Source organism: Tamandua tetradactyla, chromosome 24, assembly GCF_023851605.1.
Source record: "Tamandua tetradactyla isolate mTamTet1 chromosome 24, mTamTet1.pri, whole genome shotgun sequence".
NCBI classification, from domain to species: domain Eukaryota; kingdom Metazoa; phylum Chordata; class Mammalia; order Pilosa; family Myrmecophagidae; genus Tamandua; species Tamandua tetradactyla.
The window spans coordinates 13,189,107-13,398,070 of NC_135350.1; the positions used below are offsets into that span (position 1 = coordinate 13,189,107).

Here is a 208,964-nt window from a genome sequence, read left to right on the forward strand (position 1 = left end):
AATCTGTTTCTTGAAAGGAGGAGTATCAAAGAATTTGTGGGCTGGTTTTAAAACCAACTTGTCCTGACCCAGCAATCCTGGAGCATGTGGCACCTTAAAAGATGTCTGTGTATGAGGCAAAAGGAGAAAAGTACTAAGGGCTTGTATTAGCTAGGCTTCCCTAGAGAAACAGAATATGTGGGAAATAGCTATAAATATAAAGTGTATAAAAATGTCTCATGTAACCGTGTGGATGTGAAAGTCCAAGATCTGTAGGGCAGGCTACGATCTGACAGTTCCAATGAAGGTGCTCAACAAACTCTCAGGAGAGGCTGACTGGCTGAAGCAGGAAGAGTGACTAGCTCTTCTGAATCCTTAAAAACCCTCTGGTGAATAGATTAAGTCAGCTGTGATGCAGCCAACATGGTGATGATTTAAGTCCATGAAATGTCCTCATAGCAACAGACAGGCCAGCACTTACCCAACCAAACAACCGGGCACCACCACTCATGACACATGAGCCTGATCATTACAGTCCATTCTTTGTCAACTTAGCAATTATATATATCATCTTAAACCATACTTAATCTCTAAGTAGAAAACAATAGCAGACACATTTTTTTCTTCACCAAACAATACTCAACTGTCCTGCATACAACCAGAAACACATTAAATCTTTCCAGAATAGAGTGCAAGTCCTTGGGTAACAGTCACTCTTTAGCTTGATATCTTACAACTTAAATACTAAAACTTATGTCATATGATAAAGGAGATCAAATAAAGAGGAAAACAAAGATATTTGATTTATGTATAAAATATAGATACTAATTACAAAGCAAGGAAGAAATATTCAATTCTCATATCATTCTCAAATGAGAATTCAATTCTCATTTCTGTAACTGATCACATAGTCGTAGTTCATATTTATCACTACCTCCTTCCACTACCCATTCTGTGTTCCCTTTACCCTCAGCAAGCAACTCAGCTGGCCATGGTTCTTTGCCTGGTTGGGTGACCCAAACCTTCATTCTTGAAGTTTCAGAGCCGTTGGTAGTCCTGCCTGGATTAGATTGTTGCAGAGCTCAAAGTCTCAGGGACAAGAAGCAAAAATTTTCCTAGTGGATCACTAGGGGTAATAGTGAGTGGTGCCACTCCCATTTCCACCCCTTGATAGCTGGACCCATGGACCCTAGCTATGGGAGAAACAGCACCATACAGTGGACACTGACTCAGAGCATACACAGCCACCTGGAGACCATTACCCCAGCACTGCAAGGTTTTGCCATCTAGTTGGCACTGTAATTGAGTTTTCAAAAGGCCATTCCACCGTTCTGTCAACCCAGCTGCCTCTGAATGATGGGGAACATGGTAAGACCATAGAATTCCATGAGTTTATGTCCATTCCTGCACTTCATTTGCCGTGAAGTGGGTTCTTTGATCAAAAGCAATGCTGTGTGGAATACCATGATGGTGGAAAAGGCATCCCGTAAGTTCTTGGATAGTAGTTTTGGCAGAATTATTGCATGCAGGGAAAGCAAACCCATATCCAGAGTATGGGTCCATTCCAGTTAGAACAACTCACTACCCCTTCCATGACAGAAGTGGTCCAATGTTATAATCAGCCACCATGTAGACAGCTGATCACCTCGGTGAATGGTGCCATATCGAGGGTTGAGTGTGGGTCAGCAGATTGGGCACTCAGCAGTGGCTGTAGCCAGGTCAACCCTGGTGAGTGGAAGTTGATGCTGCTGACTGAACCCATGCATAACCTCCATCCCTACCACAAATATGACCACTTTGTTCATGAACCCATTGGGCAATGACAGGAGTTGCTGAGGAAAGAGGCTGACTGGTATCCACAGAACGGGTCATCTTTTCCACTTGATTATTAAAACCTTCCTCTGCTGAAGTCACCTTCTGGTGCACATTAACGTGGAACACAGATATCTTCACTTTTTTAGCCCACTCAGAAAGGTCTATCCACATTCGTCTTCCCCAGACCTCTTTGCCACTAATCTTTCAATCATGCTCTTTCCAAGTTCATTCAGCCAAACCATTAGCAACAGCCCATGATTTACTATACAAATGCACTGCTGTCCAGTTCTCCTTTCCAACAAAATGAACAACCAGGTGCACTGCTCGAAGTTCTACCCACTGGGAGGATTTCCCCTCACCACTGTCCTTCAGGAACATCCCAGAAAGGGGATGTAGTGCAGTTGTTCACTTTTGGGTAGTACCTGCATATAGTGCAGAACCATCTGTAAACCAGGCTTGAGTTTTCTCTTCCTCAGTCAAGTCACTGTAAAGAACTCCCCAAGAGGCCATAACTCTGGTCTGGGAAAGAAGGTAATGTGTCAGAAGTGGAGACCAAGGGCATTTGGGCCACTTCCTCATGTAACTTACTTGTGCCTTCAGGACCTGCTCTGGCTCTATCTCGTATATACCATTTCTATTTTACAATAGAGTGCTGCCGCGCACGCCCAACTGTATGGCTTGGTGGGTCAGACAACACCCAGCTCATGATAGGCAATTCAGGTCTCATGGTAACTTGGTGGCCCATGGTTAAGTGTTCAGTCTCTACTAAGACCCAGGAGCAGGCCAAAAGCTGTTTCACAAAAGGAGAGTAGTTATCTGTAGCAGATGATAAGGCTTTGCTCCAAAATCCTAAGGGTTTGCATTGAGATTCATTCCCCTATAGGGGCCTACCAAAGGCTCCAAACAGCATCTCTATTTACCACTGACACTACCAGCACCATTGGATTTGCTGTATCATATGGTCCAAGTGGCAGAGCAGCTTGTGTAGCAGCCTGGACCTGTTGCAGAGTCTCCTCTTGCTCAGGATGCCACTAAAGATAAGCTGCTTTTCTGGTCACTCAATATGCCAGTTTGAAAATGTTTATGTACCCTAGAAAAGCCATGCTTTAATCCTAATCCCATTTTGTAAAGGCAGTCATTTCTTCTAATCCCTATTTAGTACTGTATGTTGGAAGCTTTAGTTTATCTCCATGGACATGTGACTCGCTCAAGAGTGGGTGTTAAATTGGATTAGGTGGAGACATGTGTCCACCCATTCCAGGTGGGTCTTGATTACTTTACTGGAATCCCAGAAAAGAGAAAACATTTTGAAGAAAGATGGAGATTTGGAGAGAGCCGAGAAGAATGACATAGCCACGAGAAGCAGCGAGTCCACCAGCCAGTGACCTTTGGAGATGAAGAAGGAAAATGCCTCCTGGGGAGCTTCATGAAACAAGAATCCAGGAGAGAAAGCTAGGAGACGATACTGTGTTCACCACATGCCTTTCCCAATGAGAGAGAAACCCTGACTCTGTTTGCCATGTGCCTTCTCACTTGAGAGAGAAACTCTGAACTTCACCAGCCTTCTTGAACCAAGGTATCTTTCCCTGGATGCCTTAGATTGGACATTTCTATGGAATTGCTTTAATTGGGACATTTTCTCAGCCTTAGAACTATAAACTAGCAATTTATTAAATTCCCCTTTTTAAAAGCCATTCAATTTCTGGTACATTGCATTCTGGCAGCTAGCAAACTAGAACACTCGATAAATGGGTCAGAGAAGTACACCCAAATGAGGAATATGTTGTCACCAAAATCCAAAGAGACAAGTAGGCATTGTGCCTCTTTTTTGGCTATAGAAGGGGCCAGATGAAGCAACTTATCCTTCACCTTATAAGGGATAGCTTCACATGCCCCACACCAATGGACACCTAGAAATTTCACTGAGGTGAAAGGCCCCTGTATTTTTGTTGGATTTATCTCCCATCTTCTAACATGCAAATGCATTACCAATAAGTCTAGAGTAGCTGCTTCTTCTTGCTCATTAAGTTCAGTCAGTATGATATCATCAATATAGTGTGATGTCTTGTTGGAGAGAGAAACGATCAATTTCCCTGCAGACAAGATTATGACATAGGGCTGGAGAGTTGATATGCCCCTGAGGCAGGGCAGTGAAAGTATATTTCTAACCTTGCCAGCTGAAAGCAAACTGTTTCTGGTGGTCCTTACTAACAGCTATTGAGAAAAAATCATTTGCCAGATTAATAGCTACATACTAGGTACAAGAGGATGTGCTGATTTGCTCAACCAATGATACTATATCTGGAACAGCAGCTGCAATTGGAGTCACCACCTAATTAAATATATGATAATCCACTGTCATCCTCCAAGACCCATCTGTTTTCTGCACACCCAAATAGGAGAGTTGAATGGGGATGTGATGGGAATCACCACCCCTGCATCCTTCAGGTCCTTAAGAGTGGCACTAATCTCTGCAATCCCTCCAGGAATCCAGTATTGCTTTTGATTTACTATTTTGCTAGGTAGTGGGCAGTTCTAATGGCTTCCACTTGGCCTTTCCTACTGTAATAGCCCTCACTCCATGAATCAGAGGCCAATGTGAGGATTCTCCCAGTTGCTCAGATTGTCTATTCTAAACTATGCATTCTGAAACTAGGGAATAACTGCAGAATGGTCTGGGGACCCAATGGACCCACTATGAGATGGACCTGATCACCTGACTTCCATAAGCTCCCACTCTGCCTGGTGGGCCAGAGTGATGTTTTGAGACCCCAGGAATTAATGTCACTTCTAAACCAATGTCTAGCAATCCCCGAAATATCTGATCATTTCCTTTCCCCCAGTGCACTGTTACCCTGGTAAAAGGCTGTAGGTCTCCTTGGGAAAGGCTTGGAGGAAGATTAACAGTATGAATTTGTGGTGGTGTAACAGGGTCCTCCCCCAAAGGGACCTGGGCTTCCCCTCACTCAAGGAGCTCTGGGTCTGTAAACTGTCTCAAGTCTGGAAATTGATTAAGGGGCTGTGACTCTGTTTCTGTAATTCAGGTTAGACTTCTATTCACTTGACTTAGAACTCTTCTGCTTATACAGCTGAAACAAGAATTTAGTAGACTGCACACCTATTGTACTTCTAGGTACCCCATGATTTAGTAGCCAACACCACAAGTCTCTGCGAGTCAGATTATTTTGACTCCTGCTTTGAGTCTGCTGTCTTTTATGATAGCCATGCCCACCTTGTCTTTGGCGATTATGTGCTGCCACCTGGCTTCTGCTAACTCAGGATCTGATCATCCCCATTGTGTTTAAGGATTCCAGTTCAGTGACAGCAGTTCCCACAGTAATATCTGACCTATAGAGAAGGGCAATTACGGAGCTCTTCAGGGATGATGAAGCTAGTCTCACATTTTTATTTCTCACAGTTCTGGTAAAAGGTGTATCTTCTGGACATTCCTGGGGTGTATGAGCAAGCTTTCCATGATAAACCAGTCTAACATTCCAATCTGTCTAAGCTGTTGGATCCCCTCATCTGCATTATACCAGGGCAGTTCTGGCATTTCAACCTCAAGTAATGTTCGTCTACTTTTGATCCATGTCTCAGCTACCTGCAAACAAACTGTTAATGCCTTTTCTAACCCCTCGAGCTGTAACACCGAATGTAGAATCTCTAGTGCGCCCATATCACTAAATCCAGCTTTATATTCCTTCCACCATCATCCCATACCCTTAAAATCCATTCCCACACATATTCCCCTAATTTCTGTCTATATAAAATAGAAAACTCATGCAGTTCTTTTGGAGTATGGTGTACCTTCTCATGGGTGACACTTTGTACCTCACCTTTTAGGGCCTGTTGGGACTTCAGTCTAGTTCTAGGTCTGGAAGAAAAGAAGGGTTGTGGGGGTGGGTCCTGAAAGGAATTAGAAGTATCTTCCAAGCTAATTACTTCAGAGCATTCATTTGCAGTTTCATCTGGTGAAAGAGAATTAACCACTCCAGGCAGAGGTGCAAGGTCTTTTTCCCAATGGGAGGTAACTATGTGCTCCATAGACACTGAAGGGTTAGTCCCTTCATATGGAGGTTGAGTGGCCAACGCCTCAGAGCAGGCTGGGGGTGGGGTGACTATGTCCTCAGGGTAGACTATTACAGGTTATCTAGAAAAAACTCAGCATGATCTAGGGTTTCAGTCTCTTCACGGACATCATTATCAATCCATATGTCACAATCCCATTTTTTAGGGTCCCGCTCCTTTCCAACCAATGCTTTTACTTGAATGGCAGACACCATGCAAGGTTGAGATTTCCGTTTACGTTGTAAAGTTGGTACTCTAACAGTGAGACTCTGAGTCTGATTTTCAGAGATCTCAAGTCTGTGACTATAGGAAATAAGATTTTCCTTCAGGGCAATCATAGAAACTTTTACATCTGTCATATGGCATGGCACGTAAGCTTCTCATTTAAAGTCTTCAGCTCATTCCTTTCCTTCATCAATGTATCCAGCATATCTAACAACAACCAGCCAACATCTCTATACCTCTGAATTCCATAAAACTCTGTAAAAGTGTCAAAAACATTATCACCCAGAACCTGGCCTCATATAAGCATACAATTAGCAGAATCAAATGGTGATGTTTTGAGTATCTCTTTTGCCAGCTCACCCCATGGACTGGCAGTGTCATCTTGATTATGGGAAACAGAGTGCCTTTGGGTCCAGTCAGAGTAGAAAACCAGATGTAAAAACCCATTTTTAGGATCCTGTTTCTTAAGAACCACTCCAGGTACCAAGCTGTATTAGCTAGGCTTCTCTAGAGAAACAGAATCAGTAGGAGATATCTGTAAAAATAAAATTTATGAAAGTGTCTCATGTAACCATGTGAATGTAGGAGTCCAAGATCTATAGGGCAGGCTGCAGGCTGGCAGCTCCAATGAAGTTCCTCAATGAACTCCACAGGAGAGGCTGGCTGACTGATCTGGGTAGGAGCAGTATCATGGCCCTCCCAAGGATCAAGCCAGCCTGCAATGTGACCTGAGATTTGGAGGCTTTACAGCACAATGGACCAAGGTTGGTTCCTGAAGGGGGAAGAGCCAGCTTCTCCATAACAACTCCAGGTGGCAGAGACCAGGCACATCAAGAGTAGGATCCCTACTTTCAGTTCTTCTGATTATATTCCTAGTAACGAGTTCGCCTAATCATATGGTAACCCTATATCTCCTGTGGATCCACTACAGTACTCTCCAGAGGGCCTGCACCATTCTGCTACCCTACCAACACTTCTCCACATTTTCACTAGCACTTGAATCTTTTTGTTTACTTACTTTGAATCTGCGGATTTTGTTGAGATATATTCATATAGCATATATCCTATCCCAAATATTTCAACTTATAGTATATATTTTCATTGTGAGCTACTTCAAATAGTTTGTGGACAAGATATATATAGAGATGCACATGTATTACATGCATAAGGTAATAAACCTGCGGTAGTCAGGTCAAGAAAGTTTGAAGGATGAGGTACTCATTATTCAGAAAGATTCACATGTTAAGAAAGTTAACAATTTAAAATTTATAGAGAAAGGATCAACACATTTGGACATAAAAAAATTATGATTCTGTTGTGTACCCCAGAAAAGCCATGTCCTTTAATCCTCATTCAATATTGCTGGGTGGGAGCTTTTTGATTATCCATGGAGATGTGACTGACCCAATTGTGGGTGGTAATTTTGATTAGATGGGTTCCATGGAGATGTGTCTCCACCCATTCTAGGTGGGGTTACTCACAGGCGCTCTTTAAGAGGGAACCATTTCAGAAAAAAGTTTTAGAGTCCATGCAGCCAGAGACCTTTGGAGATGAAGAAGGAAAATGTCCCTGGGGGAGTAATCATGAAACAAGAAGTCTGGAGAGAAAGCTAGCACACTTCACCATGTTTGCCCTGTGCCTCTCCAGTTGAGATAGAAACTTTGAATGTCATCAGCCTTCTTGAACCAAGGTATCTTTCCCTGGATGGACATTTCTTAGATTGGATATTTCTGTAGCCTTGCTTTCATTTGGACATTTTCACAGCCTTTAGAACTGTAAACTTTCAACTTATTAAATTCCCCTTTTTAAAAGTCATTCTGTTTCTGGTATATCACATTCTGGTAGCTTGCAAATCAGAACAGTAAGAGACATCACAAAGTTGAAATCCAAGTTGTTTTAGTTTTCTTGACTGCTCAAGCACATACCATGCAATAGGTTGGTCTCAAATCAAATAGTAAGTGGGACAGCTGTGAAAGAATATCTGAAGGAAATAAGATGACCCAGAGACTGGAAGAGGGTAGTTGAAGATAATTTTGAGGGAAGCTATTGGGGGTCCTGAAGACCAGGATAAGAAGAGTGGATTTTATTTTTTAAGTATAAATGATACATTATAGGTTCTCTTAAGCAGGCTGAAGAAAAAGGTATTGCTCAAGATGGATATGCCATACCCACAAAATATGATATAATTTAATGTCATAGCTTTCTTAGCATATGTGTAATGCTATTAGACCCACAATTAAACATTTAACTAAATATTGATAGTCAAATTATTGGATTTTTTTGGAAGGTCAAATTCTAATTTATGAATAATCACTTTCTGGGCCTTTCCCATATCAAGTTTCCTTACTGTCGCTTGCATGCAACACCAATTTTTCTATTTTCTTGTAGGTTTGTAGACGTGAATTTCTATAAATATTTGGAATCCAAGCAATATATTTGTGCTGGTTTGAAATGATGTATGGACCCTAGAAAAGCCATATTTTAATCCTAATCCCATTTTGTAAAGGCAGCCTCTTTTTCTAATCCCTAATTCAGTATTGTATGTTTGAAACTGTGATCAGATCATCTCCCTGGAGATGTGATTTAATCAAGAGCGGTTGTTAAACTGGATTAGGTGACGACATGTCTCCACCCATTTGGGTGGGTCTTAATAAGTTTCTGGAGTCCTATAAAAGCGGAAAATATTTTTGGAGAATAAAAGAGATTCAGAGAGGGCAGAACAGAATGACATAGCCACGAGAAGCAGAGTCCACCAGCCAGTGACCTTTGGAGATGAAGAAGGAAAATGCCTCCTGGGGAGCTTCATGAAACAGGAAGCCAGGAGAAGAAGCTAGCAGATTTGATGCCATGCTCGCCATGTGCCCTTCCAGATGAGAGAGGAACCCTGACCATGTTCACCATGTGCCTTTCCAATGAGAGAGAAACTCTTACTGTGTTTGACCTGTGCCTTTCCACTTGAGAGGGAAACCCTGAACTTCATCAGCTTTCTTGAACCAAGGTATCTTTCCCTGGATACCTTTGATTGGACATTTCTATAGACTTGTTGTAATTGGGACATTTGCTTGGTCTTAGAACTGCAAACTAGCAACTTATTAAATTCCCCTTTTTAAAAGCCATTCCGTTTCTGGTATATTACATTCCAGCAGCTAGCAAACTAGAACAATATTATTGTGTATCTTCATGTATTTGTGGTTAATATTGGAAGTGCAATTATGATATCAGAAAGTTAGCTTTTCACAGAGAAAATATATTGGAAACAGACTCCCCAGTTCTCCTTCTAAGCAGCATGATTAGAAAAAAGTATCACAATAATGTTCATGTGGCTGACTTTAACAAAAAAAAAACTCCAAAAACTACTGGAAAAATTAGTCACTATATATTCATCAGAAATGAATAAACAGTTCATGCTAGTTATCAAACCACCAATTTCAAACTTTACTCATGCAAAGGTATTTTTCTTTTGGATTATAAGGATGATACTCTATATCTAGAGAAAATATTTGTACAAGTATTACATCAAAGTGAAGTATGTTTGCTTGTATTAGAAATATATGTTCCTCTCCATTAACATTACTGTTAGAAATTCCAAATAAGCCATTAGAAAATCAAAAGGAGCACCGCTAAATCTTTTTTTTTTTGCAAGATGTTTGCAAAATTTTTTTTGCAAGATCTTGCAAGAAGACTACACATTCAGCTGTTTTTTGTTTACCTGACAACTTGCCAGGCTTTCTCCCCTGTGTGTCTTTATATGGCCTTCTTATTAGGACACCAGGTTGTTGATTTAGGACACACCCTAATTCAGGATGACCATACCTTGACTTGATTACATCTGCAAAGACCTTACATCTGAATCAGTTCACAGTCACAGGTACTGGGCGGGGGGTGGGAGAAGTGCCACTAAGACTTGGGACTATCTTTTGGGGGCACACAATTCAGCTCACTACAATACACAAGGCCTGCCCTGGTCTGGACTTTTCTACCTCTCTGGTTAAGTCCTCAGCTATACCCTGGGCTCTAGTCACACTCTCTGTTCCCCAGTGTGGTTGGCTCCTCAAGTCACAGGGTCTTTGCTTTTTCATCAGCCTGAAAAGTTCTCCCAAAATTCAGATTAAGCTCACCTCTAGGAAGCCTTCTTTGACACTTAGGCTGATTCCTTTTACCATTGCATATGGCAAAGTATAGTTTAATGAATAATTTTCCTGTCTCCTTAGTAAGATGGTGAGTCCATGTGGCCAGAGTTAAATGTAAGATGGTGGCAGAGCTCTACCTCTTGTGAGCTCTGTTCCCCAATCACCTTCAGGAAAGATCATGCTAACACAGCCACTGGACAAAATCTTCTATTTAATCAAATCATTTACCAACTGTTTTACTCAGCACTCGTCATCTGCCTGGAAACTATTTCTATAAGCCCTGGTACAAAGAACTTGTCAAAGCATAGTAAGAGTTTGAGAACCAGTGCAGATGTAATCAAATGATATCCAGAAACAGGAAAACATGGTCCATGTTTAGACAAAACAGAGAGAATGAATAAGAAATTGAAAGAAAATATCAAATCAAATAAAAATGTTTAGTGAAGGTTAGCTTCTAAAAGGGAGCTCTAATTAAAGGGAAATAAACGTGCCCAAAGTACTGGGCAAAGATTGATTACGGCTGGAATTACTTTACCTAGGATATAGGAAGAGACTAAAAAAAAAAAAAAAGAAAGAAAGAAATGGCTCTCAATTATTTCTATTTTGTTGATTTTGTGTTATTGCATAATATTCATTTCCAAGTATTCTAAGTTGATATGTTACATTAAATCCAATAAATGTTGCATTCTTATCTCATCTACACCGTCTGTGTTCCATGATGCCTGTGTCATTTACGAGATTATTAGGGGCTTTTAGAATTATCTGATTGACTGTATTTATTATTGTACTGGGAAGCTCCTTATAGAAAACAAAGCCTGGTTTCAGCCGCCCAAAGATCCCATCCCAACATGCTTATATCACTCAAATGAATATCAGCACAAATAGAACAAAATTTATATTTTCAACTTTGTTTTGATAATACTGACTATGATTTCTGTTTCCAATCCCTTTTCCTTTTTTTCTTCCTTCAACTGTAGTCATGTTTTGTCCCCAAAAACTGTAGCCAAATTTCTCTGGTGAATGTCATCAATAATATACATGTTGCTAAATCCAATGGTCAATATCCAGTCCTCCTCTTCCTCGGTTTCAGTAGAACTGATAGTTGTCTTTTACTTTGGCACACTTGGGTACTACTGTTTCCGCTCTACTTCTCTAGCATTGCCTGCTGCTTCTTAGTGTCCTTAGCTGACTCTTAGACCAAACCTTCTAAGACTTAGACCTTGCTCTGCATCTCTTTCCACACACTTTTTGATAATCTCATCTAGTCTCATAGTTTTAAAAGCTATCTCTATGGTGACAACTTCCAAATTTGGTTGTATGCCTTATCACTGCCTCAGAACTGCTGACTCAAATTAAGCTCCTCAAAAATGGGATATCAGAACTTGATTTCCTAATTTTTTACCCCAGACCTGCTCCTTCCACAATCCTCCCCAATTCAGTGAGTGAGAACTCTCTATCCTTCCAATTACTTTAAGCCAAAATCTCGAAGCCATCATTGATTCTTCTCTTTCCTTCTTATCACATATTCAATCCATTGACAAATTCTGTCCGATCAACCATCAAGTTACATCCAGAATGTGACCACTTATCACCCTCTACTGCTCTGTCACTGGGCCAAGCATGCTCATGTCTTACGTGGCCTATTACAATAGCTTTCTAACTGCCTTCCCTTTTTGGTTGCTGTCCACCTACCACCTATCCTTAGCACATAGCCAAAGTAGCAAGTCATGTTACTTCTCTGCCCAGAATCATCCAGTGGCTTCCCATCTCCCTCAAAGTAAAAGCTCAAACCATTCCACTAGCCTGCAAGGCTTCTTTCCCTTTACCTCTCTGATCTCACCCTCACTTCATCACTCCATTCAAGCCAAGCTCTCCATCTCGCTATTCCTTGAACATGGCAGGAGACTTTCTCCTTAGGGTCCCCTGGCATCTACATGGCTTGCCCTCTCATCACATAAAATCTGAAACCCACACCCACAGAAATACATTCTGGACTCTCATTCCATTTTATTTTTCTCCGTAACATTTATGCCCATCCGTCATATTACATGTTTTTCAATTATCTCTCATCTGAAAGTAGGTTCTGGAGCAAGGGCTTTTGTTTGCTTTGTCCACTGCTGTATTTGTGTTCCCTAGCATAGTGCTTGGAAGCTAGTAGGTGTTCAATACATAGTTACTGAATGAAACAATGAACTGTAATTAGTACAAAAATGAATCACTTGATATTACAAGAAGCTGGAGAGTGAACTGCAGGCTTGTCCTCTCATGGCTTCAAAAAGGCTGTAGCAATTCCACTTTCACATCATCACTCAACATCGACAGGCAGGAAGGAGCAAAATGAGAGCAGAGCTCTGCCTTGCATCCCTTTTCAAAGAGTGAAGGAAACTATCCCCGAAGCCCCATTGCAGACTTAGTCCTCATCTTAAAATTGGCTCAAATTGTATCATATGCCCATTTCTCACTCAGTCATAGAAAAGAGAAATGGAATCACTATGATTGACTTAGACCACTCAAAATTCTTCCCCTAGTGTTTGGGAGAGACACATGACCACAGTATTTATGGACAAACTACCCTTTCTCTAACAAGAAAGACCTGGAAGATGGCTATGGGTTTGCAACCAACAGTAGCTGCTACTATGGTAAGAAAGGCAAACCACAAGATTTGCTGACTAGATGAAAGTGCCCAGCAAAGAAGACTCTGTCAAATATTTTATGCGAACTATTGGGGAGAAAAAGATGGAATTGGGTAATCTGGAAGAAACTACATAATACGGTCAATTGGGGGGGGTGGCTTCACACAGGCCCCACTCCCCCACACTCCCCACAGTTGGTTTAATCCTCGTTATCACCTTCCGGAAATTCTTTAACTTTTTTTAACATGGGGCCCTTTTTAAAAATTTTATACTGGATCCCAGAACTTGTGAAGTCAGGCTTATGATCAATGTCTGGTCCTGGTATTTGACAATAGGAATTAAAAGAAAAAACTAAATTTTGGAATTATTGCAGTAGAGCAAATATCTATTGATTGACCATGAAGAAAATGCAGAGAACAAAACTTAAACCCTTATTTTCCAGAAAGATCTCAAGAGGAACACAGTAGTCTAGCAGCCAGAGGAACAAGCATTTGAGAATTTAATTCCTAAGGAGAGATGAGATATAAAAGACTCAATTTGAGTCCTCAGAGCAGAGGCTGTAATTAAGGTGTTAGAAGTTAACTGAGGAAATTAAATATCAAGTTGCCTATGACCCGGCAATAGCACTACTCGGTATAAACCCAGAAGAGTTGAAAGCAGTGACACAGACATATGCACACTGATGTTCATAGCAGCATTATTCATAATTGCCAAAAGATGGAAGCAATCTGAATGCCTATTACAGACGAGTGGATTAACAAAAAGTGGTATATACATACTGCGGTGGTGTGACAGGATTTATGTACCCTAGAAAAGACATGTCTTAATCCTAATGCAATCTCATGGAAGCAACTGCTTCTTTTAAATCCTATTCAGTACTGTATGTTGGGAACTTGCTTAAATTATCTCCATGGAGAAGTGACTCATCCAATTGTGGGTATTAACCTTTCATTAGAGGGAGATGTAACTCTGCCCATTCCAGGTGGGGCTTGATTAGTTTACTGGAATTCTTTAAAAGAGGAAGTATTCTGAAGAGAGATGCAGTCCACCAGCCAGCAACCTTTGGAGATGAAGAAGGAGAACACCCCTGGGGGATCTTCATGAAGCAAGAGGCCTGGAGTGGAGTCTAGCAGACATTACCTTGTTCACCATGTGCCTTTCCAGTTGAGAGAGAAACCCTGGACTCATTGGCCTTTCTTGAGTGAAGGTAACCTTTTGTTGGTGCCTCAATTTGGACATTTTTATAAACTTGCTTTAATTTGGACATTCTCATGGCCCTAGAACTGTAAACTTGCAACTTAATAAATTCCCCCTTTTAAAAAGTATTCCATTTCTGGTATATTGCATTCCAACAGCTAGAAATCGAGAACACATATAATGGAATATTATGCAGTGGTACGATGAAATGATGTCCTGAAGTACATGACAAGATGGATGAGCCTTGAGGACATAATGCTGAGTGAAACAAGCCAGACCCAAAAGGATAGATACTGTATCCACTTTTATGACCATGGTAAAGGTAAAGTTAGAGGCTTATAATACAGAATATAGGGGACTTAGAGATATATAGAAGCTAGAGATGGGTGACCCGTTAGCTAATGAGGTTGAACTCAAATGAGAGGGAATAGATAGAAGTGGAGGCCGTTCACTAGTGGGTCTATAAGTGATATTACCATATTGAAGGTGAACATGATTGAAGGGGTTGTAGAGACCCATGTGTCCCACTGATTAACACTACAGTTAATGTAAATATTATTTATAAATAATAAAAATAAATATTTATTTATAAATAATAAAAATATAAATAAGTTTTGCATGAACTACTTCAAAGGTACGATTGTTGTACAAAGAGAGTCTAAGTTCAGGGCACAGGGAGAAAACTGCTATTGGATATTATGGGCTGTGTGCAACAGGAAAACATCAGCAGTACCACAGCAATAGCAGGGGTAAATAATGGGGGGGGGGGGACAAAAATTAACGGGATTTTAAATTCTTATTTGGTGAGGGTGTGTTTAATGGTTATCTTTCTCTTGGGAACAATGAAATTGTCTAAAACCGAGAGTGTTGATGAACTGTGGATGTTGGGCATTATACATGATACCTAATAAATGCAGATATTTATTAGGTATATAAATACCTAACGACTGAAGGATGCACTGACTGAGATGTAGATTGGCAAATGAATGGTATATACATATTACTGAATATTGTGCTGCTACAAAAAGGAATGAAGTTGTGAGGCATGCAATATTATGAATGAACGGGTGGAACATTTGATGAGGCAAAACAAACCAGAAACAGAGGAGCAATTATGGTATGGTCTCCTTTAGAAAATGCTTATAAGAAAACCGGGACCTAGATTGTAAGCTCTTATACCAGACACATTTAGTCTGGAGTCGTAATTATTATTTCTGGATTTTGGGAGGCTGTTTTATATATGTATAACCTGATATATAGAGATAAGAATGAAGCTGATCAGGTCAGGATTGAGGTAATTCAGGACATAGGGGTAAAGAAGACATTGTCTTTATCTTAGAACTGCATCTACTCTTTGAGACCAAGGCAAGAAAGATTGATTTTGTCTAGAACCTAAATTTTCTATAGCACATAATCTAACTCAACCCATCTGGAGAGTTCAGTTAAATCGAAACACAGGGAGTCCAGAATAAGAATGAGAGCCTTTAATTCTGTATAGCCTAATGTAATGTCTGGATACATCCTAGAATATAATAAGCAGATAAACAAGAAGTATTGGCAGGGGGTGCAAGGGTAGTTCAGTGGTAGAATTCTCGCCTGCCATGTGGGAGACCTGGGTTCGATTCCCGGCCCATGCATTTCCCAAACAAAGAAATGAAAAACCAAACAAAAACTCAACAAATGGTGCTGCAATAAGGGGATACTGACATGGAAAAAGAATGAAATGTGACCCCTGCCATACAGCATACAAAAAAGGGGATTGGCAAAATTCCTTGAGGGATGGGAGAAAAAATATGAAACTATTAAACTTCACCAGTGGGAATTTTTACTGATCCTGCGTCAAACATTAGGGACACCCAAATCAATATGCCATGCCGTCGATCATGAGTCTTACTCTTGTGAAGCTGACCTATGTAGTGGAGAAACTTAGCCTACCTATAGGTATGCCTGAGAGTTACTTCTGGAGGACCTCTTCTGTTGCTCAGATGTGGCCTCACTGTCTCTAAGCCCAACTCTGCAAGTGAAATCATTGCCCTCCCCACTACATGGGACGTGACATTCAGGGGTGAAAGTCTCCCTGGCAGTATGGGAGATGACTCGCAGGGGTGAGTCTGGACCTGGCACCATGGGATCAGCAATGCCATCCTGAACAAAAGGGGGAAAAGAAGTAAAACAAATAAGATATCAGAGGCTGAGAGAGTTCAAATAGAATCGAGAGGCTATTCTGGAGGTCACTCTTATGCAACCTTTAGTTAGACATCGCAACCTATCATAACTTGCCAAACCCCAACCAAAACCATTCCTGCCAATCTTAAAGAACACCTAGGACAATCTAAGATTCTACAAAGTTTCCATGCACTAGGGTAACTTTCCAGAAGCCTACAACCTCCAGATGGGTCCCTGGACCAGAGAAGTCCTGAAACCTAGAGGGGGACCAGCCTCTCCTGAACATTAGCTAGTTCCATCTCCCTACCCCATATTATTGACAGCCCCTTAACATGAAAAAGTTAGAATGGCCAGAGTAGGTACAGTTTAACAAATGAGTATGATTGCTGAATCATTATACTGATACCTTTTTTAGCCTCCAGTATCTTAGAGCAGCTAGAAGTAAAAACCTAAAATTGGGAAATTGTAACCCATACCAAACTCTGAAATCTGTTCTACAACTAATTGTTGCTCTGTGCTTTGAAATTTATTGCTCTTTTGTATATATGCTATTTTTTACAAAAAAGGTAAAAAAAAGTTTATTGTGATGATAAAAAAGGTATTTATTCCTTCTAGCCTCCAATATTCTTGGAGCAAGCTAGAAGGAAAAATCTCAGATGATGGTATCATACCCCATGACAAACTCTGGGATCTGTCCTGTAACTACTTGTTAAAGCGTGCTTTGAAAACTATTGCTTTTTTTCTTTCTTTGCTTTGCATATGTTATAAAGAAAAGTTAAAAACAAGAAGTTAACTGAATCACCAAGGAAAAAATGTATAGAGAAAATGAAAAAAAGGGAAGACTTTACGCGCATTTACCAGAAGCTGGAACAAGATTACTTTGCTGAATTCTGCCCTTTGTTTTGGAAGACTTATTCCTAGACCAGGGAGTTTCTCTGGAAGCTCTCCATTAAGGGGAAGGCTGCCTTTTCCTGTTTCTAATTAACTCGAAAGTTTGCCTCCCTAGGAGAGTTGTTTAAAATGTGAGAGATCATGTACGTAAGGTGCCTGAAACGGTAATAAAGAGGGATGTATTGCTTATGAACGCTGCACTGAACATTTATTATAATGAAACTCCTAACACACACAAGACACCCAACTATTTACTGGTAATTTTTATTACAGAAAGGACTCACCTATTTCCAACACTTGCAACATGACTCTGATTCCTATGGTAAAATTCTTAGTAACTGTTTGGATGCAAAGATAACTAGATATTTATAGTTCTGGTGAAAAATTATTGCAATAGTTATATAAGAATCCTACCCACCACTGGGAAAAAATACAGAGAAGCCATTGGATCTATCAAGTTACCAAACGCCTTGAGTAGGAAAACAATGATTTCTTTGATCAAGATTTTTTTTTTTACCGCAATCAAATGTAGAGTACAGATTCTTCCTTATCAGGGAAGAAAATTTACAGGCACTTAAAAAAAAATTATTGTTGTTGTTGAGTGTTTTTTAACATGAAACCATCTTTTTCTTCCAGAAAGTCCAAAGACGCATCTGGCTCAATGTAGTCAGCATCACGCACCCGCCGCCGCCATGGATTGCCATCTCCCGGCTCCCCCACTCGCAGAGACAGCTGGTCAGGAGGACCAGGCTAGAGGGTGGAGGCCAGAGTGATATTCCCAGACCGGAAGGCCAGCTGGACCCCTCTGCCTGGGTCAGTGGGAGCGTATTTCTCCCAAGCTGTCCACACTCGAAGTTTGTCCCTCGGAGTGACTGGATTGAACCCCGATAGGTCAGACGAGGACTGGAACTTCTCACCATAGCGCCATCCGCGGAGCTTTAAAAAAAGTACCGATGCTCACTGCCTCCCCGGACCAACCTAATCAGAGTCACTGGGGACGGGGTCCCAACATCCGTACATTTAAATGCTTCCCGGGCTCATCGCGAGTGATGGTCACAGCCCCCGCGTGCGCGCCGCGGACTAAGATCCCGTCTCCCCCAAGCCGTCCGACGCGCCAGGCTTCGGCGCCGGCACGCGGGCGCGGCCACGGGCGCAGGTGAGCGGGCGCGCCCGGCCGCGCGTGCCCGCGGCGTCGTCGGCGGCGGCGTCGAGCGTGGCCCACGCAGTCCGGAAGGAGGCGTGGACATGGAGTCGGTGGCCGCACGGTAGGCCGGGCTCGTGGCGCCCCGGGGGCTCCGTGGGGACGCGGCCAGCGCCGCGACTCCAGGAACCGGAGGGGCCCCGCGAGGCCGGCGCTGCGCGGATGGCTGTGCTGCCGCGGCCCGCGCTCGCGCTCCTGCTCCTCCTCCTGGCGGCCGCTCTCAGTTGCCAAGAGGAGGCCCAGACCCCCGACTGGAGGGCGACCCTGAAGACCATCCGGAACGGCGTTCACAGGATAGACACGTACCTGAACGCCGCCCTGGACCTCCTTGGAGGGGAGGACGGGCTCTGCCAGTACAAGTGCAGTGACGGTGAGAGGGAACCCGGGCCGGCGAAGCCCGTGCTTGCGGGGATGTTGGGGACGTGGGAGCAGGGGAAGCGAGGCAGACCTTGACGGTGTCCTTTGACCGTGGAAAAACAGCGGCGGGCAGAATCTTGCTGTTCGCGTGATTGGGCAACTCGGTTACAAGTTCGCATCACAATGGTTAGAATGTGGTAGGTCGCCTCAGTGTGTACTCCCCATTCGGTTTTCGTTGCTTCTGGTTTCCTCTTTTTTTGTTTTGGCGGAGAGGCAATTGCAGGAGGTTGCCTGAGAATTTAGTGACCCACGAATCACAGTAATGGAACGGAACACATCGAGATGTTAGCTCCTCGTTTTAGTGCTTGTAAATTAAGCATTTGAACATGCAAAGCAAACCTGGAGTTGTAGTCATGCTGTTTTAACTTTCTCAGTAATTGATTTTCAACGTTTGTTTGTTTTCCTGCAAAGCTACAGAAAATAAATTGCGACCTTTGTACAGACTTTTGGTGTACCCGGTTGTTGAGTCTATGAAAATTAGTTAGGATAACTTTCATAGACAATAGTCTTCCAAGATTTGACAGGAGTTTTCTTTCCTTGGGTAGCAACGACCCCTTCTTGTCCTTGTTGGTTAATGTAATTGTTTTTTACTTAAATTCCTGTTTGACTCTGAAAATGTATTTGGTGGCACTGTAGGTAATAATAAATCCAGTATTTCAGGTAGAGAACGTTTTGTTGACCCACTAAGCTTTTGAATGCCTAAATATTTTCATAGTTCAGATACAGTTCTTCGACTTCTTTGGGAATTCAAAATTCAAAATAAGATTGCACTTGGGAGATAAATGTTTCCAATAAGTTTACCCAAGGTTTGGGCCCAGCTAATGCTGGTAGATCAAATAATAGAGAATTCAGTGACTTTAATATTAAAACCAGATTGTATGTAAGGTCAACTTTAAAGCAACCTCTGTCGTGTAAAACTGTGATGCCAAGTGCTGCTCATAATTCTCAGAATAGTTTCTAGTTTTATGCTAGTGGAGGTAAAGAATGAGGCATACCTTTGTATTCTGTGAAGTATTGTATAGGTGTTAAGACAAGTTTCGATGCTTTAAGTTTATGCCTGAATGTTACTACCTATATGGGCCAGGAAGGATTTGTTTTTTTATCTTTTATATAGAGCTTGTTCAGAGGAATAGATGCATAATTTCAGAATTAAATGGGTTGCCTTCATGAGGCAAACATTATAGTAAGTCATTCCTGTTCATTATTCAAATATTTGAGTGCCTACTATGTGTTAGGTATTGTTCTACTAGTTGAAGCTTTAACAGTGAACAAGATAGTTGAAATCTCTGTTCATGGAGTTCATATTCTGGTGGGGAAAGACAGTAAGCTCATAAATAAGGTAAATGACATGGCAAATAATGGAGTATATGTGAATGTGTAGTATACCCGGGCTTGGAGAAAAATAAAGCAGAAAAGATAACATCAGTATTGGGAGCCAGTCAACTCTTCTAAATAGAGTTTCAGGATAGGCCTCATGGTCAAGATACTATTTAAGCAGCAACCTGAAAGTGGTAAAGGTGATAATACAATAATCTGGGAAAAGGGTGTTCCAGGCAGAGGGAACAAGCTCAAAAGACCTGGGGAGAAAGATCAATCAAAGGTGATTCCGAGGGCTTTGGCCTGAACTAAAAAAAGGATATTGTAGCCATTTAGTGAGATAGGAAATACTGGAGGACCAGTCATCATAAATTGATGATGAGTCAAGGATCTAGAGTTTATTTACATTTTTAAAAAACCTCACAAGTTGATTGGATATTACTGCTATTAAAATATTTTAAAAGTCCTTCTTTTTACTGAATCTTTCTAATCTTTCACAGGCCCCACTAAGTTTACAATTTATAGCAAGATCAGCATAAAAAACACAAAATGAATTTGAAAGTTTAAGAAATGGTAGGTAGGCATCAGTGAAAGTCCTTTTGTATCTTAGTAAGTACGAAGTCACCATGCTATTAATTCCAACACAGTGGGAATTATTGTTTTAGTTCCTGTTACTTGAGAAATCTCCTTGGAACTCTTATTCGACCTTTCTTATATATTTTAGAATGCAACTAGCCAAATCAGAGCCAAAGAGAAAGAGGCAAAGTTGGAGGAGCATAGTGATTAAGGGGTAAACTTTATTGCGATAAAGAGGTCGAGGGAGCTTAAAAGAAAGTTAATACAAGAAGGATGTGGTCAGATTGAAGGGCCCAGATTTGTTGCATTCAGTTATCTTTGCTTTATCTAAGGACTGACCATAGGTCGACTTACCTACTCCTAACCATCCTTCCTTATATAGGAACAAAGCTTTATCCAGAGTTAAGTAAAGTTATTTAGGGGAACAAATGTGATACTTCCTACCTTCTTCCTAATTCTTTTTCTTTCTGGCAACAGAGAAAAAGATTTGAGGAAGAAAACATTTTCATTTCCTTTGAGAAATAGAAAACATAATTGGATCATAAAATGTTTTTAGCAATTATGAATATCATTGATTCACTCAGCAAATATTTATAATATAAATAAATATTTCTACATGATAGGTCTTAGGGATACAGCCCTGAACACACAGACAAAAATATAGATTTGTGGTGCTTACTTTGTAGTGGACAAAGACAAGCCATAAAAAAGTGTATAATATGACAGTGATAAGAGCCAGGAGGAAAAATAAAGCAGGGAAGGAGGTAGAGTACTGGGGACTGGGGCTGTTGCAATTTTATGTGTTGTGGTTAGGGAGACCTCAAAGTAAAGACCTGAACTAGGGGAAGGAATGAACCGTGATCACATGTGGGGAAAGAGCATTCTTGGTGCGGTAACCCCCAGTTCGAGGCTCTGAGGTGGGAATGTGCCTGACATACTGGAAAGGCAGCAAGAGTCTGCATGATTGTGGAGGAAAATCCTTTGTAAAATGTTGAAAATAAAGGAGTAACATGATGAGATTTATGTTTGAATAGGATCACTCTGGTTTCTTGTGCTGAGAATAAAATAGGTGGAGGATGGGGGGAGCAAGAGTGAAAGCAGGGTGACCCATTCATGATAACGGATTTAAAGTCTCAAGTGTTTGAGAGTGCTTGTTGGGATTCAACCAGGCATCTCTTATAAAACACACTGTTAAGAACTTTGTATGACCCAACAGCCTTTTCCTTATGCTTCTTTTCATCTGCTTCATATTCTTCTAGATGAGAAAAATGGGTCTGTTTGGAAGTATTTACATCAAAATAAGAAAAATTTGTAGATAAGGAACTAATTTGTCTCAATCTAGGTAAATCTTTAGATTTCAGCTGTCCATACAGATGATGAAACATAAAACATCCAGAGAAGGAGCAGTTGCTTACATCAGAAAGTGAAATTGATGATCAGTAATTCCATGTAGTTGTAGTTTAATGATTTAGTATGTTAGAAGTTCATATGTGCTTCAAATGGTATGGTCAGGGAATGCCTTGTTAAGAAGGTATTCTAGTTGCAAGCTGCTGGAATGCAATATGCCAGAAACAGAATGGCTTTTAAAAAGAATTTATTAAGTTGCAGTTTTACAGTTCTGAGACTGTGAAATGTCCAAATTAAAGCAAAGCTATTTATATGTCATATCTAAGGCATCTAGGGAAAGATACCTGGTTCAAGAAGACCAATGACGTTTAGGGTTTCTCTCTCAACTGAAAAGGCACATGGTGAACATGGTGACATCTGCTAGCTTTTTCTCTAGGATTCTTGTTTATTGATGCTCCTCTAGGGTTGTTTTCCTTCTTCAGCTCCAAAGGTCTCTGGCTGCCTGGGCTCTTCTGGCTCTTGTATCTCTGAATCTTTTCCCAAAATGTTTCCTCTTTTAAAGGATTCCAGTAAACTAATCAAGACCCACCTGGAATGATTGGAGTCACATCTCCCTTTAATCAAAGGTTAATAACCACAATTGATAATCTAATCAAATTTCCAACCTACAGTGCTGAATAGTGATTAAAAGAAAAGGCTGCCTCCACAAGATGAATCAGGATTAAAACATGGCTTTTCTAGGGTACATAATCATTTTAAACTAGCACAGAAGGTGAAGGAGCAACTTTGTAGATATCAGGCAGAAGAATATCCACATAGAAATGTGGCAGGTTGAAAGGCCCTGAGGTAGGAGCATACTTGTGGAACAGCAGGGAGGTCAGAGGTGGTGGAATGGAGTGAGAAACAGGAGGAATAGTAGGAGATGAGGTCAGAGAAGTCATGGGAGACCAGATTATATAAGATCTTACAGGCTAATGAAGGAACTTTGGCTTTTATTCTCATGGCATGAGAAGCCATTGGAGGGGTTTTGAACAGAGGAAAGACTTCATATAGTGTAAATTTAAATAGGATCACTCTGATTCAGTGTTGAGATTGTACTATGGCTGATGGTGGGGTGGAATTGGGGAGAAAGGATAAGGGTACCACTTAGGAAGTTACAGCAATAATCCATGGTGACTTGGACCAGATGATAGGAATGGAAGTAATGAAAATAATATTTTGAAGGTAGATTCAACAGGGTGTACAGTCTAATTGGATGTGTGATATAAGAAAATGAAAGTCAAGGATGGCTAAGGTTGTTGCCCCTAGGTGCCTGGAGTTGCCATTAACTGGAAAAAGGGGACTATGGATGGAGCAGATTTATGGGGTGAATGTCAGGAGGCACATCTTAAGTTTGAGATGGCCAGTTGACATCAAAATGGTTAGTATGTCCCCCCCGTGATGGCTCTTACATGTGGAAAGCAAATCATAACCAGTTTTCTTCAGAATATAGGAATAAAATTAGGAGGTAAGAGTTGAATGATCACAATGGCTCATCTGTGATAGCCTGGGACATCTATAACCCTCCCTCCTCTCTCTTGGTTGGTGCTGAAGACCCAAGAGCAAATTCTGTCATTGGTTTCCCCTTTTCTAGATTCATGTTGTCCATTTATTTCCTTCTGTTCACAACTGTTCCTTCTGACTGGATTGACCAGACTATAGTTTGATATCTTCATGAGGTTATATTCTCTATGAGATGAGACTTGTCACCTCTGTTGAGCATGGAATTTAGCAACTCACTTAAACCTTTTATAGATCATTTCTTTGAATGGATTACTTATTTTGATGGCAGATTACTGAAAGGGTGGCTTTTTCTTTTCCCTCGCATTATTTTTAGAAGGTATCTTAATTTTTCCTCTAGTAATACATGAGTGAAAGTGGAATGCTTTGCATTTTTCCTAGATATCAAGTATGGTACAGTATTTGGAAACTATGCTTTGTGGTGTGACTGATATAAGTGGGGCTATTTTATTTTTAGTAATAAAGATAAATAGTAGTCCCAAATGTTTTAAAGAATTCTTATTTAAATAAAAATAGGGAATGGGCATATTTTGTGTTTCCCTAGGGGAACAGAAGATTGCTTACAGGTAGAATTCACCAGAAGGCAGAAGAAAAAATTTCTTAACACTTAGTGGCATTTCTCAGTGGAATAGGCTATTTCTTGATGTAGGAGGATCATGGGAAACGTTCACAGAGAAAATAGATGACTGATATTTTGGATGATTTCTGTATCGGTTGATGTATTTCTGAAGAACCCTCCAATATTTAAGATTGTTGTGGTGTTGTCATAAAGATGTCTCCTTGTCACTGAACCACTAGTGGTAGAATTTATGCTCTGGACTATTAGGGAGTAATAGTATAGCCAGAGTAATAGGGTTTACTGAGCCATCTCTGCTCCTGACCTTTTCTCTTAGCTAGCAAGGGGCTACATTTGTGAAATGGCTCACTGGAATTGGGAACAAAACGTGTGGTGCTGTAATGACTTATAATGGTATTAAGGTAATTAAATGATCAGCCATTGGTCTTGTCTTCCTTAGCTTTGGGGTCTAACTTAGTAAACTGGTTAGTTAATGGTTATTGAGCTTTGGGTACAATAGAAAATTTGCCGAAGATTATGAAGATACAGTCCTTGCCTCTAGGTTTCTTAATTTTTGTTTTATTTATTTATTTTATTTTTTTGCCTATAGATTTTAATCTACAAATAAAAGTGTTAGAATGTACGGAATATCAGGATGCCTTCATCTTTCATACATATGGACTCAATCTGGGATGTAACTCTGAAATTTCCAGAAATCTAGGATCAGCTTTTGTAGGTTTTATGTGATAAGGGTTTTAAGTAATCGTTACATTGAGGAACTGCCACATACATGTGTACATATATATGTATACATTCCTCCTTGCAGGAGAAATAAAAATGAAGTAGCAAATTAGCATTCTTAATGCTCACCGGCTAAAATGCTCACCATAGTCACTTAAGATAGTTTCCAAATAAATATTAAATATTTCCAAGGCTAGTCTAGCACATTGTGGACCTTTTTTGAGTATGTATTGTATTTCTACTATATTGGAAAATTAATTATTATATTTTATTTTATAGGATCTAAACCTTTCCCACGTTACGATTATAAACCCTCCCCACCGAATGGATGTGGCTCTCCGCTGTTTGGTATTCACGTAAATGTTGTTTCTTGTTTGATAAGATTTTTGACTGGTAGGCTACATAATACTATTGCAAGACTAACAATGTGTTTTCAGATTTGGAAATAATAATTTTACTTATAGAAGTAGTGTCTGGTTTATTACATTCTTTTATGGCTAAGGGTAACTGTATATTTAATTACTTAAGTAAATGGAGTAAAATTAATGTTTTAATTTTTAATTGTATGGATGTTAGTACCATTTAAATCATTTTTCCTGATGTCACAAACATGGCTTAAAAGTTTAATTTTGAGTATGCAAATAATGCTACTTAGGAATAAAAGGTATTGATAAAGCATAAAATTTTCTATATTGAAACTAACTTAATGCCTGGGGCCTGCCCATGCCAAAAAATAAAAATAAAAAAGCAGCTGATGGAACAGTGATGTATTTGTTGTAGAAGAAGCTGGATCCAAGCCAAGTATTACAGGGGAAAAGTATTAATGAGGATGATTCATAGTCACATATAGAGTGGCCATGAAGATACAGTTATTCAAAATGATTGTAGATACTGTAGATTCGAAGTAATGGTATCTTTGAGGAATGGATAACCAAAGATTTTTAAAAACAAAAACAAAATTTGAGTTATAGGAGCTCAAAAATTTTCAGGGAGTTTCTACATAAAGTACATTTTATTTGGGGGGGATATCCAGAAATCATGCATGTCTGTATACTAGAGAAATCTTTTAGTGCCCTTAGCCTTATCTTTGTTTTTAAAACTGTATTTTGTGTTTTGAACAATTGGAAGTTGTAATTGTCATCATCAGGTAGCTCTCTTCTTAATGTTGCAAAACAGGGAGAAGTGGGGCATGGCTGAGAGGGAGTGAGATGGTGGGTGTGGATGAGAGTCATGGGGAACGTCATAACATGGAAAACATTTGCAGGCAGAAATGGATTGGGGAAGTTACCTGTAGAGCAGTCATTGTCATTTATTTCTAAAACTGTTTGCATGTGGTACTTCAGCAGAGGATTTTCGAGTTTCTTTGGCAATAATCCATCCAAATGACTCTTTCAGCTTAACATTGGCATCCCCTCCCTGACAAAGTGCTGTAACCAACATGATAGGTGCTACGAGACGTGTGGCAAAGGCAAGAATGACTGTGATGAGGAGTTCCAGTATTGCCTCTCCAAGATCTGCCGAAATGTGCAAAAAACACTAGGACTAGCTCAGCATGTTCAGGGTAAGGATGGTCTTGTTGGTCAGAGATGAGTAATAGAGTTTTAAAAGTTTTATCAAAAAAAAATTTTTTTTTGAAATTTTCTCAAGGAAGGAGCCAGTAATTTGAGTGATATAAAATGGCTTATGGTCACAGAAGCAAAAGGCATTAGGAACCTTGTAAAGGTATGTGAGGCAGAAAGAGAAGAATTTGTCCACCTTGTGCCCTTTCATATACCTTTAATTACGCAGAGCCTAAAATTTGAAACACCTAATCTATAGTGAGTTTAAGAGTAGAACTGAATTTGGAGTAGGAGGTTCTAGAAGACATGGGTCTAGACTCTGTTTCTTTCTTTGTATCCTTGGACATGTTCTTAGTCTCTTTCATCTTTGGTATCATCATTTATAAAATGGAGAGAATAATAACATTGACCTCACAGAGTTGTCATAAGGGTGACATGAGTTAATATTTGTGGAAATATACATCATACATCACTATTCAAATATTAGTAGTCACAGCATTTCTCCTGTCAAGCCAAGGATGCACCATACACTGAAGTCAGAAGGGGAAAAGGCAGGGTCATGGGAACGGGCAGGAAAGAAAACTAACAAGCATTTATCAGAATATATGTGTTAGATACCTTATGCATACGCTCATTTGATACAGCAGCCCAACCAGGGAGGCGTTATTTCCATGTTTCAAGGAAGGAAACTGAGATTCACAAAGAAGTAACTTGCTCCAGGTGACATACCTAGTCTTCAAACTAGAACTATGACTCAAAACCCCTGTTCTATTTACTACAGTATTCTCCAAATTGTCTTATCGTTCTTATTTTGAAATCCTAACTTATACCTGCCAAGCAGCAAATTTCTGCTCCAGGTGAATCTTTTAACTCACAACCTCTGTATCCCCATGCTTGCGTTTGGCTAAGTTAACGTAAACTAGTATACAGCTGAAGCATAGATAGAGGTATTTTCTGTTTTCTGATATTTAATAGTCCTAGCCTCTACACTTCAGTGGCTGATTGTGTTTCTTGATAGTCTTTTTGGAGAATTCTGAAAATATTAAGATTTTGTAGTTAAATCAATGAGAAGTTTCTTCTTTAAAATGAATGCTTGAAACTGAACATACAAGGGTAATATGTTAAGATAATCTCAACTGGTTATTCCTGGTGTATTAGACTGAAAAAAGTAAATTATTACCTTTTTCATAATCTTAAAATAGTTCAAAAACCTACCATAGGAAAAGCACCTTTGAGTCCTATGCCCCTCACCTCCCTGGCCAAATTTGAATTTTGGTCAAAGAAGGGAACAGGTTTGTATTTGCTTTAAGCATTTTAAACAGTATGTTTAGTTCTCAGAAGCCATTGACCATAATTAAGTGTTTTGAATTTTTTTTAACATTGTCATTCATGTAGTGCGAAAACTTTGGGTTGGGTGGTTGAATGCAAACAAAAGGTAAGATATGTGGTAAAGAGAGTAAAACTTAAAGTCTGTGTGTACGTTTATATACTATTGGCTTGAGAGAGTCTGGGATGGCTTTCTTCTGCATACATTTGAGTGACCACAGAGGAAGTACCTGACACCGTGCTGTAGTATATAATATATACGCAAAGACAAAAATGCTTTGCAGTTGCCCAGCAGTAATAGCATTTTCTTTCTTTGCAGCATGTGAAACAACAGTGGAGCTCTTGTTTGACAGTGTTATACATTTAGGCTGTAAGCCTTACCTGGACAGCCAAAGAGCTGCATGCTGGTGTCGTTATGAAGAAAAAACCGATCTCTAAAGAAGACGCTGAAGGTGGTTACAGCAGTTGAGGACAGGAAAGCACAACCTCGGACGAAGAACTAATGTTTTTACAGCATTAAGCCACTGTATTTTGTGAAAGATTATTTTAAGGCTTACAAATCTTTATACTTTGACATTAAATCTGAAGCTGAAAAGAAAAAAAAACTGGGGGATTGGTGGGGAGGTCATGCCTTCCCTCCCAGATACCTTCCTGGGTGATGCTGTCTTAGTGTGCCAAACTGTCTCAGCCCATCCCAGAGAGAGCTATGTGTTAAGAGGGGAGACTTTTTGAAAAGAGGAGGTCTGCAACTCAGTAATTGTAACTATATTTATAAAAAAGGAGGTCAAATGTAAAGGTTCGCTGTAAGATATATTCACCATTATCAACGTTACCTTACTTAGAAATACGGGAAAATACTCCCTTAGATATTTGTTTACTCTGAAATTTTCAAATACTTACACATTTATGCCTGGAGGGATCTGACTTACTCTTTTCTCTATTTTATACATAATATGGTTATTTCTTTATAACCCTTTTAGTTTATGAATATGCCATGTTGCTATTAAGGACAGGACTAGTTACACAGATAGGTTTCCATGTGTGCTTCTCTTGTAAACTTGGAACCCATTAGCTGGTAACATCTCAGGGAGCACAACCAGGGCATATAAGTATCATAGAAGATGATGTAAACAAGATTCAGAAGCACAACCACTCCTAGTTTATGAACCCATATATATGGCAGATATCATATTTTGCTGTAATCTTTGCCATAACTGGATAAAAGATAAATTTAATGAGACAAATGAAAAGTTGTTTAACATAATATATTTCAGAACCCTACATATTGTTGTGTTTGTTGTTTATTCCCTGGCACTTGGTTGAGATTCTGAGATACTTTAAAAATATCCACTAGTGGGTTTAGTAAAAATTGTTCCAAATGATGCTATTTTAATTTTTAACTGTGGAGTGAAAAGGGATGGATACAGTAGGGCAGGGTACCAAGAACTACCATTATAAATAAATCTCTTATTTACTTTGACAATTTAAAGCTTAAAAGATTATTTACATAGTAAAAGAAAATTATTTGTTTGAGAGAAAATTCCAGAAAACTTCAGCTACCCCTGAAAATACCTTAGAATTCTCATCTGTGTTTCCTCATTTGTGTTCCTGTTCTGGTTTGCTTACCACTGGCTATTTGATTTTCCCTAGCCCAGTATCCCAGAATATATAACTCTGGCCAAGGCCAAAGTTAAGACATTGCTTATAAAGTCAGAGAAGGACAGCACAAGGAGAGATGATTCTTTGTAAGTCATTACAGGTGGAACGGGGCAGAAGGAAAAATATGTTCTGGGATAAAAGGCCAGGTTCCTAACTTTGAGTATATATCATTACAGGGAACCTAATATATTACCAGACTGAGATGGTAGCAGCTATTCTACCAAGGGATGTGTTCCCTATTAGATAGGACAAGTGTATCTCTTGTAGCTAAGGGAGCAAACTCTGCTAAAATTTGACTGTTATCCTTAATTGATAGCTTATTCCAAACTTTGTGAATGCTTAGTTTGCAAGTTATCAGTATAACTATGTTAAATATACATCCAGGTAACTTTATAATTAATTCTTAAATTTTCTTAGCAGTCCTGCTATTGGCTCTCTCAAGAAAACACAGAGCCTTTGTAAAATATTTGATTTGTCGTCATAGATTGAGTACAAAATTAGAAGTAATTTTTGTATGTTTAGATTTTGTAAAACTAAATTTTTTATCATGGAATAATTTTATGTTTACAGAAAAGTTGTGAAGATAGTACATTGAGTCTCTGTATCCCCTCATTCAGTTTCTCCTAATATCTATGTCATCATGAAATGTTTTTCAGAAACAAAGACACCGACATTTGGTAATTACTATTAACTCAGTTTCATTTAGATTTCACTAGTTTTTCCACTGATATCACATTTACTTTCCAGGATCCCCAGTCTAGAAACTACATTGCATTTAGTCGTCATGTCTAATGAGCTTCCTCTGATCTGTAACAGTTACTTAGTCTTTTTCTGATTTTCATGACTGACAGTTTTGGGGAGTACTGGTCAAGTCTTTTGGAGACTGTCCAAAATTTGGGTTTGTCTAATATTTTCCTCATGAACAGACAGGGGTTACACATTTTTAGGAAGAATTCCATAGAGGTGAAAGGTCCTTCTCCTCAATCACGTCATCCCAGGGCTTATATGGTGTCAATTTGATTTATTACAAGTGCTGTTAATCTTGGACAGTTGGTTATAGTAGTAACCAGATTTCTCCACTGTAAAGTTACTATTTTTACCTTTCCACACCTCTGTACTTTGAAAGCCAGTTCAGTCAATGCATGATGAGGGGTGGAGGTAAGGAAAGTGAGATGAAACTCTACTTCTGGAAGGGGGATTATCTCTCTCTATATAGTGTATTAGTCAGGATTCTCTGGGGGAACAGAACAGACAGGAGAAGGATATTATGAGATTTTATAAACTTGTCCTACACAACCACAGGATGCACGAATCTGAATTCCATGTGGCAGGTTGCAAGCTGGATACTTTACTGAAGGTTTTTAATGAATTCCCCAGGAGAAACTGTCTGTTGGAAGTAGAAATGAAAATTCTCTCTTCTGATTGCTGAAATCATCACTTCTTTTAAACCCTTAGTTGATTTAATGAGATACCTGTCTCTGCTGAATGCAGTCAGCTCACCTGATGATTCAAGTCCATGAAATGTCCTCACAATAACAGTTAGGCCAGTGCTTCCTTGACCAAACGGCTGAGCACCAGTACCTGGTCAAGTTGACACGTGAACCTAACCATCCCTTATAGTATTTGGAATTCTGCTCTTCTGAAAGGAGAACATTTATTTATTCAATTATTTTATCAGTATGGCCTCATGTATTTTTTAATACTTTGGATTATAATCCTTTACTACATTTTTTTTGTCCAAATTGTTACAGTTTTGGTCATTGGGAGCTCTGTCGGGTTGGCTCCTGTATCCCTTTGACATAACCCATCCTTTTGATTTTTGATCTCTTCCTGCACTACAAGATGCTCCATGCTCATCTTGGGTATTCTCTGCCCCAGTCCCTAAATTAGCCTCTTCTCCAAGGAGCCCTGGATCCTTTTATTTGGAGAATGGTATTTAGAAACCAAGATCAGTACTGAAACTTAAAGTCCTTAGCCAACTCCCACCTATCCTAGGAATGGAGTATATGAAATAGAAGTAAATTCAAAGGATTTTTAAGAACTTTTGGTTCTTATTATCAGTGTTTACCCCCATTAAACCTAGTGTTTTTACCCGTACCTTAAATTTATGATTTTGCTTCCTACCCTTTGGAAAACTTGAGAGCCAACAAAAATTTTTGCAGTCATCAGCAAGGAGACTTTGAAGGGCATTATAGAAACTGAATAAGTAAGTTTGAGTCAAAAAGTGTAACATCACTGTGGCTAGTGTGCAAGTGATGCTACTGATCCCGTTTTCGTTAAACTGTGCCCAAGAATTAGCTTTTCTAACAAGTTCACAGATAATGCTTATAATGCTTGTTCTGAGACCACAGTTTGAGAAGTGGTCTAGCTAATTTTCAGTAGCTAAAAATAACATATTGAAAGCTTACTGTGGGCTGGCTCCTGTTCTAGGAATCTTGAATTTACTGTCTGCTTTGGAGTAGATTTGGTCCCAGTTTCACAGAGAAGTATTTAAAACTGTGAGAAGTTAAATTGCATTATTTGTCCAGTGCTCACAGCTCATAAAATGGTGAGCCAGGATTAGAACCCAGGCTCTGTTTAAGTATACAGGCTGTTTAAATATTTTGTCTTTAAGATGGACAAAATAAAAATTTACTTTAAAATATATAACCACATAGGCTATAAAGGTAATTAAAAACTCTAGGAGAAAGAAATGACAAATCCTTTCTGTCTGCTGCTTTCAGAATAGTGGGAAGGTCAGCCACTTAGAGATGTGGACAGGAATGTTTTCACGATTCAAGCAGAGGAGTTCCTGAAAGTTAGGCAAAAGGAAGGTTCCTGGTAATCAGATAACTCATTAAAACTGATGAAGTCCAGAGTGCAGATGCTGAAACCCTGAATCTCATTCAATGGATAAATATTTATTGAACCCTTCCCAAATGCTAAGCAACTTCAGCTAGGTAATGAGGAAATCAAGAGAATGTGCGAGGCACTATCCTGAGCGCTTTACAGTCATTGAATTCAATCGCCATAATCTTAGGAGGGAGGTAATGGTATTCCATGTCATTATTGCAGAGTAAGTTACTTAGATAAATGATTTCTGAAACATTTTCTGTGTACAGTGACCATGGGGAGAATAAAAGGCTTTTTCCTTTGAAAAATATTCTGTTTAATGACCAAGCAAGACTTTTCAGTCACAAGCACAGGCAGCAGAGGTTACTAGATTTTATTTTTTCTCTCCCAAATAATAAATATTCATAGGAGTTGAATCCCTTATAGTTAAATTTTTTTTTTTAAAAACATTTGTATTGATAAATCTTCACACACATTCCATATGTGGTGTACAGTATCATCACAGTTGTGTATTCATCACCATGATCATTTTTTAAGAACATTTGCATCACTCCAGAAAAAGAAAAAAGGAAAAACTACATACCATATTCCTTACCCGCCCTCTCACTGAGCACTAGTATTTCCAAAATTAAACCAAATTTATTTTACCCTTTGTTTCCCTTCTTATTTTTTATCCGTATTTTTTTACTCATCTGTCCATACAATGGATAAAAGGAGCATCAGACAGTTTTCACAATCACACCATCACATTGTAGAAGTGAATAACTATTTACTTAAGTATTCCTTATACTTGAAGGTATTAGAAATGGTTCCTTAACACATTTTTTATGTATTTTTTCATTTCTAAGTTGGTTTTGAAATAAAAAGGTCCAGTAGAGTGTGATGGTTAATTTCATGTGTCATGGATAGGTTATGGTGTCCAGTTGCTTTGTCAGACAACACTGGTCTCTTTGTTACTCTGGGTATATTTTATATGTGGATGTATAATTGCAGTTAGTTGATTACCTCTGCAGCTGATTGCATGTACAGCCCACAAAGGAGATTACCCTTAGCAATGAGGGGAATCATCTCATCTAGTTGGTCGTAAGCCAGACTTGATTTCAGAAGTCATAGAATTCCTGCCTCCAGCTAACTTGCTTCTTCTGGGTAATTCAACTTTATCTTGGAGTTTCCAACACGCAGCCAGCCCTATGGAATTCAGACTTTCCAACCCCTGAGGTCGTGGGAGCCAATTCCTATAATAAATTTCTTAAAATTAGGCCATATTTTCATCCAGTCTTAAAGAGTTTTCGGTGGAAGTCTTACCCCATAGCCACCTAAGGAAGAACTAAAACCAAAATAAAACGCTCTTTTGCACCAGATTAGCACACTCTGAGTGGCACAGGTGAGGACAAAATGTCAAAAAAGATATATATGCCCCGAAGTGTGGACTTCAGACTTGTTCTGCCAATATCTGCAGGATTACTTCCTGGACTCAGCTCCAGCTAGCAAAGCCAGACTTGAAAATCTAGGAGTGCCTCTAGTTACTTTGGCCCATAACCCCTATACAAACAAAGAGCATTTAAAATAAATTTTACAAGTCCTATAAAGTAACTCGAACTGTGGAAATGACTAAATGTGAAACAGGAAGGGATACTCAAAACCCTCAACACTGGAGGAAGTTAGGGAAGACAAAACTTTTGGTGATGCGGGGATCGGGCTCGCCCTGGCTCACCGCAGGTGCTGAGATTGCTTAGGGCCTCCTACACTGGGGCCGTGGTTGATCCAGGGGTGGCAACTTGCATTTCCCCGAGGCGGGGTTACTGTCTCCAAACGCCAAGGTAGACGAGATTGCGTCACCTCTCCCGGTCCCCTGGGCTCTGGCACCCGCGAGCTCCGGAGAGATTTACCACGGCGGGAAGCACTGCCTGGGGACCCTGCAGACCCGCGGCGAGGGACGGCGGCTGTGCGGCACCAGACCCAGCTCGCGGTGGCCGGTAGGACAGCGCGGGAAGAAGCGGCGGGAGTGAGCCCAAGGCGCGGGGGCGGAGGCGGCGGAGGAAGGGGCGGGGGCTGCGCGCCCCTGCTTTCAGGAAGCTGCGCTGCCCAAGGCGGCCGGCTGCGTGTCCTGCGGCGATGAGCTCGGCGGTGCGGCTCCTCGGGGCCTGGCCTGCAGGTTGCGGGGCTGGGGGGGGGGGGGGCGCGGGGAGGGGGCGCGGGAGCAGGCCGGCGCGCGGATGGACGGGAGCGAGAAGGTGGCGCTCTCTGAGGGAAGCGCTCAGTCCGGGGAGGTGGAATTTAACTTTCCGGTCCAGAGAAACAATTCGGAAGCTCGATCTCCGCCTTCGTGCGGTCCCGGGTAGCGGCGCCCGGCGACGGTCGCTGGGGCATGGCGCTGCCGCCTTTGTTCTCCGGGAGCAGAGCTGTTTCCAGGAGTCAGGGCCATTTAAACTAAAGGGCTGTCCTGGTCGATCCTTGCGCCCTCCCGCGCCGGGTCATATGAAAGGTCGACTTTTGGAGGTTGTGTCTTGTTTCCTTTTACCACTTGTAAGTAAAGAGTAAAGAGTAGTAGTTATACAAAGTAATAAGGAAGGCGTAAGTAGCTTCCCGGAGTGCATGGGTTTCCCGAGTCTTAAACTGGAGGCAAGAGCCAGGCCTTGGTGAAATATATGGCTCGAATATACCGTGTCCTGCGTCCAGGAAACTTGCAAATGTTTGTCCTTTGGAATTAAAACCACAATAACATTATCTCTACAAAATAATCAAGTTACTTTAGAACGTTCACTTTAAACATTCTTCCTATCACTTAATTATATTACTGGTAAAGTTTGGACAACTTAAGCATGAGCATAGGAAAGGGTTGAAACGCTAACAGTCTATTACAAAGTGCTTTTACTTCAGAGGATTTTATTCTTTGCTGCTCAGAACAAGCCTTGTTGCGGAAGCAAGTAGTAGATGTCACCCTGGTCTTTAGGACGGGCAGTGCAGCGCCCGTGGCCCCTTCCAGCTTTGGAACAACGGGTGAGGACTGGAAAGCCAGGGCAGTCGCTTCCGCCATTCTTTTTTTTTTTTCTTCACTAGCCTGCTCCCTTCCTTTTCCTGCACCCCCTACCCCTTTCCAGTGTATGCTCCAGGCTTGACATAGATTATTAAATACAGGGTTTGTTTAAACATATAGTTGATAGGGAATATGGGTCCGTTTTCATAGATAATGCAGTGAATGAAGACGGTGATAGTAAATACCAAATAATTTTGGGGAAATGAACATTTAGTTTAGAAAGGTAGCTGGATTCCCTCCCACTGGTTGCAGGGGGTAAAGCAGAGACACTGGAATCTACAGGCCCTCCTGGCTTTCAGTCCTAACTCCATTGCACTGATCTTGGACAAGCCTGGCCCTCTTTTTACCATTCCTGTCTCCTGGGGGTTGTGAAATTGAGTGAGATAAAGTATCTAAAGTGCCAAACCATCAAAGCAAGGTAGTTGGTAAAATTATTTGGAGCAATTATTGCAATGCAGTTGTGTTTATTAAAGTGCATCCTTTTTGAAGTGCATCCTTTTTGAAAGTTTGTCTCCTTGGTTCATATAGCTCAGGGTGGCCACAGCAGTTGTCAGGATGTACAGTTTTTCCTAGGAACTGTGGATAAAGTTTATCAAATCTAGGGCATTACAGGAACTTAAATTCTTAAGTCTGTCCCCATGACTTTCTGTTCTGATCCAACATTTGCTTAGAATGACAGCTGAACCTGGTTCTAACTAGTGCTGCAGGATGCAGGGTGCACATTTATGTTAGAATTTTAGAACATTAACACTAAAAGAGTTCCTGCCTCACTTTGCAGAAGAGGAACTTGAAATTCAGTTAGGTCTCAATGAGTCACGCTAGGGCAGGCCAGAATCTAACCTCTAGAGTGTCTTTCTACATCCATGGTGTTTAGGAAAAAAACAAAACTAAACTGAAAAAAAAAATCCTCACTGAGATTGCCATATCTGTGTAAATTTGTAATGGAATCTCATTTTAAACAAATTGTCTTTAGCAGCTAGCTTAAAATTTGCTAGTTATTACTAGATCTGCAGGCGTTGACTCAGCAGAGTGCACTATTTGCAACAACTCATACTCACAATTTAAATTACAGCTAGCCAAGAATTGTGAAGCTCCTTTGTGATTATGAAAAACTGGAGCTTTGTTTTTTTGGCACGGGCAGGTACCGGGAGTTGAACCCGGGTCTCTGGCATGGTAGGCCAGAACTCTACCTGCTGAGCTATCATGGCCCGCCCAAAACTGGAGCTTTTAAAGGCCCAACCTCCAGTGCTTTCACATTCTAGGACTTGACTAGCCATTTGGCAAAGCGCCCATCAGGCACACTTTGAACCCGTGTGAGGCTCAGCAACCAATGTACAAAAGCCGGAGGTTGTGAGCTTACTGGGTCTGCTGCCATTTTCTCAGCCAAGGAACTCTGAGCTTCCCATGGAGTGCTGAAGATTTCTTGGAGCTGAGGGGATAGTTGGCTTTCAGCCATATAGATATAATGTGTTTAGTTTGAAGTTATTCTACTTTATAGCAGAATTGTCTTAAGTATAAGGAGGTAGATCTTGAACTTCTTTTGAAAAAGGAAGGAATATAAATACATATAATGTCTCCGTAGAACAGTATAGTGGAGTAGGAAGTATGTGATCTCCCAGGCACGGGGAGATTCATGAGCTTTCTCCTTAAGTGGCAGTTGTAGTTGCCTCTGGAGGAAACCTTGGGAAAGTAAGGAGGACATACTAGGGAGAGACTGTGCTTGGCTCTCAAACTTTTCGTGTGAGCAAAAATCGCATTGTCAAAGATGCAGATTGTCACCCCTCCCTGAGAATTCTGATTCAGTTAGTTTGTACTGGAGTCCAGGAATCTGTATTTTCATCCTCATGCCAGGAATTCTGCTACATAAGGTTGAAAAAAATGGATTTAGGGCCTGTTGGACAAGGAGATGCCTTAGTGGACATGTTGGATCTCATAGTTTGGACACATTCCAGGAGGAAAAGACTGCAAGTAACTGGCTAAAAAGGAGATGAGCTGAATCCCCCGCCTCACCCTCACTCCCAGGGTATATTTTTGCCAGGGACAAGTGAAGGTAAAACAGTCAGGTGTCAGTGGGAGACTCTGTGGCGAGAGGAGGAACGGAATCAGAATCCTTGCTTAGGAGGCAGTGATAAGAATCCATGCTTAAGGGTCATGGTTCCTTCACAGGCCTCAACCAAGGAGTGCGTCTTGCTATACTATTAATATTTCTGTTTATTCATTCTTTCCTCTCTCCATTTTAAGTCGTGTAAAATCAGATTGATGAGTTGATGGGCTTTTATTAAAGAAGATGCTAAGATGCTAGACTCGTTGCACTGTTCAGTATAGAAGTCGGCCACATACAGCACTGCTAATTTAAATGAGTTAATATTAAATGAAATGAAAAATTTAGTTCCTCGGTTGCAATAGCCACATTTCAAGTGTTCAAGAGCCACATGTGGTTAGTGGCTACCACATTGGATAGTACAGATACAAAACATTTCCATCATTGCAGAAAGTTCATTGTACAGCAGTGCTTTAGAGAATGGAGAGGGGCTTCCGTGAAAACTTCCAGAGGGTGAGAAACAGAGGGTTCATTATGGAGTTATAAATGCAGCTGTGTCATACAGAAGGTCCAAAATCCATCATCTGCCTTTGCCTCTATCCCATCCTTTCCACCACTCAAATGTCTACCTTTTCAAGGTAGCCATGATATTTCAGTTCTCCTGTGATACTTAATCTCTTCTCTGTTTCAAAGAATATTTGCAAATAAATTTTTTGTGTGTGTAACAAAGCAATTTGTATTTCATTTGAGCTCCATAATCATAAGACTTTATTATAGGCATATTTTGCATTGAATGAATTTGTATAATTTTTTTCTTTATGAAGATTTATCTTTACTAGATTGTTTGCGATTTGGGATATAAGAGTTGGGGATGAGAAAGAATTGAGCTATTAATTTATAATACTTTTGTTGATTTGTCAAGCAATTTATTTTCCATTCCCCTTAGCCCTTTTCTTCATATACCTCAATTAAAAATATATTTTCTTTAATATACTTTATTTTTTAGAGCAATTGTAGGTATAGAGAGAAGTTACACAGAAAGTACTGAGTTTCTATATACTCCTTCTCCCAATATTAGGTTTTAAAATCAGAATGTAATGTTACAGATAAAGTGTGACCCTTTTTAGAAAAGAAAGAAATGAAGGCACTAGTGAACTATTAAAAGTATTCAACTCTTGGTGGCATAGTGTGAGTGATTTGAGGTCATTTAATTTTCTGCTTAATTGACGTGTACTACTTCTTTAAAAACTATTTTTTGTTGTGGCATCATATGCATAAAAATAATTTTAACCATTTTTAAGTGAAATACTGTGACATTATGTACTGTTCTAGTTTGCAAGCTGTCAGAATGCAATATACCAGAAATGGAACGGCTTTTAAAAAGGGGAATTGGATGGTACGATGGTGACTCAATGGCAGAATTCTCACCTGCCATGCCAGAGACCTGGGTTCGATTTCTGGTGCCTGCCTGTGCAAAAAAAAAAAAAAAAAAAATTAAAAAAAGGGGAATTTATCAAGTTGCAAGTTCACATGTTCTAAGGCTGTGAAAATGTCCAAATTAAAGAAAGCCTATAGAAATTTCCAATTTAAGGCATTCGGAAAGATCCCTCGGTTCAAGAAGGCCGATGTTATTCAGGGTTTCTCTTTCCACTGGAAAGGCACATGGTGAACATGGCAATATCTCCTAGATTTTTCTCCAGGCTTCTTGCTTCATGAAGTTCCCCTGGTATTTTACTTCTTCATCTCCAAAGGTCTCTGGCTATGTAGGCTCTCATGGTTTCGTGGCTCCAAACCTTTTCTCAAAATGGTTCCCTCTTGAAGGGCTCCAGTAAGCAACCCCACCTTGAGTGGGTAGAGACACACGTCAATGGAAACCATCTGTGCTGGTTTGAAAGGATGTATGCCCCCTAGAAAAGCCATGTTTTAATCTAAATCCAGTTTTGTAAAGGCAGAATAATCCTTATTCAATACTGTATGTTTGAATCTGTAATTACATCATCTCCTTGGAGATGTAACCCAATTGAGAGTGGCTGTTAAGCTGGATTGGGGGAAGTGTGTCTCCACCCATTCGGGTGGGTCTTGATTAGTTTCTGAAGTCCTATAAAAGGGGAACATTTTGGAGAATGAGAGAGATTCGAGAGAGCAGAGAATGCTGCAGCACCACGAAGCAGATGGTCCACGAGCCAGTGTCCTTTGGAGATGAAGAAGGGAAACACTTCCCACTTCATGAAACCGGAATAGCAGATGACGCTGTGTTCACCATGTTCCCTTCCAGCTGAGAGAGAAGCCCTGACTGTGTTCGCCATGTGCCTTCTCACTTGAAAGGAAACCCTGAACTTCATCGGCCTTCTTGAACCAAGGTATCTTTCCCTGGATGGATGCCTTTGATTGGACGTTTCTGTAGACTTGTTTTAATTGGGACATTTTTTCGGCCTTAGAACTGTAAACTAGCAACTTATTAAATTCCCCTTTTTAAAAGCCATTCTGTTTCTGGTATATTGCATTCCAGCAGCTAGCAAATTAGAACACCATCTAATCCAAAGTTATCACTCATAATTGAGTGGGTCACATCACCATGGAAACAATCAAAAAGCTCCCATCCAGTAATACTGAATGAGGATTAAAGGACATGGCTTTTCTGGGGTCCATAAATTCAAACTGACACAAGTACATTGACAATATTGTGCAGTTTTCATCACTATCTAGTTCCAGAACATTTTCAACATCCTAATGGGAACGTGCCCATTAAAACAATAACTTTCCATTTCTCCCTTGCAACCACTATTCTGCTTTCTGCCTATATGAATTTGCTTATTCAGAGAATTTCATATAAGTGAACTCATAACAGTATTTGACCTTTTGTGTCTGTCTTATTTCACACAACGTGATGTCTTCAGGTTTCATCCATGTTGCAGCATATATCAGCGCTTCGTTTCTTTTTGTGGCTGAGTGATATTCTGTTGTCTGGTTATACCACGTTTTGTTTACCCATTCATCTGTTAGACACTTGGGTTGCTTCTACCTGTTGACTGTTGTGAACAATGCAGTTATGGATATCAATCAACAAGAATCTGTCCCAGTTCTTTTGGGTCTATACCAATAAGTAGGATTGCCTGGTCATATGATAGGTCTAAGTTTCATTTACTGAGGAACTGCCAAACTTTTTCACAACAGCTGCCCCATTTTATAGTCCCAGCAATTGTGAGGGTTCCTATTTCTCCCTGTCAATACTTTCTGGATTTTTTGTTTGTTTAATAATACCTGTCCTTGTGGGTGTGAAGTGTTTGATTATAGTTTTAAGAGCAGTTGTAGGTTTACAGGCAATCATACAGAAAGTAGAGTTCTCATATACCACCCCCCTGCAGGCAATTTTTCCTATTATTAACCTTTTTCATTAGTTTGGGTGTCAGTCTTTAAACTCCCCAAAACAAAAGGGTTTTAGAGTTCCTGCTATGTTTTTACTTCCGTAAATCAGAAAGTAAAAGAATTAACAAAACTCAATTTTGTTTTAATAGGTGAGGAAGAAAACATGACAGAAACAGATGCCTTTTATAAAAGGTAAAAAATGTGCGCTTTCTAATAAAGGTCTTTCTCTGGTGGTAATAGCAGACGGTCATGATTAACCTGTGGGAAACAAAGCAAGAGTGAGACATGAGACCTAGAGAGTAGAACTGAATATGTCCAGTTTTTGCATTTTGGGGGTTGATTTGTAGATATTCAGGTTAGTTGCTGCCTCATGTTGTCTAAGGACTTGGAGTGATGCTCAGAATATTTAACAGTTGGTATGGTGTAGGCCCTAGAGTTGGAGCTGGCTTGTAGGGTGGTTCTTGGTTGCAGGGACCAGGGGCACAGGCAGAGACTGGGAGGGTTTGAGGGTAGGTGCTCAGGACAGCAGCTGTTTATCAACTGGAACAGAAGTATTTCTAGGACTTTCCCTACCAGAATGGCCTCAAGGCTTTCTCAGTGCATACCAAAGGCCTGTGAGCCTGGCAGAGGAGAAGGGAGGAAGCAGCAGACTTCTGTCTACTCTGTACATTGACCTTGGACTCTGAGGAGCTTGTGATTTGATAAGACTGGAAGTGATTGTTTTTTAAAATTTTTCGTTAACAGTGAAATGTTTGATCCAGGAGAAAAGTACAAAATGGACCACAGGAGGAGAGGAATTGCTTTAATCTTCAATCATGAGAGGTTTTTCTGGCACTTAACACTGCCAGAAAGGCGGGGCACCAGTACAGACAGAGACAGTCTCAAACGCAGGTAGTCATTTTATCTATGTGTTGAGAAGATAAGATGTTTAAATGTTAACAGAATTACTTATCAAACTGTTAGCACTGACAAGATAGCAGAGCATTTGAGGATGGGCCTCATGTGGACCTGACTTCTTTCTCCCTTGCCCCATTCTATTAAATGTTAGCAGGTTTTGCATTGTTGCTAAAATATTGTAGTGCTCTCATGATTAAATCCTTTGCTTACTGTGGGTAATCAAGGTAAACCATCATTATTTGTTTTTTTCTTTCTCTCCCCTAAAATAAAGTAAATTCATACATCATAAAGATGTGTGGGTATTTGATAGAGTTGTAAAGCTCATAAGCTAATACTAATTTAATATGTCACCAGGCTTTCAGATCTAGGATTTGAAGTGAAATGCTTTGACAATCTTAAAGCTGAAGAACTCATGCTCAAAATTCATGAGGGTAGGTAGTTTTCCTATTAAGTTCATCTTCCTCTGATGGGATTGAGTACTTTAATTATCCTACCTGTAGAAACAACTAAAAATAGTTCACTCTGTTGCACAAAAATCTTGTGAATTAATTCAGCACAGGTTATAGGTTATGTTTGTGCATCTCTGTTTTATTCAACAGATTTAGAGACCCTTGCAAAATATTGTTCCTACAAAGTTTACATTTAGCTTATTGTTCGTTATAGTCTACTACCCTAGAAATGACTGGAATTATGTTTTCATTTAGCATTGCGTGTTTAAAATGCAAGTACTACAGAAGCTGAGCAGTCTGTAGGCTCCGTACCCCTCCATATCCCCACTTCTTACTGACTTCGAAATAGTGTTGATTTACATATACTGTCTTAACTTTCACAGCAACATCGTGTAGTAGGTACTATAATTATAATGCAATTTATGTTTATCATAATAATTACTTCATGGCATAGATTTTCGAGTCCTTTGCCAATAGACTATTATGATATTTGCATAATTATTTTAGACTTTCTTCAGAGTGCCTTTAATCTGTACATCATTTTCAATTTAACTGGCTGCTTTCCAAGTTTTCTACTTTGCTCATAAGCTTTGGAGTCTACCGCATGCCTTGATAGTCTTTTGGAAACTTTTATGTGTTGTAATATAGTTGGGGTGCAGCAAAACATGCGGGGACTGCTGAGTAGTAGTTTCAGGGTCTTGTAATTTCTGCTCTAAGAGGCTCTCTCCTGGTTCAAAGAAACTTTAGTTTATTGCCACAGTGACCTGCATGTTGAAGGGGAAATCCTATGGCGATCCTTTTATGTGTTCCATGTTCATCACTCAGTTTTAGAAAAGTAAATGAAATTTGGCCACTTTATTACTTTGAACTCTAGTAATTTTGATTTCTAGACATCCAAACAGTGTGGTGTAAATTTTCCTGTTTGATTAAAGACTAAAATAAGTTGGGTTTCATTACAGATATTTTGCAGTTATAATAAATTTTCCTCCTTCCCCCAATCATTTGTATGTGACTTTATTCTAGTATTAGTAATTGAATTTTTTAATATGTAGTTGTTCACAAACATCTTATTTTCATTTCTATATGGACTTTGGGGGAACTTTGTAGTGTCAGCCTCTAGCCACGCAGATGCCGACTGCTTTGTATGTGTATTCCTGAGCCATGGCGAAGGCAATCACGTCTACGCATATGACGCTAAAATTGAAATTCAGACGTTGACTGGCTTGTTCAAAGGAGACAAGTGTCAGAGCCTGGTTGGAAAACCCAAGATATTTATCATTCAGGTAAGATTGGTTATGTTATTGTCTTAATTATAAAATAGCCCTTGGTTCTGTACTTGTAATTATAAAGGACTGAAGCAATTTTAAAAGTAACTTTCTCCAGTAATTGGAAAGACCCTGTTTGAATCCTGGCCAACCACAGTCACACTCTGAACTGTTAGTAGTTAATGCTCTCTTAATACTCTTGGGATCTTCATTACAACAAAACAGAACTTTATTACATTTGAGGTGAGTCATGAAATAACCAGGGTGCTGTAATCTCCAGTTAAGCCTGGTGTCAAGGTAGAGTCACAGGAGAAGATACTATGTGCTGAATGAATAGTGCTTTGCAAAAGGCAGCCTGGGGCTGCCACGGTGGCTCAGCAGGTGGAGTTCTCACCTGCCATGCCAAGACCCAGGTGATTCCTGGTGCCTGCCGTGCAAAAAAAAAAACAAAAAACAAAAAACAAAACAAAAAAAAACAGGCAGCCTGTTGGTATTAAGCTTCTTGATTCCTTGTGAGTTTGGGAGTGTGTGAGCCAATGGGAGGAATGCAGGATAGAGAGGTCTACTCCTAGCTTTGCTTTATCACATTCACATTTTCCCTTAAACCAAGATGCTGTTCCTCACCCCTGACAGTGGTATTATGGATAAAAATATATTTTTTTTAGCTTGAAAAACATCACTTGGCACATCAATAGATTTGGAACAAAAGTAATAACTAATGTGCTGCGATCCTGTGTATCCGTGACTGTCATGCCATCTGTTAACTGCAGTTCCTGAAACTACACGATACCACGTTTCGTATCCTATCATAAAGCCTTGGGGAGGGGCGCAAGGCTGTGTGAGCGTAGGAGAATTTAGGGGTGATTGGCAAGTTTTTGGTTTGGACGACTATATTGGGGTATTTGTGGGACATGCACTTGGAGGAACTGATCTAGAATCCACGACAGGAGGCCTGGGCTGAAGAAATAAATTTGGGAGTATCTGAGTGGTAGTTGAAACCACTGGAGTAGGTGAGGTAAATATGTTTACATGTGGAGTATAGTCTTGACAAATGAGCATAAATCAAGACTGAGGTACAGCAAGGAAGAAGCTGAGGAGGAGGGATACTGCAGCGGATGGTCCAGAGAAGGAGGAAGATCAGAAAAGAGTAATGCAAATGAGTATTTGATGGAAAAAGGAATAGCCAACACTGTCAAACACAAGAGAACTGGAAATGATGAATGAGCTGCGATGGAAGATAGCCAAAAAGGAGGGACATGTTTTGGCAAGTTACCTTATCTCTCTATGGGGCAGTAATAGCAACTGCCTCTTAGTTGCTGTGAAGAGAAAACAGCCTGATAAATGAAAAACACAGAACAATGCCTGGCAAATGGTAAGCCCTCAGTAAAGGGTAGCTCTTATTCTTATTGCAATTGATTTGGCCAGTGATTTCATCAAATTACAGGAGCTCTCAATTGTATTTGGCAAAGACAGTGGAAAATAAGGTTTACAAATAAGCCCAATAATACTAAATAAGATTAAAGGTTCCCTGTAAAAAATGGGGTATTAGGGATCTCCTATTTATTTAATGTTTGAAATCACTTGGGATTTCTCTTTTCTTTTGAAGTTTGTAATTCTTTAATTAAGGAAATCAATCAGAATTGATTGATGTATTTATAATACTACAACGAAATCTTATTAAGTAATTTAAGAGTAGAAATTAACATTAGTGTCTGTATGAGTCCATAGATAAGAACCTGAGACCTCTCTTTAAAGTAGGAGCGAATGGAGGAGGGTACAGAAGTAGATGTCTTCTCAGGTCAAGCCGTCTTTTTGACCTTTAACAATTTACTGCAGCAACCAGGCAAACAAAATCCAATCTGGAAACATCTTACCTGATTAAATAGAAACACTTACTGTAAATACTGTAGATTTCAAAAAAGAGAGTGACTCTTGGTGCTATGGGAGTGGTTCATCCATAGGAAAACCACAGAGACTTGTACCTCCTCTACATTATTGCTTTTTTCTTAAATTTGATTTTGTTTTTTTTGCATGGGCAGGCACCAGGAATTGTACCTGGGTCCCTGGCATGGCAGGCAAGAACTCTGCCACTGAGCCACCGTGGCCCGCCCTCTGCATTATTTTTTAACCAACATAATTTGGTGTGTAGTTGGAGATGCCGATTTTTTTTTAACATTAAATAAAAAACACATAAATAAGGAAGCAACTGTGTCAGCTTTAGTCCCCTCTAAACCTGAATGCATTGTTTTTTAAGTAGAATGTGGCTCCTGTTGTGAATTGTCCATTCACTGTAAACATTAAGGCAGAGGAGGTCGTTTATTTCCTCCTTGTCTTGCAGGCCTGTCGGGGAAACCAGCACGATGTGCCAGTCATTCCTTTGGATGTAGTGGACCATCAGACAGACCAGCTGGACGTCAATGTAACCGAGGTGGATGCAGCCTCAGTTTACACACTGCCTGCTGGAGCAGACTTCCTTATGTGTTACTCTGTTGCAGAAGGTGTGCTGATGTTAATGCAAGCATATAATTGGCTGTCTTGGCTAAGTTCCTAAGTTTCGTTTTCCATTAATTTGGGTCAGATCTTCCTGTTGGGACATGGTGATTTGGTCTTGAGACTCACAGGCTTAGAATGGATTTCTCTGATCACACGGCATGGTGATAAATGGAGGTGTAAAATACCTTGTAGAAAAATCATCCCTGAGAACTATGTTAAGTAAAGCAGTAAATCTGATTATATTAAATATCAGCAGCCTGTTGTCAGTTACTGATGATGATATAGCATTGTGGTGACATTCATAGGGGGCTTTGCTGAAAAATATTGTCATGAGTTTCCTTTGCTCTTAGAATATATAATTTTTTGTTTTACTTCTAATAATCTCTTGTCTCTCAAAACCATCTCCTGGCTACCATCTTGGGCAGTTGTAGGAAATGGGGAGATGACATCCCTTTTCCCGCATGAAATAGGTGATGGTTAGAGAACAGTTTAAAAAGCATGTCATGGATGCGTCTTAGTCTTCTCTGGGGATTTTTGAGAGCGTATACTTCTGCAGCTGAATTATAAAAGGTGTTGTTCAGTGACGGTAGAGAACTTAAGTGGGCTTTTTCCTCCTCTTTTCTTTTTTAGGCTATTATTCTCACCGGGAAACAGTAAATGGCTCATGGTACATTCAAGATTTGTGCGAGATGTTGGGAAAATACGGCTCCTCCTTGGAGTTCACAGAACTCCTTACTCTGGTGAACAGGAAAGTTTCTCAGCGCCGAGTGGACTTTTGCAAAGACCCAAGTGCAATTGGAAAGAAGCAGGTTCCCTGCTTTGCGTCAATGCTCACTAAAAAGCTGCATTTCTTTCCAAAATCTAAATAATAGGGTCTGTTTTGTTTTTGCATCTGTATTCAAAATATATTTTCCTTCTTTTTCTACAAATAAGTATCACTAGACTGAAGCTTATAGTCCAGCAGTATAAAATGTTTTAAGATTCAATGTCCAGCAGAGAACTACTTTTTTTTTAATAGTTCATATTGGACATGATAAAAGGATTTGATATATGGAGAGATAAAAACCTCAGGGAATTAGCATAAATAAAACTCTACAAGCATTGGTAATATTTGATTTTTATAGTAAACTGCAAGGTTACCCAAAATACCTGGCTGATTTAACTGTGTTTTGTGACAGTTTAAAATTAAAGTTTATTTTATAATGTTTTTAAAGGTTTTTGAAACTTAGCAATCAGATAATTGTCTTCCCTTGATAAAATATTTGGAGCTCATGTTTTATTAAATTTTTCAAATTCACATTCTTATTCATTTGTGTAATTACTAGACTTATTTTACTTGGTCATATAAATGTTTAATAATTCTACATATGATTGATCACATTTGGTATAGAACTTTAACGCCTACTTAAAAAACTCAGCCTTCAAGAACCACTATATGACATTCTGAAGATGAACTATAAAATGTAATTCTTAGCCGATACAGGTCAAACAACTGCAGTATTTGTTTCTGTCAACATCTTCCATGTGAAGTTCCTATACATTGTTTGGTAGTCAGCAGTCCCACTCACAGCCCATCGTGTTAATGGAATAATAGATGGTACTTTAAAAATTCAATTCTTGTTAATATGATATATTAAATTTAGTGATATTGTTAATAATCCTCCTGAGGCTAAAGATGTTTAAATGTTCAGACTTTGATCATTGTAACCTGTGATTTACTGGTCAAAAGCAATAGTTTGTATAGGTTGTTTCAATTTCACTTCAAAGAGTATCAGTGTATACTTTATGGTGAGTGGGACATGTAACCCTTCTTTGTAGTCATGGCAGGGCATTCACTGACGGCTGAACATTATATCCTCTCCTTAATCCTCACCCATACCAGTGAAGATGCCATGAAGACAGATATTGCCGTCTTCCCAGGCTCTACTTTCAAGAGCTGATGACTTCAGAAATGCTTTTCAGTTCACTGAACGAACGTTTGCCTGGCTCTCTAAGCAGAGATTATACAATTCTAGTTACCTCAGAGAAATTAGCTGATGTTATTTGAAAAACTCTAATAATAATTTTTTTAAAAGTCAGTTTCCTTGAATTTTATCAAAGGACTTATTTGATTAAAATGCTCTTACTCAGATGCAATAATTGGCGCCCAGAGATGTGGGCTATCCAATCTGTGAAAGCAGTAGGGACACAATTGAATTTTTCCAACTTCATTCTTTTGTGGTTTGAGAAAGTGCTTTGAATAATTTCAGTCTTTTTCAAATTTATCAAGATCTGTTTTGCAGTGAATAAAAAGTATTTGCAAAGTCTCTTGGGGGAATGGTGAGAAAGGGGGGAAATTCAACTTTGCCAAGTGGAGAATTCTTGATATTCTCACAAGCAGTGGGAAGAAACCAAAGCAATAGGCTGAGCCCCCAATCTTGGGGTTTGTTCATGTGAAATTTAACCCTGCAAAGGATAGGCTATGCCTACTTAAAATTAGGTCTAAGAGTCAGCCCCAGGAGAACCTCTCTTGTTGCTCAGATGTAGCCTCTCTCTCAGCCAACATGACAAGCAAACTCACTGCCCTCCCCCTCTCTATGTGGGACATGACTCCCAGGGGTGTGGACCTTTTTGGTAACGTGGAACAGAAATCCTAGAATAAGCTGGGACTTAGCACCAAGGGATTGAGAAAACCTTGACCAAAAGGGAAAAAGAGAAATGAGACAAGGTAAAGTGTCAGTGGCTGAGAGATTCCAAACAGAGTCCAGAGGTTATCCTGGAGGTTATTCTTACGCATTAAACAGATACCACCTTATTAGTTAAGACGTAACAGAACGGCTGGAGGGAACTGCCTGAAAATGTAGACCTGTGTGCTCCAGTAGCCATGCTTCTTGAAGATGATTGTATAATGATATAGCTTTTGCAATGTGACTGTGATTGTGAAAACCTTGTGTCTGATGCTTCTTTTATCTACCTTATGGACAGATGAGTAAAACATATGGATTAAAAATAAATAAATAATGGGGGAACAAATGTTAAAATAACTTTAGTAGATTGAAATGCTGGTGATCAATGAAAGTTTTGCCAATGTTTGCCTCCTGTACTTTGGAACACCTTGATTGGGAGCATAAACATTTATGATTGTTATTTCTTCTTGGTGAATTGTCCCTTTTATTAGTATGAAGAGTCCTTCCTTGTCTCTTATGACGTCTTTGCATTTAAAGTCTATTTTGTTTGATATTAGTATAGCTACTCCTGCTTTCTTTTGGTTACAGCTTACATGAAACATCGTTTTCCATACTTTCACTTTCAATCTATTTGTATCCTTGGGTCTAAGATGAGTTTTTTTAGGCAGTATAAACATGTATCATATTTCTTATTCCATCTGTCAATTTGTATCTTTTAATTGGTGTATTTAGTCAGTTCACATTCAAAGTCATTACTGTAAAGGCAGTTCTTGAATCTACCATCTTATCTTTTGGTTTTTATTTGTCAGATCTCTACAGTCTTTCCCTGTCTCCCCTTTTATCCTTTACGCTACCTTTGTTCATACTCTCCAATTCTGTGCCCTCCTCTAGACTACCCTCTCCTTTCTTCTTTTTTCAGCCAACAGGACTCCCTTTGGTCTTTCTTGTAGAGCAGGTTTCTTGTTAACTAATTTCTCAGCCTTTGTTTGTGAAAATTTTAATGTACCCCTCACTTTTGAAGGACAGCTTTGCTGGATATAGAATTCTTAGCTGAAGTCTCTCTTTCAGAATTTTAAATATATCCTACCACTGCCTTCTCGCTTCATGAGTAATCCAAACTTAGTCTTATGTGGCTTCCCTTGTATGTGCTGAATGCTTCTCTCTGGTTGTTTTCAGGACTTTGTTTCTCTTCTGCATTTGAAAGTCTGATTAGTATGTGTCTTATGGAGGGCTTATTTGAATTTAAATTTGATTTAATCTATTTGCGGTTTGGGTTCTTTGATTTGCATATTTATGTCTTTTATAAGGGGTTGGAAGTTTTATATCCTCAACTAATCTTTCTAGTGCTTTCCCCTTCTCTTCCCTTCTGGGACACTGATGATTCCTATTTTTGTGTGCTTCATATTATCCACCATTTCCCTGAGATCCAGTTATAGTGGTTCCATCTTTTTTGCCATTTGTTCTTTTGTGCACTTAAATTCAGTTGTTCTGTCCTCTGATTCATTTGTTCCTGCTTCTGCCTCTTCAAATCTGCTGTTGTGTGTCTCTAGTATATTTTTAATTTGGTCACTAGTATCTTTCATGTCTGTGAGATCTGCTGTTTTTCTATTTATTCTTTCAAGTTCTTCTAGTGTCTTGCTGATATCCTCTGTCATTACCCAACCCACTGAATCATTTAGATTTGTTTGAACGTCTGATTAGTTGTTCCAAATTCTGTGTTTTCTCCAGTGTTTGTAATTTGGACATTTGGCTGGACCGTATCTGCCTGCATCTTTACATGCTTTGTGATTTTGTTGGCTTTGAGGCATTTGATTATCTTGATAAGGTTATTTTGAAAGTTGATCTCCCTCACTCATGTAACATTTTGTATTCACTTGGATTTGCGTTCAAGGTCTCCTTGTGCTCTTGGTTTGTCAGTAATTCCTTGTCAAACCAAGGTCTGGCTCTCAGGCTGGAGCTGTAATTCTACTTGAAGATCTGTTGAAAGCTGGGCAAACAGGCAAGTCTGCCAAACTGCACTTTCAGCATCATCCCAGCAGGGTGCTCTTGGGCATCCTCTTCCCCTCAGGCCCACCTCTCCCTGACTGCAACAGCCGGATGAGTAGGATGGAATCCCACTGCAATTCCAGCCAAGGCCGTGGGTCTTGGTGCATGCTGGATGCTGCCCACCCTAGGGGTGGGGAGTGGGCCATATGCACCTCCGCAGAGAATCTGCTTGTGGTCCGAAGGGTCTGGTGGTCACCAGGCTCCCGGTTGGGATGACCTTGGGCTGTGGGACTGTCCCTACTCTTAGCCAACTTAGAAAAGCCTGGCAGCACTGCACGAATCAGTTTATTTCCTCAATTGTGCCTTTCTACATGGCTCCGGGCTTCTGTGGTGAAAGGGAAGCAGGAGTGAGACCCAATAAGTCTCTTTTGCCTGACAATTGTCAGACCGGCTCCACTCTGTGTTTTCCCCTCCTCCTGAAAGGATCCCCCAACCCCTGTCTCTGCCACAAACCAGGTGCCCACAGCGACCTGTCTCAGAGGTCAAGGGCAGGCGCTGTGCACTGGCTGGAAGGCCTCTCTTGTGTGCAGGCAAACTAAGTCTGCTGGCCCCCGGGTTCCAGATGGGAGCTCCTGGCTGTGGATATGAGAGGGAAGATCTCCCAGGCTAGCTACAGAGGCGGGCCCAACTCGTTCGGGACCGGAGCCTTCCCGCACACTGCCGCTTGCCCCAGGTGGAATCATAACCGAGCACGCTCACCCCATTCTCTCTGCTTCTCCATTTTTTTTTTAATCTAGGATCTCCTTATATAGTGCAGAAGTCCCTCTCTGGTCACTTGCACCCTGGAACTGCTGTCCTGGTCATTTTTCTGTCATTTTTCTAGTTGTTCCACGGAGCAAGGGTAAACTCAGCCTATTTTTATTTTCCCAGAAATCTCTTTACACTGCTTCTTGCAGAAGCCAGCCTTTTCACTTTCCCTAGTCTAGAATGTTATCCCTGAAAGTGACACAGGCCTTTTACCCACCTTTCTTGGGTTCCTAGAATGGGCTAAGTATTATTCTTGGCACTTGGGGCATATCAGTGAACAAAGCAGATGACACTCCCTGTCGTCCTGGAGCTTACTTTCAAGTGTGATATTTGTTAAATATCTGCTTTAGGTAAGGCACTGTTCAAAATCTTTTATCTCATTAAATTTAGTGGTATTTTTTATAATTACTTTGAGAAGAAGAGAGGTCAGGTTAATTGCCTAAGGCCTGGCTAATAAGTGGCAGGACCCATCTGACCCTACAGCCTACTTTCTACTAAAATAAGCTGTTTCCATTCAAACTTTACTCTGTTCACGTTTTCCAAGTTGAATACCAAATCCTGCTTTATTATCTGATCCCATTCTCCCAATTCAACCTTGTTTCAATAAATCCACTTCTCTTCATTGTATATCCTCTGCTCTAGGGAAATATTCCACAGTTACACAGCCAAGACCTGCTTTAGGACTTTTCTTCCCATGTTATATTTTCCCTGCCTGAAATGTCCTCCCTCTTTCCAAATTCCACCCAAAAGTCAAGGCCCATCTCTTCTATCTCATTTTCCTTAACTTTTGTTATATTAATGGTCTTATTTTTTATCACCTAAACAAAAAATTAGTCTTAAAATGTCCATTGAGGATTTCAAAATCTGATGAAAAATAGAAAAATATATTGGTGCATATTCTTAGCTTAGTAATAAGACGTACTAATATATTGATAATTCAGAATTTCTGTGTTTCAGAGACACTGATATGAACAGCAAATAAATGATCCTTGTGCACTGTTCTAGTTGAAGGTGCAAGAGGATTGATTGTGATTTGATTGAACTATAGATATACCCTGCAAATGGTGGGGCTTTTTGTTTGTTTGTTTTTAAAGCAAATCTCTATGTTAGGTTATCAACATTACCCTTTATGCCTCATAAAGATTGAGATCATTGAAATCCTGAATAGTTAATTAAATGCACTAACTGTAATTTTACAGTGATTTATGATCTCCTATAGGTAACGTGCTTTGGCAAATTATTTAACCTAAGCCTCAGTTTCTTCATTATAAAAATGAGATTAAAAATAGCTTCCATAGGATTTTGAATAATATATATGTAAGGTATCTTATAATATGTGATTAAGTTCTACAGGTTTTGTTTTATTTTAAATATTGTTACTAAGATGAACACTTTAAATTGATCAAACATTTGATAACTTTAGCTATATCTAACACTAAAGATCTTACCTCCAACTATTACATATTCAAAAGAATGTCATGACAAGAACAACTCTAAGTGAAGCTGAAAAATGCTAACCATTTCATCTCCATGTGGGGACAGGATGATGAGGGTTTTTAGCTAAAGAGCCAAATACCAGCAGCCACTTTCACTTTTTTTCCAACATTAAACCTTAACAAGTTATGAACATCCCTAATTCAAAAATCTCAAGCAAGAAGTTCAAAGACTAGTTGTGTTTTACAATAATATTTTTATTAACTAACAATTTAAACAGTCAAACTGAAATGATTATGGGATTCAAAAACTTCCAGTTTCTAAGTTGCAAAATGTAATCGAAAACTTCAATGACATTTAAAAATGTAAGCTCAGTCCTTGCCATTGTGTTCCTCTACTGGCAACCGCAAATAAAGAGAACGGCGCACATGTTTCAGGGATTCTTGTGCCTGTGAATGAGAAAAAGAAAATGTCTGATTAGAGCGAATGTGATCACATCAGTATAGTGCTTGAGAGGAGTTCTGTGAGTGTAGTATCTCCTTAGGGCAATAAAAATATTCAAACTATGAGTGGTAAATGCCTAACATACTTCAATTTTATATGAATCCTTTTTTAAATGATGTTTATGGTTTCTAGTTTATCCTTATGCTTTTTTTTTGCATTTGTTTATCTCCTTCATAATATCCTTTTAAGTTCATATTAAAAAATAAAAACAAACTGTGATCTAATGGTTTCCCTTTTTCTCCCAACTTTAGTACCTTAAAAAATAATACTTTACAAGGGGTTATTTTAAATCTTAAATGCCCATTCCTAAAAACTAGCTGAAAGAATGTTCCTTAGCTTTCTTGGATTGTAACATTCAAAGTAAGTTTATCCACTAAATTTCTTCATATTTTTCCTATTTAGTAATTATATGAATAAAATATTTAAAAAAATAAAAGGTTCCTACCTACTATTTTTGGATCAAAAATTTAGTTCTAGTAATAGTTTTTCTTCTTTTTATTTCAGATGTGGGTAGTTTAGAAAGTACAAAAGAGATGACAGCTGACTATTAAGTGAGCATGCATTATACCCAAAAATTTCCTGGTATAAAATTACAAAGAAAAGTAAAAAATCTAGTTATTTTTATGAGAAGTCACCTTCTGAGAAACGTTAATGATTAAGTGGGGAAGCCAAAGAGAGAAACTGTCTAAGAAATAGACTCTAATGATGTGCACTTAAGAGCATAAGCTCCCGAGTCAAACTTTTGGCTTGGCGGCCCTGATTTTCCCATTTTCTAGCAGTGTATACCTGGGCAAGTAACTTTAAGATCCTCTGTTTCCTCATCTCAAAGATGGGGAAAGGATGAAAAGAGTGCTGCCATAATGATTCTTCTGTTTTTTAAGAAGAAACTTCTAAATGCCTTTACAGAGTTTAAAATTCTTTACTGCAGCATTACCTCCCTAAAATTCTACTTTCTATTTGTTTAATAGCTACAAATCTACAAGTGAGGTTGGTACTGGGTAAGATACCTCATCAAGGTCTTCTTTTAACTTATTGTATTGATCCACATCAAATTGTTGTTGTTTTGATTTCTTATGGAAGAAGTGTAGAAATTGCCTACTCTTCACAGCTGGGTAAGTATAATCCTAAAAAGAAAGAAAGAACAGATAAGAACATGTTTGGACTGAACGTAATGCCTTCCTGAGGGAGATAATTGACTCAGCAACACCAAAGCAGAGGTGGGCAGATGAGTAAAATATCTGCAGTGGCCATAACAGCAGCATAAGTTGACACAAGTAAAACATGTAGTTTCATTTGAGACCGGCTGCTCCTTCAGTGCTGTTTTCAAAGCAGGCTGGTGGGAAGAGAATTTGCACATATGGAAGAATGGAAAAAACAAAGAGGGAGATTTTTGGCAAAATAACCACAAAAAAAGCTGAAGTTACTGTGTATTTTGAATTGCAAATTCAATTTTATTTATAAATGAGGGTACAGGGAAGATAAGTGTATTAAGTATTTCTCTACAGAGGCTACATATAATTTCTCCCTATATAAGTCTCCTTATACAAACCCAAGTAGCAGTAATTCATTAAAAAACAAGCCTTTTTTGTTCATTACTTGATTTGGGTAAGCAATTTTTTGCAAAGATGTTCTAATTTACCATTAAAAAACAAGCCTTTTTTGTTCATTACTTGATTTGGGTAAGCAATTTTTTGCAAAGATGTTCTAATTTACCATTTTCCTAACAAACTACTCACCTGTCGAGTAACTATAAAGTATGCAAAGAAGATCATGGAATTTGCAAATGTAATGAAGTATGTAACTGGTTCCATAATGTCCCAGGAGTACACCCACCAAGTGAGCCAAGCCATTGCCCCACCCTGGACGGACAGCAGTGCTAATCCAGCCCACAGGAATCCACTGGTTTTGGCTTCTGAGCGAGCTTCAATTCTAGCTTTCAGCTGAGGATAAAAAAGCAAATTGTTAAAATTCAGTTTACAGCATATCAGCTTGGGGGGGGGGCGGGCAAGAGGAAAATGAACAGTAAATACACACCTACATTACTTTAAAGAAGTCTGATATATTAAAAAACAACACTTACAAAACACAATTAATGCCACTGAATTGTACACTGAAAATGTCTATTTTTATGTTTTACATTTATGCCACCATAATTTAAAAATATATTTACATATTTCAGTGAATGATTACTCATTTCCAAATCGGTTCATTAATCACTTTTTTTTTAATGTTATGAAGTTAATATATGTTTATGGAAAAAATTCAGGATAGTACAGAAGGTTATAACAATGAAAAACTCAGAAATCACATGCCTAACAAATCACATGCCAAGTTTCTTTTACTCAGCAATTCTGCTTCTATGAATTTATCCTACAGGGACACCCACACATATATGGTTCACTATGATTTCATTCTTAACAGCAAAAGATCAAAAGTAATCCATGTATCAATAAAGATAGACGGCAACTATAAAGAGGAAGTGTGCTTTCAACTAATATGAAGAGATTTCCAGGATATACTCTAGGTGGAAAAGGTAAGAATATTGTCTATAGCATGCTTCCTTTCCCGAGAAAGGACAAAAAATAAGAATATATTTGTTTTTGCTTGTATTTAGACAAAGAAACACTGAAATGATTCATAGGAAACCAAACACAATGGATATGGAGCACGGAGGACAGAATGGAAGGAAGACTTGACATCGGGCACCTTTTTATGATACATAATTTTAACCCAAATAAACATTATCAATTTTTTTTAAAAAGTAAAGAAAAAAAATGTAGCTAAATAATCTAATCACTTTTAAAAACTTATTACATCTCCAGAAACTTTCTATTTATATGCTAAGATACACATAAATCCACCCATTTTCTAAAAATTACAAACATGATCAGAAAGTTTATAGGACAAAGTTCTTCAAATGAAAACAGATAAACAACCAAACAAAAAAAAAGTTACTTTTTTTCCACCACTGGTTAACTGCATATTTTGAAAGCCATTACTAATTTTAAATTCTGCCACGTGGAGTTAGACCCATTCTCCAGAAAAATAAACAAACAGCAGCCTTCCCCCCCCAAAATGTAAAGGTATACCCCAGCTAGTACATCCCAATTTAAATTCTAAGTTTTCCAGGTTGAGAACAAAATATTCAGATTGCTATTATCTATTTGCAGAGAAATGGCGGATCCATGGAGAGGAAGTGCGGTGGAGTTAAAGACAGCAGCTCTACAAGCAGATGACCTGAGTTAACTTCTGGCTCTGCTACTTATTAGCCGAGTACTTCTGTTGTCTCAATTTTCTCATCTGCAGAATGAGATAACTGTACCAACCTCATAGTTTTGTTACGAGGCTTGATGTAGAAAATGAACATATAAAGCACTCAGAAAAATGCTCACATGATTAACAGGTATTATTTTCATCTAGATATAAATTGTGATGCTTTCTAACCTGTTCGAGGGAATGTAGCTCCTCCATCAGTTGGTCAATTTTCTCCAGTAAATGGTTCTCTCTCTTTATCAGAAACTCTTCCAAATGTAAAACTGTAAATAGTTTGTGAACCAAGGATCTCATGTTTTCCATCTCAGTAATATGCTCACTACTCAGTTTTTCTGAGAAAAGACAAAAGGGAAAGATAAGGCAGTCATCGCATTTCTTCCCTCCATGGTCTGTAAGTCCAGGGAACCAAATTTGAGCAGAGGGTGCTGACACGCCCATGGCTGGCTGCCACCTGTGAGTTCCTGACTCCTAGGGAGGCATCTGCTGTCAGCTTTCATCCTGTTTCAGATGATTCCATTACTCTCTCTATATATACATATTCGAAAAGCAATTCAAGTGTACATTTTTTAAAACAAGGGGTGTCACAATAACTAGCCAAAGATACACGTGAAAGGAGGTTCACAGAAACTTGAAAAGAAAGGGAGCCAAAACTTTAAGAGTTTTAACGTAGATTTATGAATTTCTCTTCTCATACCCCCGTGGATCTATAAATCCACATAAAATTGGGCCATAATTATACCTTTCTGAAGGTCTTGTAATTGTTTACCATCACTGTAAGAGAACTGAAGGAGGTGCACAAGGTGAGAGGTAAAAAGGACCTTCCTGCGAGGAGCAAATGACACTGCACCAAGGAGATTTATGATCCCACAGTTAGTATTGGCCCAGTGATTTTCTAATTCATGCCAGTAATCCTGAAGCTATTTCTCTTCCATCTCTGCCCAGTTTTTCAAAACTTCATTGGGGTCTCTACTACTTTTACATTCTGGGTTGAAGCTGCCACAGAGAGGCAAAAACTAGAGATCCCTTCTAGGCTCTGAGGTTTTTAAGCGGTATCTGAGATTTGTGGAAGAGTCAGATTTCTAGTTTTGATGAAAAATGTGTGGATATTTACAAGGTCTACATTCAAAGGAAATGTATAGATGGGACACAATTTTGTCCAAAGCTGTGGAGTGACCTAAGATGTTTATATGAATTCAATGACTAGCCCTCCTGGCAATGCTCTTTAGAAATAGGTGGGTACTACATAATTCATAGCTGTATTACCAACCTAAACAGGCTCATAACTTTTGTCTGTGGCAACTCCCAACAAAGGCCAAAAGTGAGAGACAAGTATTCTTTTCTTTTTCTTCATCAGCTATTTATTTCATATATCTTCCATGTGGATTTTGTTTTTCCTACCCTGAATTTTCAAAGCCAAATTTGCCATTGTTTTAGGAAAAGAAACAGAGTTCATAAATAAAACAAAAGAACTCTTGAATTTACAATTTTATAAATTTCATTTCTTTTAATCCAGTGTGATTCTTCTGTGATTTTCCTTCCAACCATGCTGACCGTGTCCTGCTTATTTAAACTGTGAGGCTGGGCAAGTCTGAGTCGATGTGCAGTGGCGCACCCTGTAACCCCGAGGACAGTGAGTTCCTAGGCCTCTCAGGTCTCCAGGGTAGACCCTGCCCCTGGAGCTCGATCCCTGCAAACAGTTCCTTAGCAAGAGGGGTGTCTAATAAGTTAGAAGGCTGTGCTTCAGCCCACCTGCACCTAAGGTTTATGCTCTATGTTGGGGTTTAGGGTAGAGGAAGGTCATATGAAACAAAGAGATGATCTGGAAATGCTTACTTCCACTTGAATCCTCAAATGCTCAACCTAGGGAACAGGAAGTGGATGATTTTCCAGGGAGCTAAGAACTTAGTGGACATGAAAGCTGATATCTAAACAGGGACTTCCATATTCACAGTTCTTAAATTCTGCTCTTCTTGTGGTTAAATACTGCCCTGATTTTAGAAGGGAATTAAGGCTTGGGGTTCCAGGGGTGGTGGGGACTCCTGGCACTGCCAGCAGTGGGGCAGGAGACCTGGACATGGTGCTGAGAGGCTGCCACATGGGAAGATAAATAAGGGTTGGCTGGAATTGTAGAGCGACCCAGACCTCTTCACCCTTCTGATAGAAGATTTCGATGTCAAAGGGTTACAGGTGGAAGAGATCTATGACCTTCAGAGCAAATGTCAGGGCCCCGTGAATGGATTCATCTTCTTCTTCAATGGTCTGAAGAGTGCCTGTCGCCAGGACTCTATGCTGGTGGATAAATATGTCTATGACTGATGATGATCATGTGAACAGTATGTTCTTTGCCCACCAGCTGAGCCACTCATGCCCCTAGCTCTTGTGCCACTCACGCCCTGCTGAGCGTGCTCCTGAATTGTGAACCTGGGGCCCACTCTAAGTCACATGAAGAACTTCACCAAAGGCCTCAGCCCTGAGAGAAAAGTATGTGTGATCGGTAATGCCCTAGAGTTGGCCAAGGCAATAATAGCCATGCCAGACCTGAGTTGTATCACCTCCCTTGAAAGCAGAATGGTCTTCGTGCAGCATGGAACATGAAGGTGTTTCACTATGTCAACTATGTGTCACTCACAGGTTGGCTTTTGTGCTGGATGGACTGAAGGTCTAGCCTATTGACTATGGGCCTTTGAGGGAGGATGAGGAGCGGACAGAACAAGGCCTAGTGGGTCATCATGGAGCCTATCAGCCTCACCACTGCACAGATCAAGTATGAGGCCAGGCTGCACATGCTGAAGGGGAATGGTCAGGTGGTACTGGAGGCCCTGCAGCAGCTGATTAGGGTTATACAGAGCTGATTCAGATCAATAAGTCTCAAGAGTCACAGCTGTCTGAGGAGTCCAAGCCAGAGCAGCAAGTCCCCCTTGGCACTGAAGGCAAGCAGGGCCCCTGTGGTCTCTGAGGGTACCCAGACAAATGGTATGTATTTGTGTGTGGGGGCTGGCCCATGCCCATCAGCCCCAACACATACCTCTCCCAGCAAGTCCAAGCTGGTGGTGAAGCCACCTGGGAGCAGCCTCCATGGCAGTGCCCCCAATCTCCGCCCTCATCACTAAGGGGCTGGCCTTTCTGGATAATCACAATTATACCAAGTTCCCCATGCAGGAGGAAGAAGACCTGGCAGCAGGCATGGGTCGAAGCCGAGTCCCAGTCAGCCCAACTGAGCAATATTCAGATGACGAGGACAACCATGAAGAGGTGAGGACAGTGGTGTGCAGAACACCAACTCTGCCGTCAGAAACAAGGGAAGCCAGGGTCCTTGAATGGCACTACAGAACGGTAGCTGTCGGTGCTGAAACCCAACACCATCAACATCTTGGCCAAGAAGCTCAGAGAATCAGAAAGATGTCTTGATTCCTCTGCCCATCAAGATTAGCAGCAAGGCTGGGAGTTTGGCTGTAGCAGTGCTCACACACAGCCCTCACACACCCTCAGCAATGTGAGCCTCTGAGATCAGTGGTGCTTTCAATTCAATACCGCGTTTGTCCATCTGCTTGGCCAACCCAACATGGCCTTCCAGCCCTGTCACCAGCCACATCTCAAGGTGGTTTCTGGTGAAGATGACAACCTGCGTGTTGACTGCAAATGCTGCAATTGTGCTGAACATGACCTGGGTCCTGTTATCAGCACAGGCCTGCTGCATCTGACTGAGGATGAAATGCTGAGTCCCCTAGCCTGGACAGAGGATAGGAAGGTGTGCTTTGTGAAGCTGTTATGCACCCCAGAAAAGCCATGTCCTTTTTCCTGATCAAATCCTGTGGGAGCGGCTATGCTTCTTTTAATCCGGATTCAACACTGTGAGGCAGAAACTCTGACTGGATTGTTTCCATGGAGATGTGACACATCCAGTTGTGGGTGCGACCTTTTGATTAGATGGAGCTGTGATTCTGCCTATCCAAGGTGGGTCTTGATTAGTTTACTGGAGTCCTTTAAACGGGAAAACATTTTGAAGTTGCTTCAGAACTGACATTGAGATGTTTGAAGATGCAGACAGAAAATGCCCCTAGGGAAGCCTTCTGAAATGAGAAGCTGGGAGAGAAAGCCAGCAGACATTGCCATATGACTTCCCATGAGATGGTAAGCAAGCCAGAACCAAGAGTTGTGTCCTGGAGGAGCTAAATGAAGGCCCATGAATGCTTAGAAGAGGAAACCACTGGCACCAGAAGCTAGACACAACGGACCCAGGAACAAGAACAGCCAATGCCAGCCATGTGCCTTCCCATGTGACAGACATTGGCCTTTCCTAAGTTAAGGTATTTTTCTCAGATACCTTAGTTTGTACATTTTTATGGCCACAGAATTTTAAACTTGTAAAGTAATAAATTCCTTTTTAAAAGCCATTCCATTTCTGGTATAATGCATTCCAGCAGCTTTAACAAACTAAAACAGAAGTTTTCTCACCCTCCATTAGACCAAGCCAAGGCAACCAGGGGCTCAGCAGCCCAAGGAGAAAGAGATGAGGAAAGCAGCAGAGAGAAGACTGGGCTTGTCAGGCCTAGTGAGTCTGTAAGTAGGAAGAAATACTCATCCAAGGAGCTACTGGCACTGCTGAAGTAAGTGAGATTGCAAACTATGAGGACTGCCTCAAAGAAGAACAGAGAAGTGGAAGAAGTTCAAGATTGATGACTAGAGGAGACTGATGATCAGAGAAGGACCCAAAACTACAAGTTCATCTGCCCCTTTGTCTCCACATTGGCTCAGGAGGACATGTTGGCCAACCTGGTGGAGCAGAACATCTCGGTGCAGTGGTGACAAGGGGACAGCATGGCCGGCTACACAAGCAGTAGAAGCCTGACAGGTAGAAATGCTCATATCCCTTACAAGGCCTACTGCTTTTGGGGACTGCTGGATCTAACTCTGCAGCCTGGTCTTGCTATGCTCTCACCAGGGCCTCTTGCCCTGCTCTACTCCCTCTTTCCCCAGCATTACTAAGTAGTTCCAGCTAGAAAGCCTACACCCCTTGGAGCGGGAGCCAGGCCAGGAATTCCCTGCATTGTACCCTAGGGCAGAGATGGTCAGCCCTTTAGTGCTTAGGAAGTAGCAGATGGACTAGGGCACAGCAACATACTGCAGCTATCTCTATAGCCAACTGTGGTACAGCAGGACCTGGTCCTCCTGTCTTGGACAGCAAAATATATATTTTACTTACCAGAGACATGTACTTTTCTGGGTTCAAACCTGTCTTGCCACTGCTGTGTTGATAGACCTGGGAATGTTTCCCTCCTAGCAGCTGTCATTCTATTGGGCCCAGGCCCCTGCTTCTTGCCAGGGCCAGCTGGGGTCTGGGTAGGCACTGGGACCCGCTGCTGTAGCCTCAACCCCAGCCTGTTCCTTTCATGAGGAAGCTTGGCCTACTCTTTTCATTCCTCCTGGAAGAGATCCAAATTCAGGCACCCAGCTGTTGGGCTGGAATTGGGGGTGGGTTAGCCTAGTGTGGGTGGGACGAGCAGCCTCTGGATCCTCTTGCCTGAACAGAGAAGTATTCAAGCTGTTTCTAGACAGGCCTGTTGAAACTGTTCTCTGCAGCAGGGCTCGAGCTTTTTGCTTTCAGTGTTCTGGCACTGCCTTGGTCTCCTGGTCTTCATCCCCTGGGCTCAGAATAGCCTCTGCTCAGCCCTTCAGTATTTTTCCACATCCCTGTTATTAAGGGATAGCAGAGACAGGGCTGCTTGCAGGAAGCTGGCATCACTCAACTCTCCCTGCCACACCAGCTTCCTCAGCCTCTGCAAGCCACTTAGGGTTGGGGACAGACCAGAACTGGGACAATCAGTTGGAGCCCCCGTGTCCCCAGAGGGTTTGATGCCGAGGGGTAATGGATCCAGCACTCCCTCTAGAGCACAGGCCCCAAGTAGCCCCATGGCCTCTACCAGATGATTTTGAAGGTGACCCAAACAGAACCATTATCTGTAGATAGTGTTTGGGGGCAGGGCTGGCAGTGGCAGTTGTCTCTCCTGGGACTGAGCAAACCTGATCCCTCTAGCCCCTGTAAATACTGGATCAGTGGATGAACACAAGTCTCATACAAACTTAAATTCTTAAAGAGAATTAAGAAGAGAAGAATGTTTATGATTGTGGAAATGGATGATTCATTTTAATTTCTCATATGTTTCCAAACATACAATTAAAATTGAAAACAACTTTTTTCTTTAAGGGATCCTCAGAGAAGTGCCTCATACCAGCGCTGGGGCACGGTAGGTACAAGATCAGTCTGGGTCATTTAGTTATGCCAGAAAGTAAGGAAGTGGTCCAAAAAATTATGGCAGCTGGTCACAAAGACACTATCCTTATTTATATTGGTGCTCAAATTGTCCCAGAAATGATTAGTGGGCTCCTGTATCCTTATGATTTGCTTACTTAAGGAATTTTTTTTTAGAAGTTCCTTAGTTTCTTTAAATCCTTCTCCCTCCCCCCAATCCTTCCACCCTAATATAGCATCTATAGATGATTCCTGCCTCATTTAGAATTTGGCTGTAAAATAATGATTTTCCAACTCCAGTACCTCTTCCAAATTTATCAGTAGGCACCTGGCATTTTAACTGTAAGCAACAGCCCTCCCTTATTTATCATCTGTTTACTTTGGTATGGACTCATGAGTTCTTCTCCCCTCCCAACCCCAACTGCCTATAATCACAGCATAAGGGGAACAAAAGCCTATGCAGCCACGACCCACAGCACACGTATAACTGATGAATTCCTGGAGGCTCAGTGTGGACTAGCTTGAGAGTTAAAAACTCTGGGGGCCCCATCTTAGGGAAGCCTTCCACCTTTTTCTGAGTTTTACTTCCAGGAGTCCCACCAAATTCTCAGAAAAAGATACCCTTGCTTCCTTGTTTTCAGTAGCGAAGAAGAGGAAAGTAACCATCTTGAAATATACCCAGAGGACTTTCTCCGTAGCAAAGACTTGCCTTCAAGGGAAACTACTTTTCAGAGCCTACAGAGACCGTGGGGGAGGCAATTAGTCAAATTCAGCACCCTCTAGTCTTCCTGTCTCATGTAAGGGGAGAAAAACTAAAGCCTAGGAAACTCATCTGAAGGTCATGGCTCAAGGACTCTGGCCCAGTAAGAAACAACGACAAAACAACGATGACGAAACCCACAAGATTTAATAGGAAGGTTATAGAACACTTCTCTTTCCTCTCCACATTACTACCACATCAACAGGACTTATAACAATAGATTGTAACTGAGAGAGCTGCAAGAAACACACTCCATTTAAAGAGTTTCTAAGGAAACCAAAGACAAGAAGGAAAACAAAGACAAGGACATTTAAGGAAAGTAAAGGCTCTGACACAGGAAACATTAAACACAACCTAATTCCTAGGTAGAAAAAGTTAAAATGTCACAACTAAAAGCCTATTTATCTCAATTTCCATTACCTGATACACACTTCAGCTTTCAACAAAAAAATTACACGGTATGCTAAAAGGTAAGAAAAAACAGTCTGAAGAGACCAAGCAACCATCAGAAGCAGACTCAGGAATTAAGCATTCAAGGTCCAAAGGTGAAGTTTTAAAAATCTAAGAAGAGTAGATGGGACTAAAAGCTCTGCTGAGCAACTTCTACTGATCACTTACACCCCTGCTAGAAAAGCTTAAATACTGATTTTCCAATTACCTTTTGGTCTTTTAATCAATTAAGAAGATTCTCATGATAAGCCATGCTCCCTATAAAGCCCACAGGCAAAGGCAAGTGTTAAGGTAGTTGGATAGCTGTATTTCTTACCTTTCTTGGGGCACTGTACATCGTATGTTATTTCATTAATGACAACTTTAAAATCATTCATTAGCAAAATTTCCATCAAGGTTGATGCTGGAATCTTGCTACCATCTTTAAGAGAAAACATAATACAAAAATATGTCCTTGTTTTAAAACAATAAGGATCATTTTTCAGCATACAGAAAAATACTTTCAACATGCCTTTTCAATACAGTTGTAGACATTTCCCTTTTTGTAGGCTCCCCAATACCCAAATACCCTCATTGTTGGGGAGAGGGTCTTCCACTGTTGCTCAATCTCCCATAGAGAGGACAAGGTGGATCAGGCATTCCTTCTCCCCCAACTCTCTTGTCTGGGCTGAGTGAGAGCCACATGGCTATCCCTGATAAGACTCAGTCTCTGCAGATGGCCATGCAAAGATGCAGGGGTTCGGTGGAAATTCTTCAGAGCAAGGTTAAGGCAGTGGAGGTGGCAGTGTCCAGGGGGTGGGAAGGGAGGTTGTTCTGGGGAGCCCAGCAGGTGGTTCCTGGGCTAACTTGGTCTCTGCTATTTCCAATCTGATAGCCTGCAGACTCATTACTTCTCTGCTTAGCCAAAGGCCATTTCTGCTGTTAGCAACCAAGCCCCTTAATATCACATGTAGGCAGTACATAGGTAGCAATTAAAAAAAGAAAAAAGAAAAACTCTGCCTTTCTCTTATTTTTTCTAGAGGTGATTGATTCTGTTCATTAAAAACTTGATAGCTAAACAACACCACACACTACCATTACATTGGCTCACCGCCTTTTCTAACTTATGAAAAATGAAAAAGGCAAAACTGTAAGGGGGCAGGGGTAGCAGTAATGAGCATAATTAAGTCCAAGGGACAAATTTCTATCTGTGTGATTTATTTGTGGAGGTGGGGAGAGGCAGGAGAAATTCTAACAGCAATTTCAAATGTCAGAAAAAAAAAATCTCTTGGAAATTTCTTAACATCAAATAGGGCTTGCACAACTTTTCATATGACCTAGTTTTTGTTATTATATTTCTGAATTAAATTTTAACGTAACCCAGGTGTTAAGAAAGCAAAATAATCATTAAATAAGCAAAAAAGAAAAAAAAACAAAAGGGTCTGTTTAGGGGTTTCTGTTTTTACCATTTTTTCCTTCGGAAGAGTCCACACATCACTACGTGAAATAAAGTCCAGAAAAATGCTGAATGTGTATTTTCTCCTGGCCTGGCATTTGCTTGGTTACATTCAACTAGAGTTATTTCAGGTACATTAATAAGCGAGACAGCAGGGGAACACTGCTAGCAAAATGCCCTAAGAACCTGGTTGCCTGCCTTCTGTCTGGCTCACTTTTCTTCCAGAAGGCAGCAAGTCAAGTCTGCACCTGGGTCTGTTCCTAGAATTTGGCTGTTTGGGTTCCTGTTCATCAGTTCGGGTTAGATCATCTTCCCAAGAATTGCCAAATAATTCAACCCACACAATGGGCAAAACCGTGATAAGCACAGAACACTCAAGTCCAAATTAAACACAAGCAAATTCCACCCACACGGCCTCTTAAAAAAAAGATCAGCAATACACCAATTATTTTATCTGACTTTTTGAGTGTCATTTGAAAATTTACATTTAAAGATTCCAAACTGGTTCCTTAAAATATCACTATAAGAATAAATCACCTGAATATGATTTCTCCGTTAAAATATATTATCCTTTAAAGTACTATATGAACAGCAAGAGATCCAAAAGTCTTTAAGTAGGTAATGATACAGTGCTGAATTTTCTTTCTATTCTTGAGTGAGGGTTCATTTAAACCCCCATAAAATGTTTTCACTCAATCCAAAATGCCCCTTTTCTCTAAGATGTTGATCAAAATAGCTTTAACTTCCCCCTAGTTTGACTAAACTGTAGATAGATTTCTCCGACTTCAGCTCCTGACCACTCTCTCATCTAGGCCAGACGAATTTATTCAGCACTTGAGCTATGTAAGATGCTCAATAAATATTTGTTGCATGAATAAATTCTTCCTCTCGCTCCTCCCCTTAGAGATCCAGGTGGCCAAATCACACACACACAAAAGAAAGCATTCAGAACCAAATAGCCCTAATTGGAAACTCAGTAAATCACTCACTCATCCCAGTGATCAATCCTAACATTCTCCAGTACTTTTCCATTCTATCCCTTAAAAACCCTGTCACCCTTTGTTTCAATGGAGTCGAGTTCAGGCTTAGTCCTGGGTCTCTCTCCCCTATTGAAATTGCCTGGAATAAAGTGCATCTTTGCCTGTTTAACACTGTCTGGTGCAATTTGTCTTGACAAGTTCTAGTCTTTTTGAGTACTTAATGTTCCAAGGCTGCTCAAATAAGCAGGGTAAACATTATTGTTTTAATATCTCTTCTTTCATTCATTCAATAAATATTTATTAAGCACATACTCATGGTGCTTAGTTCAACACATTCTGAGTTCTGGATTTGCATCAACCTGCTCTTAAAAGTTCAGGAAGGCAGGTTCTGCCCCCTTCTGATACTGGGGGAATGTCAATCTAATTCAGGAATGACATATTAGGAAGATCATTGTGGCCACTGGCTAAAACCTTATTCATTGATCTAGGTTTTACCGAGAAAAGAGCTCCCCTTCCAGTTAAATCCAAAGTCCGTGACAAGGTTTTGTAAGATCTCTCCTCCTACCACCTAGCTCCCTTCTTTCCAACTACATTGAACTCTGCTCCCACCCACAGCCTTTGGCTGGAGAGTTCTTCTTTTCACCTGGCTCCCTCTCTGATCTCTTCCACGTGTTCAATCAAGTATGACCTCAGCAAGCCTCCCTCACCTACAAACACACTCAATCCCCCTTCTCCATTTTATTTTTCTCCAGAACACTTATCTAACTCAACGTTTTATTTCATTATCTTGTTTCTTTCTCCTCTGTAAAATGTAAGCTTCATTAGGGTAGGAACTTCATTATCTCTTTTGTTCTTTGCTCTACTTCCAGCATCTAGAACAGTGCTTGAGCTATGTGAGATGTTCAATAAACATTTGTTGATTGAAGAAATTCTTTAATCCCCATTTTTCCAACTTCTGTATTTACCCCTTAATTGGTTCTGAATTTCCTTTTCAAAAAGTTTATTCTAAGCATGTAATATGACAATAAAATAACAATGCAAATTTATTCATTTAGCTGTATTTGAAGCCTCTGTGTTGGGACAGTGTACTCATTTGAACTATTATGTACCCCAGAAAAGCCATGTTCTTCCAATCCAGTCTTGTGGGGGCAAACCTATTTTTCTGTGGGAACTTTTGATTAGGTTGTTTCCATGGAGATACAACCCACCCAACTGAAGGTGGGACCTTTTGATTAGATGAAGATATGACCTTGCCCATTCAAAGTGGGTCTTAATCCTTTTACTGGAGCCCTGTATGAAAAGAATAAAAGGTAGAAAAATACAGAGAGAGCTCAGAGCTGACACAGTGGGCAGAGAAACAAAACCAAGAGACACAGATGTTTGGAGATGCAGAAGGAGGGTGCCCAGGAGATGTCAGAAGCTGAGAGTGTCATGTGAAACCTGAAGACTGGTGAGGACAGCAGACGTGGCCATGTGCCTTCACATCTGACAAAGAAACCCCAAACAAGATGGCCTTTCTTGAGTGAAGGTATCGTTTTGTTGATGCCTTATTTTGGACATTTCCATGGTCTTAGAACTGTAAATCTGTAACTTAATAAATCCCCTTTGTAAAAGCCAATTCTGATTTTACTCACGTCATCTGAAGGAGCAACCTTTTCTGCCAAGCCCAACCGAGAGCTGGTGGTGTAGAATGTAGCTCCGGATGAGCTTCAGGGCTGTTGGTAAGAGTCCATTAGGAAAAAGCCAGTCTGCACTCTTCCTAGTGGTGACCATAATTAGAAATGGACTGATCTTTTAGTGGCCCATCGTGGCGCAGCAAGCAGTGTGGCTCAGAAGCCATGAACCAGGAACTCCATTTTGTGGCATTGTGAAATTCTCCAGGGCTGAACGGGTACTGCCTTGTCATATTATCCATCCATGCCAAAGGATAATGCCCATCAATTAAGATTTAACAAGACGGTATCCAACTGTTGAAAAATGAGCCAAAGTCTTCAATGGAGTATGTTATGTGCCTATTTCTGAAGATGGACCCTTTCTTAAAGCACTTCTCTTTGAACTTAGATTACTGGATGATGATACCGATTTTGTGGAGAGTCGTGATAGCTGTTCACGTATCAATAAAACATCTGTCTATGGACTCTCAGTAGAAGTTGAAGAACTCTAGCCAGATGTTGCTCTTCTGAAGAACGGCATAATATATGCTTGTGTTCCACTAGTTGAACAACCTTTATCTCCTTGTCCACCATTAATTAGCATTAGTGAAATTTCACAAGGCTTTGAACGTCTCTTTGGGTTGCAGGATTTTCTTTACTCGAGTCAAAAAAATGAAGCTGAGCTAAATGCAACATTGAGCCAATTGCTTGCCTTGCTTCTACAGGCTTGTCCATTTAGTACTTTGTTAGATGCCAACTTACAGAATACGTTGGATAGTATTAATTTTGCATCTGTGTTTCTGCTACAAAAAAAGCCAGCTTGGAAAACTGGAGTATACAAAGGAAAACTATAAGTTTCTATTTCAATCACTGAAAAGATAAAATCCATGCAATATGAGAAGTGGGATATAGCAGACATGTGGCAGGTCGTTGGAGCTGTAACTTGCAAGGTGAGAATTTCTCTTATACTTGCTTTAATATACCATTTAGCATATATCGAGCAAAGCAAAATTTCTAATGGGATTTTATATTGTCAGATAACATTCTTGATTTTTATTTTAAGCAGCAGTCATTAGATCTTAGATTCATGTGAAATTTAATAATGTTACTTTTTTGCATTCCTTACTAGTTGTTATCAATGATTAATTATTGCTGAGTTATGATTTAGCTCCAGTGATTTAGAGGCTTAATACAACTGTAAGCAGTTATTATCCTCTTAATTTCTGTGGGCCCAAAGTTCAGGATCTTAGCTGAGTGGTTCTAGTAGAGTGTCTCATGAGGTCACAGTAAAAATGTCAGCTGGAGCTACAGTCACTTAAAGGCTTTACTGGGGCTGAAGGATCCCATGTCTGGCAAGTTGGTGACGCTTGTTGGCAGGAGGCCTCTGTTGCTTTTCTTTGGGTTTCTCCACGGGCTGCTTCAGTGTCCTCACAAGAAATGACTGACTTCCTTCAGGTTGAGTGATTCAAGAGAGAAAGAGACAGAGGGTGCGAGAAGGGGGAAACAGGCAGAAGCTCTCCTTTTTATTACCTAGACTTGGAGTTCACATAGCATTCCTCCCCTCCTTTCTGTTCATTAGAAGCAAGTCACTAGGTCTAGCTCAACATTCAGTAGAAGTGGAATTAGACTCTACCTTTTGAAGAGTGCTACAAATTTATGGACATATTGTAAAACCACCACACCAATTTTCCATTTTCTCTAAGGATGAATTGATAAATCTCTGACTTGAATCATTTTAGTGGGTTCCTGTTTTATTTAAACAAGTCGATAGGGTAACTTAGGGTTCTCTGGTTTGATATTAGAAATTATCAGACATAAGGGTGAGCAGCTATGTACAAATCCTGTGTATAAAAGTGGACTTCAAAGACAGAGAACTAGCATAGTCCTAGTAAGCAAATTGGGTCTTTCTTTTTTATTCTTAACTTTAAAGTGATCTAAAAGTTTATGTATCTGCTTTTGTTTTTGTTTTTAATTTTTTTTAAACATAACAACATACAAATACGAACATTCTTACCATATGATCATTCCATTCTTGGTATATAATCAATAACTAACAATATCATCACATAGTTGTATATTCATCACCATTATCATTTCTTAGAACATTTGCATCAATTCAGAAAAAGAAATAAAAAGGAAAAACTCATTAAAAAAAAGCCAATCCATTTCTGGTATGCTGCATTCTGGTGGCTTTAGCACACCAAAAGAGATGGGGTAAAGAATTTTTTATGCTATTTTAGAGGCACTTGGGCTAAGACCATTTCAGATCTCTAGAACATAAAATCTATACTCTCAATTTAAAATATTTAAATGATTAAACAACCACCTCTGCTAGTATTAAATACACATATATACTTCCTAAGAATTAATTTAGTAAAAAAAATACTACATTGTAATTGCTTTATAACAAAAATTAATGGATATGTATGTATCTCAATTATACACTATTTTAATCATTGAAACTGCAGCTCATTTTTTATTATTCAAATTTTGCTCAAAATTACATACTAAAGCCTGTGACATTACAAATTTCTTATAGAACAAATTTTCAGGTACATATATGAAATAAGTAACTGAAACTAGCATTAAGCTTATTCTATTAATTTCTTATTCAATGGAATTAATGTTTTAATATTATTAATGTATAAAAATGAAGTGCTCAGTAAAGGTCAACCGTTAATATATAATAAAATAAAGAATCAATTTTTTTTTTCTAGAAAAGTAAAGAGCCAAAACTAAGACTGAAAAGAAGAGACAAAGAAGTGCCTGGACAAAGGTGTAAACACACACATAGGGATACCTGGTGTGAATACGCCTGCAGTTTTGACACCTTTATCTTCATTTTGTAGGTCCTGAAGGAATGATCCAACTGTTGATAACATTGGTTTGACTACAAATTGACAGCGCTCTTTTCTGGATGGTAGAGTAAGTGTAATCAAGGGAAGGCCATGTCTATAATTAACTGTTATTTCTGTCAAGAAAAGAAAAGAGATAATATAGGAATGGAAGTATTTATTAAAAAGTTATTAAAAAATAACTCCAAAATATAAGAATTCTAAAAGGAACGCTTAAACATAGACTCCATAATCTTCTGAATTCCTGTAATAATCTGTATTGCTTGTATAGCGCCTTCCTCATACTATAGGCTATATATCCCCTACTATTTTATAACATTTTCTTACAACATTTACCATTATCTTTCTAATGTCTTTCCAGGTAAATAGTTAAGTCCATGAGGGCAAAATCTGTAGCTTTTTCAATTCTATTTCCTCTGATTGCTGGTGTAGGATTTTGCAAAAAAAGCATGAGATATTACAGGAAGAGAAAAATGAAGAACTGAGACCACCCTGAGGGTAGGAATGCAAGAGAAGTTTGTTTTGCTGAAAATTCAGTTACAACTCTATTTAGAAGACTGTAAATAAATCAATATTTGAATCAAAGAAATGATAAGAAAGCTTACCATCAGGTGGCAGCACTGTACTGTAAAGGTATGATTGATAGTATTTCTGATTTCCACACAGCTTCACAGATAGTATCTGTAAGAAGGAAAGATTTTTCCATTTTTTTTAAAAAAAGGGAATGTTGAAGTACGTGCTATCAGGAGATTATTTTTACCCTTATATGATATGCATGATAAAAAATTCAACTTCCCTTAGAGACGCTTGCAGCCTTTCTGGCTGCATGCTGTTGCAGTAACGCACTGGGACAGTGGTTCTCAAACTGTGGTGCCAGGACCCCTGAGAATCCTGAAATTGGTCAGAATTTTTAAATTTGGTTTTTCCTTTCAGGTGATTGCCTGATATATATGGATACAAGCGTATTCTAAATATTTGTTTCTCAAAGTATGATCTCCAGACCAGAAGCATCAGCACCACCTTGGGGTTAGTTAGCAATGCAGAATCATAGACCCAGCCCCAACTTAATTAACCAGAATATGCATTTTAGTAAGATCCCCATTAGATTCATAATGCACATTAGAGTTTGACAAATATTGCCCAAGATCTGTTTAATACGGTAGCCACTAGCTACACACAGCTATCAAGCAGGTGAAATTGGCAAATATGACTGAGGAATGGAAATATTAATATTTAATTTTAGTTCATTTAAATTTAAATAGCTACATGTGGCTAGTGGCTACCATATTGGGCAGCAAAAGAACAGAACACTGCCAGCATCACAGAAAGTTCTACTGGACAGAGCTGCTGAGTCTACAATATCTGAACAGCCGCCTTATTATGGAATATGTTTTTAGTGCTTCCTTTGGTGTTTGTGTTTATAATTTCACTGGTGCTTAATGAAGTCGACATGACACCATGGTGCACTGTGTGAAAAAGATATTGTGGTAACAGAAAGGGCACTGAAGAATTGGTTCATAAGTATGTGGAACTAAAAAAAACTTGTGCTAGAGCAATTAGTACTGTAGTCACAATGGTGGCCATTTCGTATTGATCTCAACTTTTTTTATTTTTATTTTTTTACATGGGCAGGCACCGGGAATCGAACCCGGGTCCTCTGGCATGGCAAGCAAGCGTCCTTGCCTGCTGAGCCACCATGGCCCGCCCTGATCTCAACTTTTGACGTATCATTAGTAATAGGTCTGCCAGTAATTACACATGAAGATTTTTTGTAAATTGTAGTTTTTAAAGCTCTCAGGATTTATTTAAGGCACACTATTAAAATTAAAATACTAAATCAGTGGTTAAAACTGTATTTACTGCTAACAAGGAAAAAAATAAGATAATGACTGATTCAAATAATATCTCATAGTGCCCAAAATAAAAACACCTCAATAAGTGAAATACAAAAACATTCAAATACATATTTCTAGTATTAAACACAATGTAGATGATCTGTTTCAACAAAACATCTCCTGTCACATTAATCATTAACTCAAAGTTATTCATTTGAATTTCATTTCTAAAAATATAACACAACTGGGTGCATGGGTGGTTCAATGGTAGAGTGCTCGCCTTTCAAGTGGGAGACCTGGGTTCGATTCCTGGACCATGCACCCTCCCCCCAAAAATTGTATTAAAAATATAACACAACTAAGATGAGAAGGGCAAAGGTGATTATTTTTAAAGTTAGTAAAACTATCTGAAATTGAGAACAAAATATATTCACTTGAAAACAGATCAGAATTCTCCATCAAAATATTTCTTTAAAAACATTTAATTATAGCAGACAATGGTGGCGCAATGGCAAAGTTCTCACCTGCCATGCCAGTGATCCAGGTTTGATTCCTGGTGCCTGCCCATGCCAAATATATATATATATTTAATTAAACAAATTAGTCTCCATGTACAAAAGTCAAATACAGAAATAGAGGATAAAAATTCCCTCCCTTTACTTTCCCATAATTGCACAACTTTCCCCAAAGATAATCAGTTTTTTGATGTTTATCCTTATCATCTCTATGTATAAGTTAAATTCAATGTTAGATTTTATCATGTGACTGTGTGATTGTGAAAACCTTGTTAGTGACACTTCCTGTATGCAGTGTATGGGCAGATGAGTAATAAAGACAAGAATGAGTGAATGAATGAATGAATAAATAAATAAATAAATAAAAGGGGAGGAAGAGGGGTATGGGATGTTTTGGGTGTTCTTTTTTATTTTTCTGGAGTTATAAAAATGTTCTAAAATTGATTGTGGAGACGCATGCACAAGTCTATGATGATACTGTGAGCCAATGATTGTATACTTTGAATGGATTATACGGTATGTGAAAGTATCTCAAAAAAGTTGCATTAAAAAAATTCTATGCTGGAATCTGTACAATGCTAAAGACAGTTTGTGAACCAAGTTCCTAGGTGTTAATGATAATTCATGATCACAAAGTGCTTATTATTTAATGTGCTGTTGAACTTTCTAGGGCAATACTGGGGAAGTCATTTTAAAGAGGCATCCACTTGATAAGGAAACGCTGAGAAAGGCAGAGTGATCAGGGAAAACTAGCAGGACTTCTCAAACTTTTTCATGCCTGAGAATCACCTGGAAGCCTTGTTAAAATAAAAGATTCCTGGGTCCTGCCCCCAGAGATTTCTCATCTAGTAGGTCTGAGGAGGGATCTGAGAATTTGCATTTTAATAAGCTCTAGAGTTATACAGACGCTGCCAGTGTGAGGAACGCACTGTAAGTCACTGGGCTCCAGTGGGGGCCCTCTCCCGAAGTGCCTTCACAGACCTGTGCCTAATTTCTCCATAAAATCATTCTGAATTCCAAATTTTAGTGCAAGGTCAAGGGTTAGTGCTTTTGAAAGGTATTCAGTATCAGGACAAAAGATGATTAGGCTTCTTTTTATCACTTATCATTCCAAAACATAGTTCTAATCACTTCTGTCTGTGCTTCAAACCCCCTTTGCCATAAGCAGCTTATATAAAGTAGAACAGTGACCCTACAGTGGAAAAGACTTCAGGGGTTCTACACTCAATTAAGGCACTAACAGGTGAGATTTTATTACAGTAAGTCATCAAACCACACTGTACTTCAGTTTTCTCAAGTTTCAGTTTTTTCAAGTTTCTCTTGCAGAGCTGATATGAAGATTAAAAAACACAAGTGTTGAGAAGTATAAGGTCCTGTTTATGAGCCCAGCATGCAAAGCATGGGTCAACTCTCCTCTAGAGCCTTATCCCTTGGTTCCTTTAGAGCAAGAATGTAGGCTCTAGTCAAATTAAGCTATTTGTCACTGACTTATCATTCAAGTGCCTTTCTTTATCTACTGCTGCCTAACAATCCCAGCCTTCCCTCAAGGTTCAGCTCAAATGACGTGTCTTCTTTGACTCTTTTGGGGGGCAATAATGATCTGGTGGAAATACCAGAGGCTCTGCAGTCACAACCAAGTTGGACTCCTAGCTTCAAGCTAACCAGTTACTGTGATCTTTGACAGGTTCAGAATTCAGGAAGAAATTGGTTGTAAGAAAAAGAAGGGGACAAGTTTGGCAGTGAAAAAAAGGAGCCAGGGCTATAGTATATTACAACAGGGACATGTGTAAATATTATGATGTGGGCATGACCTGTTTGAACTTCAAAATAAAAGGGAGGCAATTACAGAGAGGAGCCAGTAACAAGATTTCAGTTTACTTCCAGAGCTATGTAATATTTTAGATAAACCATCTTTATTATTATTAATAAAAGGAATACATAATTTCCATTAAAGATAAAGGTGTAAGTTCACACTTAAGGGCCCTCTCAGTTCCATTCTCAAAACAACATATATATCTTCATGCACCATAAACAAAAGAAAACCACAATGTGACAAGCAGGGCTCAAGTGAAGGGCCAAAGTTCTAGCCCTATAGTAAAAAATTTTGTGTTTCAGTAAAAAAACGATGTATCAGCTATAGCATGTCCTTCCAGGTTGTCAAATTGCAAAGCTGCTCATTATCCTTGAGCAGTTTCACAACTTAAAGTCATAGGTACTGATAGATATGTAAATTCTATCCAGTTTGATAGTGATTTGACTTCTTTTCGGACACTCCACTCAGAAAAAACAGTCTTCATTAGCAATTCATCCTAATTTTTCTTTACTCTATATAAATTTGTGCTGTATGATTTCTGCCTTACTGTCTGTGGTAGTTAGATGCAGGTGTCAACTTGGCCAGGTGAAGATACTTAGTTCTATTGCTGTGGACATGAGCCAATGGCATGTGAACCTCAACTGTTGCTGATTACATTTGCAGTGGGCTAGGAGGCATGCCTGCTGCAATGAATGATGTTTGATTTAATTGGCTGGTGCTTAAATGAGAGCGCTTAATGTAGCACAGCCCAAGCAGCTCAGCATACCTCATCTCAGCACTTGCAGCTCAGCCCAGGCCTTTGGAGATACAGAAAGAAATCATCCCAGGGAAAGTTGTTGGAACCCAGAGGCTTGGAGAGAAGGCCAGCAGAGATCACCCTGTGCCTTCCCATGTAAGAAAGAACCTCAGTTGAAAGCTGCCTTTCCTCTGAAGAACTATATGTTTTTTACGAAATAAATTCCCTTCCATCTCTGGTGTGTTGCATTCCGGCAGCTAGCAAACTAGAATACTTTCCTCATATCATATGAGTAAATAAATTCTTTAATGTGTTAATTTTAATGTGTTAATCTGTGTGAGTCATGATTTTACCTTTTTCTGAAAATTATCTTTTAATAGTTTTGGAGAGTTTCCAATGAGATGATCAGTGGAGTCACTGACCAAAGCCAGGTAAACTCTCTTAGAGAGAAGTGTACTGTGTGGGCAGTTTAAGCCCAGGTACATAGTTTCTTGGCTCCCACAGGTGAATCCAAAGTGAAAATAAAATTTTGTTGAAGTTGTTGGACATTTCCATTTTATCCACTATTTCCAACTTCACTGTTTTCCTCCTTACAACAGTTATGAATGCACATTTTAGAAAATCTGCAAATCACAGACAGCAAAAAGAAAATGGAAGTCACCAGTAATATCTAGAATGATCACACAGTTAACATATATTGATGTATACCTCCTAGTTTCTTTGCTATCTGCTATCTTATACTTTTTACCATTACAACTAAGTTGTTTCTAACCATCTTTGCATATAAATCTTTGCATTTTTGTTTTTCCTCACGGTAGATTGTAGAATAATTGGATCATAAACTATTAACAGTTTTAGGATCTTGATATGTATTACCAAACTTCTTTTGAGAATATTTTCTTTATTTTGTCACATTGCCTTACTTAATAGAAGACAAGCTTAGTAATAGTCTAAACCAAAACAAGCAACTTTTCTTCAGGTTCAGAATCAAACAAACAATAACAGACATATTTGGGCATTCTTGAAGCCTTCTCCCTTTTGAGGCTCACCTCCCAGCACGCCTACTAGATGCCTTCATTGAGATGGCCCACAGGTATGTCAAACAACACCTCCTAACTGAGCTCTTGTCATTCATAAACCTGATCCTCTCCATTCTTTCTTATCTTGATGAATTGGAACCTAATCACCACTCATCAGAAGTAGAAGGTCTAGAGACATCCTAAACAACTTATTCCATAGAATCAACTGTTAGCTTGTACCAGTAGGTAAAACTGAAGCTTCCTAATTGCCTTCTCACACCCATCTATTCCAATCTTCTGAAATCAGATAAAGTCAAACTATTTGCAGATTAAAGACATCTACTGGCTCTCTATTGGAAAGAGAAACACTTCAAAGAAAACTTTCCATAAGTTGATTTTTTGTCCACTTTTCCAGCCTCACCTTATCATCTCAGCACCATGTACCTCTTAACCCTCTATTTCAGATATGCTTAAGTACTGGAATTCCTTCAATTCACACAGTTGCATGCTTCCATGTCTTTGCACTTATTGCCCTCCCACATGGAAAGTCCTTCCCAATATACTTATTTTGCACAACCAACTCTTACTCTTGACTCTCTTATCTTCTCACTATAAAACCTATGGAACTCTATCTATACTTACCATCTCTTCCTTCCCTCCTATTATAGTAAAATGACCCTCTTTCTCAAATGCTGATCATTCCTTAGGTGGTCTCCATTTTGTATCCTGTAGGCTTCCTCAAAAACTTTTCCTGTCTCAGTTATTATGCTTTCTCCTGTATCATTTTCTTCTTACACTCTGTGAGTTTAATATACATAGAGCATGCAAATATGCTCTAATAGCTCTCATCTTAACAAAGTTCCAAACCATCCATGAACCACATGGCCCTCCAGCTTCTGCCCATCCATATGCTCCTTAGACAAAGTTTACATAGTGTTGTCTATAACAGCTGTCTCCTCACCCTCAATTCCTATTCATTCTTCAACACACCACAACCTGGCTCCTATATGCAGTCCTTCATCTTTCTAGCCCAGAACTTCCCTCTGAGGTTCAGACTTGGACATCCAAACGCCTGTCTAACACCTCCTCTTGGATAAACACAGGCATTTGCAACTTGAGTTATCCAGAATAAACTCCAGATTTTCCCCTGAATCCTCTCCTCTGGCCCCGTCTTCCTCCCTGCAGAAAGTGATCCACCATCTCCCTAGCCACTCAAGTCAGAAACTTACGAGTTATTCTTGATTCCATCATTCCTATCAACCCATCAATTCTACTTGCATACTTTATTTACTTCTCTCCATTTGTATTGTTACTGCTTTGGTCCAGGCCACCATCACCTACTACATCAGATTCTAGATTCTAAACTGGTTCCCTGTTTCTACCCTTGCTCTCCTCCAGACTACCACCCTCTAAGCAGCAAAAATGATTTTCTAAAATGTAAAAAGAATCACTCCATCCCTTTGCTTAAAATTTTCCAATGGATTCCCTTTACACTTCAACAAAACAAAGCTCACTGGGGGCAATGTGATGTTACATGAGTTGGACATGGCCTCTCTTGCCAACCCCACCTCATTCCCCTGTCCTTCCTTGCTTACCTTACTCTGGCCCGACTGGTCTTCACTCAATTCCTAGAACAACTTTCTGAGACCTTTGGGGCACTGCACATACTGCCCTCTGTTTGGAAATCTTCTTCCTCTCTCTGAATGGCTATATTACATGCAATATCTTAATTTTCTTAGCAACTACATAAGATATATACTATCATTTTCCACATTTCAATTGTTAGAGCAGTGGAACACAGGGAGAGTAATTAATCTGTCTAAAGTGATACAGCTAATGAAAGACTATAGTCAGGCAGTTAAGAGTTCCCATCTTTTATGTTTCACTGTACTGTCACCCTGTGGTAAGGGGAGGTAGGAGTGCACCAAGCCTGGGCTGTCACATGTCCACACCTGTGGGGAATAGTGGGGTCTGTTTTTAGATGAATATGAAGTCTATATCTGGACAGATATAAACCACAGCCACTAAAGCTAGCTTCCACACTATTGAAACCCACGTAAAAGAAGGCTTCCAGGTATGAGTAATCTGAACTAGAAGGAAAAAATATTAGGTACATTTGTTACAAACAAATCTTGAGAAACTACATTAACAATCATGTTCTTGAAACCAATTTATTATTTGTAAATAATGTATTTCTTATTTAAGCCAATATACTCTAATATTTCAATGTGTTTTCTAATAGAAAATAGTGGGAACAAGCAAATTCATTTACTATGTTCTCTGGATTATAATAGCTCATTATTTGCTCTCAAAATTGAGATTCCCTGGTTAAAAATGTACAAAAAAGAGAAAAAGGAATTGGATGCTATTGCCTACAGTTAACAGGAAGAAAGCAACAGTATTACAGCAATAGCAGGGGTAAATAATTTGGTGGGAGGGACAAAAGATTAGGGGAGGTTTTGATTTAATATTTGGTGAGGCTGTGTTCTTTGTCTCTTTGGACCAATGAAAACTGTCTAAAATTGAGAGTGCTATTGATTGTATAACCAAGTGAGAATATTGTAAATATGATGCCCAATGAATGGAGGGGGCCAAAGGGTACAATGACTACCAAGAAGCTGAAAGGCGAACTGAAATACATATGTGATGGAATATTGTACTGCTACAAAATGGAATGAAGATATGAGGCATGCAACAAAATGAATGAACCTTGCAGACAACATGCTGTGTGAAATAAGCCAGAAACAAAAGAACAAATATACTGTAGTCTCTTTCAAAAAATATTTATAAGAAAATTGGAACCTAGATTGTAAGCTCTTTTAGCAGCCATACTTAGTCCGAAGTTGTAAGTGTATTTCTAGATTCTAAGACACCGAGCTATATGTGTATAAGTTGGTACTTCCCTGGAACTCTGAGCACTTCTGTGATACCTAAGATTCAGAGCTGGAATTCTGCAGCTCTGAAAGTCAGCAATAACAAAGTAACCGAAAAAGAGATGAGGCTGCAATTAGAGAGAAAAACAAACAGATGATAGGGTAGGTACTCTACAGTGAAGCTGTATGAGACCAAAGGAAGAAAACTTTATTGTGTCTAGAACCTAAATCTTCTAGAGCTCACAATCTAAATCAACCTGTCTGGATACCTCATTCGGACAACTCAAAGACATGGAGCGTAGCACAGGAAGAACAAGGCCTTGGAATTCTGTAGAGCTTAATGTAATACCAGGAAATATCCCAGATTGTGGTGGGCTGATAATTAAAAAGTATTGGTAGAGGGCGGTGCAATGGTGGCTCAGTGGCAGAATTCTCACCTACCATGCCGGAGACCTGGGTTCGATCCCTGGTGCCTACATATGTTAAAAAAAAAAAAAAGTATCAGTAGCGTCCCTTGAGGGACTGGAGAAAAAATATCTAACTATCAAACTTTCCCATCTGGGAAACCCCTGGTGCTCTTTCAAATATTAAGGACTCCCAAGAAAATAGGCCAAGCCCTTGATTTTGAGGCTTGCTCTTATTAAACTTATTTTTGTAGTGGAGAAGCTAAGACTACATATAATTATGCCTAGGAGTTGCTTCTAGGAAACCTTTTCAGTTACTGAGATGTGGCCTCTCTCAGCTCAACTCTGCAAGGAAAATCATTACCCTCTCTCTTACGTAGGGGTGAAAGTCTCCCTGACAACATGGGACATGACTCCCAGGGACGAGTCTGGCCCTGGCACCATGGGATCTCACAATGCCTTCCAGACCAAAGGGGGAAACGAAAGGTAACAAAATAAGGTATCAGTGGCTAAGATAGGTCAAATAGAGTCAAGAGGCTATTCTGGAGGCTACTCTTATACAAGCTTCACCTACATATTGCTAACTGCCATGATTTGCCAAACCCCAACCAACATCATGCCTATTAACCCTAAAGAACGCCTACAGCTGTAATTGAGACTCTACAAAAGTTTCATACGCTAAGTTTACTTTCCTGAAACCCATATCTCCAGAGGGTAACTAGGCTAGATAAAACCTGAAACCAAGAGCAGCCAGCCTTTCCAAGAACATCACCTAGTTTCATCCTCCTAACCTATATTATCGACACTCCTTTTCAAAATGAAAAAGTTAGAAAGGACATAGCCCAAAGGTCCTTATAGAGCGGGAGAAGGATCATAGGAGGAGGAGGAGTTATAACAGAGGAGATAGGTTTTAACAAATGATTATGACTGCTGAATCACTATACTGACATTTCTTTTAGGCTCCAGCATTTCGGAACAGCTAGAAGGAAAAACCAGAAACTGTGGAATGACAACTATGAAATCTGCTCTGTAGTTGCTTGTTGAAGTGTGCTTTGAAAATTATTGTGTTTTCTTTTCTTTTCTTTGGTATATATGTTAGATTTCACAATAAAAAAGAAGGAGGGAATGAAGGGTAAAAGGGAGAAAGGGATGGAGAAAACATGTAACACAAATTTACACAAGAATATAATTTTAGGGGTTCTGCTGAGGTCCTGGCAGAGCTTGAAGAGACTACTGGCTGAAATAACAAGTGCTAAGAAGGTATATTGTGGCTTGGCTGAGAAACTACACTCAATATGTAGAAGTTATTGTTGGTTACTTGCTATTAGCTCTGCTTCTGTTTTGTTTCAATCATGTTGTAGATTAACTACTTTTCTCAGACTGTCTAGAAAAAGAAAAATTAATTTTAATAATATGATTCATGTAGTAACTGAGAGAAAGTGAAACACTAGATAAATGCCTAGTGCGCTAGTGTAGCTGCAAAATGCAATTTTGTTAGGCAGGGCTTAAAAATTAAGTGTAGGTGGCTCAGCAGGCAAGAATGCTCGCCTGCCATGACAGAGGACCTGGGTTCGATTCCCAGTGCCTGCTCACGTAAAAAAAAAAAAATTAAGTGTAGAGGCAAGTAAGAAAAATTCATCAAAAGAGATATAGCAGCTTGAGCTTTTTTGTGCGTGTGAGAGAGAAGCAAAAAGAAACCATGAAAGCTTGGAGCTCAGTGTGAGTTTCTACAAAAAAATCAAGACTCACCACAGGATAGAAAATTAACGAACCCAAGGACAAGCTTCAAAGCAAAACAAATGATTATCTAACCAAGGAGTTTACAAAGCAGCCTAACCCCAAAAGCATCATTTTGCTTGCTTCACACATTCCTTATACATACTCTGCATTAAATGGTACCTAAAACAGGGTTTGGGATCATTGAATTTTTATCCATTTTTTTAATGCCTATATTTTCCCAATTTCCTTGTTCAATATTTCTTCTACATTCATATTTCTTCCTTCTATGTTAAATTTTGTCCACTACAATTCTGTGTAGTGCTTTCAATAAGATTCTGTGGGTAATAAACACTCAATTTATGTTATACATTGAGCAATTTCTGCCCTTCTATTTTATTTATCCTGATTTTCCATTGCTTCTTTTCTAGTCTTCTAATAATCTGACTAATTTTTTTTGTTCGTTTGTTTTTGCATGGGCAGGCACTGGGAGTCGAACTCAGGTCTCCGGCATGGCAGGTGAGAATTCTCCCGCTGAGCTACCGTTGCACCACCCTAATTGCTTTTTTTAATCTTAGTTTCCAGGATGCTAGGGCAAATACCACATAAGTTGGCTTAAAAAACAGGAATTAATTGGTTCTTAGTTTCAGAGGTCAGAAGACTAAATCAAGGCATTGGCTAGAAGGTTTGCTTCCTCATGGGTTTCGTAGCATTCCGGCTGGGGAGCAATTTTTGGGTCCCTTGGTTTTCCTGTCACATTGGGATGTCTCCTCTCTCATATAGAATTCCACTCATATCCTGCTTCTTTGGCTCATCCCTGCAGCTTCCTTTTCTATGAATTTCTTCTGCATTTAAAGGCCTCCAGTAATGTGGCTCAAGACCCACCCTCATTCAGCTGGGCCATATCTTAACTAAAGTAACATCTTCAAGAGGTCCTATTTACAATGGGTTCACACCCACAGGAATGTGGATTAAGACCAAGAACATGTCTAAATTGGGGTACAAAATTCAATCTACTCCAAGTCCCTGATACTGTGTCAAACACTAGGGATACCCATATCAATAGGCTAAGCCCTTGATCTTTTAAAAAAAATTATATATACGTATTTATACACACACACACACACACACACATATATATATATATACACATACACATGGCAAGTGTAGGCTCTGGAATCGAACCTGGGTCTCTGCCATGACAGGCGAGAATTCTAACACTGAGCCACCCTTGCACCGCCTTTTAAATAATATTTTTATTGATAAATCTTCATACACATACATTGCATACATAGTGTACAATCCATGCTCACAATATCATCACTCAGTTATGTATTCATCACCATGATCATTTTTAGAACATCTGCATCACTCCAGAAAAAGAAATAAAAAGGAAAAACTCATATATACTATAGCCCTTACCCCTCCCTCTCATTGACCACTAGTTATTTCCATCTACCCAATTTATTTTACCCTTTGTCCCCCCATTATTATTTTTTATCCATATTTTTTACTCATCCATCTATATCCTGGATAAAAGGAGCAAGAGACACAAGGCTTTCACAATCACACAGTCATATTATAAAAATTATATCTTTATATAATCATCTTCAAGAATCAAGCCTACTTGAACCCAGCTCAAGAGTTTCAGGAACACCCCTCCAGCTGCTCCAATACACCATCAACTTAAAAGGGATATCTATATAATGCATAAGAATAACCTCCAAGATACTTCTCGACTCTGTTTGAAATCTCTCAGCCACTGAAACTTCATTTTGTTTCACTTCTCTCTTCCCCTTTTTGGTCAAGAAGGCTTTCTTAATCCCTTGATGCTGGGTCCTGGCTCATCCCGGGATTTCTATCCCACATTGCCAGGTAGATTTACACTCCTAAGAGATATGCCCTACATAGAGGCGGACAGTGAGTTTACCTGCAGAGTTGTAAGCCTTGATCTTGAGGCTCTCTCCTGTGATACTTATGTATGTAGCAAAGAAGTTTAGCCTTTCTATAGGTATTCCTAAGAGTTACTTCTGGAGGACCTCTTTTGTTGTTCAGATGTGGCCTCTCTCTCTAAGCCCAGCTCTACAAGTGAAATCATTGCCCTCCCCTACATGGGACATGACATCAATGGGGTGAAAATCTCCGTTGGCATAGGAGATGACTCCCAGAGATGAACCTGACCCTGGCACCATGGGATCAATAATGCCATCCTGACCAAATGGGGGAAAAGAAGTGTAATAAATAAAGTATAAGTGGCTGAGAGAGTTCAAATAGAGTCGAGAGGCTACTCTGGAGATCACTCTTAGGCAAGATCTGGAGATCTACCATAATTTGCCAAACCCCAGCCAAAACCTTTCCAGTCAATCCTAAAGAACATGTAGGACTGTATATAAGATTCTACAAAGGTTCCATGCCCTAGGGTAACTTTCCAGAAACCTACAATATCCAGATGGGTCCCTGGACCAGATAAGTCCTGAAAGGCACAGTGGCCAGCCTCTCCAGAACATCAGCTAGTTCCATCTCCCTACCCCATATCGACAGCCCTTTCCAACATGAAAAAGTTAGAATGGGCACAGCCCAAATATCCCTAAAGAGTGGGAGAAAGATCAAAGGTCATGGTGGAGCTATTCAGAGAAGGTAGGGTTTAACAAATGAGTATGATTGTTGAATCATTATACTGATATTTCTTTCAGTCTCTGGTATCTAGAGCAGCTGGAAGTAAAAACCTAAAATTGTAGAATTGTAACCAAACTCTGAAATCTGTTCTACAACCATTTGTTGCGATGTACTTTGAAATGTATTGCTTTTATGTATATATGTAATTTAAACAGAAGGAGGAGTATAACAGAGAAGATAGGATTTAACAAATGAGTACGAGTTCTGAATCATTATATTGTTATTTCTGTTGGTCTCCAGTGTTTTGGAGCAGCTAGAAGAAAAAAGCAAAAAATTGTGGACTTGTAACCCATTCCAAACTTTAAAATCTGTTGTGTAACTATTTGTTAAAATGTACTTGGAAATTTATTGCTTTTTTTTTTGTATATATGTTACATTTTACAATAAAAAAGTTAAAAAAAAATTAAAAACACTGATGAAATAAAAAAAAGAGAAGGAGAAAGAGAAGGAATAACAGAGAAAATGAGATTTGACAATTGAGTATGGCTGTTGAGTCACTACATTAATATTCCTTCTAGCCTTCAGTGTTTTAGAGCAGATAGAAGGAAAAATCTGAGATGATGGAATGATAACCCATGACAAACTATAACTACTTGCTGAAGTATGCTTTGAAAATTATTGTTTTCTTTCTTTGCTTTGTTATATATATATATATATAAATAATATTATACAATAAGAAAAATCTGTTTACCCTGAAATGCCAGAATTCAACAAAAATAAAAAATTTTATAGCAAAATGATCAGGGTGATGAACACACAACTACATGATGATTTTATGGGCCTTTGATTGTACAACATGTATGGAATATATGTGTATGAAGATTTGTCAATAAAAATATTTTTTTAAAAAATTCAACAGTTCAGTACCCTTTTACTTCTCTCTACTGGTTTGTAAATATGTTTTTTCTTTATTGTTTTCTGTGATTGCTCTTTACATTCTGACTTATTTTTACAGGGTTTAGAGTCTAAAGTTATTCTCTCTACCCTGCTGCTGAACAACAATAAGGATCTTAGAATTTATCAATCACAATTATGAAGGAATTATTTCTATCTTATTTTCAGGACTCCTAAATTCTCAGCAAGACAGCTGTTTCTTTGATTCCCCTGTAAACTTCTTTTTTTTTTTCTTCTTACCTACTGTCTCCATACAAGTTCAGTGTTATTCTTCCTGAGAACAGCTTTCAGGAAGAATCTGCTAGTCTCTCAGACTTGTTTTATTGAAGAAATAATAGTTTACCTGGATTTAGAATTCCAGGTTGATTGTTACGTCCCTTCAGAACTTTGAAGATACTCTTTTGCTTTCTGGCCTCATTTGTTGCTATTCACACATCTTCTGTTAAGTCTAATTGTTTTCCTTTTATAGGCAATTTTTCTTTTCTCTTGGCAATTTTAGATCTTCTTTCTGATTCCAGGGTTGTGCAGTTTCACTACAGTGTATCCAGTACAGACTTAATTTCATTTATTCTGTTTGAGACTCACTATCTTCCCTGGGTGCAGTGTTACAGGTGGGACAGGGTTGAGAAGGGCACTCAAGGGATGGGGTTGAGGGTGAAGAGGTGGCCCAGAGTGAGGAGTCTGAACCCAAGTATGGTATGAAGGGCCTTCACACAAAGGCGTGTGTGGTCCTGTGAATGAATTCATTTGTAAATAAGACTGTCAAGGATTCTAACTGAATCAGGGTGGGTGTTAATCCAATATGAATGGAGTCTTTTTATAAGAGGAAATTTGGACATATAAGGAGGAGACAGACTGAAAGAGATATAGCTATGTGATGGAGGCAGAGACTGAATTATGGATTGATGACAAGTCATCATCAAAATGTTACAGACTTCATTTGTAGGTGGACTTCCTGGAAGATGGCGGCTTAGTAAGACGCGCGGATCTTAGTTTCTTCTCCAGGACACCTACTAGGGGAGTAGAAACGATACAGAAAGCGCCCAAAGCCACAACAGAGATAAAAAAGACAGCGTACCCCATCCTGGAACGGCTGGCTGGCTGAGAGAAGCAGCTCGGGTGAGATCGCCGAGGCGCGCGGGCCTTACCGGGCAGGGTGGCAAGCGGCCGGAGTTACTCCCTTCCCCCTTCCCGGGCCGGCTGGGAGAATTGGCGAGGCGGTCCCCTGAAACAAAGACGGCTGGCGCCCACACCACGCGCAGCCCCCGGACCAACTGAGAGAATTGGATCGGAAACCCCCAGGCCGCAGAGAACGGTGACGGGTGGGGGAGGCCCCTTCCAAACCCGTGACTCCCGGGGAACGTGCACTCTCTCGGGCGGGCTGCTGCCGCTGGCGCCCTCCCGCCACGCTTGTTGCCCAGGGCCGACTAGGAAATTCGGACGGGCTCTTTCCCTGGCTGCGGCGACCAGCAACCCTCCCTGCGTTCGGACCCCGGGCCGGCTCAAGCCGTTTCGGCTAGCGAACCCCCAGGACGGCGAGAGTTTTCCAAAGTTTAAGGTCCCACAGCACCTTTTACTGGTGGGACCCGCAGACAAACGGGTGCCACGAGCGCCACCTACTGGGCAGGATAAGAAAAACAGAACCCAGAGATTTCACAGAAAAATATTACAACCTTGCTGGGTCCAACACCAAGAGAAATCTGAATAAATGCCCAGACGCCAGCAGCAGAAGATAACTGTCCACGCTCAAAAGATTGAGAATATGGCTCAGTCAAAGGAACAAACCAATAGCTCAAATGAGACACAAGAGCTGAGACAACTAATGCTGAATATACGAACAGAAATGGAAAACCTCTTCAAAAATGAAATCGATAAATTGAGGGAGGACATGAAGAGGACATGGGCTGAACATAAAGAAGAAATAGAAAAACTGAAAAAACAAATCGCAGAACTTATGGAAGTGAAGGATAAAGTAGCAAACATAGAAAAAATAATGGATAGCTACAATGATAGATTTAAAGAGACAGAAGATAGAATTAGTGATTTGGAGGATGGAACATCTGAATTCCAAAAAGAAACAGAAACTATAGGGAAAAGAATGGAAAAATTTGAACAGGGTATCAGGGAACTCAAGGACAATATGAACCGCACAAATATACGTGTTGTGGGTGTCCCAGAAGGAGAAGAGAAGGGAAAAGGAGGAGAAAAACTAATGGAAGAAATTATCACTGAAAATTTCCCAACTCTTATGAAAGACCTAAAATTACAGATCCAAGAAGTGCAGCGCACCCCAAAGAGATTAGACCCAAATAGGCGTTCTCCAAGACACTTACTAGTTAGAATGTCAGAGGTCAAAGAGAAAGAGAAGATCTTGAAAGCAGCAAGAGAAAAACAATCCATTACATACAAGGGAAACCCAATAAGACTTTGTGTAGATTTCTCAGCAGAAACCATGGAAGCTAGAAGACAGTGGGATGATATATTTAAAATACTAAAAGAGAAAAACTGCCAACCAAGACTCCTATATCCAGCAAAATTATCCTTCAAAAATGAGGGAGAAATTAAAACATTCTCAGACAAAAAGTCACTGAAAGAATTTGTGACCAAGAGACCAGCTCTGCAAGAAATACTAAAGGGAGCACTAGAGTCAGATACAAAAAGACAGAAGAGAGAGATATGGAAAAGAGTGTAGAAAGAAGGAAAATCAGATATGATATATATAACACAAAAGGCAAAATGTTAGAGGAAAATATTATCCAAACAGTAATAACACTAAATGTCAATGGACTGAATTCCCCAATCAAAAGACATAGATTGGCAGAATGGATTAAAAAACAGGATCCTTCTATATGCTGTCTACAGGAAACACATCTTAGACCCAAAGATAAACATAGGTTGAAAGTGAAAGGTTGGGAAAAGATATTTCATGCAAATAACAACCAGAAAAGAGCAGGAGTGGCTATACTAATATCCAACAAATTAGACTTCAAATGTAAAACAGTTAAAAGAGACAAAGAAGGACACTATATACTAATAAAAGGAACAATTAAACAAGAAGACATAACAATCATAAATATTTACGCACCGAATCAGAATGCCCCAAAATACGTGAGGAATATACTGCAAACATTGAAAAGGGAAATAGACTCATATACCATAATAGTTGGAGACTTCAACTCACCACTCTCATCAAGGGACAGAACATCTAGACAGAGGATCAACAAAGAAATAGAGAATCTGAATATTACTATAAATGAACTAGACTTAATAGACATTTATAGGACATTACATCCCACAACAGCAGGATACACCTTTTTCTCAAGTGCTCATGGATCATTCTCAAAGATAGACCATATGCTGGGTCACAAAGCAAGTCTTAACAAATTTAAAAAGATTGAAATCTTACACAACACTTTCTCGGACCATAAAGGAATGATGTTGGAAATCAATAATAGGCAGAGTGCCAGAAAATTCACAAATACGTGGAGGCTCAACAGCACACTCCTAAACAACGACTGGGTCAAAGAAGAAATTGCAAGGGAAATTAGCAAATACCTCGAGGCGAATGAAAATGAAAACACAACATATCAAAACGTATGGGACGCAGCAAAGGCAGTGCTAAGAGGGAAATTTATTGCTCTAAATGCCTATATCAGAAAAGAAGAAAAGGCAAAAATTCAGGAATTAACTATCCATTTGGAAGAACTGGAGAAAGAACAGCAAGCTAACCCCAAAGCAAGCAAAAGGAAAGAAATAACAAAGATTAGAGCACAAATAAATGAAATTGAAAACATGAAAACAATAGAGAAAATCAATAAGGCCAGAAGTTGGTTCTATGAGAAAATCAATAAGATTGATGGGCCCTTAGCAAGATTGACAAAAAGAAGAAGAGAGAGGATGCAAATAAATAAGATCAGAAATGGAAGAGGAGACATAACTACTGACCTCACAGAAATAAAGGAGGTAATAACAGGATACTATGAACAACTTTACGCTAATAAATACAACAATTTAGAGGAAATGGACGGGCTCCTGGAAAGACATGAACAACCAACTTTGACTCAAGAAGTCATAGATGACCTCAACAAACCAATCACAAGTAAAGAAATTGAATTAGTCATTCAAAAGCTTCCTAAAAAGAAAAGTCCAGGACCAGATGGCTTCACATGTGAATTCTACCAAACGTTCCAGAAAGAATTAGTACCAATTCTCTTCAAACTCTTCAAAAAAATCGAAGTGGAGGGAAAACTACCTAATTCATTCTATGAAGCCAACATCACCCTCATACCAAAACCAGGCAAAGATATTACAAAAAAAGAAAACTACAGACCAATCTCTCTAATGAATACAGATGCAAAAATCCTCAATAAAATTCTAGCAAATCGTATCCAACAGCACATTAAAAGAATTATACATCATGACCAAGTAGGATTCATCCCAGGTATGCAAGGATGGTTCAACATAAGAAAATCAATTAATGTAATACACCATATCAACAAATCAAAGCAGAAAAATCACATGATCATCTCAATTGATGCAGAGAAGGCATTCGACAAGATCCAACATCCTTTCCTGTTGAAAACACTTCAAAAGATAGGAATACAAGGGAACTTCCTTAAAATGATAGAGGGAATATATGAAAAACCCACAGCTAACATCATCCTCAATGGGGAAAAATTGAAAACTTTCCCCCTAAGATCAGGAACAAGACAAGGATGTCCACTATCACCACTATTATTCAACATTGTGTTGGAGGTTCTAGCCAGAGCAATTAGACAAGAAAAAGAAATACAAGGCATCAAAATTGGAAAGGAAGAAGTAAAACTATCACTGTTTGCAGACGATATGATACTATACGTCGAAAACCCGGAAAAATCCACAACAAAACTACTAGAGCTAATAAATGAGTACAGCAAAGTAGCAGGTTACAAGATCAACATTCAAAAATCTGTAGCATTTCTATACACTAGTAATGAACAAGCTGAGGGGGAAATCAAGAAACGAATCCCATTTACAATTGCAACTAAAAGAATAAAATACCTAGGAATAAATTTAACTAAAGAGACAAAAAACCTATATAAAGAAAACTACAAAAAACTGCTAAAAGAAATCACAGAAGACCTAAATAGATGGAAGGGCATACCGTGTTCATGGATTGGAAGACTAAATATAGTCAAGATGTCAATCCTACCTAAATTGATTTACAGATTCAATGCAATACCAATCAAAATCCCAACAACTTATTTTTCAGAATTAGAAAAACCAATAAGCAAATTTATCTGGAAGGGCAGGGTGCCCCGAATTGCTAAAAACATCTTGAGGAAAAAAAACGAAGCTGGAGGTCTCGCGCTGCCTGACTTTAAGGCATATTATGAAGCCACAGTGGTCAAAACAGCATGGTATTGGCATAAAGATAGATATATCGACCAATGGAATCGAATAGAGTGCTCAGATATAGACCCTCTCATCTATGGACATTTGATCTTTGATAAGGCAGTCAAGCCAACTCACCTGGGACAGAGCAGTCTCTTCAATAAATGGTGCCTAGAGAACTGGATATCCATATGCAAAAGAATGAAAGAAGACCCATCTCTCACACCCTATACAAAAGTTAACTCAAAATGGATCAAAGATCTAAACATTAGGTCTAAGACCATAAAACAGTTAGAGGAAAATGTTGGGAGATATCTTATGGATCTTACAACTGGAGGCGGTTTTATGGACCTTAAACCTAAAGCAAGAGCACTGAAGAAGGAAATAAATAAATGGGAACTCCTCAAAATTAAACACTTTTGTGCATCAAAGAACTTCATCAAGAAAGTAGAAAGACAGCCTTCACAATGGGAGACAATATTTGGAAATGATATATCAGATAAAGGTCTAGTATCCAGAATTTATAAAGAGATTGTTCATCTCAACAACAAAAAGACAGCCAACCCAATTACAAAATGGGAAAAAGACTTGAACAGACACCTCTCAGAAGAGGAAATACGGATGGCCAAGAGGCACATGAAGAGATGCTCAATGTCCCTGGCCATTAGAGAAATGCAAATCAAAACCACAATGAGATATCATCTCACACCCACCAGAATGGCCATTATCAACAAAACAGAAAATGACAAGTGCTGGAGAGGATGCGGAGAAAGAGGCACACTTATCCACTGTTGGTGGGAATGTCAAAGGGTGCAACCACTGTGGAAGGCAGTTTGGCGGTTCCTCAAAAAGCTGAATATAGAACTGCCATACGACCCAGCAATACCATTGCTAGGTATCTACTCAAAGGACTTAAGGGCAAAGACACAAACGGACATTTGCACACCAATGTTTATAGCAGCATTATTTACAATTGCAAAGAGATGGAAACAGCCAAAATCTCCATCAACAGAAGAGTGGCTAAACAAACTGTGGTATATACATACGATGGAATATTATGCAGCTTTAAGACAAGATAAACTTATGAACCATGTAATAACATGGATGGACCTAGAGAATATTATGCTGAGTGAATCCAGCCAAAAACTAAAGGACAAATACTGTATGGTCCCACTGATGTGAACGGACATTCGAGAATAAACTTGAAATATGTCATTGGTAACAGAGTTCAGCAGGAGTTAGAAACAGGGTAAGACAATGGGTAATTGAAGCTGAAGGGATACAGACTGTACAACAGGACTAGATACAAAAACTCAAAAATGGACAGCACAATAATACCTAATTGTAAAGTAATCATGTTAAAACACTGAATGAAGCTGCATCTGAGCTATAGGTTTTTGTTTTGTTTTGTTTTGTTTTGTTTTGATTTTACTATTATTACTTTTATTTTTTTCTCTATATTAACATTCTATATCTTTTTCGGTTATGTTGCTAGTTCTTCTAAACCAATGCAAATGTACTAAGAAATGATGATCATGCATCTATGTGATGATGTTAAGAATTAATGATTGCATGTGTAGAATGGTATGATCTCTAAATGTTGGGTTAATTTCTTTTTTTCCGTTAATTAAAAAAAAAAAAAAAAAGAGAAGGGATAATTGGAGATAAAGGGATACAGACTGTACAACGGGACTGGATATAAAAACTCAGAAATGGACAGCACAATACTACCCAATTGTAATGCAATTATGTTAAAACACTGAATGAAGCTGCATGTGAGGTATAGGTTTTTTGTTTTTGTTTTTTTTGTTTTTTTTTCTTTCTATTATTGTTTTAATTCTTATTCTGTTGTCTTTTTATTTCTTTTTCTAAATCGATGCAAATGTACTAAGAAATGATGAATATGCAACTATGTGATGTTATTAAGAATTACTGATTGTACATGTAGATTGGAATGATTTCTAATTGTTTTGTTAATTCTTTTTTTAATTAATTAAAAAATAAATAAATAAAAAAAAAAAAAAAAAAAAAAATGTTACAGACTTCAGAGAAAGCATAATCCTGCTGAAACCTTCATTTTGGACTTCTAGCCTCTAAAACTGAGAAGCAATAAAATCTTGCTGTTTAAGTTATCCAGTTTGTAGTACTTTGTCATACCAGTTCTAGCAAACTAAGACTAAATGTTTGTGTATATAAATATAACAATTTAAATTTCATATATTTATATTTTATGTTTACATGTGTATGTATGTATATGTTTATATGTGTACAGTCTCTCTTTTTGAGGATTCCTATAAGCAGCAGCACCTCGATAATGAGAATATCCAACACCCATGTCTTGCCTTTTAAATACCAATGTTTTCCAAGAGAAACTAGGGCTCAATGGAGAAATGGCTGATTCCAGGGCAGAAAGCACAAGATAAGTCTGTAACATCTTGCTGAACAAGAAAACAAGTGCTAAGTGAATGATGAGAAATATATCAAAAGGACAAAGAAATCAGCTAAAGGGGCCCTCACTGGTCAAGTATGGAACAATTTGGGCATTGAAATAAATAATGGTAGTAACAGACCATAACCCATTGAAGAAAATAGAAAACTAAGAGTTCATTCTCATATAAATAAGTAAATGAATAAATTGAAAGTTTGATAAGCAATAACATATGTACAATGCTGCAAAATGCCTCCATAAAACAACTTTAATTCCAAAGGAAAAACAATAACTTCAAAGGGAAGAAGTCTGGCAGATACCACCTTAAGAGATCAAAGTGAACATTATCAGTTCTAGGCAAGGTGAAGTCGTGCAATAAGAATCCATGCAATACTTTTATGATGTTTCTGTTAAAGATATATAATCTGAATTATATCATAAGAAACAACATCTGGCTTGTCTATACCCAAACTGAGAGACATTTCACAAAATAATCTTCAAGAGTCAAGGTTGTGAATCAAGGAATAAGATGTACTTTTCCAGAATGAAGGAGATATGACAAATTCAACTGTAATTCTAATATTTTTGCAATAATGGACATTACTGGGAAAACTGGAAAAATTTGATTGGGGATGCCGAATTAGAGGGCAAAACATATCATCAATGTTAATTTCATGATGGTGGTGGTCATATTATGGTGATCTCAGAATGTTCTTGCTTGGGGTGGTGATTGGCATCATGTCAACAACTTATTCTCTAATAGTTCAGAAACAAAACATTCTTCCCACTACACTTAAAACTTTTCTATAAGCATGAGACTTTGTTTCAAAATAAAAATTCTAAAAACCAATAAGTTTAGACAAAAACTGAAATTACTACTTAAAAAGAAATTATGGTTACTAAGAAAGGGTCAAATGTAACTAAACCGTTCCTGCATGCTAGTAGGATACTATGATTACTTGGGAAATTGAAAATAAAAATTAAAAAACAAGTCCTCCCCCAAACTCATGTTATATTTCTTATTTAGAAACTTACATATTTCTTATTTAGAAACTCCAAGAGTTTTGGCATGCCTTAGACATGTTAGCAAAGCTTAAAAGAGAAACTGTCATATTTATTCTATGACAATCTTTTCTTAGATATTATCAAAAGACCATCCTGAGAATCTTGGAAGAACTCATAAGACATGCATAGCTGAACCTTTTCAGGACTCATTCACCCCAAGTTGGCCCAATCTTTTAGTCTACACTTACTACATGCCCCCTTGCCCACCCCTGTCATGACTCATCTTAAGAAGTTTATAATTTACTAACCTAGTTAGGCAGTTCACATTTCTGGGACATCACCAGTTATTTATAAAATAAATTTATCTACTCAGTCAAATTTGAATAACAATTTTTCTCTTGGATGTTTACAAATGATAAATTATTTTCGGTATTAAAATCTAATTGAGAGCAGTGCGATGGTGGCTCAGTGGCAGAATTCTCGTCGGACATGCTGGAGACCCAGGTTCGATTCCCAGTGCCTGCCCATGCAGAAAAAAAAAATCTAATTGGGAGCATATCAATAACCCCCCCTACTTGCCATTAACCAAAAATAGTATGTCAGGGAATAAGGCAGAAAGAAAAATTCACTGTTTTTATCCCCTTAAAGTAGGAATAACAGCTTTTTATGATCCTATCTTACATTCTAGGGGGCATTAGGAAAATGCCAAGTGTCAAGAAATGGAAAGCATGGCCTAAAAAGAAGTCCAGCTCAAGCTGAAAATGATGCAGCAGTAACACGACTTGAAAAAGAAACAACTTTTTGACCTATGATGAATAAGAAATACTGATGCATAATGGACAACAGCAGGAACTAGCACAATTTGCATAATGAATATAAATCAGAGTAGCAGTTTATATTTATATTTCTTAGTTGAAAGGCAACAAAGATATACTGATACAGCAGAGTAAATAAAAGCAGTGTACTCCTAAATATAAGTCTTTTGGAGCTGACTTAATTACCCAGCTTCAAAGAGCTCCATCTGACAGTACTCTCAGTATGAGGTTTTCAACAATAATATGGTGCTACAGTTTGCCCTTTCCACATCCATGAGTGAGAACTCCATTATTACTGCTCTTTTCAGAATCTCTCAATTGTACATCAGAAAGATCATTAGACCATATAATTTACTTTAAAAAGATTTAAGAAACAAGCTGGAAATGGGATAAGAAAAAGCAATGTACTTGGTTCCTAATAACATTTGGTTGTTTAAAATGAACAAATTCACTGTGGAAGGATAAATACTTATCACTATTAAATGTATTCAAAATAATGATGTTCAAAGTCTGAAGACAACTCCCAGACTGTAGTCTCCTAATATTTTGCAAAGTCAATAAAATAATTATATATCTCCCAAACTAAATATTACATTATCTTGAGATGTACAATGTAGTGTGTTTACACACACATACACACACAATTATTTAGATCAGTACATATGTTTATTATCGCAACTTTTATATATTGCAGAAGTACCTGAAGGTCTTTTGACAAAGGGATAGTTACATATTGTGGAACAAGTAGGAACTATATAAAGGGAACACATCTTGATTTCTTTAGCATGCACATAATTTTAAGATATTAGGCATTATCTTCTGATAGATGCAGAAGTGATTAATCTCCTGTGGGACATAAGCTATGCAGCAGAGCCCTTTTCACTGGAGATCTGGATACTCAAAGTACTGATCAATGAAACTGCAATACATAATGCCTGAAAATATAAGTCATTAATAGCCAACAATTCAATTAATATTTACTGAGTGTCTACTATGTGCTAGGTGAACAGGGCTCCTTTAACCTTCTGCCAAACTACCTACCTTTTCTCTGTTACAATGGAAGACATGGTTCTGTGTCCCCCTAAATTGAGCACATTTCCCTTGAATTTGTGATTGTATCTCCTCAATTCGCCCCAGGGATCTAACTTACCTGAATATTTTCTCAATCAGATCTTCCCCATAAGCATATAAACCATGCTCAAGGCTCTCCTGACTTCTAATTACCTTCCCTCCATCCCCACTCCCTTTTCCCTTTTTAGCTAAATTGTTGAAAGGATTGACCACGTTTCCGATCTTAACTTCAGATATTCTTTACTCATTGCACTTGGTTTCTCCTTCATTTTGCTGAAATTACTTTCAGGAGGCCTCTGACCTCCTGGCCCCTAAGTCCAAAATAACTTTTAATCATTGATCTGTCAAAGCAATTTCCACTTTTGATCACTTAGTCTCCACCCACCCACCTCCATCCCCCATGAAACATTCTCTTTCTTGGCTTCAATGGCACATTTCATTGGTTGCCCGGTCACACTTTTTCAATCTCCTTCAGAGATTCCTCTTGTCATTCTTTAAACATTGGTGTTCTCCAGAGTTTTACTATAGGTTGCCCTTTCACATCTTACTCTATGAACTCTTCTTTCACAAACTCACCTAGTCACGTCTTCAAAAACTGGAAACAACACAAATATTCATTAAAAGTACAATGAATAGATAAATTGTGGTATAGTCACTAAATGGAATATATAGTAATACAACAACATGGATGAATCTCACAAGCATAATGTTAAGCCAAAAAGATAGGTACAAAAGAATATATGCTGTAAAATTACATTTATATAAATCTTAAAAACAGGCAAAAGTAATCTACAGTGGTGGTTATACTTCGGGGTGTAAATAGTGACTAAAAGGGAGGATAAGCATGGCTTTAGAGCACTGGTAACATTCTATTTCTTGAACTGGGTTCTAATAGTATGTTCACTTTGTAAAAAATTCACTGAACTGCACACTAGTGAACTACACACTTCCTGTATCAATGTTATTCTTCAAGATTCTCAGCTCAATCTAAACTTGACTCATACACTGTTAATTTAAATTTTCCTTTGTGAGAATTCTTTACAAAACAGGACTTGGGTGGGAAGAACACAACGACAGTAAAATATGATAAAGGAGAGAATAAATAAAGTATAATAGAATCCTAGAGAAATAAATAATTCAGTAAGGAAAGCTTTATTTGGGTGGGTGGTTTCAGTTGAGAACATATACAATTTTTTTGCTCCTAACCTAAGCCAATTATTGTCAAGAATTCTCTCTAAGGAAAAGAATAAGTACTTTTGAGGTCTAGCTGTTTGGTGCTAATAAAGTTGTCTTCCTTGCTTTGATGCCTGGTGTCTGAGATGGCAGAAGGCTGAGAACCACACAGGGAAGCACAGTCGGCAATACTACTCAATTCGTGCACATCAGCACAAAAATGTTTTAAATTTATTCCACTGCAGACATATTTAATGACATATTTATAGTTTCTTTTACAAAATCTGTCTGAAATATTATATATTCAAATAAAAGGCTTCAAAAGAGCCTGAATGGTTTAAGTTTTATTTTTTAGCAGAAATTTTTCTTCACTTCTCTCATTCCTAATATGAATTTATAAATATACATTTCATTTTGGGCCTCTTCCCAACATACAATGTATATATTTCTATCTTTTGATTGCTCCTTACATCTCTACTTTCTAGCCTCACACTTCATTGTCTACCTTGCAGTTTTATAGTTGTTATCAGTCTCAGGGCTTGACATTCACTTCTCCGCCACACGAGAGACCTATCAAAATAGTGCCTATACAGAAATTGGCAGTGACAGAACACTCAAAGTAGAGAGAAAAATTTTTTAAAAAGCAAAACAATAAAAAGAAATCACCACTATTCAGTCTCCTCTGAGAGTAACTATGCAGCAGAAGACATCTTATGGTAGGAAGTTCTTTTAAATCTAATGATGTCGAACAATTTTTTTTTAGGAGAAGCAAACAAAAAGGAAACTGATATGAGGATCTAATTAAATATAAGGAAGATAATCTCTCCCTCCCTCCCTCCCTCCTTCTCTCCCTCTCTCTTTCCTTCTTCAGGAGAATAATTAGGAAAAGAGCCAGTTCTTTATTCATGGAACGCTAATATTAAAAGATGAGCAGGCTTTCTTTTCCACTAACCCATTATAAGACACCATAAATGCTCGTTCTATCCCCTCCTCTCTTTTTACTCATATCTCCTCTATGAATTTCCAATCTTTCCTCTCTTGGATAACAGAACTGTAAATGTGCACATCTACATTTTGGGTGTGCAAAAGCGATATATTTCTCCTTCTTCTTCTAGGAAAAAAACTCTAATATTCTTGAGTTTCCCTTCTTCTCAGCTCTCCTAAGTGAAAACTGGCTCTTTGAGATTTATTCACATTGTTCTTAATAAAAGTCACTGAAAGGATACAAAAATCAATGTTTAAAATCACATTGGAGAAAAGCTATTTTGGGGGACTCATCTCCCAAAAAAGCTCACGCCAAGAGGGGGCCAAGATGGCGGCTTAACAATGTGCGCGCTTTAGTTCGTCCTCCAGAACAACTACTAAATAACCAGAAACAGTATAGAACCCTCCCGGAGCCACGTCAGTGACTGGACACACAGCGTATCCCAGTCTGGACCAGCTGGACCAGCTGCAAGTCTCCAGAACGATGAGTTTCCCAAGCCGCCGCAGCCAGCGCCCGGTGCCCCTCCCCCACAGGTAGCTTCCCTGAGGGAAAGGAAAGCGACTCTAACAGTAGCAGGGACTGAGTCCAACCAAACACCAATTGTGGCATTAATAAACAAATTCTGACTACTAAAAATAGGCCCCCAGCTCAGGCAAAACTGGTCAAGGTGGAGGTCGCTTATTAGGCTCACGGAAAAAGAGGAAAGGGGATGAAACAGGTTTTTGTGGCTGTTTCTACGGAGGCTTGGCTGCCTCTGGATTCAGCGGTGGGACTACTCGGGCTGCAACTGCCCCAGGAATAGGCAGAAACAGACTGCTCTCAGGGCTGTCTCCCACGTATGCCTTCCCCAGGGGAGCGGTGAAGCCCAACTCAGGTGCAATCCCTCTCTCATGGAATTAAGACCCCAGGGCTTGGCAATTGGAAGCCATTAAAGCCACCCTACAACCTCTCCTCTGTCTCCACCACAGCCCCAGCAGGGAGAGCCTTCCAAAGTTAAAGGAGCCACAACATCTTTTGCTGGTGGGACCTGCAGACAGACAAGCGCCACATACAGGGCAGTATAAGAAAATCAGAGCTCAGAGACTTCACAGGAAAGTCTTTTAACCTGCTGGGTCTCACCCTCAGGGAAAACTGATGCAGGTGACTCCTTCCCCCTGATAGGAGTCTAGTTTAGTCCGGGAAAACCCGGCTGGAGTCTGTAATACCTATGTAGACCCTCCTAAGGGTGGGGAGGGAAAAGGCACATTATAAGCAGGACAAGAAACAAGAAAACAAGAACTGGAAAATTACCCTCTGTTAAACAAAACTTAAGCTAGAGGCCCAGAAAAAGCTGAACTGAAGGTCAAAGAACAGATAGACAACAAACTCACCTAGCAAGAAAACCCTAGGTAAGATAAGTGAAAGCAATCTCCAGAATAAACTAACTAAGGTAATTAAATGTCCAGATGCCAGCAAAAAATAACAAATCACACCAGGAAAATTGAAGATATGGCCCAGTCAAAGAAACAAACCAATAGTTCAAATGAGATACAGGAGCTGAAACAACTAATTCAGAATATACGAACAGAAATGGAAAACCTCATCAAAAACCAAATCAATAAATTGAGGGAGGACATGAAGAAGGCAAGGAATGAACAAAAAGAAGAAATGGAAAGTCTGAAAAAACAAATCACAGAACTTATGGGAATGAAAGATACAGTAGAAGAGATGAAAAAAACAATGGAAACCTACAATGGTAGATTTCAAGAGACAGAGGTTAGGATTACTGAACTGGAGGATGGAATATCCGAAATCCAAAAAGAAACAGAAAGTATAGGGAAAAGAATGGAAAAATATGAGCAGGGACTCAGGGAATTGAATGATAATATGAAGCGCACAAATATACGTGTTGTGGGTGTCCCAGGAGGAGAAGAGAAGGGAAAAGGAGGAGAAAAACTAATGGAAGAAATTATCACTGAAAATTTCCCAACTCTTATGAAAGACCTAAAATTACAGATCCAAGAAGTGCAGCACACCCCAAAGAGAATAGATCCAAATAGACGTTCTCCAAGACACTTACTAGTCAGAATGTCAGAGGTCAAAAAGAAAGAGAGGATCTTGAAAGAAGCAAGAGAAAAGCCATCTATCACATACAAGGGAAACCCAGTAAGACTATGTGCAGATTTCTCAGCAGAAACCATGGAGGCGAGAAGACAGTGGGATGACATATTTAAATTACTAAAAGAGAAAAACTGCCAACCAAGAATTCTATATCCAGCAAAATTGTCCTTCAAAAATGAGGGAGAAATTAAAACATTCTCAGACAAAAAGTCACTGAGAGAATTTGTGATGAAGAGACCAGCTCTGCAAGAAATACTAAAGGGAGCACTAGAGACAGATACAAAAAGACAGAAGAGAGAGGTGTGGAGAAGAGTGTAGAAAGAAGGAAAAGTAGATATGACATATAAAATACAAAAAGGAAAGGAAAATACTACTCAAACAGTAATAACACTAAATGTTAATGGATTGAACTCCCCAATGAAAAGACATAGACTGGCAGAATGGATTAAAAAACAGGATCCTTCTATATGCTGTCTACAGGAAACACATCTTAGACACAAAGATAAACATAGGTTGAAGAAAGGTTGGGAAAAGATATTTCATGCAAATAACAACCAGAAAAGAGCAGGAGTAGCTATACTAATGTCCAACAAATTAGACTTCAAATGTAAAACAGTTAAAAGAGACAAAGAAGGATACTATGTACTAATAAAAGGAACAATTCAACAAGAAGACATAACAATCATAAATATTTATGCACCGAACCAGAATGCCCCAAAATACGTGAAGCAAACACTGCAAATACTGAAAAGGGAAATAGACACATCTACCATAATAGTTGGAGACTTCAATTCCCCACTCTCATCAATGGACAGAACATCTAGACAGAGGATCAATAAAGAAACAGAGAACTTGAATATTACAGTAAATGAGCTAGACTTAACAGACATTTATAGGACATTACACCCCACAACAGCAGGATATACCTTTTTCTCAAGTGCTCATGGATCATTCTCAAAGATACACCATATGCTGGGTCACAAAGCAAGTCTCAACAAATTTAAAAAGATTGAAATCATACACAACACTTTCCCAGATCATAAAGGAATGAAGTTGGAAATCAATAATAGGCAGAGTGCCAGAAAATTCACAAATACGTGGAGGATCAACAACACACTCTTAAACAACCAGTGGGTCAAGGAAGAAATTACAAGAGAAATCAGTAAATATCTCGAGGCAAATGAAAATGAAAACACAACATATCAAAACTTATGGGACGCAGCAAAGGCAGTGCTAAGAGGGAAATTTATTGCCCTATATACCTATATCAAAAAAGAAGAAAGGGCAAAAATTCGGGAATTAACTGTCCACTTGGAAGAACTGGAAAAAGAACAGCAAACTAATCCCAAAGCAAGCAAAAGGAAAGAAATAACAAAGATTAGAGCAGAAATAAATGAAATTGAGAACATGAAAACAATAGAGAAAATCAATAAGACCAGAAGTTGGTTCTATGAGAAAACCAATAAGATTGATGGGCCCTTAGCAAGATTGACAAAAAGAAGAAGAGAGAGGACGCAAATAAATAAGATCAGAAATGGAAGAGGAGACATAACCACTGACCTCACAGAAATAAAGGAGGTAATAACAGGATACTATGAACAACTTTATGCTAATAAATAAAACAATGTAGATGAAATGGACAAGTTCCTAGAAAGGCATGAACAACCAACTTTGACTCAAGAAGAAATAGACGACCTCAACAAACCAATCACAAGTAAAGAAATTGAATCAGTCATTAAAAGCTTCCCAAAAAGAAAAGTGCTGGACCAGATGGCTTCACATGTGAATTCTATCAAACATCCCAGAAAGAATTAGTACCAACTCTCCTCAAACTCTTAAAAAAAACTGAAGTGGAGTGAAAGCTACCTAATTCATTCTATGAAGCCAACATCACCCTCATACCAAAACCAGGCAAAGATATTACAAAAAAAGAAAACTACAGACCAATCTCTCTAATGAATATAGATGCAAAAAGCCTCAACAAAATTCTAGCAAATCGAATCCAGCAACACAGTAAAAGAATTATACATCATGATCAAGTAGGATTCATCCCAGGTATGCAAGGATGGTTCAACATAAGAAAATCAATTAATGTAATACACCATATCAACAAATCAAAGCAGAAAAATCACATGATCATCTCAATTGATGCAGAGAAGGCATTTGACAAGATTCAACATCCTTTCCTGTTGAAAACACTTCAAAGGATAGGAATACAAGGGAACTTCCTTAAAATGATAGAGGGAATATATGAGAAACCCACAGCTAATATCATCCTCAATGGGGAAAAAATTGAAAACTTTGCCCCTAAGATCAGGAACAAGACAAGGATGTCCACTATCACCACTGTTATTCAACATTGTGTTGGAAGTTCTAGCCAGAGCAATTAGACAAGAAAAAGAAATACAAGGCATCAAAATTGGAAAGGAAGAAGCAAAACTATCACTGTTTGCAGATATGATACTATATGTTGAAAACCCCGAAAAATCCACAGGAAAACTACTACAGCTAATAAATGAGTACAGCAAAGTGGCAGGTTACAAGACCAATAATCAAAAATCTGTAGTGTTTCTATACACCAGTAATGAACAATCTGAGAGGGAAATCAAGAAATGAATTCCATTTATAATTGCAACTAAAAGAATAAAATACTTAGGAATAAATTTAACTAATGATACCAAAGACCTATACAAAGAAAACTACAAGAAACTGTTAAAAGAAATCACAGAAGACCTAAATAGATGGAAGGGCATACCGTGTTCATGGACTGGAAGACTAAATATAGTTAAGATGTCAATTCTACCTAAATTGATCTACAGATTCAACGCAATACCAATCAAAATCACAACAACTTACTTTTCAGAAATAGAAAAACCAATAAGCAAATTTATCTGGAAGGGCAGGGTGCCCTGAATTGCTAAAAGTATCTTGAGAAAAAAAACGAAGCTGGAGGTCTCATGCTGCCTGACTTTAAGGCATATTATGAAGCCACAGTGGTCAAAACAGCATGGTACTGGCATAAAGCTAGATATACTGACCAATGGAATCGAATAGAGCGCTCAGATAAAGACCCTCTCATCTACGGACATTTGATCTTTGATAAGGCAGTCAAGCCCACTCATTTGGGACAGAACAGTCTCTTCAATAAATGGTGCCTAGAGAACTGGATTATCCATATGCAAAAGAATGAAAGAGGACCCGCATCTCACACCCTATACAAAAGTTAACTCAAAATGGATCAAAGATCTAAACATTAGGTCTAAGACCATAAAACAGTTAGAGGAAAATGTAGGGAGATAACTTATGAATCTTATAATTGGAGGCGGTTTTATGGACCTTACACCTAAAGCAAGAGCACTGAAGAAAGAAATCAATAATTGGGAGCTCCTCAAAATTAAACACTTTTGTGCATCAAAGAACTTCATCAAGAAAGTAAAAAGACAGCCTACACAATGGGAGACAATATTTGGAAACGACATATCAGATAAAGTTCTAGTATCCAGAATTTATAAAGAGATTGTTCAACTCAACAACAAAAACACAGCCAATCCAATTACAAAATGGGAAAAAGACTTGAATAGACACTTCTCAGAAGAGGAAATACAAATGGCCAAAAGGCACATGAAGAGATGCTCAATGTCCCTGGCCATTAGAGAAATGCAAATCAAAACCACAATGAGATATCATCTCACACCCACCAGAATGGCCATTATCAACAAAACAGAAAATGACAAGTGCTGGAGGGGATGTGGAGAAACAGACACACTTATTCACTGTTGGTGGGAATGTCAAATGGTGTAACTACTGTGGAAGGCAGTTTGGCGGTTCCTCAAAAAGCTGAACATAGAATTGCCATATGACCCAGCAATACCACTGCTAGGTATCTACTCAGAGGACTTAAGGGCAAAGACACAAACAGACATTTGCACACCAATGTTTATAGCTGCATTATTTACAATTGCAAGGGGATGGAAACAGCCAAAATGTCCATCAACAGACGAGTGGCTAAACAAACTGTGGTATATACATACAATGGAATACTATGCAGCTCTAAGACAGAATAAACTTATGAAGTATGTAACAACATGGATGAACCTTGAGAACATTATGCTGAGTGAGACTAGCCAAAAACTAAAGGACAAATACTGTATGGTCTCATTGATATGAACTGACATTAGTGAATAAACTTGGAATATGTCGTTGGTAACAGAGACCATCAGGAGATAGAAATAGGGTAAGATAGTGGGTAATTGGAGCTGAAGGGATACAGACTGTGCAACAGGACTGGATACAAAACTCAGAAATGGACAGCACAATACTACCTAACTGTAACGTAATTATGTGAAAACACTGAATGAATCTGCATGTGAGAATGATAGAGGGAGGAGGGCTGGGGACATAAATGAAATCAGAAAGAAAGATAGATGTTAAAGATTGAGATGGTATAATCTAGGAATGCCTAAAGTGTATAATAATAGTGAAATGTACAATGTACAAATTTTAAAAATGTTTTTACATGAGGAAGAACAAAGGATTGTCATTATTGCAGGGTGCTGAAAATACATGATAATTAATACTTTAAAATGTCACCTTATGTGTGAGACCAAAGCAAAAAATGTTTATTTGTTACAAAATTTAGATTTTGAGTAGAGCATTTCCTAATATAACTCATGTAGATAGTTCGATTGAATGTCATAAGTACTTGGAATCTCAGGTAGCATATGAGATTTTGTTGGTTTGTCCAGAGTGACCCCTCGATGAATTGCAGAATGATTTGATCAGTGACTGGAAAAGTATTTGCAAGCCACCTTCGGGGAATGGTGAGAGTGGGGAGAAATTCAACTTCCCCAAGTTGAATTCTTGATATTCTCACAAGCAGTGTGGACAACCAAAGCTATAGGCTGAGCCCCCAGTCTTGGGGTTTGTTCACATGAAACTTAACCCCACAATGGATAGGTTAAGTCTACTTAAAATTTAGGCCTAAGAGTCACCCCCAAGAGAGCCTCTTTTGTTGCTCAGATGTGGCCCCTCTCCCAGCCAACACGATGAGCAGTCTCACCACCCTCCCCCTCTCTGCATGGGACATGACTCCCAGGGGTGTGGACCTTCCTGGCAACGTGGGACAGAGATCCTGGAATGAGCTGAGACTCAGCATCAAGGGACTGAGAAAAACCCTAGAATGAGCTGAGAATTAACATCAAGGGATTGAGAGAACCTTCTCAACTTAAGGGGGAAGAGTGAAATGAGACTAAGTGTCAATGGCTGAGAGATTCCAAACAGAGTCGAGAGGTTATCCTGGAGGTTATTCTTACGCATTAAGTAGATATCACCTTGTTGTTCAAGATGTAGTGGAGAGGCTGGAGGGAATTGCCTGAAAATGTAGTGCTGTGTTCCAGTAGCCATGTTTCTTGATGATGATTGAACAATGATACAGCTTTCACAATGAGAATCTGTGAATGTGAAAACCGTGTGTCTGACGCTCCTTTTATCTATTATATCAACAGAAGTGTAGAACATATGAAATAAAAATAAATAATAGGGGGAACAAATGTTAAAATAAATTCAGTTTGAAATGATAGTGGTAAATGAAAGCGAGGGGTAAGGGGTATGGTATGTACAGTCTTTTTTTCTCTATTATCATTTTATTTCTTTTTCTGTTGTCTTTTTATTTCTTTTTCTAAATCGATGCAAATGTACTAAGAAATGATGAATATGAAACTATGTGATGATATTAAGAAGTACTGATTGTATATGTAGAATGGAATGATATCTTAATGTTTTGTTTGTTAATTTTTTTTTAATTAATAAAAAAAGTTTAAAAAAAAAAAAAAGTCACGCCTTTCCCTCCTTGAATCTGGAAATAGGAAGTTTTTTTATGGGTGTGTTTGGGTAAGGACAGCTTTGGTTCAACGACTGTTCTCTGGAACTTTACTGGTCTCCAGGGTCCAAGTATGATCAGAACTTGCTTCTGTGTGGCAAGGCTAGTGCCCACTGAACACGGGCTGCTCCCACCTGTTCACTGTGGGTATCATGTTGCCAATTGCCACAGACTTAGATAATGTATTTGGAACACAGTAAAAGTGTGTAAAGAGGTCGAACTTTGCAGTCTCTAAAGTCTGATAGTCCACCACTTCTCTTCAGGTACTCATTCAATTATTACCAGACAAAGGCTGTAGATTCTTTTGCCCCAAGTACTCAAATCACCAGTTCTTTACATTATCATTTAAAGATTTCTCACTAGCCCTGTTTTGTTGACTTTTGTGATTTCTTTCTTGCATTTAGGCTTTTTTTTTTTTTTTTATGTCCCCTGATTGGCCCCCAGACAGCTTTAAGTCACAGCCATCATGCTTGTGTGCCAGTTGCTCAAGTACATCTTGAGATTCTATCACGATATTTTCTGGAACTACTCACTTGAGAATTGTATGTACTCTCTTGGTTCAAGAAGGCTGATGAAGTTCAGAATTTCTCTCTGAAGTGGAAAGGCACATGGCAAACGTGGTGATGTCTGCTAGCTTTCTCTCCAGGTTTTTTGTTTCATGAAGCTTCCCCAGGGGCATTTTCTTTCTTCATCTCCAAAGGTCTCTGGCTGCCTGGGCTCTCATGGTTCTTGTCAATCTCTTGTGGCTTTCCAAGATGACTCTCTCTTTAAGAGATAGTTCACTAAACCCTAATTTGCAAACCAATGACCAATAACCCCCCAAAATAATGGCAGAGTGACGATATGAGTGTAGGACCATAGTTGGACACAATAGGGATGGAACACTAGCTGTGCCCTCAAGAAGCCAGCCCTCTGACTATGAAGATGACATAGCCTTTGAAGAAAAAGTGTGTATAACTGATTACTAAGTGGTATGCAACAGATTACATGTGCAACAGTTGTTCAGAGGAGAAAGAATTCACTGAAAACACTGGAAGCCACTGTGCTGGGTCTGGAAGACTAGAGAAATGTAAAGAAGAAAGGCTTGGGGGAAGGTATCAGGATCGAGGATCAGAAGAACCAAAAGATGGTAAGCAGGCACTCAAAGGGTGCTTGGGGTATGAGGGTATGCAGAGCAGAGAAATGATGGGTCTGATGAAGGAAGAGATGACAAAGTATTTGAGACTACTTTGGGTTTAATTTTAATCTATCACAAGTCAAAAGAGCATAGTTTTTTTTTAACAGTGAAACTCACTACTTTCAGTATAGTAAAACATCATTAAATTTATATTTCTTCAATTGTGAATTTAGCAAGCTTTGATAAAAGGTTATTTTAATGCAATATGAGATTAAAGTGTTTATAAAGGAAAGAATGGGAAAGAAAATGAAAAAGAATTTCCTCAAAAACTGTTTAATCTATTGAAGAAAGAAAGTGTAATGAAGCAGAAAAATATAGGGGCAGCAGGTTGCTAAGGATTTTATCCTGTTGGTTCTCCTACTAACTTGAGTCTAGCTGTGTTCTCTTGAGCAATTACATCAACTCTCCCACTATTCGTTCAAGAATATAATTAGAAAGTTGAATTAGATAAGTGACTTCAAACATTTTTTTAAAGTTATGAAACCTGTGAATGTCCAAACAAATTCCTTCCCAGGAGCCCAACCTATAAAACAACACACATGAAAAGCTGCTTTGGAAGACCACAGCTCTGGCTTGCATCTGCTAACTCACTTTATCCATCCAAGTACTTCTCTCCTTCTGTTATGTAACCCCCAACACCTAGGGAAAACAGGTTATAAATCAGGAATATATATTTCCAAAGGCCTTTCTAGTTTAAGATTGGAAGCTGCTCTTCTACTTGTCTTTGTTGCAGTGGCTACAAGCATCCCTTAAATATTTTATCTGAACACAAAACATATTTGCCAATGTTTTGTTGTAAGCTTTAAATCTTTTCTGTGAGAGGGAATTAAATGATTGGTATTCTGCTTTTTCTTTTTTGCAAAAACCATATCTATTAGGGATCATCTTAAATTTCCAGTTTCTGGTTGTTTTCTTTCTTTCTTTCTTTCTTTTTTTTTTTTTTGAGAAAAAGACCTTTAAGATACTTGAGAAGCAATTTGAGTTCATTATTATTCTAGATTTTCATGATTTTTTTCCTGGCTTTTCATTAATGCTGTGACCACATCTAATTTTTTTCCTTCCGTTTGCAAACATTGTGAAAGGTTTTTATTGTGTTGGTATGTTATTTTTGTTAGCTCCTAGCACTCAAGGAAATCTGTATACCACTAGCTTGTTATAAACTTAAGAAAACAGACACCTCAGGGACTAAATTCCAGAGTCAACACTTCAAAATATTAAAACGTACATTATGCAACAAAAGATTATAAAACAAACATATGAGAAGTGATGGCTCATCCAAAGGTAAAAAATTAAAATACAGAAAGCATCAATAAAAAAACCCAGGTTTTGCACATACTGCACAAAGATTTAAAAAAAAAAAAAAAGAAAGATTTTTAATATGGTCAAAAAGATAAAGGAAAACATGAAGATAGAATTAAAGGTATGAGGAAGACAAGGAATCTGTAACCAAGAAACCAGGATTTAAAGGATGATCATGGTTGCTAAATCACCATATAGATATTCCTTTTTGCTTTCTGGTACGCTGGAACAGACAGAGGGAAATATCTGAAATCTTTAACTGCAATCCAAATGCCTTGATCTCTGATAATGATTGTATAACCTTTATCTTGTCCTCCTGTGACTGTAAAAAACCTGTGACTGGCCCTCACATGAACCCATTTTATCTAGTTCTTCGACTGTGGAGTCTTATAATCACTAGAGACAGCTCCTAATGTTTATTAATGAAGAGCCTTAGTGACCACACCTAATTTAACAAGAAATTTGAACTCATCTTTATCTAATTACCCTCGTATTTAACTTGATTTTCATAGACATAACTCCTGCATTCATATTTCTTCGGTTTATGTACTATTTAGTTAAAGTATATAATTACAATAACAAATACAATACAAACATATGTGAACAAACAGTTGATTCTTGGTAAGTCAACAATTCAAGAGTCTGGACCAGCCTTGAGAATTCAGCATGACTATATGTTTTGTAGAAAAAAAGGAAGAGTGTTAAATGGAATTTTGGTTAAGTGGATGGTTGAGAGTATTTTTACTATATAATTCTAATTTAAGCATATCAAAAACTACTATTCATGTGTAATTTCATGTTAATTACAAACTATTTTATTAATCAATATCTAAAGCATTGGGCTTCTGGTTTTCAAGATTCTCTACTTGTTAGCATTTTTGTCAACTTAGTAAGTATCACTGAATACACTTAAAACTATTGACAAAATTCAACCTTCATGTAATCCCTTTCATACAGAATCAGGGCTGACCTGTGGCCAACATTATACTGTAGAAGTGATCATGCATGTCATCTGAGGCCAGGTTATAAAAGGCACTGGACGTTCTGCTTTGTCTCTTGGACCACTCACTCTGGGGAAAGCCAGCAGCCTTGTTATAAGGATATTCAAGCAACTCGGTGGAGGGGCCTAGGTGAACAGGAACTGAGGTCTCCAGCCAACTTGCCAGCCCTGTGAACCTTCAGATGACTGCAGCCCCAAGCAATATCTGCAAAAAGAACCACCCAGGTAAGTTACTCCCAGAATGCCAATGCACAAATACTGTGAGAGTTAAAAAATGATTATTGTTGTTTTAAGCCTCTAAGTTTTGTTACACAACAATAATACAGATTTTATGGAAGTAGGGTGCTTCTACAATAAATATTCTAAAACTGGGCAGTGGCTTCAAGACCAGATAGAGGGTAAAAGAAAGTGCCTTTAAGAGAATGTTAGCAGAAATGTGATGGCCCTTGAGGAGCTGTCAATGGGGGTATAAAGGAAAGTGAGGAAATGCCGCTGGAAACAAGTTTTCGAAAAGGGATCCTTGCTACATAGCGGTGAAAGTTTAGTATTACTGTCATCTACGGTAATGTGGAAAGCAAAAAATGTACCTAATGAACTGACTTATCTAGGTGAGGAGATTTTTAGGCAGAGTATTGAATATACTGTTGGCTTATTCTAGCTGCCAATAGTAAAACAGCAAAGGACAGAAACAAGTTAAAGAAAGTACTGTTAAATATAAAGGTCAGCCAGAACTTGCTGGGTTAAAAAACAGAAAAGTTATTTTCATTTCCAGACAACAAATAATGCTTATATTAAGAAATAGCTTCTAGGCAATGATCAAATGAAGGGTGAGATCAGGAAAGCATGGTATAAAGTTGAAACCGAGGGTATGATTACAAAGTTCTTTGCAACCTCAGAAAGATCGAGAGAGGTGCATTAGTGAACTAAGTCAGTTAGACAAAAGGCCCTCTAATGACTTTTAAGGGCATGCCTAGCAGGTACTCTCTGTTAAACAACAGTTCACCTAAGAATCTTAAAAATATCATCCCTCAGCAGCCTCGGCAGAAACCCAAAGTAGAGGAACGGAATGAACCTTCATAAGATTCATAGGAATACCAAGGATTTTAAGAGAATCGTACTACACACACTGCCACCTAGAAGAAAAGGTATAGACAGTACAAAACAAAAAAAGACCTTTGGACACCTCAACTTCTACAAGCAGAATCAGTCTGACAAAATTACTCAGCTACAAATACGGGCTACTTTTCATGGAAAATGAAGCATAATTTAGAAGGTAAAATGACGAGCCATCAAGAATCATTCCCAGGCAATAGAAGAATAAAGTCCTAATAAGGGACCTGTCAGTTAGATTTAAGAATTTCTATGAATTCGTGTGCCTCCCATGTTTCCCCTTTTATGAAAGGGAGACTCCGTGGCAGTTTTTCTATCCCTGTATGTTGGCTATATGGGAGAGAACCTATCTTTTTAGTTCATGTCTTCAGATTAAGATGAAACAAGGGTACCTGAGGAGTTGTACTCCAGAAACCACACCTGAGTTGCCTCAGCTGCAACCGAACCTGATTTAGATGATGAGATCCTGGACTCTAAGCTGATGCTTTAATGGGATAAGATTTGGGAGGTCCTGGGAGGAATGAGTATATTTGGCTATGAATGGGATGTGATTCAACAAGGGAAAGAGGATAGGGCAGTGATAACCAGACTCCAAGATTGCTTGCAATGATTCTTGCCTACTGGTATTTATGACCTTTGCAGTCCTTTCCTACAATCAATCAGGACTGACCAGAGTGAGCAATATAATACTATGTAAGATAGTATGTTATTTCTGAATTTAGTATATAAAAGGCATTGGAGCATCTGCCTTTGCCTATTAGATCTCTCTAAGGGAAGCCAGTTGCCAAATTATGAAGACACTCAAGCAGCCATGTGGAGAAGACCACATAGGTACAGAGGTCTCCCACCAAAAACCAGAACCAACTTGACATGTAAATAAACCCTTTGGAAGTTGATCCTGCTGCCTCAGTCAAGTCTTCACATAACTCTGGCCCCAGTCAAAATGTGATTGCAACCTCATAGGAGACCTCAAACCACAACCATTCAGCCAAGATGCTCCCAAATTCTTGACCTACAGACACTAAGATAATAAATAATTATTGTTATTTTAAGCCACCAAGTTTTGGAGTGATGTATCACGCAGGAAAGTATGACAAGTCTCAGATTCAGACTTCTCAGTCTTAGATAGACTTCTCTAGTTTAAAAAAGTGAGAATTTACTTTGTTCATACTCTAAACCAGGGGCCAGTAAACTACAACCCATGAGCTAAGAATTTTTACATTTAAAAAAGAAAAAAAAAGAAGATGAAAAGCCACATTTGGCTTTTACAGAATAAGGTTGCTGACCCCTGCTCAAAACAAATACCAATAATTTGGGGAGGTATTCCTTCAATTTTGTTCTTTGGATTTCAGTTCTCTTTAATAACATTTGTCTTGGCTAAGGAAGAGCAGACAATAAAGGAACTAAGGACTTTGGGGAGCATCCTCTCCCCCACAGGCTGAGATCTGGATCTCACAGAAGGGGGTGTGGCTATGGCTACTAGAGAAACATGCAGCTTGCTGTGGCAAAGAAACTTGTATAAGAACATAAGCCAGAGCTGGTCTTTAAAGGGGTGTCTTTTGTGGCAGAATAAGGGTTTGAGCAGGCTAAAACTGGTCTGTAGATCAGCTCTCCGAATGAGGAGACTAGCCTGACAGTAGAATGGAGCTACCTCAGAAACAGCCACCTGGTAGGGAGAGAATGACCTGATAGTACTGTTAATAGTCTGTGAGAATCCCTTGGCTCCTGCACTGAATAAAGAAAGGAGAACAAGAAGCCAAATGTTCCTTTCTGTTGCTTCACCTTGCAGTCTCTCTCCAGTACCCTCCATTGACAATGCCTATCATTGTGCTAGCTGGCAAAGAAGAAACATTTACAGGACCTGTGCCAGTTTGAATCTGTTATGAACCCCAGAAAAGCCAAGTTCTTTAATCCTTATTCCGTATTGCTCAGTGAGTGCTTTTTGATTATTTCCATGGAGATGTGATCCACCCAATTGTGGATAGTAAATTTTGATTCGATGGTGTTCTAGTCTGCTAGCTGCTGGTATGCAACACGCCAGAGACAGACTGGCTTTTAATAAAAGGGGATTTATTTTGTTAGTTCTTCAGAGGAAAGGCAGCTGACTTTCCACTGAGGTTCTTTCTTATGTGGGAAGGCACAGGATGGTCTCTGCTGGCCTTCTCTTCAGGCCTCTAGGTTCCAACAACTTTCCCCGGGGTGATTTATTTCTGCATCTCCAAAGGCCTGGGCTGAGCTGCTAGTGCTGAGATGAGGAATGCCGAGGTGCCTGAGCTGTGCTACATTGCACTCTCTCATTTAAGCACCAGCCAAGTAAGTCAAACGTCTTTCATTGCAGCAGGCACGCCTCCTAGCAGACTGCAGATGTAATTAGCAACAGATGAGGTTCACAGTTGACAACTGAATCTATCTACCACAGATGGTTTCCATGGAGGTGTGTCTACACCTATTCAAGGTGGGGTTACTTATTAGAGCCCTTTAAGTGGGAAACATTTTTGAAAAAACTAAAGAGCCACAAGAGCCCACACAGTCTGAGACCTTTGGAGATAAAGGAATATGCCCCCAGGGAAGCTTGGGATGAAACAAGAAACCTAGAGAGAAAGCTAGTAGACAGCGCCTTGTTTGCCATATGTCTTTTCAGTTGAGAGAACAATCCTGAACCTTATTGGTCTTTCTGGAGTGAAGGTAACCTCTTTGGGGCTAAATGATGTCTTTTGAGGAAATTCTTAAAAATTTCAGAAAGAGTTCAGAAATCAACCTTTACATTTATGGTCAACTGATTTTTTTAAATTTTAATGCAATTTTATTGATATACATTATATAATCACATGCCATGTAATCATCCAAAGTGTTACAAGCATTGGTTCAGAGTATCATCATATAGGTGTGCATTTATCATCTCAATCGATTTCTTTTATGAAAAACATATATATAAAAAAGTAATAAATTTCAAAGCACACCACAACAATTAGTTGTAGAACAGATTTCAGAGTTCTGTACAGATTACGATTCCACAATTTTAAGTTTTTACTACTAGCTGCTCCAAAACACTGGAGACTAAAAGAAGTATCAATATAATGACTCAGCAATCATACTCACCTGTTAAACCATAACTTCTCTGTATAACTCCATCATCTCCTTTGATCTTTCTCCCACTCTAATGTTTTCATGTTGGAAGCGGCTGTTGATAATATAGGATAGTGGGATGGAACTAGGTGATGTTCTGGGAGAGGCTGGCCCTTCTGCATTTTAGGACTTTTCTGGTCTAGAACACATCTGGAGGTTGTAGGTTTCTGGAAAGTTACCCAACTGCATGGAACCTTTGTAGAATCTCATATTACCTCTTAGGTGTACTTTAGGGTTGGCAGGAATGGTTTTGGTTGGGGGTTGGTAAACTATAACAGGTAGTAATGTCTAACTGAAGTTTGCATAGGAGTAGTCTCCAGTGTAGCCTCTCGAACCTATTTGAACTTTCTTAGCTACTAATACCTTATTGGTTATACTTTTTCCCCCCTTTTTGGTCAGTATGGCATTGCTGATCCCATGGTGCCAGGGCCAGGCTCATCCCTAGGAGTCATATCCACATTGCCAGGAAGACTTGCATCCCTGGATGTCATGTCCCACATATGAGGGAGGGTAATGATTTCACTTGTGGAGTTGGGCTTAGAGAGAGAGAGAAAGACCACATTTGAGCAACAAAAGAGATACTCTGGAAGTAACTCTTAGGCATACCTACAGGTAGGCCAAGCTTCTCTGCTACATAAATAAGAATCACAAGAGCAAGCCTTTGGGTGGTTCAGTGGTGTTATGCTTGCCTTACATGAGAGAGACCCAGGTTCAATTCCTGGACCATGCACCCCACGCCGCACCCCACCACCCCCCCAAAAGAGCAAGCCTCAAAAATCAAAGGCTTAACAGCCAACTGATTTTTGACAAGGGTGCGAAATATACTCAATGGGGAAAGAATAGTCTCTTCCACAAATGGTGTTGGGAGAAGTGGATATCTATATGAAAAAGAAGGAAGGTGAACCCCTACCTCACACCATATGCAAAACTCAACTCAAAATGGATCATAGACCTAAATATAAGAACAAGAATTATATAACTCCTGGAAAAAAAAATGTAGGGAAGCATCTTCAACACCCTGTATTAGGCAATGGTTTCAAGCAGAAGCCACAAAAGAAAAAATAAATGGAACTTCATCAAAATTAAAAAGTTATGTGCATCGAGGAGATCCAAGATGGCGGCTTAGTAAGGTACATGCGTCTTAGTTCCTCCGACTCCAAATCAACTAATAGGTGAACAGAAACAGTACAGAGCAGCTCCCGGGGCTACAGCAGGGAATGGACACACAGCGTAACCCAGTCTGGGCTGGCTAGTCTGACTGCGAAACTCGGCTGCGGTGAGTGAGATCCCTGAGCGGCGGGCGATTTACCGAGCAGCTGCAGCTGCGGCGGTCCGAGCTAATCCCTCCCTCCTTCCCGGGCTGGCTGAGAGACTCGGAGAGACAAGCTTCCCAGCCAAGGCGGCCGGCGCCACACTTTTGCGGGCGGCTTCGAGTCTCGGCTTCGAGTCCGCGACTACGAGTCTCGGATCAGAGGGCTATCCAAAGTCTGGGCTGGCAAGTCTGACTGCGAGACATGGCTGCGGCGAGACCCCCGAGCGGCGCGCGATTTCCCAAGCAGCCGCAGCTGCGGTGGTCCGAGCTAATCCCTCCCTCCTTCCCGGGCCGGCTGAGAGTATTGGAGAAGCAAGTTTCCCAAGTCGAGGCAGGCGGCGCCATTCTTTTGCGGGCGGCTTCGAGTCTCAGCTTTGAGTCCGCGGCTACGAATCTCGGATCAGAGGGCTATCCAAAGTCTGGGCTGGCTAGTCTGACTGCGAGACTCAGCTGCGGTGAGACCTCCGAGCGGCGCACGATTTCCCGATCAGTGGCAGCTGCGGCGGTCCGAGCTACTCCCTCCCTCCTTCCCGGGCCGGCTGAGAGTCTTGGAGAGGCAAGTTTCCCAAGCCGAGACGGCCGGCGCCCCTCTTTTGCGGGCGGCTTCGAGTCTCTGCTTCGAGTCCGCGGATACGAGTCTCGGATCGGAGGGCTATCCAAGCCGCGGTAGCCCCCCCCACACGGGAGGCTTCCTGGTCCGGTGGGGAATCCCCCAGGCCCGCTGCGGCCCGCAACCAGCCACAGGGTCCCCTCAAGCCATGGCAGCTGACGCCCCAACCACGCGCGGCCCCTGAACCAACGGAGAGAATTGGATCCGAAATCCCCAGGCCGCGGAGATCGGTGACTGGGGGAGACCCATTCCAAACACTTGAGACAAACGTGTGCCACGTGCGCCACGTACTGGGCAAGATAAGAAAAACAGATCCCAGAGATTTCACAGAAAAATCTTACAACCTTGCTGGGTCCGACACCCAGAGTAATCTGAATAAATGCCCAGACGCCAGCAGCAGAAGATAACTGTCCACGCTCAAAAGATTGAGAATATGGCCCAGTCAAAAGAACAAACCAATAGCTCAAATGAGATACAAGAGCTGAGACAACTAATGCTGAATATACGAACAGAAATGGAAAACCTCTTCAAAAATGAAATCGATAAATTGAGGGAGGACATGAAGAGGACATGGGCTGAACATAAAGAAGAAATAGAAAAACTGAAAAAACAAATCGCAGAACTTATGGAAGTAAAGGATAAAGTAGCAAACATAGAAAAAATAATGGATAGCTACAATGATAGATTTAAAGAGGCAGAAGATAGAATTAGTGATTTGGAGGATGGAACATCTAAATTCCAAAAAGAAACAGAAACTATAGAGGAAAGAATGGAAAAATTTGAACAGGGGATCAGGGAACTCAAGGACAATATGAACCGCACAAATATACGTGTTGTGGGTGTCCCAGAAGGAGAAGAGAAGGGAAAAGGAGGAGAAAAACAAATGGAAGAAATTATCACTGAAAATTTCCCAACTCTTATGAAAGACCTAAAATTACAGATCCAAGAAGTGCAGCGCGCCCCAAAGAGATTAGACCCAAATAGGCATTCTCCAAGACACTAGTTAGAATGTCAGAGGTCAAAGAGAAAGAGAGGATCTTGAAAGCAGCAAGAGAAAAACAATCCATCACATACAAGGGAAACCCAATAAGACTATGTGTAGATTTCTCAGCAGAAACCATGAAAGCTAGAAGACAGTGGGATGATATATTTAAAATACTAAAAGAGAAAAACTGCCAACCAAGACTCCTATATCCAGCAAAATTATCCTTCAAAAATGAGGGAGAAATTAAAACATTCTCAGACAAAAAGTCACTGAAAGAATTTGTGACCAAGAGACCAGCTCTGCAAGAAATACTAAAGGGAGCACTAGAGTCAGAAAAAGACAGAAGAAAGAGATATGGAAAAAGAGTGTAGAAAGAAGGAAAATCAGATATGATATATATAATACAAAAGGCAAAATGTTAGAGGAAAATATTATCCAAACAGTAATAACACTAAATGTCAATGGACTGAATTCCCCACATCAAAAGACATAGATTGGCAGAATGGATTAAAAAACAGGATCCTTCTATATGCTGTCTACAGGAAACACATCTTAGACCCAAAGATAAACATAGGTTGAAAGTGAAAGGTTGGGAAAAGATATTTCATGCAAATAACAACCAGAAAAGAGCAGGAGTGGCTATACTAATATCCAACAAATTAGACTTCAAATGTAAAACAGTTAAAAGAGACAAAGAAGGACACTATATACTAATAAAAGGAACAATTAAACAAGAAGACATAACAATCATAAATATTTATGCACCGAACCAGAATGCCCCAAAATACGTGAGGAATACACTGCAAACACTGAAAAGGGAAATAGACTCATATACCATAATAGTTGGAGACTTCAACTCACCACTCTCATCAATGGACAGAACATCTAGACAGAGGATCAACAAAGAAATAGAGAATCTGAATATTACTATAAATGAGCTAGACTTAACAGACATTTATAGGACATTACATCCCACAACAGCAGGATACACCTTTTTCTCAAGTGCTCATGGATCATTCTCAAAGATAGAACATATGCTGGGTCACAAAGCAAGTCTTAACAAATTTAAAAAGATTGAAATCTTACACAACACTTTCTCAGACCATAAAGGAATGATGTTGGAAATCGATAATAGGCAGAGTGCCAGAAAATTCACAAATACGTGGAGGCTCAACAACACACTCCTAAACAACGAGTGGGTCAAAGAAGAAATTGCTAGAGAAATTAGCAAATACCTCGAGGCGAATGAAAATGAAAACACAACATATCAAAACTTATGGGACGCAGCAAAGGCAGTGCTAAGAGGGAAATTTATTGCTCTAAATGCCTATATCAGAAAAGAAGAAAAGGCAAAAATTCAGGAATTAACTATCCATTTGGAAGAACTGGAGAAAGAACAGCAAGCTAACCCCAAAGCAAGCAAAGGAAAGAAATAACAAAGATTAGAGCACAAATAAATGAAATTGAAAACATGAAAACAATAGAGACAATCAATAAGGCCAGAAGTTGGTTCTATGAGAAAATCAATAAGATTGATGGGCCCTTAGCAAGATTGACAAAAAGAAGAGAGAGGATGCAAATAAATAAGATCAGAAATGGAAGAGGAGACATAACCACTGACCTCACGGAAATAAAGGAGGTAATAACAGGATACTATGAACAACTTTACGCTAATAAATACAACAATTTAGAGGAAATGGACGGGTTCCTGGAAAGACATGAACAACCAACTTTGACTCAAGAAGACATAGATGACCTCAACAAACCAATCACAAGTAAAGAAATTGAAGCAGTCATTCAAAAGCTTCCTAAAAAGAAAAGTCCAGGACCAGACGGCTTCACATGTGAATTCTATCAAACATTCCATAAAGAATTAGTACCAACTCTCCTCAAACTCTTCAAAAAAATCGAAGTGGAGGGAAAACTACCTAATTCATTCTATGACGCCAACATTACCCTCATACCAAAACCAGGCAAAGATACTACAAGAAAAGAAAACTACAGGCCGATCTCTCTAATGAATATACATGCAAAAATCCTCAATAAAATTCTAGCAAATCGTATCCAACAACACATTAAAAGAATTATACATCATGACCAAGTAGGATTCATCCAGGTATGCAAGGATGGTTCAACATAAGAAAATCAATTAATGTAATACACCATATCAACAAATCAAAGCAGAAAAATCACATGATCATCTCAATTGATGCAGAGAAGGCATTTGACAAGATTCAACATCCTTTCCTGTTGAAAACACCTCAAAGGATAGGTATACAAGGGAACTTCCTTAAAATGATAGAGGGAATATATGAAAAACCCACAGCTAATATCATCCTTAATGGGGAAAAATTGAAAACGTTCCCCCTAAGATCAGGAACAAGACAAGGATGTCCACTATCACCACTATTATTCAACATTGTGTTGGAGGTTCTAGCCAGAGCAATTAGACAAGAAAAAGAAATACAAGGCATCAAAATTGGAAAGGAAGAAGTAAAACTATCACTGTTTGCAGACGATATGATACTATACGTCGAAAACCCAGAAAAATCCACCACAAAACTACTAGAGCTAATAAATGAGTACAGCAAAGTAGCAGGTTACAAGATCAACATTCAAAAATCTGTAGGATTTCTATACACTAGTAATGAACAAGCTGAGGGGGAAATCAAGAAACGAATCCCATTTACAATCGCAACTAAAAGAATAAAATACCTAGGAATAAATTTAACTAAAGAGACAAAAAACCTATATAAAGAAAACTACAAAAAACTGTTAAAAGAAATCACAGAAGACCTAAACAGATGGAAGGGCATACCGTGTTCATGGATTGGAAGACTAAATATAGTTAAGATGTCAATCCTACCTAAATTGATCTACAGATTCAATGTAGTACCAATCAAAATCCCAACAACTTATTTTTCAGAAATAGAAAAACCAATAAGCAAATTTATCTGGAAGGGCAGGGTGCCCCGAATTGCTAAAAACATCTTGAGGGAAAAAAACGAAGCTGGAGGTCTCGTGCTGCCGGACTATAAGGCATATTATGAAGCCACAGTGGTCAAAACAGAATGATATTGGCATAAAGATAGATATATCGAGCAATGGAATCGAATAGAGTGCTCAGATATAGACCCTCTCATCTATGGACATTTGATCTTTTTTTTTTTTTTTTTTTTTAAAGAGGGAGGAAGGGAAGGAAAGACAGAGAGAAGGAAGGAAGGGAGGAAGAAAGGGAAACATCTTTAAACATTTTCTTGTTTTATTATATTTTGTTTGTTTGTTTGTTTTTTACATGGGCTGGGGCCGGGAATCGAACCGAGGTCCTCCGGCATGGCAGGCAAGCACTCTTGCCCGCTGAGCCACCGCGGCCCGCCCTATGGACATTTGATCTTTGATAAGGCAGTCAAGCCAACTCACCTGGGACAGAACAGTCTCTTCAATAAATGGTGCCTAGAGAACTGGATATCCATATGCAAAAGAATGAAAGAAGACCCATATCTCACACCCTACACAAAAGTTAACTCAAAATGGATCAAAGATCTAAACATAGGTCTAAGACCATAGAACAGTTAGAGGAAAATGTAGGGAGATATCTTATGAATCTTACAATTGGAGGCGGTTATGGACCTTACACCTTAAGCAAGAGCACTGAAGAAGGAAATAAATAAATGGGAACTCCTCAAAATTAAACACTTTTGTGCATCAAAGAACTTCATCAAGAAAGTAGAAAGACAGCCTACACAATGGGAATCAATATTTGGAAACGACATATCAGATAAAGGTCTAGTATCCAGAATTTATAATGAGATTGTTCAACTCAACAACAAAAAGACAGCCAACCCAATTACAAAATGGGAAAAAGACTTGAATAGACACCTCTCAGAGGAGGAAATACAAATGGCCAAAAGGCACATGAAGAGATGCTCAATGTCCCTGGCCATTAGAGAAATGCAAATCAAAACCACCATGAGATATCATCTCACACCCACCAGAATGGCCATTATCAACAAAACAGAAAATGACAAGTGCTGGAGAGGATGCGGAGAAAGAGGCACACTTATCCACTGTTGGTGGGAGTGTCAAATGGTGCAACCACTGTGGAATGCAGTTTGGCGGTTCCTCAAAAAGCTGAATATAGAATTGCCACACGACTCAGCAATACCATTGCTGGGTATCTACTCAAAGGAATTAAGGGCAAAAACTCAAACAGACATTTGCACACCAATGTTTATAGCAGCGTTATTTACAATTGCAAAGAGATGGAAACAGCCAAGATGTCCATCAACAGACGAGTGGTTAAACAAACTGTGGTATATACATACGATGGAATATTATGCAGCTTTAAGGCAGGATAAACTTATGAAGCATGTAATAACATGGATGGACCTAGAGAACATTATGCTGAGTGAGTCTAGCCAAAAACTAAAAGACAAATACTGTATGGTCCCACTGATGTGAACCGACACTTGAGAATAAACTTGGAATATGTCATTGGTAACAGAGTTCAGCAGGAGTTAGAAACAGGGTAAGATAATGGGTAATTGGAGCTGATGGAATACAGACTGTGCAATAGGATTAGATACAAAAACTCAAAAATGGACAGCACAATAATACCTAATTGTAAAGTAATCATGTTAAAATACTGAATGAAGCTGCATCCGAGCTATAGGTTTTTGTTTTGTTCTTGTTATTATTACTTTTATTTTTTTTCTCTATATTAACATTCTATATCTTTTTCTGTTATATTGCTAGTTCTTCTAAACCGATGCAAATGTACTAAGAAACGATGATCATGCATCTATGTGATGATGTTAAGAATTACTGATTGCATATGTAGAATGGTATGATTTCTAAAAAAAAAAAAAAAAAAAAAAATGGTCAGCATAATACTGCCTAATTGTAATGTAATTATGTTGGAACGCTGAATGAAGCTGCATCTGAGCTATAGTTTGTTTTTTTTTTTCTCTTATATATTTTTGTACTTTTTATTTTTATTTGTGTTTTCTCTCTGTGTTATCACTTTATTTCTTTTTCTGTTGTCGTGTTATTTCTTTCTCTAAATCGATGCATATGTACTGAGAAATGATGACCATACACCTATGTGATGATATTAAGAATTACTGATTGCATATGTAGAATGGATTGATTTCTAATGTTGTGTTAGTTAATTTTTTTTAATTAATAAAAAAACAAAACAAAAAAAACAAACAACAACAAAAAAAAGTTATGTGCATCAAAAGGCCTTTATCATGAAAGAAAAGAGAAAATCTTAATGGCAGAAAAATAAAAAAGGAAACATATATCTGATAAGTTTTTCAATACTCAGAATATATAAAGAAAGCCTACAATTCAAAAATAAAAACACAAACAACCCATTTTAAAATCGGCAAAAGATTTAAAAAGACATTTTTCCAAAGAAGATAAACACATGGCCAAAAAGCACACGAAGATACTCAACATCATCAGTTATTATGGAAATGCAAATAACAACCACAATGAGATATCATTTCATACTCACCAGAATGGCTACTATTTAAAAAAATGGAAAATTATAAGTACTGGAGAAGATATGGAGAAATAGGAACAGTCATTCATTGTTGGGGGTAATATATAATGGTATGGTATAGACACTGTGGGAAACAGTTTGATAGTTCCTCAGAAAATTAATTATAAAATTATCATATGATCTGGCAATCTCACTTCTAGATATATACCCAAAAGATATGCAAGCAGGGACTCGAACAGATATTTGCACATCAATGTTTGTAGCAGCATTATTCACAAATGCCAAAAGATGGAAGCAACCCAAGTGTCCATCAACTAATGAGTAGATAAATAAAATGTAGTATATACATACAATGGAATATTATTCAGCCATAGAAAGGAATGATGTTCTGATATAGGTGACAACATATGATGATACTTGAAGAACATTATGCTGAGTGAAAAAAGCCAGACTTAAAAGAAAAACACTATATGACATCACTGATATGAAATAATTAGAGAAAAAGCAAACTCACAGAGTTAGAATCTAGAATATAGGTTATAGAATATAGGTCTAGTGGACAGGGTAGGAGTAGGGAATGGGGAGTCAGTGTTTAAATTGTACAAGTTTCTACTTCAGTTGATTGTAAAGTTTTGGAAATGGATGGTGGTGATGGTAGCAAAACTTCATGAGTGGAATTAACAGCATTGAATTATACATGAAAATGTGGTTAAAAGGGAAAATTTTTAATTGTATTTATGTTACTAGAATAAAATTAAAAAAAAAACAGGACTGTACAATACAAACACTGAACCCTATGTAAATAATAGAATACTACAGTTAATGGTACAATTATAAAAATGTTATTCTATGGGTTGTAACATACTAATTCAAGGTGTTAATAGTAGGGTGGTATATGGTAACTCTGTGTTTTATGCAAGATTTTTCTATAAATCTATAACTTCTCTAATAAAAAAATTAAAAAAATAAAGCTCAAAAAACCTGAATTTTGAAATAAAGGTAATAATGGCCAGTAAATTAGAATAGGCACATCTTGAGATATGTTAATTTTATTTAAAAAACAAAAGACTAATGAACAAAATTGCCTAATAGAATCATTTATCCATTACTCCAATATGTAGTATAAGCATATTTTTTCACATATTAATTCTCACAGTTCTTCCTCTTTTTCTCTTTACCCTTCAATGCTTTATAGTTACCCCCCAAAATAACTTGTTCTGTCATGAAAGGAAAAATATCACATTGTGTTTTAATCACAATGTAATAAAACACACCAAATGCATCTCAACTTCTTCACTACAATCCTGCAAGTGCAACTTCTACCTAGGCTTCCTTAAAACAGAATTCTTGGCAATACAAATAATTAACAGCAAATCCTTAAGACTTCTGCCAGCTTCCACTTACATCTATATCAAAGCCCAGATTTAACTTCAAATAGCTATAGACAACAGCGTGTACCCATTTTACTTTACCCATTTCTTTGAAACCCAGACTTTAGCTCACAAAATGAAAATGAGTTACGCAAAGTACTCAGTCCCCATAGAAACTTCAGATAAATGTACATCTTGTTTGGTAATTAACGTTATATCACTTACGTATTTCATAAATGATTTTTTATGGAAAATATCAGCTATTAAGACCAAATTTTGTATTAGTTAGAAAAATGGGGTGTCCATTTAATAATAGTAGTGAGGTATGGCATGAGTATTTTTTTTCCACAGAAATCTGGTCCAGAAAAATTTACTATCTGCTATACCTTCCTTTTTCAGGGGCCTTTTATTTCTGTTCTACCCAACACTATTTGAAAATTTTTACATATGAAGGAGGAAAGAATGAAGAGACTGGATTGAGATGAGTAACAATTTAAGAACCAAACCTGACTCGGAGGCAAAATGTATGACTTTGACATTCCTCCTAATCTCTTTCAGCCTCAATTTATTTACCTGAAAAAGATGGAATTGGGCAAAGTGATATCTACCACTACTATTATCTCTGAAATTCTATCCTTGTGAGAAATCCTAAATAATTACAAGTTAATACTACAAATAGATGCAGAAAACACAAGTTTAAAATAAGTAAAATCATTTTTTACTAAAAATGAGATGGAGAATTTCTGAGAGAAAATTCAGGATGGGTGTACAGGTAGGTGAAACGTAGATTATGTTGAGGGCCTATATACAATTCACTTTAAAAGTTATTGACTTATACAGCAAACTAATCCCAAAGCAAGCAAAAGGAAAGAAATAACAAAGATTAGAGCAGAAATAAATGAAATTGAGAACATGAAAACAATAGAGAAAATCAATTAGACCAGAAGTTGGTTCTATGAGAAAATCAATAAGATTGATGGGCCCTTAGCAAGATTGACAAAAAGAAGAGAGAGGATGCAAATAAATAAGATCAGAAATGAAAGAGGAGACATAACCACTGACCTCACAGAAATAAAGGAGGTAATAACAGGATACTATGAACAACTTTACGCTAATAAATACAACAATTTAGAGGAAATGGACGGGTTCCTGGAAAGACATGAACAACCAACTTTGACTCAAGAAGACATAGATGACCTCAACAAACCAATCACAAGTAAAGAAATTGAATCAGTCATTAAAAGAGCTTCCTAAAAAGAAAAGTCCGGGCCAGACGGCTTCACATGTGAATTCTATCAAACATTCCAGAAAGAATTAGTACCAACTCTCCTCAAACTCTTCAAAAAAATCAAAGTGGAGGGAAAACTACCTAATTCATTCTATGAAGCCAACATCACCCTCATACCAAAACCAGGCAAAGATATTACAAAAAAAGAAAACTACAGACCAATCTCTCTAATGAATATAGATGCAAAAATCCTCAATAAAATTCTAGCAAATCGTATCCAACAACACATTAAAAGAATTATACATCATGACCAAGTAGGATTCATCCAGGTATGCAAGGATGATTCAACATAAGAAAATCAATTAATGTAATACACCATATCAACAAATCAAAGCAGAAAAATCACATGATCATCTCAATTGATGCAGAGAAGGCATTTGACAAGATTCAACATCCTTTCCTGTTGAAAATACTTCAAAAGATAGGAATACAAGGGAACTTCCTTAAAATGATAGAGGGACTATATGAAAAACCCACAGCTAATATCATCCTCAATGGGGAAAAACTGAAAACGTTCCCCCTAAGATCAGGAACAAGACAAGGATGTCCACTATCACCACTATTATTCAACATTGTGTTGGAGGTTCTAGCCAGAGCAATTAGACAAGAAAAAGAAATACAAGGCATCAAAATTGGAAAGGAAGAAGTAAAACTATCACTGTTTGCAGATGATATGATACTATACGTCGAAAACCCAGAAAAATCCACCACAAAACTACTAGAGCTAATAAATGAGTACAGCAAAGTAGCAGGTTACAAGATCAACATTCAAAAATCTGTAGGATTTCTATACACTAGTAATGAACAAGCTGAGGGGGAAATCAAGAAACGAATCCCATTTACAATCGCAACTAAAAGAATAAAATACCTAGGAATAAATTTAACTAAAGAGACAAAAAACCTATATAAAGAAAACTACAAAAAACTGTTAAAAGAAATCACAGAAGACCTAAACAGATGGAAGGGCATACCGTGTTCATGGATTGGAAGACTAAATATAGTTAAGATGTCAATCCTACCTAAATTGATCTACAGATTCAATGTAGTACCAATCAAAATCCCAACAACTTATTTTTCAGAAATAGAAAAACCAATAAGCAAATTTATCTGGAAGGGCAGGGTGCCCCGAATTGCTAAAAACATCTTGAGGGAAAAAAACGAAGCTGGAGGTCTCGTGCTGCCGGACTATAAGGCATATTATGAAGCCACAGTGGTCAAAACAGCATGATATTGGCATAAAGATAGATATATCGAGCAATGGAATCGAATAGAGTGCTCAGATATAGACCCTCTCATCTATGGACATTTGATCTTTGATAAGGCAGTCAAGCCAACTCACCTGGGACAGAACAGTCTCTTCAATAAATGGTGCCTAGAGAACTGGATATCCATATGCAAAAGAATGAAAGAAGACCCATATCTCACACCTTATACAAAAGTTAACTCAAAATGGATCAAAGATCTAAACATTAGGTCTAAGACCATAAAACAGTTAGAGGAAAATGTAGGGAGATATCTTATGAAACCTACAATTGGAGGCGGTTATGGACCTGAAACCTAAAGCAAGAGCACTGAATAAATGGGAGCTCCTCAAAATTAAACACTTTTGTGCATCAAAGAACTTCATCAAGAAAGTAGAAAGACAGCCTACACAATGGGAGACAATATTTGGAAACGACATATCAGATAAAGGTCTAGTATCCAGAATTTATAAAGAGATTGTTCAACTCAACAACAAAAAGACAGCCAACCCAATTACAAAATGGGAAAAAGACTTGAACAGACACCTACCAGAAGAGGAAATACAAATGGACAAAAGGCACATGAAGAGATGCTCAATGTCCCTGGCCATTAGAGAAATGCAAATCAAAACCACCATGAGATATCATCTCACACCCACCAGAATGGCCATTATCAACAAAACAGAAAATGACAAGTGCTGGAGAGGATGCGGAGAAAGAGGCACACTTATCCACTGTTGGTGGGAATGTCAAATGGTGCAACCACTGTGGAAGGCAGTTTGGCGGTTCCTCAAAAAGCTGAATATAGAATTGCCATATGACCCAGCAATACCATTGCTGGGTATCTACTCAAAGGACTTAAGGGCAAAGACACAAACGGACATTTGCACACCAATGTTTATAGCAGCATTATTTACAATTGCAAAGAGATGGAAACAGCCAAAATGTCCATCAACAGAAGAATGGCTAAACAAACTGTGGTATATACATACGATGGAATGTTATGCAGCTTTAAGACAGGATAAACTTATGAAGCATGTAATAACATGGATGGACCTAGAGAACATTATGCTGAGTGAATCCAGCCAAAAACTAAAGGACAAATACTGTATGGTCCCACTGATGTGAACGGACATTCGAGAATAAACTTGGAATATGTCATTGGTAACAGCCCAGCAGGAGTTAGAAACAGGGTAAGATAATGGGTAATTGGAGCTGAAGGGATACAGACTGTGCAACAGGACTAGATACAAAAACTCAAAAATGGACAGCACAATAATACCTAATTGTAAAGTAATCATGTTAAAACACTGAATGAAGCTGCATCTGAGCTATAAAAAAAAAAAAAAAGTTATTGACTTATCTCTTAAGTAGACTGTAGAAAAATCAGACTGCCACTAACTACATGTCTCAATCAAGTCATAAATCCTTACTCATTTGTAAAATCAGGCACATGGTAAGTACTCAATAAATATTTGTTGAATGAATATTTAGTGAGCGAACAAGTAATATTTGTTGAGTGAACAAATAATAAATGCTTTCATTTCCTACCTCAAGGGACAAAGTTTTATAAGTTAAAATGAGAAAACTATTTCAAAATACTTCAAATGTTATATAAAGGGTACACAAATTGGGCAACAGTCCTGTCCACAGTGATTTCCTGATGGTCAGATTTAGCACCTTTTTAGCTGACCAGGACTAAGTGATCCAAACTGAACCAGTCAAATTCTCGTGGGAATACGAAAATTTGACAAAGCAGGAAGTGACGGAAGTTGCTAATGATCTTATAGCAGTGACCTAGCAGAGGCATGAATTCCTGCTAAGTTCTCAGAGTTGTTCTGGTTCCAGTCCTTCAGGAGATGTTAATTCAGTTCTTCCTTCTACAAGCTACTGAAATATTCTTCTAGTTGCTTATGATAGCCAGACTTGGCTTCTGTTGCTTACATGAAGATGAACTTCAATTAATACAGAAAATGTACCAGAAAAGGTGCAGTACAATACAAATACATTTTTTGCTTGAACTTTAACATAAAAGTTGAGCTATCATCTACTGAAAACCTATGTTCCAGTGTTCCACTTGTGTTACAAAATTTAATTCTCAAATAACCCCCTTGCAGTGTTTTTCTTCCTATTTCATTAAGGCTCTGAAGGTTAAGTAACTTGCAGGGTCCAGGTCACAGGGTCCAAGCTCACAACCTGGTCTGACTCACTTCAAAGTCACCAGGTCACACAGCTTTTTTTTTTCTTCCTCACACTGCCTTTAAGATTATTAATTTTATTTTATAAAATCCTGGTTCTCAAAGGAGTTTTCATAAGTCTGAATAATCAGAATTATAACTCATCTGTATAGCAATAAATGTACTACCTACGTATTACAGCCAAGTTTTTTAAATATTAAATTGTTAAATATTTTATATACTAAATATCTTCTATAAATGGCCATAGACTCTTCTTAAAAGTAGTCTATAATCACTGGCTTTGGATATGAATCTTTTTCTCATAAGTTTTCTTTGCTAGAAAATCTTCAAAATTTTATATATTTTCTGTAAAAATTTCTAGGAGGAATTCGGAATGAGTGAGAACTTTAAAATTAGTTAAGAAGTAAGTAAGGTAGGAGAGGATTGAGTGCTAAGTGTACACAGTGCCAACATGTCAGTACTGTCACAGTCTTGGGCACCATAACTTTCAATTGGGTGTTAGCTCAGAATGTAGGGAATTGGCCAATAGAACTTTAATCCAGGACACTTGTTTGGAACTGAAAGAACAATGGGAAAACATTCTTTTCGAGCTTAAATTCTAAGCACTGATGTATTCTGGAAAGATCATGAAGAAAAAGACTGGAGTATATGACCTAAAAAGATTTTATGACTATACCCAATGGAAAAACTGTATTTCATTCACCTTCTCTCTCTTTATCCCCACAAACATTTATTGAGCACTTATTTTGCTTGCCAGAGAAGATACTAGGCTCTGGAGATAAACTGTTAAACAAGATATAGTCCCTACTCTGTGACAGATTAGTAAACAGATAACTGTAATGCTGAATAAAGTTTAGGGTGCTGTGGGAACATCCACAAAAACATATATAATCTTGAAGTGATTAGAGCACATTTTAACAAAATCAATGTCTAGATGATTGACTTTTTAAATACCTCAAATGATCATCAATTTAAAATGATACTCATGTTTCTTGAGATCCAAGATGGCGTCTTAGTAAGGTACATGCATCTTAGTTCCTCCGACTCCAAATCAACTAATAGGTGAACAGAAACAGTACAGAACAGCTCCCGGGGCTACAGGAGGGAATGGACACACAGCGTAACCCAGTCTGGGCTGATTAGTCTGACTGCGAAACTCGGCTGCGGTGAGTGAGGTCCCTGAGCGGCGGGCGATTTCCCGAGCAGCTGCAGCTGCGGCCGTCCGAGCTAATCCCTCCCTCCTTCCCGGGCTGGCTGAGAGACGCGGAGAGACAAGCTTCCCAGCCGAGGCGGCCGCCGCCACACTTTTGCGGGCGGCTTCGAGTCTCGGCTTCGAGTCCGCGACTACGAGTCTCGGATCAGAGGGCTATCCAAAGTCTGGGCTGGCAAGTCTGACTGCGAGACTTGGCTGCGGCGAGACCCCCGAGCGGCCGCAGCTGCGGCGGTCCGAGCTAATCCCTCCCTCCTTCCCGGGCTGGCTGAGGGACGCGGAGAGACAAGCTTCCCAGCCAAGGCGGCCGGCGCCACACTTTTGCGGGCGGCTTCGAGTCTCGGCTTCGAGTCCGCAGCTACGAGTCTCGGATCAGAGGGCTATCCAAAGTCTGGGCTGGCAAGCCTGACTGCGACTCTTGGCTGCGGCGAGACCCCCGAGCAGCGCGCGATATGCCGAGCAGCCGCAGCTGCGGCGGTCCGAGCTAATCCCTCCCTCCTTCCCGGGCCAGCTGAGAGTATCGGAGAAGCAAGTTTCCCAAGCCGAGGCAGGCGGCGCCCTTCTTTTGCGGGCGGCTTCGAGTCTCGGATTCGAGTCCACGGCTACGAATCTCAGATCAGAGGGCTATCCAAAGTCTGGGCTGGCTAGACTGCGAGACTCGGCTGCGGTGAGACCCCCCGAGCGGTGCGCGATTTCCCGATCAGCGGCAGCTGCGGTGGTCCTAGCTACTTCCTCCCTCCTTTCCGGGCCGGCTGAGAGTATTGGAGAAGCAAGTTTCCCAAGCCGAGGCAGGCGGCACCCCTCTTTTGCGGGCGGCTTCGAGTCTCTGCTTCGAGTCCACGGATACGAGTCTCGGATCGGAGGGCTATCCAAGCCGCGGTAGCCTCCCCCCCACAGGAGGCTTCCTGGTCCGGTGGGGAATCCCCCAGGCCCGCTGCAGCCTGCAACCAGCCACAGGGTCCCCTCAAGCCGCGGCAGCTGACGCCCCCACCACGCGCGGCCCCTGAACCAACGGAGAGAATTGGATCCGAAATCCCCAGGCCACGGAGATCGGTGACTGGGGGAGACCCATTCCAAACACTTGAGACAAACGTGTGCCACGTGCGCCACGTACTGGGCAAGATAAGAAAAACAGATCCCAGAGATGTCACAGAAAAATCTTACAACCTTGCTGGGTCCAACACCCAGAGAAATCTGAATAAATGTCCAGACGCCAGCAGCAGAAGATAACTGTCCATGCTCAAAAGATTGAGAACATGGCTCAGTCAAAGGAACAAACCAATTGCTCAAATGAGACACAAGAGCTGAGACAACTAATGCTGAATATACGAACAGAAATGGAAAACCTCTTCAAAAATGAAATCGATAAATTGAGGGAGGACATGAAGAGGACATGGGCTGAACATAAAGAAGAAATAGAAAAACTGAAAAAACAAATCGCAGAACTTATGGAAGTGAAGGATAAAGTAGCAAACATAGAAAAAATAATGGATAGCTACAATGATAGATTTAAAGAGACAGAAGATAGAATTAGTGATTTGGAGGATGGAACGTCTGAATTCCAAAAACAAACAGAAACTATAGGGAAAAGAATGGAAAAATTTGAACAGAGTATCAGGGAACTCAAGGACAATATGAACCGCACAAATATACGTGTTGTGGGTGTCCCAGAAGGAGAAGAGAAGGGAAAAGGAGGAGAAAAACTAGTGGAAGAAATTATCACTGAAAATTTCCCAACTCTTATGAAAGACCTAAAATTACAGATCCAAGAAGTGCAGCGCACCCCAAAGAGATTAGACACAAATAGGCGTTCCCCAAGACACTTACTAGTTAGAATGTCAGAGGTCAAAGAGAAAGAGAGGATCTTGAAGGCAGCGAGAGAAAAACAATCCGTCACATACAAGGGAAACCCAATAAGACTATGTGTAGATTTCTCAGCAGAAACCATGGAAGCTAGAAGACAGTGGGATGATATATTTAAGTTACTAAAAGAGAAAAACTGCCAGCCAAGACTCCTATATCCAGCAAAATTGTCCTTCAAAAATGAGGTAGAAATTAAAACATTCTCAGACAAAAAGTCACTAAGAGAATTTGTGACCAAGAGACCAGCTCTGCAAGAAATACTAAAGGAAACACTAGAGTCAGATACAAAAAGACAGAAGAGAGAGACATGGAGAAAAGTGTAGAAAGAAGGAAAGTCAGATATGATATATATAATACAAAAGGCAAAATGTTAGAGGAAAATATTATCCAAACAGTAATAACTCTAAATGTCAATGGACTGAATTCCCCAATTAAAAGACATAGACTGGCAGAATGGATTAAAAAACAGGATCCTTCTATATGTTGTCTACAGGAAACACATCTTAGACCCAAAGATAAATATAGGTTGAAAGTGAAAGGTTGGGAAAAGATATTTCATGCAAACAACAACCAGAAAAGAGCAGGAGTGGCTATACTAATATCCAACAAATTAGACTTCAAATGTAAAACAGTTAAAAGAGACAAAGAAGGACACTATATACTATTAAAAGGAACAATTAAGCAAGAAGACATAACAATCATAAATATTTATGCACCGAACCAGAATGCCCCAAAATACGTGAGGAATACACTGCAAACAATGAAGAGGGAAATAGACACATATACCATAATAGTTGGAGACTTCAACTCACCACTCTCATCAATGGACAGAACATCTACACAGAGGATCAATAAAGAAATAGAGAACCTGAATATTACTATAAATGAACTAGACTTAACAGACATTTATAGGACATTACATCCCACAACAGCAGGATACACCTTTTTTTCAAGTGCTCATGGATCATTCTCAAAGATAGACCATATGCTGGGTCACAAAGCAAGTCTTAACAAATTTAAAAATATTGAAATCATACACAACACTTTCTCGGATCATAAAGGAATGAAGTTGGAAATCAATAATAGGCGGAGGGCCAGAAAATTCATAAATACATGGAAGCTCAACAACACACTCTTAAACAACAAGTGGGTCAAAGAAGAAATTGCAAGAGAAATTAGTAAATACCTAGAGGCAAATGAAAATGAAGATACAACATATCAAAACTTATGGGACGCAGCAAAGGCAGTGCTAAGAGGGAAATTTATTGCCCTAAATGCCTTTATCAGAAAAGAAGAAAAGGCAAAAATGCAGGAATTAACTGTCCACTTGGAAGAACTGGAGAAAGAACAGCAAACTAATCCCAAAGCAAGCAAAAGGAAAGAAATAACAAAGATTAGAGCAGAAATAAATGAAATTGAAAACATGAAAACAATAGAGAAAATCAATAAGACCAGAAGTTGGTTCTATGAGAAAATCAACAAGATTGATGGGCCCTTAGCAAGATTGACAAAAAGAAGAAGAGGGAGGATGCAAATAAATAAGATTAGAAATGAAAGAGGAGACATAACTACTGACCTCACAGAAATAAAGGAGGTAATAACAGGATACTATGAACAACTTTACGCTAATAAATACAACAATTTAGAAGAAATGGACGGGTTCCTGGAAAGACATGAACAACCAACTTTGACTCAAGAAGAAATAGACGACCTCAACAAACCAATCACAAGTAAAGAGATTGAATTAGTTATTCAAAAGCTCCCTAAAAAGAAAAGTCCAGGACCAGACGGCTTCACATGTGAATTCTATCAAACATTCCAGAAAGAATTAGTACCTACTCTCCTCAAACTCTTCAAAAAAATCGAAGTGGAGGGAAAACTACCTAACTCATTCTATGAAGCCAACATCACCCTCATACCAAAACCAGGCAAAGATATTACAAAAAAAGAAAACTACAGACCAATCTCTCTAATGAATACAGATGCAAAAATCCTCAATAAAATTCTAGCAAATCGTATCCAACAACACATTAAAAGAATTATACATCATGACCAAGTAGGATTCATCCCAGGTATGCAAGGATGGTTCAACATAAGAAAATCAATTAATGTAATACACCATATCAACAAATCAAAGCAGAAAAATCACATGATCATCTCAATTGATGCAGAGAAGGCATTTGACAAGATTCAACATCCTTTCCTGCTGAAAACACTTCAAAAGATAGGAATACAAGGGAACTTCCTTAAAATGATAGAGGGAATATATGAAAAACCCACAGCTAATATCATCCTCAATGGGGAAAAATTGAAAACTTTCCCCCTAAGATCAGGAACAAGACAAGGATGTCCACTATCACCACTATTATTCAACATTGTGTTGGAAGTTCTAGCCAGAGCAATTAGACAAGAAAAAGAAATACAAGGCATCAAAATTGGAAAGGAAGAAGTAAAACTATCACTGTTTGCAGACGATATGATACTATATGTAGAAAAACCAGAAAAATCCACAACAAAATTACTAGAGCTAATAAATGAGTACAGCAAAGTAGCAGGCTACAAGATCAACATTCAAAAATCTGTAGCTTTTCTATACACTAGTAATGAACAAGCTGAGGCGGAAATCAAGAAACGAATCCCATTTACAATCGCAACTAAAAGAATAAAATACCTAGGAATAAATTTAACCAAAGAGACAAAAAACCTATATAAAGAAAACTACAAAAAACTGTTAAAAGAAATCACAGAAGACCTAAATAGATGGAAGGGCATACCGTGTTCATGGATTGGAAGACTAAATATAGTTAAGATGTCAATCCTACCTAAATTGATCTACAGATTCAATGTAGTACCAATCAAAATCCCAACAACTTATTTTTCAGAAATAGAAAAACCAATAAGCAAATTTATCTGGAAGGGCAGGGTGCCCCGAATTGCTAAAAACATCTTGAGGGAAAAAAACGAAGCTGGAGGTCTCGTGCTGCCGGACTATAAGGCATATTATGAAGCCACAGTGGTCAAAACAGCATGATATTGGCATAAAGATAGATATATCGAGCAATGGAATCGAATAGAGTGCTCAGATATAGACCCTCTCATCTATGGACATTTGATCTTTGATAAGGCAGTCAAGCCAACTCACCTGGGACAGAACAGTCTCTTCAATAAATGGTGCCTAGAGAACTGGATATCCATATGCAAAAGAATGAAAGAAGACCCATATCTCACACCTTATACAAAAGTTAACTCAAAATGGATCAAAGATCTAAACATTAGGTCTAAGACCATAAAACAGTTAGAGGAAAATGTAGGGAGATATCTTATGAAACCTACAATTGGAGGCGGTTATGGACCTGAAACCTAAAGCAAGAGCACTGAATAAATGGGAGCTCCTCAAAATTAAACACTTTTGTGCATCAAAGAACTTCATCAAGAAAGTAGAAAGACAGCCTACACAATGGGAGACAATATTTGGAAACGACATATCAGATAAAGGTCTAGTATCCAGAATTTATAAAGAGATTGTTCAACTCAACAACAAAAAGACAGCCAACCCAATTACAAAATGGGAAAAAGACTTGAACAGACACCTACCAGAAGAGGAAATACAAATGGACAAAAGGCACATGAAGAGATGCTCAATGTCCCTGGCCATTAGAGAAATGCAAATCAAAACCACCATGAGATATCATCTCACACCCACCAGAATGGCCATTATCAACAAAACAGAAAATGACAAGTGCTGGAGAGGATGCGGAGAAAGAGGCACACTTATCCACTGTTGGTGGGAATGTCAAATGGTGCAACCACTGTGGAAGGCAGTTTGGCGGTTCCTCAAAAAGCTGAATATAGAATTGCCATATGACCCAGCAATACCATTGCTGGGTATCTACTCAAAGGACTTAAGGGCAAAGACACAAACGGACATTTGCACACCAATGTTTATAGCAGCATTATTTACAATTGCAAAGAGATGGAAACAGCCAAAATGTCCATCAACAGAAGAATGGCTAAACAAACTGTGGTATATACATACGATGGAATGTTATGCAGCTTTAAGACAGGATAAACTTATGAAGCATGTAATAACATGGATGGACCTAGAGAACATTATGCTGAGTGAATCCAGCCAAAAACTAAAGGACAAATACTGTATGGTCCCACTGATGTGAACGGACATTCGAGAATAAACTTGGAATATGTCATTGGTAACAGCCCAGCAGGAGTTAGAAACAGGGTAAGATAATGGGTAATTGGAGCTGAAGGGATACAGACTGTGCAACAGGACTAGATACAAAAACTCAAAAATGGACAGCACAATAATACCTAATTGTAAAGTAATCATGTTAAAACACTGAATGAAGCTGCATCTGAGCTATAAAAAAAAAAAAAAAAAGTTATTGACTTATCTCTTAAGTAGACTGTAGAAAAATCAGACTGCCACTAACTACATGTCTCAATCAAGTCATAAATCCTTACTCATTTGTAAAATCAGGCACATGGTAAGTACTCAATAAATATTTGTTGAATGAATATTTAGTGAGCGAACAAGTAATATTTGTTGAGTGAACAAATAATAAATGCTTTCATTTCCTACCTCAAGGGACAAAGTTTTATAAGTTAAAATGAGAAAACTATTTCAAAATACTTCAAATGTTATATAAAGGGTACACAAATTGGGCAACAGTCCTGTCCACAGTGATTTCCTGATGGTCAGATTTAGCACCTTTTTAGCTGACCAGGACTAAGTGATCCAAACTGAACCAGTCAAATTCTCGTGGGAATACGAAAATTTGACAAAGCAGGAAGTGACGGAAGTTGCTAATGATCTTATAGCAGTGACCTAGCAGAGGCATGAATTCCTGCTAAGTTCTCAGAGTTGTTCTGGTTCCAGTCCTTCAGGAGATGTTAATTCAGTTCTTCCTTCTACAAGCTACTGAAATATTCTTCTAGTTGCTTATGATAGCCAGACTTGGCTTCTGTTGCTTACATGAAGATGAACTTCAATTAATACAGAAAATGTACCAGAAAAGGTGCAGTACAATACAAATACATTTTTTGCTTGAACTTTAACATAAAAGTTGAGCTATCATCTACTGAAAACCTATGTTCCAGTGTTCCACTTGTGTTACAAAATTTAATTCTCAAATAACCCCCTTGCAGTGTTTTTCTTCCTATTTCATTAAGGCTCTGAAGGTTAAGTAACTTGCAGGGTCCAGGTCACAGGGTCCAAGCTCACAACCTGGTCTGACTCACTTCAAAGTCACCAGGTCACACAGCTTTTTTTTTTCTTCCTCACACTGCCTTTAAGATTATTAATTTTATTTTATAAAATCCTGGTTCTCAAAGGAGTTTTCATAAGTCTGAATAATCAGAATTATAACTCATCTGTATAGCAATAAATGTACTACCTACGTATTACAGCCAAGTTTTTTAAATATTAAATTGTTAAATATTTTATATACTAAATATCTTCTATAAATGGCCATAGACTCTTCTTAAAAGTAGTCTATAATCACTGGCTTTGGATATGAATCTTTTTCTCATAAGTTTTCTTTGCTAGAAAATCTTCAAAATTTTATATATTTTCTGTAAAAATTTCTAGGAGGAATTCGGAATGAGTGAGAACTTTAAAATTAGTTAAGAAGTAAGTAAGGTAGGAGAGGATTGAGTGCTAAGTGTACACAGTGCCAACATGTCAGTACTATCACAGTCTTGGGCACCATAACTTTCAATTGGGTGTTAGCTCAGAATGTAGGGAATTGGCCAATAGAACTTTAATCCAGGACACTTGTTTGGAACTGAAAGAACAATGGGAAAACATTCTTTTCGAGCTTAAATTCTAAGCACTGATGTATTCTGGAAAGATCATGAAGAAAAAGACTGGAGTATATGACCTAAAAAGATTTTATGACTATACCCAATGGAAAAACTGTATTTCATTCACCTTCTCTCTCTTTATCCCCACAAACATTTATTGAGCACTTATTTTGCTTGCCAGAGAAGATACTAGGCTCTGGAGATAAACTGTTAAACAAGATATAGTCCCTACTCTGTGACAGATTAGTAAACAGATAACTGTAATGCTGAATAAAGTTTAGGGTGCTGTGGGAACATCCACAAAAACATATATAATCTTGAAGTGATTAGAGCACATTTTAACAAAATCAATGTCTAGATGATTGACTTTTTAAATACCTCAAATGATCATCAATTTAAAATGATACTCATGTTTCTTGAGATCCAAGATGGCGTCTTAGTAAGGTACATGCATCTTAGTTCCTCCGACTCCAAATCAACTAATAGGTGAACAGAAACAGTACAGAACAGCTCCCGGGGCTACAGGAGGGAATGGACACACAGCGTAACCCAGTCTGGGCTGATTAGTCTGACTGCGAAACTCGGCTGCGGTGAGTGAGGTCCCTGAGCGGCGGGCGATTTCCCGAGCAGCTGCAGCTGCGGCCGTCCGAGCTAATCCCTCCCTCCTTCCCGGGCTGGCTGAGAGACGCGGAGAGACAAGCTTCCCAGCCGAGGCGGCCGCCGCCACACTTTTGCGGGCGGCTTCGAGTCTCGGCTTCGAGTCCGCGACTACGAGTCTCGGATCAGAGGGCTATCCAAAGTCTGGGCTGGCAAGTCTGACTGCGAGACTTGGCTGCGGCGAGACCCCCGAGCGGCCGCAGCTGCGGCGGTCCGAGCTAATCCCTCCCTCCTTCCCGGGCTGGCTGAGGGACGCGGAGAGACAAGCTTCCCAGCCAAGGCGGCCGGCGCCACACTTTTGCGGGCGGCTTCGAGTCTCGGCTTCGAGTCCGCAGCTACGAGTCTCGGATCAGAGGGCTATCCAAAGTCTGGGCTGGCAAGCCTGACTGCGACTCTTGGCTGCGGCGAGACCCCCGAGCAGCGCGCGATATGCCGAGCAGCCGCAGCTGCGGCGGTCCGAGCTAATCCCTCCCTCCTTCCCGGGCCAGCTGAGAGTATCGGAGAAGCAAGTTTCCCAAGCCGAGGCAGGCGGCGCCCTTCTTTTGCGGGCGGCTTCGAGTCTCGGATTCGAGTCCACGGCTACGAATCTCAGATCAGAGGGCTATCCAAAGTCTGGGCTGGCTAGACTGCGAGACTCGGCTGCGGTGAGACCCCCCGAGCGGTGCGCGATTTCCCGATCAGCGGCAGCTGCGGTGGTCCTAGCTACTTCCTCCCTCCTTTCCGGGCCGGCTGAGAGTATTGGAGAAGCAAGTTTCCCAAGCCGAGGCAGGCGGCACCCCTCTTTTGCGGGCGGCTTCGAGTCTCTGCTTCGAGTCCACGGATACGAGTCTCGGATCGGAGGGCTATCCAAGCCGCGGTAGCCTCCCCCCCACAGGAGGCTTCCTGGTCCGGTGGGGAATCCCCCAGGCCCGCTGCAGCCTGCAACCAGCCACAGGGTCCCCTCAAGCCGCGGCAGCTGACGCCCCCACCACGCGCGGCCCCTGAACCAACGGAGAGAATTGGATCCGAAATCCCCAGGCCACGGAGATCGGTGACTGGGGGAGACCCATTCCAAACACTTGAGACAAACGTGTGCCACGTGCGCCACGTACTGGGCAAGATAAGAAAAACAGATCCCAGAGATGTCACAGAAAAATCTTACAACCTTGCTGGGTCCAACACCCAGAGAAATCTGAATAAATGTCCAGACGCCAGCAGCAGAAGATAACTGTCCATGCTCAAAAGATTGAGAACATGGCTCAGTCAAAGGAACAAACCAATTGCTCAAATGAGACACAAGAGCTGAGACAACTAATGCTGAATATACGAACAGAAATGGAAAACCTCTTCAAAAATGAAATCGATAAATTGAGGGAGGACATGAAGAGGACATGGGCTGAACATAAAGAAGAAATAGAAAAACTGAAAAAACAAATCGCAGAACTTATGGAAGTGAAGGATAAAGTAGCAAACATAGAAAAAATAATGGATAGCTACAATGATAGATTTAAAGAGACAGAAGATAGAATTAGTGATTTGGAGGATGGAACGTCTGAATTCCAAAAACAAACAGAAACTATAGGGAAAAGAATGGAAAAATTTGAACAGAGTATCAGGGAACTCAAGGACAATATGAACCGCACAAATATACGTGTTGTGGGTGTCCCAGAAGGAGAAGAGAAGGGAAAAGGAGGAGAAAAACTAGTGGAAGAAATTATCACTGAAAATTTCCCAACTCTTATGAAAGACCTAAAATTACAGATCCAAGAAGTGCAGCGCACCCCAAAGAGATTAGACACAAATAGGCGTTCCCCAAGACACTTACTAGTTAGAATGTCAGAGGTCAAAGAGAAAGAGAGGATCTTGAAGGCAGCGAGAGAAAAACAATCCGTCACATACAAGGGAAACCCAATAAGACTATGTGTAGATTTCTCAGCAGAAACCATGGAAGCTAGAAGACAGTGGGATGATATATTTAAGTTACTAAAAGAGAAAAACTGCCAGCCAAGACTCCTATATCCAGCAAAATTGTCCTTCAAAAATGAGGTAGAAATTAAAACATTCTCAGACAAAAAGTCACTAAGAGAATTTGTGACCAAGAGACCAGCTCTGCAAGAAATACTAAAGGAAACACTAGAGTCAGATACAAAAAGACAGAAGAGAGAGACATGGAGAAAAGTGTAGAAAGAAGGAAAGTCAGATATGATATATATAATACAAAAGGCAAAATGTTAGAGGAAAATATTATCCAAACAGTAATAACTCTAAATGTCAATGGACTGAATTCCCCAATTAAAAGACATAGACTGGCAGAATGGATTAAAAAACAGGATCCTTCTATATGTTGTCTACAGGAAACACATCTTAGACCCAAAGATAAATATAGGTTGAAAGTGAAAGGTTGGGAAAAGATATTTCATGCAAACAACAACCAGAAAAGAGCAGGAGTGGCTATACTAATATCCAACAAATTAGACTTCAAATGTAAAACAGTTAAAAGAGACAAAGAAGGACACTATATACTATTAAAAGGAACAATTAAGCAAGAAGACATAACAATCATAAATATTTATGCACCGAACCAGAATGCCCCAAAATACGTGAGGAATACACTGCAAACAATGAAGAGGGAAATAGACACATATACCATAATAGTTGGAGACTTCAACTCACCACTCTCATCAATGGACAGAACATCTACACAGAGGATCAATAAAGAAATAGAGAACCTGAATATTACTATAAATGAACTAGACTTAACAGACATTTATAGGACATTACATCCCACAACAGCAGGATACACCTTTTTTTCAAGTGCTCATGGATCATTCTCAAAGATAGACCATATGCTGGGTCACAAAGCAAGTCTTAACAAATTTAAAAATATTGAAATCATACACAACACTTTCTCGGATCATAAAGGAATGAAGTTGGAAATCAATAATAGGCGGAGGGCCAGAAAATTCATAAATACATGGAAGCTCAACAACACACTCTTAAACAACAAGTGGGTCAAAGAAGAAATTGCAAGAGAAATTAGTAAATACCTAGAGGCAAATGAAAATGAAGATACAACATATCAAAACTTATGGGACGCAGCAAAGGCAGTGCTAAGAGGGAAATTTATTGCCCTAAATGCCTTTATCAGAAAAGAAGAAAAGGCAAAAATGCAGGAATTAACTGTCCACTTGGAAGAACTGGAGAAAGAACAGCAAACTAATCCCAAAGCAAGCAAAAGGAAAGAAATAACAAAGATTAGAGCAGAAATAAATGAAATTGAAAACATGAAAACAATAGAGAAAATCAATAAGACCAGAAGTTGGTTCTATGAGAAAATCAACAAGATTGATGGGCCCTTAGCAAGATTGACAAAAAGAAGAAGAGGGAGGATGCAAATAAATAAGATTAGAAATGAAAGAGGAGACATAACTACTGACCTCACAGAAATAAAGGAGGTAATAACAGGATACTATGAACAACTTTACGCTAATAAATACAACAATTTAGAAGAAATGGACGGGTTCCTGGAAAGACATGAACAACCAACTTTGACTCAAGAAGAAATAGACGACCTCAACAAACCAATCACAAGTAAAGAGATTGAATTAGTTATTCAAAAGCTCCCTAAAAAGAAAAGTCCAGGACCAGACGGCTTCACATGTGAATTCTATCAAACATTCCAGAAAGAATTAGTACCTACTCTCCTCAAACTCTTCAAAAAAATCGAAGTGGAGGGAAAACTACCTAACTCATTCTATGAAGCCAACATCACCCTCATACCAAAACCAGGCAAAGATATTACAAAAAAAGAAAACTACAGACCAATCTCTCTAATGAATACAGATGCAAAAATCCTCAATAAAATTCTAGCAAATCGTATCCAACAACACATTAAAAGAATTATACATCATGACCAAGTAGGATTCATCCCAGGTATGCAAGGATGGTTCAACATAAGAAAATCAATTAATGTAATACACCATATCAACAAATCAAAGCAGAAAAATCACATGATCATCTCAATTGATGCAGAGAAGGCATTTGACAAGATTCAACATCCTTTCCTGCTGAAAACACTTCAAAAGATAGGAATACAAGGGAACTTCCTTAAAATGATAGAGGGAATATATGAAAAACCCACAGCTAATATCATCCTCAATGGGGAAAAATTGAAAACTTTCCCCCTAAGATCAGGAACAAGACAAGGATGTCCACTATCACCACTATTATTCAACATTGTGTTGGAAGTTCTAGCCAGAGCAATTAGACAAGAAAAAGAAATACAAGGCATCAAAATTGGAAAGGAAGAAGTAAAACTATCACTGTTTGCAGACGATATGATACTATATGTAGAAAAACCAGAAAAATCCACAACAAAATTACTAGAGCTAATAAATGAGTACAGCAAAGTAGCAGGCTACAAGATCAACATTCAAAAATCTGTAGCTTTTCTATACACTAGTAATGAACAAGCTGAGGCGGAAATCAAGAAACGAATCCCATTTACAATCGCAACTAAAAGAATAAAATACCTAGGAATAAATTTAACCAAAGAGACAAAAAACCTATATAAAGAAAACTACAAAAAACTGTTAAAAGAAATCACAGAAGACCTAAATAGATGGAAGGGCATACCGTGTTCATGGATTGGAAGACTAAATATAGTTAAGATGTCAATCCTACCTAAATTGATTTACAGATTCAATGCAATACCAATCAAAATCCCAACAACTTATTTTTCAGAAATAGAAAAACCAATAAGCAAATTTATCTGGAAGGGCAGGGTGCCCCGAATTGCTAAAAACATCTTGAGGAAAAAAAACGAAGCTGGAGTTCTCGCGCTACCTGACTTTAAGGCATATTATGAAGCCACAGTGGTCAAAACAGCATGGTATTGGCATAAAGATAGATATATCGACCAATGGAATCGAATAGAGTGCTCAGATATAGACCCTCTCATCTATGGACATTTGATCTTTGATAAGGCAGTCAAGCCAACTCACCTGGGACAGAGCAGTCTCTTCAATAAATGGTGCCTAGAGAACTGGATATCCATATGCAAAAGAATGAAAAAAGACCCATCTCTCACACCCTATACAAAAGTTAACTCAAAATGGATCAAAGATCTAAACATTAGGTCTAAGACCATAAAACAGATAGAGGAAAATGTTGGGAGATATCTTATGGATCTTACAACTGGAGGTGGTTTTATGGACCTTAAACCTAAAGCAAGAACACTGAAGAAGGAAATAAATAAATGGGAGCTCCTCAAAATTAAACACTTTTGTGCATCAGAGAACTTCATCAAGAAAGTAGAAAGACAGCCTACACAATGGGAGACAATATTTGGAAACGACATATCAGATAAAGGTCTAGTATCCAGAATTTATAAAGAGATTATTCAACTCAACAACAAAAAGACAGCCAACCCAATTACAAAATGGGAAAAAGACTTAAACAGACACCTACCAGAAGAAGAAATACGGATGGCCAAGAGGCACATGAAGAGATGCTCAATGTCCCTGGCCATTAGAGAAATGCAAATCAAAACCACAATGAGATATCATCTCACACCCACCAGAATGGCCATTATCAACAAAACAGAAAATGACAAGTGCTGGAGAGGATGCGGAGAAAGAGGCACACTTATCCACTGTTGGTGGGAATGTCAAAGGGTGCAACCACTGTGGAAGGCAGTTTGGCGGTTCCTCAAAAAGCTGAATATAGAATTGCCATACGACCCAGCAATACCATTGCTAGGTATCTACTCAAAGGACTTAAGGGCAAAGACACAAACGGACATTTGCACACCAATGTTTATAGCAGCGTTATTTACAATTGCAAAGAGATGGAAACAGCCAAAATCTCCATCAACAGAAGAGTGGCTAAACAAACTGTGGTATATACATACGATGGAATATTATGCAGCTTTAAGACAAGATAAACTTATGAACCATGTAATAACATGGATGGACCTAGAGAATATTATGCTGAGTGAATCCAGCCAAAAACTAAAGGACAAATACTGTATGGTCCCACTGATGTGAACGGACATTCGAAAATAAACTTGAAATATGTCATTGGTAACAGAGTTCAGCAGGAGTTAGAAACAGGGTAAGACAATGGGTAATTGAAGCTGAAGGGATACAGACTGTGCAACAGGACTAGATACAAAAACTCAAAAATGGACAGCACAATAATACCTAATTGTAAAGTAATCATGTTAAAATACTGAATGAAGCTGCATCTGAGCTATAGGGTTTTTTTTTGTTTTTGTTTGCTTGTTGGTTTGTTTGTTGTTGTTGTTTTTTACTATTACTACTGCTTTTATTTCTTTTCTTTATATTAACATTTTATATCTTTTTCTGTTGTGTTGCTAGTTCCTCTAAACCGATGCAAATGTACTAAGAAACAATGATCATGCATCTATGTGATGATGTTAAGAATTACTGAGTGCATATGTAGAATGGTATGATTTCTAAATGTTGTGTTAATTTCTTTTTTTTTTTCTTTCCGTTAATAAAAAAAAAAAATTTACCATAAAAGAATAATCTCCAGGATAACCTCTCGACTCTGAAATCTCTAAGCCACTGACACTTTATTTCATCTTATTTCTATCTTCCCCCTTTTGGCCAAGAAAGATTTCTCCATCTCATGATGCCAGTTCCTGGCTCATCCCCAGGAGTCAGGTCCCACATTGCCAGGGAGATGTACACCACTGAGAGTCATGTCGCACATAGAGGGAAGAGCAATAAGTTCTCTGAGCTGACTCAGAGAGCTCCACATTGGAGCAACAAAAGAGGTTCTCCCGGGGTGACTATTAGGCCATATTATAAGTAGGCTTAGCTTCTTCTTTGCAGGAATAAGTTTCATAAGGTTGAACCCCAAGATCAAGTGCTCAGCCTACTGAATTGTTGTCCCCACTGTTTGCTTGGAAGAACACCTCTGCCCAAATTACACAGGGATATATTGGGGCATCACACTAACCTGTACAAACCAACAAGATCTCACACCCTGTTCAAGATTCCATGTACTTGTTGATGTTCAACCAAACTGACCATACAAGTTAAATTAGTAATGCACTACCCAAAATATAAATTTTGCACCAAATAAGTATCTCTCCCTTTGGTCTCAGACAGAAGTAGACATTTTAAAATATGGACCATATCATCCTTTATCCTATATTCTGATTTACCTTCGTCCTATCCATATCAGCTTTATTCATAACTCTAATCAAAGTCTGAACACTTTTTCAAACTTTTTAGTTCCCATCCATTCAAAATTCTTTGCTAGTGTATTATTTTACATATTTTTTCCCAAATTTCTGAAACATTAGCTTCTTTATTGCTTATATTTTAATAATTTTGTCTAAAGATAAATATGTATTACAGGTTACCCTGGGGGTCGGAAGGAAGGAGGAATGAGAACAGACTTCAGACTTCTGTTTCTCACTTCCTAACACTTGCATATATATATATATTTTTTTTTTTTTTTACATGGGCAGGCACCAGAAATCAAACCCTGGTCTCCAGTATGGCAGGTGAAAATTTTGCCACTGAGTCACTAACACACTGCCCCACTGTTGCATTTTTTAAGTTGTTTACAATAAGCATGTATTCCTTTTTAAATTTAGAAACATATACATGTATTTATGCCATACAATCCATATATTTTATGTTTATGTTTTCAATGGATCAGCTACAGAAGTGCATGTTTTCTAAAGTCATTTTATTGTGATTTAATTATTGTTAGGTAATAACTTTGGTTATGACATTATAATTATATGACATGACATAAAGCACAAATAAATATGAAGTTATAACACCCTATTTTATGTACTCTGTCCCTTATTTTATTATAGTATTTATTTTAAAATCTTGAGGGATAAAATTTGCTTTGCTTCATCTGTGTGCAGCTTTTGTATAACATTATGTGCCTTTTTCTCAGGGTATTATAATTCAATACTGGCAACTTAAATTCCTGTACTTTGTCTAGTAAGCATTTCAAAGAGCTACAGTCTTTATTATATCTATCTTGCAATATTTCTGCATGGCATTTGAGCAACTAGGGTAATCACCATCTCTTCTCAAATATGCAGGATAAAGATCAAGAATAAATATCTAAATAAACATTCTGTGAGACCCAGACTCTAAGAGGAGTCTTCATTTGTGTAATTTGGAACAGTTATAGAACTAAAAACACTTTTCTAGCCTCTTAATCTTTCCTTTTCACCCCCTACTTCCTTGTGAGCCAATTCTCGTTCATTAACATTCATGGAAAAACAAAGAAAAAGCTCAGTTAAACTGGGAAGATTAACTATGGCTTAACTAAGTAGAAGAATGTTGGAGTTCTGCCCCTTGAACAAACTGTTACCTCTCTGAGCTTCAGCCTCACCTCTCTGAGCTTGACCTGACCTCTCTGAGCTTCAGTCTGATCACTGTAAAGAGAGGGTAAAATGGCTTCTTCACCACCGGGAGTTGCTTGAAGGCTCAGAGGAATAGGCTTTACGAATCACAAAGCATAATAAAGACAACATGTTGCTAATAAATGTTTTTCACTCTTCATCAACACCTAGCCTCTTTCACACCAATAAGAAACAGAAAAACATGTATTTGTTGTCAACAAATCATTGATACACAAGACCCATAATAATAATAATTAACATTATTTTAAATGTGCATGAAATTCCAAGGCCTGGCACTCAGAGGCTCTCAACAAACATTCCTTTCCCCGCCACCTTCTCTTGTTATATACATCTCCCAAGTTATTTTAAGTTTCTTCCTAATGACTCTACATGACACATGCACAATAAACTGTAGAGGTGAGTGGACTCAACTCTATGATACTCCTTTGATATATCTTTCTATGATATAACTTTGAATACAAAGGTTAGAAAAGGAAGAACATCAATTCTGATGCAATAATAATTAATACTGTCAAGTGATGAACTGTTACCAGTGTACAGTAAAGAAAGAAATCATTAAGAGATAAGGCAGGCCTCACTCATAACTTGTCACTGGGATTGGTGAGTTAGAAGTCCCTCTGTAAACTTCTTCTGTGGGGTTCCAGAACAATTTGTTAAAATTAACTTAGTATGAGAGATTATTAAGGCATTTGTGGAAAGTGTCAGAGGCAGTGCTGGAAGGATTCACTGTTAGCTACACCACAGAGCACTGTTCCTACACTTTTTTTTACACACATTATAGACTAACCCCACTCATGACCTAAAAGGTTTGTTAATTTCAAAAAGAGCACACATCGTAAAGAGTGATTCAATATTCAATAATGGACTTGAAACCAAACGGGATTTCTAGGACATCAATTTGGGGAAAGCAATAAGTGCATCCTCTAAGAAGCTTATTGACACTTATGCTGACAATTTTCTTTTGATGCATGTAAGTCATAAGCAAGAAAAGAAGAGCCTATGGGGGAAAAAACACTACTTTTAAGTACAGTTTAGACTACGGAACTAATTAAGACTAATAGTATTTACTCTAAAATAATACCTGCAGTCAGGTAATAGGATATTTTATTTCCCCTATAGTTCCTACTTACTTTGGTCCATTGGTTTTGCATCTCTTAAATCGTAATTTGTTTCCAAGCTGGGTTCTGCTTTCCATTTTTTGTTTGTTTGTTTGTTTGCATGGGCAGGCACCAGGAATCGAACCTGGGTCTCTGGCATGGCAGGCAAGAGCTCTGCCACTGATTCACCACGGCCCACCCATCTGCTTTCCATTTTGATAGGTAAAAGGATGTAAAATGAATTTAGTGAGAAATAAAGCAACCACAAAGGTCATAATTATTACCTGAGTCGTAGTTTGGGGGTCCCTGAAAGCAGAGCCTAAGACAAGGATATGGATGCAGTTTATTTGGGAATTGTCCACTTGTAGGGTGGAGTGTTTATCCAGCCTGGTTGAGGGCTGCCCTGGGATGGGGGTTAGGGAGAACAGGGAGAAGGGGGCATTAATTCCACTGCCCTTCCAGGCTGCCACTGGTGCAAAGGCTTAGCAAACTAGTTCCTGTGCTTCTGAAGAAGGCATTGGAGTAGAATGCAGAAAGGCTCAAGGTAGGGTGGATTTGAGGTGACATCAGCAATGGCAGGTGAGTATGAATTTGCTAGACATTGTCCACCACAGTTATGACTGACATCAGAGGTGGACAAAGGGAACTGAGGCAGGAGATGCCAAAAAGTCATATGTGAAAACAAGAAGTTCTTGCTTTATTGAGGATTTTCAAGTAATAGAGGGAAGTTATTCTCATCCTGATAAACCCCAAATAGTTTTGAGAACATCTTTACCTAAAACAGACAAAAATAGGTCAAAAGTAGAAAATAAAATCTTTGAATATTCCTTATTGTGGGCTTGATAAATAGCTAATTATAGTATATCTCTAAAAAAAGGTTAACTGCAACATTATTTACAATGGCAAAAAAACAAAAATACCTGGAAACTTTCTAACTGCCAATAATAGAAGGTTAAATAAAACATGAATCTATAAAAGGTGATTGCTATGCATCCATTAAAACTGTTTTCAAGAAAGTATTAGTGACCCAAGGGAAATTTATAATGATACCTTAAAAGAAATTAGTTCCAAAACTATATAATGTTATTGCAATTGTGTAAGCATATAAACAGGTAGGTGGTCTTCAAATTTCTTACATTTCAAACAAGCATTTTTGCAACTGTACATTTACACTTTTAAACTACTTTACACTAAATTTGGACGTCATAGCACCAGCGAACAATGTGGTTTCTATACTCCCCCCCCATAACCCCCCACGGGTTTCATTTGCAAATTTGTGCCTTTACTGGTTGTCATATTGAATAGTTCATCCACCTGAAAGACAGTAGGCTGAAGTGTTTATCCAGCCTGGCTGACGGTTGCCCCATGTGTTACAAACTTGTAGTTGGGCAAGGTCAGAGATGTTAAATGTTTTACAATGCACAAACAGAATAAAAAATTACTCTACCAAAATGCCAACAGTGCTAACACTAAAACCACTGAGCTGGTCAAAATGCTAATACTAGTGTTACAAAGCAGAGATATCACAATAAAATTGAGGCAAAAATGGGAATCGAAACGGTGCAAAGAGGGGTGAATTTTTAATAAGAAACTTGATCCATAGGTTTAGGTCAACTGAATATGTATATATTTAATTGTAAATAAAGAATAAAATTAAAGCTCATTTTCCAAATAATATAAATTCATAATCAAATATTATATCTAAAAGGTGAGGATCACATGCAATTTTGTGACATGTTCTTGCTTTCTGGGATAAAAACAAACCCACATAAAGTATGGGTGTATTTTTCACTTTTGTGCTTTGAATTTGTCACATATTTTAAAGACTACATTATTTATGAACATGCCTATGCACAGAGGAAAAAACTAGAAGGAAAAATATCAAAATAGTAATATGATATTTCTAAGTGGTAAAATTATCAGAGGTTTAAATTTTTTTCTTTACTGAAATAAAATGCTTTAAAGAAAGTTTGCAGCTCCCCCGCAAGGAAATCCAAGAGTCACCAAGACCGGCTGTCACACATGTTTAAGGTGAGTGTCGGGTCCAAGTGAAAGCAAAATAAAGCAGGGCTGAAGGAGAGGGGGGATGACAAGATTTAGAGCTGTATTATTTCCTCACAATTGCTTATTATGTTGCTAAATAAATGGCTCAGGACACAGACAGTACAGTCCTATTATTTCTATTCTATAAGAGACAAAGTACTACAAAACACAAAGTTTCAAGATCTACAGACGCAAAAAAAAGTTCATTAGTATGAACACTACAGATAATAGACATAAAAATTTGTTCTACTGGTAATATAAAGCAGTAAAAATAACATGCAGATTTCCCCAGCAGAAGGTAATTACAATTAAAACAAAGCTGATTACTGGGAAATAAGTTAATTAAAAAGGTAATTTAGAAATATGTACTAAAGGAGAAAAAAAGCAAATATTCATTCATTTAAATGTTTATTGAGTGAAATCTATCACTAATCATTTTTCATTTATCCTCTTCCCTGTATGTTTGTATGTATGTATGTATGTATGTATGTATGTATGCATGTATGTATATATTTGAGAAGTTGTGGGTTTAAAGACAATTGCATAAAATAGAGCATTCTCCGTATACCACCCTATTACTAACACCTTGCATTGGTGAGGTATACTTGTTACAACTGATAAAAGCACATTTTTGTAATTGTACAATTAACTATAGTCCATGGTTTCACTTAGGGTTCACTGTTCATATATCCTTTCTCAACTTAAATTTTTGGCCCACGCCTTCTCTTTGGTATATGGAGGTATTTCCATTTGCTGGCCCTATGTGGATATTAGAGTGCACAGATGATGAAATCTGTCGCTCACCAATCACCAGCAGTGATATGACTGATGGGTGTTGCTAGTCAAAAGGCCCCTCTCCCCTCAGCAGTATATATATAATGACTCCTTGCAGACATGCCCTTGGAAGAAAAAGTCAATCTCCAAAGATAAAGGAAGAAAAAGTCAGTCTTCAAAGATAAAGGATTATTATTTTTCTTCAAGGAGTATACTTTTCCTTAAACCATCTTCTTTAAATTATATTTTCATTTTAATTTTTGAGACTAGCAAATAAATTCATATCTATGACAATCATATTTTTCAGGATTTTATACAATATCAGCATCTTCAGGTCTCCTCTTTGGAGTTAGCCAGATTCCCCATAAGACTCATCAAGTCTGCTTAGAGGATATAATCCTGACGTTCTGTTGTTTGGGTGCAAGACGCTGGGAGTCTCAACACTAAGCAATTTAATTTTCAGTCAGTCCTCCTGTTTTTCAGAGTATCCAAGCTCTTAACTGTAGCTGATGTCTCCAAGTCCAAAGAAATAGGTCTTTGAGATTCCTTAGAGGTAGGATGAGAGGACACTTCTCCAGCTGTTCAGATCAGGAAAGAGCTGGAGTTTAACAGCTTCTTAAACAGACTTTTAACCAATCTTCATACTGATAGCCCACGGTTTACCCTCTATTTCTGGAGGTATCTGTTCCACCAAATTGCAGGTCTTTTGGATGTTAATGGCATAAAGTGGTTGCTCCTCGGTTTTCCCACTGCTACCAAAGGACCAGCTTTCTGGACTGTGTATGGGGGGGGGGGTTCAATTTGTGTTTGTGTGTGTGTCTGTATGAAGAGGTTTATTATGGGAATTTGGTCTTATGCAACGGTAGGAGCATAGAAACAATCTCTATAAGGCTGTTGTCTTTGTGTATGATACTGGAACTTGAAGTCCACAGAGTGGGCAATCAGGAAAGGAAGACAGATGTTGTAACCTGAGGGAGGGCATAAACAAGTCGAAAAACACAAGCACAAAGTGGGCTCGTGCGGATGGGCTGATGCCCTATCAGTTCCCACTGCCTCTGATCTTTCGACAAGGGTGTTTGTCCTGCAAAAGCTGGGGCCCTACCTCACCGAGATAAACACACACACCTCTCCCAGGAGTCGGTTGACCCAGGAGAAAGGAGGACAATCCAGAGGAAGGTAAAACAGTTGCAGGCCCAGATTCTGCTTCAGGCCAATCAGGTGAGTCATCAGATCAGCAGCAATGTGATGGGACTGAAAATTTGTCTTTTTAGTTTCCCAGGTCTAAATATGGAGAGGGACCATATATGAGGAACTGTATTCAAAAAACTGCAACAAAGGTACCTATATTGATTTGTTAAGTTGCCAGAATGCAATATACCAGAAATGGAATTGCTTTTAAAAAGGGAATTTAATATGTTACAAGTTTACAGTTCTAAGGCTGTGTAAAATGTCCAAAGTAAGGCACTAACAAGAGGTTACCTTCACTCAAGAAGGGTTGATGCCATCCAGAACACCTCTGCCAGCTGGGAAGGCACATGGCAACATCTTCTATCTTTCTCTACCAGTTTCTCATTTCATAAGGCTTCCCCAAGGGCATTTTCTTTCTGCATCTCCAAAGGTTTCTGGCTATGTAGGCCCTGTCACATCTGCTCTCCAAGCATCTGCATGGGCTCTGCTCTGAGCTCTCTCCAAAATGTTTCCTCTTTTAAAGGACTCCAGTAAACTAATCAAAACCCATCTGGAATGGATGGAGTCATATCTCTATCCAATCAAAAGGTCATATCCACAATGGGGTGTACCACATTTCCATGGAGATAATCTGATAAGTTTCAACCCTACAATACTGAATCATGATTAAAAGAAACAGGTGCAATATATCTCAGGTAATTTGGACAGTAAATAAAGAAGTATCTGCAAAGGCCCCTTGGGGAAATGGGAGAAACAGGGAATATTCAACTTCCCCATTTGGAGAATTTCTGATATTCTTGCAAGCAGTGGAGACAACCAAATCAATAGGCTGAGCCCACGATCTTGGGGTTCACCCCTCTGATGCTTATTCCTGCAAAGGATAGGCTAAGCCTACTTACAATCAAGCCTAAGAGTCACCCCCCAGAGAACCTCTTTTATTGTTCAGATGTGGCGCTCTCTCTAAGCCAACACAGCAAGTGAGCACACTGCCCTCCCTCTCTATGTGGGACATGACTCCCAGGGGTGTAAATCTCCCTAGCAAGGTGTGACAGAAATCCTGGGATGAGATGGGACCTGGTATCAAAGGATTGAGAAAACCTTCTTGAACAAAAGGGGAAGAGAGAAATGAAAAAAAAATAAAGCGTCAGTGGCTGAGAGATTTTGAACAAAGTCGAGAGGTTATCCTGGAGGTTATTCTTACACATTATATAGATATCCCTTTTTAGTTTACAGTGTTTTGGAGTGGCTAGAAAGAAGTACCTCAAACTGTTAGACTGTGTTTCAACAGCCTTGTTTTTTGAAAATGATTGTATAATGATATAACTTTTACAATGTGATTGTGTGATTGTGAAAACCTTGTGTCTAATGCTCCTTTTATCTAGAGTACAGACAGAGGAGTAAAAAATATAGATAAGAAATAAATAATAGGGGGAACAAAGGTTGAAGAAAATTGGGTAGACAGAAATGCTAGTGGTCAATGAGAGGGAGGGGTAAGGGGTATGGTATGTATGAGCTTTTTTCTTTTTTCTGGAGTGATGTAAATGATCATGGTGATGAATACCTAACTACGTAGTGGTATTGTGAGCCACTGATTCTATACCATGAGTGGAATGTTTGTATGTTAAGAATGTTTATATGTTAAGTTTTTATCAACATAAATATCAAAAAAAAAAAAAAAAAGAAACAGGTGCTCCCACAAGATTGGATCAGGATTAAAACTTGGTTTTTCTGGGGCACATCATAGATTCAAACTATAATTGATTATGCACAGTACGTAATCCACACCTGGAACTTATTCAAATAAAATGATTCAGAATTTTGAACTGATGCTATAATGGGATGAGACTTCCGGGGCCTTGAAAAGGGGTGATTGTATTTTGTATTTTAGAAGGATATAAACTGCTGGGCAGACTGCTATATGCAGCTTTTAAACATGGTCCTGCAACATGAGGGATCCTTGATTGTGTTGGTAGATACATGAACCTACACATGACAAAATTGTATAGAACTAAACACATACACGCACACAAATGGGCAAACTAGAGAAATATGATTAACATTGGTGGACTGGATAAATATCAACATCCTAGTTGTGATATTATACTGTATTTTTGCAAAATGTTGGGAGAAACTAGGTAAAGTGAACAACAGATCTCTTTGTAGTATTTTTTGCAACTGAATGTGTAACTGCAACTATCTCAATAAGTATTTCAATTAAAAAAACGATGACCCTCAATGACCCCTACCTCCTGTAATTCCCACCTTTGGTTGCTGGGATGTCATTTCTATGACTATATTACACAAGACTGTGACTTCTGTCTTGCTGGATTGTCTCTTGTTGCCTTCTAGGCTTGTACTCTTTGATGAAGCAAGCTGCCATGTTGGAGGGGCCCACATGGCAAGGAACTGAGGTCAGCCTCTGGCCAACAGCCAGCAAGACACAAAGGCTCAGCCTAACAGCCTGCAATAAACCAAAGCCTGCACAGCAGCTGGTGAGCTTGGATGCTCAACCTTCCCCATTCGAACCTCAAGATGATTAGAGCCCCAGCCAATGCCATGGTCGCAGACTGTGAGAAACTATGAAGCAGAGGATCTAGATAAAGTACGTCCAGATTACTGACCCACAGAAACTGTGAGATAATAAATGTGTGTTGTTTTACGTTAGTAAGTTTTGGAGCATTTTGTTAAACAATAGTAGCTAACTAATAATGCAGGCTTACTGCTATTTGTTCCTCTACCTTCTAGTTCCCACATTTTGTTGCTATTGTCTCCTTTCCCGTTCTCTTTGTCCTTACAGGCTTTTGTTTTTTTCCTATTTCTGTATTGTTTTGTTACAGGTTGGGGAAGGGCCTGGTGTACCTACTTTACCCTCCTCTCTCTGCCATGTTCACTTTCACAGGGTTCACGTACCAGATTAGTCCATTGTTTGGAAAGCGAAAGGGAGAGCAAGGTCTATGGAGTGCCAAAATAAAAATTCTGGAGGTTAAGGGGTGGCCTGACACAAAAGGTCTGAGTTCCCAAGAACCAAGAATTTGTGAGGCAAAAAAGTCCTCATAATTTTTCGACTTTAAGACATTAGAGAAAAAGGAGGTACGTTAGACCTCAAAGTTCATCTTGAAGTGGCTTAGGGGTTAACTAACATTTGAGTCTAAATTAGACAAAGTGCTCTTTCTCTGTTTTTAGGCTTTTTGAGAAAAATCATAGGACATTTTAGGTCCAGAAATTTCACATTAGTTACAATTTATACAAATTTTGTGTGTCTTTACACAGTGTACTTTAAAGCTTCTTGAAAAAAATCATGAAAATGATTGTAAAAGGCATTTTCATCACTAGTACAATAAATAGGGGGGCCACAAGACCAACAAATTAATGAGAAAAAAATCAATGAGCAGTCACTTTTCAACGACAGTTATTTTATTCTAAAATTTTCACATCACAAGTTTAGTCATGGAGGCTAGGAGAAATTCTATGTTACAAAATGCACCCCTCTCATTTTAATCACTTGACCAATGCAGCATAATCACAGGGCTTTATTTTCTTCTTATGGCTTTCACTAGCAGTGGCATTTAAAACGCCCCAGTTTGCCATCTGCTTCATTTTCACTAGCATGAACTATTCCAATAAAAAGAAATAGCCTTCAAACTGGCAGCCTTTTTTTTCAGAGGGAAAAAAGAAATACATGCTGAGTTTATTTGAATCACAGTGAGGTTTGGCCCTAATTTCAGAAATTCAAGCTCTCTGAAAGCTAAGCAACTGAACTGTCCCTTTCATCTCTCTTTTAAGTTGCTACCCTTTTAATAATGGGGGATGACAGAATTATTTAAGTATCCTGGGTAGATATGGGGAGAAAATTTCTTTGAATTTCTCAGTGCTCCTGTTAAAAAAAAAAGTCTAGACTGGTGAAACCTGGAAATATATATGATGTAAAGATAGAGAATTTTTACTTTCACTTCTAGAAACATTTTATTTTCTTACAACATAAGGATTAGATCTATAGTCCTTTGTCTAGTTCACTGCTCTGATCCAGAAGGATAATAAAACTTCTGTAATCTCCACACGAGGGCCAAATGTCACAGCCCAAACTAAGGTTAGGCTCCTAGGTGCCAGAAGCCCAGACCTTGGAGACATTCCTTGGTCATAAAAATAAAGACAACAATGTTTATCTGGCCCTTGGAAGATGTATTTACATTCCAAAAAACTAGAGTGAGAAGCCAGGATCCTTTCCATCTATTTCAAAGGTTTTCCTCCTTCCTTGAAAGGAGAAAAGGGGTGTGTGTGTCTGTGTGTGTCTGCCTTTCTTCTGTATATAAACCAAGGAAATGTGTTATTCTCTGTCCTTTGCTTATGTACCATCAGCTCTCACTGTGTCACCGACAGGTCTAGGTATAGGGGACCAAGGTGGCAATATTACTCTCATTACTGATCTGGCTGAGTATCAAAAATGAACTCTTCCCTGATCCAGGTCCCTCATCCTTCTGCAGTATTCATATATGAACTAATTGCATAAGTAAGTAACATTTCAAACCCTTCACAATTCTTGAGAAAACAGCAGGGAATAGTACATTAAGATCAAACAAGCAAACTAGAAAGGAAATATCCACTAGGAAAGCGAATGAGACCCCTCAATATATTTTAGAGTACTGTAATAGAAAAAGCCTCCTCAGATTTAAGAGCTGCATCCAGAATCATGAAATTAAAATTTATAATAAAAACATGTCTCAAAATTCTACAAGTTCTTTCATGGAGGGGTTGTGGGTCTCTCAATTTTAGCCCATCCAAACTAGATTTTGTTCTTGTAGTTATACAGAAATCAGAGTTCTTCCCAGGCCTCGCTCAGACCTACTCTATTATGAGCTGAAAGGGGTCTAGGGATGTTCAAATACATACAGCAAGTCTCAGCCCCAACCCAAAAAGTTGCCACTTTTTAGTGTTGCCTGTATCAAGCATCAAATGAGCGATTTGGTTAGACTGCTCTTTAAAGTGGCTTTTAATCCTGTATTCACTTTACTATAAATAGCATGGAAGTGGAAAAAATGGGATGCTCATAGCATCTGATAAGAATGCTATTAGTTGAGGAAAGGAAAACACTGATTCTGATATTCAAAAACTCATACGTTCTAAATGCAACTTAGGTGTCATGTAATGTTACTCCTTATTTTTCAGGTGTGGGCACCAAGGCCTACACAGATTAATTAATTGCTAAGGTTGCACAGGTAGTTAATGACAAAATTAGGATTATAACCAAGCTCTCCCGAAACATAAAGTACTTTTTTTCATTTAATCACTGTAAGTCTTTATTCCCTAAAGAGAAAAGGGACTTTTCATCATGGCCTAAATAATATATTCCTTAAGTTTTTGTCCAAGAAGCAACTTCCTGACTGATTTGCATCTCCAAGATACCTCACTACAGGGAAATCACTGCCTTGCATATAGCATACTACATTTCTAACTGTAAACAAATGCTAACGCAATTTAAAAAAAAACTTTTTTATTGTGAAAAATAACATCTATACAAAAAAGCAATAAATTTCCAAGTACATTTTAACAAAAAGATTTTAGTTTGGTATAGATTATAGTGCCACGATTTTTAATTTTTAATTAATTCTAGCTGCTCCAAGACACTGTAGACCAGAAGAAATATCAATATATTGATTCAGCAGTTTTACTCATTTGCTAAATTCTATCTTTTCTATTACACTCTTCCTTCTCTTTTTTTGTGAGAAACAACATATACACAAAAAGCACTAAATTTCAAAGTACACTGTAACAATTAGTTGTAGGACAGATTTCAGAGTTTGGTATGGGTTACAATTCCACAATTTTAGGTTTTTATTTTTAGCTGCTCTAAGGTACTGGAGACTAAAAGAAATATCAATATACTGATTCAGCACTCATACTCATTATACTGATTCAGCACTCATACTCATTTGTTAAACCTAACCTCTGTATAACTCCTCCATCACGTTTGATCTTTCTCTTACTCTTTAGGGGTATTTGGGTATTCTAACTTTTTTCATGTTGGAAGGGGCTGTCGATAATATGGGACAGGGGGCTGGAACTAGCTGATGTTCTGGAAAGGTTGGCCTGTTTTTCAGGACTTATCTGGTCTAGGAACCCATCTGGATGTTGTAGGTTTTGGAAAGTTACCCCAGTGCATGGAACCTTTGTAGAATCTTATATAATGCCCTAGGTGTTCTTTAGAATTGGCAGGAATGGTTTTGGTTGGGGTTTGGCAAGTTATGATAGTAGCAATGTCTCACTTAAGCTTGCATAAGAGCGACCTCCAGAGTAGACTCTTGACTCTACTTGAATTCTCTCAGCCACTGATACCTTGTTACATTTCTTTTCCCCCTTTCGGTCAGCATGACATTGTTGATCCTACAGTGCCAGGGCTAGACTCATCTCTGGGCGTCATCTCCCTGGCAGTGAGGCCTTTATCCCTGGATGTCACATCCCATGTAGTGGAAAGGCAATGGTTTTACTTGCAGAGTTGGGCTTAGAGAGAGAGAGGCCACATCTGAGCAACCAAAGAGGTCCTCTGGGGCTGACTCGGGCACATATATAAGTAGGCTAAGTTTCTCCGCTACATACGTAAGTCTCAAGATTAAGGGCTTTGACACAGTGTCCAAGGCTTCCCTGGTGGTAAAATTTAATAGTTCCATACTGTTTCTCCCACCCATCAAGGGATTTTGCCAATACTTTTTGATTATCTGCTTATATACTCTGGGATGTATCCAGGTATTATATTAAACTAGACAGGATTAAAGACTCTCATTCTTATTCTGGGCTCCCTTTGTTTGGATTGTTTAAATGATCTGTCCAGACAGGTTGAGCTAGATTATGCGCTACTGAAAATCTAGATTTTAGACAAAATAAACTTTTCTTCTTTTGGTCTCAAAGAATAGGTGAAGTAACGTGATCTGAATGAAAGGTAAGTTTGGCCACTACAGCTCAGTTCACTCTAGGGTCAGCTCATCCTTAGTGAACTGAAGAAACCAAGATTTTGAATCCTGGAGACTAATCACAGGATCCATCAAGGAAGATTCTAACATACAGCCACCTCCGAAGGCCTTCTAGACAGGCTTCCCGCAACACTACTGCAGTGGGAAGTTCTCTGAGAGTCTAAAACATGGTTTGGGGCTTAAAAATACCTAACTCAGAAAACAGTAAAGGCTATAAAGTTGCTTCCTGTAGTTTTGATGGTTTCCCTAATTCCCCATATGCTTTCTAACATATAAAATACATAAGCAAGTGGTAGAAGAGAAACAAAATAAGCTGGGAGGGCTGAAATAGGGTTTTGAATGGCTACTACGTAAAACAAGCTTCACCTGATTTGAAATTCAAACCCTAAGCACAGCTCAGCACTTAATTAGGCTAGACTTTAAATTCCTCTGTAAACCATGATATCTAATCCTGTTCTTGGACTAGAAAGTTTAAATATCGATTGTTAAGAACATCTTCTCTTACACCTTTTTTTTCCCCCTCAAGTGAAGTGACAGATTTTCCTTTTTTAATTTATTAAATGTCAAAGACATTCAATGCTTTTTCATCCAAGAGTCAAAATTTAAGTACTCTTCAGAGATGACTAGTGCCCAGCCTATTAATTCTGACACAGCATTTGGCTGATATAGAATAACTGACCAATTATATTCTGAGCATCTGAATAAATACAATGATATACTGAAATGCTTTCAGAATGATTTCTTTCGATGCTTTGTTCTAGTTTGCTAGCTGCCAGAATGCAATATACCAGAAAGAGAGTGGCTTTTAAAGGGGGAATTTAATAAGTTGCTAGTTTACAGTTCTAAGGCCAAGAAAATGTCCCAAATAAAAGTCTATAGAAATGTCCAATTAAGGCATCCAGGGAGAGATACCTTGGTTCAAGGAGGCTGATGAAGTTCAGGGTTTCTCTCTCAAGTGGAAGGGCATATGGTGGACACAGTCAGAGTTTCTCTCTCATCTGGAAGGGAACATGGCTAACACGGCATCATCTGCTAGCTTCTTCTCCTGGCTTCCTGTTTCATGAAGTTCCCTGGGAGACACTGTCCTTCTTCATCTCCAAAGGTCGTGGCTAGTGGGCTCTCTGCTTCTTGTGGCTATGTCATTCTTCTCTGGCTCTCTCCGAATCTCCCTCATTTTCCAAAATGTTTTCTCTTTTATAGGACTCCAGAAACTAATTAAGACCCACCCAAATGGGTGGAGACATGTCATCACCTAATCCAGTTTAACAAGCACTCTTGATTAGGTTACATCTCCAGAAGATGATCTAATTACAGATTCAAAATACAGTAATGAGTACGGATTATTCTGCCTTTGCAAAATGGGATTCTGATTAAAACATGGCTTTTCTAGGGGACATACATCCTTTCAAACCAGCACAATGCTAACTGAAAAAAACAAAATAAAGTTAACCATTTTGACTATGGAAAGAACAATTGCATATACATATTTTTAAAGTAAAATGAATTCAATGAGAATAATCTCATTTTGAAGTTCTCAAGCAAATCCTTTCAAACAGACCTTATTGGGAATATAAAAAATTAAGACCATACATGACAAACTCTGGGATCTGTCCTGTAACTACTTGTTGAAGGGGGCTTTGAAAACTATTGCTTTATTTTTAATTTGCTTTGTATATATGTTCTATTATACAATTAAAAAAAAATTAAGGGCCCAGATGATAATTAAAATAGACTTTGTCCAATTTTCCTGGGATTTAAACTTACTAATTCCTTCTTCCCCTGGTCTGATGATATCTGGGGCAGTTTCTCATACTGAGAAAATATACCAAATCTTTGGGGCAGCCTCCTTGTGGTAAAGCCATGGGTCTCTTCCTTTGGAGAGTCCCTAAAAGCCAATGATCTATCTGTATCTGTCCTATCATGCTTTCTTCTGGTCAGTAAATTGAGGAAATAGCCCACTCTTGTCCCTGCTGCTAACCAGTTCCAAACCACTATTTTCAGGTATTTGTCCATATGATGCTTTTATTGGTTATATCTGTCCAAGCTGGAGATAAGGAGATGAGTAGAACAAGGTTGCTACCCCGCAGATCCTCACAGTTAAGAATGAAGAAAAGTGGGTGTAATAAAGTATAACAGATAAATATATGAACAGGGAGGAGTGTGTGGGCACCAACGTGGGCCTGCTCAATTCTACCACTGCTTGTTAGCACAGGGAGTGGTTAAAACCATGATCTCTACAGACAGCCTACCTAATCATGTGGTGGCCTTCAGCATACACTTAACTTCCCAGAACCTTGCCAGTGAAATGTAGCTAATCATAATGTGTATCATCTCATTAAGGTTCCTATGAGGAAGAACCAAAGTAATGCCCGGTACATAATAAATTTTCAATGAATGCTAGCCAAATATTATTACCTTTATCATTCTTGCAAAGCATCAAGGCACCGCTGCCTCTAAGGTACAACAACAGTTCTGTCATGTGCTCTAGAAGAGTCTGGCAGGTTTATAAGTGCCTCTCTTGGGCTCCAGAAGATCCTGTTTGATGTTTACAAAAACAACGCACTCTGTCAATAAGTTTATTTCAGAGCTGGGGTGGGAAGTTGTGAATATGGAACCCCCTCCATGCTGCAGTAGCAGCCCTCTTCCACCAACCCTGCCTTTGTCCTAATCTGGGACACCTGTCTTTCTGTTTCCCCCCTTTCATCCTCCCTTGGGGAAGTGGTGCCATCTTAGGCATTCTCTTCAAGGGATAGTAAGGGTTGTCTTTCTCCTTCTCTTTTTAGTGCCAGTGTCTAGTAACTTGACAACAGGTCCACAGTGCCCTTAACAGCTCTCTTGCAAAGATTAGCAAATCTCATGCAAATAGGCCACCAGGCAGACTGCTGTGACATTCCTAAAGGACATATGCAAACTGGGCCACACTGTAATCCTTACAACAGAGCTAGGCTTTTTAACAACATCACGGATCTAAGAAGCAGTTTTTCAGGCAAACATTTACTGTGTGCCCAATATCTTTACAGATTGTATCTCATGGTAAAGGCTCCCTGTTTCAGAAATTCCCTGATATCTGCCGAATTTAGAAGAGAAATGACAGTCTATTAGGTAGCAGGTGCCATTATATATAAATGGAAGAACCAAGTTCCCAGAACATTATGCCTGAAATACGGCTATACCGCTTCCCTCAGGCTCTTCTCTGCTGGTGAGACTGAGCAATACTTTGCCAATAACCCATATTCAGGAATAAGTCAAGATGACAAGTACTTTCATAGTGCTGACACTGCTCGTGAAATGACTATCATTTAAAAAGCAGAGCAGCAGCAGCAAGGAAATTTATACAGACGTAAATTCTCTCTCTTTATCACTTGTCTCTGATAAGGTGCCAAGAAGTTACAGGGCTAAATAATCTTGAAAATATTTATTATATTATATTATTATAGATAAAAAACTAAAGAAAAATCCAAAATGGCCAAAACTTCTGATGTGGTATCATTACCGTAGGTATGACTAGATCCAAAAAAGGAGGTATAAGTGTATACTGTATTGCATGATCACCTTAGGATAATCAGGTTTTCTCAATTACAAAGCAGTTTTCAAATAATTCTTTTCCTTCTTTCTGAATAAAAGCACTTTGGTGCACTAAATAAATTCTACTAAAAATAATCATTTCATACTTTGGGTACTTTATCTGGCGATCATTATATATACAGACAGAAAGGAATGGGATACCCTTACTTACCAGAATGTAGAGGTGACCTCAAACAATCATTCAGTCTCTCAGTCTTGGATATGCTTGAAGGCAAGAGGGTTCCATCATGTGGGGCATAAAATTCCAATGATTTCTCTGCCAACTCTATGGGAACACTGGAAATAAAGGGCATTGGGTCTCTCTTCCCAAGTTTGCTTTTCAACAAAAGACTGGACTGCAGTGTTACTTCCTCTAATATTTAGAGCAAACTTCACTTTTTAAAATTATGTAGGAAAATACTGATTGTCATGAAATAAGATTCCTAAAATACTGTTGGGTATTATTCAAACTGTACCCCTTTTCAAAGCCTCGCCCTTCCCACCAAAAAGATGTTTTTATTTGTAAATTCATACGGAATCAACTTGCTCTAGTCTTGGAGTGTTAGTACTTTCAGCATAGAAATAAGTGCAGAAAAGTTTAAATCAGGATTGGAGTCTCCTAAGTAAATGACTGAAATGAACTGAATTTACAATACAGAACATACCTTAAATATATATATATATATATTTTTTTTTTCTCTCTCTTGCTCTCAATATATATATGTGTACATCTCTGCTCTTAAATTCTCCCCAATGGCTGAGTGAAAAAGAACTGCAAAGTAACTTTCTGGTGTGATGAAAATGTTCTAGATCTTATAGTTCTATGAGTTATACGGTTCTATGTACTTGTCAAAACGCATACAATTGTGCACGTAAGATCTGTGTATGTCACTATATGTAAATGTTATCTTAAAAAAAACTATAAACAAATATTAGCTCTAGTAAGTAGGCTTGCTTCTTGCGGTGGCATGGTTTAGCTATTTAAAACCTACTATTTTCTGTGTATTCCAGGGTTGAACAAATGATTAAATATACTGAAATGATGGCAGACAGTATCTCACCTTAAGAGAATTCAGCTACAAATATAGAAAGGGGGAAGATGAGACTGTAACCTATGATGTTGGGCTGGAATTGTTGGTGTCAAATATGAACTCATGGTGTGTGTGCATGTTATATAAAATACATACAGTATGATATGAAAGATACAGGTATAATATTTTACAATATATTTATCTTTTTTTTTTTTTTTTTTTTTTTACTTACTAGCTAAGTCTTCTGACACAGTGCTACAAATGGTAGCAATGAGCACACCTAGCCACTAGATCTTGGTTTCTAAAACCCTTACCCATCAAAAGAAATTGGAGCTCTTTGGAGAACAAGACTAGGGCACGGAAAATACAAAATGAGCCTGATCATCTTATACCAGAGAGTAAGGAAGTGCCCAAAGAATGATGGGAAGACCTGAAAAGGATGCAAACATCAGACTGAAAGAATTTCCTCTGACCAAATCCATCTCAAAAGTGACAGAACTAAATTCTATCCCACTGAATAAAATAAGATCCACGAATTCCTACTTATGCTGGCATGCAGAACTTTTTAGATTTTGGAATTGCCAATAAGGAATTGTGTACCTGGACTCAAAGCTTTTCCTGGGCTAGAGTGAATCAGGTATTTTTCTGAAGACAGACTCATTTGAAAGTTATTCACAGAGGAAAGATTAATGCCAGCATGAAGATAACATGCGATACCAAGGAATCAAACCAGCTCTGCCCTGCCTTTGGCAAAAAAGCTTTCCTGGGAACATCTACCCTACTCATTTATACAAAAGGAAATTACTGGGCCAGGAATGGCCTCCACCTTGAGTCGACAGAAGTGACTCAAAAGCTTTTTACTTCACGCTTTATGTTCCTAAGAAAACCATGAGGGCATAAATAACTGCCTTTTGGAGGACTATCAGAACAATGCCAAAAACTCTCAAAGGAACAACACAGTCACCTGAATTCTGGGGACCTCACTATACCTTTCTGCTTTTTTCACCCAAGCACCACTACTATTATTCAATGATTTCAAAAATGTATTCCCCAGAAATCTGCAAAGAAGTTCCATAAACCCTGTGGGGATAACCAGAGGTAAAGGTGAGAAAGACCAAGGCCAGGAACCCCAACACCATTTACCCCAGGCGTCCTTGTTATCTGTTGTATATTTGGGGTTTCTCTTAATATAGTCCTTGAAAACCATATTCTACTGCTTAAATCTGGAAATCTTTTAACCTTAAGTTGTTTAAACCTTGTTAGATTCCTGATAGTTTATCATAGTACTCACACATAAAATGGACAAATAAATTGTTAACAAAAAAATAATTCCATTTAAAAGAGCAATGTTAAAATGCTACTTTAAAAAGTCACTTTTCAAAAAGAACTGTAAAAAGTTATGTGCCAAGTTAATCAGAACATTACCCAAAATTATCTGGGTAAGAGGGTATTCTAATTTAACATCCAATTTTTCCTGGAATATCTGAACTAGTTCAGAGTATCATCTTTTGAAAAGCTATAAATCAACTCGAGTTTTAAGAATTGTACATAACTTTGATATTGAGAAAGTTCAGCTCTACCCAAGAGCTCTGTGTGATGCCAACGATGAAGAAGTAGTACAAGCTGATCCCCCCAAATATTTGAAGATCGTGAAAAGTTTCTGGAGGATCCTGCTTTTGATACCAATTACTTTACTGAGCCTTGTTGGAAGTACCAAGATCATCATGAAAACAAATATTGTGATCTGGAGCGTAGTCATACTTGCAAATACAAAATGAGGTCACCATCATATTTAGATAACTTAGTTTGGAGAGAGAGTGACGTTAATCATTATTATGAACCCAAGCTTATTATAGATCTTCCATTTGGAAAGAACAAAGCAAAGAAAAATCTGATAAGAAAAGCAAGTCAAATTGTGAAAGGAATGGATTGGTTAAAGCCCAGATAGCTCTAGAAGATGCAGCACGGCAAATTGCTGAAAAAGAAAGGGAAAAGAATCAGAGATATGAGTTTGATTCCTCTACTGCAGGAACTATTCAACTTAATTCACAACATGAGCCTACTGATGTTGTTGATAAATTAAATGACTTGAATAGCTCAGTGTCCCAACAAGAATTGAAAAGTCTGATATCGAAGTCAGTAAGCCAAGAAAAATGAAGAAAGAATGGCAAATGTGGCTCAATTAGAAGCCTTGAACCAGTCTTCTTGGATAGCCAGTTTGTGAGTGGTGGGGAGGACTGCTTTCTCATAAGTCACTTTTGTTGTGAGGTAAGGAAGGATGAACAAATTGACAAGGAAAACACTTATACCAGTTACTTGGTTCTTTAGCAGGAAATAAGATGGTGAAATGCTAGAAACTGAACCAGCAGAGGACCGGAAGCTTGGGGAGAGAGAAAATGAGGAAGGATTTCTGAACAACAAGTTTCTCTTTAACAAGCAGCTTAAATCCATAGGCATCCCATAGTTTCACAGTCTAGTTGGGTCACTAATTTGGTCAATACAGGCCACATTAACACCTTCTGCTATGAAATCTTCCCCTCGAATTCCTCATAAAACATACAGCAGCATTCTGAAGCATCTGAACTAAAAACACACAGCAGACATTTCTTTGTATTCTTCATGAAATGTGTTTTGTCTTTTTCATTACTGGTATTTAAGTAATTTTTTACTTGCATCAGATGGCATCATTTTAGTAAGGATTTCATTAGTTTTTGGTTTTTAAAACCCAGACTTATTTTCTACATGTGAGAGAATTTTCATTTAAACTAGCATGTTGTTTGCACACAAATATTGTAAAAATAGAACCAAATAATGCAATGTAGGCAGAGACAAAAGAAGTGTACTAAGTAAAAACATTCTCTTATAGAACAATGATCTGTTTTACAGGAAACAAAAATCTTGCCTTGAAATTTATACAGTGAGACCATACATAATTGTATGAAAATATCTATTTTTTTCCTAAAAAATTTCTTCTTCATGAATATTTTCAAGTTTTCATACTGTACACATTTCTTAAAACACATGACATCAGCAGCAACTGAAAACGAATGCCAAATTTGGTACAAATATGTTATCTCTTCAAGGTAACAAAAAAAACGTGGCAAAACATGTATCACCCATAGTGGTTCGCCATACGCACTTCTATTAAGCCAGGGTTTATTATAGTAAACTATTCTCAAGATTCATTCACTGTTTATAAATGTTCCGATACACATTCTTTACAGTGAAGTGTTAACATATCACATTTATTTTAGCAAATCAGTATATTTCTGTATTTAATTATAGAAAGTTAACTTAGTTTCTGAAATTTATTTGCAAATACTCTTTTTCCATTTGGCACTATAGTTTGTTGCCTACCTAGCTGAATATATAATGTCAGCTTATTCTAAGGTTGTCCATGTAATTAATTAACTTAAGTGTTCATTTTAAGTAAAGCACTCACTGTGTATAGGAACTTGTATTCTGGAGGTGCTTGATCTAGCTACAAAGAAAAATTAGGAATTACTTTATTACAAAATGCTCCTAGAAGTCTTAATTGTGTTTATTTTTTAAAACAAACTGTAATGTTAGACTTGTGTGCATGGAAGTAATTATGGTACAATATTATTGTAGTTTAAAAGTTTATGACAAGACATATTTTGTTTTCACCGTGTACTTTTACTGAATGATAAATTTCCTGTCCCCCAAGGCAAGCATGAATAAAATTAGATTAAATGTAGCATGTGAAAAAAAAAAAGAATTGTATGTGAGAATGTGAAATATAATTTAGAAAAGCTATGTAAATGATACAGCTGCATGATGATTATGTAGTCATTAAATTATGCTAATTATGTTAATAATTATTATTCAGTAACTGCACAAAAGATTTTAAAATGGATTAGGTGGTGGTGCAACAGGGGTTCAGTGGCAGGACTCTTGCCTGCCATGCCAGAGATCCAGGTTTGATTCCTGGTGCCTGCCCATGGAAAAAATAATAATAATTAAAGAAAAGTATTAGGACAGTTGTAGTTTTACAGAAAACTCATGTAGTACAGAGTTCCCATATAACCCTCCCCACACATAGACACACAGTTTTCCCTATCATTAAGTATTCATGTGTTACCATTGTTACAACTGAAGAAACATTATTACTATATTACCATATATGTAGTCCATAATTTACATTAAGAAATGAAATGGCTTTTAAAAAGGGAATTTATTAAGTTACCAGTTTACAGTTCTAAGGCCACAGAAATGTCTGAACTGAGGCATCCAGAAAGAGATAACTTTATTCAAGAAAGACTGATGTCTGTCATATGGGAAGGCACATGGCTGGCGTCTGCATCCTTTCCAGGCTTCTGGTTTCAAATGGCTCTCTCAGCCCGTGTATCTTTCTCACTTCTGGCTTGCTTAGTATCTCATGGGACAGTAATGGTGATGTCTACTGGGCTCTGCATCTACAAATGCCCATCTCTAGGCACTGCTCTGTCAGCACACCAAGCATCTCCTTCAGCACTCCAAGCATCTTCAAATGTCTGTGCCTCTGTAGGTTCTGAGCAACTCCAAAATGCCTCCCCTTTTAAAGGGGTCTAATAGGTCTTGATTAGTTTATTAGTTTACTTTCAATGGGTGGAGTCACATCTTCATCTAATCAAAAGGCCACACCCACAACTGGGTGCATCACATCTCCATTGAAGTAATCTAATCAAAAGTCATGCCCACTATTGAGTGGGTTACATTTCCATGGAAACAATCTTATCAAAAGGGTCCTACCCTAAAATATTAAATCAGGATTAAAGAACATGGCTTTTCTGGGGTATACAACTGTTTCAAATTGACACAATGCTAAATTTCCACTATTAGATAGTCTGCTTCTCTATTCTTATTTCAATTCTCTATTGCATTTGAATATTCCTGTATTAATATTAAACTGTTTCAATTAGAGCAGTCTGTGAGAAGTCCCTTTTCAAAATTTTCTCGACCATTCTTTTCCTAATTGAATTTCAAAATTATTTTATTAAGGTCCAATAAAAACCATATTGAGATTTTGGTTAGGATTGTTAAATCAATCTGTGAAGTCAGTGCAATAGCTTTTATATTACATTCAGTTCCCACAAAAAGGAAGGAGCTACCAAAATGACAGACACAATTAACAGAAGGGTTAAAATAACAAAAGCCAGGGTTCCTCTAAAAGTTAAACACAGAATTACCTTATGACTTGGCAACTCCACTCTTAGACATACTCAAAAGAATGAAAGACTCAAACATACTTATATACCAATGTTCATTGTAGCATAATTCACAATAACTAAATGGTATAATGTAATAATATTAAATCATAAAAAGGGATGAAATTCTGATCATGCTACAACATGATGGACTCTGAAAACATATGCTGAAATAAACCAGACACAAAACAACAAATATTCTATGATTCCACCTAATGAATGTTTTTGTTTCCTGGTTGCTAAATATCATATAGTAGGTTGGTTTAACAACAAGGCATATATTGGGTCATAGTTTCAGAAGCTAGAAGGCTTGTGTCCTCCCAAGGTTCATATCTTCTGACTGGCTGGCAATCCTTCAGGTTCCTGGCTGCTCTGTCACCTGGCAAGGCATAGGTGGTATCCTCTCCTTTTTCCTCTGGGTTCTGTTGACTTCTGGCTGCTGGCTGCTCCCAGCGCTTCTCCTTCTGTGTCTGGTTTCCTTTGCTTATACAGACTTCAATCATATTGGATTAAGGCCCACCCTCATTCCAGCTAAGGGCACACCTTAACATCTTCAAAAGTCCTATTTACCAATGGGTTTAAACCCACAGGCCCAGGTTTGTGGCCTGAACATGCCTTCTGTGGGGGACGTAATTCAATACCCAACTATGAATACCTAGAATAAGCAAATTCAAAGAGACAGAAAGCAGAGTAGAGCTTTATCAGAGGCTGAAGGGAGAGGGATAGGAAATTATTGCTGTGAATACAGTTTCTGGTAGGGTGATAAAAATGATGGTGATGATGACAGCACAACATTGGAAATGTAATTAATGCCAAAGAATTGTACACTTAAAAATGGTTAATATGGAAAATTTTAGGTTATATATGTTACCATAATAAAAAAATTAAAGAAAAAAAATAAAAGAAAAGCCAAGAATTGATGGTGTGGTCTTTGTAAACTATCATAGAGAAGCATAAAACTTGTTCTTGCTCTTCTTGATCGGCATGCCAGGAAAAAAAGGTCAGGCTGACTTAACTTCACACTTACTACCTAACTGAAATATGCCAGTTTGTTAGGAGAGAAATTTTTGCTAGTACTGTCCTAAGAAATACAACGCTTCAAAAAGAATAAAAAAGGCAGACGTGGATTCTTCAATTTCAGGGGTGGAAGGTGGCAGTAAAACAAGATTTTCTTTCATTTAGCCATTTCCAGTACCAAACTTTGTATGTATGCAATAAAAAAGATTTTAGTATCAGCATACAAACATCAAAATCTCTACATAAAACACAGAAATGACTTTGTTTAGCTAGCATAAAATACAAATGAATTTGTAAGACATACACTAAGCTCATTCTCATCGCATTCACCCAAAAATTTTGTTGCTGCTACCACAGCAAACAGAGTAATTGATGATGATTTGCATCACCACAGCAGAATGAGAAATGCACACATCTACTGGCTGTAAAATTTCACCCTCACTTCCATGTCATCCTTTAGCATGGATATTTTCTTTTTTTCTTTTTGGCATGGATATTTTTAAAGATCAGAAATAGATGATAAAATTTTAAAGCTGCATTCTTGTCAGGTCAGTCACAATTTTACCTTGCCCTCCAGTTAGGACACTAAGGCAAAGAAGCAGTCACAAAATTGTGATTTGGTTCTATAATGTCAAGGTGAAGGCTACTGCTAAACTGAATAGTTAAAACAAATGATCCTTTTTAGATCTGTCCATTAGCTAGTATATGCAACTCTTTCAGGTTTCTTATTTTAGATCATATAATAGTCAGTAAGCACTTAGGATTTTGCTTTTAATTATTTCAAATCTTTCACCCAAAATAGCTAATTAGTTTTCACTTCTACTGTGTTATTTTTCCTCAGTACAATAAATTGCTATTTGCAGTCTATATGAAAATAAATAAATACCTTTAAATTTAATTAATTTATAAAGCTTCCAGCATAGGCTCAAAACCTGTTATTTTTATATGGGCTCAAATATTTTACAAATTAAGAGCGTGATCTCAATAATCATGCTGTACTTAAAGCTTTATAAATTAGTCCTTTACCTACTTTTCTTATTAAAATCTACTTTTTAAGAGAATATCTTCATTTTCCATAAACTTTTGTTTCAAGTTGTTATAAAAGTAATAACAAATAAGTTTTAGGCACATAAAACTTCCTTTACTGGGAGATTTGTTTCATTTTTCTTCTCTAATTGCCATTTTCAGCCCAACTTTAAATATACTCCTTATTTCAAGCCAATCTCGTAACAAATATAAGGTTAACTGTAATACAAAGGTCTCTTCCACATCGCAGTGGTCAGGATTTTTATCCTTACCCCCTAAGAGGTGCTTCTGAGTGAATTTAAAGCCAGCTCCCTTTTCTCAGATATTTAATGGTCATTTACAAAAAAAAAAAAAAAAAGCATCGTAAGAAATCTATCCACAATGTCTACAATGCAAATAGCACCTCTTATCTGTACTACCCTTGAGTTATATGCACAATTCTATGTGGCGGCCTTGCTTTTTTTAAGGGCTGTGAAGGAAAAAAAAATTAACTCACACATTTTGGTTTTCTAATCCAGAGCTACGTACTTTAACATGTAAAAAACAGAAGTAGCACATGTGCTTCCTGACTTCAGAGAATGTCTAGTTTAATTGCATTAACAAGTACAAATGATGGGGAAAATCGATGATGTATATGATATAATCAACAACAATGAAGACCATGGGAGCAAGTGTTAATTTACATCTTATCAACCAAAACCGAGGGTGGGATTTGCGCCAGATGGGTGACAGGAAACAGAGATGCTGAAGAATAGTGGAGACATGACTGGATCCGAGTTGGACACAAAGGGCAGGATCTGAAAATACCAGACAAAAGAAGCAAACTGGGATATGAAAATAGGCAACCAAACAACCAACAATTTGCTTTTCTTAATACTTGTCTTGCTCATTTTTACCAACCGGGAATTATGAGAATTTCTTCTTTAGGATTAATTTTGGATTTGCGCAAGTCTAGTTTATCTCACCTTCTATACTCTAAAAAATGAAAAAAAAAGAAAGAAAGAAAAGCTGGAGCAGTGGTACCTGAGTTTAAGTTCTGGCTCCACCACTGATTGTGTGAATAACTTATTTAACTTTTTGGGGCATCAGAGAGTAACACCCATATAACAAGGCTATTTAGAAATTACACGAGAGAGTGTGTACTTTTTTTTTAGAGTGTGTATATTTTTAACGAGCTTTCAAGTTTTCATACATCAACCAACCATTCAGATTTCAAGAACTGTATTACTATATATTACTTTGTGAGCATTTAAAAGAATAACTTAAAATTGAAGACACTGCCTGCTTTTTTAGGCAATGGAGAGAAAGACAGGAAAGGGGAGAGAGAGATTGGTTTTAAGTAACAGGGGAGACGGGTATGTGCCAGTCTGTAATCACGCTACAGAATAGCTGACTCAACTTGTCTTTTGAAATTCCTTGCCCAATGATTCTTGGATTATTTGAAGTTATACTCAACATGTGACTGACTTTACAAAGAATTAAAGTCTCTTTTAATTAATTGAAGTTATTAACTTAATTTCCTCTTCTGTAAAGCCAACTGCTGTTTATTTGGAGGCCTTAAAAAAAGTTTCAGGAAACTTTATAATTTTACATCATAAGCAAGTTTCCCACATGCAAATGGTATAGTTAGGTCATCTTTCTGCATTTTTTAAAATTCAATCTCAAAGCTCTTACCGAATTCAAGTATCCATTTCAGACTATAAAAAAATCAAGTTTTAGCATTGTTCAAAGCTCTTCTTCAACTGAATCAGCGTAACCCAAGCCTGAAAAAATAGTTTTGAATTTTTTTTCAAAGCAAGAGAGGATACCTGTGCTGACCCCAGAAAAACATGTTTTCAATCTAATCCATTCCTGTGTCTGTGAACCCATTGTAAATAGCATCTTTTGATGAGGTTACCTCATTAAGTGTGGCCCAACTGAATTAGGATGGATGTTAACCCTATTACTAAAGGCCTTACAGGGAACACCACAGAAAGCTGGAGGGAGCAGCCAGAAACCGGAAGTCAGTGAGACCAAGAAGAGAAAGGAGAAGCCAAGCAAGGCCATCATGTGCAATCCATGTGACAGAAAAATCAAGGACCAAGGATCATTGGCATATCTAGCCCCAGAGAAAACAATGCCTTGATGATACCTTGATTTTGGATGTCTTCTAGCCTCAAAACTGTGAGCCAATAAATTCCCACTGTTTAAGTCATATGCATGGTATTGTTTTAGCAGTCATTAAACTAAAGCAATTCCTCATCAACAAAATCAGACAAGCTAGTGGCAACTCAGGCCTTGGAGTTGGACAGACCAGTCTGAACCTTGTTTGCTTCATTAGTTCATCAATAAATGATAAATAATATCAATATCTATCTCCTAGGACTGCAGTGAGGGAGACGAAGTCAATGTACCTACAGTGTTTATGGCAGGGTCTGGCACATGCTAAATACTGGCTATCACGATGTATATCATTATTAATCAAACACAAAGAGGGTTGACTTCAACAGCTGCTGTAAAAAAAAAAAACCTACTTATCAGCTGACTGAAAAAATAAGCTTCTTCATTAAAATGATTTAATAAAGCACCTGAAGTCTTAACCTAAAACAGTAAGAATGAGAATTTTGCAGTTTAAGTTTAAAAGAATGTTGATGTTTAAAGGAACAATAAGGAAATAATTTCTGAATATGTGTTAGGGCTGATCAGGGTCAGTAATTATCTTATGGTGGCCTCAGGTCCACACTGCCTTTCCTTCTTTTCTCTCCTTGGGCTCCACTGCTACTAGCTCTAATTACTGCACCATCCTTGACAGTTCTCCTATACCTACACCTCTTCAAATAGTCCTGTGTATATAAACTTGCCTCTAATTATCCTAATCTGAGAGGGCCATCTGTTTCCTTTGGGCACTCTGAATTATACAACCACTCTCCACCCTAAGTAGCAGTCCAGAAGAGTCCTCACATCATGTCATGCTTTATGCTTTGGGTATTATCTTTGTTTTTCTTTGCCAGTCTAATAGGCAAAAAAAAAAAAAAAAAAAAAGAAAAAAAGAAAAGAAAAATGGTATCCATTGCACTGTTGTTTTTTACATTTTTTTGACAGTGAAGTTGAACTTTTTTCATATTTATTAAGCATTTTTGTTTCCTTTCCTGAGAGTCACTTATGCTCTTTGCCCATTTTTCTACTGAGTGTTCAGTGTTTTCCTTGTTGAATTTGAATTCCAAATTTATGTGTGTGTGTATGGGTGTAAGGAACAAACACATACTTGACAGCGTAAACTAGAATGGAAATTTACTCTAAGGACATATGGGTGTCTCTCACAGACCCTAAACAGAGGACTGCATCTAAGCTATGGGAATGGACTAGACCTAGGGACTAGAGCATCATATCGAGGTTGGTAAGTCCTCTTGATCCATATTTCATTTGTCCTCCTCTCTGTACATTAGTATCAATCCACTACAAAATGATTCTTACTGCTTCTCTGGTTATAGGCTGGAAAATGTTCAATACCAAACAGCACCAAGTTTATAAATATTCTACTCAAAAGAGCAGCCAGCAGAGACAGGACTCCTGGAACCAATTCCAAATTCCTGGGTCAATTGGCCAACTGAATGATAGTCATCTCATACTAACATGGCCAATTCTGCTATAAATATATAAATAGAAGAATGAGGACACTTCCAAGAAAGCAAGGAACTAACACAGTCCACAAAGATGTTTTTTTTTACAGTTTCAAAACTAAGAACATTACTATGTTAAAATGTAATATTAAAAATTTTAGTGGTCACTGTTGTACCTATAGAAGACTTTTTCTAATGTGTACTAGCTCTAAGTAAAACAGGGTAGCTATAAATATTAAGATATTTCATCCTAATTCAGTTTCAAAATTACAGTCAGGTAATTTCTCTCCAAGAGGTTGAACTCTGATGTTTCCATGTAATTACAGACATAACAATCACTGATTACAATGCTTAGTCACTGGCACAAAGTCAGACTTTGTTAATGAAATGGCAGTATGATCTTACTAAATAGAATAAACAAATTAAACTACCTGGGTTTATTATAAAGTGAATTTTATATGAAAAAAGGGTTGTAACCTGTTAGCAGAGCAGCCATGCTTAAACTCAAATCAACACAGTCATTGAGTCACTTGTGTCACTTTCAGACAAAACCTTTTACAAACATTCTAAACCTAAACCTTTAACAGAAAGATAATGTATAAATAAAAGGCTACAACAAACCACTCCAACTAAATAGCTAACACACTAATTATGGGATGGCAGACAGTAAAGGGTGGGCAGCAAGGGATGAATAAAGTTGAAACTCAGTTAGGCATCTGAGTTATCAATTTCTAAACTTCAGCAGTTTCTGATTTTGTGATAGACATCAAAGTCTATGTACCTAAGAGACCTCATTGAACATTAGAGATAAAAGGAGCCTTAGAGAGATCTAACCTTACCTGTCATTTAGACCTGTGCAAATCAACAAATCCCTGGCACTTTAATAATCAGAAAGGTTCAGGTGTGAGCCCAGAGCTAAGTTCCTGTGCTTCAAAACCCAACTATCCTACTCAAGCCTACTTCATGGCTTCTCATTAACGCACTCCTTATCTTCCTACATACTCAGTCTAGCTTCCTCATGCACTTACCTAGTTTCATACACTTTTCTGGATCTCTGTATCTTATCTATTCCCCTTAAGATTGGATTCTCTCTTCCCTGGAACTACCAAGTGTTGCTTTCCTGAATTCTTATCTAGACTATAGCACTGCATTCAAAATTACCACTCCTTTATCAGTGCCTCAACCACAGTGCGGCCTCTTTGTCCCACACCACCTTGGCCTGATCAGGTTGGGCATGCGCATGACCACAGCCACTACCTCCAAGTACTACAGAGGTGTTGCCTCGTTTCCCTGTGAAGGATATTGATTTACTGCCACTCAGTTTCAAATTCACCCTTTTTGACTACTCTATAAAATAAAAGTGGGCCCTTTAAACATTCTTCCTTTGTTAGTCAGCACTGAAGTTTTGTCTGTTGAGAGCACTGGTGAGACAACGCAGTAGGAAAAGGTCTGCTTCTGGGTTCTGGTACGTTCGCTCTGCAGGCCTCTCCAGTTCAGGCGGCGTCTCCAGCACCAGGCTCCTGCAGCGTGGGTCCAGTGGCTTCTCCAGTTTCTGCCTGAATTCTTCTGGTAACTTGGGAATTTAGTAAGTAAGAGGTAAGTATCCACTGGTGAACAACTAGAATAAATACACTGTTTCTTAAACTGTGCTGAACTCTGCCTATCCGTTCTGTTCTATCTTGTGAGTGTTGCTTGCTCTGAAGCAACAGAGAATGAGACTTCTTCCATATGGTGCCTATGCCTTCTCAGATATTTGAAAACAAATACTTTGCTTAACTTTTGCTTTTCTTTCACAAGATGAAACATCTCCAGCCGCTGCAATAATTTCCTATAAGAATCCTCAGCATTTTAAACGTTTTCAGTAAGCAGTCCCCTTCGTGCCAGCTTGTCAGTGTCCATTTTAAAGTACTTTTCCAGAACCAAACATAATACCCCTAATTCTGTCTAACAATCTTGGTGAAAGGTAATGAAGCGATCACTTGCTGTGATCAGGATGCGGCACCTCCCTTCTATCAGGTAGGAGCCTTGTCAGTGTTCTTGAAGTCCACTGCTCATGGGGGCCTTGGGGGTCAACTGAAACTCCCAGACCCTCTGCACGGTTTACCACCAAGCCATCCTACGTGCTCTTCCCATTAAAAGAGATTGTCTTTGTCTAGCATTATTAAATTTGTTCTTCTTTAATTATCTTAAAACAATGGTTGGTGTGCACGTACCAAGCCCAGATTAGTCTGCTGGAGTGTGAAATGAGAAAAAGACAATTCCAAAGGACCTAGAATGATCTTTGCTTTGGCATTGCCAGGCCAGGCACAGTTCACGATACGTTCACTTCAGCAATAACAGGATAACTCTTTCACTGAAACCTTATTAATGTTTAAGGGACACTTCAAAAATAGTGTCCAAGCTCAAGGAATATATATCTAGTTGGCTACATACATAAAACAATAATTACACTGAAGTCCTAAAAAAAGCAATGGGAAAGGAAACATTGCTAATATCTCAAAGTCGCGTTATGCCTTTAAGACAGCTCAATAGTGACATCTACACCAGAGGGCATAAAGAGAAGAATCCTGTGTACACACCAAAAAGATGTGATAAGTGAATAATGTGGGAAGTAAACATTGAACATGGTCACGTTAATAAATCTCTTTTTGAATGTTCCCCTGAACTACAGTGGATTATCTCAGTATTATACTATATACTATAACACATTTTATTCTAAGACACAGTTAGCATCTTTGAACTGTCCTAAATATCTATTTGCGATTTCCTTTTTTAAAGACTATATTTTTAGCAGGATAGTCTACAGAATAACACAAATCCACATACTAGATATGCATGATACTTTTATAACTTTTACTATTTCTCATTTATCTATTAATTACCATACTTCCTCTAAAAGGAAGTCCTTCCCTAAAACCATTTGGCCAGCATTTTCTCTCAGCTGGGCTTTTCTTCTTTATCAGGTGTCACTGCATAAGCTTGAATTCTGGCCTCAAATTTTAATTGTACTATTAGAATTTATTTCTCTCTCCCTTAGCTCAGAGCGTATAAGTGAGACTACATTCTTTCTTATTAAGTTATAGCCCTGAGGGCAGCTTATAATGAAACCAACAAGGTGTCAAATGTTCCTGTTCCAACCCAAATTAAAAAATGCTGAATTTCCACCATTTCCTTTTTAAGTTTTCTAGGGAGAAATAAAGTTTTCCATAAATATATATTGCTGAGGAACACTTTGCTTATGAGGTCTCAATAGTGCCTGGGAAGTTCAGTGCCCCACAAAAGCAAAAGACCCTATTTCTGGCCCAGGACTCTAAGGCAGAAATAGTTAAACGTCCACTAAAATCCATTCTCACTTCTTCCATAGGAATTGAATTTTAATTGGAATACGACTCCCACCCAGGACTACCTCACTCAGTGCCCCCCTTCCCCCCTTGCAGCTAAATGTCATCATGTGACATACTCTATGGAATATGAGCATGAGTGATATGTGACGCCTCCAGGCCAAGCCATTAACACCTTGCATAACACTATGATCTTTTGATTTGGGAGACGACATGTTGAAAATGCAGAGGAACCAGTCAGCCTAGGTCCCTGAATGGCTGTGCTGAACAGAATTACTGTTGACCTGAAAAGTTAACCTCAGAACTGTTACTTGAGGGATAAAACAACTGACTTGAAGAATCAAGGTTTAATTATTTTGGGGTTTTCTGTGCTAGCAACATAGCCTACTCTAATCAATAGACATAGAAAATTCACTTAAAATAAAAAAAAGATGGTGGGGGGTGCAAGGGTGGTTCAGTGGTAGAATTCTCACTTGCCATGTGGTAGACCTGGGTTCGATTCCTAGTCCATGCACTTCCCAAAAAACGAACAAATCAGGAAACAAACAAGCAAACAAAAATCCAACAAATGGTGCTGCAATAACGGGATACTCAATGAAAAAAATAATGAAATGTGACCCTGCCATACAGCATACAAAAAAAAAAAAAGGATTGGGAAAGGAAAGGAAAAATCGTACACATACTTAATGTAAGTTCAAATGCCGATTTTTGATGAAAGATATATTAGAGCTATGGTTTAATGGTAATCTCAAAAAGAAGTACATCTACTGGAATAGATGTCTGTGCCAATGCACTCCCTCTTCTTGAACATAACTTACCCAAGCTTCCCTTCTCACCCATCATGTCATTTTTCCCAGAGAAGTCTCCATATAGCTGTTTATTTCCCTGACTTCAGAGAGAAATTCATTCCACTTCTTAATCCCAGCCTTTCCATTCTCTTTCTTAACTCACACTTGCTGTGTGCAATGTGGCCTCACGGTAAGTATAAGTCTGAATCTAGAAAACTGCTGAAATCCCTGTACATCTTCAAACTCTTCCTCTTGTTCAGCCATTGTACTAGCTTCTGTCATTCTAGCTCTACCTACAGTAATCATGATTACTGACTTATCTCATCCCACTATACATATATTGTACATACACTGTACAGCTAGATCCGAACTTGTCTTCTAGCATAGAAGACAATCTACTCAATTACTATTGCCAAAATCCTGGTGTAGAGTCTACAGACGAGGGATTGGCAAAATACGGCCCACTGTTTTTGTAAATAAAGTTTCCTGGACCACAGCCACGCCCATTTGTTTATAAATTGTCTATGGCTGCTTTCACACTACAATGACAGAGTTGAGCAGCTACAACAGAGGCCTATGGGCCACAAAGCCTAAAATGGTTACTATCTGGGTATTTCCATAAAAAGTTTACCAATCCCTGATATAGACAAACATCATTTTTCATAAAGAAATGATTATACCTCATTCATTTAGCATCGTTTCTAACACCTGTAATAGCATAATGAGGAAATCAAAGACATACATGCCTAAATATATAGAAGACATGGTTTGTGCTCATCAGGAGCTACAATGTACAGAAAATAAACATGCATGGGGGAGGCAGGTATGCTGCTGAAATAGTTACAAAAAGAAAAACCTCTAATACAAGGGAGTATACAAGTACCAAATGAGTACTAAAATGAATAAACACTATTGGGAGACATGGAAAGGAAAGATAATTTTCATCTAGGTAATCAGGAAAGGCTTAATTTATGGAGGTAGTGATATCAAAGCTGGACTTTCAACTGAGAATAGAATGGAAGGGTCTAAGCAGAGATAGCAGGAGGCAAAGTGATATGCTCCAAAACACATTATAAGCACATATTGGTTCTTCTATTTTAGGTTTGAACCACAGGTAACCAAGCTTGAGGTTTCCACAGTACCATCTTTTCTGAGAGCCTCCACTAGCATCTATCACACAGTGACTCTGCTCTTTTGTTTCAACCTCTCCATTCTGAGACCTCTGGCTGGGCCAGTCAGCTACTGAACAAGAGAAAGGCACAGGTTAAGCTGCTGTAACAAAGACAGCCCAAAAAACAACATGAGGGATCCAGGTCCCTTCTACCTTGTTGTTCTACCATCCCTTAGGAGGTTGTATGCTTTTACAGGGTCCCAAGTAGCTCAACTTTTCAATATCTACATTCCAGCTCATGGGAAGGGGATAAGGGAAGAAAAGGGTAAGCAGCTTCCTTAGTAAGGATGTGAACTAGATGCTGTACTTATTGCTTCTATGTCGTGTGGGATATCTAGAACTTGGTCACATGCCCGTAGCTTGCTGAAAAGATGAAGAATGTAGCATTTGGGACTGACCCGGTATGCTAGAACAAGGGCAGGGAAAGTAGTTGTATCTGAGGAAATAGGCTAGGAAGTAGCAGGATGTTACGTATTTTTCAACATAAATTCATCTGCAATCTAATTCTTTTAAACGTTTTTTATTGTGAAATACAGTACACACAGAAAAGTAATAAACTTCAAAGTTCAGTTTAACAAGCAGGTACAGAACAAACTTCAAAGTACAGTATGGGCTACAGTTCTACAATTTCAGGTATTTCCTTCTGGCTGCTCTAATATACTAAAAACTAAAAAGAAATATCTATATAATGATTCAGTAATGATAATCATTTATGAAATCCTAACTTCTCTATGATAACTCCTCCTTCTCATCTGGTCATTCTCGCAGTCTACAGGGATATTTGGGCAATGACCATTCTAACTTCTTCGTGTTGAAAAGGGGTATCAACATTATGGAGTAGGGGAATGCAAATGGTTGATGGTTTGGGACAGACTTATCTCTGGGTTTCAGGGCTTATCTGGCATAGAAACAATCTGGAGGTTTTAAGTCTCTAGAAAATAAACTTAATAAGTAAAGTTTATATAGTCTTTATAGAGTCTTAGAGCACTGGGTTTTCAGGAACACTGTAGGTTGGAGTCTGACATAATGTGGCAATTTGTAATATCTGACTGAAGCTTGCATAAGGGTGACCTCTCAACTGTATCTGAAATTCGACTATATTTGAAATGTCATGGCCACTGAAACCTTATTTTTTACATTCCTTTCCCCTTTTTTGATCAAGAAGGAATTCTGAATACCGCAGTGCCAGGGTCAGGCTCATCCCTGGGAGTCAAGTTCCATGTTGCCAAGGAGACTCACATCCCTGAAAGTCATGTCCCGCATGGTGGAGAAAACAATGAGTTTATCTGTAGAGTTTGGCTTACAGAGGCCAATCTCATCCTGCAGTGTTTACCACATTGTATTCTATAAACCAGTATTCTGGGAGAAGTTAATAGCAGTACTAGGGAATTAGGCCTACGATCATACTCTTTCCCCCTCTCAGATCATCCCAATGTCCTTTAGCAAAGTAAAGGTGCCAAAATTTTCCAGTCAAGACTTAGACTAAATTATGGCTTAGCCTAAGGTTCTTCAAACTTCTAGAACACAGAATTTGTTTTTTCTGGAACATCTATTTACATTCTCAGGAAAAATGCTCTGCAGAATATCAGTTTTTGAAAGTTTAATTTAATAAACATAATTCCTACATTATGAGATTTTAATTTGATGTCTATAATGCTGATGGAGGTAAAAATCAAGAACAAGACTTCACATGAAATGCTTTCTACAGTCTGATCAGAGTGCTTACTAGCTTCCCAAATCCCTTTCAAATTCCACTCTCTGTGCTTATACCTTATTTCCAATTTCAAATCTGTCTGCTAAGCCCTTACCCTGCTATCAGAGCTTTGTCGAAATCTCACCTCTTTTCATCTCTGTAATCACTAATGACATTTATTCTCTGAATTCTTCTAGGATTTACTGGCTCTGATAGTTTTTTGGCCCTCGTGAGTCAACTGAGGAAAGTATACATATTTTCTGATGTGTAGGTACCTGGTCTTCCACATGACTCTTAAGGACCTTGTACGCAAGTCTTCAGACTTGGCATAACCACCAAACCTCCTCCACTAAGACTGCAGGGTTTAGGAAAAAGGCAAAGCCTACTTAGTGGCAAAGGAAATATTGCAATTAGACCCAAGCAGGCTTGCACTTAACTATGCAAGATCAAGAGCATGGACAGTGATATCTATAGCTTACAGCAGACCAACCTAATCAGAGTGGGAGAAATAGAAGCCAGACTTTCAAATAAAACTTTCAGTAATCTAGCTAGAACCAGTTCTCGGAGCCGCTGAAGGTGGTGACGGTGCAAGTAGTGGTAAAAGCTCAGACAGTGACTGTAACCTGCATTATCATTCTATTTATCCGTGCTTGCACTGTAGCCCAGCAATACTGGAAGAACGTATTTCTGCATAGACTTTCTAGTTCCCATACGGACCTTTTTATTTTAAAAAGTTCCTATTCATATAAAAAACCTTAAATTCTGGGTTGTGTACAAATAAATAACGGATGAATAGCCACCGCTGTATAGGATTACCTACTCAATTTTGCTATGCTCCCCGAAGGGCCTCCTTTAACAGGACCGCAAGCACTGAAGACCGATGATGATGACCTTACTCACGACAACTCCACTCTCCACAGGACAATATTCACCACTTCCGGAATTTTAATAGAGGAGCTGTGGTAGTAAAGGTTTAAATGCTTCCTAACGTCAACGTCAAAACTATATTCCCTTTTTTTGGGTTTGTTTTCCAAAATGTCAATTTTATATTCTGCCCAGGAGTTTATCTTACATATAAACATTTTTTATAATTGATTTTTAAATTAACATTCTAAGTTATTTAACTTCAACGATCAAAAATTTAGGAATAACACTAATAATTTTTGGCAAAGGAAAAGTAGTACTTCATAAGTCTAAAGCAAATATAATCTAACTAGTCTCAGCATCCCATTTAGAGAACTTCCTTGTCTATGGAGAAAAGTGCTGCCTCCCCATATGTAAGCAATCATCCTAAATCAACACCACACTTTAAGAACAACCAAGAAAATACCTATAAGTCAACCTGTCCTTACAGAATTTTTGCTTCATTAAATGATATTATTTCCTTTAAAAATCTTGATGTGAAAGCACATTTGAAATAAAACAATTTAGCAAAATATGATTTGTGATTACTAGTTGTTTTTACTAGAAGGAACAATATGCATAATGATTACTTTGGCTAACTTTAAAAGTTTTTTCAAATATACAGGGATCATCACTGTTCTAGTTTGCTAGCTGCCGGAATGCAACACACCAGAGATGGACTGGCTTTTAATAAAAGCGGATTTATTTCATTAGTTCTTCAGAGGAAAGGCAGCTAACTTTCAACTGAGGTTCTTTCTTACATGGGAAGGCACAGGGTGATCTCTGCTGGCCTTCTCTCCAGGCCTCTGGGTTCCATCAACATTCCCCAGGGTGATTCCTTTCTGCATCTCCAAAGGCCTGGGCTGAGCTGCGAGTGCTGAGATGAGGTATGCTGAGCTGCTTGAGCTGTGCTATGTTGTGCCTTCTCATTTAAGCACCACCAATTAAGTCAAACATCATTCACTGAAGCAGGCTCACTTCCTAGCTGATTGCAGATGTAATCTGCAACAGATGAGGTTCACATACCGTTGGCTCATGTTCACAGCAACAGAACTAGGTGCCTTCACCTGGCCAAGTTGACAACTGAATCTAACCACTATAATCATTTATACAAAAAAAATGCATAAGAATGCTTCAGCTTTTTTTCTTTGCTAGATTAAGTTGAGAAAAATAATTTGAGAAGGTACGACCTGAAGCGAACACCCCATTAAGGGATGTCCAATTCACTCATTCCTCTATTCAACATGCATTTATTATGTACCTACTGTGCCAGGGAAGAGGCAATCAAAGATGAAGAAGAAATAGTTAACCACAAAGTGGTGAGTATACAGGTAAGAAATCATATGAGTACAACTAACTATGACACATGGTAGAATAAAGTAAGTGTTTTAAGTACTGTAAGTTCGAAAAAGAAAGTGCAATTAATTCTGCCTGCAGAGATCTGCTGAGGTATCGTCAAACCTGGGGTGGGTATGGGCCCTAAAACTAAGTCTTAAAAGGTGAGTGCAATTCAAGAGGGTGAAGAGGGAGATATCAGGTGGGAGACCCTGCTGCCTGGGAAACACCATAAATACCAAAAGGGTGGGGTGAAAATGCACAAGAATGGGTATTGGTCCGGCATGACTGGATATGGCATGTGTGAAGGGATGAAACAGAAAATGGAACTAGGAGGATGAGGTCAGAACATTTCTGGATGAATGGTAGCTATGCTTTTCAGCTTTTTTACCTTTGTTTCAATAATAACAAACCCATAAAAGAATATTTACAAGGTCATAAGAAATACTTCTCCTGAAATATAAGAGATTGTTTTAATATACATTATATAAAACATTTCCAAAGCAGAGTTGCAGAAATGAGTTACCAGATTATACAATGTCACAACAAATATCCATTCCTATGCAAGGGCCTAGAAAGCCAATGCTGTGCTGATCTTTTTGCTAAGAATTTTCTAAAGCAAATGTTTTTTAAGGTTTATGTTCACATTACTGTCAGTCTCTCAAGCAAAAATGTATGACTCTATTTCAGCTGCATTACCAGCAGAAAGATCAGTTATTCATCAACACTTTTTAAAACACCCTCTTCAAATATTTAACTCAGTCCACTAGATAAACCCAAACTAAAAACAAAAAAAAATGAACATTTTAACAAAAGAGACAGGTGGACAGACAGATACACAAACACACACGCACTCTCAGAAAAACAACAAGGATTTACCAAAAAGAATGACCCGTTCTTTCTTCCCCCAACAAGGTTCAGGGCATTTATTATTTATTTCCATGCCCAAGAGGTTGAAAATAAGCTAATTTATATTCTTTACATCCTAGAAATGTGATTTTGAGCAATGGACTCATTACAAAACCACTCCCTACTGCAACAGAAATTGAGACTTTTCAGTAAACTTGCATATAAACAGGATTATTTCCTGGGTCTTCAAGTAATTTTTAAAAGTAAAGAAAAGTAACAACAAAAATAAAGCAAAGGGCGGTGCAACAGTGGCTCAGTGGCAGAATTCTCACCTGCCATGCCGCAGACCTGGGTTCGATTCCCAGTGCCTGCCTGTGGAAAAAAAAAAGGCAGGGGGTGGTATTTTTGGGTGGGCCACGGTGGCTCAGCAGGCAGAGTTCTCACCTGCCATGCTGGAAACCCAGGTTCAATTCCTGGTGTCTGCCCATGCAAACAAACAAACAAACCCATGCAAACAAATAAACAACAACAACAAAAAAACAAAAGCAAAAACATCTACTCGATCTAGTAAATATCATAAAATCTTCAAGTAGAACTCTTACTTTCCAATCTTCAGGGCTTTCTCCTTCAAATTTTCCACAACAAAGCTTGGAGCACCTATAAGTTTCTTGATTGAGGTTCAATGATTTACATCATTTCCTGTTTTGGCTCCCAGGCTACATATTTGGTGTTCAAGTCTAGCCCCATGTCTTGTCTCTCTTTTTAATATTTCCTATTTCTTGTCCCCAAATCTATTCACAGACATCCTCTTCAATGGGCCTTGTTTACGGTGCAGATTTCATGCATCATACTCACCAATACAGTGGATCCCAGACAGTAATCTAACTCCCTTAAAACAGCTTCCAAACAAAAGCCTGGATTGAGATGCTTTCTAAACACTTTACTTAAGGTAAAATGGTATAAAATCAAATAACACCATTTATGAGTATATGAAATAGGAAACTCTCAGAGTAAAGAGATATAGGTGATTTAAGCTACATTTTAAATCAGGTGGAACTGATGGAGGGAGGAAAGATATAGGAAGATTTTGGACAAGTAAAAGTAGTAGGAAGAAGAAAAGAGGAGACTGTATTTGTGTGTGTGAGGAGAGTGGTTCTCTTTTAAATAAAATTGGTGGTACTGAAGTTCAGAGCATCACGATTAGATTCTTATGGCAGCTCAATTGAACACAATCAATATTTATTGAGTACTTTCTATGGGCTAGGCACCACGGAGGCTGCATAATAAGAAAAAAATTGTTTGCCACACTTTCACAATTAACTACTTAGAATATACTTGTTGAAACACCAAAGTGCTGATATTCAAAATTTCTTAAAACCTTATCCATATATCTTTACCCAATAAAAGATTATTACAAAAATATGGGTCATGATATAAATGGGAAAACAATAAAGGTAGAGGAAAGATGATGAAACTATGAATAAGGTAAATACACAAAAGGCATGTTATAAGGTCTTACATATTTGTTAGGGATGTCTTGGAAATTTGATCATAAGCTTTCTGGCAGCTAGTGCCAAGAGAGAAACAACACTAGCTATACACTTCACTATGTCTGTATAATAAATCCTGCATCTGCTCCAGAGAAACCCAACTATTCTGAAAATAAGACCAGATAGTAATTTCTTCCATGGGTCCTTTTAAAGAGTACCTTTTGATTGACTACAATGCTTCTTGGGGCTGCTTCTTAAGAAGGCATGCCAATGTGGAAAATTATGTAAAAAACTTGAGGGGGTGGTGGTGGAGATCCCACACCATGCAGTCTAAATAGGTAGTTCAGAGAGCTGGTGTTTGTTTAAAACTCAAGGAAAGTTAATACTGTGTTACGTTAAATGAGGGTCAAAAGAGAAGATTTTTCTACAATATGGCTGACATGCTATTTTCTAAGCCTGCAACTTAGCCTCTTATGCCTATCTAATGGTTTTAGGTTCTAATGCTAGATACTATTGAATAAACAAAGTTTCACAGATGAAAACACTGGTAATGAGAGAAAAAAGTACCAGAGGGAGCATTATTTTATCATGACATGGTAAAATATATATATTTTTTGACCATAAATGGTCAAATATATTTCAATTTCTTTTAAAAGGGAAAACAGTTATTGTAACCACTAGGCAAAACTGCCACCGCATTGACCTCCTAGGATCACAGAAGAGAGGAGTTTTAATCATTAAGTCAATCACTTTGACGTAGTCAATCCTTTGATCAATGGGATATTTGCATCCCCTAGGTAGACTAAAATGGCAGTTTCAGAGATGGACAGAACTTTTGTGACCAATGAGAAAAGTTCCCTTGCCGCAAAAAAAAAAAAAAAAAAAAAAAGTAAAATGGGCCCAAACAGATTAAATGACTTGGTTAAATTCACAGAGCTTAAGTGGTTAGCATGGCCACGGTAGAACCCAGATGTCCTGACTGCTTGTCCAACATTGACAAATTAGCTGCTCATTTCTATTCCATGACCTAAACACATTTAGTTTATATGGGAGATGTTAGATCAACCATAGTGTCAGGTTTTCTACATCAGTTTCATAGGTACCTATGCATTCAACAAATATTTATCTGCCAATATATAAAATGATATCCTAGCTTATAGTTTGCTACAAAACAGCACTTATACCTAAGTGCTGGGAAGGTGGTAATGTTTAATATTTAATTGATAAACAAGACTAGAATTACTTTGAGACAAAGCATCGATGTCTTTTTATAATGTAAGTACAATCACCAATATACAACCAACTGTTCTCAGGAGACGTCTGAAGCCATTATTATAGAACATAATCTACAATTACAAATACAAGAGGTAGAATGGTACAATCGCAGAAAAGTGTCAAACAAAAATGACACGTTTATTACATCCAAAAGATGAAAGCAGTGTTTAAATGAACACCTTGTGGTGGGATTAAAACATTCACATGCTTTATTTCTGGAAGCTAAAAAAAAGCATCTCGATACTTAAACTTCCCGATAAAGCACACTTGATTTTTAAATTTCAAACACAGCTAATGTGGGCGGGGAAACGTATCAGGAGCACAAACTCATATCCGAGAGTTTCTCAACCTCAGCAGCAGAAAACCCAAATTAAGAAAGGCACAATTAGGCAAGGGCTTTCTGTTTAGAGATGATTCATCCGGCACCATAATCATTCAAAGCTGTGTCCCTGAGTACAAAAACAAGAGCAGGTGCCATGGATTGCCCTGACAACCACTTAGATTGCTAACAGGCAGAGATGCTGCCACTGGAACGTGACCATGGACTTGGTCAATGGTAAGACAATAGGCTCTTTCTTGGCTCTCTTATGCTAGAGACTGAACACGTTCTTTCAGCTACAACTCTGATACGTTAAACATATCTGTGTTGACAACTGCTTTTTTTTTCTATCCACAAAACACAGGTAGACAATTTACTAAAGGATTGGGGGCTATATACTTTTCACAGTTACTAAATGCTCCCATAAGGCACACTCATAATTTCAGAAAAGGCCAAATATAAACTGGGGACACTCACTTGAGATGCTACTTAGAACAACTCCTTGCATGCTAGCATATTTGAGACGTGTCAGGCTGCAAACGTGACTACTTTTTCCCAACTGCTTTCATAGGCTCTAGGGGTCTGAATGTTTTTAGGAAAAATATATAGAAATAATACTTGTCTTTAGCTACTGTACTTTTCATGTCAAAGGGAGCAACCACCAAATAGTGGTTTGCTTCTAATGAAAAATGTCCCTATGGCCAGATAATTTGATTTGCAGAAAATGGCTTAGTCCTAGCTGAAACTCCTAAGAGGTCAGGATATTTCTATCAGTTTCTTTATGATAAGATTTCAAAACTGCATATAAAGGAGCAAACTTTATTCTTTCAGGGATCTTGTCCCTGAGTGCCATTGTTTTGGTTCTTGACAAGTAAAGTGATGCAGGCATTTCCACTTCTAAAGTTCAGCATATTAACTGTAGGATGGACAGCCAAGACTTAATACAGAAATTTACAAATGAGAAACATTCAAATATAAGGCTTCTTAAGAAGACTACCTGGAGGCAAAAGACCAACTGTTCCCCTAATAACAGGCGAAATATCATTTTCTACTTCCTTTAAAAGGGCTCCTTCATTCCTGCTGGGGCATGTAATGGCACCACCCTCTACTGCGCCTAATGGGAAATAAAGAAGTGCTTGAGTTGATAACTTTGGAAAGAGAAGCCAATCCTGGGATAACATAAAAATTCAACTCAAAATGTTATACGGATTTAATAGAAAAGTGAATCGATCATCTGTGTTTAAATGGTGTGTGTGGGAGGAGTTCCTTGATTTGGGTTGTTTTCATGTATATCTGCGACTATAAAGCGCAATACATAATAACAGCACAATTTTAAAAAGTGGAAAAAGCCTATCACCCCAATCACTAACTCTACTATTTTAGGAGTTTGCCTCTTTTCCTAGGTACTAGTAACAAAAAAGCCCTTCTCATTCTCTTTCAAACATTCGGGGAAAGGCATTTTAAAAATGTATTTAAATATTTCCTGCATCACCAACCCAAACTATGCCCGAGATGGAGGAAAAGCAAAAGAAACATGAAGAGAAAGGGACAAGATAATCCCACTGCTTACTTTCTGCTTTTTTAAATTTCCAAACTGCAAAGCTAAAAAGTAAAACAAACATTGTTTTTCCCTCCCACAATCTGAAACTAATCTAATGGAGGGAGGAGGCGGGAAACGAGCAAACAAACAAAAACTCAGCAACAACGCCCCTCCCCAACCACGCACACCCTAAAGGCTCCTTTTTAAAGGCTGTCTGTCCTCCTCAGGCTCAGAGTTAGGGATCTCGGGCTCCCGTCAGGCTCCATCGCAATCTTGGATGCACTCAGCACTTCTCTCTCTGTCTTTTTCAGTGCACATCCACTCTCCTCCCTCCATCCCCAAACTACATTTGTACACAGACCACAATACAGCTGTGACGAGCCCACAGTTACCAGCCCTACACACTCATGACTCACCCGTCTCTCGGGTGTCGGAACAAAACGCGAGTTTTTCTTCCCTCTTTTAAGGGCGGTGGTGCCGACGGTTTTCAGGATGTCAATTTTATTCTCCCGCAACAATCCACACGGGTCCGTAACTCGGCTTGGGGCCCTGGTTGTTTTTTAAGACCTACACCCCACCCCCACCCGCTCTGCACCGACCACCGAAACTGAACGCGCCCACCGCCAAGCAGCTCTGCAAACTCGCTTCTGGCAGCCGCCTGGGGGAGGAGAAACCGCCTCCCGGGGTCATTCCGCGCCGCCCCTGGCCGCAGCTCTGCGGTCCGGGTACCCCAGGTTCGTCGAGGCGATGCGCTCCCGCGGGCGGCGCCCTGGCCTCCCCCTCCCCTCGGCTCCGGGACTCGAGGACCGGGTCTGTACCGCGACCACCTGTTGGGGTCACACCGCGCGCGAAGCCCGCGGGGCAACAAAACGCAGTGAACTTCCCGGCTGCTCGCGGCACGTCGCGAACGCTTTCGCTCTCCCCAAAGTTGCCGGACGCAAACTTTTCCACCCGTCTCTCCCGGACGCCTCGCACCCAGAGTCGGGCTTTTCCTTACGTGGGGTGTCGGCGGCAGAGGCCGCGCGAGGCTCCGGGCTCCAGGGGTCGGCGGCAGCCGCGGGCGCCACAACCTGGGGCCCCTCAGGAGCATCATCTTCCCCGGGGCGCGGGCGGGGGTTAGCGGGGCATCCTCCCCACGTGGCCGGGCTCCTCGGCGGCGCCGGGCCGCTCCGAGCCCAGCCGCTGGCTGTGAACCCCGCCCGCCCAGCTCGCGGCCTCCAGGCCCTCCCCCCCGCCTCCCCGCCTCCCCGCGCGAGGCGGCGCAGGCTGGGGGCGGGTTAAAGGGAGGGTGTGTCCCGGTTTCCACTTCACGTCTTTATACCCACTGGGGCGCCAGGCTGTTTTCCTTCCTCCGACCCAAAAAAAAAAAAGCGAGCGAAAGACCCGCCCTACCCCATCTTGGGTTTCGAGGGGCTGCGCTCGAGCGTTCGGCCTCTCCTCTAGCAGCAGACGCCCCCCTGGGGTGAACGGGCGGGCCACATCGCCCTGTTGATTTCACAGCTAGCCTCAATTTTGGACACTCTGCACTCTGAACCCCCACTGGGGAGGAAGGATGGGGGGGGAGTGAGGGGAAAAGAGCGTCAGGGGTCTGGAAAGCTCCAGAGTCTCTGGAAGTTAGCGGACAGGACGGAGAGAAGCGGGTCGGCCGCGACGCCGCCTGTCAGTTGGCTGGAAGGCTTGTGCCGCGAGCTGCGAGGCCCCTGCTCAGCTCGCCGGTGGCGCTGTGTGACTCGGACAGGCAGCCCAAGGCCTACCTCTTGCAGAGGTTTGCGCTAGGTGGAGCCCCAAACCGGAGCGCATTAGGAAAATCTCTCCCGCAGCAGAACTGACTTTGTGAAGCGCGTTTCTACTTGGAGAAACTACGGAATATAGTCTTCTGAACAACCTAATGCTTTGACGTGGCGACTTTTTTATTCATAAAAATAAACGAAAACCATTTAAGAGCCACCTCGTGGCTTTCACACAGCTTGCAATAGGGTTGCCAGATCAAATAAAGGATACGCAGTTAAATTTGAATTTCAGATCAACAATTTTTTAGTATATGTCCCAAATATTGCATGGGACACATTCTTTTAAGAATGAAATATTTGGATATACTTATACTAAAAAAGTATTTGTAGTTTGAAATAAAAATTCAACTGGGCATCTTGCTTTTTTATTTGCTCAATCTGGCAACCCTAATTTAAAGGCTTGAGTTTTGAAGTAAAAGGTGGGAAACTATGCAACAAGTAGCAGGTTGTTCATGGCCACCCTGCCCCTGACACAAGATAATGTGTGAAAGAAGTGTTGAAGTAGAAAGGGAAAGTGGTCTCAACTGACTTTAGTTAAAATATCTTACTTTCAGCAATAATACAAAAACATATGACCAAGTGAACACATCGCTGGTGACCTACCCATAGTCTTAGAGGAGCTTTTTCGAGTGAGGAGTTCATTAGCTTCACAATCAACTTGGCTGACACCTAAGTTCACAATAAATGCTATCACTACTACTCTGGACCATCCTGTAGTGCTTATTACCTGTCTATTTCGTAGCATTTCTCGCAGTGTATTTATTTGCATTGATGTGTGGCTCTCCAGCTAGATTATAAATGCAAGGGCAGGTGCTTGGCTTTATTAATCTATCAGAATGCCTAGCATAGTACCTGCTTTAAATTAGGGATTTAGTCAACAATGAGAAAATGGAAGTATACTAGTGAAAAGGAAGCTATGTAGCAAGAACTTAAAACAGATGAGACAGGGAAGTCTGGGAGCTGTGGGCCCAGATAGGAAGGATACTAATATGCAAAAACAGGAAGTGCTTGCTAAGCGTCTGTGGGCAAGGATCAGAGACAGACCTCAGGACTAATAAGAAGTATAAAATAGAGTACAGAATGGGCCTTTAAAACAACAACCAGTGTGCTTCCATTTATATAAGATGTCCAGAAAAGGCAAATCTATAGACAAAGGAGACTAGCACATGCCTGGGGCTGGTTTTGAGAATGGGAAGTGACTGCAGATGGGCAGGAGGAAACTTTTTGAATTTCTAAAACTTTTTTTCTAAATTGTGGTGATGGTTGCATGACTTTGTAAATTTTCTAAAACTCATTTGTACACTTAAACAAGTGATGTTTATGGTCTGTAAACATACCTCAATAAAGCTGTCAAAAAAACCCCACTATTTTAAAAAAGTGATAACAGGAATTCAAATATGAAAGGTAAATAGTATTTATAATCTGGTTCACCTCGAGTAATTATTTTGAGTCACCAAGATTCCCACAAATCGTGGTAAATTTGTTTTACACCCAAAAGGATCTCCTTATGCTGCGCACTGTGTGGACAGGGTAGCCCAGTAAGACCCTGCAGTCTGCAGTGTAGAGACCTGTCCCAGAAATTTGCTCACCTGGCCTTTTCTGCCAGACTCTGTGCTCGCCAAAATAAATTTCCTCCTCCTCTTTTTCATTTCCCTCCCTCCTAACAAAGCTTTTTTCTTTCATTTGGAACATTAACTAGGAGAAAGAAAGACTTTGGTAAAATAATTTATCTTCCTGGGGTGGGTTATTGTTCGTGCGTCACTACCCCTCCAGGATTATTGCATTTTGAAATGTAGATGTTGGATAACACATGAATCAGTCTCGAATGTTGATAAAATTTTGTTATATGAAAAAGTGTTTAAAGAGCACCCCCTTAAAGTGTGGGAGAAAAAATTTTTTACAGTAATATGTAAGACAACTAAGAAATGCAAATATTTTATTTTTCTGAATTTTGTGCTATTTGTGACTTTAAAAATTTGTGACTTATGTTCTCATTCTAAATAATAATTTTCATTTGCATTTCATCTAAGGTCATGTTGTCAGAATTCAAGCCTAGAATTATATAATTTATAACCCTATGTTTTTAACCTTGACTTTATATTGCTTGTTTCTTCTAGTATCTCCTGACACCTGGCCTTCCCGTAGCCGTAGCCGTCACATTAGGTTCAGGATTAGGATGAGGCAAGTAAGGTGAATAGTGTAAAAGCAGTATCAAATCCCATCTGTGGTAAATTGGGTTATGTACCCCAACCAAAAAAATGTTCTTAATCCTAATCATGTTCCTGAAAGTGTGAATTTATTGCAAATAGGACCTTTTGAAGATGTGATTATTAGTTAAGTGGGCCACGTGAATCAGTCCTGATTACGGAGGCCTTAAAAAGACATAGCCATAGGGAGGAGCTGGAAGCTGGAAGTCATCAGAAAACTGGAGAGAGGGAGAGGTTGAGATCACAGTGACGTGACAGGAGGAAGAGATGCCCGCAGGATTGTGGCAAACCAGCACCAGAATGCTGTAGGCTTTGGGATGAAAGCATGGATTTGAGACTTTTGATCTATAAATCTGCAAGCCAATAATTCCTTGTTGGCTAAGCCAACCCATTGTATGGTATTTGTCATAGCAGTAAGGCAAACTAAGAATATAGTTTTAAATATAAGACAATATATTTAAAAATTTTAATATTTTGCTCATCATGGATTTTTAAAATTAATTTTGATTTAATATAATGTTAAACTATTTTAAATGATTAAAATGTGGTGATTTGAAATTTTTTTTACCATTAATTATGGCGATTTTCGGTATCCCTTTAAATTTTGTGGTCCAGGTAAGTGCATCTCTCACCTCACACTACTTCCGGCCCTGTGTCATATTCTTTAATTACGATTTCAACATTCAGATTTATACTTTAGAGCCCACATACACTAAGTTCTAAAAAATGTAGTTCCCCAATTCCATTCAGGGACAAACATACAATTTTCCCTTACAGACATTATTCATTTATGCTGTCAAACCACCTTCTATATGCAGTACTCAGTTCTGTTTGTTTGTTTGTGTTTCTCTTTTTTTAATTGTGAAATATAACACATACAAAAAAGCAATAAATTTCTAAGTACATTTTAACAAACAGTTAAAGAACAGATTTTTAAGTTTGTTATGGGTTACAGTTCCACAATTTTTTCTTTTTTCTTCTAGCTGTTCTAAGAAGCTGGAGACAGACAGAAATATCAATATAATGATTCAGCAGTCATACTCATTTGTTAACTTCTACCTTCTCTGTTATACATCTTCTCTTTAAATAACATATATACATAAAAGCAATAAATTTCAAGATACATCACAACAATTAGTTGTAGAACAGATTTCAGAATTTGGTATAGGTTACAATTCCACAATTTTATGTTTTTATTTCTAGCTGCTCTAAGGTACTGGAGACTAAAAGAAATATCAATTTAATGATTCAGCAATCATACTCATTTGCTAAACCCTACCTTCTCTGAATAACTCCACCATCACCTTTGATCTTTCTCCTCCTCTTTAGGGGGTATTTGGGCTATGCACATTCTAACTTTTCATGTCGGAAGGGGCTGTTGATAATATGGGATGGGGGGATGGAACTAGTTGATGTTCCAGAGAGGTTGGCCCCTCTGCATTTCAGGACTTATCTGGTCCAAGGACCCATCTGGAGGTTGTAGGTTTCTGGAAAGTTACTTTAGTGCATGGAACCTTTATGGAATCTTATATAATGACCTAGGTGTTCGTTTTTTAAAACTTATTTTAATATTTTTATTGTAAAAACTGAACATACAAACATATATTCTTCACATAAAAACATTCCATACATTCAGTGTCTCACAATATCATCGCATAATTGTATATTCATCATCATGATCATTTTTTGAATATTTACATCACTTCAGCAAAAGAAATAAGAAGAAAAAAGAAAAAACTCATATATACCATACCCCTCACCCCCCCCATTGACCACTAGTGTTTCCATCTACTCAAATTATTTTAACCTTTGCCCCTCTATCATTTATTTATTTATTTTTATCATTTATTTATTTATTTTTAACTCATCTGTCCATACCCTGGATATAAGGAGCATCAGACACAAGGTTCTCACAATCACACAGCCACGTTGTAAGCATTACATCTTTATACAATTGTCTTCAAGAATCTAGGCTACTGGAACACAGCTCAACAGTTTCAGTTACTTTCCTCTAGCCACTCCAATATGCCATAAACTAAAAAGGGATATCTATACAGTGTATAAGAATAACCTCCAGGATAACCTTTCGACTCTGAAATCTCTCAGCCACTGGAACTTTATTTTGTCTCATTTCTCTCTTCCCCTTTTTGGTTAAGAAGTCTTTCTTGATCTCTTGATGTCAGGTCCTGGTTTATCCCAGGCTTTCTGTCCCATGTTGTCAGCGAGATTTACACCCCTGGGAGTCATATCCCACGAATGGGGGAGGGCGGTGAGTTCACATGCTGAGTTGGCTTAGAGAGAGGCCACATGTGAGTAACGAAAGAGGTTCTCTCGGGGTGACTCTTAGGCCTAATTTTATAATTTTTTTATTCCTGTCCTTTGCAGGAATAAGTTTCACAGGGGCAAACCCCTATATTGAGGGCTCAGCCTATTGATTTGGTTATCCCCACTGCTTGCAAAAATATCAGGAACTCTCCAAATGGGGAAGTTGAATTTTCCCCCTTTCTCCCCATTTCCCCAAAGGGACTTTGCAAATACTTCTTTTTTCGCTGTTCAAATCACTCTGGGATTTATCAGGGCATCACTCTAACCTGGACAACCTACAAAATCTTACGTCCTATTCAAGGTTCCATGTACTTATGGTGTTCAATTAAACTGTCCATATACATTGTTAGGAAATGCACTAGTACCAAATAAACATTTCTTGCTGTAGCCTGACACAAAATTTGAAGTTTCAAAATATAAATGACCATTTATTTTCAACACCTTGCAATACTGAAATTCCTTTGTTCTTCCTCATGCAAAAACATTCTGTAGTTTGGTATTCAGTTTTTAACAGACTAGCTGACCAATAATTTTGAACTATTGAGTGTTGGCAGTGCCGTTAGGGCTAAATTCAGTCAAGGTGGAAAGAAATCTTATTTGCAAAAAAAAAAAAAAATCTTTTCTTTATGTCCCCTGGTCTTAATTGTAAAACATCTTAATTGAGTAACCTTTCATTCATCCTCTGTAGGTGTCAGCAGCACTGGATTCCAGGTGGACAGGCAGCCTGCTGGGTGATCCCCTTGAATATCTTACATTGATAGGCATCTCTCCAATTCTGTCTGAATTCCAGTTCTAAGTGGGGAAAGCTGTTTCTTTTCCCTTCTCTGTCCTCCATTTCTAACAAATAGGGTTATAAAGAACTTTGTACCCAAATGAAAATACATATTTTCAAACACATCTGAAGAGTCACAATATGATGACCATATTTAAGGCCTCAGAGAAATCTCAAAAAAATTCTTAAACTTGCTATCAAGTTTATACACAAGCTATATTCATGGAATTAAATACAAGAAATTAGAAATTAGCTAAAAAATAAAACTCCACTACCCCATCTTTAACCTTGGCATTTAAATTACTCTTATAAAAAAAAAAATCCGAGGCAATGTAAACAATTCCTTTAATCCAAGCAGTTCCAAACTATGTCTGGGAGGCCTATTTATTCATAAATTGTTAACTACGTACATCCTTGCCCTCTACAGCAGCCTACCATAGGCTGGCCCTACTCATCCTGTTATATAATTTAAAACTATATAAAAATTACATATATATAAATCACATATATATAAAATCTGTCTCCCCCAACTAGAATGTAAGCCCCATGATAGCAAGCATCATGTCTATTTTGCTCACTGTTTTACTGTCAGCACCTGACAGAGCCTGTCACATGAATAAATTATCAATGGATGATAAAACAGGACTTCAAAGTTGAAAAGTGCATCACTTTTAGAAATAACACAAACACAAAGACTCTATGATTGAGTGGTGAATAAGGTGGGTTTCTTGCCCTCACAGAACACAGTAGAGAAGCTAATGATTAAAGTATTATGAAAAAGTTTGTAATAGGAAAAGAATAAGGGCTATGGAAACATACAGCTGGAAGGACTCAACACAGGGGCGAGGGAGAGGTTTACTGTGGGAGACATAAAGAACCAAAGAATGAGTCGGAGCTAGTCAAATGAAGAGGTAAAGATGTGTCTCTAGCAAAAGGAACAACAGTGTTCAAAGGTCTGGAGGCATATGAGTTCATAACTCTTATTAAAGAGATAAAAGGTGGAAAGTTAAAGTGCGGAATAGCCTTTATTGGAACAACCCTGATAACAACAAAAATTAACCTAACAATTGTGGCTCACAGGTCAGCATCAAGTTTTGAAGTCTGATGGTGGTGGATGTAATGGACTAAGACCATATTTCTAGGAGTACCAGTCAGCTTAAAGTTATTATTTAATAACTAGTAAAGTTTATTACAAAAAAATGTTTGAGAAAGTTGAGTTTTAACAATCTTCAAGGTAACAAAGGTACTCTAGTTTGAGTTACGCATTTCAGTTATTTCCTCAGATTTAATCCCACACAAAATCCTTTATGTGTTGTATTTTCTTCTCCTTCATTGTACTCATCTTTCAGCTTTTTTCTTTTGCTGTTATCATGCATGTGTGCTAACCCAGTACTCTAACATGCTTTGTTCTACTTCCCAAGGGAATTGAACAAATAGTTCAGCCTTCCCTTCTCTGTGGTCCTCCCTCAATCCCCCATTTCTTTTCTAGGCTTCTCTTGATTCAGCATACTTACAGAATTCTTTCCTTCAATATCACTAACCCAAGTAATAAACATCCAACATTCGTAGGCATCTTCCTCCAGGCACTACTTCCCCATTTCAAATAATCTGGCCCATCCCCCATTTGGAAAACAAAATCATCTGGTTTTGTCCTTGTGCTCAGCTGTGCCGCATAATGTCCTATGTTCCAGCCTATGACAGCAGCTTTGCCCCTTACAATTACAGGACCCCCAAGTACTGTGTTCACAAGCAACAAGTGGTCTGAAAAGTTATTTTCTTTGGAAATTGTTGCAATAAACTTGTTATCTTTCTAGAGTTTTATGGCAAGCTGGGTTATAACCTGCCAATTTCGGGTGGGGTCGAGCAACTGTAAACTCTATATGAGGTCAGGTTACAGTGTAAAATGCTGTGCTACACTTGGGCTTTATTGGCCTAGGTGATCCAACTTTATGCATCCCTAGCAAATATGAATGCCATAAGGAGCCTCCATTAGAGAATCACAGACCTCTAAGGTTTTGGAACACAGCTATACCCTTTTCTGCAAACAAACAAACAAAACAACAAGCAAACAAAAACACTTCTCGAGAACAGCTCCTAGCTTACTGCTGAACTGTCTATGTATAGGACTTCAAGTGCACTTATAATCTGAGTTGACCACTGTGAACTAAGCAATAAGACTGAGTATGCAGAACATCAGTCTATCATTAAATGAAAATAGTATCTAAGACATCAGGCTCAAGCAAGTCCTGAAATAATTTGCATGAGCAGGTGACTCAGACTTTTGATACCTGCTCCTACTGCTTTGCCTCCTTTTCCTGGATTCACATCTATAGCCTCAGGAGGTGTTTCTCTATGATCAGTTAACCAAGGAAGAAAAAACTGGAGCCTGGTTTTAAGACAAAGTACTGGCATCAACAGGACTGCTATAGTATCAGCAGTATATAGTGTAGTATCCTAGTGGTGAAGGGAAATTCTCTTTGTGGGCAGACCTTCAGACAGTACATTGATTGGCCACTTTGTCTAGACTATGAGATAGCCAAGAGATGCAGATTCATACAGCTTTATAGGAAGTGGATAGTTAGCTGGTCAGGGGCTTGGAAAGAACAGGATTGGAAAATTGATGACAGCAGGTTTGGAGAGCAGATATTTGGAAGTTCTTCATGAAATGCACACAGTATGAAGATATTTGTATTCCATATGAATGTACACCAAAGGGCATCTGCAGCAAAACTTGTCCACCTAAATCAGATGAACAAGGTGACTCATTCTCTGAATGTCAGCCTTTTTATTAGCCACATCAGTATTTGCTCAATGGCCTATGTATAGTTTCCATGCCTGAAAGGATAGAAGCTGTACTTGGGCTCATTATGGACAACCCCTCACCAAGGCGGATCTGACTATCACCATTATATTCCTAACCTACCCTCCGCTGAGGCTTATTATGATTCCTTAATACAGCATCATTCTTTAAAGAAACCAGGAAACTACCTGATTGATTGATTATACTGGATATCTTCTAGCATGGGGTAATTTGTCCTCAATGGAATAAATACATTCTGGACATGGATTTGCTGTCCCTGTGCAGTGTTTCTGCCAATACCACCATCTATGGGCTTACAGAATGCCTTGATCACGACCATGGGACCTCTACAATACTGCAACAGTATGGCAATGGAAATTCATTGATCTTACCAGCAACCCATCACCCCAAAAAGCAGCTGGCTTGATGGAATTGTGTCTTATTGAAGACTCAGTTATAGTGGTAGTTGGGGTGCTGTCCTACAGGAAGCAATATACAATTTCAACCAGAAACCAACATTTGTGGTTATTTTTCCTACAACCAGAACACACAGGTCTGAGAATCAAAATTGGACATGGGCGCATTCCCTCCCAACCTATTTGCAGAATTTTAAGGTCTTAGTTATCAAAGGAGAGATGCTTCCACCATTGAATTGAAAGATATGACTACCATGTGGCCATTTGGACTCCTTGTGCCAACAGCCAAAAGGGATTTAAGCTGATTACAAAGTGGAACTGGATTTGCTGCTATGTAATGGGGACAGGGAGGACTATATCTGGGACCCAGAGGATTTTCCACAGCACTTCTTAGTACTTCTATGTTCAATACTTAAAGATAATGGAATACTACAGCGACTCAGTTTGATGATTCAAACCTTTCAAAAATTAAGATTTGGGTTACCCACTAGGTAAAGAATGCCAACCAACATTCTATACTATGCTGGCTAGAAAGTGAGACAATCTGAGAGGTATAGTGGGAGGATATTTGATTCTGAAAAAGAACTTATTCTAGCTCTTAATCTGTGACATTTTTAGACCCAATTTAGTGGAAAGAACATGCATTTAGAAGACAAACTGAACAAAATCTGAATTCTAGTTCCTCTGCTAGTGTGTGATTTAGGGCATTTCCTAAACTTCCCTAAGCCTTAAGTAACCTTCTCAGAGATAATAACTATTATGTGGTGATGGTTTTGTGAGACTTACAGAAGATGTATGTAACGTTGCTTAGATACCATCTGGTACAGAGTAAGTATTCAATAAATGGCAGTCAATGCCTTAACAAAATAGTAGCACAACAGAAAGGTAGTGTGCTAGTTAGATTCAGTTGTCAACTTGGCCAGGTGAGCATACCTAGTTCTGTTGCGGCGGCCACAAGCCAATGGTACCTGAACCTCATCTGTTGCTAATTACATCTGCAGTCAGCTAGGAGGCGTGTCTGCTGCAATGAATGACGTTTGACTTAATTGGCTGGTGCTTAAATGAGAGAACGCAATGTAGCACAGCTAAGCAGCTCGGTGTTCCTCATCTCAGCACTTGTAGCTCAGCCCAGGCCTTTGGAGATGCAGAAAGAAGTCACCCCGGGGAAAGTTGTTGGAACCCAGGGGCCTGGAGAGAAGACCAGCAGAGACCATCCTGTGCCTTCCACGTAAGAAAGAACCTCAGTGGAAAGTTAGTTGCCTTTCCTCTGAAGAACCAACAAAATAAATCCCCTTTTATTAAAAGCCAATCCATCTCTGGTGTGATGCATTCCGGCAGCTAGCAAACTAGAACAGGTAGTAATGACCCTCCTATATTAAACCTGCTCTTTGATCCCATATCACCTACCAGTTTCTGCCTTCACTGAATTTTTTCCCCACTTAAGACTGTGGACCAAAAGTTTTCTTGCTGGCTATAGCTACATTTAATTCCCTGCTTCCTATGATCAGTTTGCTGACCTCACAAGTTTTGTTTCTATGTGTTGTTTTTTTGCTTCAGGCAAAACATCTTATTCATCCATTTCCTCGCTTATCCTGTAATTCCTGACTCTCCAAATAGGTACTCATAGGATTTTTTTTCTTTCAGTTTTTAAAGAGTTAAATTTATTAAAGAAATCTCACTAGTCTTTAAAAATACTGGAAGTTATATAAATACAATTTTCTTAAAGCTGAATTCTTCAGCTAGAATCAGTTTTATGAAAAGTTTTCTTTGGATTGTTACATATAACACTTCAAGTTTCCTCTCTGCAACTCTGATAACTGGCTCAGATTGGTTAGATTTATATCAGTCGTATTTTTCAGAAATTGCTACTGTGTTACAAGTGTACAATAAAGTAGACGTGGGAAATTCTACTAAATTTCAAAACCAACATCATGAAAAATTCAAGAATATGGACATAAGTACAACAGGGATTTCCTTTTCACCATCACAGTGGTGAAATATAATCCTTTTTTTTAATACTTTAAAAGCTAATGTCATAACTTTCACTTTTTAATTTATTGAGAATGAAGTTGTTGGATGGTCCACATTTATTTTTCAATTAAAAAACTAAAATAGGCTGAATTACTTTTATTAATATACACATCAAGTTATTGAAAAGATGACTTTATGTAGTTCTACCCTTAAAGATGACACGTAGTCAAAGATGCAGAGATCTGTAGACTTTAGACGCTTACTTGGAAAGATTCTTCAACAGCAGTTTGATATTGGTTTCCTCATCTAGCTGAAGGTTCACAAATTCTCCATAATCAAATGGATGCCTTTGATTCAGATGACTTCATGAAATTTCTAGTAATCTGGCTAGGGTCTCCCAAAGGAAGAGACACATAAATAGGACATGCCACAGGAACTATCTGAAATAGAAGATTGCTGTACAGTGATACAGTAAATACTGTCTTGTACAATTTTTTTTTTGACACAAGGGACACTTAAAAGTGGGATGCCCAGCACGTGTATTCTCGGTAAGTTTCTGTGTCATCAGATGTGGATGTTTCGCCCCTGTTGCTGTTCCCTACTGATTCCTGAGAAATCTAAAAGTTTGGAATGATAGAAGAAACACCATATTCATACTGCTACTTCTTACAAGATTTGTAACGTTGTCTCTCGTGATAGAATTTAATCTATTTTGCACAAGACAGCTGCCAGAAAACTTTGTATTTTCAAGATCTAAGGCCCATTAGGACATGCTCTTTCTCTTCTAGTCACATTTCCACGACAGAGGGGACAATGTATTCCACTTTCTCTCACTGCAGTCAGGCCACGGTCCACACAGGCGTTTTGAGCCCCTCCTGACAGAAAGGGCAGTAGAAATCATCTTCAGTGTACAAACGCCACAGTGGAGGTTGAGGGATCAAGGCACTGGTGGGGGCAGTGGCCAAGGTGGTGATGGTGTCCTGGGGCCCGACTCCCTGTGCACTCAAAGGGTTTTTTTGTTTGTTCGATTTTTGGAAGGTGAATAGTCTAGGAACTCATAGGGTTTTGATAATTAACAGAAGGCAGCCTAGAGGCATGGTATCTCATATTCCATTAAAACTTCTTAAGTTCCAGTAGGAGGCATTTTCTATTGTTATAAAGCAAGTTATAAGACGTAAGCCCCAAAGGAGCAGGATTTGAAAGAAACTGGAATAAATACAGAACAAAAATCATAAAAAATTTTCATTAGAAAAGGGTATTTTTAACTGGTACAGAGTTTTACAGATTTCCCAAAAGTCAGTGTGAAATGACATCATGACAAGAAAGGCTAGTAAGTTTTTCAGTCTTTCAAATAAGTTAAATAAATGTGTTCCTGTCTTGGGGATTGAATTATATACTGCAGAAAAACATGTTCTTAATCTTAATCCATTCCTGTGAGTGTGAATCCACTGTAAATAGGACCTCTTGATCAGGCTATTTTTAAAGATGTGGTCCACAGAATCAGAATGGGTTTTAATCTTATTACTGGAGGCTTTGAACAGAAGGCCACAGAGAGAAGCCACAGGGAGCAGCCAGAAACTAGAAGTCAAGGGAACTGGGAAAAGAAAGAAGACCCTAAAGACTGCGAGCAGCCAGAAGATATCAAGAGTTAAACCAGCCCATTGGAAGGTATTTATTTTAATAGCTAGGAAACTAAAGCATTCTACTATGTATTCTCTCCGGAATGAGGGCTTGAGGGCATGTGAGGTGGGATAAGAAGTCCTAGAAAAAATCTAGTTGCCCTGCAAACAGAATACTGAAATACTCTGAAATTCACGTCTATATATTCCTGACATCTGGTGGCAAAGGTACACTTGTAACTATGAATATAGGATGAATGGGGGAGTAGCAAGTAAATCCAACATCTATGACAACTTTTAAGCTGTAGTAGCAATAAAGATAACGTAATTTTTACCAATTTTTCTCAATATATTTAAATGGGACTATTCCAAAACTAATCCAAACAAATAACATTCACTTTAAAGGAATGGCACAAACCACCCAACAAACCATCTCCTCCATTCAATTTTGAGATGTAGGAATGTATAACAAAAGACCTATTAGAAGCATAACTTCTGATCTCTACACTTGACCCTACTCTCAAGCTACTTGGTAGCCGTCTGTACTTGGATGTCTCATAACCATCTCATATTTAACATGTACACAGATGCAACATGTTAGTAGCTTAATGAGTTCAGATTCTGCTGATTTCCTAAGTCGGAACTCATACTGGTTAATTCATTTGCAGTACTGCAAACTATGCATCTGCAAACTCACCATCAGATTCTTCCTCTGCCACCTAAAACAATTTTCAGATGGAACATTTCAGGCAGAAATGAGTTGGTTTAAGAACTATTTCTTGTACTCTCTTTTTATGTCTTTCTTTTTCCTATCACATTTAAAATTCAGCTTATAAAATAAATTTATTTAACCAAAGGTCACTGTAAACTTTAGTCCAATAAATTTGAAATATCTTTAAAACAGACTGGACTTCAACACTGATTGTAGGGTTGCTTCCCTAATGCTTTTTCTTATATTTCCTGGTTTTATGTCTTAAAATAGGCTGAATTCTGGGCGGGCCGCGGTGGCTCAGCGGGCAAAGTGCTTGCCTGCTATGCCGGAGGACCTCGGTTCGATTCCCGGCCCCAGCCCATGTAACAAAAACAAAGAAATAAAAACAAGAAAATGTTTAAAAATGTTTCCCTTTCTTCCTTCTATCCTTCCTTCCTTCTCTCTGTCTTTCCTTAAAAAAAAAAAAAAAAAAAAAAAAAAAAAAAATAGGCTGAATTCTATATATCGTGTTTCGGTCCTACAGACCATTGCATGTGTTCCTTTACCACTCCTCCCCCCACCGCTTTCACATAAAGAATACATACTTCTAGAAAATTTAGTCTTTTGCATATTATCAAAAAGAAGAAAATAAATCTCCATTAATACTGCTACCCAAAGTTAATTACTGACAACCTCTTCATGCATTAACTTCTAGTCTTTCTTCTATTTATCTATACATATATACGCATTCACTGTCTTAAAAATTAACAAAAACGTGATAAGAATATAAACACTTCTGATAATCTGCATTTTAAAATTTGTGTTAAACTTTTCATGTCAATAAACATTTGTGTCAGTTAACTGCCCATTTACTCTTAGATCCATTCATAACCATTTCCCTGTACTGCTGTAATGCAGCCATTTCCTGGGCTCCTTATCTTTTGGCTTTTGGGTGTGTTTGGTGGTTGGGATGCACTGGCAGATCTAACGGCCAGAGGAGGGAAGCCAAGCATTTCTCCCCCTCCCTTTGCCTCCTGCAGTGAGCTCACTGCATCCCCAGCAATGAGCTTCTAGGCTCTGGCAACATGATTCCTGACTTTGGCCCCGTAGTCCTACGGGTGGAAGGGCTTCCTGCTATTGCCAGCCTCTGCGCTGCCTCACTACCCCTGCTTAGCCTCTCAACCTTTCCATCCTCTGGGTAACCAATTCCCTCTAGTAAATTGCCTTTTGTTAAAATGTTTATAGCAGTGTCTGATTCTTTTAAAGTAATTTTTCAAAGCTGCCTAGTATTTTACTATTTTATATAGCTGTTCTATAATTTATATAAACAAGCCCTTATTGCGGAGAATAGACAGGGTGTTTCCAAAGTTCCCCAATGTAAATGAAACAAGTGGTAACAACGTTCATTTCTACCAACAAATGGTTGTTGGGGCTATCCCCTGGAATCCTTGACTACAATGGGTATTATTTGTTATTTTTAAATTTTTCATGATTTAAGAAGTTAAAAAAAAAGTTAACTTATTGTTGACTTGCTTCTTTATGGATCCCTATACATGGAAACGTTTTTTTCACATCCATTGATCACTTGTTTGAGAGAATTTGCCTGTCCATAGGTCCTTTCCATTCTTTATTGTATTTTTAAGAACGTTTTATTTGTAAGTGCCTTTAGGAATTTTGAATTTTTGTTTATCAGATACATAGCAATTAATTTTTTCCAAGTTATTATTTACAGATTTCTATTCATGGCAGTTTCGTACTTTTACATAATCAAATTTGTCAAGCTTTCTCTTTGAGAACCTTCCTTGAAAGGATTTCACCTCACTCCAATATTATAGAAAAATTAATCTCATTTCTTTCTAGAACTTCTTAGTTTTGTTCTTTCCACTACCTCCCCTTCCTCTTTTCCAACAGTTATATATCTTTAATGCATCTTTAATATATATTGTATGATATGAGAAAAAGATCTATGTTCATGTTTTTCATAGCTGCTTAACAAGTTATTCCAATATTATGAACAACCCTCACTTTGTCCATTAATGTAAGTTGTTTACCTTTACTGCAAAATAACTTCTAACATATACTCAGTCTATTTCTAGATCTTCCAGTTTTTCCAATAATCTTTCTTTTCTAGTGGTTTTTGATACTCAGCCCACCCTACCCTACCCTACCCTATCCTACCTTTTCCTTATGGAAAATAACTCCATGATAAAGAATTAGAGAAGAAAATATTAAAATTGCTAACTTTTTCTTTTTAAAGAGAAGAATAAGTTTAAACACATGATTTTATAAAACCATAGCCTATTTTATTTAAAAGAACCCAGAAATTATATTGTACTTACCTTAACTATATTTAGAAATCACTTAAATTAGCACAAAATTACTGGCAACATCAATAAAGTGTCATAAGCAATGTAGAAGTTGGGCATATTTGTTTTAGTAATAAGTATATAATTATTTTTATCTGTACTCAAACATATTTTAAAATGTAGTTATAAAACTAGAAAAATATAGTGCAAAAATATACATACACCACTATGCAATTGCAACTAATCAAATAATCTATAACAATGTAAATGGATAACAAGCTAAAATAATATGTACCTAAAAAGCAAAAATAATAGCAAAAACCACGAACATCTCCCAGCAATGATGATATATTCATAACAAAACACTGGGTTCTGACTGGGGGGTAGTTTCTGTGAGTTTTCTATGAGATAGTATCTGTGGGAATCCCAATGATATCTACGTGTAATTTGGGAGTTTTTGCAAAATTACTTTGTGCAGGAATTAATTTTCTTAAAAAAAACAGAGCTTTCAAGTAGATCCTAATAAGACATGGATTTTTATTCAAGGATACAGAACAATTTTACTGCCTTTTCATAATTCACGTAGTGGATTCTTAGAACGTAATGCTTATTTAGCTCTCAAAATGAAAATCTACATACTTGTGCAGTTTACTAATGGGAACCAAAGAAGGATCTTTCATTTTGGATCAGTCCATGTTCCCCGAGAAGGCAATGCTACTTTTATATATATTCTAGGAGGAAGGGAGGAGGATATACAGTTTTCTGGTTGATACAGGTTCTATTTTTAAATTCTGAGACAGAAAATAAGTGAATCATAAAACATCTTCCTATCATTTTTTAGTTTTCAGGAGCTGTTTCATGCACTAAAACTTGAGTTGTTTTTTTCTTAAACTCTTTCTTTCAGTTCTCAGTGATTCCACCTAGATACTGTCTGCAGTGTTGTTTTCAGCTTTGTTTTGAGTTTTCATCTTCATCTATGTCTTCAAAAGTATTTTAGTGGGATATTACTTTGAATAGAAGGGCTCATAGTTTTCTTAACATAACACTTTGTTAATATGTGCAATTCATATCCTTGCAAGTTGACTGCAGTCATATCCACAAATTGCTATCGAATTGTTTTTAGTACATAAATATACATTAATGTATAAATGAAAAATAAAATTTTCTTTTCACAGCTCTAACTTGATTTGTACCACAGATACAATGTGTAAATCTTTCTGTAAATCAAATTATATGTTCCTATTAGATAAAGGTTCCAAAAGGGGATGTAGGAAATTATTCAAATCATTTGGGACACCTTAAAATACATATCCTTAGTTAACCACCTACCCAAGCGGTGAACATCAGATTTGAGGGAGTATGTATATCCTAAAAGCTCTCTCAGAAATTTCTGATCCCATCCCCAGTCCCAATATTAAGAACCACAGACATTAACAGAGTGTCAACTGGCTGAAAAGGGAGCTCCCGGTGAGTCCCTCCCTCTGCCTCCAAAAACAAATGGCCAAAGAGTCTTGTCCCCACACTGGAGGTAATAAGAATGAGTATCCATCTCCCATCAGGATTAATCTCCCAGTGCCTATTAATCCTTGTTTATGCCAATCACCATACACTAAAAACATGGCTGTCTTCTGAGGACACTAGCTCCCCTTGCAAACTTTTAAGGGGTGGCTGTTTTTTTATCCCAAATTCCACTTACTCCTGGCTCTGGAGGAGGGACAGGCATCCCCCTGATCTTTATTTGTAACATGCTGATTATTCTTTCTCTTTGCTGATCCCAGGTCCTTTAAGCACATGCCATCAAACCACAGTATATCTCCTGCTACCCTTCATAATTCAGTCCTTTAGAATCCCAATTCTCTACCACTACTCCTGTCATTTTCTTGGCAATTTTAATATCCAAATAAATGATCTATCTAAAACCCTGCACTCTTTAAGTTCTAACTTCCTTACCTCCAGTTATCCTGAATACCAGATTATCACTCACTCCCATGGACATATTCTAGATCTTGTCATTATCATTATCTAAATTTTCCCAAATTTTGATTTCCAATATGCCATCCTCTGACTTCTACTTCTATTGCTTCAACTCACTTCTGATATCCATACGATAAATGGCTCTTTGGCCTTGACAGGACCTCAACTACAAAGCATTCTCTAGCCCATTACCCAGCTTTCTTTTCTCTATCCATTACCCATTTTGTGCCCCTTTGGATTAAACTACACAGTGGCTCCTTGTATACAGCCTCAGTTTCCTTGCTCCTCTGGTTCCTTCTACCCGCCTGGCAAAACTCCAACCCTGGTGAGTTGTTTTGAATCCGTTATGTACCCCCAGAAAAACCTCAGAAAAGCCTATCCACCCCTGTGGGTACAGACCTATTGCGGATGGGACTTTTTTTCACATGGGCAGACACGGGAATTGAACCTGGGTCTCCAGCATGGCAGGCAAGAACTCTGCCACTTGAGCCACAGTTGCCCACTGAAGGGATCTTTTGCTTAGGCTGGTTCCACGGAGATGTGACCCAGCTCATTCAAAGCGAGTTTTAATCCTCTTGGCTGGAGTCCTTTATGAAACAATAAAAGGCAGAGACATTTTGGAGAGAGTTCAGGAAGAGAAAACATCCCAAGAATCTAAGAGATAAAATACGGAGAAAAGCCTCTGGAGGAGAAAGAGCCATTGAAACCAACTCAAGAGTGAAGGACCGGCAAATATCACCATGTGCCTTCCCATATGATGAAGGAACCCCAGATGCCAGCAGTTTTTCCTCAGAGAAGGTATCTTACCCTTAATGCATTAATTTGAACATTTTCATGGCCTTAGAAATGTACATCTGTAACCTAAGAAATCCCCATTGAAAATCCCCAACCCATTTCTGGTATATTGCATTCTGGAAGCTTTAGCAAACTAAAACACCTGGTTAAATACAAACACCTTCGGAAAGGACACAGCCATCCTAACTGGTTTCACTTTAAGCTAATGATTCAAATCAGATCTCAATTTGGATCCTCAGTATTGCCTGCTGATTCTACTACATGCCACTAGTCAACTCAATATCCCACTGTCCTAGAAGACTATTTTATGTAACCTCTAATACTCCTTCCCTTTTCTCAGCTGTTAACCCCGCTGCTCCTTTCACAGAGACAACAAGAACAAACAGAAGGTAACTTCCACATCTGCTCACAACCAAATTGCCCTGCTTGGACGGCTCTTCTTCTAGATATCCGTATTACCTTCATGTCTGCTCAATTTTCACCTTTTCGGAAAGGCCTTCTTTCCTGATTACTATCAAAAATGGCATTCCCTAGCCCCTTAACCAATGTTATTATTCTTCATAGCATTCATCATACCTGACATACTATATATAAATTTATTATCTCTTGCCAGTCCTCCACACTCTCACTCTAGAGTGGAAGCTCCATGAAAGGAGGGATTTTTGTTTGCTTTGTGGTTAAAATAATATCTGGCAATTAAGTATTAAGTGCTTAAAAATATTATTGACTGAATGACAAGATATCCAAAGACAGAAGATACTTATCTTTCTTAAGATAATGTAGAAATGATACTATCTGTTGTA

At 38.7% G+C, this 208,964-nt stretch overlaps 3 protein-coding genes, 1 non-coding gene and 3 pseudogenes across 12 annotated transcripts; 4 read left to right on the forward strand and 3 right to left on the reverse strand.

Moving 5' to 3' along the window:
- Positions 1 to 18,346: 18,346 nt before the first annotated feature.
- PLA2G12A (phospholipase A2 group XIIA) lies at positions 18,347 to 28,985 on the forward strand. 2 transcript variants are annotated; one of them, XM_077142562.1, is made up of 5 exons: positions 18,347 to 18,675; positions 25,099 to 25,175; positions 26,215 to 26,380; positions 27,023 to 27,098; positions 28,024 to 28,132. In XM_077142562.1, the coding sequence occupies exons 1-5, from the start codon at positions 18,468 to 18,470 to the stop codon at positions 28,028 to 28,030; spliced, it is 534 nt and encodes a 177-aa protein (XP_076998677.1). In that variant the 5' UTR covers positions 18,347 to 18,467; the 3' UTR covers positions 28,031 to 28,132. The 2 variants fall into 2 exon arrangements, with proteins under 2 accessions (XP_076998677.1, XP_076998676.1); XM_077142561.1 differs by lacking the exon at positions 27,023 to 27,098 and having other exon boundaries at positions 18,365 to 18,675; positions 28,024 to 28,985.
- Positions 28,986 to 33,981: 4,996 nt separating this feature from the next.
- CASP6 (caspase 6) lies at positions 33,982 to 47,817 on the forward strand. Of its 8 annotated transcripts, none has more exons than XM_077142572.1 (8): positions 33,982 to 34,171; positions 35,100 to 35,195; positions 40,789 to 40,831; positions 41,384 to 41,530; positions 41,891 to 41,967; positions 43,093 to 43,268; positions 45,589 to 45,748; positions 46,374 to 47,817. In XM_077142572.1, the coding sequence occupies exons 3-8, from the start codon at positions 40,803 to 40,805 to the stop codon at positions 46,610 to 46,612; spliced, it is 828 nt and encodes a 275-aa protein (XP_076998687.1). In that variant the 5' UTR covers positions 33,982 to 34,171; positions 35,100 to 35,195; positions 40,789 to 40,802; the 3' UTR covers positions 46,613 to 47,817. The 8 variants fall into 8 exon arrangements, with proteins under 8 accessions (XP_076998687.1, XP_076998681.1, XP_076998685.1 ...); XM_077142570.1 differs by lacking the exon at positions 35,100 to 35,195 and adding an exon at positions 39,549 to 39,633 and having other exon boundaries at positions 34,071 to 34,171; XM_077142569.1 differs by lacking the exons at positions 33,982 to 34,171; positions 35,100 to 35,195 and adding exons at positions 34,293 to 34,350; positions 39,549 to 39,633.
- TRNAG-ACC (transfer RNA glycine (anticodon ACC)) lies at positions 36,367 to 36,446 on the reverse strand. Its single transcript has one exon. It is a non-coding gene; the product is annotated as a tRNA-Gly (tRNA).
- A 5,055-nt stretch (positions 47,818 to 52,872) lies between the features above and the next one.
- On the reverse strand, positions 52,873 to 189,700 carry MCUB (mitochondrial calcium uniporter dominant negative subunit beta). The gene is made up of 8 exons (XM_077142563.1): positions 189,493 to 189,700; positions 71,401 to 71,476; positions 70,741 to 70,911; positions 64,190 to 64,294; positions 56,585 to 56,745; positions 54,877 to 55,080; positions 54,148 to 54,264; positions 52,873 to 53,085 (listed from the first exon to the last, which is right to left on the reverse strand). Exons 1-8 carry the CDS (start codon positions 189,586 to 189,588, stop codon positions 53,008 to 53,010), a joined length of 1,008 nt encoding a protein of 335 aa, XP_076998678.1. The 5' UTR covers positions 189,589 to 189,700; the 3' UTR covers positions 52,873 to 53,007.
- Positions 56,850 to 60,215, forward strand: LOC143668499 (ubiquitin carboxyl-terminal hydrolase BAP1 pseudogene; annotated as a pseudogene).
- On the forward strand, positions 147,953 to 165,529 carry LOC143668500 (mitogen-activated protein kinase 6-like; annotated as a pseudogene).
- Positions 189,701 to 197,187: 7,487 nt separating the features above from the next.
- LOC143668579 (E3 ubiquitin-protein ligase RNF138 pseudogene) lies at positions 197,188 to 207,388 on the reverse strand (annotated as a pseudogene).
- Positions 207,389 to 208,964: the final 1,576 nt, after the last annotated feature.

Excerpts from the sequence above, each read along its gene's own strand:
- PLA2G12A (XM_077142561.1), top strand. The coding sequence starts at position 18,468 with ATGGCTGTGCTGCCGCGGCCCGCGCTCGCGCTCCTGCTCCTCCTCCTG. Across the intron at positions 18,676-25,098 it reads CCAGTACAAGTGCAGTGACG|GATCTAAACCTTTCCCACGT; the intron begins GTGAGAGGGAAC and ends TTTATTTTATAG. Across the intron at positions 25,176-26,214 it reads CTCCGCTGTTTGGTATTCAC|CTTAACATTGGCATCCCCTC; the intron begins GTAAATGTTGTT and ends TGACTCTTTCAG.
- CASP6 (XM_077142564.1), top strand. The coding sequence starts at position 34,311 with ATGAGCTCGGCGGTGCGGCTCCTCGGGGCCTGGCCTGCAG. Across the intron at positions 34,351-35,099 it reads CCTCGGGGCCTGGCCTGCAG|AACAAGCCTTGTTGCGGAAG; the intron begins GTTGCGGGGCTG and ends TTTGCTGCTCAG. Across the intron at positions 45,749-46,373 it reads GTGTTACTCTGTTGCAGAAG|GCTATTATTCTCACCGGGAA; the intron begins GTGTGCTGATGT and ends TTTCTTTTTTAG.
- MCUB (XM_077142563.1), bottom strand. The coding sequence starts at position 189,588 with ATGATGCTCCTGAGGGGCCCCAGGTTGTGGCGCCCGCGGCTGCCGCCG. Across the intron at positions 64,295-70,740 it reads TGCAGGCGTATTCACACCAG|ATGGTAGCAAGATTCCAGCA; the intron begins GTATCCCTATGT and ends TTTCTCTTAAAG. Across the intron at positions 54,265-54,876 it reads ACTTTATAGTTACTCGACAG|GATTATACTTACCCAGCTGT; the intron begins GTGAGTAGTTTG and ends CTTTCTTTTTAG.